The sequence below is a fragment of the Pongo pygmaeus genome, chromosome 6, assembly GCF_028885625.2.
Source record: "Pongo pygmaeus isolate AG05252 chromosome 6, NHGRI_mPonPyg2-v2.0_pri, whole genome shotgun sequence".
Lineage (NCBI taxonomy): Eukaryota > Metazoa > Chordata > Mammalia > Primates > Hominidae > Pongo > Pongo pygmaeus.
In genome coordinates, this window is record NC_072379.2 from 84574950 (window position 1) to 84832781 (window position 257832).

The window sequence follows — 257832 nt, forward strand, 5'->3', positions numbered from 1 at the left end:
TCTGGGGCCCACACTGGAGTGCTTGGACCAATTGATGCAGAACAGCTAGCTGCTATTCTGAACTTAGTGCAGCTGAGACTGAGAGCACTTAGAGAAACTGGAAACTGGAGCTGGAGCTGGAGTTGTCATCTGCAACTAGGCAGATGCTGAAAGAATCTAGAAACCTGCCAATCACCAGCAAATGGCTCCCATTGATGAAACCATACTGGAATCCAGCTGGCAAGGAAACCTAGGACATGAAGTTTCCAGAGCCTCAGACTCACCACCCCAGAATGGAATACAGAAGAGAGACCGTTTGCCAGGAATCCCATACAGTAGCCCTACTCATCTTCAGAAATGTTGGCCAACTTGCCCAAAGTCATAGCTGGGAAGCAGAAGGGATGGGATTCTTGACTAGATATACGGGGATGGAAAAACCCATTCTCTTCCTGTTATATCAAGATGCTTTGAAATGGAAAAAAAAAAAAGTTCCATTTTAAACTTATTCTTATTAAAAGAAACACCCATCAACCACACTAAATATGTAACATATTTCTGTGATGGCCTAAATGACTATTACTAGTATACGTACTTTATTGCTGGGATTGAATGGGGAGGAAAATTTTAATGGATGCCATGTAACCTATACTACTGAAAGAACTATGGTTCACTTATTTCTTTTTGAAACTTGAAACCCATTTTATGAATGTAAGAGTAATCTATGCCTACTATGAAAATTCAGAACAAAACCAAGAATTTCAAGAAAATAAAAATCCACAAATAGTCAAGTCCTCTGTTAACTTTTGTTAGCTACAACTTCTGTTATAAAATGCTGCAAAATGAAAACAATCACTTTATTTATATTTTTGGAAGTTTAATCATCACTGACTGAGGAAATTTTTCTATGGTCATAATTGTAAAGCCAGAAAAAGCCTCATTTTAGATGTGGAAACCAACACATAGAATGTGACAGTATTAGGATGAGAACACCGGTGTTTGGTCTCCATATCCACAGTCCTTACAGCATACTTCAGCTCACTTCACATTTACCTGTCATTGTTTTCTGCAGAAAGGAAGCTTTGTTTTCAAGAAAATGGAAATGGTATTTGTAAGTTTTTTTTTTTAAATAATACTTACTAAATTTTATTTTCCTATTTTCTCCAAGTGATCCAGTTTTTTAAAGACAGAAAACAGAGAGTTGGTTGGTTATCGTAGACTCTAAATCAAGTACACAGGACCCTTCAATTTCCCCAGCTTTAGACCAGATGAGGCTTTATGGTGCAGTACCACTTTTGAACCATTAGTAGGCACTCAAATATTTGCCAAGCTGGATAAGACTTGCCGTAAATACCTAACAGACTGAAATTACCGTTTGCAAAATGTTTTTCTGTTTGAGTGTATTATTAAATGCATTCCTTAAAATCCTGTCAACTAGTAATTAGTGTAACTAAAGTTCCAAATGTTCGTGAAATCAGAAATTGCTTTTAGTTGTACCATTGTTCTGGAAGAACAATTTTCAAACATCTGAATTCTTTTTTCATGGTTCATAGTCCTAGTTTATTATGTTGCTTTTTTCTCTTGTAGGTGGTAGTGATTCAAAGAATAAGATAAAATATAAATGTGACTTTCCTCCCTTTTAGATTCTTACTAGTAAAGGAGAAAAACTATTCCAGATTTTTAAAAGGCTGAATCATTTGAAAACTTTGTAAATATTTAGGATTCAGTAAAACTTAATTTGAGTCTATATACTTATCTTTGTAAGTTTTGACATTGCACTTCCCTTTTTTTATTTTTGTAAGTTTATTTGCTTTTTAATTGACACAATTATTGTACATATTTTTGAGGTAAAATGTGTTGTTGCCATACATGTATACATTGTATAATGACCAAATAAGGTTATTTAGTATATCTGTCACATGATTTATCATCTCTTTGTGGTAAGAACTTTCAGAATCCTCTCTTCTAGTTATTCTAGTTATAACAGTATTGTCAACCCTACTGTGCTATAGAACAGCAGAAATTATTTCCCCTATCTAACTGTAATTTTGTACCTATTGTGTAATCCATCCCTATCCTCCTTCCCACTACCGTCCCCAGCCTCTGGTAACTACTTTTCCACTTCTGTAATATCTTTTTAAGATTCCACAAATGAATGACATCATGTGATATGGTTTGGCTCTGTGTTCCCATCCAAATCTCTTCTTGAATTATACTCTCATAATTCCCACATATTGTGGGACGGACCCAGTGGGAGATAATTGAATCATGGGGGCAGTTTCCCCCATACTCTTCTCATGGTAATGAATAAGTCTCACTAGATCTGATGGTTTTATCAGGGGTTTCCACTTTTGTATCTTCCCCATTCTTTTTGCCTGCTGTCAACCATGTAAGATGTGACTTTCTCCTCCTTGCTTTCTGCCATGGTTGTGAGGCTTCCCCAGCCATATGGAACTGTAAAGTCCATTATAAACCTCTTTCTTTTATAAATTGCCCAGTCTCAGGTATGTCTTTATCAGCAGTGTGAAAATGGACTAATACAGTAAATTGGTACCAGTAGAGTGGGTTGTTGCTGAAAAGATACCTGAAAATGTGGAAACGACTTTGGAACTGGGTAACAGGCAGAGGTTGGAACAGTTTAGAGGGCTCAGAAGAATACAGGAAAATGTGGGAAAGTGTGGAACTCCCTAGAGACTTGTTGAATGGCTTTGCCCAAAATGCTGATAATGATATGGACAATGAAATCCAGGCTGAGGTGGTCTCAGATGGAGATGGGGAACTTATTGGGAACTGGAGTAAATGTGAATCTTGTTATGTTTTAGCAAAGAGACAGGTGGCATTTTGCCCCTGACCTAGAGATTTATGGAACTTTGAACTTGAGAGAGATGATTTAGGGTATCTGGTGGAAGAAATTTTGAAGCAGCAAAACATTCAGGAGGTGACTCAAGTACTGTTAAAGGCATTCAGTTTTAAAATGAAAATAGTGCATAAAAGTTGGAAAAATTTGCAGCCTGACAATGCAATAGAAAAGAAAATCTCATTTTCTGAGAAGAAATTCAAGCTGGCTGCAGAAATTTGCATAAGTAATAAGGAGCTGAATGTTAATCCCCAAGACAATAGGGAAAATGTCTCCAGGGTATGTCAGAGGTCTTTGTGGCAGCCCCTCCCATCTCAGGCCTGGAGGCCTAGGAGGAAAAAGTGGTTTCATGGGCTGGCCCCAGGGTCCCTGAGCTGTGTGCAGCCTAGGGACTTTGTGCTTTGTGTCCCAGCCGCTCTAGCCATGGCTGAAAGGAGCCAACATAGAGCTCAGGCCGTGGCTTCAGATGGTGCAAGCCCCAAGCCTTGGCAGCTTCCACATAGTGTTGAGCCTGTGGGTGCACAAAAGTCAAGAACTGAGGTTTGGGAACCTCCACCTAGATTTTAGATGTGTGGAAATGCCTGGATGCCCAGGCAGAAGTTTACTGCAGCAGCAGGGATCTCATGGAGAACCTCTGCTAGGGCAGTGCAGAAGGGAAATGTGAGGTCAGAGCCCCTACACAGAGTCCCTACTGGGGCACCACCTGGTGGAGCTGTGAGAAGAGGGCCACCATCTCCCAGACCCCAGAACAGTAGATCCACCAACAGCTCGCATCGTGCACCTGAAAAAGCGGCAGACACTCAACACCAGCCCATGAAAGCAGCCAGGAGGGAGGCTGTACCCTGCAGAGCCACAGGGGTGGAGCTGCCCAAGACCATGGGAACCTATCTCTTGCATCAGCATGACCTGGATGTGAGACACAGAGTCAAAGGAGATCATCTTGGAGCTTTAAGATTTGACCACCCCACTGGATTTCAGACTTGCATGGGCCCTGTGGCCCCTTTGTTTTCTCAAATTTCTCTCATTTGTAATGGTTGTATCTACCCAATATCTGTATCCCCATTGTATCTAGGAAATAATTAGCTTGCTTTTGATTTTTTAATAGGCTTATAGGCAGAAGGGACTTGCCTTGTCTCAGTTGAGACTTTGGACTGTGGACTATTGAGTTAATGCTGGAATGAGTTAAGACTTTTGGGGGAACTGTTGGGAAGGCATGGTTGGTGTTGAAATGTGAAAACATGAGATTTCACAGAGGCCAGGGGTTGAATGACATGGTTTGGCTGTGCCCCCACCCAAATCTCATCTTGAATTGTACTCCCATAATTCCCATGTGTTGTGGGAGGTACCTGATTGGAGATATTTGAATCATGGAGGTGGTTGCCCCCATATGTTCTAATAGTAGTGAATAAGTCTCACAAGATCTGATGGTTTTTTTTAGGGGTTTCCACTTTTGTGTCTTCCTCATTCTCTCTCTTTTTTTTTATTTTATTATTATTATACTTTAAATTTTAGGGTACATGTGCACAATGTGCAGGTTAGTTACATATGTATACATGTGCCATGTTGGTGTGCTGCACCCATTAACTCGTCATTTAGCATTAGGTATATCTCCTAATGCTATCCCTCCCCCCCTCCCCCCACCCCACAACCGTCCCCAGAGTGTGATGTTCCCCTTCCTGTGTCCATGTGTTCTCATTGTTCAGTTCCCACCTATGAGTGACAACATGCAGTGTTTGGTTTATTATCCTTGTGAGAGTTTACTGAGAATGATGATTTCCAATTTCATCCATGTCCCTACAAAGGACATGAACTCATCATTTTTTATGGCTGCATAGTATTCCATGGTGTATATGTGCCACATTTTCTTAATCCAATCTGTCATTGTTGGACATTTGGGTTGGTTCCAAGTCTTTGCTATTGTGAATAGTGCCACAATAAACATACATGTGCATGTGTCTTTATAGCAGCATGATTTATAGTCCTTTGGGTATATACCCAGTAATGGGATGGCTGGGTCAAATGGTATTTCTAGTTCTAGATCCCTGAGGAATTGCCACACTGTCTTCCACAAGGGTTGAACTAGTTTACAGTCCCACCAAGTGTAAAAGTGTTCCTATTTCTCCACATCCTCTCCAGCACCTGTTGTTTCCTGACTTTTTAATGATTGCCATTCTAACTGGTGTGAGATGGTATCTCATTGTGGTTTTGATTTGCATTTCTCTGATGGCCAGTGATGGTGAGCATTTTTTCATGTGTTTCTTGGCTGCATAAATGTCTTCTTTTGAGAAGTGTCTGTTCATGTCCTTTGCCTACTTTTTGATGGGGTTGTTTGTTTTTTTCTTGTAAATTTGTTGGGGTTCATTGTAGATTCTGGATATTAGCCTTTTGTCAGATGAGTAGGTTGCAAAAATTTTCTCCCATTTTGTAGGTTGCCTGTTCACTCTGATGGTAGTTTCCTTTGCTGTGCAGAAGCACAACTAGTTTAATTAGATCCCATTTGTCAATTTTGGCTTTTGTTGCCATTGCTTTTGGTGTTTTAGACATGAAGTCCTTGCCCATGCATGTCCGGAATGGTAATGCCTAGGTTTTCTTCTAGGGTTTTTATGGTTTTAGGTCTAATGTTTAAGTCTTTAATCCATCTTGAATTAATTTTTGTATAAGGTATAAGGAAGGGGTCCAGTTTCAGCTTTCTATATATGGCTAGCCAGTTTTCCCAGCACCATTTATTACATAGGGAATCCTTTCCCCATTTCTTGTTTTTCTCAGGTTTGTCAAAGATCAGATAGTTGTAGATATGCAGCGTTATTTCTGAGGGCTCTGTTCTGTTCCATTGTTCTATATCTGTTTTGGTACCAGTACCATGCTGTTCTGGTTACTGTAGCCTTGTAGTATAGTTTGAAGTCAGGTAGTGTGATGCCTCCAGCTTTGTTCTTTTGGCTTAGGATTGACTTGGCGATGTGGGCTCTTTTTTGGTTCCATATGAACTTTAAAGTAATTTTTTCCAATTCTGTGAAGAAAGTCATTGGTAGCTTGATGGGGATGGCGTTGAGTCTATAAATTACCTTGGGCAATATGGCCATTTTCACAATATTGATTCTTCCTACCCATGAGCATGGAATGTTCCTCCATTTGTTTGTATCCTCTTTTATTTCATTGATCAGTGGTTTGTACTTCTCCTTGAAGAGTTCCTTCACATCCCTTGTAAGTTGGATTCCTAGGTATTTTATTCTCTTTGAAGCAATTGTGAATGGGAGTTCACTCATGATTTGGCTCCCTGTTTGTTATTGGTGTATAAGAATGCTTGTGATTTTTGTACATTGATTTTGTATCCTGAGACTTTGCTGAAGTTGCTTATCAGCTTAAGGAGATTTTGGGCTGAGACAATGGGGTTTTCTAGACATACAATCATGTCATCTGCAGTGTCTTCCTCATTCTCTTTTTGCCTGTTGCCATCCATGTAAGACATGACCTGCTCCTCCTTGCCTTCCACCATGATTGTGAGGCTTCCCCAGTCACGTGGAATGGTAAGTCCATTATAAGTCTCTTTCATTTGTAAATTGCCCAGTCTCAGGTATTTCTTTAACAGCAGCATGAAAATAGACTAATGCATCATGTAATATTTATCTTTCTGTGCCTGGCTTATTCAACCTAACATAATGTCCTCTAGGTCCATCTGTGTTGCTGCAAATGATAGGATTTCATTCTTTTTAAATGGCTGAATAGTATTCCATTGTGTATATAAACCACATTTTATTTATTCATTGATCTGCTGATGGGCACTTAGTTTGATTCTCTATGTTGGCTATTGTGAATAGTGCTGCAATAATAATGGGAGTGCAAATATCTCTTCAACATACTGATTTTGTTGTCTTTAGATAAATATAGGCATACCCCAGAGATATTGTGGGTGCAATTTCATAACATCACAATAAAGCAAATATTGCAATAAAGTGAGTCACAAAAATGTTTTGGATTCCCAGTGCATATAAAGGTTATATTTACACTGCACTGTAGTCTTTTAAATGTGTAATAGCATTATGTCTAAAAAATGTACATGCCTTAATTTAAAATACTTTATTGCTGGAAAATACTAATGATGATCCAAGCCTTAAGCAAGTCATAATCTTTTTGCTGGTGAAGGGTCTTGGCTTGATGTTGATGGCTGCTGACTAATCAGAATAGTGATTGCTGAAGGTTGGGTTGCCTTTTATAGCATGTACATTTTTATATACCATTTCTTAAAATAAGACAACAATAAAAGTGTGCCACATCACACTTTCACAAAAGATTTCTCTGTAGAAATGCGATGCTATTTGGTAGCATTTTACCACAGTGGAACTTCTTTCAAGACTGGAGTCAATCTTCTCAAATGCTGATGCCACTTTATCAAGTTAGTTGATGTAATATTCTAAGTCCTTTGCTGTCATTTTAACAATGTTCAAAGCATCTTCCCCAGCGTTAGATTTCATCTCAATAAACCATTTTCTTTGCTCATCCATAAGAAGCAACTCCTCATCTGTTCAAGTTTTATTGTGAGATTGCAGCAACTCAGTCACGTTTTTAGGCATCACTTCTAATTCTAGTTCTCTTGCTGTTTTCACCATCTCTGCAGTGACTTCCTCCACTGAAGTCTTGAACACCTCAAAGTCATCCCTGATGGTTGAAATCAACTTCTTCTATACTCTTGTCAATTATATTTTCAACTTCTTTCATGATTCATGAATGTTTTAATGGCATCTACAAATGGTAGAATCCTTTTTAGAAGGTTTTCAATTTACTTTGCTCAGCCCTAAGAGAAATCATTATCTGTGGCAGCTATAGCCTTATGAAATTTTTTCTTTAACTTATAATGGAAATAGGTCTATTTGGCTTACAGTTCTACAGACTGTTAAAAAAAAAAAAAAAGAAAGAAAAAAAAAGCATGGTGCCAGCATCTGTTTCTGGTGAGGGCCTCAATAAGCTTCCACTCACGGCAGAAGGCAAAGGGGGAGCAGCTATATCACATGGTAAGAAAGTGGGCAAGAGAGAGGTGGGAGTGCCAGGCTTCTTAAAAAAAAAAAAACCAAATCCCATGTGAACTCATTACCATGGGCAGGGCACCAAGCCATTCATGGGGGATCTGCCCCCATGACCCAAAACTTCTCACCAGGCCCCACGTCCAACATTGAGGATTACCTTTCAACATGAGATTTTGAGGGAACAAACATCCAAACTGTATTATTCCACTCCTGGATCCCAAAAACTCATGCTCTTCTCACATTGCAAAATACAATTGTACCTTCCCAATAGTCTCCCAGTTTTAACCATCTCCAAGATGGTTTAAAAAGTGTTTAAACCAGTTTCCAACAAGTGAGCTTTTAAAGACAAAGTACTTACCAAGTTATCAAGCACTGACAAATCTCAGTCCCTGGTTGTGCACTAATTATAATTTGACTTAGAATTTTATTATTGAAACACACTTAACTCTCAGGGACAAAACTGCAGTTAGTTTGCTTGCAACAAGACTTGTCTCAAAGATTAATGACTCAGCAGTGGTAACTGCTGGACCTCAGCTCAAATAGATTTTAAAATAACCATCCCATTATCTAAAGAAATACATACCAGGCAGTAGATTTGTTTAGTCAGTGATGTTAGGGCAAGAGAAAATGTGTGTGTGTGTTTGTGTGTGTGCATGCATGCACGCATGTGTGGACATATGAGCTTAGAGATGAAAATATTAGGTTTTTGTATTTATAAATATCCAAACTACAAAGAATTCTTCTAAAAGAAATGAGAGTACTCTCCCAACAATCTTATTAATAAGATATTGATCAATGGCAGGGTTATTTCCCTATTAATGCCTCTGTTGTTTTTCTGAGTATTTCTGTCTTCTTTGCATCTCAGTAGCATTCAAGTGTCACTTTTGCTCCTTCAACCCTCAAACAAGCTGAAAAGGAGTCTAAGAAACTGCTGATCTAAGCGTAAACTAAAACGTGCCCACTTGCAGATCACTTCCTGTATGGGTAAAGGAATGGAGTAGAAGGGACTCAGTGCTGGGCTGCCTTGAGTGTGGATGTTTGTAATACCTGTGGGCTCCCTACCTTTCAGCAATTCCAAACTTAAGCCCCCTGAACACAGGATGGGAGAGCTGTATACCTTGTATGGGGAGAAGAATAAAGGGAAAACTTTCCCCACAACTGAAGTAGAAGTGAACATAACAGTTGGAATTTCCTTAGGAGCTTGTGTGGTAGCACAAACAGTACCATTGTCCCATGAATTTCTTAGAAGTCAGAAGAGTGTCTCTTAGGTGGTTTATCAAAAGAATGCATGAAGAGGCTTTAAAGCATTCACCTATACATGGAATAACCATTGATTCTTACTTCTCTAAAGCAGATCACATTACTCACTACTAGCAATAGGCCCTGATTTGAAATCTGCAGGCACTAAAAATTGAAGGAGTCCCACTTAAGACCGGCATACATTCTGCAGTATGCTAACTAACCCTTTGGGAAGGAGTGAAATACACAGCCACGGAATTGATAGTGGGATGCAATTCTGGCAGACTAGTGACATGAAGAAATGTGATGAGGTCCATCAGTGGCCATACCTGGATCACATGGCTGCTGGAAGCAGTGACGGGAAGAGCACTGGATTCAAGATCTGGTTCTACCCCTTGCACTGTGGTTTTGGGAAAATTGCCTCATACTCTTGAGCCCCAGTCACCTCCTCCACAAATCAAGGTTAATAATAATGACTACCATTTACTGAACTATATACAAAACACTGTTCTGAGAATTTTTTCATTCTTTTATTCTTACAACAGCCCTAGGAAGTAGATACTATGATTATTCCCATCTTGGAGAAAAGGAAATGGCACAGAAGGGTAACTGGAGACTAGGCAAGGAAACAAATGAACTCAATAGAGCCCCAGCCATCAACTCATGTCAGGCTTGTGGTAAGTCTGACATGGAAACAAACAGGAGAGGAATGTTACATTAACTCTATCTAGAATAAGACATGTCTTTCCTAAATTAAACAAAAATTATTTGCTTCGGAATACTTCTAGGGTAATAGATAAATGCACAGGCTATGGAATCATGGTAGATTGTTGGCTGAGTCAAATCCACCTCCTTCACTTACTGAGTTACACGGAAATTAAATGGATTATATAATTTCCTCATTTGTAGAGAGTAGGAGTAATAATAATGCTAGCTACCATACAGATTTGTTAGAATTAAATGTATAAAGGTAAATCATTTAAGGCACGCTTGGTGAATGTTATACACTAAGTTCATTGTGACTAATTGTTCAGTGCTGACTTGAGTGTTGTGGGAGACACATAAATGTGGTGGATAGCCCCTTGCACAGGAGACAAGCCAAGGTAACATATCCAAGATAACATAGCATGAAGAGCTTGGAATTTGGTATAAGTGGTAGGCTGGGGAATTGATGCTGCTGGCAGTAAGCCATCACTGAGAAGATTCCTGGGTGAATGTGGGTAGAGAAACGGAGGCCATTAAAGAGGTAGTGGCAGCAAAGGACTGCTGGGAGGAGCCGGCAGATGGCATCCATACAGAGGGGACAGGTCATGGGAGCAAGCTTGCTTTGTAGGCAGTAAATTGGACACATATTCTTTTGAGAAAGGATAGATCTTTGAAAGTTCTTAGAAAGTGTAGTTCTTAGAATTTGCTTTATAAGGAACATACAAAAAAAAATTGTGCCTTGTGCCTGTTTTTAAGTCACTTTTCCAACCATCTCCTCCCCCAGTAATTCTGACTGCTGAATTCAATCATCCTGATGTATTCTATTAGGAAAAGAATTATAATAGCCTTTTTTGTGTTCAGCTTTGTGGAAATTTCAGAATAACTTCGCTTAATAACTCCATTTTTTCATTTTAAAAGCTAAAAGAGATGTTCTTGAACACCTCCTGTTCAGAGTCCAGCTATGGCTTTGTAATAGAAACAGGTGCCTCTACAAATCCTTCCATATTTGCAAAGACAAAGTTGCACATTAACCAATTCTGTCATATGTTTTAGCACTTCTTAGATTTGGGGGACTCTCAGCAAAGTGAAATTTTACAAGCTGATTCACATACAATAGCCATCTGGATGGCTAGATTCCCTTACCAAATCATGAACTGGCTTCTCTCTCCACCTGATTCAATTAACTGCTAAGAAAATCAAAGACCAAATCACTGTAAGATACATTGCATTATTCTTGCAGTTCCACTTGTCTCACTGCTCATGAATCATGCACCAATTAAAAATCTCCTGGGAGAATCTTTGTTAATCGACTCAAGTCAGTGTGAAGGAGATGCAACATGCTTGCTGGCCTGTTCAAACACCAGTCACTCAGAGGCTCCTACAGGAAAGGTAATAATGCTCTGTGTCTAAGATTTATCTTGAAGAATAGTAACAATTATTAAGTGGATAAAAGATAAATAATTTTCTAAAAACTAAAACAAGGACTTCTCATCAGTCTGTTTGGAATAGCTACACTGTAGTTTTTATTAATTAGGGGAAAGTTACAGGTGAACTTCTCTGGATCACTTTCATTCTGTGTGTGTGTGTGTGTGTGTGTGTGTGTGTGTGTGTGTGAACAAGTAAGTGCAAGGCAATGGTTCCCAAACTTTAGTGTGCATCATTGCTTGTTTAAATGCCCATCACTGAGCTTCATCCCAAGTTTCTGATTCTGCATGTCTAGGGGCAGCGTGGGGTGACCCGAGAATCTGCCTGTCTGACAGGTTCCCAGGTAATGAATGCTGAGGCTACTGGGAACCACATTTTTAGAACCAGGGGTCTAGGGCAGTCTAATACAACAAGGCAAGTGTCAACTTACACAGCCTGCAAATGTTAAAAAAAAAAAAAAAAAGAAAAGAAAACAAGGAATTGAGGTAAGTTTTACTTCTTTTTTTTTTTTTTTTTGCTCAACTTTAAACTTTATTTTTATTATTATTATTATACTTTAGGTTTTATGGTACATGTGCACAATGTGCAGGTTAGTTACATACGTATACATGTGCCATGCTGGTGCACTGCACCCACCAACTCGTCATCTAGCATTAGGTATATCTCCCAATGCTATCCCTCCCCCCTCCCCCCACCCCACAACAGTCCCCAGAGTGTTCCCCTTCCTGTGTCCACGTGTTCTCATTGTTCAGTTCCCACCTATGAGTGAGAATATGCGGTGTTTGGTTTTTTGTTCTTGTGATAGTTTACTGAGAATGATGATTTCCAATTTCATCCATGTCCCTACAAAGGACATGAACTCATCATTTTTTATGGCTGCATAGTATTCCATGGTGTATATGTGCCACATTTTCTTAATCCAGTCTATCATTGTTGGACATTTGGGTTGGTTCCAAGTCTTTGCTATTGTGAAAAATGCCACAATAAACATAGGTGTGCATGTGTCTTTATAGCACCATGATTTATAGTCCTTTGGATATATACCCAGTAATAGGATGGCTGGGTCAAATGGAATTTCTAGTTCTAGATCCCTGAGGAATCGCCACACTGTCTTCCACAAGGGTTGAACTAGTTTACAGTCCTACCAACAGTGTAAAAGTGTTCTTATTTCTCCACATCCTCTCCAGCACCTGTTGTTTCCTGACTTTTTAATGATTGCCATTCTAACTGGTGTGAGATGGTATCTGATTGTGGTTTTAATTTGCATTTCTCTAATGGCCAGTGATGGTGAGCATTTTTTCATGTGTTTTTTGGCTGCATAAATGTCTTGTTTTGAGAAGTGTCTGTTCATGTCCTTTGCCCACTTTTTGATGGGGTTGTTTGTTTTTTTCTTGTAAATTTGTTGGAGTTCATTGTAGATTCTGGATATTAGCCCTCTGTCAGATGAGTAGGTTGTGAAAATTTTCTCCCATTTTGTAGGTTGCCTGTTCACTCTGATGGTAGTTTCTTTTGCTGTGCAGAAGCTCTTTAGTTTAATTAGATCCCATTTGTCAATTTTGGCTTTTGTTGCCATTGCTTTTGGTGTTTTAGACATGAAGTCCTTGCCCATGCCTATGTCCTGAATGGTAATGCCTAGGTTTTCTTCTAGGGTTTTTATGGTTTTAGGTCTAACGTTTAAGTCTTTAATCCATCTTGAATTAATTTTTGTATAAGGTGTAAGGAAGGGATCCAGTTTCAGCTTTCTCCATATGGCTAGCCAGTTTTCCCAGCACCATTTATTACATAGGGAATCCTTTCCCCATTGCTTGTTTTTCTCAGGTTTGTCAAAGATCAGATAGTTGTAGATATGTGGCGTTATTTCTGAGGGCTCTGTTCTGTTCCATTGATCTATATCTCTGTTTTGGTACCAGTACCATGCTGTTTTGGTTACTGTAGACTTGTAGTATAGTTTGAAGTCAGGTAGTGTGATGCCTCCAGCTTTGTTCTTTTGGCTTAGGATTGACTTGGTGATGCGGGCTCTTTTTTGGTTCCATATGAACTTTAAAGTAGTTTTTTCCAATTCTGTGAAGAAAGTCCTTGGTAGCTTGATGGGGATGGCATTAAATCTGTAAATTACCTTGGGCAGTATGGCCATTTTCACCATATTGATTCTTCCTACCCATGAGCATGGAATGTTCTTCCATTTGTTTGTATCCTCTTTTATTTCATTGAGCAGTGGTTTGTACTTCTCCTTGAAGAGGTCCTTCACATCCCTTGTAAGTTGGATTCCTAGGTATTTTATTCTCTTTGAAGCAATTGTGAATGGGAGTTCACTCATGATTTGGCTGTTTGTCTGTTATTGGTGTATAAGAATGCTTGTGATTTTTGTACATTGATTTTGTATCCTGAGACTTTGCTGAAGTTGCTTATCAGCTTAAGGAGATTTTGGGCTGAGACAATGGGGTTTTCTAGATATACTATCATGTCGTCTGCAAACAGGGACAATTTGACTTCCTCTTTTCCTACTTGAATACCCTTGATTTCCTTCTCCTGCCTAATTGCCCTGGCCAGAACTTCCAACACTATGTTGAATAGAAGTGGTGAGAGAGGGCATCCCTGTCTTGTGCCAGTTTTCAAAGGGAATGCTTCCAGTTTTTGCCCATTCAGTATGATATTGGCTGTGGGTTTGTCATAAATAGCTCTTATTATTTTGAGATACATCCCATCAATACCTAATTTATTGAGAGTTTTTAGCATGAAGGGTTGTTGAATTTTGTCAAAGGCCTTTTCTGCATCTATTGAGATAATCATGTGGTTTTTGTCTTTGGTTCTGTTTATATGCTGGATTACATTTATTGATTTGCGTATATTGAACCAGCCTTGCATCCCAGGGATGAAGCCCACTTGATCATGGTGGATAAGCTTTTTGATGTGCTGCTGGATTCTGTTTGCCAGTATTTTATTGAGGATTTTTGCATCAATGTTCATCAAGGATATTGGTCTAAAATTCTTTTTTGGTTGTGTCTCTGCCCAGCTTTGGTATCAGGATGATGCTGGCCTCATAAAATGAGTTAGGGAGGATTCCCTCTTTTTCTATTGATTTGGAATAGTTTCAGAAGGAATGGTACCAGTTCCTCCTTGTACCTCTGGTAGAATTCGGCTGTGAACCCACCTGGTCCTGGACTTTTTTTGGTTGGTAAGCTACTGATTATTGCCACAATTTCAGTTCCTGTTATTGGTCTATTCAGAGATTCAACTTCTTCCTGGTTTAGTCTTGGGAGGGTGTATGTGTCGAGGAATTTATCCATTTCTTCTAGATTTTCTAGTTTATTCGTGTAGAGGTATTTGTAGTATTTTCTGATGGTAGTTTGTATTTCTGTGGGATCGGTGGTGATATCCCCTTTATCATTTTTTATTGCATCTATTTGATTCTTCTCTCTTTTTTTCTTTATTAATCTTGCTAGCGGTCTATCAATTTTGTTGATCCTTTCAAAAAACCAGCTCCTGGATTCATTAATTTTTTGAAGGGTTTTTTGTGTCTCTATTTCCTTCAGTTCTGCTCTGATTTTAGTTATTTCTTGCCTTCTGCTAGCTTTTGAATGTGTTTGTCTTGCTTTTCTAGTTCTTTTAATTGTGATGTTAGGGTGTCAATTTTGGATCTTTGCTGCTTTCTCTTGTGGGCATTTAGTGCTATAAATTTCCCTCTACACACTGCTTTGAATGCATCCCAGAGATTCTGGTATGTTGTGTCTTGGTTCTCGTTGGTTTCAAAGAACAACTTTATTTCTGCCTTCATTTCGTTATGTACCCAGTAGTCATTCAGGAGCAGGTTGTTCAGTTTCCATGTAGTTGAGCGGTTTTGAGTGAGATTCTTAATCCTGAGTTCTAGCTTGATTGCACTGTGATCTGAGAGATAGTTTGTTATAATTTCTGTTCTTTTACATTTACTGAGGAGAGCTTTACTTCCAAGTATGTGGTCAATTTTGGAATAGTTGTGGTGTGGTGCTGAAAAAAATGCATATTCTGTTGATTCTGGGTGGAGAGTTCTGTAGATGTCTATTAGGTCCACTTGGTGCAGAGCTGAGTTCAATTCCTGGGTATCCTTGTTGACTTTCTGTCTCGTTGATCTGTCTAATGTTGACAGTGGGGTGTTAAAGTCTCCCATTATTAATGTGTGGGAGTCTAAGTCTCTTTGTAGGTCACTCAGGACTTGCTTTATGAATCTGGGTGCTCCTGTATTGGGTGCATATATATTTAGGATAGTTAGCTCTTCTTGTTGAATTAATCCCTTTACCATTATGTAACGGCCTTCTTTGTCTCTTTTGATCTTTGTTGGTTTAAAGTCTGTTTTATCAGAGACTAGGATTGCAACTCCTGCCTTTTTTTTGTTTTCCATTTGCTTGGTAGATCTTCCTCCATCCTTTTATTTTGAGCCTATGTGTGTCTCTGCACGTGAGATGGGTTTCCTGACTACAGCACACTGATGGGTCTTAAGTCTTTATCCAATTTGCCAGTCTGTGTCTTTTAATTGGAGCATTTAGTCCATTTACATTTAAAGTTAATATTGTTATGTGTGAATTTGATCCTGTCATTATGATGTTAGCTAGTTATTTTGCTCGTTAGTTGATGCAGTCTCTTCCTAGTCTCGATGGTCTTTACATTTTGGCATGATTTTGCAGCGGCTGGTACCGGTCGTGCCTTTCCATGTTTAGCACTTCCTTCAGGAGCTCTTTTAGGGCAGACCTGGTGGTGACAAAATCTCTCAGCATTTGCTTGTCTGTAAAGTATTTTATTTCTCCTTCACTTATGAAGCTTAGTTTGGCCGGATATGAAATTCTGGGTTGAAAATTCTTTTCTTTAAGAATGTCGAATATTGGCCCCCACTCTCTTCTGGCTTGTAGGGTTTCTGCCGAGAGATCTGCTGTTAGTCTGATGGGCCTCCCTTTGAGGGTAACCCGACCTTTCTCTCTGGCTGCCCTTAACATTTTTTCCTTCATTTCAACTTTGGTGAATCTGACAATTATGTGTCTTGGAGTTGCTCTTCTCGAGGAGTATCTTTGTGGCGTTCTCTGTATTTCCTGAATCTGAATGTTGGCCTGCCCTGCTACATTGGGGAAGTTCTCCTGGATAATATCCTGCAGAGTGTTTTCCAACTTGTTTCCATTCTCCCCGTCACTTTCAGGTACACCAATCAGACGTAGATTTGGTCTTTTCACATAGTCCCACATTTCTTGGAGGCTTTGCTCGTTTCTTTTTATTCTTTTTTCTCTAAACTTCCCTTCTCACTTCATTTCATTCATTTCATCTTCCATGGCTGATACCCTTTCTTCCATTTGATCGCATCGGCTCCTGAGGCTTATGCATTCTTCACGTAGTTCTCGAGCCTTGGTTTTCAGCTCCATCAGCTCCTTTAAGCACTTCTCTGTATTGGTTATTCTAGTTATACATTCTTCTAAATTTTTTTCAAAGTTTTCAACTTCTTTGCCTTTGGTTTGAATATCCTCCCATAGCTCGGAGTAATTTGATCGTCTGAAGCCTTCTTCTCTCAGCTCGTCAAAGTCATTCTCCGTCCAGGTTTGTTCCGTTGCTGGTGAGGAACTGCGTTCCTTTGGAGGAGGAGAGGTGCTCTGCTTTTTAGAGTTTCCAATTTTTCTGCTCTGTTTTTTCCCCATCTTTGTGGTTTTATCTACTTTTGGTCTTTCATGATGGTGATGTACAGATGGGTTTTTGGTGTGGATGTCCTTTCTGTTAGTTTTCCTTCTAACAGACAGGACCCTCAGCTGCAGGTCTGTTGGAGTACCCGGCCAGCCGTGTGAGGTGTCAGTCTGCCCCTGCTGGGGGGTGCCTCCCAGTTAGGCTGCTCGGGGGTCAGGGGGTCAGGGACCCACTTGAGGAGGCAGTCTGCCGGTTCTCAGATCTCCAGCTGCATGCTGGGAGAACCACTGCTCTCTTCAAAGCTGTCAGACAGGGATGTTTAAGTCTGCAGAGGTTACTGCTGTCTTTTTGTTTGTCTGTGCCCTGCCCCCAGAGGTGAAGCTTACAGAGGCAGGCAGGCCTCCTTGAGCTGTGGTGGGCTCCACCCAGTTCAAGCTTCCAGGCTGCTTTGTTTACCTAAGTGAGCCTGGGCAATGGCGGGCACCCCTCCCCCAGCCTCGCTGCCACCTTGCTGTTTGATCTCAGACTGCTGTGCTAGCAATCAGCAAGACTCTGTGGGCGTAGGAGCCTCTGAGCCAGGTGCGGGCTATAATCTCCTGGTGCACCGTTTCCTAAGCCCGTCGGAAAAGCGCAGTATTCGGGTGGGAGTGGCCCGATTTTCCAGGTGCCGTCTGTCACCCCTGGAAAGGGAACTCCCTGACCCCTTGTGCTTCCCGAATGAGGCAATGCCTTGCCCCTGCTTTGGCTGGCGCAGGGTGCGCTCACCCACTGACCTGCGCCCACTGTCTGGCACTCCCTAGTGAGATGAACACGGTTCCTCAGATGGAAATGCAGAAATCACCCGTTTTCTGCGTCGCTCATGCTGGGAGCTGTAGACCAGAGCTGTTCCTATTCTGCCATCTTGGCTCCTCCCCCAGTTTTGCTTCTTTATAAACTAATATTTTAGCTTCAAATGCCAATGCACATCTCTCTTCAACAATCACTGAGTAATTAATCTTCTTTCAACAATATTGAAAAGTCAATATTATATGTTTGATCCAGGACAGAGAGCTTTGGAGTGTAAGGAGTGTATATGTGACAGTGCTGCCCCAAAGGAACTCACCAACTCTTTCAGTTTAGGCAAAATTCTAGTTCAAAGGGCCTGAGTACTTGCATTTCATCCATCTTAGCTGAGATTCTGTGCCAGGTGCTGTCAAGAATGCACAGCAGAACACACAGATGAAGTTCTGGGTCTCTCTTCTCTACAGACTCTCTTCTTCCCCTCAACTAATAGGCCAGCAAGAGTGATTAGTTCATTTGGATGCAGTTTAAAATTATAATTCAAGTACTTGTAGGTACAGCCTGGCCCACACTGTCCACTTCTCAAAATGTTGGTCACTTGTTATTGAATAACATTTGCTGCTTTACTTGCGTGTTTCCTGCTTGAAGACGTCTACGTTTGCAGCTCCTCCTCTGCCTCTTGTGCCTCTTTCTCCCTCCCTTTTATAGGCCAAACATGCTACCCTTTCTGATCCTCAAACATGCTCTTCCCTCAGCCTCCTCACTCAACTCCTACTCATCCTGTCTCCATTTGAATGTCTTCCTCGTGGGAGTCTTTCTTGAACCCTACCCCAGCATTTTCCTTTGGAATACTCACCAATATGTAATGAAATGTTTGTCTTACATCTATTTATTCTGCTAGATTTCAGCTCCTTGAGGGCACACGTCACTGTCCTGTCCACTAAAGCATTCTTAATGCCCAGCCAGTGCCTGGTGGAGGAAGACACTCCAGGACAACATGACCCTGGAACTCACTCAGTCCCCCAGATGACAAGTTGCATCAGAGTGTATCTTCTGACAAGAGTGATGGCTTCCCAATTAAAGGAGTTACAATGTCCAAAGGTCCCGGTAGCTCCCTAGGTGGCAAGATGTTCTCATATTTGCTCTAGAAAACTGTCCCTCCAGCACAGTATCCTGATCCTGTCTCATCTTTCATGGAAACAATGGCAAGGGGATGGGGGAGTAGTGCCTTTTTAAATTTTTTTACTGTCCCATGCTTTTAAGTTTTCTGCCTCCTAAAGAAATCTTGGTTTTACGTTATATTCTGATGACTCCCACATTGACATCTACAGCTCTGACCTCTTCTCTGAACTTGACTTGCATGCAGCTACCCTCTTCTACACGTCCAACAATTTATCTCCAAGTATCTCAAACTTCCCTGTCCAAAACTGTTTTCTTGATCTTGTTCACAAACCCAGTCTTCCCAAAGACGACTTCTTCCTCCAGAAAGTCTTTAAGCACACTCTTTTCTCAAATATCAATCATTTTGTTTCTACCTTCAACATATGTCGAGCGTCTGACCACCCCTCACCATATCCCACAATGCTACTGCAATCCTAGCCTCACATGGTTTACCGAATTTGTTTACTACCTTGTTTCCTTTGCTTTTTGTCCCTCTCTAGCCCTTTCTCAAATATACAGAGTGGTTTTGGTAAACCCTAAGTCACAAATCAGGTCATCACTTGGTTCACAGCCCTTCAAATGCTTCCATCTGAAGGTGAAATCCAAAGTCCTTCCCTGTATGTGTCCCCTCCTGCCACATCCTCTCTGCTTTTACTTTCTTCTGCTTACTATGACATCCACACTGCCTTCCTCACTGTTCTCTGACAGCGGCCTCCACCCTGGGGCCTTTGTACTTGACATTCTCTCAGCCTGCAACACTCACTCAGACATCTGCATGGCAAGCCTCTTCCCTTCCTCCCAAGGGAGGCCTTCTGTCACCATCCTTGTTAAAGTTACACTACCATCGTGACCACCACTACTCCCTATCGATTTTTCTCCACAACATCTCTCCTTGGGAAGGATAAGTTTCATGGAAAGGATAGCATTTTGCGTGGGTGCTTAAAGGTGGGATTGTGATTAGGAAAGCAGGGATAACAGAAGTAAGGTAAGGCAGATAGCCGGTAGCCAACAAAAATGGTCTCCCAGTGGTTACCTGATGGTGTCACTACACTTTAGTGTAGGTTCTAGTACTGAGTGGTGTCAAAATGGAAACCCTGACTGCAAAGTCTTTTCTTTTTGGGCGAAGATTAGCATGCTTGTTATTTGGTGTAGCTGGATTAAAATGCCCACATTGTGGAAATGCCTTTTCTTTAAAGCAGAAATCCTTTTGGTACCTAGGATTGGGAAGGAACAGAGTAAAACAAAAACTACTGATGAAGAAAATCCCTTTCCTGGATGGAAAGGCAAAGCTTGGTGTGAAAAAATACCTACAGGACAAATTTGGAAATCCTCAGCAGGGCCAAGTCTTCTCAGTCTTGGGATCAAAAAGTGATGTCTAAATTAACTTATAAAAATGGTTCTTTATCAAAAACAGACCAAAAAGAGTTCTATATTAATCATATCAATAAAGTACTAAAATTCCAGAGGGATCCTTCTAAGTGAAGGAGAATATTTAGCTGTGGTTTTGTTTTCATATTGAAAAAATGATCTAAGTATACTTAGCAATATTCAAAAAGGATATGTCAATCAAGAAAAGCACATCAAAGCAAATGAATTATTTTTCTCCATTCATTTTGAAACAGCTAACAGTTCTCTTGTATAAATCTGACAGTTTTGTCCTTGTGAGAGCTGTGCTGCTTAAACTTTTTCATGGCCTTTACAAATCTGTGGATGATAGGAATTGAGCAAATATTTTCCACAGTAAGAAAAAATCTGTAGAAAGCTGCACCAGTCTTAACATTTACAAAGATTACACCAGACTATTAATAATTCTCTTGTCATTAATCATTGTCAGAAGCTAAATATCATTTTGTTAACCACTAATCCGAATCAAAATTATTCCAAAGAGAAATATATATATTATATATATATATATATACATGTATATATATGGAAATCCCCCCCACCCTGTACTTCTATGTGCTTTGAGCACAACTTGTATTCATCAATTCATCTTCAGATCCATTTTTTTATTACAAAAGACAACTATGCTTACAAGGTGAATTGAATTACAAGCCTTTTACTACTTTTCGGTGAGTTAAGAAAAAGCTATTTAATCTAACAAAGTTTCACTTTAGCACTCAGCTAAATAGAAATTTCGAAAAGAAATTTTATTTAAAGATATTATAAAATACCATATGGCCCTGGTTTCAAGAGAAATTCATTTAATAAGTTGTGTAAATGAGTTTATTAGTTAAAGTGAACTTACAAGATCTCTGTTGGTTTTATAAACCAAAGCAAACTAGTTCATTTGAATTGCTATGTGCCCCCCTAGCATTTTTAAATGCAAGACAATGTATTTGTAGAAATAATCATTCTTTCTCAGGGAATGCTAATTTACCATGCTCCCATGGTAAATTCTACAGGAAACTTTCATGGAAAATGTCAACGTTAAGGAAAGTTTAGACTCAAAAATAATAAATTTTTGGTAATGATAGTTTTTGCAACATGTATAATTCCATTTACATTCTCAGCTTTTCAATTCTATTTATCTTAAAATTAGTTTCATAAAATGTTACATGGTTATAATTTAATATTACTGTATAAAGTATTTGAGAAATGTCTGGTAACTCTCTTGTGATGAGGTAATTTCATGACTCAAATCTGCTACTGTTTTGATGCTAGCTAGCACTTACTAAGCTACCTTTTAATGCAAAAAAAAAAAAAAGAAAAACAAAACCAAAAACCAAAGAAACCTTTTTCAAAAAGCATTAAAAAGATCCACCATTTCATTTTGAAGATGCAGAAAGCAACGTAAGTGTAGGTTAAAAGGTCTGTCAGATTGCATGGTGGAGTCTCTAACAAGATAGATAAGTAATTCTTTTGTATCAATTCCTATTACCTTGAAAACACTGGGCTCTCCCAGGCAGGTAATTCCTGTTCATATTATCTAGGGTCAACTAAAGAAGAAATTGAAGGAAACCAACTATAAAATCCATGTAGAAGAGAAAAATAAGCAGCTCTTCATCAACTGAAAATTAAAAGATTGATTAGCTCTTTATGTGCCCAGCTAAATATGCCATTTTAAACTCAAGGACCAAGCTTATCTCATGTTTGTTTTCTTCAAGTGGCTGCATATAAATAATGGCTACAGGCAGAATCTACTTCACAAGTGTATAATCTAGCCACAACCAAATCATAATGGCACCAAACTCATACCTTTTTACAAGAGGAAAGTTTTAAATTGACAGTAAATGAACTGTGACGTGAGAGGATGAAAAGAAAACACTCAGGATACAGACACACACAAACATATTCTGAAAGTGCTTCACATTACACTGTGCATTTACAGACATCGCAGGGACTGATGGACACAGAGTAGCAATTGTTTCCTTATCACCTCCATGCTTGATCACATGCCATCCTGTGCCATCCATTATATCACCTTAGGTCCCAGAAGACTCACAAGACCCAAGGCCTGTTTCTCACATGATTCCTTAGGATTCCGTGAGCTGCTGATGTTACAGGTCATGCATGGCAATCATTGGACCAATGCCACACAAGCTTAGATGTCCTCCACTCTCCAGTCAGAAAGAACACACACAAAATTCCTTATCAGACAGTTGGCAAGAGTACATGGAAAATGGATTTTCATGTCACATACATTAGGAGAAGATCCCTGCCTTCAGGGCAAAGTTTAGAGGAACAGCACATACTTACTGAAGACTAAGTGGATTCCAGAGTTGATCATTGGCTAGACTGATACTATTTTACATTTGTGTTACAAAAGGTGGATATTTAAGAAGAGTGAACATATGACCGTACATTTATGAGTGACTAGCAGACAACTGTTTCCTGAGTCACTCAACCTGGGTTTTACTGTCCTAAGACAAAATCTGAATTTAAAGAGACCAAAACTTTCAACAAAAAAACCACATATTTTTATAAAGAAAGATAAAGTCTCATAATCATGATTCTGTATGCTACTCAGGCATTGAAAAGGTACAGTCAATGAAATTACTTTTCACCATTGGTTTCAGGATACAAAACAATTAAAATTAGAACACGCTAAAAGCTGCACTATAGTTCATGACATCTGCATGCCACACAAAAAATCAAAATGTAGTATCACATAGGCTGATCATACTAGAGTATATTTATTAAATTCATCATTTATGATCACTTTGTTATAACTAAATTAACCCTGACATAAACTTTGACATTTTAAAAACAGAGAACATAACTGATTTTTCAACTATTTTACTTACATGTGTTTTTTAATTCTCATGCAGTGCTCATAATTAGGAGATACTACATATTCACCCTCACATTATGCTTATTAAGAACCAAGCTCAGAGGGTAGAAAAATGCCAACTTCATTTTCCATAAACTTCCCATACATATATTAAGCCACTGTTCTTCTAATTATATACTTATGGTACATTCTTCCGTAAAATGTATAACTGTAGTCACATTCTTCCGTAAAATGTATAACTGTAGTCACATAACCATTGTTATGACAAGGCAACAATATCATTTCAGATTACAACAAATGAGACCAAAAGTTGAAGAGACCACAGCATATAAAAGTCAAGAGAACACCATACACATTTCAATATGTTCCACTTTCCAGTCAAAAAAAAACATGCACAAAGTTTTCTTAGCAGATAGTTGTCAGAAGTGCATTAAAAAACTGGCTTTCAGGTCATATATGTTGAGTGAGGATCAATGCCATTGAGGAAAAAGAGCTGTGTTCATTATCTTTTAGGTCTGTCTATATCATCTATAGCTGCTAGAAGTTTTTGTCTTGCTTTCTTATTGATATGGGATCCCAGGCAAACATTCACCAGATTGGTCAGCTGCTTCGTTGAATATTCCTGCTCAAAGAAGAAAGGTCCAAATTTAGTACCCTAAAAGGAATGCATCTGATCAGTGCAACGAAAGAACAGGTGGATATTCAGGTGCAATGGATAGTTACTGAGCATTATAAATCAGTGAAAAACAGTGGAAATTACAGTTGGGACATGGAAGGCAGTTTGTTTACTGAGCTGTAATAGGAGGGAATAAGAATACTATAGTACACATTTGAAACAGTAAGCACTAGAATCTGTTTTAATATGGCAAAGCAATCTGACATGCGTATGCTTCTTACCGCTTTGATGATCACACACTTTACACTTGTTTCTGTAATAGTCTTTGTTATTGAGTCATCAAAATATACTGACATTTCAAATTTTTTAAATGCTACTGATGAAGTATTTTTCTGGCCCTCTACATTTTGTAAACACTTTAGTTAAAAAAATCTCCAACAACAGAACAACAACTCTTCTAAGATACAACAAATGAATAAGGTAACAAGGATCACAAAGTCAGGGAGCTGCACATAAAATTAAGACTACAAGTATCTTTTGCAATCCAAATCCATCTGGTTCCTGAATTTTAGATACGGAATTGGTAGGATGAGAATAAACAGGGATTCATCAGAAATTTCTGCAGACTGACTTGGTACTGGAGGTTGAATAGCAAGAGTTCAGATAGGGAAAGACAGCTGTGTACTATTATCTAATAAGAAAAGAAAATGTGTCTTTATTGAAGGTAACCACTAAATATAGTACAATTTCAAAATAGGAGAAAGAATTGATTTTAAAAACTTGGCAAACTGCTCAGCTTGTGTATCTGATCTCTGAGAGCACTTGTCCCCACCTGGTAAGTAATCTCATTTAACCACTCAGCACTCAGTGAGGATCCATTGTCAGTGATCACTGGACTCATCATTGTGGGAAGTTTCCGTCAAAGACAGAAAAGAGTCCCTGCTGCTGCTGGGGAAATGTCACTGAATTACAAATATCAATCAGTTAAAGTTCTTTCAAAGTACTAAGCTAAAAAAAAAAATCAGTCCACTATATTAAAAGAGGAAATCCAAAAAATGGGCATCATTCTTGCATCAAATAACGTATATTTAGAGCTGTGCCTTTCCTCCTCGGCTACTTTGTACTCTTTCCCAAAACCCTTTCCTCAGTACCAACCCAGAAGTGTTTACAGCTTACTTTACTAAATGGATTCTAGCAATATTAAGCAGTCTATCTGCATCTAGGTTTAACATTTTGGTTATCAAATGTCCGTGGAGCTAAACGTGGTGAAGTTTTTCTCAATCTGGCTTTCCTGGCCAAACTCATTAAAAATAACACATACATTCCTACTTTGCTTCTAAAGATCCGACACTGACTAAGAGTGGGGACGTTCACACAAGATTCACACCAATGTGAATGTTCTAGGCTAATGCATTTTATCTCTTTACAGTGTTAAGGCCAGAAAGGATGAGTCTGAGCAGGTATATACAAATAATTCTTTATTTTCTTACCCAAATACTTGACTTAGCTTTTACCCATGACATTCATAGGTTAAGAAAATGTAAATCCTAGAGTTATTAAAGCAATGAGGATGTGGTGATGATTTTAACACATGCCATATACAGAAAAGCTTCCCATACCAACCTCACTGAGTTGAACTGTGTCAAAAATTCGGTGTCCTACGTAACAATAGTATTTTTCTTTATCTATATAGTCATACAAAAGAAAGATAATCAAATCTATATTAAAGGTAAAATCTAATGTAAGATGCAAGTTAAGTTTAGCCATTTAAATATTAATGTCTTCAATCATCACTAATATGTGTCAGTGTGTAGGATGTTACCATTTCATCGTTGAGGAGTACGAGAAGGTTTGTATGAGAAGGTTTAAGTTACATAATCGATTATGGCTTATGAATCATTTCATTGTTTCTGTATTCAATCTGTCTCAGTATTTATCAACTTCAGCCTTTTCCTATAACACAGTTGCAGGAAAAACACAGCTAATGTCTTGGCTTTGGCTGTATTTCTAGATCATTACAGTAACAGTTCACAAAGGGCTGAAAAAGATTTGATGAGTCAAAGGGCACTGCTTAGATACAGTGCCCTTAGTCTGAATATGGCAAAGAATTGACCTAAGTAGTTTGTATTAAAAAAGCAAATGTTTCTTTATATTTCACTCTCATGATTTTGAGTTAAATAACACACCCAACAAGAACAGCACAAAGAAAAAGGAATAAAAACTTAATTAACTATTTTCCAGCTCTCACCCTGTGCTCTTTGATCCAGCGTTCCATGTCATTCTCAGTTAAGTAATAAGCTTTAATATAAGTTTCCACAAATTCTTTATCAGGAATGGGTCTAATATCTGTTAGTTTTTCAAGTTTCATTAAAAACTGTTGAAAATCCAATTGCATCAGGGCACGACCCTCATTACTGCACTTCTTGACATTGGCATATCTAAGATGCAAAACAATAAAAAAAATACATTATAGGATAATTAGAAACAAAAAACTGTCAGGTATTTGAAGTTTTCTCTAACCTATATTTGGACAGATTCCCCAGAAACGAGAGGGTTATAGGAAATAGAGAACATAAGCCTTGAGTCAGAAAGACTGGGTTGTGTTTGTGCCCTGTCATTTTACCTATGCGGGCCTCAGTTTTCTCATTTGCAAAGAGATCCAATGAGTTCAAGGCTCTTTGTTGTGCTACAGACCACGGATCTCTGTATTCAATCAACATAATTGTCTGTAAGAAAGTTAAACTGGTATTCCAGTTAATCTGGCTGCCAAGAGTTACTTTATAAAACTAAGCTTTGAATACTTCAAAGTAATCCTAGTTTTATAAAACTGTTCAATATTCAATGTAATGCAAAAGAAACAAATGAATAATTCTCCCACAAACATTCTGAAAACATAAAGAAATGTGTAAGCATGTAAGCATAGAAAGTATATACATATTTTTCATGATAAAAAGTTTATAGACCTATTCTGACATTCTACACTACTGAAACAGTGTGTTTTAAGGTGGACTAGTAATAAAGACAAATATACTAACCCTAACAATACAACACTTTATTACTCATTAAGTCAATGTTTCATTTCTTCAATCAATCATACAGAATATGGAAAATCCAACTGTGGGAATGAGGTACTTAACCTTAAGGAAAGTTGCAAGAAAATAAAAGCTTATTTTATTTAAAGTGACCAAGCTTTTTTTTTTTTTTTTAAAAAAAAGAGTATTTTATACAGAAGTATTACATATATTATTCACATTTCTACTTAATTAAACAAATTTATTTAAAATACTCTTCATTCGTGATTTTTGACACAGCCTTTTTATAATTTATAGCACTGCTGGTTTCAATACAGAATGCCACGACTGTTGTCAGCTTGTCACTGTCATCTTCCCACTTTCTAATACATTCTTTTGTATAACAAATGAGAACAAAAGAAAAATCAGACAAATGATAGTGTGAAAATTCAACTGATGTGCAATTCTAGAGCACTGTACAGGGTCTTTGAAATAGCTGTTTGCTTCTCAGGGATATTTCAGATGTATTACTGATCCTTATTTGTATCCTAGATGTTATGGGCAGAGTAAGCATGGTCTCTGAGTAAGTGGGAAAATTACTATTAATAGATCCATAACTTCAACACATTAAAGATTTATAGAGTTTACAATGATATGATGGTGATTATTATTAATGATGATATAAGGGTTATGAGGGCTGATTTTACCATCAGAAATCAGGAGTACAACCAGGCACGGTGGCTCACGCCTGTAATCCCAGTACTTTGGGAGGCTGAGGTGGGTGGGTTAACTTGAGGCCAGGAGATCAAGAACAGCTTGGCCAACATGGTGAAACCCCATCTCTACTAAAAATACAAAAAGTTAGCGGGCATGGTGGCACACACCTGTAGTTTCAGCTGCTCAGGAGGCTGAGGCACAAGAATTGCTTGAGCCCAGGAGGCGGAGGCTGCAGTGAGCCCAGATTGCACCACTGCACTCCAGCCTGGGCAACAAAACAAGACTCTCTCAAATAAAACAAAAAAAAGAAGAAAAGAAAAAAAGAAATCAGGGGTACATACGCCTTTAAAAACTGTGTGAACTTAGATAAGTTACCTAACCTCTTTAAGCCTCGGTTTTCTGAGACTAGGTTTTCTCATTGATAAAATAGAATCATACTACCTACCAAAGAGAGTTTATTTCAGGTTTGGCGATATAATCCTGTGAAATGTTTGGTTCAGTAAATAACACATAGTTAATGCTCAAAAAATGTTGGGTATAACAATCATCATCATCATCATAATTTTATTATTAAGTAATGTTAGTTTAACTTTCAGATAACCATTAGATTCTGCATTCCTCAGTCATCTACTAGCTGGTTCTATGCCACTAGCAACAAAAGAAAGCAGAGACAGAGACAGACACAGGGGGGTCTAAGGTTTCTTCTCTAATTATATCCCAAACTTGTCTGCTAGTTATTATTTCTACTTATTCTCTCCAACCATTAATACCGTATGTTATTCATATATTACAATTTGTCATTAAAGAAACAATGCTTTCATGAAAAACTTACCCTTCTACGATAGTTCGATTAGCCAATCGTATACAATGTTCCCAAAGTATATTAGACACAGGCAAGGGTATGCGAACTCTCTTAGAAACTTCATTTAGCCTCCTGTTAAACTGCTCAAATTCCTAAGAAGACAAATAGTAGCCGTTTGTGAATATCATTAAAATGCCACAATGCTTTCCCATAAAAATGGTTTAAATAAAAAAGATTTAGAAAGACTCAGAATCAAACCAAGTAAAATCAAAAAAGATAATGCCAAAGATAATTTGGACTTAGTATGAAGGCCTTAAAAACATATATGCACTAGTTTGAATAGATTATGTTATAGTACAGAGTACACTACATTTTATCGCAAAAGGAGTAAGTGTCATTAACTGATTAAACAATGTTAACAATGTCCAATGTCTCAAAATTTTCTATGGTTGTCAGTACGGATTAATAGAGCTGAACGACCTAATTTGGCTTTAAAAATATCTTCAAGAAACCCAGTTTTAAAAACATGGTTTGACATGCGTTCAGTTCAGAACTATTTGTGATTTGTATCTATACTCTTCAGAGTGCAATCTAATAAATTATCATTTTTCCTAAACAGTTTTTAAAAGTAAATAATTATATGGGTTGAGGATGCCTTATCTAAAATGCTTGGGGCCAGAAGCATTTTTGGACTCTAGATTTTTTCCAGTTTTGGAATATTTGCATTATACCTACTGGTTGAGAATCCCAAATCTGAAAATCTCAAACCAGAATTCTGAAATGCTCCAATGTACCAGTTCCTTTGAGTGTCATGCTGGCACTCAAGAAGTTTTAGATTCTGGATTATTTCAAATATTGGATTTTTGAATTTGGGATGTTCAACCTGTATACCAAATGATTAAAAAATCATACTCTAGCTGCAAATTTTTAGTACAACGGAAACAATAAAATATAGTTTCTATTACCTATAGAAAAACTGAATATTTTTATTGTCTTTCATGACATGATCATACTAAAAATATAAATACATATACCTGATTTAGACAACTCCAATAATTAGACGGAAACAGCAGAAGGTTTAGCCTTCAATGGATGTGTTTTTGGTCTCTTTGGACTATTACTATTTAAATATACTCGTTTACAGAAGTAAATGCTGTTGACTGTTCCCTGGCAATATATTTCAAATATAAGAAGACTTAAAATGACATTTTTCTTTAGTTACCTGAATAGAGAAGCTACACAATGTTTAACAAGACTGACATGTGTTCAACTTTTCTAATAACACACAGGAGAAAAAAAAATCTAATCTGATCACCACTCAGGCTATCATATAATGACAACTGTGTTATCCTCTGCTCTTTTGCTACTTCCTAAATCACAATTTTTCTTGCTATTTTTAACAATTCATTGCTTTTAATTATTAAAAAGAAATGGATTGTCAATTCACAAAATTTACCTTTGAAAATCAAAACTATATAAATAATTGCTCTTTATCTGTTGTTTCGTTTCATGGATCTAGGAGAGTAGTAGTATTTGTTACTGTATTTATGCATTTCTTAAACTGCTTTGGATTTCAAGATTCATAATTCAATATTTTTCATCAATATTTTATTTAAAAGATAAAGCTATATGTATAAAATGCTTTCTGTACAAAATAACATTCTACTTATTGCTAAATTAAATGCTCAAAAATACTTGTTATAAAATGAATCATACAAACATTTCATTTTGCTTATGATTCTTTTGGGGCAACATAAGCAGACTGTTTAGATTTAGATGCTTAGACTTAAAAAAGTAATAGAAAGAACAAAACTTATCACAGATAATTAACCTTTATGCTTAAAGAAGGCCTTAAGCTGCTAAAAATTGGGCTCAGGTTAATAATCTGAGTAACACGAGTTCTTTCTTATAACTGGAATAACAAATAACTGAAACAAGCAGCCTCCTCATAGCATGTGTATTTGTTGAGCACAGAAGTCTTTTTTTCTTGCACCCCTATAAGGATCATGGTTAGTATGTTCTATGGTCTGAATGTTGTATCCTCCTTAAATTCATATGTTGAAATCCTAATCCCAGGGTAATGGTGTTGGGAGGTGGGGCTTTTTAAAAGTGATTAGGTCATGAGGGCCAAGCTCTCACCAAGGGAATTAACACACTTATAAAAGAGCCCCAGAGAGCTGCCTTGCCTTTTTTACCATGTTAGGGTACAGCAAGATGACATCTGTGAGAAATCAAACCTTCACTAGACACCAAATCTGCCTGAGCCTTGATCTTGATCTTGAACTTCTCAGCCTCCAGAACTGTGAGAAATAACTGCTCTGCTTATAAGCCACCTAGTCTGTGGAACTTTGTTGTAGTATCCTAAAGGACTAAGACAGCATGTCATAAAAAATAGAACCATTTTTTCAAAAACAGAATTGTTAAAAAAAAAAAAAAAAAGGTATCATTATTTATAAATTACATTCATCTTTTACATTACAAATGAAAATACGCAACTGAAATCTCCGGGGTGCTCTAGAAACCAAGTTATTTCTTTGATTATCTTTCAAGGTCAACGGTCTCTGAATTCCAGAGTGGCAAATATAGAGCACCCTTGGTGTCATTCCCCGCTAAGATCTCTATGGAAACTCCTAGCAATTGCTTACTGATGTTGGCACAATTAGTCCCGGAGTCTGGAGACAGCCTCACAGTCTTCAACCTAGGCCTCCAAAGGGGACTATAAATTGCTGGGAGTTGGGTGACTGAAGGAACTCCATTACCATCTCCATTTTAAATCTATGGCTCTGTTCATTGGTTCTCAGCTGTCCTAGGCTCTTATTTATTGACTTGGTCTAAGCAGGTAAGAATGATTGTGTAAATGAGATTGAAATAAGGAGGTTAAGAAGGGACAATTTTCTTTTCATTTACAAAAATGAAAACAAATTTTTCCTGAAAGTTACTTTCATTTTCTCAGATGCTCTTTCCACACCTTATTTCCTTACTTTCCTCAGCCCTCATCTCCAGTCTCACCTTATCAGGGTCCTTCTCTGAGCATGACAAATACATGGTCTTCCTCTTCCACCCACATCCTGTCATTCTCTCTCTCTTCAGATGATTTTGGGTTTTTTTTTCACAGCATTATTCATCATCTGACATTATATCTCAATTTATCTGTTTACTGCTATCTCTGCCCTGGCATGTAAATTCCTTGAGGGCACATAAGTTCCTGAATTCACAGCTATACTGCCAGCACTTCTATCAGCGTGTGACACATGTCAGGTGATCTACAGAGATCTATTCATGCATCAATGAAAAAAAACCACAATTCTTTCCAGGAGACGTATAAACACAGGTCATTGGCTCCAAAGAGGTGTTTGTATGACACACTGCAAAAGTAGTGTGATTTTTACCCCGAATAATCAGAGGCATGGTCTCTTGCTAATGAATATTATGCTAAACTACAGAAATAATTTCTAATTAAACAGAAATATCTTCGTGTCATTATAGTGATGGCTACTGAGATTACATAATATGAAACTCAGCCACGACATACAACAACTCAAAATGGGAAATTAGTGAACAAAGCTAAAAAAATCTATGACGTATTCTTAGAGCTAATAGAAGACAAATTCAGAAAGTCAGCCTATTTCAATTCAGGGGCTTTAATACCACAATGCTAGAAATGTAATAACTATAATCTTACTATTTTAGGCCACTGCAATAAAGGAACACTTCTCTTAGTAGATTGATCTTTAGCAAAGGTGCTTCCCAGAACACTTGCCTTTAATAGTGCATCTACATATATATTGTGCTGTGACATAATTTCTTTTACATCCCATTTCACATTAGCCATGAGGAGCAGCATCTGTTCATAATCAAGGGCTTTACCAGCTACAATCCAGTATATTGGTTTGCGTAGTTCACTGGCGGTTGAGACTGTCTGAAATAAATTTCACAGAAATGAAAACAATTATTTTCTAAAAGTATCATATTGATAAACAATACTTGCCCCTGTTTCCAGTATATATCATATCTGAAAATAAAACATTATATATTTGGAGATTTAAATTATGAAAATAATTTGAATATTTGAGTGAAGGCAAATGCCTTCACTCAAAACATAATTTTGAGACATTCAATAAACTTGAAGCCATTGACACTGCAACTGTAAAAGAACTAGAGAGCTTCATGGAGCCTAGCAATTGCTTCTCAAATTCTTCCACTTCTGTCCATTTCCACTCCCACTACATGATGTCAGGATTCCACCATCTCTCCCCTGTAATACTGCAGCAGCCTTCAAATTAGTTTCCCTGTCTCTAGGACTGCCGTCTACAGTCCTTTCTCCACAATGCCCCCAGAAAACTCTAAAACACAAACCCAACCATGCCACTCACCTGTTTCAAACCCTCCAGGAGCTTCCATGCCCTCCAAATAAAGTCCAACTCCTGAAGCAGGGTGCTTTACATGCCGGTGGCTCCTGCTGATTGCCCCAGCCATCTTTCTCATCCCCAGACTTCCTCCCTACTCCAATGAGCTTTCCTCAGCTGTTTGCATGCACCATGCTCTTTCTCACCTGCAGGTCTTCACACATGCCATTCCCTTTGTCTAGAATCCATCCCTCATTCACCCTCTCTACCCTGCTGGTCCAGTTTAAACATTACTTCCTCTAGATAGCCTTTCTAGATGACCTTCTCCCACCCAGAGCCTCTCCCCTTCTCCAGTCTGGGTTAAACACCCTCATGGCACTTTCCCCTTACCACAGTACTTACCATGCTTTATTTTAACGGTTTTCACTGATGCTCTCTCTCTCTCACTAGTCTAAGAGTTACATGAGGTGCTCAATAGTATGTATGTAATGTAGGAATTCATGAGTGAATAAATGAATATTTTATCTGGCTCTCCTGGGGTTTCAAGACTGACTTCCAGTTAAAAAAACAAACAATCTAAATAATCTGTGACAGTCCTATTTTCCTCACAGTTGAAATGACATACAAGACCATGTCTGACCTGAGAATAGAACTGCTGAAGAAAGGGCTTTTTGACTGCAGGCATCACAGCATCCAGATGTGGCTGAAGGAACTCAAACTGTTCAGCCAAGAATACCCTAAAGGGAATAAACAACCCACTGTGTAAACAAATTGTGTAGGATTTAGAGCCTGTCATGCTTTCGTATAAGTATTTTTTAACATTTCTGAGCAAAACTTTAACAATAAAAATTACTTTCCACTTTAGTGGACGACCCTGTACTACCACTTGACATGTTCATTTATAATCTACACAATAAATAATGCTGAGTTTATGACTGAATGGAAGTTGAGGTGAAAGAAGAACAACTTCAAAGGAGCCAAGCAGCTTACAATGAGGTGTAGAGTCATGTGCTTCAAATGTAAGATGTGAGCCCAGAGTAGCAGGTTGAAAAAAGAACACAAGGGTATTTTTTTAAAGGATTTCTTTTAAAGATCTCATTCAGTTATATACAACAGACTCTTGAAATCTCAGATTCAATATCTGACACTTTTCAGAAGTAACCCCAACATTCCTAATAGGCAGCAGACTGTAACTTGGCTGAGTATCACAGATGAATGACTGACAGGTGCCAGAGGCTGGGTACAGGAATGGGAGTCAGTGGGCTGGTGAAGGAGCCTGGACTACTGCCTGCAGATGCACTGCATCCAGGCACTGTCTTTTTCTGCTTTTTCTTACTAATGCAAAAACTCTTACGTTATATTGGACTACATTTTATAGAAATGCCAAAGAAGTTATATGCATTAATTGTATTACTAACTTTGGGGATTTATAAAGCTCAGGAAGCATTCTTATTGATGTCAAGGGTCACCTATACTTAACACTAAATTGACAATGCAACTACAGCTTCCCCTAGGATCATAAGTCATCAATAGGAAAATATGAAGCATAGTATAATGCTTTTTAAAGTTGTACTTAAAACATGGATCATGTTGTTAAAGACTGAAAATTAAAAAATTTCCTTCTTTCCATTTCTATAACTGAAAAACCAACCATGCAGTTTAAAAAAATCAATTGGTAATCTGTGTTAGAATATACTTCTCAGAAACATACAAGGGACATTTAGAAGTGGCAGATGTATGCAGCTAACTAGAAGTCTAATTAAACAATGCTTCTTTTATAAACTTGCTTAAATATTTAATGGCAACGCAACTGTTTTGAACAACTTACAAGGATTCCGTGGCTACCACTCTTTCTGCCAACCCATACAACGTATCCCCAGATGTCAAAACCACTAGGTGACTGAGGTGTGGACTTGGCACCTTCTCCTTTCTTTCTTCTGCTGCTGTGAGTGTGGCAGTAGGATCAGCTGAAACTTCCTGAAAATACAATACATACACAACCTGGAATAACAAATCTAACAGTAATAAACCACGTGATTTTGAAAAAACTAGAATTAAAATACTCTTGGGGCATATGTTAATTACATTTAGGTTCAGTTCCTTTTATCCTGCTTTCATGTTTGTAACTATTGGAACCTTCTTTTTAATCCTAAGTGAGAATAAGCCTACATGATATCATCCAACTCTACATGCTGCCATCTGTGCATGACCTAAAGTCTGTCAACACAAGGACTCTTTATGAATTGACAGATGTTTCATAGTGACAACAGTGAGATGGCCCTCAAGAACTTGTAAATGAGAGAAATATGATTACCCCTTGAGAACCACACTGATAAATCCAAAATTATGGTTTGATTAACCATCTCACACCCAAATTTTAATGAAGGTTACCTTGGTATATAATCTCAAGAAGGCAGGACTAGAATGAAGTTATAAACTAGAACAGAGCCAACTGTATTGTATATGTCTGGGGACAGACTACTGATAAGAAGGAAGATGGTCAATGTGAACAAAGGAAAGGGATACCCAGGAAGCAGGGTGTGCCGGGCTCTTCAGCACTGTTCAGGAGAGAACCACTGATTCAGTTACACAGCCGTCTAGTCAACAGGAGTGATGCAGTCTAATTTGTGGTCGGGAAAACTTCATCAGACTTCAAATTTCTCAGTTTTACTTTCATCTGATGATATACTCACTAGAAATCTTCTCATTACTAATTTACCTTTCTAGGTATTCTGATGCCAGGCAAGGAATGCCTTGGATATGAGTTATGTACATTCTTGGACTTCATATAAACATATCCTATATTGTAAACAAACAGGTTGGCAAAGGAAGAGTTTCAAAGATACACTTACTCAACTTCTCCTCAATACATAGCAAGGGACTCATTTTTTACTAAGCTCTTAGCAAACAGTTAAAAAAACAAAAACACATTTCAACTCACAGGCACACTGGCCACCTTTTTTTGCCAGGAGGGTGGGAATATCTTGAGATCATGGGTAAAGATGCACAAGGCTGGCTACTTGGAGTAGCTGACAGAGTACCAGAAGACTGCCAGCTCAAGAGTTACCAATCACTCCAAATATTTCAATATTTAACTTAATATAAACTTATTTTGGTGAATAAGTTTCCCTTTGTACAGCGAACATGAAAGAAGGCTGTTTAGAATACTGGCATCATCATAACAGTTATTTGAATAGTTGCTGCATTACACCTCAGAGAAAGAGACTTTTAATTATTGTTTTCTGGGGCACGAAGGAGAGAGGTCAAGGTAGTGACACTGCAGGAATCTTAACATCACTGATGACAGTATAAACCAGAGTCACTTCACTGTGAAGGCCATTAAGAACTTTTATAACCAAATATATTTCTAATAACAATGAGCTTGAATTACAAATGGTCATTATACTTTAAGTATAGAGTTTTGCAGTACTGACATGGCAATGAATTCCATTCATTACATTTTTTAAAAAATTCCATAAGAGAAATTTACAACAAGAAAAAAAAATAGAATAAAAGCTATGTAAGGTAAGCAATAGCTCATAGTACAAAAATGCTAATATGTTTTTTAAAGTTAACCTGAATACAAGTTAACCCCTGCCCCCACTCAAAGTTTTAAAATGTTGATTGAATCATAGAATGACAGAGTTAGAAGAGACGCTAAACATTATATAATACAACCTCTGCAGTTTATGTACTACTTTCAGTATGGAAAACACTCCATGGTTATCTCTATTATGGAGTTTCAAGGTGAGAACATATGAGTAGGCAGATAGCAAAACTAAATGTTTAAATGCAAATAAAATAGCTTTAAAAAACCCCCAAAGAAAATTTAGCACCAAAATTGCATGTAAACGCATCTAATAGTGTACAAAATATAAAACTAGATTACTTTTTAAAGCAACTTGATAGTAACAAATCTCCAATTATTTTCCATATGAATAAATGAGACATCAAATGCATATGTATAATTTACTCCTATAAATTTAGCAAAATGCAAATAAAAATTATAAAACTTTTCAAGTTAGAAAGTGGTGTAATTCTTTAGTTCTGTTTTTTTTTTTTTTTTTATTTCCTACCTTCTCCTAAAGACAGTGTCTCTTTTCAATCTCTAATTACTCAATTAGCATTTAAAAGTTAGTTTGGGAATAACTGTGCTTCCTCTAGGGAGAAGCAGGATCATGGATCCATGCAAGTTAGTTAATGTCATATCTCCATCATTCATTTCCCTCTAAAAAGGAAATAACCCTACTCCAGCAGAAAAAAAAAAGAATAAAAATTCACAAAATTAAATACTGTTTGGCACCAATTGGTTGTCTATGCTATTTAATTCTAGTAGTTATTGATAAGAAACAAGTAAGGAACCTTACAGTCATTCATGACTCCCCTTCTTCCTCACCTTCCACATCCAATCAATCACTAAAACATGCCTAAACAGACACCTCTCTTGTTTGTTCCTTCCCGACGTTACTATTTAAACAGGTCACAGGCTCCTTAGCAGTCTTGACTGGACTATTCTAAAAGCCCATGAATAGAGAGCTCTGTCTCTAGCTTCTCCTATTTCTATGCCAGTTTCCACACAGTTAACTGAATGATTTTTCTACAATACTGATGTCAACTTTTCTCAAATAGAGATGTGATCATAACACTCCCTGGTTTTAAAGCCTCAATCCAACCCTTCCAGGAAAAAGTCTAAACATGTTACCATGCTATTATCTGTTTACAACTGACTCTAGCCTAAAACACTGTTCCCCAAAATATCTTCCCCCTACTAGAAAATAAACTCTACATATGGGTAGGGAGTTTCGTCTGGCTTCCCCACCTTCCCCTACAATTGTATCCTTAATTCCTAGAACAGTGCTTGGCACCATATATACTGTTCAATAGACAGATACTAAATAAACATTTGTTCAATATGGGTGGCTCACTCTCCTATTTCCTTTAGGGATCTTCTTCAATGTTCCTTTCCAGAGGGATCTTCTCTAACTGCCCAAATAAAATTACACCCTTTCTCTCTCTGTCCTTCTCACCTAAGTTCTTCATTGTTTGCAACACAATCTGATGTTAAATTAGATCTTCATTTATTCCTTAACTGCCTCCTCCACTCCAGGGACCATCAGTCTACCACAAAGTACCTAGGCATGCAATATGTATTGTTGAATGAATTAGTAATAAAGATAGCTATCCAACTATCTTGTATCTCATCCTGTACCCTCATCACATAGCTCGTTTTCTGTCTGCTTCCAATACCTCTTAGAGTGCTCTCAATTTTCTTCTTAGTTCGGAGTTGTAAATACCTATTTCAGAACAAGTCAAAGAATGGTGAGGAGACCTAAAACTCTGAAACATGAAAAACGAATAAAGGAACTGGGAGAAGAAATGACTCACTTGGGCAAAATGGGTGGCTACTCAAAGTGGTCCAAAAGAGGCAGAAATAGAAATAACAGAAAATAGTTCAAGAGAGAAGCATATATGGTTACATCATAACAAAGCACATTCTATCAGGCAGACTTAAGGCAAGCAGGGCTGCTTTAGGTGGTTATGAGTTCCCAAAAAAAACATCCCTGGAGATGTTCAAGCAGAAGCTGACAGTTACTAGGTATGTATGAATGCTGTACAGGTTAAATGAGCACAGATAAGTTTCCTTTTATGAGTAAAAACTTGGAAGATTATACACCAATAGTATAACAAAACCCTTTCTAAGCATCAAACACTTCTGCTTTTAAAATATTGTATAATTAAGCTAAATCTGATATGAATTTTCTGACAATATTGTACAATCTCAAACTCAAAATAGCTAGCTCAAGGATCCCCACGAATACCACACACTTATAATAGCAGTTACTTTTAAATTTCATTCTTTTGGATTAGATATCATATACACAATATAAAACTAAAAGTTTCTTTGAATTTAGGTACTAACTAGTTAATTAGGGATAGAACAGAGAGGTGGCTCTAGAAAATAATGGAAGGCAAGGAGAGGGTATATCTATAGTCCGAGAGAATACAGTTATCTTTCATATGACAAGAGGAGCCAAAAGCATTTACCTAACTACCTCCTTAGTGCCTCCAACACAAATGCACTGAGTTCCCTTCTACTCAGGGAGCTCTTTCACAAAAGCATTCTTTAGAAGATCACTGGAATTGTTGCCCCCACTTCAAAAGGCTTTCATTAAAATACCTTCCTTTGTTCCCAGTTGTATGCCTGGCATTTGAGGCATAAAATTTATGATAATTATTTGCTTAAAGACTAAAGTTCTGTGTTTATATTTAGGAAAATACGCTTGAAGAGAGCAAGAGAGTCAGGAAAATGTCAAGCTGACATAAATAAATGGTACGTGCTTACTGCACACTTAAATAAAAAGCTCCTAAACTGGCTGTTTCAGTTTACAGAAGTACAATAAGTAAAGGATATAACCCTTTAAAGACTGAAAAATGAAACCTTAACCACCTTTATTTTCACAGTGAGAGTCATATTTTTTAGCCTTTCCTACCACCAATGTACCACTACAAAGAGAATTCATATTTATGATTTTTTCTGGACAAATTTAAAATACTTTTTATTATCAAAGATTTAAAGTTGGCTAAAGGCCCGGGTGCAGTGGCTCATGCCTGTAATCCCCGCACTTTGGGAGGCTGAGGCAAGAGGATCACCTGAGGTCAGGAGTTCAAGACCAGCCCGGCCAACATGGCGAACCCGTCTCTACTAAAAATACAAAAACTAGCCAGGCGTGGTGGTGACAGCCTGTAATTCCAGCTACTCGGGAGGCTGAGGCAGGAGCATTGCTTGAACCTGGGAGGTGGAGGTTGCAGTGAGACAAGATCTTACCACTGCACTCCAGCCTGGGTGACAGACTGAGACTGTCTCATAAGCAAATAAATAAATAAGTTGGCTAAAGGTCTTAAAGCAAACAATTTAGTTAGCATAACCAAATGGATAACTAAAAATTCAACTTTCTGCTGTCACTATCGCGTATACCAGCTTCCTTTCTTACTTTTCCTATTAGACAACTTTTCTTAAACTTTTATTTGATGTGACAAATTTTCTTAGTTTACATTGAATTTACATGATAAATTATTTCAGGTGGCACTTTTAAGACCACAATGATTCTATTTTGCCTTTTACAGCTTAAAGAGAAGTAAAACTTAGAATATCTATATGGAGAAAATAAAATTACCAAAAAAGTATTTATTAAGATTTTAACTGACATGCAAGAGAAATATAAGGAAAAATATTACTTCCATCTAGTTGGTTTCAGATTGATTAAGCTATAAATTATTTTAGTAGCCAAAGAATGTATTGAGTAGCAAGAGATCAATTAATGTACTCTGCCAATGTAAATGCAAATTAATGAAGGGAAGAAAATACATACCAGCTTAAAAAATCCTGAGATCAAGCAAGTTCTAGTAAATGACAAATATATTTTCTAAAATAACAAACCAATGTTTATCAGTATGAGTAATAATTCATTATACACTATGCGGTAAAAGCTGAGGCAGAAATCCATATCTTAAGGGTCAAATCTAGAACTGGAGTTTGATGATCACAAGACAGTAGCTAGCAGGGATGACACAGAAATGCCAGGGTGAATGGCCCTAGTGGTAAAATTTGGCCCATCAATCTTGGGACTTTCAGTAAGAACTAAGAAAAACTTTAGCTGTGGACTAAGAACTTCAGAATAAGATTTGATGCTCAAGGTTATACTTAAGTATCAAGAAGAATCAAAATTGAAACACAGAAAACTGCAAGTGGGGCTGAGACCAATGGATTTTACAAAACAAAGACTAAAAAAAGAAAAGAGAGAAACAAAAAGGGGGGTCAAATAAGGAGCCTTGACTCTGAAATTGAAGATCAAGGATTAAACAAGTATCAAAACCAAAAAAACAAGCCAAGTTATGCCAAGAAACAAGAAACTCAGGGACTGGAGTATATTCATCTACTCTATGAACATTTACTGAAGCAATGCTATGTGCCAAGGTAAGTGATATGACTATATTTTTAAAAATGAAGGATCTCCAAATGTTAAGAGAGAAGGATATCAGTTATTTCTTCTGCCCAAACAGCGCTCACCTGAGATATCAGTACATGCCTCACTCACATTATTTACATCTCTGCTCAAGATCCCCATCCTATCACTGCTTCAGTTTCATCTTAGTACTCACGAGTATCTGACACTATGTTACACATTTGTTTGTCTCTCTGCTCCAAAAAAATACAAGTTCGAAGAGAGGAATTATCTCTTCTGTGGACTGATGAATTCCCAGCTCTATAACAATGCTATAACAATTGTTGCAACAGTATTTCTTAAAAGAATTAATAATCATGGCTTTATAAAAAGCTTCAATAACAGAGGTATGCACATAATATAGAGCTTATGAAAAAGGAGGAAAATGATTGCTTGTTTGTGTTAGGTTGAAGGAATAAAGGAAAAGTCAGAGAAGCCTGGGGTTAAAGTAGATGTGGACAAACGTCTGAACAACATAAATTTCTGGCTACAGTGACCAACCACAAGAAAAAAAGTTTTTCTCATTTTAAATGCTTACGTTAGCTGAAACAGTACAGGAGGTCAACCCTGTGTTGCTATCTAACCTATCTTCTTAAAACATGTATTTCATCCTGTGACAACAGTCAAGAACCAGGCTCCCTACTACACAGCAAACTAAACCCAAACTTTCTCCTTGAATTTCAAAGCCGTTTATAAAGTGTCCCAAACACTCTCTGCAACCTAACTCTGCAGCATATACCAGTGTCCCAATCATAAGATCTGTCAAACTTCGGGCTGCACCCACCTCAAGGCCCTTGCTCACCCTGTGTACCTTAATTCAGAGACTTTTCTCTTTCCCATTAATCCTATGCCTGGTCTTTGAAGCCTAGCACAAGTGTCACTTCTTCCTTTAGTCCTCCTCTGATATTAGTTTTTCACATAAACCTTTCTCTTCTTTGAACTTGTGCTAGACATATGCTCAATATCATATTCTTTTATGTATACTAGTTTCTCTCTGATCAGACTATAAGCAACCTCTGTTTTACTTCCTATATGCACTCATTTAATTCTGAAGACTCAGCTACTCAATACATACAGACACACATTTATACGAAATTGATTGAATAGCTAATTTCCATTTTATATAATCCAAAAGAATTTATTCCAATTCGTTACTTACTAGATCAATAAGGCTTTCTTGTATTCTGTTTAGAGTTGTTCTTAGTCTGCTACTACTAAGGCCGAGTCCTGTTGATTCCAACTGAAAAAGAAAAAGGCTTGTTATATCATTCTAAAGATCATCTTGCAAATGTTACATCTTCAAATTAACCAAGGTATTTGATGAGTTTTCACTCAGATACTTAGCCTTCAGAGGGTTTCCAAATTGCATTTACAAATTCTAGCACATCAAGCAAAGGAGTCAAATCTCAAGGGAACCAAAGAAACATTTACCTGTGTGCATTTACAGGACACACTAACATCTGTCAATCTTAAGAATTATCAGGAGAGAGTTCTCCAGAACTTCTTTCTCACGAGTCATTATTTTTAGTTGCAAAACTTGATATTTTAGATAAACATATTACACTCTGTTGTATGTAAGGTATGCTGTGCTGTGTTCATGTGGCAGCATAACAACATAAAGTTATTTATATTTTTTTCTTATTTATACAAATTGGCGATAGCTTAACTCCTCATTCAAAAATCAATACAATTTTCTATTAGGCTTGGTAAACATTTCACAGTATAGATAGAAATCTATTCACTACAACAAAGCCAAAGCATTTATAAAAACCTTCACACAAGAGCATAAATGAGAAGGGTAAGAATAAGACATGAAAAGCCAGTTAGTCAGCTCCTTGTGTGATGATTCCATTGATGAAAATAAATTTAATTTAGAGGTAATCATACATAGTTAAAGGCATTTGGAAAAATGTTACAATGTTCTCTATGAGCCAATAAATTTCAAACATTATTAAGAGTAAGCTATAAAATGTATGTCATTAACACAGTCATAGAAATTATGTATGTATGACTATGTGACTATACACACACACAAGCATACATGAACATTTATTATTCCTCTTCCTCTCCCATTTGAGATACAAGAATGAGAAATTATTTACACGTGTCAGAGTCTTAATGTGAAAATAGTTGTGCCATAACACTGTGCAATAAAACATGAACTTTTATATGCTAATTTTATAATATTTAATACATTTTATTTTCTCCAGGTTTTATAAACTTCACTAATCCATTTTTCTTCTATTTTCATTAAGGTATTATTTATGTATAAATTACATTCAGTCCTTTTAAGTATACAGTTTGATGAATTTGGTAATAGCATACAATCTCACAACCAGCACCATAATAAAGATAGAGTTCCCTCCCCCTTAAAAATGTCCTCATACCCTTTGCCCTTATCCGCTTATCCCCTTATCCCCTTCCCTCACCCTTAACCCCTGACCTGCTTTCTCTCACTGTAGTTTTTGCCTTTTCTAAAATTTCATATAAATGGAATCACATAGTACATAATCTTTTGTGTTTGATGTGTTTTACTCAGAATGCTTTTGAGATTCATCCGTGTTGAGTCTGGTGGTATTTTGTAGTGTTTTATTGCTTTACTGTATTTAGTAGTATGGATACAGTACAATGTCTTTACTTGTTCAGTTTACTGATTCGGTCAATTAACATTTGGGTTCCAGTTTTGGGCTATTTGAATAATGTCACCATGAACATTCATGTGTGTGTCCTTGTCTGGACATATATTATTTTCACTTCTCTTGGGTAAATAACTAGAAATCGATTTTCTAATTCATATACTAAATATGTTTTTAACCTTATAAGGTACTTCCACGTTGTTTTCTAAAGTAGCTGTACTGTTTTCATTTCTACACACAATGTATGTGAATTCTATTTGTTCCATGTCATGGACTAAATGTTTGTGTTTTCCCTCAAAATGCATGTTGACACCCTAACCCCTAATGTGATAGCATTTGGAGATGGGGCTTTTGGGAGATAAAATCAGCTTTAGCTGAGGTCATGAGGGTGGGTCCCTGGTATGATGGGATTAGTGCCATTATAAGAAGAGACACTAGAGAGCTTACTATCTCCTTCCACATGATCAAAGGAAAGGCCATGTGAAGACACAGGCAGAAAGCAACCATCTGCTAGCCAGAAAGGGTGCCCCCATCAGAAAATGAATTGGCCACCACCTTGATCTTGGACTTTCTAGCCTCCAGAACTGTGAGAAATAAATTTCTGTTCTTTAGCAGCCGAGTCTATGCTATTTTGCTATGGAAGTTCGAGCAGACTAAAAGACTCCACAAACTTGCCAATTCTTAATACTGTCAGTCCTTTTAACTAGCCATTCTAGTGGTTGCACAGAAGTATTGCAATGTGCTTTTAACATGCACTTCTCTGATGACAGTGATGTCAAACATCTTCTCATGTGCTAATTAGCCATTCTCATACCTTCTTTTGCAGTGCAGATACCTGATAAAATCTCTTCCCATTTTTTAAGTGGGTTGTTTTCTTATTGAGGAGTTGTAAGAGTTGTTTACACTTTGTGTAAACATGCCCTTTTTCAGTATGGTTTGCAAAATTTTCTCCTGGTCTGACTTGCCTTTTCGTATTTCTGCCTCTTTAGCAAATGTTGTTAACCATGAGGAAGCCCATTTTATCAATATTTTCTTTTATGCTTCATGCTTCTTGTGTCTTTTCAAAGAAGCATATGCCTAACCCAAATGTCACAAAGATTTTCTCCCAGTTTTTTCTAGAAGTTTCATAGTTTTGGAACTTCTTTAGGTCTTACAAACAATGGTTATTTATATTCTTGTGTATGGTATGAAGGGGTTGAGGCTTTTTTTTTCTTTTCATACTTATATCCAAGTGTGCCCACACCACTTGCTAAAAAAACTATTTTCTCTAATGAACTGCCTTAGTGGTCTTTTCAAAAATCAATTGATCATGTAAGTGTGTCTATTTCTGTTGCACTGATCTACCGTTAGGCCAGTACCACACTTTATCAATTACTGTAGCTCTGGAGTAAGCCTTCGTGAAATCAGGTATAAAAATCCTCTAACTCTGGTCTTCAAAAATGTTTTGGCCATTATGAATCTTTTGCTTTTTGTATCAATTTTAAAATAAACTTCTAAATTTCTTCAAAAAAAAAAAAACGTTGTTACAGTTTTGATTGGGATTGTACTGAACCTATAGATTTGGGGAAGACTGCCACCTTTACAATATTGAGTTTTCTAATATATGCACATGGTGTATCTCATTATTTATTTACATGGTCTTTAATTCCATTTCTAATGCTTTAATATTTTCAGTGTACAAGCCTATCAAGTTATCTGTTACATTTCTAAAAAATTTTGATGTTATTGTAAGTAAAGCTTTTAAAAATATTTATTTTCAAACTGTATACTGACTTTATATTCTAGGAGTTTGCTAAACGTACTTGTTAGTTCTAGAAGCTTATTTGTGGATTCCTTAGGGTTTGCCATGTCATCTGCAATTAAGGACAACCTAACTTCTTTTCCAATCCATATGCCTTATATTTTTTTTTTTCTTTTCTTTTATTATTTATTATTATACTTTAGGTTTTATGGTACATGTGCGCAATGTGCAGGTAAGTTACATATGTATACATGTGCCATGCTGGTGCGCTGCACCCACCAACTCGTCATCTAGCATTAGGTATATCTCCCAATGCTATCCCTCCCCCCTCCCCCCACCCCACAACAGTCCCCGAAGTGTGATGTTCCCCTTCCTGTGTCCATGTGTTCTCATTGTTCAATTCCCACCTATGAGTGAGAATATGCGGTGTTTGGTTTTTTGTTCTTGCGATAGTTTACTGAGAATGATGATTTCCAATTTCATCCATGTCCCTACAAAGGACATGAACTCATCATTTTTTATGGCTGCATAGTATTCCATGGTGTATATGTGCCACATTTTCTTAATCCAGTCTATCATTGTTGGACATTTGGGTTGGTTCCAAGTCTTTGCTATTGTGAATAATGCGGCAATAAACATACGTGTGCATATGTCTTTATAGCAGCATGATTTATAGTCCTTTGGGTATATACCCAGTAATGGGATGGCTGGGTCGAATGGAATTTCTAGTTCTGGATCCCTGAGGAATCGCCACACTGACTTCCACAAGGGTTGAACTAGTTTACAGTCCCACCAACAGTGTAAAAGTGTTCCTATTTCTCCACATCCTCTCCAGCACCTGTTGTTTCCTGACTTTTTAATGACTGCCATTCTAACTGGTGTGAGATGGTATCTCATTGTGGTTTTGATTTGCATTTCTCTGATGTATGCCTTATATTTCTTATGACAAAGGCTAGGATCTCCAGCACAATTGTTTGGGTTTTTTTTTGTTTTTTTTGTTTTTTTTTTGAGACAGGGTCTCGCTCTGTTGCCCAGTTGCCCAGCTGCCCAGGCTGGAGTGCAGTGGCGCAATCACAGCTCACTGCAGCCTCGACCTCCAGGGCTCAAGCGACCCTCCTGCCTCAGAATCCCGAGTAACTGGGACTACAGGAGCAAGCCACCATACTTGGCTAATTTTTGTATTTTTAGTAGAGACTGGGTTTCACCATATTTTCCAGTCTGGTCTCAAACTTCTGGGCTCAAGCGACCCTTCCACCTCAGCCTCCCAAAGTGCTGGGATTACAAGTCTGAACCATCATGCCCAGGCTATTTTTTGGATTTAAAGTATGTCTTTTTGTTTTTTAGTGTGGACTTTGTTTTTAATCCATTCTGACAATATCTGCCATTTGAGAGTTTAGTCCATTCTCATCTAATGTAATGATTAGTTGAGTTTGCACCTACTGTTATATTTTATCTCTGTTTTCCCTCCTTGGTTCTTCCTTTCCTGCCTTTTGTAATTATATATTTTTAGATTTCTACTTTAATATTCCTGTTGGCTAAAAGTTAAAGTTATTTGTATTATGTTTCATGGTTGTCCTATGGATTACAATACTCATCACTGCTTTACTAATATACAGAAATCTTGCAATCTTATACATCCATAACCCCCCACATACTTTGTTACAGTTTTATTATGTAATACATCTACATATATTATGAACTCCAGGAAGGCTATGCTATGATTTCAGTGTTAAACAGCTCTATGGTTTATAAAGAAAGTGGAAAAAGAAAAAAATTATCTTTTGAATTTCCACAGGTAGATTCCATTACCAACACTGTTTACTCTTTTCTGAGGATCTAGGTTTTCATGTGTTATCATTCCCCTTCAGTTTGAATAACTTCCTTTAGGAATTCTTGTATGTCCCTTGTGACAAATTCTCTTAGTATTTTTGTTCTTTTTACCTAAAAGTATCTTAATTTCACTTTCATTCTCGAATGACGTTTTTACTGGATATAAAATTCTGATTAGACATTATTTATTTTTCCTTTGTACCTTCAAGGTGTTAACTCTCTTCTCGCCCCCACAGCTCTTTAATGGGAAGTCAGCTGTTAATCAGATTATTGGTCCCTTTTATATAATACATCTACTATGGTTTTCAAGAAAAAGTTTCATCATAGGTACTCTGCTGTACATTTCTTTATGCTTCCTCTTCTTGCTGTTCATCTAGCATCTTGTGTCTGCAAAATTTTGGCCAATGTTTTTTCAAATATTTTTTCTGACCCATTCTCTCTCTCTTCTTCTCCATCTAGTATTCCAATTACATGTATGTTTTACCATGTGATATAATCGAACATGTTTGTGAGACTTTTTTCCTTTTAATCCTTTTTTACGCTCTTCACTTTGTATAATTTTGATTTATCTTTAAGTTCACATATTCTTTCTTCTGTCATGTCCGTTTGGCTATTAAGTATATTGAGTAAATTTTTCGTTGTTTTTTTGAAATTGTATTTTTCATTTCTAGGATTTCCCTTTGGTTTTTTATTACTGTCACTACCAGAATTTACTATTTCTCTGCTGAGATGTTCATGCATTTAAAATATATTTTGTTTTAATTCATTGAAGACAGGGATAAAAGCCCATTTAAAATCCTTATCCCTTGGTTCCAATATCTTAGAGTTAAACTAGATTGATTTGGTGCTGTGTCTGTTAGGTAAAGTTGGATTACATCACCGATTTCATTCTGGAGATTCTGGATACTAGTCATTTTTCTCCCATAAATACCATTTCCTTTGTTTTCAGTACATAAGTTTCTTGGCTGGGCTTTAACTATAAACTGTCTCTTGTGCAGCAGCTTTGGTCTCCATTTATATTTTTTTTCTTTCACTGGGCTGCAGTCAGTTTGTTCCATATAATCATGGATCATGGAATCACATATCTCACACTCCGAGATATAGGTGGACTGAATTTGGAAATCCCCTCTCTGGATTTTTTTTCTTCTGAGCTTCCTCCACTATTTTCAGTGTTTCCAGTTTTCTAGCTCCACTTTTCTGATTCTCCAGTCCATAAAAACTTCACATTTTCCTGTGCTTGTCCCCCGCCGTGGGCCGCATGGACTGCACTTAGAACTAAACTAAAAGCCACAGGGATAAAGTTTATTTTCATAGCTCCCCTTTCTCCCATCTGCAGACTAGCATGGACCCCCCACCAGAGTCTATTTGCTGCTTCTGTTTACTCTCCAGTGTCTTCAAATAGTTGCCTTTTCTATAGTATTCAGATTTTATAGTTGTTTTCTGCAGGAAATCTTATCTAGAAAGGTTTTAGTCTGTCATACCTGGAATTGGAAGTTAATTCATTTTTTAAATATATAGATACCTATTTATAGGCTCTCTACAAAGAAACCGTTTTACTAATGAAAGGTAACCTTAAATGAGGCTTAAATGACAAACTGTTGTCAAGTAAGAACCTTCATAAGATTTACTGGGATGGCAAATAATTAGATCAATCCATACGCCATGAGTGTCTGCTATGTGTTTACTACTGTTTTAAGTAAGTTACAGAATGGTCTTCACAAAAAAATGTGAACCAGAAAGACCAAAGAAAACATAATTTAAGAGGTGAACAATGGAAAGCTGGGGACAAGGCAAGATAAAGCAATACTATGAGTAACATTATTATAATAGAATCCAATGGATCAGATATAAAATAGAGCATGAGGTAGTAGGTTATAACCAGTTCAGTAAATAGCAGGAGTTTATGGAGGAAATAGTATTCATAGGAGGAATCCTTTGAACTAATGTATATGCTGTGTCCCCAACCAATGATTTCTAGAAGCCAGAACCCCTGAGAAAAAGATGCTTATTTTTCCACAAGAAGCATCCATCTAAATTCTCTCACACAAGTCCCTTTCTTCTGACAGAGAAGCAGATACCACCACATAACCTGTTCTTCCCATTCTACACATTACCTGATTCCCCCTCCCCGGTACCACTAACATTCAACAGCTAATGGGGTAAATTTGGAGTATTTATTTATTTTTATGAGTATGAAAAGATCTATGATTTCTAATGGGCCTGAAAAGCTTAGTCTCTTCGGAAATTAAAAACTACCACTTCAATATTATACACATGCATGTGCTTATTTGTGCTATTTATTTATAGATTTCCTTTGTTTCAGTATAATTAAATAGCTCTTACTGAGTCTTACAGAATTGAAAATGGTTTAAATATAAAATATCAGATTAGTATGTTCATAACAAACCTTAAATCATATATGCAATATATTTTACAATAGGTACCTAACTATACTTTGCTAAATTTCTGGGGTACTAGTAAATGCCATTCTGAAAAAATTCTGTGTCAGTATATAATCAGCTGGGAAATCATGCCCAAAACCATTTGGTTCCCTAAAGTTTCAGAAAGATCTTATTTTAACATATCTTATCAATAATGTGGTCTGGAACTGTTCTGTCCCATATGATAGTAGTCACATGTGGCTATTTATATTTAAAGATAAATTAACTAAAATTGGATACAATTAAGAATACAGTTCCTAAGTCATTAGTCATACATATATATTCCAAGCGCTCAACAGCCATGTGTGGCTAGTGGTTACCATACCAGACGTTACTAATACAGAACGTTTCCACTATTGTGAAATTTCTTAGACAGGATTGGTCTAGAGTCATGGCCCAAAAGACAAAGTAAGGTTCACCTACAAGACTAAAACATTCTGACAATTAGCTAAAACTCTACAATGTCTTCCTCAATTAATATTTATTTAGTGAGTTTCCAAATTCAGGGTGATGAATTAATACATACTTTATAGTATATAAATTCTGCAGCAACATTTTGTCACTGGTCATATTAGCATTCTTTCTAAGAAATATTTTTCAGAATTAAGAACCCAGGAAATTCAGGTCCTATATAAAATGATTATGTCCTTTGACATACTTGTGATCACAGCAAGGATGTAAATATTTATATAATGAATGTAGTTATACATTGAAATTTACATTTTTAAAAAGATATGAAACATAAGTAGTATTATAATATATTCATAGGACTCAATGGAATGTTTTTACACAGAAAACTGTCAAATGTCTATGCAAACCACATAACTAATTTTAAAGTATCAAATTAGTTACCTGCCTAATATTGTGTTATTTTCTGTGAGCAGCAGAAAAAAATATACTCAATAAGAGCTTTGGAAACACAAAAAGGAGGTGCAGAAAAACATTAATTCTATGGCAGGTAGATGGCTCAGTTCAGATTTTCAATTATTTTAATATTTTTCTATATCTTTTAAATGTACTAGTGACTGCTAAGGTTGTTAGCCAACATTTAAAATGTCTCATTTACTGTTTTGTATTTTACATGGAGCCAGATTTAAATAAAGCAACCTGTACATTTTTCATTGCCAAAATATGTCAAGGTTAGAAACAGATGTTGCACTTTTTCTGCCAAAAATTTGAATGTGTTTATCATACCAAAGCTTAAAATTAATATAAAAGTAAGGCAATAAGGCAGACAGAAGGCTGATATCAATAATTTTGTTTTTGATGCATAATCCCCAAAATAATGTTATTTGTGTATCTTCTACAGAGAGAATGAAAAACATTTATAAAATAAATTTTAAAAGAAAGATTTTTTTCCCCTCTAAAGGTGGACTTACTGAATCATTCCGACCAAAAAAGGTATATATTGCATACAAGTAATAATCAAATAGTTGAGACATGAAATGAATAACATCAAAGGCAATTGGCTTAAGAATGTTCATCATCTGCATATATTTTCCTGAAAAGAAAAAAGAATCAAAAATTAAGTAAAACAAAATTAACATCTGTTAGTCTATAATTAAAAAAAGACAATAAAATTACTAAAATATTTAAATATAATGAAATATTGCACTCCTTCACAGTAGCCATGTCTCAAGTACTCATTAGTTTCATGTGGCTAATGGCTATTGTATGGGACAGCACAGATTATGAACAGTTCTATCATATTGGAAAGTTATACTGGAGAGTACTAATATAAATAATACAATGATATTTTCCTCTTACTACATTTTACTGTTTCCCAAATTTTTATGGAACTCTTACACTCTTCTACAACTGACACTGTACAAACAAACAACATCGGTTCTCTTTTCTAGGAGTCTCCATTTAAAATAATTTCTTTGAAAATGTGTAAGTTTAATAGAGTAAAATACAACATATTTAAGAAAATATTTATTTTTCATAAGCTTATACATATATAGCAAAAGTAGAAAAGCAAGAGGAAAAATGATACATGCAAGATACTGCCCATTCCCCTGAATCCTAGCCCTGTGAAATCTTGGGTCAGAGGCCAAGAACATTTCTTTATCACTGTATCATTCAAGAGCTCAATATCCACAGGGTGAAAAGAACATATCTTTCTCATTCTTTCTTTTGGAAGATGCCAAAATCCCATTCCTTTTCCTCTAAATATATAATCAGATATACTCACAGAAAAAAAAAAAAAACCACAATGAATTAAACTTCCGCATTTACAAACTTCCTAATGTATTGGAAGGGTTCAAGAGAGATGGGAAGAATCAAATAACAAATAACTACAAGTTCCCAGTTCCGTTTCTCTTTTATGGGAAATAATAGGAAAAGAAGCATATCTATTAAAAATGCTCTATACTTTCTTCTGCAGAAGATCTTAAAACAGGCCATTTGCTTAATTTCCAAATAAGCCAATAATTCAGGTGCTGGCTCTATTTCACGTTAACTGCTATAATTTTAAATTGGTACTATTAAAGACATCATGATCAAGAGAAAACACATTTACTGCAGTACAAGAAATGACAAATGTACTCCAATGGAAATGTCTACTATCAAAACCATTTCTTTAAGAACTCAGTACGTCTTTCTTAATTTACGTGAGAATGATTTTAAATAATAGACGGTCAAGAAGAGAAACACAAATACAAATATACATCAAAACACAGTAAAAACTACTCAACTCAGACTTTATTCTTATTCCTATTTTAAAATTCTTCTGTTTCACAATCATCCTTTGCAATTATTTCCGGACTTTTTTTGAAAAATCACATTTGAAAAATATTTTAAGTATACTGCTCCTAAAACACTCTGGATCATTATGCAGGTATTTCCTCAGCTACAAAACACACAGTTACTTAAGCGACAAATTGTTAACATATAAAATAATGCAACACTGTGAAGAAAAAATAATACATTACTCAGTTAAAAAAAAACAAAGATGAATAAGTAGAATGAGGTAGAATGCAAATAAGTAAGCTGGCATGCATCTAGAACACGAGGTCCTCTCCATTCCCGATAAGATTAACCATTGTTTATATACCTAATCTTGAAAAAGGATATAAAAATGAATTATTAATAGGTAAAGGCGATTTTAAATGTGTATTCAGAAGAAAAAAATAGCTGTTCCTCACCACCATGAAAAGAAAATTCAAACATAAGGATATTAATTTATTCATTCAACAAACACGTTTTGAAGGCTTACTGTATACTTGGCCTTGTATTAAGGAACAAGGACTTACACAGCATTCCGGCTGTTGGACCTTAAAAGTCATACATGGAAGACAATAATCAATAATCAGATCATCAGTATATTACAGAGTATAAGAATGAGGACTCTGTCTTTCCATTTCAAGAGGACAGAACAGGCAGTCAGCAGACATTTGGAGGCTTGAGGAGGCTTATATGCCTCCTCAGATCTTACTGAATTAAAAGAGAACATTACGATGAATTAATTCCTTATCTATGAAGAGAAGAGGGTGAGAAGGCGAGGCTGGTAGGTTTGAGCACAAGAAAATGAAAAATGTCAAAACATTTCCAGACCACAGGTTGGCAAACTTTTCCTGTAAAGGACCCAAGAGTAGATAGTTTAGGCTTTGCATACCGCACAGTCTCTGTGGCAACTATTCGGCTCTGCTGTCTTTTGTTTCAACTGCTCAACTATGCCACTGTAGCACAAAAGCAGCTACAGACAGACAATATGTAAACAAATGAGCATGAGTGTGCCAATAAAACTTTACTTACAAAAAACAAGCAGCCAGCAGCTCAAAACATTTGACATCTCAAAACGTCTGTTCTAGATGACTGACAGTAGATGGGAACAGGTTGATGGAAAAACATAAAGAAGCCAATAAAACCATAAGAGGGCCAAAAACGAGGTGGAAGCTATTCACTTGGACAGTAACTACTTAGAATCAAGCTGGAGCAGCAGGAGTGAGAAACGGGGCTGAAAAAGGATCAAGCTACAGGTTCACATATGGGACAAACTGTATCAGTCTGCATTCCCCACCACCACCACTATTCCCCTCTCCTCTCCAGCAGTTAGAGGTGTAGGCTGCTAGAATTTACCCATAAAACAAAATAGAAACCCTTAGGGTTCCTCTCTAAAAGAAATGATAAGCTGGGAGTGGTGGTTCATGCCTGTAATCCCAGCACTTTGGGAGGCCGAGGCGGGCGGATCATGAGGTCAGGAGATAGAGACCATCCTCGCTAACACGGTGAAACCCCGTCTCTACTAAAAATAAATACAAAAAATTAGCCGGGCGTGGTGGCGGGCGCCTGTAGTCCCAGCTATGTGGGAGGCTGAGGCAGGAGAATGGTGTGAACCCGGGAGGCGAAGCTTGCAGTGAGCGGAGATGTGCCACTGTACTCCAGCCTAGGCGACAGAGCGAGACTCCGTCTAAAAAAAAAAAGAAAAGAAATGATAAACTGAAAAAAAAAGACGGGGAGGCAAATGAACTTAAAAAAAAAAAAAATTGAAAAACTAAGGCTTCTACCTTATTCTGGGATTTAGAGGATCTGTCCCCATAAAGACTGCCAGTAAATCTACCCAAGCCCTTTCCTATTTCACACAAAGTTCCGAGTCCGAATTTCTACGGAAGAGAAAGAGCCAGCTCGAACATAGTTCTAATTACTCACAAGAAACCCACAAAGAACAAAGCTGGAGGCATCACACTACCTGACTTCAAACTATACTACAAGGCTACAGTAACCAAAACAGCATGGTACTGGTACCAAAACAGAGATATAGATCAATGGAACAGAACAGAGCCGTCAGAAATAATGCCACATATCTACAACTATCTGATCTTTGACAAACCTGACAAAAACAAGAAATGGGGAAAGGATTCCCTATTTAATAAGTGGTGCTGGGAAAACTGGCTAGCCATATGCAGAAAGCTGAAACTGGATCCCTTCCTTACACCTTACACAAAAATCAATTCAAGATGGATTAAAGACTTAAATTTTAGACCTAAAACCATAAAAACCCTAGAAGAAAACCTAGGCATTACCATTCAGGACATAGGCATGGGCAAGGACTTCATGTCTAAAACACCAAAAGCAATGGCAACAAAAGCCAAAATTGACAAATGGGATCTAATTAAACTAAAGAGCTTCTGCACAGCAAAGGAAACTACCATCAGAGTGAACAGGCAACCTACAAAATGGGAGAAAATTTTTGCAACCTACTCATCTGACAAAGGGCTAATATCCAGAATCTACAATGAACTCCAACAAATTTACAAGAAAAAAACAAACAACCCCATCAAAAAGTGGGCAAAGGACATGAACAGACACTTCTCAAAAGAAGACATTTATGCAGCCAAAAAACACATGAAAAAATGCTCACCATCACTGGCCATCAGAGAAATGCAAATCAAAACCACAATGAGATACCATCTCACACCAGTTAGAATGGCAATCATTAAAAAGTCAGGAAACAACAGGTGCTGGAGAGGATGTGGAGAAATAGGAACACTTTTACACTGTTGGTGGGACTGTAAACTAGTTCAACCCTTGTGGAAGTCAGTGTGGCGATTCCTCAGGGATCTAGAACTAGAAATTTCATTCGACCCAGCCATCCCATTACTGGGTATATACCCAAAGGACTATAAATCATGCTGCTATAAAGACACATGCACACGTATGTTTATTGCAGCATTATTCACAATAGCAAAGACTTGGAACCAACCCAAATGTCCAACAATGATAGACTGGATTAACAAAATGTGGCACATATACACCATGGAATACTATGCAGCCATAAAAAATGAGTTCATGTCCTTTGTAGGGACATGGATGAAATTGGAAATCATCATTCTCAGTAAACTATCGCAAGAACAAAAAACCAAACACCGCATATTCTCACTCATAGGTGGGAATTGAACAATGAGAACACAAGGACACAGGAAGGGGAACATCACACTTCGGGGACTGTTGTGGGGTGGGGGGAGGGGGGAGGGATAGCATTGGGAGATATACCTAATGCTAGATGACGAGTTGGTGGGTGCAGCACACCAGCATGGCACATGTATACATATGTAACTTACCTGCACGTTGCGCACATGTACCATAGAGCCTAAAGTATAATAATAATAATAATAATAAAAGAAAAAAAAAAAAGAAACCCACAATGGCTTGTAAGCCTTCTATTTTAAATCTAAATAGATAATCAAAAATCACCAGGCACACAAAGAAAACTCGGAGTGTGAAAATGAAAAGTTGATCCCAAAGGAAACAGATAATTCAAGCTAAAAAGAGAAATATAATAATTATGTGGAACTCAATAATAAAAGATTATCCAAAAAAGAGAATATAAAAGACTTCTTAAAGGTAAAAATATAATATTTAAAATAAAAAGTTAAATTAAGTCTCCTAAAAGGTACAGCAAAAGACAATACTGTGGGAAATATTTGAGAAAATAGATATAAAGGACCAATTTGAGTAAGGGAGGAAATTGTTTTAAAAAGAGAGAACAGAGAAAATACAGAGGTGGAAATTATCAAAGAAATACTAGTGTCAGTAATAGCTGAGGAACACAGGAGCCTTCAGATCAAAAGAGTCCACATACTAACAAACACACTGAAAAAGAAATCATACCTAGACACATCAACATAAAATTCTGGATCAAGGAAAAAAATATTAAAAGCTTTCAAAGAGAGAGAGAGAAATTCATCTGCAACAGAATAGAATGCTAGAAGTTCCAGTTCTGAAGAAAACAATTTTTAATCTACAAGTCTATTCATAGCTAAATTGTCATTCAAGTGAAAGAGGAAAAAAAAAAAAGACATTTTCAGACTGACACGAATTCAAACATTTACTTCTCATCAGCCTTTTCTGGGGAATCACTAGACCATAGGGAAGAGATACACAGAGGGACTGGCAAAGAAACCAAGTAGCAGCATGGACAAGAACTAGAAACAAGGGAATGAACAGTGGGCCTGCCTTAGCCAACTCATCAGTGGGAGACACAGAGAGAAGTGTGGTTACCACACTTGAACACTTCAAATACATTAGCAAGTTTGTAAATGCAGAAGTTTAATTTATTGTGGTTTTTTTTCTGTGACTATATCTGATTGTATATTCAGAGGAAAAGGAATAGGATATTGGCATCTTCCAAAAAAAGGAATGAGAAAGATACGTTCTTTGCACCTTGTGGATATTGAGCTCTTGAATGATATAGTGATAAAGAAATGTTCTTGGCCTCTGACCCAAGATTTCACAGGGCTAGGATTCAGGGGAATGGGCAGTACCTTGTGTGTATCATTTTTCCTCTTGCTTTTCTACTTTTGCTATATATGTATAAGCTTATAAAAATAAATATTTTCTTAAATATATTGTATTTTACTCTATTAAACTTACACATTTTCAAAGAAATTATTTTAAATGGAAACTCCTAGAAAAGAGAACCGATGTTCATTTGTTTGTACAGCGTCATTTGTAAAAGAGTGTAGGAGTTCCATAAAACTGCTGGAAACATGGGGGAGAAATTTTTCCCATTGTGGATATGACAAGAGAGAAAATGGGTTTCTCCTATATTGAAGATTTTAAAAATTAAGGTTTGTCAGTCCAACATCTATTGGGTTCCTACAAAAGTAAAAAGCACTTGGCCAGGTGCCACATATAGATGCTACAAAAATGATTTAAGGCTCTCTTCTATAGGGGTTTATAATCTGATAGGACACAAGCAGGAATAGATTCTGAGTTGGAAGAATATTCATTATTCTTATTTCAGTACACTAATTTGAGAAACCATCAATGAATATAAATGGCATATAAAGCCATAATAGCACATAAGACAAACTGGAAAAGCTATAAAAGAGGCATAAAGGAAAGGAAAGTTGGTTCAGCTTGGGCAATTCAGAAAAAGGTACCGAATAATGAAGTGAAGACCACAGTAAAAAATTAACAAGTCCATTACCTAAGTGCCTGGCTACCAGGTTTATTTTTTAAATATTATATCTCAGCCCCCCAAATCTCCAATGTTGTTTTCTTGTGACATGTACTGAGGGATGGTGCTTTTAGGATTATCCTCTCAAAAGATCAGGCTGTACATAAAGCTAGCAACTCAGAAAATATTTTTAAATGTTAAAAATGTAAATTCATGTAAATAATATCTAAATATATGTTATAGTATTATCTTATCCTACTAGTATATAGATAACATATAGAATGTATTATATAATAATTATATCATTATTATATGATTACAAACAGAAATACTAGAATGTAGTTTAAATTAAAGTGAATGACAAATTTTCTTTCCTTAAACATTACATATGAAAATATTGTTTTCTTAAACGATAACTTAATCATAAAACATGGTTTTAAAATTTTAAAACACATAAAAAAGTATTGTGATACTTCTGTAAGACTGCACTTATGACTTCAATGAACTCTATAACTTTATCCAAATATCTGAAACAAGGATACTTTAAAAACAACTTATTCAAAAAAACAAAAGAAGCTACCATTTTAATGATCTGTTATGTAATCAAGAATTTTCCTGTTAAATACACATTGTTTTACATTTCAATTAGGAAAATAACAGAAAGGAACCAATGGTTCTCAAAGTGTGGTCCCTAGACAAGCTGCATCAACATTACCTGGAAACTTGTTAAAGGTGCCCATTTTCAGGTTATACCCTAGACCTACTGAATCAGATACTGTGGGAGTGGGGGACAGCAATCTGTGTTTTGTTTGTTTATTTGAGACAGAGTCTTGCCCTGTCACCCAGGCTGGAATGCAGTGGTGCGATCTCAGCTTGCTGCAACCTTGGCTCGCTGCAACCTCTGCCTCTTGGGTTCAAGCCATTCTCATGCCTCAGCCTCCCAAGTAGCTGGGATTACAGGAGTGCCCCACCACATCTGGCTAACTTTTGTATTTTTAGTAGAGACAGGGTTTTGCCATGTTGGCCAGGCTGCTCTTGAACTCCTGACCTTAAGTGATCCATCTGTCTTGGCCTCCCAAAGTGCTGGGATTACAGGTATGAGCCACCAGACCCGGCCAGCAATATGTGTTTTAACAAGCCCTCTAGGTGATTCTGATGCATGCCAACATTTAAAAATCAAAGGCTAGATCACCACAAAAGATGAATAAAGCAATAAAAGCACAGTCCTTCTTTCTTCTTGACAGGCCCTCATGCCTTAGTTTTCAAGACCTCTGCTTCACCTCCTAATTTTTCTCCTGCCTTTCTGCTGTTGATTCATGACCTCCTTCACTGACTGATCTTGCTGTTTGCCCTTCCAATGTATCCATATCCACTGCTGTTTCCTAGGTTTCCACACTCAGCTATCTTGTGTTGTATGTTTTTGTGTGTACTAAGTGGGTAGGAAGGATAGTAGAGCTTCTGTCTGGTTTTCTATGAACTCAAATGGTTAAGAGCCTCTGCCAAGATAAACTCATCCACTAACCTTTTGAGTTCATGGAAAATCAGACAGAAGCTCTACTACCCTTCCTAGTCATTTTATAACAATGACTCAAATTATGTATCCTGATCATGTTTTTTCTCCTGACCTCCACATCCATCTATGTAACTACCTATAGACTATTTCTACTTAAATGTCCCAGAGGTACCTCTATATGTCCAAAGTCTACCCTACCATCAGCTCTGCAAACTTGGTCTTCCTCTCATCTTCCCTTTTTCATTTCTGGCATTATAACTGGTTAATCACACAAACCTAAAATTTGAGTGATCGCTCATCACTGATTCACCAATCCTGTCCGTTGTATTTCTAAAATCTCTCTAATCTGTCTTCTTCTATTAAATGGCCACTGCCATCCATATCCAGGCTTATGTCCTCATCATCCCTTGCCTGGGAGACTTCAATAGTCTGCCATCCAGTCTTTGACCTTCTCCAGTTTCCCCTTAGCCAAAGTCAATCCCTTATTTACACTTTTTTTAAAAACAACAAATCTGCTGGGGTCTCTCCCCTGTTAGAAATCCCTTAAGGAGCTTATGTCCAAGCTGCATAGGACAGTCTTTGAGGCCTTCTGATATCCTGTTCTTGCCCATCTTTCTCATCACATCTCCTCTGCTTCTGCCTCCAGCCCCTATCATGTTTCCTACATTCCAGCAAACTAGACAACTGGGGTCTCTGAATACACCATGTCTTGCACATGTTCTTTCTGTCCAAAATGCCTTTACCAACTTCTTCATCTATAAGAACCTATTCATCTTTCAAACTCAATTAGGGTGTCAGCTCCCACAGTGAGTCAGTCCTTTCACTTCCTACCCAAAAAGGAAAATTAATCATCATTCTTTCTCTTGCCTCTTTTCTGTTTATTTATGCTTATAACAACATACTGTACATTTTTTTTATTTTGTATTTCCCTTGTTGGGCTCCTTAAGTACAAAGTACAAAGACTATGGTTTCTTCATGACTGTATCGCCAACAGCTAGCCAGAAACAAAGTAGTGACTCAAAAAAAAAAATCTGGTGGACTAAAACTAATGAATGCAATATACATGGCAAAAAAAAGAACTGATTTCCTTAATGTTGAAATTAAAACATATAATTTCCTTATTATATAAAAACGAGCAGTGGATATGAATTAGTTCAGAAGTAAATAGAAATGTCTTTTAAGCATATGAAAAGATGCTTCAATTCACTCATAATTAAATACATTTTTGAATGAGATGCCATTTTTAACCAATCAGACTAGCAAGTACCCAAAGCTGGAGGATACACAGTGTTGCTGAGACTAAGAAAAGAGCTACCCTCAAATACTGTTCATGAACGAGTAATTTAACAGAACTCTTTTAGTAAGTTCATTAGTAACCTCATTGGTAAATTGAGAATGTCCATCAAAACTGGAAATGTATATACTCTTTGATCCAGCTAGACGAAGTATTCATAGGAATTTGTTCTATAGCTGTATCTGTATATACACAAAGATATTTCTTCAAGGATACTTGCTGTGGCAGTTTGTAGTACGAAATGACTTAACCTATATGTTGAAAAGTAGAAGACGTATAAATTGTGGCACTTATAATATTACATCTATACAATAGCAAAAAAGAATGAAATCCACATATGATAAGATAGGTAATACATTAAGATATTTTAAGTGTAACCTTAAGATATTTTAAGTAAAAAATCCAGATAAAAAACAGTATAAATAGTGTAATCCAATTTTCGAAACAAACAAAACAACAACAACAACAAAAAACAGGAGAGAGGAGATATACATATTAAGCATATTTGTACTAACACTAATATTTCCAGAAGAAAACAGGAGAAACTGAGTCGTTTTGTCTGAGGAAGGAGACTTGCAGCTCAGGGGCTCTGCTTATACCTTGGGGTATTTTAATTTTTAACCATTTTTATGCATTACCTTTCAATTTAAAATGCTCAATGATAAAGGGTATGCCAGCAAACTAAACTGCTGAGAAATTTCAACAGTCTGTCATCTAGTATTTGACCTTCCCCCAATGAAAAGAATGTCTCAATGAAGGAGTGGATCTCTTGTCTCCCATGCCTGTGTTCTCTCCACCACATAAGCTGTATCTCAGGCACGTTATACCTAAATATCCCTTAGATGCACATATCCTAGTTTCATTTTAAATACTGATGCGTGTGCTAGGGTGCTAGGGTATATTTTTTCTAGCTACTAAAGTGGTAATTTTGTTGTTGTCGGCAGTTGTTATAAGCACGGACTTCGGTAATCTAGCTCCTGCTCCTCAGACCTATCACTCCTGCTCACAAGCTGCTTCCAGGAGAGAGAACCGTGAATACCAAGGCTATTTCACTGATGAGACACATTTCCTAAAATTTCTCTTTCGCTGTCTGCAAGAAACCATCAGGATGACAGAATTTTCTCTTTATATAACACAAGCAACTGTTCTGATCAGTCCTCTCCACTAGTGCAAAGCCTCCCTGAGCCTTTCTAATAAATTTAGTTACCACCTGGGGTAAGGAAGCCCCATTAACACTCTTTCGTTTACTCTCTGCTAATTATCTGCCAAGTAAATACTACTTGAAAAGGACATTTTAAATATGCCTTTAATGTTCTAATATGTGTTTCCCAAATACTCAATAATTAGTTCCTTCATCTTCTCAAGCACCAAAAATTAATGTCTTATTTACACAACCGTACTTCTCCCTTTGTAGGAAGAGGCATGACCTTTGCCAGTTTATAATCTTCAGGCACTTCTATGCAATAACAACAGCGGATGGAATAGTGCATTTGCTAGTCAGAGGCCTCTGAGACAGTGGCTTCCTTAAAGTTCTGTTTTGTATATATCTAAAAACTGAAGATAAAAACATCCCAGAGAGAAAATGATAGGCATAAAAGTCTACTGGGGATCCCAACTGGGGTGATAATGGCAGCACCTAATCCCAGTCCTAAATGAGAAGGTATAAAAGTTAAACTGTCATACTCGGCATTGTTTCCTAATTGCAAGTTCAGTAAAAGATATGGTAGTGGAGAAAGCTGAAATTGCAATAGTCAAATTCTCTTCACAGAGTAAGGCTTTATTCAGGACTGTGCCATAATTTAAAGGGTCTCGAATGTGGCTTTTCTCAGTTCCTATAAACCCACTGTTCAAAAACAAGGCCCGCTATGTGATCAGTAATCCTCATACAAAAATTTGTTGTTACTAACATCTGAATTCAGCACCAGGAGCATATTTCTACCATTATGATAAAGGCCTGTATCTTTTTCTCAGATAATGAGGATAGCGGAATATATTGTTTCTTCAATTCCCTTATGCCTAACAAGAAGTTAAGCATTGTATTTCACGTCTGCGTTAAATATGATATGATAAAGCATGATGTGCTCACTCTTCAACTTTGTCTTAGCCTTTTATTTTATTTAATTTGATTATAATGAAAATATGCCTTCAGAGTAAACAGCAACATGACTACCTCCAGCCCCTTTTGAACTAGGTAAGGTAAAAAAATATAAACAACTGCTTAGATGTGTTTGATTATATTGTTTTTCCCAATTCCCTGTAAGAGCAATATACAGCCCTGCCCACTTCCCTTGACTTGCAGTGCTTCCTGCGGCAGAAGCATACTTCTCCCTCCCTTTGCCAAGCCTGACTTGCTTTGGCCATGACATGTCAGAGGAAGTCAAGGGTGACACATGGAAGCAGAAGCTTCAGGAGTCATAATATAGTTTGCTCTTGCTCTTCTCTCCATGTTCCAGATTGGTTGGTACTATTCTTTCAACCTACATCTTAGAATGAAGAGACACACGGAGCAGAGCTACATATAATCAGGAGACAATGCGTATCACGAGTGAAAAATAAAACTTTGTGGTTGAAAGTCATTGATGCACCAAGAGTTGCTTGTTACTTCAACATACTCTAGCAAAAGCTGACTACATCTCAAGTAATGTGTTCAGACATTGAAAACTGCTGAGTCTAGAAGGGTAAGGAGGATGACAATGATTCTGAAAGGTCTGAATTTCTATCAGTGAGGACGAGATAAAGGAACTGAGCCCATGGAGCCTGAAAAATGGATTGTGGGGTGGTCGGTATGAGAAAAGGAAGCACGATAACTACCACCACATATCTGAAAAGTGATCACATGGAAGAATAAAACAGAAATAGAAGATAGAAGAAATAGAAGAATAGAAGAAATAGAAATAGAAGAACAAATGCACAAACTTATTCTTCTTGCTTCTAAGGGCAGAACTTTTAGACCAAAAGGACAAACCAAAAGCTAGAATCACAGAGAGACAGGTTTTGGTTTACCTTAGGGAGGAGACTTCTACTAATGAGATCAGTCTAATGACAGAATGAGTAGTCTTGCAAACCACTGTGTTTCCAATGACTGGCAGTCATGAAACAGAAGCTAGACGGCTACCACATATGAGAGACATTACAGAAAGACAACCGACTTCATGGGAACTTACACCAATGACCACTCAGCACTCCCCCAATTCTGAGTCTACAAATTCTCGAGAGTTATTTCTGACACTATGTTCAGTCAGTTCTCTTGGAAGAAGAAGAAAAGCTTAGCTCCCTGGCAATAATTAGCCACAGAATAGCTTTTTAGAATCTATCCTTTTTTTCTGAGCATCATGAAAATGTATACCTTTCTTTTCTTCTCAATTCAGCAATATTTTTTGCTCTTTCTAGAGAAACGACGACTCCTAAAAAGCATTCTGTACATTTTATCCTATTCATTAATTAAATTTAAGAATTATCTTAAAGAACACAGACTATTTCAACAGAGCTAAGGTTAATCAAACTAGGCAATAGGTAAATACCATCTCCATAGATAGAACATAGAGATTTTTATGGAAAACCACTAAAATTCCTGATTGGAACAATGAAGTTTAATAGGAGAAGACATCTCTATAACTTATTTATCAAATATATAGACTTATTTGTGCGATACAAAGGCTAAAAGCATATAAGATGTTGAAATACTGATTTTAAAAAAATCCACATCATCCTAAAACCTGAATATTTAAAATGTCATTTCTTCATATTGTTTGCCTTCTACAAAAGCATCAATAAAGGTCTTATCTGTTACAAAAACAACATTTCCTATAATCTGAACATTTAGCTTGTAAATCCCTTGTGTCTGAAAATGCCAGAAAGTCACTATTCACTCTGCCTGACAGAAGATGGTAAAGACCTATGAAACAACTAAGTACAAAAATATTGTATAAATGTGAAACTGGTACTATCTTATCTTACATGTACCTCTAACCTACCTAGAGAATTTTTCATCGCATTTCAATTAACTGAAATATTTTAGAAAAACTGTAAGATACAAAGACTTAATAAACAGGTAACTGAAAAAGAAAAACTGGCATTACTATTAGTATTATAGTATTTGGAACATTTAAAATGAGAAGCATTGACATATGATAACCTTAAATCCCTTATTGCAGAGAGCACTGGAGTATACCAGACAATGAAAACCACAAGTAAAAGTCATTCAGTAACAAACTAATTTAACTGTTATAATTTTTTTAAAGGTGTACTACTTACCAACAAGTCTTATTACATTCAACGTTGTATTTGTTAAGATAGGTGCATTCACTTTATTTAGACTGTAATCTGATTTCTTCCTGCTTTTTAGAGTTTCCCGAGAAACACTTGATATGGAAAAACAAAACAGAATTGCTAGAGTTGTCAAGTAATAAACCAATAAGTTAGTCAGATTAGTCCCTAGCCTTTATTAACTAATTATTTAATGAAAATCTTACTATGCATTAGGTAAAGATATAGAAATTAACTTCTTATCCTTATAAAATTTACAATCCATAAGGGAAATAAGTAAGCAAAAAAATAAAGTACCATAATGCATTTCTTCGATTATAAAACATTATCAACCACTAAAAAAGCTACATCGCTTTAAAAAACAGATTTTCCAGGATAATAATACATCTAGGTGCAAATGTACTGTTTCTTGATTTCAGAAACTTATAAACATTAAAAAATACCCTCCTAAGAATCTGAATTAAGTACAGAATATTGATGGCAGTATTTGGGGTTAAGGGGCAGCATTAGATTCAAAAGAAAAGTAGAAGTTATATGGTCAGCACAGAAAAAAGGGCCGGCATAAAATAGGGTCAGAGATAAGAGAGAACAGAGTGCGCTCAGAAAAGTACAAGGAGTTCACCACGTTCACATGTAGAAGAAGTGAACAGAGGGAAAAGTGACAAGAAAGGAGGCAAGTAAAGGCCAGATATCCCTGAAAGCAATCAAACCTGAGGGATATGAACTTTATCTTGAATACAGTGGTGAGTCACTAAAAGCTAACCACAAAAACAGCATGATTAAATTTGTAACTACGGAAAAAAAAAAAAAAAACCCTAAATTTAGATCTAAGAGTTGTTTGGAATGGGGCAAGCCTAGAGACAAAGAATCCAAGGTAAAGGAGTTGATTTAATAATCTGGCACAGAGATAATTTTGGCATAAACTAGAATGGTAGTGGTAAAATACAAGAAAAATTGGTCAATTCAAGAGACACAAGTTAGAATTGATAATATCTATTAATTTATTGGCTTCACTTACTAATTTGTTCAATTCAAACTTCTTAGGGGTAAAAAGTTTAGGAGGCTCCAGTAACCCTACCAAAAATGGAGGTATATACACATGTACTGGCAGACACTATCTTACTTGTACATTTCAATTCAAATAGATCTTTCCTTTTGGCCAAAATATGCCCAAAACATATCTAATAAAGAATTCCAACAAAATAGTTCTATTCAGTTCACAGTAGATCATACTGACAATATCATACATATGCAAAAACCAATAGAACAAATTTTTTCAATTAAAATAGCTACAACTACATGAATTGCTCACTTTTGAAAACAGAATTATTTCAGTCGGGATTTCAAGTTAGTATTAAATAGGTAGCTTAGGGTTAAACGATAAGAGTATACTTATCATTAAGAATCTATCATTAAGAAATCTATCATTAAGAAAAAAGTATATCTATAGTCACTAAATGTATGATAGTCATGAAATCAAGTCATTTCAACATTCCAGAATCAGGCCCATTTAACTGGCAAAAGGTAAGAAAAAATTCTCTTATAATTATCATAGTTTTGAAGAGGTCAGTTTATCATGAAACAAAACTCAACCACTAATAGGACACCTCGATAGAAGGTTCAAATAGTGAACAAAAATGACATGGGGAAATAAGTGGTGACTTTCTGTGTTTACAAGATTGAATCAAGAACTCCACATACAAAACAAATGACCATTTTCTCCTTGAAGTTTTTTATTTATCTATGTAAAGCATAAATGGCCACCAAAGGCAGGATTGATTTTACAAATCTAAAGGCTTTTTCCTCTGCAAAAACTAATCTCTTCGATTATGCCCAATATTTTCAACAAGATAATAAAATAATTTTAACAGATTTTAAAAAATGACTAACTTTGTGATACCATAAAAAAGGAACTAGAATCTTGCTACAAAAAGCAATGTCAAACAAACTGTATAACTCAAAGGAAAGCTACATTAACACTAGCCCCATTTAAAAGTTTTTAAATGGCTAAATCAGTTTCTTTTTTGACACATTAACAATCCAGTTCACAGTTAAATGAACTGATTTGTGAGATACCAGCAAAGGTTTTGCGAGGCAGAACTTTTCATATAACTATTTTAGTTTTCTTGAAATTCAGTTATGAAATGTTAAGAGGAAAAACACATTTTTAGCCTTCCAGGAATCATTTTCTAAAACACACTAACTTCTGTCAGGTGACATTATAAGTACCAAAAAAATAATAATTTTTGTTTCTTCTTAACCTTAAAGGAAATTCTATATGTTAAGAGCACAAGATAAAATGCTAAATACCACACAATTTAAGAACAATCACCTTTTCACAGGAACATCTCCTGTCTGCTCATCCACATAGTCTCGTTTGAGTTCCTCAGGAACATCACTGTCACTGTCATACTCTTGATAGGCACTCTTTTCTTGTTCATCGGATTCATACTGAAGAAAAAACAGGGTATTAAAAAATGAGTATAAAGGGCCTCTTTTCGTGGGGTGTCTCAACACAGGGAAAGTACTCAATTTTATAAGAAACCACTAAATACAAGAAAATTCTTAATTTAGCTTTAATGTTGTCACCAAGAATCTAATTATTCTTCCATTGTCTTCATCATTCTATCTCAATCAGCACAAAAGAAAAATATTACACCTATAAAAGCTTGAAAATGTGCAACAAAATCAAATCACCATAAACCAAAACCTAACAAACATACCACTAGGCCTAAAAAGAGAAGAAGAGTATACATTTGCTTTTTTTTTTTTTTTTTTTACTTAAAGTCTCTCAGAAGTTTCACCATACTTATTTCCAATTTGCTAATAAAACTCATTAAAAAGAGGTTCAGTATCCAATTCTGGCATTCTGGAAGTATTACTTCAGCTTAATAAACATGTGCAACACACATGCTGATGTTCTAATTCACTATAAAATTTAATTCCAAGGGCAGCCTAGAAAATTAAGCTTAGAACACAGGGACCTGCTAAGAATGAGGACAAAAATGGTGGATTTACTCTTGAGATGAAGGGTGTCTTCCTAACATTTTCATCATCTTTATGGCACCATGGCCCAATGCTAGCATGGGAAAGGACAGTGTAATTCATGAACAGCAAAGGAAGCAGTGACAGCACTTTCATCATCATCATCATCATCATCTATTAATGTCATAGATTAATATGATTAAATAGCTAACATTAATATGATTAAATAATAGCTAACATTGAGTTTTTAACCAAGTATTATGCTAAGTGCTTTCATGAATTATCTCATTTAATCATACAGACACTTCTATGAGGAAGTTTTATCTCCACATGACAGTTGAGGAAACCGGTATGATAACAACATGGAAAGAATTTAGTCCCCTAATTCAGCAACTATTTTTTGAGAGTCTGTTAATAAAAAGCACTACGAAAGGTCGTATTTAGATGTGGACCCTGATTCTCAAGGACATAAGTTGCACCTGGAAAGATTAGATCACACATTAATAACTGCAAACAAGCCTTACAGGTACTCCTTTATACTTATACACAATGTGATCCTGATGCTATGCAGAAAGGTATTCTACATAAACTAGGATGTCCTGATTACAACAACAGAGCTTTGTGACCACACCATAGCATAGATACTCATTAGTTGAGGATTCAATGTTTGCAAATTTGCCTACTCACTGAAATTTGTAACCCTAAAGTCAATACTTATGATATTTTTGGAGTCAGTCATAAATGTGCAGAACAGTGAAAACTTTGAGTCATCCAACATGCATGTTCCCAGCTGAATACAAACAAGGCATGCTCTGCCTTCTTGCTTAGGCTCTCATACTATAAACAAGTTTCCTTTTCTTGACCTATTTAGTGCCAAGTGCTTTGTATTTTTGTGCTTTTTTTGGTGATTTAACTGTTTAGAATGCCACTGCAAGTGTTGCGCTGAAGTGCCGTCTAGTGTTTCTAAGTACAAGAAGGCTGCGATGTGCCTTAGAAACAAAATATGTGTGTCTGATAAGCTTCATTTAGGCAGGAGTTACGGTGCTGTTGCCTATGAATTCAGATTATGTACTGATGGGCTGATAAACATGTTGTAACCGGAGGCTCACAGGAACCTAATCCTATATTTGCTCTGGGAGTAATGGTTCAGTATTTGCTAATTCAGTATTCACAGCAACTTTATAGAACACACTGCTGCAAATAATGAGAATCAAATGCTATGTAAGTTTTAATTAATGTATCACTTTTATAGAGAGATATATTATTCCAAAATAATTGGAATGACTTTAAATTCCTCTCGGTTTAGCCAACTTCACAGAGGCAAAATGTCACAAAGAATCACTGAATCATAATTTTAAATATGGCTTACTATGAAACAATTTAAACTTAATGAATTTTATCTTCACCAAATGAAAAATAAATTCTAAAACTAACATAAAATATAAAGACAAATCCTTCAACATATTTTTGTCACATCTGAATGGTTTTCACTTTAGCTTCATCAAATCAAAAATAAAAATCATATTGGATCATTATGGAAATTATGAAGATCAGAAGAAACCATCAATCAAAATATTAAGTCAAGTAAAATACTGTGAAAACACCATGCAGGTAACTGTGAAGCAAGCATTCCTCTCACTGTAAATATGGAGAAACTGAGGGTCACAAAGTTAAAATAATTTGCCAAGGGCCACACAGCTGATAAATAATAAAGACGATATTCATTATCTGCCTTCAAATCCTTTCCACTAACTCACACTATGTCTAGTTAATATTGTTTTTGAGGTCCTCAAAGTGTTGTTAAAACATTGTACTTCTAAATCTCAAAAAATATCTCTGCCAGGCAACTAAGCAAGACATTACCACTTTCTCTTAGATAAAGGGACATGGAACAAAATGAATCAGTGACCCATAAAGGGTGTTGAGAAAAAGGGTAGATGGTATCTATTCCCTCATCTCACAATATATCACATAATATTCACATAATATATCACATAAATATTCAGTGAAGAAATTACACTACTACTTGATTAGCAACCTGATAAGAACATCATGTAATAAGAACATAAAGCAAACATAAAGGGAAAATTTACTATTCAAGAGGACAAGGTCAACAAAGCATAATGTAAAGTCATCATCTATAAATGTAATATCATAGGTACATTAAGTATATAGGCAGGCAGAGTGGTAGTAAATGGATACGTAAATGTAGTAAATTGCCTTGCTCATTGAGTAGAACAGTTTTAAATAAAAAAAACTCACTTATGTTTCACATACACCACATACCCCATTAGAAGCTAAGACATCTTCTGTTTCTTCATCTTTGTGGTTGGCCTGAATTTCAAATGGATTCCCACCACTACAGTACTGCTCAAACAAGGTCACTGTTTTTGAAGAAGTTGAGACTGGCTGTTTACTAGGTGAAACTGATGGGGAGCGAGACTGTTCCATGAATTTAAATTCCTAGATGTTAAAAAAGGAGCCAGATACCCTTTAGCAACAATAAAATTCTAGTACATAAACCGAATCCCTCAATATACATGTAGAGTTAGTAGAAAAACATCTTGATCTTCCGGTTATTGACTTTTAAATCTTTCAAGTTATCTAAAAGCACAAACTTGGAAATACATGTCTAAAGGTTTTCCTAAAAACAACTCAGTGAATGGTATCACTTAAAACAGTATCATCTGCATCAAGCTACTTTTGGCTTCCTTTAAGAAACTGCAGAGATCATTTTTTAAAATAGCTGAAGACATCTGAATGATGTCTTCTAAAAATTTTAACAGAACAGCAAAAATCCTAATCAATAAAGTCATTTATGAAAACTAATTGTTAAAGTAAAACACTTCGCTTTTTCATATGCTTGCACCACTTAAGATATTCTACACAAATACATCAGAAACAAAGTATGAAGTACATATCTAAGTTACATTGATGCCTACAAACTTTCATTTACTTTTTGCTGTATACCAAGAAACAGACAACACGAACATATATGCCAAAGTCATATGATGTGTCTTCTACTCCTAGCTAAGCTAAAGAGTTGTAAGACCCAGTCTACGTCATGCATTAACCACATGAGGAAACTGAGGCAGTCTGAAGGGATTCAGTGCAAAGTTCAACATCACACAGCTAATTAGAGGAAAAGCTGGAATAATCTCTAAAGTTCCTCTGAATTACAAAAACCTTGATTTAATGATTTATCACAAAATTTAACAAACATTTTTCTTTTATCTAAACGGAATAATCCCAAATTTAAATTTGTTTATTTTCAATGATATTCTTAAAAGGTATTCTTAAAATTCTTGAAAGGTACATTGGCTTGTTGTATTAAATGATATATGTGTTTCTTTTCCTTTTACATTTCAACTATACATTTAATCATATACATTATAATGCCTAAGAATCATACCATTATTTTTATAATTCTAAACAAGGAGTGAATATACACCAATGAGACTAATTTTTAGAAAATCAAATCCACAGGAATGCATGTCAGGTGAACACTAAGCTGTGAATAGTTTTCAAGGTAACTACTTTAAAGGAGATAATGTTCACCTAGATGGGAATGCTTCAACATGCCTTTTTTAAAAAACACGTCTTACAATTATACTGTTTGACAATGTGACAACACACACACACAGTCTGATGGTTAAAAAGGAGTTCAAATAAAATTATTTAATAGATATTCTAAAATTTATGTTAAACTTAGAATTCTAAATAATGTTAAGGAATTACCTTAAATCTTTGAGAATTCTTAAATCCTATGTTAATTTAATGTTAATGCTTATGTTAATACTAATTAACATTGACATTAATTTTGCTGTCTTTAAAGCATTTATTAATCGCTATGTTCCAGGGTTTTTAATATTTCTATAATAGGAAAACAATATAATAAAACTGGATAAGAAGCTATTATACAATATGAGCATAAAGACAATCCTATCAAAAAAAACCTTCCAATTATGTATTCTTTACATTTATCCAGAATAAGAAAATTGCTTTCTAGAAAGCCATTCCTTCCAAAGGCAGAAACTAAACACACCATACTTTCTGAACAAGGATCTAACTATACGCACTGCATTTTGACACTTGATATTTACAGAACACAATCTTTCACACAAGAATAGTTATCTACAATGTGTTTCAACCAAGGGAAAAATCAAACCAATTAAAGACTTTTTCAAAGATTGCTTATTCTGTAAGTATTCGAGGAATTGATTAACTAATACAGATTAGTTAAGAGTATTTTTTATAAGTGCCTCTTTTATTTCTGAGGCATTTTTTCATTACAGGCAAATTTAAGAATTGCAGCACAAATTAGGAACCTACTAGTCCCTTTAAGAAATGAAAAATATTCTACAAATATAAATAAGCATTTGTATTAAACTATGCCAAAATATAGCTAATTGATTATCTGCAAAATTTAAATACAGTAGTCACCCTTTTCTGAATTCGAAACAAACAAAAAATATCATTTTAACTGTAACTCTTTTTAGGCAAAAGAGATTTCCTAAAGTATGTAAACTGAATTTTGTAAGACTGATTTTTCACAACCATAAAAGGATCATTCCTGTAAAAGAGGCTGGCTACTAATGACTTTCAAGGAAGGAAGATAAGAAACTGCTCCTTAATTGATTTTATAAATGTTTTCATATATTTCCGGATATTTTTTTCAAAAAAAGGGTAAAATAGATGACTAAAAGACAGATTTCTTTGTTCTTAAGAAACACTTACATGAAGTTGCAAGATGCTGAAATTTGATTTAACAGGACAAAGTTCCCAAGTCTCATTCTCTAAGAACATTCTCAGTTCATCGAGCCGTGTTCTTAAAAAAAGAAAATGAACACTCCAAAAAGTGAGAAAAAAAGTACACCACACACAAGAATTGAGGAAATAATGTACAATACAAATAATTATAGGATTATTGTCATGATCATAATCAACTTTGAGAACCCATTCTGATTAACACAGTAAACAGAAATGTTTACTTTTATTAGTTAATATCTTATCATCCTTGAGAGAAAAACTCTCTCAAATGTTTACTAAACTAAGTATTTTTACTATATTACAAAAGTAATGCATAGGAAATGACAATTTTATTAGGGGACTAAATTAAAAGCTTGTCTCCAACTCACATACTTAAAATATCCTTAGCTGATTATATATCGATGCTAAAACATCAAGAAAAAATTTACAGATTATATGAGATCATAAATACTAATATATTACGTTAAACAACACAGATCTGAACCATACCTAGTGAAGCCACAATAGCAAGATAATTATCACTTTCTGAAAATGTTTAGCTCAGTGCCTGTCTCTAGACAGCATTTACAAATTAAATTAGCAGCTAAGACACGTATATACTTGACATTACACTAATCACTTATGCCATACTGATCTCTTTTCTTTCTTTAATGCTATTATTTTTACTGTCTATCCTGAGTAATCAGCATGTGATATAGGCAGTCCCAGAAAAACAGACCCTTATTTTCAGTTGACAAAAGGGCCAGTGCCTACCCTGTTCTTCCTCTTTCTACCACAAGTTGTTACTACCATGCTAAAAACAAAATCTAGATTTTTTAAAATCCACAGGTTCAAAATAAAGAGACAATAAATACATGAATCCGTAAAAATCAGGAATTGCTCCAAATACTAGAGTTAACAGACAAGGACTTTAAGATAATTATTATAAGTTAAATAAAATAGAAAAAAAAATGTATAAAATGGATAGAAAAGAGAATTTCAAATAACTGCAATAAGAAAAACAATAAAAGAATCAAATAGACATTCGAGAACTGAAAAATATACTTCAAATTAAAAAATGACTGGATAAGTAAAACAGCAGTCTAGAGGTGACTGAAGACAGCATTCATGAACTCAAAGACAGATCAACGGAAAATATCTAACCTGAAGCAAAAATTTGAAAAAAAAAGGAAGAAACAGAAAAGATCATAAGAGAGATGTGAGATAGTCAAAACATTTATTATGCAGGCAATTGGATGGAAAGGACAGAGAATAAGCAAAAGCAATATTTGAAGACATAATGGCCAAGAATTCCCAAAAGTGATTGTGCTCATAAGCTCATACCACATACAAAAATTACCTCAAGTGGATCACAGTCCTCAGGTAAGAACTAAAAGTAGAAAACTTGACAACTCAACAACAGAAAACAAATAACCCAATTCAAAATGGACAAAAGCTTTGAACAAACATTTCTGTAAAGAAGAAACACAAAAGGCCAATGAGCACCTTAAAAGATGCTAAACATCATTAGTCATCAAGGAAATGCAAACCCAAAACATAATAAGATACCACTTCATGCCTACTAGGACAGCCATAATCAGAGACAGAAACAACAGGTGTTGACAAGGTTTTGGAGAAACTGGAACCCTCATACACTATTAGTAGGAATGTAAAATGTATCATGACTTTGGAAAAAAGTGTGACAGTTCCTTCAAAATGTTAAACAGAGAGCGTTACCATAGGATCCAGTAATTCTACTCTATATTAGTTTCCTGTGGCTGCTATAACAAATTACCACAAACTAGGTGACTTAAACAAGCAGAAATTTATTCTCTCACAGTTCTAGAGGCCAGAGCCTGAAAATCAGTATCAGTGGGTTGAAATCAAGGTGTTAGCAGAGCTCCACTCTCTGGAGGCCCTAGGGGATAATCTGCTTCCTATCTCTTCCAGACAGGTTTGTGGTATTTATTACACAGTAATTTAAAACTAATACAGTGATAAAAGGTACCAGATTAAAGAAGCACAGTCAACCCTAGGCATAAACAATGTATAGAAAATAATATATGAAGTAAAAGTATATGACAAAACACCAAAAAGGTAAGAGAAGGTAAATGCAGTTACAAAGTTGGTTCCTGCATTATTCTGGAAGTATACTACCTAAGGTAGACTACAGTAGAACATTAAGTGCATATTGAAATGTTGGTGGTAACCATTACAACAATGTACTTCTTTTTTTTTTTTTTCAAGACAAGAGTCTCACTCTGTCACTCAGGCTGGAGTGCCGTGGCACGATCTTGGCTCACTGCAACCTCTGCCGCACAGGTTCATGTAATTCTCCTGCCTCGGCCTCCTGAGTAGCTGGGATTACAGGCTCCCGCCACCACGCCTGGGTCATTTTTTTGTATTTCTAGTAGAGACCGAGTTTCACCATCTTGGCCAGGCTGGTCTTGAACTCTCGACCTCATGATCCACTCACCTTGGCCTCCCAAAGTGCTGGGATTACAGGCGTGAACCACTGCGCCCGGCCCCTAATGTTGTTTTAAAATCTTATCTGACAATTTTTATGTTTTGATAGAACTGTTTTTCCATTTACATTTAATGTATTTATTGGCATAATTATTAATAGGTTTAAACCCATCATATTGCTGTTTGATATCTAAAAATGTTAAATATTTTAAAGAAATTTTCTCTTTCTGCATTTTTTTATCAATCATATATATTTTTACTTTTTATATTATATATATTTTTCTCAGTTAGTAAAACAACATCAACAACAACAAAACGAGACCAAACTTGATAAGCTGTTAACAAAGGGCACACTTTAAATACAAGAACATAATTAGAAAGAAAGTTAAAATTACACAAAAACACAATTTCTCAAAATCATGAACTGGGGTAGAATTTTTATCAAAATTATTTTCTGTATTAAAATAATAACTATGATATTTTCCTGTATTCTGTCAATTGGTAAATTAAATTTCTTAATTTTTCTTAATGTTTAGCCAACTCTGGCTCTCCTATAATAAATCCTACCCGTTCATAGCATATTATCCTTTTTAGGTATCACTGAATTAAATTTGCCAATATTTTGTGTAGGATTTTGCATCTATGTTCTTGAGAAAATGACTAGTCTGTCATTTTCCTTTTATAATGTCCTCTTGTTATGTTTTGGTATCAATGCTATGCTGGCCTCATAAAATAAGTTATAAAACATTCCCTGTTTCTCTATTCTATGAAAGAGTTGTATTGGTATTGTTTTCTCCTTAAATGTTTGGTAGAATTTACCAGTGACATCAGCAGGCCTGGAGATTTCTTTATGGAAATGTTTTGAAGCCCAAATATAACTTCTTCAAAAGACATGGGACTATTCACATTTTCTATATTTTGTTTTGTCAGCTCATTAAGTTTGGCTTTATAAGGAATTTGTTTATTTCATCTAATTTGTTGTATTTTCTTCTAAAAAGATAGGTGACTTCTCTCTTCTAACACCAGTCAATGCAACTTTAAGATCCTTGAAAACATTTTATAAGCTTTGATTACTAGAGCAATTACAAAATAAAATGTACTTATTAAACAGAATACTTTGACAATTACACATTGCTCTCTAATTTTTATGTCATTATTGTTTAAATTAGAATATTTGCGCTTTTAGAAGTTCTCCAGCATCTGACAGAACAATGTTCTTTGCGTGTATATAAACTTAGTACCTGAATATTTAAAAAAATGGGGGGGAATAAAACTTATACTTTTGAGAAGTAGAAACAATCAATAATAGAGGCTGTGTTCCCTCATGTGTTCATACAGTTTTATCCTAGAAAAAGAGACTGCAATGCAAACTTTTATACAACTACCACAACTAACATTAATACATTTCATAAGTAGATGTTCCACCAAAATAAACTGCTCCTATTTTTACCTTTTTATTGTCCCTATAAATTCAAACCAATAGCTTAAATGGATTGAAAGTCAGAATAATTTGGTTCAAGAATTTCTTCATTCTCAAGAGCTGTATTTGGCAGGAGAGGACCATGAAACAAACTGTATGCACATTTAAACACTTCTATTAGCAAAATAAGAACACACTTGACCTATATTTCACCATGTTTCATACAGTTTTTCAGTATTTATGTAGTATGACTGGCAAAGGGGATATTAAATTGGGATTTTGCAGATTTAGATTCATCACTGGCTAATGTAATGACTTCAGTCAATTCAACGTATGGACACTAGCATCATTTCTAAAGTTTCTGTTCAAGTTTATCTTGTTTTGTAAAGAAACAAATGTACCTTAGAACACATTGATGGTTTGCACCAACTTTACCAAATGACTTCCACTATAATTTTCCTGATGGCAACTGTCAGATCGAAAATGACCACAGACAGGATAGAAACTAGAGTACCTTAAACTTTTGTTTAAATACTAGGGAAAAAGAAGAATACTAAGTAATAATTAAACCTTTGCTGTTTAACCTGCCCCAATTTTTACAATATACAATACTGCAAAAAAAACGGGTCAAGATGTCTAGGCAACACTTATGGAGACCTTTTAATCTGGCCACTTCATTTTACAATTCATAAAATCACAGGCCAGACAGGTTAAATGATTTGCCAATACCAGACAGTTGGTAAGCAGCAAAAAATGTGACAAGAACCCAAGTCTACTATTACTCAACCCAGCTTTCCTTCTAATAATATAGCACAGCCACATCAATGAGAAATAAGTTTCACAAATGTTTCTAAGAGAAGTTCTTTAAAATGTTGAGTGTTTGAGGAAGATTTAAGTCATTTATTTCTGTATTTTCTAATTTTATTAATGTGAACTCTGTGAGGAATTTCCATCATGGTCAAAATGCCCCTAGCTAGTTGCTACAGACACCTTTTGACAATAAGTAAAACAGAATGCAGAATGGAAGCTACTAAATAAATCAGTGTCTCCATATTGTACACACATCCTAGACACTAGGAACACCAAAAGTTCTCCCAGTTGTCATGTTGGATACGAAGCAATCTCTGGGAAGAGAGACATTTGGCATGCCTTCATACTGCAGGGAAAGTGAGGCTTCTGGCTCCTTTGTGCTTCCATTTTATTTCCCCATCCATAATTAACAGGCCCCTCCCACTTCTATACAGGAATGTTTATAGGGCCAGCCTTTTGTTTTAATCAGGGCTTAAGTTTTAGCAGACAAGGAAGTTATAAATAAAGGCAGTGTTAGGGCTTCCTGTCGGTCCCTTCCCACTGTTTCCCTGAGGTTTATTCAATTAAATTTTTAAAAAATTTTTAAACATTCTCAGTCATGAAACTCAAAGGCTCTGCTTTAGTATAGTTCAATTTAAATCTTTTTCAAACAATTTACTTCATTGTTTACAATTAACACAGACAACTTGTATTGAAATATATTTAATAATTAATTAATCAATGGTTTGGTGTTCAGTCATCTCTCTTTTGATATGGCATATATCACTGTGAGCAGGTGTTGACTATGAACAAGGAGAAAAAGCAGAATTTCAAATCATGACTCTCTCTGGGACCAAATAACAAGGACATCAAAACTTAAATTCAATTGTAAAAAGTAAAAGTTCAGAATAAAAAGTAAGATGAAACTCAACTCAAAGGACAAAAGGGATACAACTTGAGGTCTAGCTTATATCAAGAGAAATCTAATGTTAGCTCTCCCCTCAGTTTATTGCTGCTGTAAGCATATAATCACACTGCTATTATAAACATTCTTTCCCACCTTCCTCCACTACCCAAACCATTCCTAGTCACTCTTTTAAATATTAGCAGTGGTTGTTTTGCAAAGCAATGCAGTATACAAATTTGGCTTTATAGGGAAATTCTGAATATCACAGCCTCTCCTCTAGAATCCTTCTTACTTCTAAAAGATAGATACTCTCAAGCACCCCCTCACTGAGCACTGCCTCTACTGATTTAACTTCCTTATAAGCACACCCATATGTATGCAGGTATGGAACAGTGGCCAAATTCTTTCTGTGAACCTTGATATAATAATCGTGTTTTACTCATAAAAAAATCAGTTCAATATTTTAAGCCCCTCAAGACAAAAATATATTAAAATCTACAATGAATATGTAATGAGAACATTTCATCATATTTTGGTTAAAAAAATCCTTAACCATCTTAAAAAAGCTACAACACATTCAAATTCAAAAGTAATTGTTTAAAATCAATTAATGCCATAAGATTAAGTATTAGACAAAAGTATTCTCATTACCTAAATAAGTTCATTCATATTTTATTAGAGTTCTTACCTATGGTAATTCTTGAAATAATTGACACTTTGTTTTCTAATAGATTCCTGTAAAACTTCAGACTTGCTACCACAAAATTCTTCTCCAACTTGCATCAACCTAGTTGGATAAAAAGGTTTCAGTAAATTTCAGCAGCATCCTTATAAAGAAAAAGAAGTGTGGTTTCTCTTTCTTCAAAGATAAAAAAAATCACCAAAATTTGGACATGTGAAAAAATTCTAAAGATCACAAATCCATAAAGGTTTATAAACATCCAAAGGGCAGAAATATTTAAATACGCTCACAAACTTAGCAGCAAAAATTATCTTCATTTCCATAAAGAAGTTATAGATGATAACTCACTAGTTCATGATTTCTTTATCATGGTTGAATGACTCAAACTAGAGAATAAGACAAGATCTTAAACACTACCTGCTGATTATATCCAAAACAAAGATGAAATCATCATATTTGAATATAGACAAATCAGTTCCAAGCAAGTAGGTTTTTACTTTTAGCTGAACATCCTGTAAGGCAAAGAAGAAGAAAATCAAGCAAACCCAAAATATAGAAAATAAGTTATCAAAAGCATTTACTCTATAGTTCCAGATTAAAATGAGACAGGAATATATTCCTAATTTGTTAACGAATATCTATTTAGGCCAGTAGCCAACATCCTTAAGGGATGTAATAGAGACAATCCCATTTCCTACACCAGGAATGCCATCAGGTTGCCAAACTGAGTGGAAAGTAGCTACATAAAGTGCTAAGTCAGTAATTTCAAAGTACACTGAATTACCAGAAATTCTATCATAGATTGTAAAATTTTACCTAAGTACAATTAAGGCCTATTGGGAGACTAAGTCAGAAACAAATCATATCTGATCCTGGGTGTATATTCAATAACTATAAGATTTTCCTTTCTTTTTATGCATAATACTCAGAAAAAAGTCAGCCTAAATCCATAATTAATGATAAATTAAATATTTATTTAATTTTAATAAATGTTTAATATGGTTATGAGTTTAATATAGTCAAATGAGAAAATATGTCAAACCTCTTACAACCACAAAAATAAATTTTAAATACTAAAGCATAAAATCAAATAGCATATCCAATACAAAATTATCAAAAATTAGAAGAGCACTAAATTATAAATATTAACTGATTCATGAAGAAATTCATGTTTTCAAAATATATTTTCCTAAACAATTTTTTTCAAAACACATCCTATAAAAGATGGTCAAGCTGGGCATGGTGGCTCACGCCTATAATCCCAGCACTTTGGGAGGCCAAGGCAGGAATATACTTGGGCCCAGGAGTTCAAGACCAGTCTGGGCAACATAGCAAGACCCCATATCCACTAATAATAATTTAAGAAAATTAGGCATGGTGGTGCACATCTGTGGTCCCACCTACTCAGGAGGCTGAGGCAGAAGAATCACCTGAGCCCAAGAGGTTGAGGCTGCACTGGGCCATGACTCTGCCACCATACTCCAGCCTGGGTGACAGAGTGAGACCCTGTCTCAATCAATCAATCAATCAATCAATCAATAAAAAGAAAGAAAAAAAGAGATGGTCAAAATAAAGATCAGCCTCATTAGAAAAATCAAAAATACATTTTAAAAGACCATAACATGGCCAAAGGGTCTATAGTCTTCCAAGGTTCAAAGAAGTCCAAAAAGAGTAAGTTATCTTCAAAGAAATTACACTGTGATCTAAGAAGTAACAAATTATCTGATTACAACAACTAAGCTACTAAATTGTAAAGAAAAACTTAATAAGATACTACTATGGTCTGAATCTTTGTGTCTACCCAAAATTCCGATGCTGAAATTCTAACCTCCAGGGTGATAATATATTAGAAGGTAGGGCCTTTATGAGGTGATTAAATCATGAAGGTAGAGCCCTCATTAATTGATTAGTTCCCCTATAGAAGGGACCCCAGAGAGCTCCTTCATCCCTTCCACTATTTGAGGATACAGCAAGACAATGTCTATGAACCAGGAAGCAGGCCCTCCCTCCCAACAATGCTGGCACCCTGATCTCTGACTTCCAGCCTTTAGAATTCTGAGAAATAAACTTCTCTGTTTATAAACTATGCAGTCTAGAATATTTTGTTATAGGAGCCCAAATGGACCAAAACCAGATATATTCAGCCAATAAGCATGTAAGATTCCCTCAAGGTACAAAGATCATTGACTGAGAAAAAAAAATTGTTCATTCTAAACTATAATCTGACCTAAGAATGCTATCTACTTAGTTACTCCTTTTCTAAAATTAACAGAAAAAAAATTAAGAAAACACAGATAAATGAAATAATAAACAGAACATCTCACTGAGAAAGCAGACATTTCTCTATGATAGTGGAAATTTGCTAGGCCTCTAAAACAAAAAATGTACTCAAGGCATATATGAATATTTCCAGTGGAGATTTTCAAATTAAAAAACTTTTTTTCTGCCACTTATAGTCCAAATACATTACAGAAATTAAATGATAGTCTAATTCCAAACAGAAACATATGATTAAATCTGCAAAGAATACACATATAGAAAACTTAAAACTGAATTTCTAAAACAGCTTTGACATGAGATTTCTATTGCTTCTGTGAAAAAAATAATTTTAAAAAAACCAAACCTGCCATATTCGTGTAAGTCCATGTTCTAATTTCTTTTTTATGTAGCCACGATCAAAATTAGTTTCTTCAGTACCTATCATATTACTCCCTTCTGAAAATAAAAAACAATATATATTTTTAGATTTAATCCAATTTGTGTTTGTTTTCCAAATAATTTCTATTTGGCCTCTCATACATTGTAAGTCTATGTAAGATACAGTAAATATGTTTGATATTTATACAATCAAAACAATGTCAAACAATAGGTATTAGACTTAAACCCATTTGGTGAGATAAATAAACGTAGACTATGAAATGCTAAATATACCTAAGACCACTGAGATCATATGTGACTGAGCTGGGATTCTACCTGAGTCAGTGTGGTCCCAGAGACCAGGTTCTCAATACTGCCTACTGCAAGACCATGTAAAAGGCTGTGAGAAGGGCATTACAGGGCCAATTAACTGAATTATCAATTAATACGCATGCTAAGAGGACAGTCTACATTAACAGCTCATGCGTGAGGTGATAATGCATATATTTTATATTTTTCATGATAAATAATAGTTTTATCCACTCCAGATAAATAATTTAACAATGTCTAGTTTAATAGATAAGATCAGTGATCTGCCTCCAATCTCCCCCCTAAAGACAAGTGAAAAATACACATACACATTTATATTAAAAAGATGAAACTTTTGTGTGAATATCCTATGAAGAACACCTAAGTGAGTATGTTATCATCTTGTCTTAGGTTGGGAAGGTGTCCACTGATAACCAGTAAAAGGCCCTTGGAAATGCCAGCCCTCAGATACATAGATGCATGACTAGTTTGCCTCTGAGTACTCCTAAAACGTAAGCCTTATTATTACACGCATGGTATGGCTGTTAGGGATCCAGCAGCCTAAGGCAGTGCACCTGAACTATAGCTTTAGAGCTTTACCTTAGAATGTTAAAGTATTAGGTTACCAAACAGTATCAAATATTATCCCTAAAGAGATACAGCAGATAAAGTCTAGAGTCCTCTTCAGTTTTATGAAGTTCCATAAAAGTAATTTTCAATTTACTAATTTCTACAATTTTATTCCTGAATATAAAAGGATTAATTTCAGGTGAACAAGTAACTTTTTACAGTCCTAGATACTATCAGCTGACAGCTTGAGCACCTGAATATCCATAAAATATACAGATTAGACAAAGAGGGTTGAGTAATAAGGATCAGATAGAGTTTTAACTTTGACTCAGTACTCCAATGAATGTAAACTATTGGCCTAAAGCAAAAAGCAAGCTTTACCATGATGAATATATACATAACTGTCACCTAAATTCTGATATCTAAAATATATGTTAATTCTATTCCAAACTTTTTCTTTGGTTTCTCCTTAATGTACTAGAAAAGCAAATACGTCTTAACAGTCTCCAGGTATTTCACTATTATTATATTATCTCTTGATCCATTTCATTTCATCATATTAACCACCACCAATATAAGTACCTTACATGCTGTCCAAACTTTACAACGACCCTGCAGGGTAGATGCGTTACTACTCTAAGGGTTTGGTTTGGTTTTGCTTTGCTTTTTAACTGACCATTTTTAGGAGCAAACTGAAGAGTGGAAAAAATAAGCAGTGTCTTCAAGTTCTCACCTTTGGTAAATGAAGTGAAAACTTGAAGCCAGGCCTCTCAGATTGCACAGCTCATGGTCCCAGGGGTAGTACAGGGTAAAAGTATAAGTTTTGGGTAGAAATAGTCTGACCTAGAATCCTGGCTGTGTGCCCATCCTTCTCTCTGCCTTTCTCTCCCTTCCTTTACTCTCCCCAACAATACTTCGAAATGGATAAAAACCCATTCATGGAATTTTCCTCTTATTTTGTTTTCTATATTTACAAGCTTCTTGTAAGTCAAGACAAAGATTAAACTTATGGCTTGTAAACTACCAAAAAATTTAATCAAACAGTGAGATTTGGGTGTGTTGTCCACTCACCTAACAACAGAAAATAAGCACCTCAGAAACTGGAAGTTACTAAAGTAACTTGATTGAATAGCTACAATAAATTGTATATAATACAAAAAAAAAAAAAAAGATGTGCAGTATAATTTATTTTATCCATATTAAACAAAATGCTGATAAAATCATTTACTGTTTTTATAAATATTCTGAATATTCAATCTCAGCTACTGTTCAAGGATAATCAGTTAAGATATATAATTATACAAATGAAACAATTTAAATAGAATGATTAATAAATACAACAATTTTTCAAAGACGTGTTCTTTATTATTTAGCTGACTGTACCATAGTCATTTAAAGTTATATTTTCCATTCAAAGATGAATATTTTAAAACATCATTTTAAAAATGAAATTCTAGTCTTGCTTCATTTTTCAGGAAGGAAAGTATTGATATAATTAATTCTTAGAACCTAGCTTTATTACTGTAACTTGAAATTTGGCTAAATAGATTAATATTGACCATCTAACATTAATTTCACAGTAAATTTAGACAGACCAATGTCTTATCTAGTTTGCAACTAATAATATTAACAACAACAAAAATTTATAAATTCAGTCCTAAAGCCATCAGCACACACTTCTGGAAACTGGTACTATGTGCCACTTAAAAAGTCCTTTGGCCCAGTTACTCTCTAAAGGTAACAGAACATTTGAAGTAGCTGAATCACTTTCTTTGCTCAATATTTAGCCTATGGTCACTGGTAATCCTTGAAATCCCAAAGGCATTCCTGCCCCTTTCCTTTCTTCTTACTCCAGTAATGTGGGATATTTATAGTTCAATTTTTAAAATAAAATAAAAATATTTTCCTACCAGAAGCTGAAGCAGTATCCTCATTGTCATGCTTTTCATGCCATTCCATAGTCCTATAATAGCTGAGCATAACTTCCCACAGTGCTTTGCACAGGTCTGCAAGGCATGGAATATAGCTGTCTGGTGTAACATGCTAAAGAAAATGAGAAGAGACAACTTTCAAATTATTATGTTTACTCTAACACAGTTATAATAAAATATGTTATTAATCAAATATATTCAAAAATTACAAATAACTAAGAAAATTTCTTCAACTGACATATCTAAAGAGAAAATTCAATGGTGAGAAAAAAAAATTTTAAATAATTCCAATCTCAACATGGCTTCTTCGTACACGTTAAGAATATCAGCCCATATGCTGTGAATCAATCTGTAGTTACAGAACCATAAAGAAATTACTGAATTAGCAACTGGTCCCATAAATAGCAGTGTAAACATCCCCAAATGCATTTTTTGAAAGACATGATCCTAAACATGCAAATACAGCTTTACATAGCCGGACCTCAGTCACAACTTGCAAAAAGGAGGTTGGATTTACAATTCTATCATTTCATTGTGTAAATTAAGTAAACATCTTTGACAATCTCTAAATTTTTAAAATCATATGGAATAGATATTCAATATCTGACAATAACATTTTAAAACAACTTCTAACATAAACAAGGCTATGAAACAATATATGAACTCAACTACTCTCCTTAATGGAAGTGCATGAATTTTGTTTCCCTTTGTAAAAACAACCAATTTGCCATTCTGCCCTTTTATTTTATTCTATTTTGCAGGCTTCCCATTTGTCATAATGCAGTAATTGCTCCATCATTTGAGATTTTCTAGCATTTCTTTAGTTTGTGATCAATCGACTACAACTTATGCTGATGAAATATTGAAAGTTGAAGACTCTGGTGTAAGTAAACTCCCCAAGATAAACAGCTAGTAGAAATAAGCTATGGCAAGTATTGCCATGGTGTGTGGTTGATGCTCCTGATGTCACAGTTAGTAGTGGTCCTTGCTCTTTCAAAAGGCTTTTTCTTCCCATAATGATCTCTCCCTCTAAGCTCATTCACCAAAACATTCATTTGGCAAGTAATAAAAATACTAGCTTACGTGATTTACTACACTTCCATGTCAGTATATCAAATCTTTGAAACTAAACTAGGAAGTACTAAAATAAAAAAGTTAAACTCTGGAGTCAGACTGTGGGGTTTATGCCAAGAATGCTAGAATGGCTTAATCTTACAAAATCTATTAATATAATTTGCTCTATTAATAGGTCTAAGGAGAAAAATCAAATGATTATCTCAATAGATGCTGATTTAAAAAAAATTTCTCAAAGTGGGCTTTAAGAAAATTCAAAACCCACTCCTAACAAAATCATATGAGGAAACAAGAATGGATAGGTATTTCCTTAATATGAGAAAACTCTAAGGCACAACCCCTATGGTCACAAAAAAAAAAAAAAAAAAGATGCCCATTACCTCCACTACTGTTTAACTGTTTACACTGCTATTTATGAGAACACCTGCTAATTCAATAATTTCTTTGTTTGATTCACAGCATATGGGCTGGTATTTAACAATGATTCAGAAGTACAAGCTAATGCAATTAGATTACAGAAAACAGAGGCAAAAGAATAGGACAAGAAAAAATAAAACTATTTATATCTGCTAATGACACAAAAATATGCCCAGAAATTCCTAGAGAACCAATAATAAAACTAATTCAAACAATAAAAGAATTCAGCAAAGTAGCAAGTTATAAAATGTACATGCCCAAACCAATGGCATTTGTATACAAATAAACATTTAGAAGAGACACTGAATGAGAAACCCTCATTTATAATAACAAGAGAGAATTTTTAGGAATTTAATAAGAAATGATTGAAAACCAAGAAGAAAACCATGAAACACTCTCAAGAGACATAAAAATAGACTTGAACAAATGGAAAGAAATCCCTTATTCTTGGCGAGGATGTCTCAACATCATCAAGATGTCTATTCTCCCTAAGTTAATTTATAAATTTACTGAGATAGCAATAAAAAAGTACAGAAAAAGATCTGGTCTCATATAAAAATCTGGTATATGATAAAGATGGCATCGCACATCACTTAGATGAAGATAGTGTTTTCTTCACAAATAGTGTTGGGAAAATTGTATAGTTAGCTGGAAAAAGATAAAATTAGACATATTCCTCCAGAATACGTAAGAATAAACTCCAAATGAATAAGAGATTTAAATGTCAAAAATAAAACTATACTAGAAGAAAACATGAATCAATTTCTCTCTAACATTGATATAGGAAAAGACTTTCTAATTACAACACAAAATTTACAAGTAATAAAAGTAACATTTGATATTATTATATAAAAACATAAGTAAATTTGTATAGCAAAAAAACACCATATGTGAGGTCAAAAGACAAATGACAACTCTGTAAAATATTCACAACATATATTCACAATAAAGAGCTGATGTTCCACATTTATATAGAATTCTTAAAAGTTTGGGGAAAAAAAAGACTAAAACTCCTATCAAAAAAATGAGAAAAAATGGGAGGAGCCAAGATGGCCAAATAGGAACAGCTCCGGTCTACAGCTCCCAGCGTGAGCGACTCAGAAGACAAGTGATTTCTGCATTTCCATCTGAGGTACCAGGTTCATCTCACTAGGGAGTGCCAGAGAGTGGGCGCAGGGCAGTGGGTACGCACACCGTGCACGAGCCGAAGAAGGGCAAGGCATTGCCTCACTCGAGAAGTGCAAGGGGTCAAGGAGTTCCCTTTCCTAGTCAAAGAAAGGGGTGACAGACGGCACCTGGAAAATCGGGTCACTCCCACCCGAATACTGTGCTTTTCCGACGGGCTTAAAAAACAGAGCACCAGGAGATTATATCCCGCACCTGGCTCAGAGGGTCCTATGCCCACGGAGTCTTGCTGATTGCTAGCACAGCAGTCTGAGATCAAACTGCAAGGCGGCAGCAAGGCTGGGGGAGGGGCGCCCACCATTGCCCAGGCTCGCTTAGGTAAACAAAGCAGCCAGGAAGCTCAAACTGGGTGGAGCCCACCACAGTTCAAGGAGGCCTGCCTGCCTCTGTAGGCTCCACCTCTGGGGGCAGGGCACAGACAAACAAAAAAGACAGCAGTAACCTCTGCAGACTTAAACGTCCCTGTCTGACAGCTTTGAAGAGAGCAGTGGTTCTCCCAGCACGCAGCTGGAGATCTGAGAACCGGCAGACTGCCTCCTCAAGTGGGTCCCTGACCCCTGACCCCCGAGCAGCCTAACTGGGAGGCACCACCCAGCAGGGGCAGACTGACACCTCACACGGCTGGCCGGGTACTCCAACAGACCTGCAGCTGAGGGTCCTGTCTCTTAAAAGGAAAACTAACAGAAAGAACATCCACACCAAAAACCCATTGGTACATCACCATCATCAAAGACCAAAAGTAGATAAAACCACAAAGATGGGGAAAAAACAGAGCAGAAAAACTGGAAACTCTAAAAAGCAGAGCGCCTCTCCTCCTCCAAAGGAACGCAGTTCCTCACCAGCAACGGAACAAAGCTGGACGGAGAATGACTTTGACGAGCTGAGAGAAGAAGGCTTCAGACGATCAAATTACTCCGAGCTACGGGAGGATATTCAAACCAAAGGCAAAGAAGTTGAAAACTTTGAAAAAAATTTAGAAGAATGCATAACTAGAATAACCAATACAGAGAAGTGCTTAAAGGAGCCGATGGAGCTGAAAACCAAGGCTCGAGAACTACGTGAAGAATGCAGAAGCCTCAGGAGCCGATGCGATCAAATGGAAGAAAGGGTATCAGTGATGGAAGACGAAATAAATGAAATGAAGCAAGACGGGAAGTTTAGAGAAAAAAGAATAAAAAGAAACGAGCAAAGCCTCCAAGAAATATGGGACTATGTGAAAAGGCCAAATGTACGTCTCATTGGTGTACCTGAAAGTGACAGGGAGAATGGAACCAAGTTGGAAAACACTCTGCAGGACATTATCCAGGAGAACTTCCCCAATCTAGCAAGGCAGGCCAACATTCAGATTCAGGAAATACAGAGAATGCCACAAAGATACTCCTCGAGAAGAGCAACTCCAAGACACATAATTGTCAGATTCACCAAAGTTGAAATGAAGGAAAAAATGTTAAGGGCAGCCAGAGAGAAAGGTCAGGTTACCCTCAAAGGGAGGCCCATCAGACTAACAGCGGATCTCTCGGCAGAAACTCTACAAGCCAGAAGAGAGTGGGGGCCAATATTCAACATTCTTAAAGAAAAGAATTTTCAACCCAGAATTTCATATCCAGCCAAACTAAGCTTCATAAGTGAAGGAGAAACAAAATACTTTACAGACAAGCAAATGCTGAGAGATTTTGTCACCACCAGGCCTCCCCTAAAACAGCTCCTGAAGGAAGCGCTAAACATGGAAAGGCACAACCGGTACCAGCCGCTGCAAAATCATGCCAAAATGTAAAGACCATCGAGACTAGGAAGAGACTGCATCAACTAACAAGCAAAATAACCAGCTAACATCATAATGACAGGATCAAATTCACACATAACAATATTAACTTTAAATGTAAACGGACTAAATGCTCCAATTAAAAGACACAGACTGGCAAATTGCATAAAGAGTCAAGACCCATCAGTGTGCTGTATTCAGGAAACCCATCTCACGTGCAGAGCTGTATTCACGAAACCCATCTCACGTGCAGAGACACACATAGGCTCAAAATAAAAGGATGGAGGAAGATCTCCCAAGCAAATGGAAAACAAAAAAACACAGGGGTTGTAATCCTAGTCTCTGATAAAACAGACTTTAAACCAACAAAGATCAAAAGAGACAAAGAAGGCCGTTACATAATGGTAAAGGGATCAATTCAACAAGAAGAGCTAACTATCCTAAATATATATGCACCCAATACAGGAGCACCCAGATTCATAAAGCAAGTCCTGAGTGACCTACAAAGAGACTTAGACTCCCACACATTAATAATGGGAGACTTTAACACCCCACTGTCAACATTAGACAGATCAACGAGACAGAAAGTCAACAAGGATACCCAGGAATTGAACTCAGCTCTGCACCAAGCAGACCTAATAGACATCTACAGAACTCTCCACCCAGAATCAACAGAATATACATTTTTTTTTCAGCACCACACCACACCTATTCCAAAATTGACCACATACTTGGAAGTAAAGCTCTCCTCAGTAAATGTAAAAGAACAGAAATTATAACAAACTATCTCTCAGATCACAGTGCAATCAAGCTAGAACTCAGGATTAAGAATCTCACTCAAAACCGCTCAACTACATGGAAACTGAACAACCTGCTCCTGAATGACTACTGGGTACATAACGAAATGAAGGCAGAAATAAAGATGTTCTTTGAAACCAACGAGAACCAAGACACAACATACCAGAATCTCTGGGATGCATTCAAAGCAGTGTGTAGAGGGAAATTTATAGCACTAAATGCCCACAAGAGAAAGCAGGAAAGATCCAATATTGACACCCTAACATCACAATTAAAAGAACTAGAAAAGCAAGAGCAAACACATTCAAAAGCTAGCAGAAGGCAAGAAATAACTAAAATCAGAGCAGAACTGAAGGAAATAGAGACACAAAAAACCCTTCAAAAAATTAATGAATCCAGGAGCTAGTTTTTTGAAAGGATCAACAAAATTGATAGACCGCTAGCAAGATTAATAAAGAAAAAAAGAGAGAAGAATCAAATAGATGCAATAAAAAATGATAAAGGGGATATCACCACCGATCCCACAGAAATACAGACTACCATCAGAGAATACTACAAACACCTCTATGCAAATAAACTAGAAAATCTAGAAGAAATGGATAAATTCCTTGACACATACACCCTCCCAAGACTAAACCAGGAAGAAGTTGAATCTCTGAATAGACCAATAACAGGAGCTGAAATTGTGGCAATAATCAATAGCTTACCAACCAAAAAGAGTCCAGGACCGTATGGATTCACAGCCGAATTCTACCAGAGGTACAAGGAGGAACTGGTACCATTCCTTCTGAAACTATTCCAATCAATAGAAAAAGAGGGAATCCTCCCTAACTCACTTTATGAGGCCAGCATCATCCTGATACCAAAGCCGGGCAGAGACACAACCAAAAAAGAGAATTTTAGACCAATATCCTTGACGAACACTGATGCAAAAATCCTCAATAAAATACTGGCAAACCGAATCCAGCAGCACATCAAAAAGCTTATCCACCATGATCAAGTGGGCTTCATCCCTGGGATGCAAGGCTGGTTCAATACACGCAAATCAATAAATGTAATCCAGCATATAAACAGAACCAAAGACAAAAACCACATGATTATCTCAATAGATGCAGAAAAGGCCTTTGACAAAATTCAACAACCTTCATGCTAAAAACTCTCAATAAATTAGGTATTGATGGGACATATCTCAAAATAATAAGAGCTATCTATGACAAAGCCACAGCCAATATCATACTGAATGGGCAAAAACTGGAAGCATTCCCTTTGAAAACTGGCACAAGACAGGGATGCCCGCTCTCACCACTCCTATTCAACATAGTGTTGGAAGTTCTGGCCAGTGCAATTACGCAGGAGAAGGAAATAAAGGGTATTCAATTAGGAAAAGAGGAAGTCAAATTGTCCCTGTTTGCAGACGACATGATTGTATATCTAGAAAATCCCATCGTCTCAGCCCAAAATCTCCTTAAGCGGATAAGCAACTTCAGCAAAGTCTCAGGATACAAAATCAATGTACAAAAATCACAAGGATTCTTATACACCAATAACAGACAAACAGAGAGCCAAATCATGAGTGAACTCCCATTCACAATTGCTTCAAAGAGAATAAAATACCTAGGAATCCAACTTACAAGGGATGTGAAGGACCTCTTCAAGGAGAAGTACAAACCACTGCTCAAGGAAATAAAAGAGGATACAAACAAATGGAAGAACATTCCATGCTCATGGGTAGGAAGAATCAATATCATGAAAATGGCCATACTGCCCAAGGTAATTTACAGATTCAATGCCATCCCCATCAAGCTACCAAGGACTTTCCTCACAGAATTGGAAAAAACTACTTTAAAGTTCATATGGAACCAAAAAAGAGCCCACATCGCCAAGTCAATCCTAAGCCAAAAGAACAAAGCTGGAGGCATCACACTACCTGACTTCAAACTATACTACAAGGCTACAGTAACCAAAACAGCATGCTACTGGTACCAAACAGAGACATAGATCAATGGAACATAACAAAGCCCTCAGAAATAATGCTGCATATCTACAACTATCTGATCTTTGACAAACCTGAGAAAAACAAGCAATGGGGAAAGGATTCCCTATTTAATAAATGGTGCTGGGAAAACTGGCTAGCCATATGGAGAAAGCTGAAACTGGATCCCTTCCTTACACCTTATACAAAAATCAATTCAAGATGGATTAAAGACTTAAACGTTAGACCTAAAACCATAAAAACCCTAGAAGAAAACCTAGGCATTACCATTCAGGACATAGGCATGGGCAAGGACTTCATGTCTAAAACACCAAAAGCAATGGCAACAAAAGCCAAAATTGACAAATGGGATCTAATTAAACTAAAGAGCTTCTGCACAGCAAAGGAAACTACCATCAGAGTGAACAGGCAACCTACAAAATGGGAGAAAATTTTCACAACCTACTCATCTGACAAAGGGCTAATATCCAGAATCTACAATGAACTCAAACAAATTTACAAGGAAAAAAACAAACGACCCCATCAAAAAGTGGGCAAAGGACATGAACAGACACTTCTCAAAAGAAGACATTTATGCAGCCAAAAAACACATGAAAAAATGCTCACCATCACTGGCCATCAGAGAAATGCAAATCAAAACCACAATGAGATACCATCTCACACCAGTTAGAATGGCAATCATTAAAAAGTCAGGAAACAACAGGTGCTGGAGAGGATGTGGAGAAATAGGAACACTTTTACACTGCTGGTGGGACTGTAAACTAGTTCAACCCTTGTGGAAGACAGTGTGGCGATTCCTCAGGGATCTAGAACTAGAAATTCCATTTGACCCAGCCATCTCATTACTGGGTATATACCCAAAGGACTATAAATCATGCTGCTATAAAGACACATGCACACGTATGTTTATTGCGGCATTATTCACAATAGCAAAGACTTGGAACCAACCCAAATGTCCAACAATGATAGACTGGATTAACAAAATGTGGCACATATACACCATGGAATACTATGCAGCCATAAAAAATGATGAGTTCATGTCCTTTGTAGGGACATGGATGAAATTGGAAATCATCATTCTCAGTAAACTATCGCAAGAACAAGAAACCAAACACCGCATATTCTCACTCATAGGTGGGAATTGAACAATGAGAACACATGGACACAGGAAGGGGAACATCACACTCTGGGGACTGTTGTGGGGTGGGGAGAAGGGGGAGGGATAGCACTGGGAGATATACCTAATGCTAGATGACGAGTTAGTGGGTGCAGCACACCAGCACGGCACATGTATACATATGTAACTAACCTGCACATTTTGCACATGTACCCTAAAACCTAAAGTAGAATAATAATAAATTAATTAATTAATAAAAGAAAGCATATAAAAAAATAAAAACTCAGAATACTCTCAAAAAAAAAAAGAAAAGATCAACAAAATTGACAGACTGCTAGCAAGACTAATGAAGAAGAAAAGAGAAGAATCAAATAAAAAAATTTAAAAAAATGAGAAAAAATGCACAGGAACACACTTCATAAACAGAGATACAAAAATGGCCCTTCAACACAGAAAAGCATGTTCAGTTTTACTTGTAATAGGACAAATATAAGTTAAAACTACAATAAGATGCAAATTCACACCAATCTCAAAGATTCTCACCAATCTCAATCTTAAAGTTGACCACTGACAAAGATTCTCTCCTTAACCAAACTCTAGTCAGGCTCCTCTGAGCTATCTTCTTAACCATGGCCTAAAAAAACTTGGACAAAACACCCAATAGAGTTTCTAATGGCTCAAGCCACACCCCTAGGAGGACTTCAGACCCGCCTTAAAGTGCTGGCGTGAAAAAACTCAAGGCTGCCAATGTACTTGAAAAAAAATGTACTGTTTGTTCCAACATCTGAAGATAGGGCCCCTGTCCCCTAGTCTCTGTGAGAGGGTAGGAGCCTAACCTCCATAAACATCAGTTAGCAAACACAAATGGGTTTCATGTGGACCAACTCCCTTCTCACTTGTGAATGTTCACTTTTCTGACTCCACTAAGCCCCTGCTCAACCCCTTCCCTCATTTTCCCTTTATAAAATGCCCAGTCACCATTGTATAAATCAAAGTTGAATCAGTTCACACTGGACTCTTTTCCCTATTACAATAATATCTTCTGATTAAAACCTGTCCTCAACACTTTAACTAGTATCTGGCTTTATCTTTGACATCATATATGCTCTGTTGGCAAGGCTGTGATGCAACAGGCACTCTCATACATTGCTGATGCAAAATAGTACAATCCCAAGGAGAGGAATTTGTCACGATCTAGCAAAACCTACGTGTGTATTTTTTCTTCAACCTAGCAATTCTACTTCTAGGAATTTATACTGAAGGTATACCTCAAACAATGTGAAAATACATATGCACCATGTTATTTATTAAAGGATTATTTGTAATTGCAAAACACTGAAATATATTTAAATGTCCAAACACAGGAGATTGGTAGAACATTATTCATACATACAAAAGAGTACTTTGCAGCTGTGAAAAACAATTTTGGGTAATTTCTCACATTTACTTTTATAATCACTACCCTTACAATGAGCCAGTCTTAATGTTTTCCCTTGGTGATATGGTTTGGTTGTGTCTGTCCCCACCCAAATCTCACCTTGAATTGTAATAATCCCTATGTGTCAAGGGCGGGGAGGTTTTCCCCATACTGTTCTTGTGAGAGTGACTAAGTCTCATGAGATCTGATGGCTTTATAAGTGAGAGTTCCTCTGCACAAGCCCTCTTGCCAGCACCAGGTAAGATGAGACTTTACTCCTCATTTGCCTCCCGCCATGACTGTAAGGCCTCCCCAGTCATGTGGAACTGTGAGTCAATTAAACCTCTTTCATTTATAAATGACCCAGTCTTGGATGTGCCTTTATTAGCAGTGTGAGAACAGACTATACACTTAGTTTATTTTTAGCACATAATTATACCTGACATACCTCTTATACCATACACATATGACGAAAGCCAATACTAATGCACAGGGTCAGGAAAAGACTAAAAACCTTTTCCAAGAACAAGGCAAAGCAAAAATCCCAAAAAGTTCTGGGCTGCAACTCAGCAATCATACACCCGAATAAAGGTACTCCTCTACAAGTCAGTAGTTCTAACTTTTATTAGCCCAACTTTGCATAAATGTACATATTATGCAAACAAATTTAATCTAAGTATAGTTCAACATTCTTTCTGGTAGATAAGAGAAAGGCAGTGTTAGTCATATTATTTTCCCAAAGAAAAATTATGACTGTACAAATAATTGTGTTATAATTAATTTCTATTATACTTGTCACAGTTTAACAAACCAGAAAATTAAAACTTAGACCTACTATCTTCTATTCTCCACCCAACCACTGTCCAGCTCATTATATGCCTATTTATTTGAAAAAAAAAAAAAAGAGGTCCTTCATTACGTTACCTCTTGAGGATTTGCTGAAATTTAATGGGTTTGGATGAGATATACACACACAGATGTTTATGTGAATCTTTTTTTCATAAAAAGTTAAAGTTACTTAGTGAAGCTATAGCAAGCCTTTCTTCTCACTGAACTGATTCAAGTGTAAATAATCCAGAGATCTAGCTAAACCACTGCACATACGTAAACGTCTCCCAAAAGAACCCAAATTTATTATCTTCAAATATATTCACGAGTACAAACATAAGACTATGACATACGCAGCACCAGCAAACAAGATGATTCTTGCCTAAGTTCATATTCTAAAACAGGAACAAATGTAAAGACCATTTTATTAAATACATATACAATAAATAGTTTAAGGAAAAAAGGTAAGGTGGGGTAGATTTAAAAAAAAAACAACAACAACAATGTTTTCAATAAATTTAAGCCCAGCTATGTTAATCTCTGAAGGTTATACTGGCAATAAGTTAAAAGTTACTTCATTTTAAAATTGAGCCCCTTTCCATTATGCCATGCAACCAACTGGTGTCAATTCTCACAGTGACAAATGCTTCTCATCCTTTTAACATCATTTAACTAAAATCATTTGCAACTAGTATTTTCTACTTTATAAAAATCACCTCCAAATTTCAAATAGAGAATTTTATTACAAAGACATGAATGAATCATAACCAAAGAGACTCAATGAAGCCAGAGAATAAGCAAATAATTACACAGGTAATCAAAAAATAAAAGGCAGGCTAAGAAGACGAACCTGAGTGTTCCACCCAAACATCAATTCTTCACATCTGCAGGGCATAATGGAAAGAGACCTAAATTAAGAATTGGAATCCCTGGATTCCAGCTGACACTAGTTCCACAATTTACCAGTCACATGCCTTAGATAATAAACCACTCTGGTTCTCAGTTTCACCTTTCATAAATGTGTTAGAGATACCTGTATCTTCCTATTTCATCACTGGTTGAAGTCATTCATTTATTACTAAATACCTAACACTGAAACTCAGTTCAGGTTAAGGGAAGACTCATTTGGCATAATACTAGGAATATCATAGCAGAGGAGCACCATATTATAATCCCAGTTCTATGTTCACATCACATATGGAAAACAGCAATGAAAGTATTGATTGAATCAATTTACAAAATATTCACATAGTAAGACACCCCCCCAAGAGCTAAGTAACATACCTTGAAATTTTTTTTAAGAATAGATAAGAAATCGAAATTTAATTACCAAATATTTCTCTGTGTTCTAAAACTATTTTCCACAGATACTCTTCAACTGAAAGCTAGTAGCTTCAATTTATTTAGCAAAGATTGTAAAGTGAGGGGAAAAGATAAAATAGGCATATAATCTTTGGGAAATATCCCAAGAAATACACAGAAAAAAAAGGAAATTTTAAGCATCCTAATTTTTAAAAAAATCCATAAACTCTATAACAGAGACAACATACATGTCTAATAAATTTGGCGATCATAAAAGGTAAACAAATATCCTAGGAGGAAGGATTTGGAGAAGATGAACAAACTGGATGTTCCATGCAAGAAGCTCACAGCATTTCCACTATGCTTCACATTCAAACACCACAATTCACTCCTTAATCCAATTTTGATTAACACTTTCACAAAATCCACAAATCTGATTTCCCATCTCTTATCACTGTCAGTTCAGAGTAACACTTGGCACCTTCCATTTCTTCTATTAACCATCTCAACCAACCTGCCTGGTTAAAATAAAAATGATGAAACTAGCTTATCAAAACCAGCAACATCTCTGTCTTCATTATAAAATATAAGTTGAGGCCATTTTCAAAGAACAGTGTATATCCAGAAATTAATATAAGCAGCCTTTATAAGTTTGAAGGACACAATAAAAGAATGTCATCTTCTGAAAGTTATTTAAATGCAAAGTAAAGTAGTAAATATGGGAGGAAAAGCTGCTAGTTAGTCTTTTGCTTTTTACTCTATAATTTACTTTAATACTCATAAGAAATCTCTATTACTAAATCCCTACAAAAATTTCAAAGTAATGCTTTTTATATTAGAGCATCAAAATGAAAAATCTTAGGGATGGTTGTAATGAATTATTTTGTTCTTTTTCCACGTTTTGATTTAGCACTCTTATCACATCCTAACAAACATAAAGGGAACAGATGTTTTGGCATCCTCACAGAGATCCAAAATTCCCAGTGCCTCCACCCCCCAAAACACACACACAGTGATAGATGGATTTCAAAAAACAACAAAGCGTTGGTTATCAGTATCTTTAGATGAATGCTGTTGGTACTATGAGCTCACATCATCAGAAGCTGCTGGGGAGAATCCTGCTTATCTGAGTGGCTTCTGAAAATATGCTGCTGGTCAAAACAGCACCAGGCCCAGGGAGTTGAAAACATCTTTGGGGGTAACTCTGGACCTGAGGAAGTGTCTGAGCCAGTACCTAATATTTAATTACTCCAATATCTAATTACTTCTGTGAGGGCCTAGCTGTATGAAATATGATTATCTTAAGAAGTTTCCAACCACTGGAAACCAGAGAGGTAGTACTGCATAGTGGAAAGAGCACTGAACTAGATGAAACATGTTTGGGCTTGGAGCCCAACTTCGCAACTTACTTGATCATGACTCCTGCATAGCAATTCATGTATCTAAACCCCAAGGGTTAAAGCAAATCTCCTAGAGTCCCTCTGAAGCTTTAAAAGCTATGAGTCTCCATAGACAAAAATATGCATATGCTTTTAGCAAAACTTTCCTTGCAACTCACTGGATTCATTCATGATTTAAAAACAAATATAATCGGGGAGAAAAACACTCATTCTCATCTACCAGGCATTTTATCATTAAAGCTAAATATGTATATACACATAAGACATGTAATATGTATGATATAAATAATCCCAACTTGGAATTAAGTAACTAGCACCCGTTAAATTGTGAAATAAAAAGTTCTTTAGTTGGCAGGTTATTCTAATTGCTGTTAAATGGCCTTAATCAAATAGACAGCTCAATATTAGAAAACAAGCAAAGCATGTATAATCAGAATATATAATTATCTTTCAAAGTTTCAAGTGATAAGATGCTATTAACCCTCACGCTGCCTGAGATCCCACAAAAAAAGGCAGTATTTAAATATAAAAACACTATCAAATAATCAGGTGTTTGGGAGGTTTCAAAAATGGTTTCCTGTTGGGCAAGGTGGCGCAAAAATGGTTTCCTACTAGTAAATTATTTTTTCTTTCTGCTGGAAGCTGTGTGCCACCATATAAAGATAGGTTGGCTCTTTTTTATCTCCAATCCAATCCCCCTCCCTAAAAAAATCACCCAGCAGTCTAAATTACATTGATAATGTTAAGAGTTCTTAGACATGAACAATATAGAGGCCTTGCCAGACCTGGAACACCCCTCCACTTCCAGCCAAGACAGTAACACTAGTTATTCAGATAAATGGTTACCCAAAGCATGTGCTCCATAGGCACTCATTATTCCCTGGGTGCATTAGAAACAACCAAACCACCATACTGAAAAATCTGGTTAAACCAAGCCAGACAATCTACTGTTCCTTTCACCTGCCCTGTGCTTTCCCTACTCTCATCGCATTGCTCATGATATTTCCTTTCCATTACTGGACACACACTGTTCCTGTTGTGCCTGTTGAAATCTAAGACCCAACTTTTTCCTCCCTTGCAAACCTTAAAGAGATATTTTGACCCCTTGGATACTTTATGCCATTTGACCTTTTCTTACTCTACCTCTGATCATAATTAATGTGACCTTAACTAGATTATCACTTTAAAGTCTTATTTGTCCTTGCTGATCTGAACTGATGACTGATTAAGAAAACTGACAATTGAGTAAGAAAAGCTCAGTAGGCCAGGCGCGGTGGCTCACACCTATAATCCCAGCACTTTGGGAGGCCAAGGCGGGTGGATCACCTGAAGTCAGGATTTCGAGACCAGCGTGACCAACATGGTGAAACCCCGTCTCTACTCAAAATACAAAAATTAGCCAGGTGTGGTGGTGGGAGCCTGTAATCCCAACTACTTGGGAGGCTGAGGCAGGAGGATCACTTGAACCTGTTGAACCCGGGAGGCAGAGGTTGCAATGAGCCAAGATCACGCCATTGCACTCCAGCCCAGGCAACAGAGGGAAACTCCGCCTCAAAAAAAAAAAAAAAAAAAAACAAAGAAAAAAGAAAAGCTCAGTAATGACAAGGGAACTGATTTACACTTAACAAGTTATAGTGCTAAGAATATGAAGTCTGTGTCTTCTACCAGCATCCAGGAAATAGTAACAGGCTAGCTTACTAATTTGCAAGTAGAATAAAATTTCAGACTCTTCACAATTTTTGATGATCCAGAGAGAAAATGGCAGGAAAAAAAGGAAGAAACAAATGAACTTTCCTTACCTACGTTTTGGTCATTAAGTTTTAATTTTAAAAATTATCAAAACCTACTTAATTTAGAAATCATTACATAAAACTGTGTACTACAAAATTAGCTAGGCACTCCATATATGTGATAAGAATAAATCTGACAGCTGAATTCTTAGTTCATTCTGAAACTGACCTGAGCAAAACAAGTAAATGATATATTCTTTGAAGTGAAAAGGTTTCTCTCTTCAACCAAATATTCAAATTTGTAGCATTCAGCAAGAAAGGTCTACTCACCTATCCAACCACATCAAGCAAATTAACCTCAACAATCAATGAAATGTCGTTTAACCTCCTTACCATCCGAAACATGCCTGAGTGACATGCAACACAAATTATTTTTGATATGCTACCTCTGGCATCTGATAATTATGGTATTAAATAAAAGATAATCAGCATTCATGTGCTCAGGGAAAGGGATAAATGCAGACTCTGCTGATCAGGAGTGTAAATTGAAATACCATTTTTTATAGGGCAATTTAGGAAAGACAAACCAAAAGCCTTTAAAATGTAAAGCTTTGACAGACAATGCAATTTCATTTCTCATGATTTATCCTAAAGAAATAAAGATGTACACAAAGATTTAGCTTTAAGAATATTTACTACAGTGCTGTTCATAATGACAAAAGCTGGAAATATCCAAGAACAGGAAAGCAGTTAATTAATCCACAGCATCTCTTACAGTGAAATACCGTTTGGTCATTAAAAATTATGCAAGTAGCATATTTACTGAAATGGAAATTTTTTTTTTTTTTTTTTTTTTTTTTTGAGACGGAGTCTGGCTCTGTCCCCCAGGCTGGAGTGCAGTGATGCAATCTCGGCTCACGGCAAGCTCCGCCTCCCGGGTTCATGCCATTCTCCTGCCTAAGCCTCCCCAGTAGCTGGGACTACAGGTGCCCGCCACCACGCCCAGCTAATTTTTTGTATTTTTAGTAGAGACAGGGTTTCACCATGTTAGCCAGGATGGTCTCGATCTCCTGACCTCGTGATCCGCCCGCCTCGGCCTCCCAAAGTGCTGGGATTACAGGCATGAGCCACCGCGCCTGGCCGGAAAAATTGTTTATAATGTAGAAAGTGGGAAAAAAGTTATAAAACAGTTTGTGCGGCTACTTTTAAAAGCTATCGGCTTATATACACATTAAAAGAACCGGCTCTGCATGCAGACATATGCAATTTTTACTTTCTTCTCTTTGCTTGTGTCTTTTCCTACAATTAATGTTTTAGTTGTATAATTTAAAATATGCATATTTTTAAGAGAATGTACATTAATGATTGCTTAATTTGAGCCACCATTTATATAACTTATATTATGTCTAGCCCTATAAAGACTGTGAGTAACATAAAGACATACAAATAACGTACCAGTTTAAGAAGTCGGAAAACAGAAAAGGGATAAGGAGGCAGCAGTTAATTCTATAGAGAACCCAAAACAAAATGGGTACTAAACATGAACATTAACTTTAGCATTAACTTCCTGCAGCTTATCATCCATAGTAAAGAGAGTCAATACACTCTCACAGTATCCGATGACAGAAAATATTAATTCTTCACAAAAATCCTGAGGATTTAGGAACAGAAACATGTTTTCACTCAAAAGAAGAATCTGTCTTTGGGGTTTTATACTAATAACAAAATAAACTGTTATCTTCTACAGGGACCTTACTAAAGATATTGGTTGACTCCCAAAAAATTGACATGATTATAATTCGTATCAAAAAATATTATTTTTAAGAATGAAACTTTAAAAGCCTATAAGAACGAAACATTAGATCAATATTATAGTTTGTCTATGATGTACTAATATAAAGCACCTGTAAAAGTACATGGCTCAGAGAAGGTGCTCAGTGTTGGTTTTCTTTCCCTCTCACTTAACCTAAACAGACTCCAATTGTGTCAACACCACACCAATTGGAGACAAATATGGCAATCCAATTACTAAGGAAACACCTCCAATGTGCCAGACACTATGAAAACACATAATGAAATAATTTCAAAAGTTTTTCTAACAGAAACATTTTCCCCCAAATAATATATGAGTGTGTATGTATATATGTATACATATAGAGAGAGAGTATATTTTTACATAGCATATATTTTTACCACATTATGAAATTCATCATAAAAACAGAACTCAAAGCTCATTAAGATCATTTGGAAATGAACAATTTTAAAAATAGTTGAGAAAACTTCAGGCAGCCTAGCCAACTCTATTATCCTAAAATTAATCAATAACATCCTAATTAGCATCTTGAAATAAGCTCCCCAGGAAAACCCATCAGCCTGCCAAAGTAATGTTATTTTTGAAAAGGAAAAAAAAAATCCTTATGAATACTTCATAAACTTTCAAATAAACCACAAAGGGTTTCTCTACAAAGGTGCTACATTAAAAGCTTCCAAATGTTGTCTATAAATCTCTCTGCAAATTGGTGTAAATATGTAGGGTACATCAAAATGTAAATGCAATCACAAACAAGGCTTAATTTTTTAAGTAAATAAGAGTACTACTATGAGCCCTTTATACTTTCCCTTTCCAGAAATGAAGTATGATGAATTTTCATTTGGAAATCTTGCTGCTAAGTTTTAGCAATTTATTTGGGTTTCAAAATAATGTATCCACTTTTTAAAAAAAAGAACCTAAACAGCTAGTGTAAAAGCAGTAAACCAATACATCAAGAAAAGCAGAGAAAACAGACTGAAAGACAACCAATAAAAACTATGCATCTAATTAAACCACTCTAAAAACATGTTTAGTAAAGAAAAAAAAGTACATTCAACTGCAAAATGATTTCAAAAAGCTCAAAACCAACTAAACTTTTAAACTCAGAGCAATGGTGAATAGAAACAAATGGCAGAAAATTGATTGGGAAAGGATACTGCTGGCCTTAAGAACTTGAGGTTCTGTATATCAGAGTAAATAAAAATGGAACGCTAATTTCATCTCAGATTTCCAAGAGGTTTTTTTTTTCTTTTTTTTAAATTAGTTCAATTTCACTGTAGCTCATTTAGGCTGATATCTAAGAATGGTTTAATATGATACTGTGCATAAAGCAAGCAGATGATTATCTCTTTTCATTTCCACTCTCTTTCCATTTAAAGGAAGCACAATTATTCCCTGTTCACAGGAACTCAATCTCCCTCTTACTCTGTACCATTCATCTTAATTTTCAATGTTATTTTTAAGCTCTATGTATGATTAAACACATCCTTCAAAACATTGCTACTGTACAGAGGATATAAACTGCCAAAATGCCTAGACTCTTTCTTCTCATTTCATGTCAGTCAACACCCTGCACATGTTTTAAGGACTCTCCTGCTTCTTGCTCACCTGATGCCCCACTGCCACATTTGCTCTCACACAAGTATATCTTCGATAATTATTATCAGTTATTTTTAATCAGAGGCTAAAATGATCCCCCACTGCCACACATTGAAAAATAAGCAGCTTACATTCTAATACAAGGTTCCTTCATGAATTATCTCTCTTGCCTGAGTTATGCCAGAGCCTTGTTATTTTTTCTCACCAGGAAAATGTACTTAGATTTCCTTTCATCAGCTTCTTTATTCAGCTCCTCTATCTTTCCTCTCCTTAGCTAACCACTATATTTTACAGAACTCAGTTACTAAAAGTTAACAACTTTTCATCAAACTAAGTAATAAATAAGCAGAACTAGAAACAATTTCTTCCAAATCTTACCTGATTTAACCATCAAATATGACTCAATATTATAAAATAAATTAACAGGTTACAAAAAGGTTTCTGCACTCATATCTGCCTGTAGCAGCACTGACCAGGAGCCTTGGGGGTAATTTCTAGGAGGCCTGGGATGATTTCTAAACTTCTTTAATTTTTTTATTGAGAATAGCCAAAGAAAATGGGTTGCCTTGATATGCATCACAATCTTCACCTTATTATGTTAACTCCTCTCTTAAAAAGAAATTCCTCCATGAAGCCATCGCTAATATTTGCTATTATTCTCACCAATTCGAACCAAAGCTACTTCAACTAATGTTTTAAGCACAGCTTGAATAAATACCAAAAATGTACAACTGTGTTAGATGAATAATAATATATGTGCCTGCTGTTATGTTTTCTATGACTACACTTCGAAATATTAATAAATGATTGGTTTCCTTAATTTAATTATAGATATACATATATGTGTGTGTGTATATATATGTACATACATATGTACATATATGTGTGTATATATATGTACATACATATGTACATATATGTGTGTATATATGTGTGTATATATGTGTGTATATATATGTGTATATATATGTACATATATATATATCACCTACTATCACACATATATGGATAATTTTATAATAAAGTACCAGAAGTTTCTTCGGGATAATTTTAACAAGTATTTACTAAAGATGAAATTAAGGATAAGCTATTTATTATCTTATAATTTAAATATATACACAACTACTTCAAAAGATTATTTTACACTCAGCTTTTTTTTTTTTTTTTTTTTTGAGACAGAGTCTGTCGCCCAGGCTGGAGTGCAGTGGCGTGATCTCAGCCCACTGCAACCTCCACCTCCCTGGTTCAAGCAATTCTCCTGCTTCAGCCTTCCCAGTAGCAGGGATTACAGGCATGCGCCACTACACCCAGCTAATTTTTTTTTTTTGTATTTTTAGTAGATGCAGGGTTTTGCCATGTTGTCCAGGCTGGTCTTGAACCCCTGGCCTCGGCCTCCCGAAGTGCCGGGATTAAAGGCATGAGCCACCATGCCCGGCCTACAGTCAGCTTCTTAAAAAAGTGAAAGAAACTCAGAAGAAACATAATGATAAACACCTTGAGCATAAATTTTTGTTCATAAAAATTTGTAAGCCAAGTATACCTTTCAGCTTTTTGTTATATAAATGCACAGAGGGGATTTCTCAAGAAGCATGAGCACAATTTATGTCTTTGACTTTTTTAAAAGCATATAAAAATGGTCAATAAAAGAAAGCAAAATATATACACACAAACACACACAACAGATTTAACCAAATTTAAAAAGATGAAAAGACAAAACTCTAATTTGTTTAAAATGTTTGGTTTAATTTTTAAGAGTTCTCTTCTGCTTTAACAAGAAAAAATTGCTAACATAATAAATTGCTTTACCATCTATTAGTGATAGCAACATTACAATAAAAAAATTAATAAAACTTATTAGAATAAAAAAGGTGATTGGGTAATTTTATAAATACTATCAAAGTAAGAACATATATGAATACGAAAAATAACAATAAATAAAACATTTCAAAATTATTAATATTTACCAAATGATAGCTATACCTAAAACTGAACATTTAAAGACAAAATTATGCAACTACATCACACTTAAAGTTAGTAATAATCATAAAATCTGTAAAATAGTCCTCATGGTTTCTACAGTTTAAAAAGATATTTTTAGCCGTATTAACATACATCCACTGTCGTTATTAACTTAATCTCTGATACATCATATATAATCACACCCTTCCAGGATACTTATTGTAGCTCAGGTAAGAAAATTTCTGTAGTACCCAACAGACATATAACCAGCAGGTTTGACAAAGAAATTCATTGAAGGATGAAGATTACTTATTTTTACACTAATTCCTGGACACAATTACAAAACAGAATAGATATCTACTTACTAGAAGTGTTATAATTTCCTGACTTGACATTAGAGAAAACTCAAGGATGTCTCCAGTGAGAGACATAGTGCATTCTTAGGCTAAAGAAAGAAATCATGGTAAACAATACCTCCACATGGTTAAATCAAGTGGTCAATCCTGTAATATCACCATATTCAGACTCTCAGCAGCATCTGACACAGGTTCCATTCTTCTTGAAATGCTTCCTTCTTCATGCTGTTGTAACACCACCATCTCCTAGTTTTGCTCCTACCCAGCTAGTTGCTCTAAGACTCTACTAGTCTCACTCCTCTATCTAACCCCTGAATGTCACAAGATCCAGGGCCCTCATGTCTTCTTTATTTATACCCTTTCACCTCAATCTTCTTACCTGGTATTAGGGCTTTAAATACAAGTAGATGTTGATGACTCCTAAATTTACAAACTCAGCCCTGATCACTCTAGGTTCTTCTATGCAACTGCATCCTCAACAAGTCCACTTGAATGTTTAATAGATACCAAACAGAGCTCATGATTTTTCACCAAAGTCCTGTTCCTTCCCAGTCTTCCGTATAAAAGCAAATGGCACTACCATTCTCCCAATTATTCATCATTCTCTTTTCCTCACAGTCTACATCAACTCCTCAGCAGGACTTACTTCTAAAACAGAACCCAAGTCAGTCCACTTCTCACCTGTTAGGTTATATTACCTAAAGACCTATGTTTCTTTAAAAAGAAAAAGAAAAAAAACAGTTACAGATGCTGACAAAGGCAGCATTCGTACACATGAAAAAACTCGTTGAAAATCTGTACAGAAAACCAGCAATGATGGTTGCTTAGAAGCCTACTGGATGCATTCATAAGAGATAATTCGGAGCCTGAGAGAGATGGGTAAAAGAAGCTATGAAATGGTAAAGAGTTGATTGAGAAGCAATCATGCTCCAATCTCAGTAACCTTTACCATTTGTGTGACTGAGTCCTCCAATTTCTCTATGAGGAAAAGAACAACTTGGGAGAAAAAAAAATTTTGGCAAAGATTTATTTTTATTTTAGTAGCATTTTCAAATAGGTAGGTACCAAGATAAAGGAAATATAAATTTAAAATCTAAAGGAGAGATATATGAATAGTAATTAAGTCACTACATACTGTACAGAGATCCTTATATTGCAGCTTTTGGAATTTTGTGTCTGTGTTTCCTGCACATAGTTCCACATAACCAAGAACAACTTGAAACACGGTGTTGTGAATGGCTTGGGTGAAGTGCATATGAAGTTGATCCATTGCTGTCTGTGGAAAGAAAAAACGCACAACATAATTTCACATTATTAAAACAAATAAATTTCAACAAATTGAAAAAACCCAGGGAAACATCTTTTCAAATAATAGTTACAACACAAAGATAATATTTTTCCCAGAATTATACCTGTAGAGTATATTATTTGCAAATAACCCTTCACATAACCAGATTATCAGAGCACTCAAAATAAATGTGACTCGTAAACACTGCTCTGTTGTTCTTTATTTATAACTGGTACTCATCTTGCTCTTTCTTAAATACGTTGTACACAACCATATCTCTAATTACCCTCTGCATCATTCTGCATGTATTCCTTCTTTTATATCATTCAGTACACTTCTCAATGGTAATCTTCTCAGGGAACCTTCCATGACTAGCCTATATGAATCAGTACTTTCTATCTCTGCATCCACATACTCTGATTTATATTTCTTTGTAACATTTGTTACTATCTGACATCATATTCATTTACAGGCATACCTCACAAAGCAAATTTTTTTATTTCCCAGTGCATATAAAAGTTACATTTACACTGTACTATAGTCTATTTAAAGTGTGTAATAGCATTATGTCTTTAAAAAACAACATATAAAGCTTAATTTTAAAAAATTGCTAAAATTTAAAAAAATGCTAATAATCATCTGGGCCTTCAGTGAGTCGATCTTTTTTCGGGTCGAGGGTCTTGCCTCAATGTTGACGGCTGCTGACTGATCAGGGTGCTGGTTGCTAAAGGCTGAAGTGGCTATGGCAATTTCTGAAAAGACAACAGTGAAGTTTCCTGCATTAGTTGACTCTTCTTTTCACAAAATATTTCTCTGTAGCATGCAATGCTGTTTGATAGCATTTTATCCACAGTAGAACTTCTTTCAAAACTACAGTCAATCCTCTCAGACCCTCCTGCTGCTTTATCAACTAAGTTTATGTAATATCCCAAATTATTTCTTGTTATTTCAACAATGTTCATGGCATCTTCACTAGTAGATTCTATCTCAAGAAACCACTGTCTTTGCTCATCCATAAGAAGCAACTCTTACATCCATTCAAGTTTTATCATAAGATTATAGCAATTCAGTCACATCTTCAGGCTCCACTTCTAATTCTACTTCTGTTGCTGTTTCTACCACATCTGCAGTGATTTCTTCCACTGAAGTTTTGAACCCCTCAAAGTCATCATGAAGGCTGGAATCAACTTCTTCCAAACTCCTGCTAATGTTGCTATTTTGCCCTCCTCTCATGAATCACGAATGTTCTTAATGGCACCTAGAATGGTGAATCCTTTATGGGAGGTTTTCAGTTGACTTTCCTGAGATCCAGCAGAGGAATCACAAATGTTCTTAATGGCATACGGTAAATCCAGAAGGTTTTCAATTTACTCTCCCCAGATCCATCAGAATAATCACTATCTATGGTACCTATAGCCTTATAAAATGTATTTCTTAAGTAGCATGACTTGAAAGCCAAAATTATTCCTTGATCCATGTGATGCAGAATGACTGTTATCAGGCATGAAAACAACATTCATCTTCTTGTATAACTCCATCAAAGTCATGGGGGACTAGGTACATTGTCAATGGACAGTAATATTTTGAAAGGGACATTTTTTTTCTGAGCAGGTGGTCTCAACAGTGGGCTTAACACATTCAGTAGGCCACGCTGTAATCGATTTGCTATCATCCAGGCTTTGCTACTCCACTTATAGAGCACAGGCAGAGTAGATTTAGCATAATTCTAAAGTGTCCTAGGATTTTCAGAATCATAAATGAGCACTGGCTACAACTTAAAGTCTCCACATGCCTTAGCCCCTAATAAGAGAGTCAACCTGTCCTTTGATGCTTTGAAGCCAGGCATTGACTTATTCTCTGTGCCTCTGAAAATCCTAGGTGCCATCTTCTTCTAATAGAAGGCTGTTCTGTGTACACTGAAAATCTGTCCTTTAGCATAGCCATCTTCACTAAGCTTAATAATTTCTAGCTTTTGATTTAAAGTGAGAGACATGAAGCCACTGTAGGTTTATTAATTGGCCTATTTTCAATACTGCTGTGTCTCAGAGAATAGAAACGTCCAAAAAGAGGGAGAGAAGGGGGAATGGCCAGTTGGTACAGTGGTCAGAACACACATATTTGTGAATTAAGTTCACCATTTTATATGGGCACAGTCCATGGATCACAAAACAATTACAATACTAACATGAAGCTCACTAAACACAGATCACCATCCCACATATAATAATGATGAAAAAGTTGGAAATACTGCAAGAATCATGAAAATCTGACACACAGATATGAAGAAAGTGCATGCATACTGTTGGAAAAATGACACTGACAGACTTGCTTGATGCAGGTTTGTCATAAACCTTTAATTTGTAAATAACACAGTATCTGAAAAGCACAATAAAGTGAAGTGTAATAAAAAGATGTATGCCAGTATCCCTCACTAAAAGGTAAGATACATAAAAGCCTATATCCAGACACCTGAAGCAATGCAAGTGGGAGGTACCAAAAATATTTATGGAATTTAAGACTTAATCTTATGAGGGAAATGAGAAGTTATAATCCTATTTTCAAAGATGTTTAAACATATCCCTCAAACTTGCTAAGTTCGTTCTTCTTAGATTTTTTTCTTGGGTATAGCTTAAGACAAGAAAATTAAATTACAATAAACAGTAAAATTTCTTTATTCAGATTTCAAAATGTAGAGTTTAAATTGTTTAGCAAAATCTTAAAACTTCCTTCTAAAAGAGGGGACCATTTAAGGGAAGAAAACATTTACATCTATCACATTAAATGTTGTATAGGTAAACATATAATCCTATACAAACAAAAGATACAATTAACTTTCAAAACCACGGCACCTGTTTCAAGTTTTTCAAGGAAGCCCTTGAACAGTAAGAGTATGAAAAGCCACATATTATGAGAGAAGTTATGACATTTTGGGGATAAAAGGACCCTCTGAAATATCTGATAAATAAAATGGACTTGTTTTACAGATAAATGTACAAAATGTACAATGCTGACATATCATTTTGAGGGAGTCATGCTGGCCTGTCTAACAACACGTGAAGCTGCAAGTTAGGAAGTGCTGTTTCAGAACCAAGAGCTGAGTTAAAAGAGACTACATGTTGTCTCCCACTGAATTATCTTATAATATACTTATTGGAAAATCTACATAAAATTGTGAAAACATTAAACCTGACAAGTACTTCATAGTTCAAAACAAACTACTGTAATGTTTTAACCACATTACATACCCTCTGAGTCTACAAGAACAACCATTTTATCACTGTTAATTCAGAATAAAAATGTACTTCGTTAAATAAAACTTTTTAAGGACATGAGATTAACAATATTCAGACTTAATCATGAAGGACAACAAATTCCTGATTAAGGAAAAATCCAAACATCCTTTTGAAACAAACCTGTGTTTTTCCAAGAAGTCGATAAGCTTGTTGAACCTTGGTATAATGGTTAATGTCAAAATTCTTGCAGATTTTGGAAAGAGCTACGTCCAGCTGTTCCTATGTAAGCAAAAGAAGAAGCAACACATGGGTAAGGAATTCTGTTTTCAAGGCAATGAGAAGAAAACATTAAGACTAATTTCTCACTTTTAGTTAACATTTAAATACATTTACTATCATATCAGATTTAGAAGTCAAAAACAAATTTAAATAAAGTTATAAATTGCAATTGTAAATTTATTAGCAACTATAATCAAGTTTACCAAGATATTAACATGTGAATTTCTATGCCTTAAAACCCATGCCTAGTGTTTTACAGGAAACAAAATAATAGTTTAGTAATGAATCTTACTACTACTTAATGTTTCCTCAAGCATCTGCTAAAATCTTATATAAACTGAATTTGTGGGACTATTGGAGAACAATAAAACAATCTTTCTCTAATCAACGAAAAGGAATTCTCAACAAAACTATATTGAATTTAAAAGTATATTCCTCCAGGTTTAAGCTCTTATATCTAAATTACTATGCTTTATGGATTTCTATTTCAAGATTTTACTTTGAAATAAGAGTTTTTAATATAAATACAGAATAATATCTATTAAGAGTGAAGAAATACTGGGCTCTCAAAAGAAAGCCTTCATTAAAATATTCAGGGAATTGTTAACTTAAGCCACTCAAAGCAGTTGTTTCTGTGACTATCAAATAAACTGTCATTCTCACAATTATTTAATAGCAAATAATTGCATTTGTGGTCAAAAATTACTTTCTCAAAAGGTAATTTGAAAGTCCAATCTCAATTTTTATAAATACTCTTATCAGGAAAACAATAAAAGACTAGAAGAAACCAAATAATTCTTATTTATTAAAATGAATACCCTCCTTTGCAAAGATTGTCAAGGAAAGAGATGAATTTTGAATATATGTAACAGGCAAAAGACGCTTCATGCTCACAATTACATATCTCTTCCTTTTTAGTTTCTACATTTTTGATGAACTATATGAGTATCATTATGAGGTTTAGGAATTTTGGAGGGTTTTCATCAGCCAATAATTACTTACAAGTAAATTAACTCACTATACTAAACAATAAAGTAACTGATAATTAAAATATAATTAATACATAGAAAGTATTTTGGCTATTATATAATTTATATGAGAACACACCTATGGCTAATAGTTCGGAAATTTTTCTTGGAAGTGGCAATATTTTCAAATGCTGTTTTGAGATTCCATAATTTACAAGTAAATTTTTACACTAACTTGACCATAAATAGATATTCCAAATGAAAATCAAGAAATACAGTGATCTAGAGACATTGGTAATAACATAAAAGCCAAAACACAATGTTGCACCTAGGCTATTCAAAAACTTCTGAAAAGAAAAAGTCATTAAGGTTAGGATATAATCCTTCTTACCTCAATCTGTTCCAAAGTATCTTGCAGCTTTGAATTCAGTTCACTATTAAAAAAAAAAACAGAGTTTTTTCCTATTTCTGAGACAAACTAAGTGCTAAATAAATACATACTAACTGAATAATTAATCCATAAATTCAAAGATTAAGAGTATAGACCGTAAGACATGCTGCTGAATTCTACATATAGACAATGCAATAAGAAAAAGTACTAGAAGGGAGTAAGAGTCATTACCAGCAGCCAACAGGATTGTGTGAGTAGAAAGAAACAATCTATAGACAAAAATAAAAAAACTGAAGAATTAAAATTGATAACTTTTACATAAACAGTGTCTATATAAACAATGTTTGTGTGTTTAACAGCCAATTGAATATCCTCTTTCTCAGTGATCTGAAGACTTTTACCCTTTATTTTTATTCTATCTGTCTCAAGTGTATTGGTCATTCAGGAAATGCAAATTAATACTATAAAAACACTGTTACAAATGAAAAGAATGGCTAAAAATATTTTTAAAAAATTAAAAATGACACCACCAAATGTTGGCAAGGACGTTGAGAAAACAGAACCACTCATTTGATGCTAGAGGAAGGGGAAACTGATATAACCTCTCGGAAAACCCTAATATCTACTGAAACAACACACACTCTACCTCCCAGCAGGTCTAGTCCTGGATACATACCGAACAGAAAAGCACACAGAATCCTTGTAGCATTACTTTTAATAGGCAAAAACCTGAGGCAACACGATTGTCTAGAATAATTAGATAAGCAAAATGTGATAAATTCATACAATAAAATCCTACAGCAATTAAAATTTATGTGAACCCCAAAAACATGTTTGGCAAAAGAAGTCAGTAAAAAATAGTATATACTGTATGCTTCCATTTATTTAAAGTTCTAAACAAGCAAAACTAATTTTGGTGACAGAAGCCAGAACAGTGCTTACCTTAGAAGAATGACTGGGATAAGACATGCGAAAAGTTTGTGGGGTGTCAGAAATACTCTGTTTCTACTTCTAGGTGGTAATTACATAACTATGTTTACTTTATAAAAGCTTACTGAATTATACTCATACACTTAGGACATGTGATTGAATCTAGATTTTTTCCCCTTTTAATTCTTACGAGGTCAGTAAAAAAAAAATCAATAGAATTAACATTATTTGAATTATTATATCTCACTACTAAAAAGGATATGATATCTAACAAAATAAATGCAATCACAGAGAACATATTTTAACAAGAAAGAATAAAACCTAATTGTTCTTAAAATAGTACAAACAAGTGAAAGACGTTTAGCACACCAAAATCAAAGGTTTTTAAAATTGCTATCTACTGATAATAAACTTGACTCTCAAATTCCTAGCAGCCAAAGCAAATAGGGAGGGCCATAGTACTTAATCCAGTGTCTATAACAGAAGAACATACCAGTAGCTCAAAGGGGAAAAATAAATCAAAACAAAAATATAAAAATCACTTTTGCTTGCATTAAGTTCCGAGAGAAAATTTTGCCAGTGTCTTGATCTCCAAAGGCACAACACCCTTGACAATATCCTTACAATACATACAATAATGGGTTCCTTGCATTTGCTTCTTATAGACCCTTTCAAGGCAAGCTACAGAGATAATACCAGAGTGAGATATAGATAGATATAGATAGCAATCTGTCAGAAAAGTAAAACCAATGTAATACAAGCACACAGTTTTTGATGCTCTCAATGATAACTGTCCAAACATCTAGAGGAATTAGATCATTTTCTGCAAATAGTATTTATCATAAGCATACTTTGAATTGAAGTTGAGGACTGGAGAGTATATTCTCTAGTAAAAACTGGAAGTGAGCAAAACTATATCCTTTGACAATTAACAGTGTACGACTGATACCTTATTAGAAAAATTAAGAACTCTAACCAGGATTTGTGCCTGAAATATAGCCAAATCCTCAGACATAGATTAAGGGAATACTTGCAGGTAGGACTGAAATTTCCTTAAAAAAATAATTCTAGGACAATTCCTGCCAAAAAAATAATGAATGGATAAATAAGTGAATGAAGAATGAAAACTATTGTCCCCAAAATAATTCCCCCAAAAGGATAGCTATGGTAGTGTCTTAACACTTTCAAAGAATTAAATAAATCCTCACCCAACCCCAAGAAAAGCAAAACAAAACAAATCAGTATCTTCTCTCCCTCAGAGCTGTTCCTTCTCCCATGTTCTCTGTCTCGATTCACAGCATCACCACCTACTCAAACAAAGCTGAAAATCTCAGCGTCATCTTGCATTCTTCCCTCTCTATACGTAATTGGTAATCAAATCCTGATGATTCTACCATTTCATTTCAGTATTTCCCATATCCACCTGTGCTTATCTTTTCTCAATTCTATGTCCTAATTCAAGCATTATCACCTTTTGCTTAGGGAATATAAATCATTCTGTTATAAAGATACATGCACGTGTATGCTCACTGCAGCACTATTCAAGATAACAAAGACATGTGAATAGCAAAGACATGTGAATAGCAAAGAAATGGAGTCAACCCAAATGCCCATCAGTGACAGACTGGATAAAGAAAATGTGGTACATATACACCATGGGATACTATGCAGTCATAAAAAGGAATCAGATCATGTCCTTTGCGGGGACATGGATGAAGCTGGAAGCCATTATCTCCAGCAAACTAACACAGGAATAGAAAACCAAACACCACATGTTCTGACTTATAAGTGGGAGCTGAACAATGAGAACACATGGACACAGGGAGGGGAACAACACAGTGGGGCCTATCAGGGGACGGGTGGGAAGAAGAGCATCAGGAAAAATAGCTAATGCATGCCAGATTTAATACCTAGATGATGGGTTGATAGGTGCAGCAAACCACCATGGCACTCATTTACCTATGTAACAGACATGCACATTCTGCACATGTACCCGGAACTTAAAATAATGAAAAAAAAAATAGCTTCCTAACGAATCTGCACATGCAACACACCTATTTTAATCAATCTATCCATTTATTTGACAAACACCATCAACCAAACATTGTACAACATCCTTCAAAAAGCTGTCAGAAATAGCTCTGAGCAGGGGTCTAACTTCACATTGGATTTGGTCAATATTCTATATGATTTGGCAGACACAGTGTTGTCAAAAGGCTTTATGCAAGGCAAGTGCTACCTAGTCCTGTGGGCTCTACCATTTCCTGTGGTCTTACATCCGGCAGCCTCACATTTGTATGACCTGCCTGGTCCCTAAAGACATCTGAGTGCAGCTCTTAAGTAAAGCAAAAATAAAACATTAATCTCCTGCTTTAAATCTTTTGGTGGCTCCGTATTAAACTAACAAGAAAAGCCCCAAATTAGTACGGCATGTAAGACCTTTAACAATCTGACATGAAAAAAATAACTTCGCATTGACTTCTCAATGCCTATATTTTAGACATATGTACTGTGCACAGCACCTAAACCAAACTCCAGACTTTCACACCCTCAGTTCTTGTACATAGTGCTCACAATAACTTGAATATCCCTTCTTCCTTTCTCTCTCACAAACATCCATCTATCTTTCCAGGCTTAATTCAAATACCATATTCTCTGGGAAGTCCTTCCCTGCTAAGTAACTACCCCCACAACCTTCATAATACTCTGTTTACAGCATCCTGTATTACAGTAAGGAATACCTGTGGCTGTGTCTCCAAGGCACAAGTGTTTAAGGCACTGTGGCTTACTCACCAGTGACTCTCCAGAAATAAATCTACTACCTCAGAGCAGATAATAAATATTCTAAGTCAAATATGTAATTCAAAGAAAAATGGTAAAATTTTGCCATCATTCCATTAGCCCCTATTCTCTACCTCAATAAATAAAACTACAGAGATAGAAGGAAAGGGAAAATAATGTTTTAGAAGAAAAAGAATCACACTGAACTCTGGGTCTGCAGGAGCCTTAGCAACAAAAGAGAGATGAGTAAGAGTTAAAGACAGTTACACTATCATATGGAGTTCAAAATTTCACCCAAGGCTGATCCTAGAGTAACAGAAACAGAGAGGCAAGGACAAGTGGAATAATGAGTAATTCAGAACTGGTAAACATATTCCTTTAGGGAATATTTTGAGTCTGGAGGAAAAAGAAATATATCTGAATTGATTCACAAATGAAAGCAATGATTTCTTCGGCTTCTCTATCAAAACAAATGGGCTTTAGTGTTGGTTTATGAAATTATAATAAACCTAGATGTTTTTATGGCTGTTATTAAAGGTAAATAATTCTATATCCTATTTATTAAGATTTAATGCAAATGTGGTAAGGTAAACAGCATATGGAAGATTACAAACATAAAAATCTATAAATCAAAAATTTGGTTTCACTAAAAATGCTTTCAAAATGTACAACTGCAATTTGACAACAATTTACTAATTAAAAATACATATATAAAAGTTATGTGATTAAATAGTGGACATTAACGTACAGCTTTTAAAGAAGCTCTTAGCCATCATTTAGAAACATGAATTCAATCTATTTTGATCAATTAATCAAAGTATGTTAAAAGGATCTATTCATAAACATTTTGATAAATAAATGCAGCATTATGGTCAAAAAATTACCAGTTCTAAGATGGAAGGCTAAAAGCCTTTAAAAGCGATCTGCAAGCTGAATGGAATGAATCAAACAATTCTGAAAAGGGTTTTTACCATCACTACAGGAAATATTAGGAATAATTTATCCACAAAGAACCAATTAATAGTGTTCTTTAAAAAACTAATCTAGGACACACATACACTCACAAGAATGAGTCCTAGAAAGGTCGCATATAAATCAAGATTTTGAACAAATCTGACTATACAGAAAGACAAGATGGCACAGCGATAATATCTTAATGATCTTTCCCTGGTCTGTTATTAATGAACCATATGATTTAAGTCAAGTCCTTTAATATCTCTGGGCATCAGTTTCCTATATAAAGGTGGGCTAGATAGAAAGGGTTGCTTCCAGCTCTAATGTTTCACGATTCTGTTATATGCTGAAGACAAGTTACTCAACTGCCCAGTTTGTACATGGTTCAGTAAAGTTCTAAAACTTTTAGAATGAGCTTAAGTAAATGTACTTCCAAGTTTATACTGTATCTCCATGGCCCTAAGACATTGACGTTCCAGTCTGTTTAAATCACAGCCTAGTCCAGTGGTTTTCAATCTACTTACAGGAAGCAGAGAATTTATCAGCAGACCTCAGAGAAACTGATTTTTCAACATTCTAAAGCTAAACCAACAACTCTTAGGTACCACGAGTGTCTTTGTGATCCTTCAAACCGTATATAACCAGGCTATAACAGAATTCCTAAGATCACTTTGGATCTAACTAGATCTCTGTCTTCACTTAACTTCACTTAACTCTGTTAATAAATCCCTGACCTTGCCCAGGTGCAGTGGCTCACGCTTGTAATCCCAGCACTTTGGAAGGCTGAGGCACGTGGATCATCTGAGGTCAGGAGTTCGAGACCAGCCTGGCTAACATGATGAAACCCCACCTCTACTAAAAATAGAAAAAAAATAGCGGGGCGGGGTGGCGCACGCCTCTAGTTCCAGCTACTCAGGAGGCTGGGGCAGGAGAATCACTTGAACCAGGGAGGCAGAGGTTGCAGTGAGCCGAGATTGTACCACTGCACTCCAGCCTGGGTGACACAGCGAGACTCTGTCTCCAAAAACAGAAAGAAAGAAATCCCTGACCTAATCTATCACCACAAAGCTCAGAGTCCAATACTAATATGTTCAAAACATCTCCAACTTTATTAACTGTAATTCTAGATCAGAGATCAGAACCCACAGGCCAAATCCACCTGGCAGTCTGTGTTTCTAAATAAAGTTTTACTAGAACATAGCCACATCCCTTTGCTTTTTGTCTACAGCTACTTTCAGACTACAAAGGCAGAGCTGAATAGTTGCAACAGAGACATATGGCATGTAAAACCTAGAATATTTACTATCGGGCCCTTTAAAGACAGTTTGCCAAGCCCATGCTAGAGTGCAGCAGAACTTTTACTTGGTGAACTGATAAAAGTTAAAACAGGAAGAAGTTGAATCTCTGAATAGACCAAGAACAGGAGCTGAAATTGTGGCAATAATCAATAGCTTACCAGCCAAACAGAGTCCAGGACCAGATGGATTCACAGCCGAATTCCACCAGAGGTACAAGGAGGAACTGGTACCATTCCTTCTGAAACTATTCCAACCAATAGAAAAAGAGGGAATCCTCCCTAACTCATTTTATGAGACCAGCATCATCCTGATACCAAAGCCGGGCAGAGACACAACCAAAAAAGAGAATTTTAGACCAATATCCTTGATGAACAGTGATGCAAAAATCCTGAATAAAATACTGGCAAACCGAATCCAGCAGCACATCAAAAAGTTTATCCACCATGATCAAGTGGGCTTCATCCCTGGGATGCAAGGCTGGTTCAATATACGCAAATCAATAAATGTAATCCAGCATATAAACAGAACCAAAGACAAACACCATATGATTATCTCAATAGATGCAGAAAAGGCCTTTGACAAAATTCAACAATCCTTCATGCTAAAAACTCTCAATAAATTAGGTATTGATGGGACATATCTCAAAATAATAAGAGCTATCTATGACAAACCCACAGCCAATATCATACTGAATGGGCAAAAACTGGAAGCATTCCCTTTGAAAACTGGCACAAGACAGGGATGCCCTCTCTCACCACTCCTATTCAACATCGTGTTGGAAGTTCTGGCCAGGGCAATTAGGCAGGAGAAGGAAATAAAGGGTATTCAATTAGGAAAAGAGGAAGTCAAATTGTCCCTGTTTGCAGACGACATGATTGTACATCTAGAAAATCCCATTGTCTCAGCCCAAAATCTCCTTAAGCTGATAAGCAACTTCAGCAAAGTCTCAGGATACAAAATCAATGTACAAAAATCACAAGCATTCTTATACACCAATAACAGACAAACAGAGAGCCAAATCATGAGTGAACTCCCATTCACAGTTGCTTCAAAGAGAATAAAATACTAAGGAACCCAACTTACAAGGGACATGAAGGACCTCTTCAAGGAGAACTACAAACCACTGCTCAAGGAAATAAAAGAGGATACAAACAAATGGAAGAACATTCCATGCTCATGGGTAGGAAGAATCAATATCGTGAAAATGGCCATACTACGCAAAGTAATTTATAGATTCAATGCCATCCCCATCAAGCTACCAAGGACTTTCTTCACAGAATTGGAAAAAACTACTTTAAAGTTTATATGGAACCAAAAAAGAGCCCACATCGCCAAGTCAATCCTAAGCCAAAAGAACAAAGCTGGAGGCATCACGCTACCTGACTTCAAACTATACTACAAGGCTACAGTAACCAAAACAGCATGCTACTGGTACCAAAACAGAGATATAGATCATTGGAACAGAACAGAGCCCTCAGAAATAACGCTGCATATCTACAACTATCTGATCTTTGACAAACCTGACGAAAACAAGCAATGGGGAAACAATTCCCTATGTAATAAATGGTGCTGGGAAAACTGGCTAGCCATATGGAGAAAGCTGAAACTGGATCCCTTCCTTACACCTTATACAAAGATTAATTCAAGATGGATTCAAGACTTAAATGTTAGACCTAAAACCATAAAAACCCTAGAAGAAAACCTAGGCATTACCATTCAGGACATAGGCATGGGCAAGGACTTCATGTCTAAAACACCAAAAGCAATGGCGACAAAAGCCAAAATTAACAAATGGGATCTAATTAAACTAAAGAGCTTCTGCACAGCAAAAGAAACTACCATCAGAGTGAACAGGCAACCTACAAAATGGGAGAAAATTTTTGCAACCTACTCATCTGACAAAGGGCTAATATCCAGAATCTACAATGAACTCCAACAAATTTACAAGAAAAAAACAAACAACCCCATCAAAAAGTGGGCAAAAGATATGAACAGACACTTCTCAAAAGAAGACATTTATGCAGCCAAAAGACACATGAAAAAATGCTCATCATCACTGGCCATCAGAGAAATGCAAATCAAAACCACAATGAGATACCATCTCATACCAGTTAGAATGGCAATCATTAAAAAGTCAGGAAACATTAAAAAGTCAGGTGCTGGAGAGGATGTGGAGAAATAGGAACACTTTTACACTGTTGGTGGGACTGTAAACTAGTTCGACCACTGTGGAAGTCAGTGTGGCAATTCCTCAGGGATCTAGAACTAGAAATACCATTTGACCCAGCCATCCCATTACTGGGTATATACCCAAAGGACTATAAATCATGCTGCTATAAAGACACATGCACACGTATGTTTATTGTGGCACTATTCACAATAGCAAAGACTTGGAACCAATCCAAATGTCCAACAATGATAGACTGGATTAAGAAAATGTGGCCCATATACACCATGGAATACTATGCAGCCATAAAAAATGATGAGTTCATGTCCTTTGTAGGGACATGGATGAAACTGGAAATCATCATTCTCAGTAAACTATCGCAAGGACAAAAAACTAAACACCACATGTTCTCACTCATAGATGGGAATTGAACAATGAGAACACATGGACACAGGAAGGGGAACATCACACTCTGGGGACTGTTGTGGGGTGGGGAGAAGGGGGAGGGATAGCATTAGGAGATATACCTAATGCTAAATGACGAGTTAATGGGTGCAGCACACCAGCATGGCACATGTATACATATGTAACTAACCTGCACATTGTGCACATGCACCCTAAAACTTAAAGTATAATTAAAAAAAAAAAAAAGAAAAAAATGTTAAAACAGGAAAGAGATATATGTGTGTATATGTGTCTGTATATATATATTATGTATATATATTTTTAATTATTTTTAAAAAATTAGTAAGCTGTAAAAGTGGTTTACTCCAGGGATTAGGAAAGGGAAGGGTGAATGGGGCAGAAAGAAAACTGTTTGCTTTTTATTTAAAACCCTCTTGTTTATTAGGATTTTTGCCATGTGAAACTATTATTTTACATTATTTAAAAAAGCACAGCATGGCAGAGGGAGGCAGAGAAAAACAAGTTAAAATAGAAGATAAGGAGTGCAGGTGTTATCAAAACTTGGTCCAAGCTGACCAACCAACAAGCACTCAGGATCTAGACAATTGATCAAGCTAGAAGGCCTGGCAACCTAGCAGAAACAATCAATGTTCAAACATTAGTCAAGGCAGGGCTCCTTATGTCCCTGACCTTAGAGGAAGAAAGCAGGCACATCTTGCTATAAAGAAATTAAATGCAATAGGGCAAGAAAAGTTCCCAGTATTGCTATATTTGTAAGCTGTGTTCATTTGCCATATGACGTAAAGATATTCTACAACCTACAATTTTCACTAAACTACCAAGATCACATTCTGAGAAAAAATGAAGGAATTCTTGAAAGATTATGAGACATTTAATACATCTGTTTATGTTAAAGTACAGTACTCAACAAACTAGTTCAGTAGTATGCAAACTTTACAGTGCATAATACAAAAGCTATCAGGCTCCCTCAAGTAGTTTCTTTCAAATGAAATACAATAATAAAGCAGTTTTGACTTTTAAAAATAACTTTCCTTGAAACAAATTGAGACAAATTTCAAGTGAAAAAGAAATTAGGTACTTCATTCACAGATGCACTTTAGCATAAACACATTCTGATTCTTATTCTTAATAAATCCCAACTATATGACTCTCTGTCAATCAACTCAGGAAATATCAAACAATGTAAAAATGTTCTCTCAGTTATAAAAGTGAACAAAACTGGGATTACTGTTATCTTTTATTAAAGATGCTGAAACATGGCACATCTCAAGGAAGACACAAGGTGCAGAGGAAGTGCCAGTTCTCTTTCATTTTTCAACCAACTAGGTGCATCATTATATGACAGTCATTCCTCAGTCTATGTGGCGGATTATTCTGAGACCCTCCATAGACATCAAAATCCATGGTTGCTCAAGTTCTTTATATAAAATGGCGCAGTACTTGCATATAACCTATCCGCATCCTCCTTATACTTTAAATCATCTCGATTCCTTATAATGTCTAATACAATGCAAATGTATGTAAACAGTTATATTGTATTATTTTTTATTTTTATTATTTTTGTGATTGCATTGTGATTTTTGTGTTGTATTGTTATTTTTGTTGCTGTTTTTTCTTTCCAAATATTTTCCATTTTCGGCTGGTTGAATCCAGAGATACAGAACACATGGATACAGAGAGCTGATTATACTTGGCATTTCATGTATTAAACTACCTAGTCATATAATCTGAGACTTACAAGATATAGACTCAGTATTTCTTTATGCAGAAGCAAATATGTAAATTCTGTTTTTCCTATTTTCAGAATCATAAGAGTCAACCCTAAGTTTTTCCATCTCAGCTATTCCAAGTAACTCTCCTTAGAGAGTTTGCGCTCTACCAAAAACAAAAACCTTATTTCCAATAAAGGAATGATGTGACTAGGAAAGAAAAGAGGAACACATAATCTGCCAAGAAAAAATTAACAAGTAGACAAGTAGGTATACTGTGCGTATAAACTTGCTTAAAATATTTTTTAAAAATTACATCAGGGGCCGGGCGCGGTGGCTCACGCCTGTAATCCCAGCACTTTGGAAGGCCGAGGCCGGCGGATCACGAGGTCAGGAGATCGAGACCATCCTGGCGAGCACAGTGAAACCCCGTCTCTACTAAAAATACAAAAAATTAGCCAGGCACGGTGGCGGGCACCTGCAGTTCCAGCTACTGGGGAGGCTGAGGCAGGAGAATGGCGTGAACCCAGGAGGCGGCGCTTGCAGTGAGCCGAGATAGCGCCACTGCACTCTGGCCTGGGCGAAAGAGCAAGACTCCATCTCAAAAAAAAAAAAAAAAATCACATCAGAATTCAGAAATGTTCTATATCATGGGGTGATTCTCTCAAAAATCATTTCTAAAAGGAAAATATTTATGATTCTCTAGTCATCAACAAGAATTAGGATATAAATGTTTTTAAAACTGATAATATATAAATTCAGTTGGAAGTTAATTACTGTTCCTAAGATTACTAGAATGTAAAATGCTTATTCACTCTAATTCACTCATGTCCAAGCAAAGATTAAATCTTGCCTTTGGCTAAGTTCCACAAGCCCAAGTCAATTAAATACATTTTTAAAGTGTGGATGAATCCTGTATGAGTAGGCCCAACTAGAGAGCTCAAGAACAGGTGCAACACTGTACTGGGAAGACCAGAGGAAACAGAGCAAAAGAAAGAAAAACACACAGAAAAAAAAAAAAAAAAAAAAAGAGGTGTATCTAATTTATAAAGACAAAAATAAAAGAATGTTAGAATAACAATGTCTTTTATCTTTGTAGACTCAACGTGACCCACATGTCAATTAACTCTACCCTTATATCCCACATTATATCATCTACAAAAGAAGTGAACAAACTTATTATGTTCTCCCATATAAACAAAAGAGTGAAACAACAGGTGAAGGGAAAGAGGGAATGGTGTTAGGCAGGTGAATGGTGGCTGGCAAAGGATAATGTGCTGGTATGGGGTGGAAAAGAAATGCTAACGGAGGGGCTATCATCACCACCAGACAGCTCCAACTGATAGCCCTGCTCTCTGAGTCACCCTGACACTGTCACTAAATCACCAAGCTAAAAACATAACTTTATCTAAGTTTTCCTAAGATACCTAAAGTAAAACCCCATTACAAAGAATTTCTTGGGATATCTGAATGTATATGTGACGTATTTTTACCTATTTGCAGAGAATAAGACCAATTTTTCTTATCACATGCATGACTAACATATCTAAACATAGCATGCTTCTTATACACTGTATTACCTAAAATAACTATTAATTTAAATCTTTTCCATTTCAACCTTTTAACCTCATTCGATAACTGTAGCCACACCTCCTCCACATATCAGTATATCCATTAATTTAAAAAGTGCTCAGAAGCCACTTGATATCAATTTTTAAAAGCCCAAATAAGAATTTCTTTCAAAGACATTTTTTACAGTTAACACTCATCATGTAAGGCATTTACTTTAGCATAGCTAAAATAGATTTTTAATTATATAAAAGTTTCAACACATCACCTGCTCCCTCAATTTCCTGCCACCCAATTCCACGCTCATTCTTTCCTATTATAATAGACAGTGACCTTTTCAAAGTCAATCTCTGCTATAATCCCTGCAAAGCCTTAGTATATTATTATGCTATTTTATTTTCAGCTTCTCACTCTCTCCTACCGATTTTCAAATATTGAGGTTTCCTCTTCTTAATTCTATATCTGTCCTCATCACAAAATTTCCTCACCTTACACTTGATAGTTCAACCAACTCCCACCAAATCTGTCCCCAAAAGGTCAACTATGACTTCTTTGTTGCTATAAATCCAACAGATACATATTTTCAGTCTTCATTTTGCTTGGTAACTCCGCAACAAAGATATCATTTCTGGTGTAGACAGTTTCCTATTCACAACCCTCATATCCTGGCCTACCTCAAGTCTTCCTGCTCCTCCTTCAGGTCCTCCTTAGTCTTGATCCCCGAAGGGGAGTTAGATCCGAATGCTTCCACTGTATGCACAACTTCCCTCTCTCTACAGCCTAATTCTATGGGTGCCTACTTTACTATAAGTCCTTCCTGATAGATTATGATGTTCTTTATGAAACCAGAGATTATACTGATCACACTGTATGTGGTTTATCACCATACTGACAATTTCAAAGCAAAGTACCTGGCATAAACACTCTGTAAACTGCCTGAATTATTTTCACCCAATAAACAAGCTGTTACTATATAACAGATTTATCACTACAAAATGAACTAAATGGATGCTTTGGTTCAAACAGATTTGCTTTTTCAGGACCCAGAATGGCTTGCTGGAAATCTCTAAAACATTCAACACACTAAAACTAATTCTCTATTTACTTAACCTAATAAGCATAAATGATATCGTCAAGTTTCTACTAATGACAGTTAATCACTCTCAAAATGGACAAAATGAAAGTATCACTGGTACTACTCAATTTATATCCTAACCAAATAAAAAATGTGTTAACTTCAAGCTGGGCGCGGTGGAGTCAGAGACCAGCCTGGCTGACATGGCAAAACCCCATCTCTACTAAAAATACAAAAATCAGCCAGGCATGGTGGCGTGCACCTGTAATCCCAGCTATTCAGGAGAATGAGGCAGGAGAATCGCTTGAACCCAGGAGGCAGAGGTTGTAGTGAGCCAAGATCATGCCACTGCACTCCAGCCTGGGAGACAGAGTGAGACTCCATCTTTAAAATAAAAAACAAAACAAACAAACAAACAAAAAAAAATGTGTAACTTCAATCTGCACATTTTAAAGAAAAAAAAATACCATAGAGACTTAAATAGCATTTCTGGGAGGAAAATATCTAGCCCTTAGCCTATAGCCAGCAAAGACTTGTAATATGAGATAATTTTTTTTAAATTAATTCAAACTTATATTAATGTTTTGCTCTATTATAATTCTTTTAGTTTTCAGGTACTAGCAATCAACATCTACAACAACAGTGAGTCATGCTCACTGAATGCCAGAATTTCCATACAGGAGAGACAAAGGGGATGCAATCTGGGATGGGTATGAATTTAATTTGAAACTGGATTTGTTTGGCAAGCACACTATTTTACTTAGATTGTACATTTATTTGTGATGGCTCTAGAGGAATGTTGGAAATTACACCTAGGGATCAGAGCTTCCCCAAGACTGTCACAAGCAATGCAAATTTTCCATTTTAAGCAAACCAAAATGCTATTAATAAAGTTAGAGATAATAGCAAAATATACAGTGGCTATTTTTCTGTTGTATATTTAATAATAAACAAAAGATACAACACACTGAATATATAATCACTTAACTATTACAAACATGATTATTATATAAATTGAAATCATACTTAAATTTTCCAAAAGACTTTTTATCATGATGAGCCAAACACTTGAACCATCTGGATCTTAAAAACAAGCTGCAATAATATCCTCAATATTTATAAGCTGGGCAAAGTTAAGGAAGAATTCCCAAGAGATGCATTGGAGATATGAACAGATAATTTATTCTTGTCTACAACTCTATAAAAATAGAATCAGTTGGATTGGAAAGAATATGAAAAATTAGTTTCAATGAGGTGACAGGAAAAAGCAGGAATGAAAAGTATCTGATCTTTCACACTTTAAAGACTATTATTTATAATTTTATTGTACTGCCCATATATAAATATGAATGTTAAACTAGAACACAGCACTTTATACTAATTTTCAATGTTTATTAACATTTTTACACAGCTGCTACATAAGAAGCTGACAACAGAATCTGCTTTAAAACTTTTACATGACCTTACCTTATACAACTGTAATGTTTAAAAGTGCTGGCAGCTTTTTGACATTCAAGGCACAACTGAATAGCTCCTGGATAATCTTCCTCCTTAAGGTAACAACAACAGGAGTCATTAGAATAGAAACATTTTTTCTTAAAGCCCCTGATAAAAAAAAATCTCTGTTCATATTCTAACCAAAAGTTACAGAATCAAAAAACTTTAATTCCTCTTAGAATATCAATGATAGATAAGTGACAAAATACAAGAGGCAACTAGTTCCAGGCCTAAAATATATACATAGAAGAAATATTTAAAATATTCTATTCCTTCAAAGTAACAGCCCCCTGAGACCATGACTTATGGATAAATCCTACATTAAATCATTAGCTGCTTCACAGGAAAGGTTTTCTTTAACTGTTAACACATCTTCTTTCAGTAATGCCTACATAAAATGTTTCAAAATAGTATGCATTCTATTTGTAATTGATAGTCAACAATTTACCACCAAGAAATCAATAAATAATTCTAAAGAAATAAATTTAGAAAAAAAAACACTAATTAATAAACTCAGAGTATTTTTATCACCTAACAGTAATTTAATGCCCAACGAATTTTTCATATGGGTTTCTGAAACCCTAGTTAGCAGTAATAGTTGAGAAGTAATAAAACAATTATACAGAAAACCACAAAAACTTTTCCCTATGCTCAATTCTAAATTCAACAGATGCAATTCAAACCACTGGTGATGCTGATAATGACAAAGTACCTACCCCAAGGAGCTCAAGTATTATGAGGAAACACACATATTACATTATGCTTTGGAGAACCTTATGACAGAAGTAGACAGAAAATGCTAAGAATGCATCAAAGAAAAAACAGATGGCTCACTCAGAAAAGCAATTAATACATGATACTGAACAAAAGTAAGTATCACACATTCCTTAAATTACTACTATATGTTAGATGAAAAAGATGTTAATTTTTATTGCTATTTGGATGCAATACAATCAAACAAGTTAACATTCCAATGTTATCAGAAGCTAAATGTTTTCCCAAATACATTTGCTTTTCTAAATGAAGTAATATCATGTCAATAGAAAAAGGCTCCAGAACAAGAATCTTTGACATGTCTAAAAATCTTACAAGTCTAAAAATATTCTTTATATCATAAACCCATTTGAGAAAAATGCACTTCTGAATTTTGTCTGCTTTAATGTTTCTATGTATCAGTAGGACCCTAAATTTCCAAAACTTGTTAACTTACCTCCAGCATTTCACTTAACCGTACATCTGTTCTTTGCTGAAAAAACAAAAATCAAAGGTAAAATCTGTTTCAACCACAAAATTCAGTTTTAATTTTTTTTAAATGACCCATATATACCAATGTTTTTATAGTTCTCAGAGATTTCAGAAGTCCAATCAGCAACTGACGTTTCCTTTGATTTGCAAGAAGGCCTAAACTAGCTTGAGTAAAACCTTCCTTTGCAATATTCAAGTGTCTGCAAAAGTGAATAATAAATAGTTAAAAGTTTTTTATTATAATAAGAATACTATCCACACAGAACAATTAGGTAACTAATGAAGGAGTGAAATGGATTACTATAAAAACCAAGGATTTAAACTACTATTTGACAAATGTAATCAATGGCCAGTCTAAACCAGCATTACTCAGAACACCACGAGAAGATTGGTGCCAATTCACAACCTGCTAGTGGTCTATAACAAAAAATTACAGAAACTGAGAATAAGCGCTTAAAAACACAGTGCAAAAACTGACAGAATAATTATTCTTTGTGACTCTAATAATTAAAAAAATTAAGACTGTATTATGTCTTTCCTTCTTTATTTCATTTGCCTAGTAATTTGTTTTTATTGCATTTTTAAAAAATCACAGCCTGTAACAGATTGGAAATTTTAGAAAGAAAAAAGTAGGTGCTTTACGACAAACGATCTGTGAAGCACTAGTCTAAATAATATAAAAATAGTAATTTTTTAAAACCCGTAAGTACACTTAGAGATATTTCCCACAAACCCTCTTAGTGTAGTCTTTAGATCATAATATATGCTCGCTTAAGGAATGATATTCTAGAAACCACAGCCATAATAAAAAAAATCAATTATAAATTATAGATTCCATAGTTATTCTTGAAATATTGTCCAGCTTAAAAAACAAAATATCATCAAAAGCAATACCTTCTCCCATTTGTACAGATAACAGCAGCTAATTGAAGACCTGTCTGCAATGAGGTAACTCTTTCAAGTTCCTATGGAAAGATTAGGTACAGGTTATTGTTGGAGATATTTTATTTTTCTTTCTTATTTATATAGTACTCTAACAAAAACTCTAGTCAGATTCAAAGAAAACCTGCTTGAAAAACAAAGTAGCAACAAAAATACCTGAACTTGAAAACTATTAGTATATTTTTCACAAAATTATTTAAAATGACTACTTGTAACTGATTTTTACAATGACAGATGACAAAATATTTAGTCAGTATTGCTTGTAAGGAAATCTAGACCCAACTTGTTGTAGACAGGAATAAACAAATACCAGTAATATATCTGTTTAAATTTCTACCCAAGAGAACTTCACAAGGTAATTAAAGGATATGACAAATATGATTTCTGTTTACTAAGATGCTTTGACAATGAAAGTCTTCATTTGAACACTGGTAGACATTTCAATGGATTTTGAAGGCTCTGATTTTCCGATGAAAACACAGATTCAGTTAGACAGTACCAATTTTATCATATTTTAAAGCCAGATTGTTATATTGCCAATGAGTGGTCAATATTGGTGAATCTATTTGTTTAAATGTTAATGGGAGCAATTTTCACTGGCTCTTCTAAAGTTTGAAAAACCCAAGAGATCACTTTAGAATCATATATAAAAACCCTTTGCTTCTTCAGTTTGGTAAATTACCCCAAAAGAAAAAGAAAAATATAGATACATACCTACATATACACAAACACACCCAAAGACAGTCAATATGCTGCTACAGAATTATTGACAAAAAATACAATATTTTAACAGTTTCAAGTGTAAATCACTCAAACATTTAAAAATTCTACTACAAAAAATAACAAATATTATCCTACCTTTACATAAGCAGGCTGTTTTTCAAGGATTAAATCTGCCACTTTTTTAGATACCTATAAGAAGACGTAATCAAACAAAGGAAATAAAAGAACAAGCTTCATGCTTTCTATGATATTTTATATTTGAATTTTTAAAAGAATATTCCATAGATCTCCCCAATAACTTTGGGAGCAGATATTGGCATACTATGGCCATACACATTTCCCTGGGCTATGAAATTAGTAAAAGAGGTAATATAATAAAGCACATAGCACAGGTCCTGGTCCTTAACAGAAACTCAATAAATGGTCATTATTATTGTTAATAATAGTGTATCATTATCTGATTTAAGTAACATTAACCAAAAAGTGTAACCATCTTTAAGGGAATAGGATTTGATTGAAAAAGATGACATTGTTAAGCAGATTTTTAATCAACTGAATTTATGGAGACAATATCTGGGAAAAAGAACTTGCTCGTATCCTTTAGATCCTTTATGCTGCCTAAGAAGACAAGCAAGTAGTTTGGTCCTCCACTTCTGAAAAGCTGAAAACATGTTTTTTGGAACGCTATGAAGATATCTAAGGTTGTATGTATTGTTCTACGAATAATATTAATGTATGCAAGTTAGAAGTATAATGATTTTGAACATGAGGCTCTAATTCCACCATTTCAGGGTCCCTGCCAATTTCACTAACAGAAATAGCACATGAGGCATGAAGCAGGACACACAGAAGGTATTTAGGGAGTTTGCTCCAGAAACACAACTGGCTCCCCTTCCCCAGGCCAACTAAGAACAAAACATTGAACACCCACTACACTACTGCATTAATCCTTTCACATTTTCTTAATCTGCTTCAAGCATCTTTGAAATTACGTAAATTAATTTTTAGATACACTCATTGTTTTTGTCTAGAAAGAGGGATTCCATTAAGGTTAAGAAAATCAAATTTTAAATGGCTTTTAGACTTCAATTAATGAAGAAATATCAATGTTAATCCTAAATATCATTTTAAGAATTCCAAAGGCTCCACAGGATTGTCTAGTAATAGGGAGTACTGGTCCATGGCCTGTGGGGAACCGGGCTACACATCAGGAAGTGAGTCGCAGGTGAGCAAGCGAAGCTTCATCTGTATTTACGGCCGCTCGCCATCACTTGCATTACAGCCTGAGCTCCACCTCCCCATCAGATCAGCGGTGGCATTAGATTCTCATAAGAGCTCTAACTCCATCCCTACTGTAAACTGCACATGTGAGGAATCTAGGTTGTGCGCTCCTTATGAGACTCTAATGCCTGATGATCTGTCACTGTCTCCCATCAGATGGGACCGTCTAACTGCAGGAAAACAAGCTCAGGGATTCCACTGATTCTACATTATGCTGAGTTGTATAATTATTTCATTATATATTATGATGTAACCATAATAGAAATAAAATACACAATAAATGAAATGCACTTGAATCATTCTGAAACCATCCCTACCCCACCCCTGCCAGTCCATAGAAAAATTGTCTTCCAAAAAACTGGTCCCGAGTGCCAAAAGAATTGGCAACCACTGCTCTAGAGCTCAAATCCCTTCTCCTGCCCAAGACTGCCCTATACCACCACTGCTACCTCCAAGCAGACCCTAGCACCCACTGAGACTTCTAAGTGTAATAGAAAAGTATACCTTCCTTTGTTTGCCAGTTGCATTATTAAAAATCATATCTTAAATTCAAACAGATAAACTTATTACTACTGGTCCTTTTGTTGAAAAAAATTAATATACATGCTACCATTAATTAATCCCTACAGTAGAGTTTGAATTTCATAAAGTGGGTTTAGCCTAACATAAAGAAATTATAGAATCAGAGAATTTCACCGCATTAAAGAAAATGCAAGCCTAACCTATCACTTTACTGATAAACAAAACGGAGTCACTGAGGTTAAATGATTTACTCAACATCATAATTAAATAATGACTACAACTCAGACTTTCTGAATCTCAGGGGGACGTTTATTCTGAGAGAGTACTCCATTATAGGGCCAGGCAAAGTGGCTTGCGGCTGTAATTCCAGTGCTTTGGGAGGCTGAGACAGGAGAATCGCTTGAGCCCCAGAGTTCGAGACCAGCCTGGGCAACAGTGAGATGTCATCTGTACAAAACATTTAAAAAATAGCCAGACTAGTGGCACGTGCCTGTAATCCCAACTACTCAGGAGACTGAGGTGACAGGATTATTTGAGTCCAGGCGGGAGAGGCTACAGTGAGCCATGATCGTGAAACCAGACTCTAGCCTGGGCAACAGAGCAAGACCCTGTCTCAAAAAACAAAAAGGAATACTCAGTTACAAAACTATGGGTGGGGAAATCATACGTCTATGACAAGGAGCCTAAAGATACTTACTAATCTAAAACAAAGTTCAAAGTTCTTTGATCACATTAAGGATTCCAGAGAGAAAATTCCAAGTTCTAGAAGCAAATCTATCAAGGTAACATAAGGAAAACCATACGCATTAAATTTTTAATATAAATACATCATTTGAATCAGTCATGTTAAAAAACAAGATTTGTTTCTATCTTAATTGTTAGTTAAAACCATAAATCTGCAAACATTATACCTCTCTGTTGTGTTTCATCTAGAGTTTTGTCAGAAAGAAATGTGGTTTTTTTTTTTACTTACTGCAGCTTGCTGTTGTTTCAATTTGTCTCTATACGCCTCTAATTCTTGCAAATTGAGAACAGGTGGAAGCTTCTACAGAAAAAAATTCATGAATGAAAAGGAAAAAATAAATTGTTTAATTTGGTTTCATTTACCTGGACCCTTCTGACTAGCGAACTACAAACTGTGCATACAAAACAGTGTCACATCCCACTGCCCTCCATGCTGCCTGTCCTCCCAACCTCCCTCCTAGGTTCCAACCACAAAAGCCTATACATCTTTAGTACACAGCCCTCTGGTTCCACCCTTCATTCAGCCTTGTTACCTCCAGTGCTGCTGCTCTGCCTTCTGAGAAACCCCACTACCACTGGGGACTCTGGACCCTAGGCCGACAGACACTGCTGCCACGGCCTGTGACAGGAGAACGTGAGACAGTAACTAACCTAACCCCAACTCTACCATCCACAGATATATCTCTACTTGTTTATGATAGAACTCAAAACAGATTTCTCCTCTGGAATATTACAAACCATAAGTACTACTGTGTGACAGTTGTTGGACTACATTCTGGATTACATCAGCTTTCAGAGGACAGTATGGGAAACTAACCAAAAAATGCATACCGTATACAGGGAAACACTCTCAGTCAACTGATTGATGAAACTTCAAACTGAGTTGGGGACTGACTGTGAATAATGCATATAAAGTATATGTGCATACAGCATTTGGTTGTATCTAAGACTAAATTTCACTATTCTGACTTTTGTTAAAGTTCTTATAAATTTAAAATGTCAGTATTATAAACACTATGGCATAAGAATTTTTATCATCACTAAACAATTACGTAAATACATATTTCGTAATTAAAAGTCTGAGCTTCTCTAAACATAGATAATATAACATAGGATACAAACAGCATACTAACACATTAAATACTAACAATTGAAAACCAAAAATACAGAAATGTTTCCCTGAACGGTTGTATTTAAAGTTACATTTAAAAAATAATAATTTCATCGCCAAACAATGCTGACAGTTGATTTAATCACAATGCGGTAATCACAGACCTATTCTGGTACCAAAAATACATAAATGCCTCAAAAAAGTATTCAAATCTCACAAATCCAATCACTGAACAAAATAGGCGTTAGTTACGTTTTAATGAAATTCTGTTTACCTCCAGCTCATATTTAACAATATCAAATGAATCCGCAGAAAAATATACTTGTTCAATACTATTAATAAGCTCTTGTTCAGCTTGAGGGTCACTTGGCTGTTCTCGAAGTTCCCTGAATTCTTCCTTTAAGAAAAAAAAAATCACAATTATAGTAATTGTAGCTGTTAAAATTATATCTGCATGGAAATAAATGATCATTTGTCTTAACAGTCACATCTACCTGGAACGATTCTGACCAAGGATACAAACCAACAGAAACCAGAAAAGTTCACAGGAAATTAGGAACTAGCCGACCATTAACACTAACAACTACAGAAGAAAACTAGCCAGTTTGAATATTTAGATTTTATTCTCAATTCCTTGCATGTCAACAAGGTTGATAAAAATTTTAATGTTCAACAAAAGAAAAAAAAGTGACTACCTAAACCTATCATACATACATATCACAGATATATACATTTTACTATTTAATAATATTCTAAAATCTGTCTCACCACAGATAATAAGGGAAGAACACCTCAATAACTTCTGCGTCACAATCAACTTTGGAGTCCTGCGTAGAAGACATCAACTCTGCTAAAAAAAATCTCAGTACTCAGCTAAGAAACAGTGGCTCCAGAAAAGGTTCACAAATTTAGTTCTGTAATACTATGAGGCTTCCTTCAAAGTGGGTTGCTGTTACAATTAATGATCATTATCTGATTATGAACCTAAACTTCTCTATATGATAAAATGCTTTCTTTCTAATGATACAGAATGGAGGTTCTGTGGATTTGAAAAAGAGCATGACAGACAAATCCCTAAACCCAATGTCAGCATTCTTATCCTACGCAATTTCACTGCATAATCAGATAAAGCTTCAGTTAACTAGCAAATTTTTACAATTCAGATACCCACTCCCCTGCCACACTAGTTAATCAAGACATTATTATAGACATACAACAAGTTAGCCACTTGATTTTTAATTCAAATTAATCTCAAATACATTTATATACACAAAAAGGAACTATTGTTTTAAATCATTTTCAGTAATTAAAATAACACAATAAAAATACTAAGGAAATGCACAAAAATTATCTGGTCAGTTAAAGAACAGTGTATTTTTCTTTTTTCACTTTTTATTATACTTTGAGTTATCGGGTACATGTGCAGAATGTGCAGGTTTGTTACATAGGTATACACGTGCCATCGTGGTTTGCTGCACCCATCAACTCATCATCTACATTAGGTATTTCTCCTAATGCTATCCCTCCCCTAGCCCCCCACCCTCCAATGAGCCCCAGTGTATGACGTTCCCCTCCATGTGTTCTCATTGTTCAACTCCCACTTATAAGTGAGAACATGCGGTGTTTGGTTTTCTATTCTTGTGTTAGTTTGCTGTGAATGATGCTTTCCAGCTTCATCCATGTACTTGCAAAGGACATGAACTCATCCTTTTTTATGGCTACATATATTCCACGGTATATATGTGCCACATTTTCTTTATACAGTCTATCCTTGATGGGCATTTGGGTTGCTTCCAAGTCTTTGCTATTGTGAATAGTGCCGCAATAAACATGCGTGTGCATGTATCTGTATAGAATGATTTATAATCGTTTGGGTATATACCCAGTAATGAGATTGCTGGGTCAAATAGTATTTCTAGCTCTAGATCCTTGAGGAATTGCCACACTGTCTTCCATAATGGTTGAACTAATTTACACTCCCACCAACAGTGTAAAGCATTCTTATTTCTCCACATCCTCTCCAGCATCTGTTGTTTCCTGACTTTTTAATGATCACCATTCTAACTGGCGTGAAATGGTATCTCATTGTGGTTTTGATTTGGATTTCTCTAATGACCAGTGATGATGAGCTTTTTTTCATACGTTTGTTGGCTTCTTTTGAGAAGTGTCTGTTTATATGCTTCAACCACTTTTTGATGGGGTTGTTTTTTTCTTGTAAATTTGTTTAATTTCTTTGTAGATTCTGGATATTAGCTCTTTGTCAGATGGATAGATTGCAAAAATTTTCTCCCATTCTGTAGGTTGCCTTTTCACTCTGATGATAGTTTCTTTTGCTGTGCAGAAGCTCTTTAGTTTAATCAGATCCCATTTGTCTATTTTGGTTTTTGTTGCCATTGCTTTTGGTGTCTTAATCATGAAGTCTTTGCCCATGCCTATGTCCTGAATGGTATTGCCTAGGTTTTCTTCTAGGGTTTTTATAGTTTTAGGTCTCACGTTTAAGTCTTTAATCCATCTTGGGTTAATTTTTGTATAAGGTGTAAAGAAGAGACCCAGCTTTCTGCATATGGCTAGCCAATTTTCCCAACACCATTTATTAAATAGGGAATCCTTTCCCTATTGCTTGTTTTTGTCAGGTTTGTGAAAGATCAAAGAACAGTATATTTTTCAAATAGAGACATTCTAGATTATTTTATTGCAGGGTATATTTTTTATTTGTAAAAAGAGCCTTGCTCAGATATCTTTTAGAGTTTAACTTATACTTTGTATTTGTAAAACTAACTATAAAATTATTCCCTATTAGTAATTTCAAGCTAAAAAAATAGAACAAATCTAAAACTCAAGAAAATGTTGACTGTTTAAATGTAAAATTCCAATAAACTTAAAAGAGAAGGCAAACTCATAAATATCAAACTTGAATAATCAAATATGCTTGGAAAAGAAAATCCCTCTTCTGTGCTAACTCATAAAATACACCGAGAAAAAAAGGTCAATGACATAGCTATCACTGAGCCAGCGTGCAATCAGTTACTATGAGTGCAGTAAGAAATCCAGGGTCCCAACAGTGGGAGCTACATTCCTGAAGGGGTTTATCTACAACACATGAATCCATTTAGCACCCTGGACAGTGGTGCTGCTGCGCAGACTTGGTTAAAACTCACACGTGTGGAAGGGAAGGTTACCAACTAGCCTATCAACAGGCAGCCTCCATGCATCCAATTGAAATATGAAATGAGAGTCAGAAATGAAATGGAAGAGGAGGTCTGAACTTCCTGGCAATCTCCTTCCCTAAAAGTCCACAGGTATTTGAAATATCAGCTTCCTATACTGTAAGCTGAGGGAGGGGAGGAAATGAGGCCCAAGTGAGGACACGGCAACACTGCCTCCCTAGGAATTCTGCAGTCTGCAGTAACATGAGCAAATAAATGCAGTTGATACCATTCAAGACAAAATATTTGAAGATTACAAAAACTGCTACAATTTTTTAAAATCAGAAAGAGAGCCAAGCCAGAAATTCAAATAGACTGCAACGATTGAGTACTTTCATCTTAAAAGCATAAATGTCAATGACATATAACACCATGCTGAGGTTCTCCATATAGTACCTAATTGATTGATAAGAAGGTAAAGATACTTGGATTTTCAGCTGCAATTCCATCATTAACCCTCGGCAACTTAGTCTCTTCATGCCTAGTTTTTTTTTCACCTGTAAAGGGCAAACATGCATTCTCTCTCTCTCTTTGTTTCTCTCTCTCTCTCTCTCTCTCTCTCTGTCTCTCTCAAAATGACAGTGAAACAAATTATCCAAAGTTATTAAGAATGCCAAAGAAAAAACATAATTTATAAGTATCTCACAAGTATACATTTCAAAAACATGATGAATTCTGTAAAAGGAGTACAATCTGTATATTTATGTCAAATGCTATTCTTTCCTAAAGAACTAAGCAATTAGTATCACAGAGAGCATACAACCCCATATAATTTCAAAGAACTGACATGGAACACCTGACACTCTGAAGTGTAAGAAACCTGGACTAAGGAAAGGAATAAAACCTAGAAAATCAGAAAAAGAAATGTAGCATACAAAATAGAATTGAATCTAAAACAAATGCCCCTATGTAATATTATTTCCCTATAAAATATCCTCTCCTTTAAAACAATTTCATAACTTCTATGTGAAAATATACATCTGAACTGGAACTTATTCAAACCCCCTTCTGATTAGAATCCCGATCACCGTGTTCTTTTTAGTCCCACTGAACTAGCAGTCTGTAAAGCTCTGCTTCAACCTAATCATTGTCTAAATGTTTCATCGCTGTTAGGGCTGCCTGCTCAATCAGACTGTACACTTCTTGAGAACTGAGATTTCTCTTCATTCTCCATCATGCTGCTCCACAGTGCCAAGGCACACCGTAGATAATCACTGATGAAACTAAAATTAATTTACAGTTAATTGCAAAAAAATTAACATGAGACAAAAGGAAAGGAAAAGACAATATGTTCTTGTTTCAATAGTCAAAATTTTCCACAAACTCTTAGTAAAACATTTCTTTCTTTTAATTACAGATAACAATGTGAACTGATTTAGAAATACTTTACACATGTAAATTAGAAAAATAAACAGAAGCAACCAGATTGCATATTCTTAACACAATTCCTACATAATTTAATAGAAACTGATTCCCTAGGGTGGGAGATGTACAAAAATATGTAATTCTTCACCTAAAACAGAACCAATACATAGGTGTGAGCCCAAATTTTACATAAACAAAATGAACAAAAGGTTTCCTATAAAAAAATTACAAGGCAAAATTGGGGGAAATGAATACCAAATGAAACTTCTTACACCATATTTAAACATGTGATTTAAGAAAAAATTTATAATAATATTAGATATTCAAACTAAGTCTAGCATAAAATATTTCAGCCTTAAAAATGTTTAAAACATTTTTATAATAAATTTTATGTCACATAATAATTAATAAATACATAGTATCATTAACAGTGATATAAATGCTCTCTAAAACTTGAAAATCCAAAAATAACTTGTCAACAACTACAGGCTACCAAATGTGCTGCCACACAACTTGCTGTCAATGGTAAACTAAGCAAAAAGTATATCAGCATTACCCCAGAATTAAAGCTGGAGAAAAAAACTACAATTAAAGTAATGAATTGGAATAACAAAGAGGAGAAAACAAAAGCATAAAGGCAAAAAACGAACAAATCAAATCTCTCTCTCATACTATCATTAGAAACTAACCTGCCTACTTTCAAAGCTCTATAACCTTATCTTCCCCCAAAAAACAAATTTCATTTAACAATTTTTTAAATTCCCACTATGTAAAAATTTCCCATAGTAGGTCATACAGGAACAAAAATGAGTAAAATATAGCTCTTCCCTCAAACAGTTGTTAAAATAATAGGAGGGGTCAGATGAATAAGTAAGCAATGACAATACACGGCAGAACATGAGGGTGATGCAAACAGAATGAAGGCATCAGACAGTGGGTTCACATCTGATGGAAGCGGTGGCATTTGGAAAATATGAGAGAATAGGTAGAATTTCAGATTTAGAAATTGGGGGAATAGGGTTACAAATATAAAGCAAAGCAAAAGTAAAAATATTGAATCGACAAAGTGCACAACAGATTAAAGCAATAAAGTGTGGCTTCCGCAGGATAGAAAAATGTCACAAGGGAGAGTCTGCATGTATGCCAAAAGACAAATGCAACAACTGAGATTTGTTTAAATTCAATATATTTTTTATATATTAGAACCATATTTTCTTCACTAAAAATAAAACATCTTAACACATATCACTGCCTCAGGTTAGGCTATATCAAAAACAGGCATAAATATTCAATATTTTCTTAATGTAATAAACCAAGCAGAATTCAACGTTTTAGAGGCTGTGTTTTTCCAGCAGTCACAACATGCAATAAGGTTGCATATAATACCACCTAGTGTATTTTTCTATTTTTATCATGTCTGAGATAAAGCTACATGAACATGCACATAAATGTACATCAGAAATGTAACTTTATGAAAAATGAAGAAAAACAATCATATTAGAGATTTAAGTCAACATCTTTGATTTAGCCAAGCTACTTTTCCTCTCAACAAAAAAGGTTTTATGGGAATTGGGGATTCAGCTATGTAAAACAATTTGAGCCCTCAAATGTAAGGTATTATAATACATTCCCAGTATGTTTATGGTTTCTAAGGAACTAGGCTGTAACTTTACCAAAAAATTTTCCACTTAAGAGTTCATCACTCAAGGGAATATATTCAAGTTTAGGAGGAAAAAAAGAGAGACTACTAATTTTGTATTTAATCACTACTTTTAAATTATCTAAAATACCACACTAATTAAAAATACTAATCCAAATTCAGGGCTCTTAATTCTATTCACTTGTATAAAAAGTTATGACAGCTTAACAGTTTTCCTTACCATTATTAAACTCAATATTTTCTGCAATTTTGAAAAGTAATTTAACCTAATTTCTAAACCCACATAACAGCTTGGAATCTCATAATCTTCAGTACTAGTTTTTATTCAAACAAAAATATGAATGCAAATCTTCACTTCATAGGTCAGATTTCAAAACTCTGCAAAAAATATATAGAATAAAAAATGAAATGCACACCAACTCCTCTTTCTGTACTTAGCTCATTAGACCACAGTTCACATTATACACCTGATTATATAACTCAGTGGCAGAACATAGTGCTTATATAGCTGATTATATAACTCAATGGCAGAATGCAGTGTTTGTGTATGTGTGTGTTGAGAAGGAAAGAGGAGAAATTTTACAAGCATGATTTGTGGTTTGCCACAGCAAATCTTATCAAGGACTTTTTTTTACTGTTTGCATTTCTTCATTCGTCAACATAAAAAATCTATTCTGTTATAGGGAAAACAGAAGCTATAATCTTACCAAAGTTAACATCACGTTAGGGCTCTAACTGAAAGCAAAAAAAAAAAAAGAAGCATTTAGTCACCAAAATCTAAACAGAGCTAGAAGTAAGAACAAAACATGAAGTTTTCAATATTCAGTCAGTATTACAAAAGTCATAAATCACTGAACAGAAATAGATTTTATCACTTTCCAAATGAAACAGGATTCAAAACTTATTTCAAGATCACAGATACCCTAAAACCATATGCCACGTAAGTTTATAATGAATTGCCAGATGTCTGATTACGTGAGGAAATGGCACATTCTCCTAAAATCCCACTAGAACAACAATAATAATCCATCAAAGATAGCCGGTTCATCAGTTTCTGTGTGCATTTTAAATAAACTTATCTTGTAAAGCCTACCCTGTTTTTCTTCAGGCTTTTAGTGCCATCTAGTGGAATACTGTTGAAGTTACAATTTAAAAAGAGGTTTTGGGCAAAATGATTTATAGAACATTTTAATAAAAGGTTACTGGATCACATTTTAATCCAGCTTTATAACACAATCAAGTGATTAAGATGACATATTTTAATATGTGTCACATGCCTGTCCTTTCTGGGGCTAACACTGAAGAAAAGACACATCATAAATCAAGATATACAGAGAAAAATCGCGTATGTACATCTTAATTTTGTTTTTCTTTTGTTTTCGAACATGTCATCACTTTCTCTAAAAGAAAATAATACTGTCTATTCTGAGAAAAGACAACATTACAGCACCTTCAATCCCAGTGCCTTTCACAGGTTCTTCCACCTTCCAAATCCAATAAAATCATCAATCTTAAATTCTGCTTTTTAAATGTCCTTCCAATGTAACCCCTCTCCATTTCCTATACCTTATGTTCCTGTTTTCTTCTTAATCAGTATCCTTCTCCCCAACCTCTACTCAACAACTCACCCCATAAAACTGTAATCTTTCTTAAAAAAATTAATTGCCAACTCTAAAAGATCCTGAATACATTTCTACCTACTCCACATCCTCTCCTAGCTGAACTCTATTGTGCCTCTACTCCTCTGCAATTATCTATTTTTGCTTGTCTCCCCCACTCAGGTTGAGTTAGGAACAGTCTTGTACCTCTTTGCATCTTCAATGATTAGTAACTGTCTGGTTCCATAAGTGTTTGCCAAATGGACTGTATGAACGAACTTATATGATTTGCTTCTCAAAGCATCTGAAGCTATGAGAAGCATAATTTCATTAATGGTTAAAAAGAACACAACTAAATACTGTTAGCCATGAGCACCTAAGAAAAACTCTTAAATGATTTTGCAGATCCATAGTTAGAGTCTCCCTTAGTACCACCTGCAGAAGACACCTGTCCTAAATGATACATAATCCTAAATTGAAAGTCTTTATCACAATCACTAAATAAATTCACCTAGTCATAAACCTCAATACTAATCCTCTCTAATACAGACACCAATATGCAAATCTTCTAACAAAAACTGCTCAAAAAATTTAGAATGTATATTTCTTGTATCATATTTCTCCTATAAAAATTACAATATAGAAAGTATAAAGCATTCGAGCAAAAAGGACTCCAAAAAAGTCATCTAGTTCAATAGCATCTTTTCACAAATGAAGAAACTGAGGCACAAAGCATTAAAATGACTTCCTTTCAACAAGCTGAATGTTTAAGTCAATACTTCAACCTATGTCTCTTGACTGTGATTCAAGCACACTTTCCACAAATCTTGGTGAAACTGTAAACCAAGCTCTGCAGTTAGCATGGGGTTTTAGGATTCTTTTAATGGATTTTAAGAAGTCAAGTCAAATCGGTTTATCTGATTTCACAGAAGTACTAGAAACTCTAGAAAACATTCTGCTCAAATTCCTAGAATTTATATAAGTAGAAATGCTTCAGAGTAGGCAGGTACTCAATAAATATTTGTTGAATGGATGAAGCATAAAAAAATTATTTCTTATACAATTATATTCTCAAATGTTGACTGCAACAGACATTTATTTTGTCTCCTCATCTTATATTTTTCTTTCATGAAAAAAAAAATCAACAGTAAACCAATCATGTAACAGTAAAGACAGCTGAATCCCATTACTATTTATGAGTTAATTAAATTGAGGCCAAAAAAAACCCCTTATCATTAAAGAATACTATGAGGAGGCAATGCTTCAGTAAAAATTCACAAAACAATATTAGTGTCAATACTCTTTTTCAGGTTCATATTGTGCCCCTGTGGAAGTACTATGAAAAGTGTATATTAATAAAGGCTGGATGCAGATTTATAAGGTTCTGAATACTGGTATTTTTACTTTTTAATCAGGGTTCAACAAATACTCTCAAAAACAGTCCAAATAAGTTCTGTAACTAATAACGTTGTGGCTCTACTATTATATATTATAACAAATACTAGTTTTATTCTTAATTCTTGTAACCAATTAAGTAAAATATCTTTCATGTTTAAATGGATTAACAAACTTAGAAAATACTACCTAATTTCTTATATCTTTACCTCTGCATGAAAATCCCACTAATTTGAAATATAACAGAATCCATTTCGAAGAATGAAATTTTAGGTCATTCTATCTTATTCTACAAAAATTCTCAGTAAAACTTCCAAACGATTTTTTAGAACAGTTCCCCTATTTCCTGTTGCTCCATTCTTGAGATAATATTCTCATCTTGGCCATTGGTTCCCAAACCCGGCTCTACACTGGAATTACCGGGGAATCTCTAAATATTACTGACACTTGCCTCCATCCAAAAACGGTGATTTAATTGGAATTGGCCATGGCCTGGGGACTGCTGATTCTAAATGTACAGCAAAGCTTGGGCACCACTGATCTTGGCACTGAGTTATTTAAGCTAAAATTTCTGAAATCTGTCTAAAAGTTTCCTTTCCTCTAGCAAGTTCTGAAAAGAACCTTAAATGTTTTCTACTTTTCTATACTATTTATCCACCCAAATTCCAAATTTCCAGTATAAAGATTACCATTTGACTTGCATCTGCTCTTAAAATGGGGCACAGGATCAGATTGTCTATAAAATGCAGAAATTGTGCCAGATGGTTTATACAGTTTCTTCCCACTTTGAATTTATACAGTTCTAAAATAAATAAATAAATAATACCATCTGGCTTATCAAGCACACCTAGTGCCCTTCAATTCTCCTTCACTACCCTCCTTTTTCTAGCAAGTTGAAGCACATACAATTTGCCAATATTTGACCATTTTAAACTTAAACAGCCATCATTTATCCTAATACTTTTCTCCTACTTATCCTTATACTAGAACCTTTTCATGTAACAGAACCCAAACTAACCTATTTCTTTCTTGAAAGTGCCACTGAAATCTCTCAATTCCCTGTCCTAACTTAGAAAGATACTATGAAAAGAAAGGAGCCGATTCCTGAAGACCAGGCATATGTTTTTTAAAACTTGTACCTACACTTATGAGTGAGGCAGAGCTATTAAATGAAGTTAATGTTTATAAGTTTTCCATATAAGAATTAACAGTGACTACTTAAATAGCACAAATTGTTAAGTTCAAAGAGTACTCCCCTAAGCAAAACTAATGGGTACCTTGCTTTTTAAACCTAGAATATACTGTGAGAATTTTCTATGTAATATATATATATCACTAAGTTAAAAACCCAAGCTTCCAAATAATTTCTAGAGTATGATACCATTTTTAAAAGGTTGTATAACTTATAATACCATAAAAAGCTATACTGACTACTTCCTGTAAAATAACTGCCAATTTCAAAGAGTTTATCTCATCGCCCTGTTTCCTTCACAGTATTATAATTTGTAATCGCCTTACCCCCGCTTGAATGTAAGCTCACTGTCTGACAACAGGGAAGTTTTGACTTTTGGAGAGAACTTTGTCTTTTCACTGCTATACTGCCAATCCCTAGAAAATATCTCTAGCACATAGAAACTCAATAAATTTGTTGAATATGCATAGGGAAAAGACCAGTAGGCAATGTTAACCTTGACAGTGTTGGTGATGTTTGTGATTTTTTTTTTAGATACCTTTTTCTGTTTATCATGTTTTCTGTTTAGAGTACACATTAATTTTATATTTAAAGCAAAAGTTATTTTAAAATAATCATTTGAATTAACATTTTCCATTTTGTTAAAATGCTTTTAATCTTAATTTTAAAAGATCTTAAATAAAGATCTTTTTCAATTACATCAAATTTCAGGTCATCAAGAACTAGCAACAACATTAATTTCAAAGCAATTATATAAAAATAAATCATTAAAATATATATGTTATGATCTAAGTATAAAGTCTTATCTAAATTGCGAAAAATACTGAACATTAAAGTTACATCAAGCTATGCTGTGTAAGGAATTTCTGAATATGAGTCTTCTTAACTCTTGATCTCAGTACTGACTTCAAACCTCATCCAAAGACTCAGTTTACTGACTGGAGCTTTGCCACTCTCTGGACCCAGCAACTCTCATGTTCTCAGAACCACCCAGAAAGAAGGCAGAAGCTCTGCTCACCCTCCATCATTTGTTATGCTATAGGAGAACACAGAAAAAACAAACAGGCAGATGAAGCTTGTAGGGATTTCTTAGTGTAAGGTTAAATGTAAGCTTACAGCATCAATACCTTTTTTACTATTAACTGTTTTATTATTTAACTAACTTAGCTTCTTAGTATGTGCTAAACAGACCAGTGCTTTAGGCTTACTCTTCACCTGAACCATTTATATTTGCTGACCTTGTGATCCCAGACTGGCCACTCCACCCAAGGCCAGTTATCCTAAAAGTACAGACTGCACTGGTCACTGATGGAGCTAGGGGTGTACAGTCAATAAGAAGACTGTGTAATGAGATCACCATAAATTCACTACCAACCACTACTGGGAAACCATCATGGCTCATGGTGGAGACACAACAGAAAGTTCTTGTTAAGACAGTAATGTATTTTTTTAAAGAGGCTCACTCATCAATTTGACATTGATTCTGCAAAAAGTAATACAATCTAATTCAAGGTATGTTCATAATGCATGATAATCTTTTTCTTAAGTCAAAGAAATAAAGAGAATTATTGTCAATTAATTAGGATTTATGGCTATCTCTTGTTTCCCAACATTTTCATAGTCAATAATTTTCAATAACATAAAACTATACGGAATGCTTTTTTTAAGTTTTTGTCTGAACCATTTCATGCAAAAGGGTTGGTTATAATTTTATTGCATTTGGAGAATATGTTTCAGTCTAACCCAAAATAAAAACAATGCAGTAAATACAACATTCACTTTAGCAGGTAAGGCACCTGAAAGAAATGGAAATCATCCTCCTAAGGAGCTGACACCGAGGTGTAAGGAGAGGCCTTAAACTGCTGATCAAGAGAAGCACACCCTGTGTATTCAAACGCCTGATGCAGAAAACAAACAGTATTTTCACGTATCACTCTCGAATTAAAAAATACTTCAACAGACATTCAAAAGTGCCAGCTTAATCTGTGATGGAGCAGCTATTCACATGGGCAGCTCCAAGCAGCAACACTCCAGAAAAACAGCAGGGATTTAACAATACTTAATAATTCCAAGGGGAATCCAGCTAGCTTTCAAATAACCTACATAAAATTTGTAAACTGAGAAATTCACATGAATATCAGAGGATTAAAATCTAAAATACCTACAATCTAGGAGATAAGTTATACAATTCAGTATACACAATGGTTTAGATGCTTATTCAAAAACCTCTGCTCCACAACAAAAATATAATCATGATTTTTGGCACAGAATGTTAAGAGCATAAAAAGTCAGTAGTCAACTATTTCATTTTATTTCTACAAATTACAGCAGATAAATCAATAAGTGTGTGTGTGTGTGTGTGTGTGTGTGCATACACATATACATAACTGCTTTCAGGCTAAGAATTTAATATAATAAATTCCAAATTTATCAAGTTTGCATTTTTTGCTTTGCTATAATGAATCATACATACTGCATCCCAATGTGTAATGAAATAAGCCCTACACCTACTATACAATAAAAATTTACCTAGCTTATCTTAACAACCATCTGCCTGTAGGAAAGAAAAGCTTCTGTGAATCAATTACTATCCAGAGGCAATCATATTTTCTTAAGGAAGTAAAAAGTCACGCTCACACGTGTAGCTCAATACCTTTCCAGGGACCCGGAGACTCTCTATGGCACCAAGATCACTGAGGCTTTCTTGAGGGCTTTTCAGACCCTTAAAAAAATAAGACGAGGAAAATTTTAATCATGCTGAAGAATTATAAAAGGATAGAATACACCTACTGAAAAAGAAATGACCACTTTAAAAATAGAAATTTTCCTGCTTCAAAATATGGAAGATATATTCTAAAAGCAATCATCATTTAATATACATAGTACTATTATTAAATCAGAGAAGGGTGTACTTTTGGTATTTTAAAATAAAAGAGTATTATACGGCAACTTTACAACTAATGGTGGAAGTCCAACCCATCTATGATTTGAAAACAGCCAAAAGTAAAGAAGCTTACATAACAAAAAGCATTCTATAAAAGCCACTTATACATACAATAATAATTACTAAATCCATCAGGAAAAAAGTCCAAGCAATAGTATTATGATTCACAGATACAATATACTAACCAACTAAGCTAACATATAAGTAATCCCTTCATTTTACTTGATTATTTCCCACCAATGTATTCAATTCATGCTGCACAAATTAAGATTGAAGTCTCATATCTCACTGTCTTTTACCTGTCCTTTAGTTCTTTGGTGCCCTGTACTTTCTATATTCACATCAACTGAGGGATTCTGAAAGCTTTGTTTGTACCAGGGGAAATTATTAAAATAGAAAGAAATCAGCAATTTACATTTTCTTTAAAATCCTCTTTTTAAAAATAGGCTATTCGAAGCAGACATTTAATGTCCCTGCAATATTAGTTTTTAGGCAAAATTAGCTATTATTAATTTGAGGAGAGATTTATGATACAAATTGTCCTTTAGGTGCCCTATATTGGGGATCCTTAGTAACCAAAATATATGGTATGCTTATGTTGACTATTTGAGACTCAGAGCAGAACTTGCTTATCTTTAAACTATAGAGATGTGTATTTTCTCTTCCCTGTTGTTAAATACCACTAGTCATATCTAAAATTTTTTATTACAAAGTGCTCTGCCTCAACCCCAAGTCTTCCATTACCCTCAGAATATCTAACCTTACCCACCCTTCTCTCCCCCTCTCCCTCTCTCAGGCACACTTACCACTCCAAGAAATGAGAAAGCAATACATCACTTTCAGAATTATCTCCTCTACAAAGTCTTCCTAAATCCCTACGCTCCAAAGAACACAGTATTTCTCAGTATAACCCTTGGATCATATCCATCAACATCACCCAGGGAACTTGTTAAAAGTAAGATTCCTAGGCCCTAAAATAAACCTAATGAATAGGTTTTTCTAGATTTGGGCCAGGAATGTGCGTTTTCCAAAACAATACCTCAGCAAGACATCTTCCAAGACAATACCTCAGCCAAAGTAGTAAAGTTTTAATTTTAAATATATGTTTCTCTTCCAAACTTTAAGTCCTAAGGAAAGGGAGAGACAAAGTCCTATTTGCCTCTGCAGCCCAGTGGCTAGCAAAGTTCCAGAAACAGAGTAAACAACAAAGAAATGAGTAAATTATTAGGTAAAAGTCATTGGTCAGGCTCCAATCTCCAACAAATTAGCGCACTGTTCCCATGGGAACATGTAATTGACTGCAAAAAAAATTTCTAGGAATGCTCGCTGGAAAAAAAAAAAAAAAAGCCTAAGGAGATTTAATATGCCTTTCAATGAGTGAGGGAGAAAAATAGTATGTTACTAGTCTTGGGCGGTTTGTTCTTCCCTGTCTTGAATTCTCACCAACAGTCATGAGGGAATAGCATCAAAAGTGGTAAAGAAGGCAAGGCTGAGTTACCAAACTACACTTCTATATACATTATACATGCACACATGAAAGTAAAACTTCCCAATTTGATTCAAAATCATGACCACCCCTAAAATCCATTTTTAAAATGTAACTGCCATGTCTTTTAAACATTTTTCAAAGTACACATGCTCCTCGACTTACAATTGGGTTATGTTCCAATAAACCCATCATATGAGAACATATGGAAACATACAGAAGAAAACAGACACTGAGACTGCCTGAGGGTGGAGGGTAGGAGGAGAGAGAGGATCAGGAAAATAACTATTGGGTACTAGGCTTAATACTTGGGTGACAAAATAATCTCTACAACAAACCCCTGTGACACGAGTTTACCTATAGAACAAACTCGCATAGGTACCCTTGAACCAAAAATAAAAAAATTTTTTAAACCCAACATAAGTGGAAAATACATTTAATAATCTCAATAAAACTATCATAAACTCAAAAATTCATTAAGTGAAACCATAGTAAATCGGGGACCATCTGTACAGATTTGCTTAACTAATCTAACAGAAATCTCTGCAGAAATATATCATATTTAATTTCTCTTTCCCCAGAGCTAGTCCGTAAAGAAACCAATGCCTGAAATGTAAACGTGATATATACCAATATCTAGAAAAAGTAGTCACCACACAACAATTCAATACCAATACACGGCACATTTCTGCCAAATGTACAAAATAAAAGTAACACAAATTGAAAACCCGTGTACATGTTAGGAGGATGTAGAGTGAAGTGATTATAGCAATGGGCTCTGGAGCAGACCACTTGAGTTTGTATCCTGAGTTTCTTGCTGTGGTTTTGAACAACTTATCTATCCTTTCTGTGCACTATATTCTATGATCATTCATAGGCTATTATAAGAAGTAAAACAGGCCGGGCGTGGTGGCTCACGCCTGTAATCCCAGCACTTTGGGAGGCCGAGGCGGGTGGATCACGAGGTCAGGAGATGGAGACAATCCTGGGTAACACAGTGAAACCCCGTCTCTACTAAAAATACAAAAAAAAAAATTAGCCGGGCGTGGTGGCCGGCGTCTGTAGTCCCAGCTACTCGAGGGGCTGAGGCAGGAGAATGGCATGAACCCGGGAGGCGGAGCTTGCAGTGAGCCGAGATCGCGCCACTGCACTCCAGCCTGGGCGACAGAGTCAGACTCTGTCTGAAAAAAAAAAAAAAAAAAAAGAAGTAGAATAGGTCATGTATGTGAGAAGGCAAAAATACTGTCTCATATATCTCAAGCATTCTGTGATGATTAACCATAAGGTACTACATGATCTAGCTTCCTGCCTGCAGTCATCTAACCTTATCCTGACCTCATCTCCCACTACTCTTCTCCTCACTCACTTCACCCACACAGGCCACTTGCAATTTCTCAAACAAGCTCCTGCCTCAGGGCCTCTGCATTTGCCTTTCCTTCCACTGGAAATGCTCCTTCCCAAATATCTACATCACAGAGTTCACTTCCTCACCCCCTTCAGGTTTTTTTATATTACCTTCTCTGCAAGTCCTTCCATGGCCATCCTATCTAAAATTATAAGTGACCTCAAATCACCAACAATTCCCAGGACTTTCTATCCTCTTTTCCTCTACAGTGTTTATCACCATGTCTGCCTTAACACTTGTCTATTTTTTTTTTTTTTTTTTTTTTTTTTACTTAGAATAGTGCCTGGCACAAATTGCTCAATAAACATTTGTTGAATGGACTCAAAGAACAGAGGTGAGCATAATGGAGAAAGATGAAGAACAGATCTCGTCTAAATAAAGAGAGCTAACAAAGCCTTCCTTCCTCCCATTATTTTGCAAACAAAGATCCCAGGACAGCTGAAATGTCCCAAAACTTAAATTTCACAGACCTTAATTTCCTATCTCTCCATATTAACTCAATATATATTATTAGCACATTCTATAGGTTCAAAAAAAGAAATACTTTCATGTATACTTGCTTGTAATCCTATTAAATTTAACCCAATAATAAACTGTACTAATTCAAACCCTCAATGTAAATAGGAGGCACACTAATTTCATACCTCATAGATTCAGGAACTGTGCATCAGTATCAAATATGTGAAAGTCAAGCCATAACATATATAATTAGGATAACTTTAAAAATGTGTACAAAACTCCTAATTTTACCTCACTTTGTACACAGCATGGTTCCAGCTTTTTGTATGTGTTCTTTAATGTATTTTTTTCCATTTCAATTAAACACAGGTTTGACCTGCTGAAATTCAATAAGCAACCGACTAAGGCTTAAGTGTTACCATTTTCAGCACAATTGCATTACATTTAGGAGACATACACTTATCACTGCTATCTGAAATTTTTTTCTCTCCTCAGTTTTACAAAATGAGGTCAAAAAAACTAAACCAACCACAGCTACCATACAATTATGACAATGTTAACTACACTGAACGGCATGGCAGGCAACAAACGACAGAGCATCAAACAGCTGATGCACAAAAGTCCAATTCAGCATTCCAAAGGCAGTTTAGAGGTATTAGTGGTATAATGTACAAAAGTATATATTGATTTAAAAATCAAACAGGTACCAAAGTCAGCATCAACTTATCTATTGCTTGAATTACTGCAACAGCCTGCTTCCAGTTTTCCTGCTTCCCACCATCAACGTAGCCAATGTAACCAACGGTCTCTTTGTTCAAGTATTTCCTTGATAATGCCCAAGAACTCCATTAACGCCTTAATCTCTTTAACTTCATTATATCATGTAAACACCACTATCAGGCTAACTCCATAAGGTAAACATTATTCCTATTTTAAAGATGTGGAAACAGATCCTTAAAAACGTTACGTAACTTGCCGAAAGTCACACAGCTGCCACAGGATACAGCAGGACCCAAACTCATCGTCAAGTAAGAAGTAGTAGGACGCGCAACACCAGTACTCAACACGTGAGGAATTAACAAATGTTACTAGCCACTTACTTAAATATCTTTATTATTCACAGAACATTTTGATTATATTTTCATAACATTAACAAAATGATCTGACATAACTAAAATAATCATATAAGGGTCATTTGTGTATTGTGCAAGAGAAATACACAATTTGTATCCTGTTTATATATCTCTCAAATTGTGAATTCTCAAATAAGAATGTGGAATTTGAGTTATTTTTGTAATCAACAAGAAAAAAACTCACAAATATACCTTTCACTAAACGATTACCTTCCACATTCTCCAGACTTCTAAAAGCCAAGTTGATTTAAAACTCTAATCCTAACTATCTTTCATATTAAAATAATAAAATGACGAATTCTAGTGAAATATTAAAGCTGAAGTAAATAAAGGTAGCTAAAACAAAGTCATAATAAGTACATAAAACAAAATTTCTGCACTTCTTAAATGAAGCTGAGGCATTATTACGAGGTCCCTAACATTTATGAGACAGGTTACAAAATAGCCAAAGCTCTTATTCATGAATTTCCATTCTGGGAAAAAAAGAAAAGATCAGTATTTTTCCATGACAAAAATAATTTTTTTAAAGCAGAATTTCACAAAGAGTTTTCACATATATTAGCTTATTGATGACCCTCATAACAGAACTGTGAAATAAAATGAACAAAAATAATTATTTTCACATCCAGAAACGTAAGCTACAAAGTTTGGGGACTTGCCCCAAATCCAAAAGCTACTAATTCTGTCTTCAAATCATCCGTTTTCAGTCTTTCCAAGTCACCTCTACTGCACAGACCACACCACCCTACCCAGGCTATCAGCTTGCATATGACAGACAGCCTGGATGCGGAAGACCTTGCAAGGAAGCTGGGACTGTTCTGGAAAGATGGCAAAAAGAGGAGGAGGGGAGACAAAGATATCCTGATTCCTTCAATGACTTCTTTTTAAACAAATGTTTCTGGGAGGCTGGTACCCGCTGGAGCAGTGCTCCAATCCAGGCGGCCCAGGTGAGTTTTCTAGGGTATGCCCCGGCTTCCCAGTCCCCCTGACACCTGCCACCACCCATAACTTAGATCTCCACCCGCCACTGGTTGGGGACAGAACATCTCGGCTCCTCTCACTTCCGAGATGAAGGAAGCCTTTGCTTCAGCCGCCGCGACTTACCTGTCGGGTCATGAGAGATTTGATTTTTTGCATGTCGAAATCCTGAGGAGGGTACCCTGCCTCAAAGAGCTAACAAATCACACCGAGCCACTACACAGCTGGTCCTGACACTGGGAAGCCATAGTGGGTGGTCACGTGGAGGCGCCTACCCAGGCTAGCCTGTCTTTCCCTGGGCATGCTGGGAACTGTAGTCTTCTGGGCGCCGGCGGTAGCAACAATGAACTAAAGCGGCCAACCCAGGGACTACATCTCCCAGCAAGCAAAAGAGCGGGTGCTTCAGTTAAGCCGGTAAATATTACTGCTCAGAGCGACCACTGCGATCGCCGGTCTTACGAAGGTGCTTGCACTAGGTAGTAGCTACTCTTCGGCGAGACGGAAACCTAAGTCACAGGTGACTAGGCGTTGAGCGAAAGATCAAACTCAGAGGAGACAATATATAAGCCAGACTGACGCGATGTCCCCTCGGATTGTGAGGGAGGAAACCTCACCTGGTCTAGAGGGGCGGGGTGGGAGAACGAGAGACTGACGCGAAGGAGAAGGAACTCAAGAAAGGGCTGTCACTGAGGGGTGACCTGAGAACTCGAGACTACCCCGGGCGCGCTGGGTTTGGCCTGAGGAAAGGTGTGCTCTAGGTTGCCCAATAGGCGGCCCTCCAGGTTTAGGGCTGTTCTACCTCAGTCTTGGTATCCCCTGCAAAAGCTCTAAAATCGAAGGATTTTGACACCCACCTATTATTTTACCTCCGTACTCTAAAGCAGTGATGACGGGAAATACGACAATAACGAGTATACGTGTCACTTTAAAGTCCTCTTTTCAACTTTTGGCAGTTTAGTTAAATTGGGGAAAGTAACAGGAGTGTCTTTGGGGACACAATTTTAAAAGGACTTTACAATTATAAGAATATGAGAAGAAGAAGAAGAAAAAGCGGCCCTAAAGCTAACAATAATAGGTAACACTTATCGAAAGCTGAGTACCTGTCAGGAACTGCTAATAGCTTTAAATATATGATTTCATTTATCCCCACAAGAATCCTGTGGGTTCCCATTTTAAAGATGACGAAGCAGGTATGGCGAAATTAAGGAACTTGCCTAAGATTACTGCAGATGTGCAAGCAGAAACTGAAGGATTGGTCATCAGATGCGTTAAGATTTTCACGTATTGTGCTGAAGAAAGTTCTAAAGCATGGCACCAATTTTTTTAAGTTTATTTTATTATAATGTTAACTTTTAAAAGTATGACACAGACCCATAATTTCAAAAATATTTCTTAGAATAAAAAAAGTTCAAGTGTGTCAACCTAATAAAAAATATTAGGTAAACAATAGTATGGGTGGTAGTCAGATATGGCAAAACTAATAAAGGTGATTTACAAATGACTGAAGTTTAGGGGACACTAACAGAGGTTATTTCTCATTCTGAAATTCTATTTTCTCACCCCTCAGAGCCTCGTTTTATTAATTTTTACAAATGAGGTTGTAATATTTTATATAGGGCTTTGTAAGGATAAATGAGATGATGTAGGTGAATGAAATGTATAAATTGTAAAGAACTATGCAATTATGAGGTATTAGTGGTTTTGATTCTGCCCAGTTCTCTACTCCAACAGAACCACCTTGTGCATACTTGTGTCATCACTGCGTTCAGCAATTCCTTTGAAATTATATGCTTACCTATATGCTTCTCTGACTCTGTTATTTCAAACCCCTTAAAGAAATTCTGGCCACATTTAGGGTAAGTCTAGTTTAGTTTATTCTTTACCTTCTCTAATCTTAATTGTCAGACTGTTCTTTGTATGTGAAAATCTGCAATATTTAGAAGTCCCTGAAAGCATCAAAAGAAACAAAAACTGCCAGCCATATTAGCCTATAAAATAAAACCCAAGTCAATAAACATTTCTTGATTGTTGAGCTCAAGGCAACACTAAAGTAAGCACTTTAGATTAATAATCTATGGTTGTGGTAACAAGGAGTTCACAATTTCGTTTAAAAGCATATCTTAGGGGTGATCCGAGTTCAGTAGATCTCAAACGTGACTGTTCAGATTCACCTGAGGTGTGTGCTGTTATTATTGTTGTTTTCTTTGGGGATGTTTGTTTGTTTAAAATCTTCAGTGATTCTTAAAGGCAGTCCAGCTCTAGCATGTCAAATGCACGCTGTAAAGATGAGAAAATGTATCTGTATAAGGGTTCGAGACCACGTAATTCATGAGAGCTTGATCTAGGACTAGAACCCAGATTCAACCCCGGAATTTTCTCCCTCACATACTCAGATACACAAAGTTAAAGATGATCCCCCCCAAAAAGTTTTTTTTTTAATCTAATGTGTGTATTTCTATTGGCCAAATTCAGAAAAATGCGTGTATCCCTATCTATTTGACACTGAAAAAGCAAGAAAGTATTGAAACTTTGTTTTACTCCAAAACTCTACATTTTAGTTTATTTCCTATAAACTGGAGAAATGGATAAAAATGGATACAGTCTTCTAAATGTTCGAAGGCTATAACTATAATATTGAAAGCTTGTAGAGTAAATCAGCGCTGGTGTCTAAATAAACTATATTTTCTAATTCAGCATACCTTAACACTATATGAAATAATTGAACCTTACGTTATTCATTTCTGTCTGTCTACGCTCAAAAAAACAAAAAACTTGGCATCCTAACAAACACTTTTTAAAAGGTTTGACATGCTATTTCCTTTCCAATTTTCAAAAAGGTATTTATTTTTAAGATTTATTCAGGACTTTCACATTTACCTGAGCACTGTTGTTAGTGATAGTCCAGTGCAAAATAATGGAAAGTTTAGATGGTCTGCCAACAAATCTTGGGGAAGGTTTGCTGGATACCAATTCCTTGGTAAAGGAGTGCAGAGCCAAGAGTTAAGTAAATTGATCTGATTCAGGGCAATAGGATTAGTAGTAAAGTAGGATAAGGGCATATTTCTAATGGCCCAAAACAGGAGGAATGTCTGGAAGCTTAAATAAAAGCTGAGATCCTGGTTTGATTAGAAAGATAAAATTTCTTACCACTCCACAAATACCAAAGCAGTGGAGAGATGCAGCGCCTCCAAGATGATATCACTACACTTCTTGAGCAGGCCATAACAGAAAACAGAACACTTGCCGAAGGTAAAGTAGTGACCTAAAGAGGTGCCCAGGAAGAAAAACATTATTGCTTAGTATTTAGCAGCCATATAAGATAGATCAAGGCTTCCGCGAGGCAGCTTTGTAGACTTTACAGAAGTGAACACTAGCACAGGCATAGGCATATGTGATAGCCTCCTCTGGCAGCTAACTCTCCCTGTAAACTGGAGAGAATCCACTAATTACAACAATAAAAAACATTTCTTTCCCCAGTTCTTATTCCCCACTGTTCTACATCTACATTGACCTTGGCATTTCACCACCTCTCCTTAATTGTTTCTGCCACTGCAAAACATGCATGTGCTAGCTACTTGTGATTAAAAATGTGGATGTTTGAAATTCATGCAGCAGACATTTACTGTATGAAGTAATACCAGTCTACAATTTAAATAAACTAGACTGTAAACTGTGTAGTGTGATTTGAGAGGTAATAAAAAGCCCTGCCCCCAACAAACACACACACACACACACACACCACTGCACAGGAGTATATGTGTCCATATCCCATTGTAAATGCATGTGCACACACACACGCATACTCTATCCCAGTGGCTCCTTGCATTGCTTGCAGTTTAATCACCATGGATATAGATTGTTTTAGGTTAATCAGTCTTCTCATTTTAAATGCAAATATAACTAAGATTGGTAAACAGTAACACTACAGACCCATTTTTCCTGACTGGAATGATACAGCAGAACTTCCCAGTGGGTTACAGGTGTGATGTGAGATATGGATGGTAGGAAAATTCTTCTAATTATAAAACACTTCAAACTATTTTTAAGAATCATGTAAAAATTAACAATTGTTGAAGTTAAGCTTGAGCACTCTTTTTCTCACTTCCTGTATAAACATGTTGAAATCAGAAGTTACTCCAGCAGGTAAGAGTTTATATCTACAGTTTACCACTAGAGGGTGCTTTGTCATGATTATCCCAGTAGCCCTTTCCCTAGATGTGCCGTATTATATTTCAATATGTGCCATGAAATAAAAAGATTACAAGTAAGATTCATATTGGCATTTATTTTTTAATGTAGCATCTACTATCACCTTATGTCATGAAATGGAATATTTTCAAATACAACAAAGAAAATCTCAGAATATTTTCTGAATGATGATTACAATGGAAAACTATTAGATAATCAAAAAAAAAAAAAAAGAAAATCTCAGAATAAAAAACTCCTTTATATTGAGTATATTTAACACTAGGGAAAAAACACAGTACATTGTCTTTATTTCTCTTTTTTCCAGGGACCCAACAAACTTCATTATAATCCAGCACTAGATTGAAAAACACTGAAAATAGCTAATTTAATAAAGGCAATTGGAGATTAATATCAATCTAAAAGATGTTGGGGGAGCCTATGTGATATCTGTAGAACTTCCATATTACTTTCCAAATTGTATTTTGTGCAATCCAATATTAAAATTTATTTGTATTTCTTACGCATCAACTGAGAATCGTAAGACGGGCCAAGGAGCATTTAGAGTTTTGTTTTCTGGAGAAACAACTTAACAAAAATACTGGTTAAGCATTATGCTACGTGCCCAAGATCCATGAATGAATAAGATTATTCTCTGTATTCGAGAGCTCAGAGGGAAAATAAACATCCAATAAAATAAATTAAGATTAAGGAGATAAGTGCTGCAATAGATGTATGTGCCAGATTTAGAGACAGTGCAGAGAAAGTTGTGGCATTGTTATTATTTTGCAGGGAGGTGGGGGAAGCATGAGGAGCTCTTGCCATTTTTCTGAAGCATGGAGGGATCTGAAAGTGACTGATCTCTGAAGAGGACTTCATTTTCCCAATAGTCACTTACTTTCTTTGCTTATAGAAGTCCTTCTAGAAGAGTTCAGAGCCTTAATGCAAAGAGTGTTTCCAAACTTGGATTCCAAAGTTACTATCATTCCTTTTTTACTTTAATTATGCTTGAGGTATAGTCTTCCTTCCCCTCTTGTCATTGAACTTCTTCAGTGGGCCTTTACTGTTAAAACTGATGTATGCAAGGAATTTTACTTGATTTGATGATTTCATGCAGATTTGGATATATCCTTAACATTTTATATAACAAGGCTAGAACCAGAGCCTTCTTGCAAATAGGGGTTAACTAATAACTTAGTAAATTAAGCGGACATGCTTAGACTATCTGCTGCCACGACAATGAAGAGACCAGGTTGAAACACTGTAACCTGGACACTGCAGTAGAGGTAAGATCTTTTCTAGATCATTGGTTCACTTCCTCTATGCATCAGCTGTGAAAATGTGGCCTCAGATACTATCTCTTGGCATGCGCTTTTCATTATAATTATGCATGGTCCATGCCTCAGTCCCAGTTGGAAACACACCTGTGATTTGCTTTTAAAAATAAGATGAATTCAAAGATTAAATGAAATCAGTCATTGTAATAGGAAACACTGCATAGAAAAAATACGTTTTAAATATATTCTGGATCTCTCTTTTGATTCATTGGTAGAATTTTTACATGTTAGTGACTTCATGAAGATTTATAACTGTTTAGCAGATACATGAGCTACTTCAATTTTCATATAATTTTTTTAATTTTAAAATAATAATGGCATAGTTTTGCATGATAGAAAACTAGCTTTTGTTTTTAAGGAAATCTCACAATATTCTTTCATTATGAAAACATGCCATTTTTCAGTAAAGTCACTCAAAGGATGTTTTCCTTCATGTGATTTTTTAATAACTAAGTATAATTTATGAAATATATAGACAATTACTGGTAGTTGCTAAGAAACTCTTCTGAAAGCCATAAGCCTGTATTCTTGCAAAGCACATAACAGGTGTTCCCACTCCCTGTGTCCTTTGTATACACATTCATTCTGTATTCAAATCACAGAAGCAAGAGGCAAGATAGGGACTGTTACCTCACTGCTAATTTCCCTAGCAAATAAACCAGCAGCTGCTGGTCCAAGTTACCACCGAGAACAGGGCACTGCATGCATGGGACAGGATGCTTTCATGGAGCCCTTCGGTGACACACTTGGGGTCTTTCAATGCAAAATATACCTCCTTCTCTTCGGTAAGGCCCTGTGTGAATTGTGTTTTAGCTGTTTGTTAGGTTTTTTTTTAAATAGTGGACATAAGGTAAATATTTGCTTTAGGCTGTAGATGCATTCAGATAATTGAAGAGCAGGTCAGAACCTTTTAACAAAAACACACTGTTACAGCAAAGAAGCAGGAACATTTAAGAGAAATGAGTTTCAATAAATAGATTGTTATTGTTTTCTTGGAACAACAATTATTGTCATAGCACTCATTAAGAGAATTAAGATATTTTTTAAATATAATGAATTTCTTTTTAGAGTTTACATATAGGTTCAATAGTCTTTAATGCATTTATTTCAGCAAATATTCTAATAGGCCATGAAATTGTGACCACTTAGAGTGAAACTACAAATAATTTATGAAAATTGTTTTCTTTTTAATTAAAGATATTGTTGCAAACTGTTTACTGCTTCATTTTAAGTTATCTGTCTCATCTTATGAAATATGGAAGAAAGATAAGATTCCAAACTAACAAAAAAATTTCCTACACAAAAGGGAGAATGTGTTTGAAAAGATTGTTACTCCAAAATGCCTTTAGCTTTTCTCTTTGCCCAATGGCTAGTCCTATTAAAATTTTTTTCTACCTTAATATTTTCCCTCATTCTCCTCTTTATCCTTAGAGTTTAAAGGAGTCTCTTTCCAGCATTCTGACTGCTGTCTGTCAACATTATTTTCACCAGATGTTCTCATTTCCATTCTTCCTATTTATCAGTTTTAAAAGTCAAATCAATTTCTTGTTTTGTTTATATTCAACAGATAGGAGTTCAAAAAAGGCTACATTTTAAAAAAATTAAGAACAGCTTAGCAAAATAAGCAATTTAACTTTTAGGCTTCTTCAGCTATTTAGAGTTTACTTTGACTCCTATATTTTGTTAAAGTTTGCATTGTAAATGTTATTATTCAAATTCCTACCTAATGTTGTACCTATCATCTCAGACATTTGAAATGTACAGTTTGTAAATTTTTTTAAGTCTTTGAGTTTCCCAGAGTTGTGATTGTTCCAGTTATTACAGTATTTATGTTATCAAATTTAAGCCTATAATAGAGTTTTGTTTTCTAAAATTTTTTTGTAAAAGTAAATAATTATTATAACTGTCTTTGCCTTTATGCATTTTTCTTCCTTTTGAAAGTATCCTGGGTCATCGTCCCACTTATTTTTATATTTAAAACAGTAGGACTACTATCATTTTATAAGTGTTGTTTTTGAAACTGGCGTTAAGAAGAACTTAGAGACAATTTAGTTAAGGAATTCAACTAAAATAAAACAAATGTACCTTAGGAAAATAGCATGTTCATAAATAGCTAAAGCAGTTTTTATACCTTAAGACCTTCTCTCTTCTGCAAATTTGCTTTTCTCCATAGGCAGTGTGTTATAAAGACCGCAGATGATTTGGCAATCTTTGCTTTTAGGAATATTGAAGTTTTGTTTGCTTCTTCTTTTTAAAAAATTTTTAAAAATTTGAAGCCTAAAATGTACAGTTTGTACAGTTTATTCAAAACACATCATAATTTCTATTTTCTCTAAAGATGCAAGATTTTATTTTCAGTCAACAATACTTGTGTTATGCTTGTTAATACCACGCATGGTAACAGGGAAGTAAATGCCAGCTATTTTGAGCTACAGCAGAGGTCACTTTGTGAAATCTGATGTTTATATTCAATACAATGAAACCGGTCTAGGGAGTCCTTTGTTGCTGGAATATAGATAAATTCTACAGTAGGACTTCAAGTGTACCTTAACACTGGATACTTTTTTATAGTGCTATTGTCATACAGTATAAGAGGGTCTGTAAAGGAGGGATCATTGCTGCAATTTTGTATGTCAGATTATGATTAGTATTATAAATGTTTCTCCAGATTTGTGTAATGCCTTATATGCAAAAAGTCAAGATATTTTTTAACAGAACTATAATTTATAAGAGTTTTTGTTTGTTATACTCAGAAAATAATAGTGAATACAATAATAAAATTGAGTTTAAATTTCCATTTAAGTCCAAATATTTGGACTACTAAAATAAATTTAAATTTCATCAATTTATATATTATTTATTATTTTTGTTTTTGTATTTTTTCAAATAGAGACAGGGGTCTCGCTGTGTTGCCCAAGCTGGTCTTAAACTCCTGGGCTCAAGCAATCTGCCACCTCAGTCCCCTAAAGTGCTGGGATTACAGGCATGAGCCACCACAACTGGCCTTTTTATATTATTTATTTTCTTGAAGTTTATCTGTTCATGCAGAGGATGATTTTCTAAAATCAATAGTTTTAGTCCTTTGGGTTTTCTCATACAACTAGAAAAGAGCACTTGAAAATTTCTCAAAATGAAGCTAAGTTTTCTCACATTAGTAAACTACTGTGTTTGACAGCATGAATTCATCACATCTGTAGTGGGTGACACATCAATGATAAGAGAGTATGTGTTCCTAGAACGTGGAGGAAGCATTCAATTATCTGTTTATTCCCAAATTTCACTACAAGCAAAGATTGTATCATATTGATAGGTTCATGTCCAATGAAGAGATTTTACGTGGCTGAGATAAGATACTGTATAAAGAAAAGTTCATTCCCTGCTGACATTCTTATAACTTGCTACCTATAATTTATCCGATAAAAAATTGTATAGGCAATCTCTAAGCAAATAGTTACTGTAACAGCTGTGCTATTTCTCACTGTCACAAAAACATTTGAAAAAGCATACATGTTTGAAAAAAACTTTTCATTTAATAAGAAAGCACTGAACCTATTCAGAGATATTGATGGCAATATATTATTTAAGGTATTATTACATGATGCAGTCTAAAATAGACCCCAAAACTAATTTTCCCCCAAATAATGATCATAAATGCTATATAAAATATCTTCTTCTACTAATATAGTTTTACTTTTTCTCAGAGCTTCAATATTTGTATTGTATTTAATATTTCATTAAATAAAATTTTCCATCTATAATTTTAGTCATGGACTCTCTAACCGGTCTTTTCATATTTAAGATTTAACATTCTGGGTCAAGATCCAAAAGTCATCAACATTTCTATTCCAGCGATATTGTCACCCCATAGTAATATAGTGCCTCCCAACCATTTCCAGAATATTAAATAAATCTCAATCAATCTTTTCAAATATAACTACAAAGGAAGTCGATTACAAAAAAAGCAGAGAAGGACTTTTGCAATGGCTTTCCCAAATGACTAGCACAAATTGGTCAGAATCCATTCAGACCTTCTCAGCCTAGTGGTGGTTTCTAGGCTGAGTTGTGAAATGTCCTAAGTGAACCAATACATCCATGACAAAACTGCTCCCTATTAGCAGCCATGCAGCTTTTTCCAGTGCATTCCTAAGGCAATTATACAGACTTCCATCATTTCCCTTGATTTCTTTGTAAAATACACAGAATTGCTGTTTTATTAAAGGATATCCAAGGATTGACAACTTAATAAATGAACCAAAAACTGGGACTCAATTCTTCAAAATTATTTAGGCCCTCTCTCAATTTGGGTCCTCTCAAAACTCTCTGGGCCCTTCACCTTCAAGGATAGGTAGCTGCTACCCTTAGAAAAGCACCTCAGGATGTCAATAACATAAAATTAAGAGAGTCGAGAAAGGCCTTACACCTTATCCGATATTACCTCCTATTCACACATGAGAAAACTGAGTCTGAAAATTAAAATGACTTATTTAAGGTCATATAACTGACCAATCACCATTTTACCCCAAGTATGTGTCCTTTACTAGGACTTCATATTTCAGTAGATCTTTAACTTTATTAAAGTCACAAGCACAGTAATCTTCAAGTTAAGAGAATAGGTGCTTGAAAATCATTATTTTAGGGCTATTTGCAAGTGATAAATTTAAGACTCAATGGCGGACATAGAACATGGGAATCCAAGATCAGGAGTGAGCCATGAAACACTTATAAATATTTTCATATTTACACAAGTAAAAAAAAAGGAGGGAGAAACACACTTAATACAGTGAAAGTCCCAATTTATATATCTTAAGTTAGTAATAACAGGTACTAAGCCTATTTTTTTTTATTGTTGCTTACCGAGAACTTGTCAGGAACTGCCTATCTTCAACTTCAATGAAAGACATATAAATGCATTTTGTTTTGTGCAGAAAACAGATAGACAAAGAGGAATCTTTTCCTGTGCTGATCTCCCATCCAAAGGCCCAATGTCTTACTAAATCTATGACTTTAAGAGTTTCACCCCTACTGCCAGCCTCTGCTTCACATATCTTAGACATCACTAATTTTGAGACATAGATTTCTCTCTCCCATCTTTCTTTCTCTCTCCTACTGTTTCCTTGCGAAAACCACTACTTCTTTTCTGCAATCCACTTTATCTCCTCTTTAGAATTCCCAGCATTCAATTTTCTCTTTTTCTAATCACTCAAATTAGGAAAAATTCCAGATTTAATAGTCTTACACTTGGCAGAAAAGAATACAGAAGGGAATTCTCATCTTTGTAACTGCTTTGTTATGGACCGATCACCAAAGTGTGCAAGTAGGTCCTTTATCAGAAGAAAAAAAATTCTTAGACGTTAATCACAAAAACACACAGAGGCCAAGGAGACAATAAGACATGTCTTTATGTTTCTCTTACAGTCATTTGCTTTTCAGTCCGTATGGTAAGTTTCAGTTGCAAGTCTAGGAGTCTCTTCTCCCTCTAACCAACTATCTTCCTCTTTGGTGTTTTCTCCTCTTGGATTCTTTGCTTTAACTTCTCTGCCAACCCCAGAGTCTCACTCTCTACTAATAGCTAGCCAAAGGCCCAAACTGTGGGAATCTTTGCTTCTACCTCCACTCTGGGAAGGAAGGAGATAAATTTACTGTTGGTAGAACTGGATTCCTCATAGGAGCAGGCCTACATCTTTGAGTTTTTCCAAGGAAATAATAACAAAAGGCAAACAGACCTTTCTACCTTTCCCTTTTTAAAATTGATGGCCTTTCATGACATGACTTGGATGAAGCTTAAAGACTCCCTTTCTAGTAGAATGAAATGAAAAAAATGTAGAAAAAAATGAAAAAGTGGAAGCGATCAAAGAGGATAAACATTTTGTATTTGAGAAATTTAAAATTGTAAAATGCTTCTATTTATAGCTAATTTCCATCTCTTCTCACCTGCTTAAGGATTTTATTCCATTCACCCATCTCTATTCTGCCTCATCAACATTTCCCTTTCCAGTGAAACATTCCCAATAGCAAAAAAAACTCTCTTTATTTCACATTTTTGATCCTTCTCCAGCTTCTGTCCCATCTCTCTGCTCCTCTTCACAGCAAAACTCCCCAAAATTGTTGTCTATACTCATTGTCTACAGTTTCTTTTCTATTGTCTATTTTTTCTCTCATCATTCAAAATGTTCCACATTTAAATTTCTCTCACTCTCTCCTCTACTACACAAATGTTCCTTTGATGTAGGTATCATATTGCCCCTTTTAATATCAGGATTTTGAAGCAAAGAGCTTCCAGCATCATGGTAACCTGAGCTAAGGAAGATTCTCTTCCCCCTGCAAATACATAGAAATGCTAAATAAAATAAAATTATATATCATGGCTTAACGTAAGATGGGGAAATCTCCAGTTGCCAGAAACTGGGAAGAAACCTGAAGATACAGCAGTGAATGCATGGGCCCAAAAATCCCCAGCACTGCCCAGGGCTATCCACTGGGCAGAGCTCCATGCCCCAAGGCCCTCCAGGCCTCTCATTCTCTCTTAAATTCACATTAATCAAGATTTCACAACACTGCCTCTTAGATATCTAATGGGCATCTCAAAATGAACGCTCCCAAAACTGAATCCTCATCTTCCCCACAAAAACTATTCTCCCCACAGTCTTCCCCAGGATTAATTTATTTACTGCAATTCCTTTCTTCCAGTTGGTCCAAGTCAAGAAGCTTGGCATCCTCTTTGTTTCTGACACCCTCAAAGTGTCAGCAAATCCTTTTGTCACAATCAGCCTTTTTCCAAAACGTCTTTTACTAACACCCTAGTTTCCAGCACAGTTGTCTCTGGCCTATTACATTGCAGTCACCTCCTAACTAAGTGTTCTCCCTGTTCCTGCTCTAGCCCTATTCCTGTGTATTCTCACAGCAGCTAGACTAGGCCTAATAAAACATAAAAAAAATCATAGCCCTTTTCTGTTCATGAAACTCCTATTGCATCCCCATCTTAGAGTAAAATTGCCAGTTTTTCCCGTGATCCTAAGGTCCTGCCAGTCTGTCCCAGCCACCTCACTGACCTCATATCTTATCATGCTCCTCCTCCTCCACTGTGCTCCATCTGTACCTGCCTCTTGCTGTTTCTCAAATACACCAACCAGATGCCTGTTCTGGGTGGAAATAACTGGTCATGACTGATAATGGTTTAATACCACTCTCCTTGGGATATTTGTACTTGGCAAGCATTTGGCTAAAAGGAAGAACTTCCAATAATGGAATATTCAGTCATTTCAGACGGCTTTAAGGGAAAATGTTAGGAGGAAATAACCTCCAGTATTTCTCAAATCACATAGTTAGATTATGATATGATATGACAGACATTAATATAGTCATAATTCCAAATGTTTTAATGGTTTCATTGGACTTTAGAAGTGGTAAACTTTCTTAGTTCTCCTTTTCCCATTATTCTGTAGCAATCATAGAAAATAACTTCTGCTTTTCGTTTTTATCTTGTGCAATCAGCAGTCTTTGGGTGGAGTTTTTTAAGTGCAGAAGGTTTCAGGGACAAATATTTACCTCTATATGTAACCAGTACTAGAATAGTCAGTACCTAGAAGCCAATCTTCTTTGAAAAGGATTATCACCTGATCAGGTTCTCTCTGCATTTGCCCCTTTAGATTGTGAAATGTGGCTCGAGGTCTTCACAACTTTCCTTTCCTTTGCAACAGGTGCTTGCTCGGGGCTGAAGGTGACAGTGCCATCACACACTGTCCATGGCATCAGAGGTCAGGCCCTCTACCTACCCGTCCACTATGGCTTCCACACTCCGGCATCAGACATCCAGATCATATGGCTATTTGAGAGACCCCACACGATGCCCAAATACTTACTGGGCTCTGTGAATAAGTCTGTGGTTCCCGACTTGGAATACCAACACAAGTTCACCATGATGCCACCCAATGCATCTCTGCTTATCAACCCACTGCAGTTCCCTGATGAAGGCAATTACATCGTGAAGGTCAACATTCAGGGAAATGGAACTGTATCCGCCAGTCAGAAGATACAAGTCACGGTTGATGGTGAGTCCCCTGTGAGTGTACGTGGGCAGCAGTCTAGTATGGTAGTTAGCAAAGGCTCAGGAGACTAAACTACCTCGGCTTTAGATCTTGGCTTCACAACTTTGCACAAATCAATTAATCCTCAAAGCCTCGATGTCTCATGGCACTAATGACATTATCTACCTCACAAGGCTTTCTGAAGATTAAATAAGATATGCACATAAGAGATATACCTAATGCAATAGGTAATCAAGCACTAAGTATAATTTATTGTTTGTTTGCCTGGGAACTATCAAGTATAATGTTGCTAATTTGATGAGATGGAGAAAATCTTATTTTCTCAACAATAGACTGTACCCTGGGAAGAGCCCTATTTTTGTCATGAAGATTCTTGTTTCAGTACACTGTTTGGAAGAGGATGAGACTTGTGCAAGAATGATATTTAAGGACAATGGACATGCCTGGAAATGTCCTCTGAGGGGGAGTGGGGTCAGCTAACTTTCAGACACTTATTTTCCTTATTGAAATAAGTGACATATGTAAAACATACTATGTCCAAAGCCCAACTTCTGATTTTTTATCTCTACACCTGTTTATTTGACAGTATTCCCCATTTTAATAAATACAAATTCCATTCTATCAATTGCTCCAGCCAAAACCTTGCAGTCACCATTGACCTCCTCTTTTTCTCACATCCCACATCCAGTCCACAAGAAAGCCTATTGGCTTTACCTTGAAAATATAGACAAAATCCAACCCCTTACCACCCCCAGTACTGCCCCACTCAATACCACAATCAGCCGTGGAGTAAAGATGCAGAAGGTAGAAGCAAATGCCTACAGAGCAACTGTGGGGAAAAAGAAAAGAGAGATCTAAAGGGAATTTCCATGAAGATTTCCTATATGGTGTCCTGTGTCCCTCCTAATAGAATCCTTTCTTGTTAATCAGTAGTAAAGTTGAATCTGCTTAGGAAAATGCAACCAAAAACTTAGTAAAGCCTCAATAGGGTTTTAGGCCCCGTGCCAAAATTCTTCTCAGAAGAAAAACTTCTTCATCTGAGTTATACTGTTTTAAGCAAATGTGTGATCACAATACCATTGACTATTCTAATGATTGGTTCTTCTCATACAAAACTGTTGATGTGTTACCTATTTATCTCATACCGCTTACAGTTCCACACACAGGTGCATTTGAAATGTAAGCTTTTTCTGCATATTAAATGTACACAATTTATTTTTCTTTTAAAATCATAATATCATAAACATAAAGCCTTTCCCAATCTTTTGTTCTTGCCAGGGAAGATGAAGGATTAAATTAAATAGATGAGCCAGTTGATTACACCCTTCTTGAAAAGTGCTACAGGCTTCAGAATTACTCGGCTCCCCTATAGGTTACCTTTCGACCTCCTTTCTCTTGTCTTTCACTTTCTTCTATCTTCTCTGGGATGGAGAATTTGGTCAGTTTGTGCCCTAATGCACATTTTCCAGTGTACAAAAATATGAGCACAAGTCAAAATAAATCTACCTCAGGAAGATGCATCGACTCTAATTAAAAGCTTGAAAGGAAATTGAAGTCTAAACATTGGACACAATCATCTCTCACTTATGTATCATCCTACTCTCTCTGTGTCATGTAGTCATACATAGAAGGAGATTATTAAATACACCTCTCTCCAAAATGCGGAAGAGAAACATTGCCAGATGTGAAGCCCTCTTCATTTTGCCACTGACTGCTGTGTAACTCTGGGCAAGCCACTGTTTTTATCAATTAAGTCAAGAATTTCAATGATTAAAGAAAATTGCCAGAAATGGTTGCGGATTCTTATATAATTCTACCATGCTTATATAATCCATCAACTTTACAGTTAAAATTCAGAGAGCAAATATTTACTCATTTTTGGAAATTTTCTTTGACAAATATTATTAACAGCCTACTATGTGGCAGACGATGAAATAAGACTATTTTCCTGTGACTCGACTTTCCAACAGGAATTTCTATTGGATTTGTATTTTCTTCTCTAATTTGATAAAAGCCCAAGAATATATTTTATCCTATTTTCAGACTGAGTCAGTGTTGAAATGTAGGCTTTGGTTTGTTAAAGTGACTAACATAATGTTACAACACAAATGCAAAGCAATTAAAGTTTATAATTTCTTCATGACATACATAGAAAGAATAGTTTTACATATGTGATTCACTAAAATTATCCCTCAGTTTCCCAAAAGTATAGTATATATATTAGCTGTATATTTTGCAGATGATAGAAATTTGAGTTCACCACATCCATCCCAATCAGCTGCCATTGGGACATTAGGACAAATCAATAGAGGGGAATAACCATATAAATTTTGCCTGTGAAAGTGTACCTTTATGGTGTTGGTGAAAGCACAATGAACAGGAAATAAGGAAGCTGGCATTCTCAGCCACCTATAAAGTAAAGGGCTTCATTAGACCATCCTTGAAAAGTAAGTTCTGGAATTTGATTATCTCTGACTGTGAATGATATTCTCATATTTTGTCATTTTGCATTTTCCCTGGCTTTTTATTCTCTTCTCTTCTTTAGTTATTACCTGAGCTGTCTACATTTACAGTGTAAAATGCTGGAATAGTTTCTCCAGGAGTTCATATTTGAAAGACCTCATAGGGTTTTATTACAATTCCATAAAAAGAAAAAAGCATTCCTATCTCTCTTAATATTGCAGATCCTGTCACAAAGCCAGTGGTGCAGATTCATCCTCCCTCTGGGGCTGTGGAGTATGTGGGGAACATGACCCTGACATGCCAGGTGGAAGGGGGCACTCGGCTAGCTTACCAATGGCTAAAAAATGGGAGACCTGTCCACACCAGCTCCACCTACTCCTTTTCTCCCCAAAACAATACCCTTCATATTGCTCCAGTGACCAAGGAAGACATTGGGAATTACAGCTGCCTGGTGAGGAACCCTGTCAGTGAAATGGAAAGTGATATCATTATGCCCATCATATATTGTAAGTTTATTTTTTTTTAACTCATGAGTTGTTTTTTGTTGTTTTCTGAGACTATCTCCCAGGATAGTCACAGAGAATATTAAGTACCAGATGTCATTTGGCTTTTACCATTATTGTAGTTCAGTAGTTCTAATCACACCTCCTAGGCACTGTCTGGTATGAAATATGTCTACTAGCACAATCCTATTTCTTAAAGATCAAGTTGAAATACTGGCCAGGGGCCATTCAGGTTGTATTTCGTGATTCAGTCTATTGTGCGACCTCATTTCCAGTGGAAAGCAAGATTCTCAATTTCAAGAACCCAGAACAATGCAGAGGCTGCAATGAAAAAACCGAAAGAATATCTTGAGAAGAACTTTTTTCCTCTCCAAATATTACCATTCCTGAATTTAACATACTTTATTTTTCTCTTGTAAAATATTTTCTTTAATCATTTCTTTCTTCTAGCTCTTTATCTGTATGTCTTTCCATCCCTACCTGCCTATCTTTAAACTCTAGCCATAGGTTTAAATGAAAAAGTCCTGGGGAAATTTACTTAAGCAATTATAGGCACATGCAAATATCATTTTTGAAATATACTTTTGTTTTGCTATACAGTTCATATTAATCTGTCAAAATGAAAATAACGTCTTTCTTTCAACATGTGCAAGTCTATGTACCAATCTCATTATTATCACAGAATATGCTGTGATACACAGTGTGGAAAATATAAAAATGGGAGAGAAAACCATAATCAAACCTGCAAATGTTAAATATTATGCTTTAGGCTCCTAAGCCTTCTTTCCTTCACAATGTTATTTGAAAGAATGAGAATACCCCAATTTGAGTAAGTTCACACTTTACAGAATCTATCTTTTGCTGACAGACTGAACTATCTTCTTTACATTATTTTAAACATTACCTATGAAAATCTCACAGAGAAACATCTATCACATGCAAAGACTAACGACAGATAATAGAAAGAAGAACATTTAGACAACTTACAAGTGTGGGTTCCATTTACACATTGTAAAGATGAATTATCTACATGGCTTAAGAAAGATTTTGACTCATTAATTGGTAATTGTGAACATTGCATTACTAATTTTTGTCTTCACTATTTTTACGTTCAAATGCAGAATCCTTCACTTGGTCAACATCTCATCTTATTGATATTCATTCATTCACTTATTTATTCATTTATGGACTCATTCACTTATAGATTATTTGATTTTAAAAAATCAAACATCAGGGTCTTGTTTGTGCTAAACAATTACTACCTACCATATAACATGTACAAACACAACCCAGACCCATTAATTTAATAATTTTTCTTGCTATCACTATTTTAGCCCTGTTTTTGTTCTGGTTGGTTGGTTTTGTTGCTTTTGAGTAACAAAAATTAAATAAAATATATACTGTAATCTGAAGATTGGTCGTATATCCTGTCTGTTGATGTGGCATCCAAATGTTTACAATCTTTATCATTCCCTGCAAGCTGGGAATGTGTGCCTTGGTTGGTGTTATTCACACTTCTCTTTCTTCATCTGGTTACCTTCTTGCCTCATGACATCATCATCCTCTCCAGAAAGGTTTACCTGCCTCCACTTGTCTCACCTCCTCAGTGTCACTAACAGGTTCATTGTGCTCCTTCAGCATCCTAGGCACTCTCATTCCTGGTCCTCACTGCATTATATTTTCCTTGACTCTCGTGAATACCCCAAACCCAAACCAGAATTCTGCATTCTTCATCTTTGTATCCATAGGGAAATAGCTGACAGAGATTTAGAAATCAATAAAGTTTCTTGAACTTAACTAAAATGGAACAGATTATCTTTCTTCATATCTCTTTTAGATTCCAGTGTTACTTGACAATGCTGTAAAACGGCTAAATTCTCATTATAAGGTGACAGCTTCTTCATTATAGTGCTTTGGCACTTTTTTCCTGATCTTTAGCAAAATCAACTATTCTGTTTTCTAAAGGCACTGTTTCTGTGAAGGGTCTTTTCATGAAAGTAGGAACTATTTTTTATTTTGGCAGAAAAAGTACAATAAAATCTATTAAGACTGACTATATACTTATGAGGTTGTGATGTCATAATCTGGTATTGGCCTTGGTGGACTACAATGTCAAGCCAATAACTCAGACAAGTATCTACTTGCAGTTCATGATATGCCTTCAAGCTCCAGTTGTAAATAATAACCCAGTAACCACTGCATTTTGTGTGCAACATATGGCAATGCTGCAGTGGAGAGCTCTAAGTGATAAAAATTAAAGGGGAAAAAAAGGTCATTCATGGTAAATACTTACCATCTGCTCCCAAGCAGGGCGGCAAACAGCATCATGATGTAAATTTAGGTACTGTTCCCACAGAGCCATAAATTGTTAAAGAGAACAGATGATATGTGATTTTACAAGTCATTTAGTAAACAGCCATCCCCAAGGCAAAGGGTTCATTTCTATTGGGAGCTCTCTGCCAAAGGCAAGAAAGTAAACCATAATCCAAAGTCAAAATGGAATTATCTTTCTGCTTTCATCTTCAGTATCAGAGGTCACTCTAGTTGAATCACTCCAAATATCTCCAATTGGATTGCCCATTCACTTGAATAATGTACTAGGCTTTCCCCTCCAAGTAGAGGGATGGTCAGCCTGGAGTTCTAATAATAAAGGAAATAACATCATAGCAGAGTCAGAAGAAAGTATATTGTAAGCAACATGTAGAGTGTGAGATGTAGTTAAATTTGTGTGCATGTGTGATAAAGAGAGAGAGAAAAAGATGCATTAAAGAAAGACTTGAAAATCATCCACTGTAATGTGGATATTGGTTCTCTGAGCAATAAAATTACAAATGACTTTCTTTTCATCTTTGTGCTTCTCTGAATTTTAGGATTTTCTGCAAAAAAAAACCACACATTTCTTAAATAAACAGATAAACTATGTTACTTTTTAAGAAACATATCAGAAGCAAGGAACTGAAATACTTCAAAGTGTTAGGTTCCAAGAGTCGGAAGAGGTGTTGAGGTGGGGGCAAGGAAGTTTGAGGGATGTGAGGCTGCTTCTGAAGAGCCAGATATAGCATATAAATAAAACAGACAGAAGAGAAAAAATTATGCCAATCGTGAAACCCAATAAATGGGGAAATAACAAAATCAAAATAAACATGATTAAGGAAGATAAGATAATCAGATTACTTTCTTTAAAGATATTTTTATTTTAAACCAGAATGATCTTATTAAATTAGGTAATTGACCTTATTTACTAGCCTTGGCTCTAAATGACTATGGGCTTCCTCTACAAATTAAACCTACCCTCTGAAATTGAAATTGAAGAATTACTGCTTGTGAGAATACTCCATTATGCTGCAGGGTCCTAGGGCAACTCCAAATGAGGAGTTCCCCAAAACGTTTTGAGCAATGTCAGCATGCTTGAAAAGGAGTAACACTCATTTTTATGTGTACTAAATTACTAGACAGTTTGTTTTTATAGCCTCATTCTCTATACACTGAAAACCAGGGGGAAGATGAAGACCTAAATTGAGTGGCTGTATTTTTGTGACCACATTTTTCTTTATCAAGTCTGCCTTGCTCTACTCTCAGAAAGACCCTCAGACTTTAGTTTTTGTACAGACTCAGGTCTCTTTCTCTCCCAAACTATGGTAAATTCCTCCTGCTGGTTTCCTTCGGTGTGAACCATAACCGTGCCTGCTGCTTGGTGATCTTTCCTTCCCTAATGTTCTGTCAATGCTGACAACATGAAGGGTCCCTTCTGAACCACAGGGCCTGGGATAATAGCCATACATAGTATGTGGTCAACATCTCAGATGTCTTCACTATGCCTAGACTCATACCATGTGCAACGTAATCTCAATATTGATTTCGGTTGAGTGAGCAAAAACAAATTTTTGTTCCCATTACACTACTTACTGTTTAGTGGAATTCAGAATAAAAGAGTTCCATTTGACAGCTCACTGTTCTAAACCTTTTATCACAGTGGTTTCACCTGAGACTGTGTCACAGCCTGAAATGAGAGAACAGGCTGCTTATACAGTAACAGGAAAGGGGCAGAAATTTCTCCTTATTTTAATCTTGTACCTTCAGTTCCTGATTACTTTAAATTGAAAATACTAACTTCTGTTTGCTTTCTGAAAGCAGGCTTATCTCATGCAGGTATATTAATAAAAACCCATATGGTTCCTTCACATTTCTCCATATGTCTTTTTCTCTAGAAAGAAAACATAGATTAGTCTGTTTTCTAGCTGAAGATAATCTATTGTTTTGTATATTCGTTTTCTGTTATAGCTTAGAAAATTTGTCTCCTCTGTGGCAGATTTGTCAGAAAATGCTGACATGATAGAGAACCACTCTGGGAATTTGCAAACTTGGGATTGGTTTGCCAATATCCAAAATGGTTTTACTAGGTTGGTGCAAAAGTAATTGCAGTTTTTGCCATTACTTTTAATGGCATGGCAAGAATCCTGGTGTTTTGAAGGGGTTAGAAAGAATCTTGGCAATCAGTCCTCTAACTTGTCTTTTTATATTAAAAGGTGAGGAAAATGAGACCCAAAAAATTCAAATGACTTCTAAAGAGTGCCTAGCTAGTGCTTGAAAAAATTAGTTACCCTAATGTTTAGTTACTACATTCTATTATTCTATATGTTGAGAGATAAATAGCTTATACTTTTAAAAAAATCAAGACCTTTAAGATTAGGCCATTACTGAGCAAACATCCATAGCCATATCCAGTTTGTAAATTCCCTAAGAATATGATTGTCTTATACCTCTATCTCCCGTATATTAAATATATTATCTCATACTTGGCATCATCTCTCAAATAAATATTTGATTTATTACTTGATTGGATGATTACAGAATTAATATTAATATATGATTAGTAATTGATTGTAGAACTAGTACTATAGTTAGACAACAACAAACTATTATGATATAGAAAGTTATACCACTTATACTTTATTTCTTTTTAGAGAAGTAATGTGAATGATTAAGTGCATATGTTTTAGAATCCCAGCTCTGCTATTTAATAGCTATATGACCATGGGCAAATAAATTGTTTAAATATCTCTTTCCTCATCTTAAAATTAGAATAATAACATCTACCTCATGGTGGTTGCTTTAAATATTAAATGTTGTTATCTGCATAAGCACTTAAAGTGCCTTCTCATGGCAGATATCCAATAAATGTTGGTAACGATCAGCTGAAAGGTGAACATAAGCACTAAAACTCAAAGATTTTTAGACTATAAGCCAGGATTTAGACTGAATGAGAAAACCTATCTAGGAGAAGAATTTTTTTAAATTTTCCTTATTCTCTGAAGAAAGCAATGGGAAATGTGTCTTCACCTACTGGCAACCTAACACCATAGAAATGGTAAAATGCTACAGGAGTACTGCAATGTGGAAAAAAACACCAGGGGTTAAGTAGTTAATGATAAAGAAGATGTAATTTTTTTTTTCAAACGGAATCCGAATCTTAGCTGGGGTGTGGGTGGGAGGATTTTAAACATTCTTTAACTGTTAAAATGTTGTAAAAATACCAAACACCCCATGTCTATTTGCACAGTGTCCCATGTGAAACAATGTCTTTTATAAATATTTACATGGCCTACCCTAGCACTGAGAAGAAAAATAGATAATACTGAAAGTATGGTTGTTAAAGAGAAAATAGTGGCCATAATCTCTTGTAAAAATATTTTCAAATACAATGACTATTTCAGAAATATTAATGTGTAGAAGCTAAAAAGTTGATCTAATAGACATAGAGAGTAGAATAGTAGTTACTAGAGATGGGGAAGGGTGGGGTGGTGGGGGGTAGCCAAAAGTTGGTTAATAGACACCAAAATAGTTAATGGACAGCTAGATACGAGGAATAAGTTCTTGTGTTCTATAGCACTATAGGGTGACTATAATTAACAGCAATTTATGGCATATTTTCAAACAGCAACAATGGTAGACTTTGAACATACCCAACAAAAGGAAATAATAAATGTTTGAGGTGATGGAGATACTAATTAGACTGATTTAATCATTATACACTGTATACATGTATCAAAACATGTGATCAAAACATCACACTGTACCTCATAAATATATACGATTATCATGTCTCAATTAAAAATAAAAATAAATCAGCATATAAAAATAAGCTAGTCACACAAAAACAGCAAGATTGAATTTGTCTACAAGATTGCAGATTTATCAATACATTACTCAAAACCTTAGCATCACAATTATGATGACAGTATTTGTAAAATTATATATGAAGTTTCAGGCTTTTACTATTTCAGATTAGTTCAAATCACTATTTCAAATCAAATCTCAAATAATTTTCACTTTCATGGATATCAAAATAAAACATATTTAGGTTCTCATCATTTATTGGGAGTCTAAGCAAGGACCTGCTTGTCCAATTCTAAGATGAAAACTTTCAAAAACAGTAAAATACTACTAAGCTCTCCCAAACTCAAAACCTATGTTGTGATTACTTGTGTTACTTATCTATTTTTTTTATATTGATGCAGATGGACCTTATGGACTTCAAGTGAATTCTGATAAAGGGCTAAAAGTAGGGGAAGTGTTTACTGTTGACCTTGGAGAGGCCATCCTATTTGATTGTTCTGCTGATTCTTATCCCCCTAACACCTACTCCTGGATTAGGAGGACTGACAATACTACATATATCATTAAGCATGGGCCTCGCTTAGAAGTTGCATCTGAGAAAGTAGCCCAGAAGACAATGGACTATGTGTGCTGTGCTTACAACAACATAACCGGCAGGCAAGATGAAACTCATTTCACAGTTATCATCACTTCCGTAGGTATGTGTGACATATAAGGGAGGGATCCTAATAAAACGTGAATGCATGCTGGCCTTGCACTTCCCCTATCTTATACCTAGGTAGAAAAGAAAATCATTGTGGGATTATTCACATACTCTAAAAATCTCTCTTTCCAAAGTTAACTAAGCCATGGTTTCTATGACTCAAAGAAAAAAACTCAAAATGAAATAGGGAAGAAATTCAATTCAATTGTGAAGGGCTATGAAGAAAAAGGGAATTCCATAAATTACTTCTAAATGTGCACTCTTGCTTTCCTAGTCTTATGAACAAAAATATAAGAGAAACAGGCTGCTCATTTAGAGGGTTTATATCTACCACTGCATTAGGACAGATGAATAAGTCTCCATGAGTTGGGAATCTGGTTTTGCTACTTCTATTTGATTCCCCTTCTCACTGTCTTTCATGGGCTCCCCTTCCTCTTTCACCATTTAAACAGCTGAAATCTATGGAAGTTCACAAGGGGAGTCTCAACACCTTGGAAATCACAAAATTCTGTAAGTCTGTAAAATTTGGCTTTCTCTAGAAATCATCTGATTTTCAGAAATGTCATCAACCCACAAAGGTTAAGAATTATGGCCTAAAATATTGATGTCCACCAAATTCTCATCCTTCTATACCTTCTCTTCTCTCTCTACAGAATGGTTTTATTCTCCTGTATGATTTTCTGTATGATTTCATTCATTTCCATGGCTTCATGTAACACTGGTACATCCCAAATCTATATCTTTAAATCTCTAAAACTACACCCAGCTGCCTCTGGATGTCTCTGCTTGGAAGTGCCAGAAGCACCATACAAGTCCAACATATCAAAACTAAACCATCTTCTTTCCCCCAAAATTGCTATTCTGTCTGTATTGCCTATTTAAGTGAATGGCCCTACTAACTACCAACCTAAAACAGAAAGCTAAATGTCATCTCAGACTCATTCCTCTTGCCTATTTCCTGGTCCCAAATTCAGTCACCGAGTTGTGTCCATTTCCTTCCTTCCTATTTCTCAGATACATTTTCTTCTCTCCTTCTTCCTTCTTTTTTCTTTCTTTACTTATTTCTTTGTATTCTCTTCTCCTTCTCCCTCTCCCTTTCCTTTTCCCTCCCTACTCCTCCTTCTCCTTTTCCTTATTTTTCTTCCTCTTCTATGACTACTTCTACTACTGCTAAGTCCTTCTCAGACTCTCCTTTGCACACAAGTCAAATGCCACTTGGGCAAAATCTGGGGGCAGGTTTGGACAGGACATGGTGGTTAAGGTACCTATGACTGGTGGAAGAACAAGTTTATAAAAGCTACTACTCATTAATATCTTTTCTATTGATGCCTTCTCCTTCTTCACCTTTATAGCACTGGTACCTAGAAAAAGACCCATAATACAGAGAAACTCAATATGTTTTGTTGAATAAGTGATGCAACAATATAATTTCTTGTAATCCTTAGGCTCAGTTTTTCAGTATGTTGCCCTTGGGCCATCTGCATCAAGATCACCTAGGGAGGTCACTAAAAATGTAGTTTCATTAAGACACCTCAGACCTATTGGATCAGGATCTTTCAGGTAGCACTTGAGAATCTGAATACTCAGCACATACAAGTGTGACAACCACTTGTTTAGTACATTTTATCTCTAGAGCGTTTTGAATTTACTAAAAAGTTCCTAAAGAGCCATGAAGAATTATAAGACTATCGCAAACCTACAGGTTGATAAAGAAATGTATAGTGAATGGGTTTCTCATAGGCACTCCTTGGTACTAGGAGGAAAAATCACCTAGGTATTTTGGGATGTATATATTGTCATGGTGGGGTTTTTTTCATCTGAAGAAAATGCACTGTTCATTATGATAGCCACTAACCTCATTTGGCTTTTGAGCACTTAACACATTGAGCACTTAACACAATGTGCTTAACACAACTGAGAAACTGAATTTTTAATTTTATTTCATCTTTATTAATTTTAATGTAAATAGCCACGTGTTTAGTGGTTACCATGTCAGACAATGCAGCTCTAGAATTTTTACCTGAATTGCTTTATTTGGGCAGTAGATAATAATATATATTTCTTGTAGACCCAAAAAGCATATGTGTTTTAGGGTGTTATAAATTAAGCACCCATTCATTCATTTTTTAGCACTCGCTATGGGCCAAATATTGGAGTAGGCACTAAGCATAACATATGAGAAATGTAATTCCTCCTAATAAGAATTCCTGCTCACAATCTAACATGAGTGGCAAACACATAAACAGCTGAGGTACATCCTTTGCTTTCTATTTTGTTAAATTTTTTATAGGCTTAACCAGCTTTTCACCCCAGTAGCAAACCAAGACATAATTGTACAGCAAGCCATAATTAAGCACATAAAATAGTAGCAATCCAGGTGTCATCTTCAGCTTGTTTCTCATGCTCACTGCAAGTGAAAACATGGCTGTAATGTGTAGAAGTGTACTACAGTAAGGCTTTCCCACTGCCTAAACTTTCTACATTAATATTTAGCCAAGATATTCTCATAATATCAGAAGCCCCCAATATTTGATTAAGATCTTATTACCCAGGTCTAAAGACAGCTACAGTCTTAACGTCAGATAATTGCCTTTTGCAAAATCTAAAAAACCTGTTTGACCTGTACAAAGACCAAGCATTTGTTATTATAGTAAATAAGAAGAGCAGGTGCTTATTTTTCAGAGGGATTCAGAGCTGTCAATATTAGTGACCTCTTTGTGGCTTTTAGAGCTATTTTCTAACCCCCAAATGTCCACAGAGCTTTAACTCAAACAGCAACAAAATGGCAAAGAAAATGAATAGTATTGATGTGTTTTGTTAAATATTTGTTTTTTCTAAGTTTCAAAGTCAATGAACCTCGGCAGTACAGATTAAGTATACATCAACCTACAGTTATAAATGACCATTACTTGCAACTATCAATTGAGCCTACTGTCCATCCACTCTGAGGAGTAAACTCTTGAGATCTGTGGAGAATTTGAAATCATTTAAAAGGTTAAAATACCTGCTTTTGAGATGTTTCCAGAACCGAATTGGTGTTTGGTTTCGCCAGTGAAGCTGTAAGTAAGAGATTAACCTCTTACTTCTTAATAAGGCAAAACATTTGGCTGACCAAAAAGTTTTAGCAATAAAACATGGAAGCCAAAGGAAAACGGAGCCAGAGATGACTCCAAGTTCACAGATACAGAAAGAAAATGACAAGGTCAGGAAATAATCAAGTTTTATTGGGGATTTTCAGTGGGGAGAGGAAGGCTGGAGAGAACAATTAGTTCTGTGTTTTTCTGCCTTTCTAAGACTACAGCAAATGGTGACTTTCACCTCTTTGGACTATGATTCACATCTAATTTGAGATATTAATTGACCATTTTATATCTCCATGGAAATATCCTAAAGAAAACAGAGACAACAGGCAAGTTCACACAGCTAGTAAGTGATAAATAATATCTGAATTCAAAGCCTTTTTTTTTTTTTTTGAGATGAAGTTTCACTCTTATTGCTCAGGCCAAAGTGCAGTGGCATGATCTCAGCTCACTGCAACCTCTGCCTCCTGGGTTCAAGTGATCCTCTTGCCTCAGTCCCCCAAGTAGCTGGGATTAAAGGCATGTGCCACCATGCCTGGCTAATTTTTGTATTTTTAGTAGAGACGGGGTTTCACCATGTTGGCCAGGCTGGTCTCAAACTCCTGATCTCAGTTGATCCGCCCATCTCGGCCTCCCAAAGTGCAGGGATTACAGGCGTTAGCCACCACACCTGACCCAAAGCCCTTGTTTTTAACCACTATACAAACTGTCTCCTTTGATATAACTGAGAATGTTGATGAAACCATATGGTCTTTCTAAAAGGTAGGTATAGGGTCACTTTCTCATCACCTATCCAGTTTAATGCTATGTACGTGTACTTTCTCATCACCTATCTAATTTAATGCTATGTACATAGAGATACTCTGGTTTGTCTACAATGTGTATAATTTCATATTAATGCAAAGTTAGGAAATACTTGTAACTGAAAATAATGTCTATGATACGTTTCAAGAAAAGAATAGCTATTAAAATAATAAATTAGCTTTGTGTTTGCAAAACAAGATTACCTTAATTATGGACTTCCTTGAATGCAGATGTCCCTACTTTAAAGTTTTAACTGAGCCAAAATTGCTATTGTGACATGCAATGTATAGACAGACAGACAGATAGATAGATGATAGATAGATAGATAGATAGATAGATAGATAGATAGATAGATAGATAGATGTTAGATAGATAGATAGAGAATGTTTATGGAAATGTAATCATCTGATCAGTATTCAAATATTCACATTTAATGAAGGCATTCAATTGTATAAATAGAATTCCCTAAGGCCATGTGGGCATAGTTTGAGATTTATCCGTAATAGAAATGTTTTCAATTTGTACGTGATCCTGAGAAAGCTACCATTTTTTACATTTATTTATATTCCTCATCTTTTACATTTATTTATATTCCCTATCTTTTCTTAAAGAAGAAAACAGGAAAAAGACTCAAGGCAGGAAAATGAATTTACTAATTTTTTCTATCTGGAAATTTCTCAAGTCAAGGCCTCTAGGAAATGTATTTCACTTTGGGCCTTTGGAAATGACAATTAAGATAGAACTACAAATCTGACATTCAGACCCTGAGACCTAAGGTGATGTCTCCATGAGCATCCAGCATTGAACAACTGTGTCTCTCGGTGGGCCTATGATGGAGTGTGGAAATGGCACACTCCTCAACGTCGCACCTTCATCTCCGGAGGGACATGAGTCAGCTGCCATAATCAGTGAACAGATTGGATGAGAGAGATCTCAAGACTTCATTTTGATCTAGAAATAGATACACAGACTGGTAGCATATGGCTGTCCTGCCATTGAGTGCAGTCTCAAACAGCAGGGTTGCGATACCATGGATACCACACCTCTTGCCCATATTTGCACTTAACATGTTATTCCATTTTATTTGTTTGCCTAAGGAGGAGGCAAATAGCATTTGCACTATGGCTTTGGCACATGAGTCCATCATGTTTAAATAATGGGGAAAATGGCATGCTATGTGCTAAAGAATAGTATAAACTCTCTGAAAGGAGAAAGAAGGAAGCTCCTGCAGGTGTCCAGAACTGCAGAAGCGATCCCTATACATTCTCTATGGCAATAGGGTCAGAATTTCCTGCTGTCTTATTTTCAAGTTCAGGTTCTGGAAGTTCATCTTTGCAAAAACACTTGCCTGCGGCTGAGACCACAACAACTGTGCCCCTTGATTTGATCCTTTACATATTTGGCACTTTGTCTGTGTGTGAAAGGAACAAATTTCAAATACTGGACCTAGTAAATCTTGTGTGTTCTGGGATAGAGGAGCAGTATTGAGAGCAGAGAGCCAGAATGCTCTAGAGAAGAGAACTAACAGGAAAGATCATTTCTTCCGAGAAAAGGATTGTCCCTATTCCTCATTCTCCATGGGGAAGACTCTTGGCCTTTGCCACAGCCGTGGTTTTGGGCTGACAGGCATTGGTCACTACAGGAAAGCTCTCTGATGTAGGGCAAACACAGGCCAAGGGAAGAGGCAAGAGGGCAATAAGGAAGGAGCCTAAAGAAATCAGGAAGTAAGGGAGGAGGGAAACAGTGGGATCCTCTGTAGGAGAGAATGTGTGCAAATTAGGTCATTTTAGTAAATACATATCAAAAGGGACAAAAAGTTAAAAATGAAGGAGAAGGGAACATATGTATCTTATCTAGTCTAAGACATCCAGTCATTGTATATTAAGCCTACTGCCCGACTGGAGAATCACAGAAGTATCTGGCAGACAGCTGATGCCGGCCAGAGTGAAGCTTCACTATTAGAACAGGAACTGCTTGGAAATAGTAATTATTAGCATATGTTCAAGTTTAAGAGGGAAAAAACAGCCGAGACTACTCAAGTGTTTTTCTGCAGTTTTGCTGATGGTAAAGCACATTGCAAAAACTTGAATAGAAAAAATTAGCATTGAATTCTTTTTTGAGGAGTCTTCAGGGGTTATAGAATTTTGGTGATGGCAGTCTGGCTATTCAGAAGTGAAAGATTTGAAGCACATGAAGTCTGATGTCAGAAAAAGTTAGAGGAAAAACTGATATGTAAGAGCCTACCTACTAATTGGAAAAACCAATCTTTGACCACAGATTAACAGAAAAAAAGTTGAACTTGCAGTCAGAAAAAAACCTGTCTACTTTCAATTCTAGGACTTACTGACTATGGCAAATATTTTAGTTTCTCTGAGACTCTTTCTTTATCTGTAACTGTAAATGGTGGTATGAATTTTCTTTTGTAAATGGAAAACAAATTGTACATTTGATTTTGTGTATATATAATATTTAATATATATTTAATTGTGCATTATCTGAAAGTTCCCTTAGCTAGTTTTGATTTTATTGTCAGATCTAAAATGATGAAATAGAGAATTCACTGCTAAAAGTGGTGCCCAAATCATATGATATATGTTAAATCTTGCCACTCTATTATTTGATATTTTTTATCAATTCTTTCTTTTTTATTATTTATTTCTTACCAGTTTTTCTGGTTTTGGTTTTTGTTTGTTTGTTTTTTTGGGGATTTTTTTTTGCTTTTTTTTATCACTGTCACTGTCTCAGAGAGCATTCTATTTGCCTTTATCTTATTGAGAACCACAGTGAAGTATGGGTCCTTCTAAATTAATGTCTTAGAAATGAAATTAACTAAATTTTGTTGGGCTTCCAAAAGTGCACCTCTAGGATGGTAGAGAATCTGGAATCCAGTTATGTAAAGAACAACAAAATGATCTGGGGATGCTGAATCTGAAGAAGAGGATTCTCAGGGGGAGATGTGAGAGTTTCACCAAACAATTAAGATGACATCATATACAGAGAGGATTTGATTTATTTGTCGTTGCTTCAATTGGTAGAACTGAGTAGATTTGGGCTTCATTTGGGAGAAGGATTTTGTTTCTTCTATAATGATTAGGTAAGAGTGGTGGAAAGAGCATGGAATTGTTGTTAGACATTGCCAAATTCAAATTTGAGTCCTGGAGTCTTAGATTTCCCAACTGTAATATGAAACTAATTATTGTATTGTAGAAGCAGTAAGTGGTAAAACTGTTGATTAGAATTCTTAATCCCTAAAGTCTAAAAGACAAATAAAAATATATAACTAACAAGGAAATAGAGAAGAAAAGATAAATAAAATTTTGATTAATCTAAATTAGGACAAGAAAGGAGAGAGAAAAGAAATAAAAAGGTAGGAAATATAGAAAAAATAATAAGATTGCACATCAAACTGAAATATATTACTAATCATACTAGGTCTTAGTGTGCTAAATATTCCAAGTAAAAAACAAATGTCAAACTGGATACACACCTTATGTATGAAGATACTGAAAGGTTGAAATTAAATAGATGAACAGATAAACCATACAAAAAAGAAAGCTAGCGTAGCTATATAGCAGGTCTTCTAATAATGTTATTTCATTTCAACATCATTTCATTATAATATTGATGAGAAAAAATATCAATTCCCACTGGGGCCACAGTGTGTGCAGTTTGCACTTTCTCCCCCTACCTACATGGGTTTTCTCCCGGTATTCCAGCTTCCTCCCACATCCCAAAGATGTGCACATTCGGTGAACTGTCATATCTGCATAGTCAGTGTCTGAGTTAGTGTGGGTATGTGTGTGAGTGTGCCCTGAAATGGGATGGTACCCTGTCCAGGGCTAGTTCCGGCCTTGTGTCCTGGGCTTCCAGGATAGGATTCTAGCCACCTGCAAGCCTGAACTAGAATAAGCAGGTTGGAGAATGAATGAATGAATACGAATGACTGTCAAATAAAAATTTATAAAGACTAGGATAATCATATAAATGCATGACAATAAATGATGTGATATGAAAGTGCTCCGCAAGACTACCAGATTTGTGATGTTAGTTTTTGAACTGCATGATGCTAGGAGGTGCTTTTTACAATTTTCACTTTGTAAACATTTATTCCTTGATTTAACCCATTACCACTACCACTGCCATCATTCACGGATTCACCAAAAATGGAGTAAATAACGATCTTACTTGTTTTATTAGTCTTTATTCAATGTATGTATTCATTCAATTTATTTCAGTGTTTGATATTAGAAGTGTTTGGGATCTTTATGTAGAACTCTGATATTTTTCTGACCAGAAATATGTTGTAGAGACTTAGCTCTTGTTTATATCAATTAGCCAATGGTTAAATTGGTTTCATTATATGTTGTTTTGCTCAGTCACAGTTTCCAAGAATCAGCTGATGTTAAGTGAGGACTTACTGTACTGGTATAAGATAATGTACATAAAAATTAGATGAATTAGATAAATTCTTCAAGACAAGAAGCATTAGGAAGTGCACCTAATAAATAGCAAAAATTGACTGAAAAAAATCACAAAGTGGGAGATTTTAACATATTTATTTCAGTAACTAATAAAACAGACAAAAACTCAGTAGGAATAGAGAAAACCTGCCTCACCTAGTTGAAATAATATAAATACTACATACAACAACTGCAGAATACACCCTTTTCATATGACTATTTGTATAGTCATTAAAAAAATTCAACAAACTTCAAAGGATTGCCCTCTAACAAGAATGAAATTAAACTAAAAATCAATAATAGAAACACCACTAGAAAACTCCCAAACTTAAGAAAATTAAGCAACAGACTTCTAAACCCATAGGTCAAATAAGAAATTGCAGTGAAAATTAGAAAACATTTTGGACTTAATGATAATGAAATTACTATGTTTTAAAACTCAGAAAAATGTTGCTCTATAATTACATTGCCTGCACTTGAGGAAATGAGGGGAAAAAATAATGGAAATTAAACTTAAAAGTGTATTGTGTGTGTTTATAAGGTGTGTTAAAATAACATATATATGTGCAATTTTTTGAAGACTTTGTTACTAGCATGCCACAGATATAGGGTCCTATTTACATAACTTCATGTAAACTTCTCTGGCTCCCCCAAGTCATAGTGTATCAGAGCAAGAAGAGAACTTAAATGCCAGTCACTCTTGCCTCCTCATTATACTAATGTGAAAATCAAAACCCTGAGAGTCAAGGGGCTCACCCAAAGTTACACAGCTCTTTAGAGAGAACAATCCCACAAGAGAATAATATCTGAGAAAAGGCTAAGTTCTCACAAAGAGACTACCCAAGTGCAAAGTGGTTCCAAACTAAAAAGTCAACCTTCTAACAGTGGGAGAATATAAATTATTCTACAACTTTTTATGAGGTAAAAATAATCTAATAAGCTTCATGATGTTCTAGTCTATATCTAGGATCAATAAATTGCCATTCTAGTTCATTTGAAGCTGCCTTGCATTTATTTCTTCTAGCCAAGGTTTGAAAGAGTTTAATTTAAAATCTGTTTAAAGGCAATAAGCAGGACACAGATGTAATAATCCCATAGAAGAACATTTTAAGAATGCAATTCTCTGAATGCATGTCAGAAATTTATAAACTCCCCATCAGAAATGGTGAAGATTTTTGATGATGAAAAACAACCTTGTCGAACTCTTTAGGACTTAAGGGAAATATGTGAATGGTGCTGTATTGGGAAATTAGAAGAGATAACCGATTTCCATGATGTGTTTACTCGATTTTTGCACATATGATCTACACTACATTATTAAAAGATTCCTGTAAGATTAAGAGATGGAAGTATTCTAGGTGGAAAAGCCAAGAGAGTTAATGTAGGTTCATACTGAGAGAAGGAAAAAATTAAGGCTTCCTCCCTTATTTTGGCTGTTGGAGATCTCAGCAGAGATTTTATGATGAAAGATGACACAGTGCAGGCTGGATATTTATTGCAGAGCTGTGTAGCCACCATGGTCTTTACCACACCCAGATTTTCCAGGCTGTTCACCATTGCTGAATGGAAATGGCATCACATGACTTTCACTCCCACATTAATCTGGACAGAGACAAGCAACTGCCATGATTTATTTCCACACCCATATCTGATTCACATGGTAATATGGAAGACATCTGTTACTTTCATTTGTTGGAGGTTAAAACTACTTCCTATTATATAGATTAACTATATAACTAAACATATTATAGCCTGAAGCTGGTGTTAACATAGCCACAGTTAATAAGTTGTGTTAAAATTATATTAAAGGGAGGCATCATTAAGTGTTAAGAGTCTGGGGTAACAACTGGACTCTACCACTTATAACCCAAGTGACCTTGGGCATGACTCAGCTTCCTCATCTATTGGAAGGGATGATAAAATAATCTCTCCCTTATAGGATTGTTGTAAAGATTCAGTGAGTTAATATGTATCATGCACCCTTAGAACAGAGCCTGACATATTGTAAGCACTCAGCAGATGTTATTAGCACCGTATTTTATATAGTGATATTAATAAAGGGAATGACTTATAAAACAGTGAATTCTAGTCAAAAGGTGGGACTTTAAATTCTTTTTGAAAAATCACACATACATCCTATTTTAAGAATTGACGTTTCTTTTTTCTTTTTAATTTTTTTCATCATTTATGGTAAGAGACATTTCTTTATTGGCCAAAAATTACTAAAGTGTGTTTGAAATGAACACCTCCCCTCTTGCACCTTTAATCACATACCATCTCCCTAGAAAATTCACATACTTGAATTATGCTAAAAAAGCAAAATGGAAGGAAAATGAGAGAACAACTTAGCATTTAGGGATGTAGAGACGATGAGATGAAACAGATCTAAGTTAAGGTGGCAAACATAACTGAGAAGTATGACGTGAGATATTGGCTACACCTAGTACAACACAATCAGTTTTAACTTGGGCAGTGTACCACGTTTCCAATCACAGGTATCCCTAGGGAGTTTAGTGTGTGTTCTAAAATAAGTGCATTCCTTCCATTTGGTCTCTCTCTCTGTGTGTCTCTAATATACATGTTTATATTTTTTTTTCAATAGCGTCTCATTTAAAATAAGGCATTTAAAAAGTCAAGTTATATACTGTAGCAATTTATTGCTAAAATATATTTATCTTTTTATTTAGGACTGGAGAAGCTTGCACAGAAAGGAAAATCATTGTCACCTTTAGCAAGTATAACTGGAATATCACTATTTTTGATTATATCCATGTGTCTTCTCTTCCTATGGAAAAAATATCAACCCTACAAAGGTAGATTAAAATTACAAAAAACAAATTTGAAGCTGTATATATGTGTACTAAAAAAAACCTTACCATTTTTCTTCTCTCTTGATTTTAGTTATAAAACAGAAACTAGAAGGCAGGTAATGCATCTGTTTCTATGAAAATAGTTGTTTTCCTTAGATGCTTTTTCCTCAATTATTATCCCTGACAAAAATACCTATTTTGTCTTTTCAGGCCAGAAACAGAATACAGGAAAGCTCAAACATTTTCAGGTAATGGCCAGGTTGAAAAGGGCTATTATCAGTTTTAATGTATGTTAATTAGTTGTGTTAATATTATTATAAATTATTAATGTAATATAATTAATATGAGCTAAAATTAATATAACAGTCTCTTACCTTTGAGTTAGTGCCTTCACTTTACAAAGTGCTGTCTTCTGTATTGGTTTTATATAAGTCACACAAGTCTATAATATCAGGCCTGGAAGGCACTCTTAACTCCATTTTACATCCAGGAGAACTAATGATCAAGGAGATTAAGTCACTTGTCCACAGTCAGTAGGATCAAAGAAATTAGTTCTGCTAATTCATTGATCCTATTATTATTTCAAAATGCCAAAGGGTTCTATCACTTTGTTCATTCCTAAGGTAGGTTTCATGCTGGCAGCTCCATCCCAAAGAGAAGAGGAAAAGAAGGTTTGGCAGGGGCCAGGATTGCTTCTTTGTCCCCACTGTAACCCTCATTATCATCAATATTGACTGTACTGAGTTATTATAAGTTAACAAAGTTTTTGCTCAGGCCACAAAATCACAGGGAGCCAAGTTTCAGTTTTATATATGCCACTTTCCCCTCATGTCACCTTAGGAAAATTATTTTTCTTAACCACAACTTCCTCTTCTATATAATAGGGATAAAAACTTCCCCCTTAAGGTTGCTATGAGAATTAAATAAAATGATATAGGTGGAGTGCCTGATATGATGCCTTGATGTGTAATAAATGTGGGCCTTCTTCCTCTTTTCTAGCCCTTCCTGACTTATAAGTGACAGAATGTCAGAGCTGGCAAGGGCCCCAGAGGCTATCTGGTTCCTCCTAACCACCTCCCCTGCCATCATTCTATAGATGATGGTTTATGTGGATTGATATTGTAATGTATTTTACTTTTTATGTATGGGAAGCTTCAGTTAGCTATTTACTTTTTTTAGTTCTGATGATCTGTTACATCTGTTAGATCTGTTAGATCTAACGGGGTGCAGTCGATATTACGGGTGGATCAAGAACTGGTGTGACCTTCAGGCCGAAGCCCTGGGTGACCATGAGTCTCTGGTAACTGTGAGTTACAAAGGCCGAGGTTGCCCACCTGTGTGTATTTAAAGATATATCAGCCTATTTTCACGTCTGGCTTTAAGAATAATTGTTCCAATTCAGTTTCGATTCTCAGCTTCAGAAAGAGTGATTTCCAACACTGCTTAATGGCAATATGACTATAGGAATTAGGAAATGTTAAATTCGTTTTGTACCTATACCATTTAAAGCAGACAATAAAGATAAGTTTTACAAAGGTTTAAAAAACAACAGCAAATCAAGGCATTTGGTTTGTAAGCAGTATTTGTTTTACATTTCAGGCCATGAAGATGCTCTGGATGACTTCGGAATATATGAATTTGTTGCTTTTCCAGATGCTTCTGGTGTTTCCAGGGTTGGTTTTCCTAGTGGCTGATTAACCGAGAAGTAGAATTCTGCTTCACCAGAGGTGTAAACAGCATTTGTTTAAGCACTGGGCAGTGTGGTCAAATGGCTGCATTACCCATTACTGCATTAAGCAGTGTTGACTTACTCCGTAATGAATGGCATTGCCAGATTTGGGAAGCTAAAGCATCTTACTTCGCCTTTATAAGTAAATCTAACACAAATAAGGAAGTTATGCTAATTCATAAATAGTCTTTACCTGGTAATCTCAGTGAAGAGAGAACTAACTAGGTTGAAAGTCAAGAGAACTGAATAAACAGGCTGGGCGTGGTGGCTCACATCTGTATTCCTAGGGCTTTGGGAGGCCGAGATGGAAAGATCACTTGAGCCCAGGAGTTTGAGATCAGCCTGGGCAAAGATCCCATCCCAACAAATATTTAAAAATTAGCCAAGCATGGTTGTGCATGCCTCTGATCCCAGCTTCGTGGGAGACTGAGGCAGGAGGATCATTGAGCCCAGCAGTTCAAGGCTACAGTGAGCCGTGAACACACTACCGCACTCCAGCCTGGGCAGCAGAGTAAGACTCTGTCTCAAATAAATAAATACAGAATAAACAGAGGATCAGAAGACCCTGATTTAAGTCATTCTGCATCACTTGGGTGACTGCAACCCATCACTTTACTAAACTCTCTCTGTTCCTCAGTTTTCCCTTTATTGCCCCCTCATATCTTTTGACAACATTGCAAAGACAATTGATCACACCCTTGAAGATACCTCATGCTTCAGAAGGAAGTTACCATATAGGCCCAAAGTATGCAAGTATACATCTTTATTATTGCCCTAAAGGTGCATGAGATGGCAAGGGAGCTTTCAGATAGTTGAAGTGATTTCAGTCCGGAAAAAAAAAAAAAAAAAAAAAAAAAAGATCTTTTAAAGTAATCAGTTTTGCTTAACAGACATGCAGAATGTTTCTCTGAGCGAATCAGATTATTAACACTTTTATAGATTTGTGTAGAACCAAGTTTTCCTCTGCTTCCTTATTCCGCTATGAGAGTCCATTTGAGGAAGGGCACCATAAAAACAGATTACTTGCTTCCAGGCATTCTCATTTCCATTTGTTAAAAAGACTATTTGCCATTAGGGAATGGTGACTTCTCTTGTTCAGAGGATTCTATCAGCGTATAAGGTTTATCTAGTAAGCTTCCTCGCCACAAACTTTATTTGAGAAATGTCATGTGAGTAATGGAGAAGGACTGATTGGATTTCATCCTCCTTAAGGGTGAGTCAGTAACAGTCACAGATGAAGCAAAGAACTACTGTGCAAAGGCTTTGCAATACCCTATTCAGTCTCAGGCAGGACTGGCTCATCTTCACTTCCACAACCAAAAGACAAAAACAAATATTTGACGGATCAGTTATTTCAAACAGCTTCTCACGATGGCAGAAAGCACCACTCTGAGGTGTGGCTTCAAATTGGAGAGCAGGAAACTGAAGAGCTAAGACTTATAATTGAATTTTTGAATAAGAAGTTTCAGTTTTTTAATTTAAAATAATGCAAACATTTATTCCTAGGAATTCACTGGAAAGGAGTGAGATTTGTGTGAGAAATTTTAAATCTTACCATGTGATTAATCACTACTCAATTTTGGAATTTTACTGGGAGGACCTCAATTGGCTCAAAATATTACAGCCCTGAAGAACTTGAAGCAGAGAAACAGGGGCTTTAATTACATAGCAGAAGCCCTGCTTATTTCTGTCAGAAACAGAATAACTTGATTTGGAGCCATGTCCATCTTCAAAGCTGCAAGCTCCTGAGGAATCTGCTGAGGTTCTTAATTGGCCATGGCAGGTGCTTTGGGGAAGAAGTGAGAAATCAAGACCAACAACCAAAGGAGGAGAATGAGGACAGGGACATGAGGAGGAGGATCTGCATGAGAAGCCAGAATGGCAGCTATGTGTATGTAGCTATGTAATGGAAGATTAGCAGCCAAATGCAATGGCCTTTAGAAGAAAAGGAAAGGTGATAATAAAACCAAGATCTCAAAACTGAAGTTGAGAAGGGAAATAAATTAAATTATTAACTTTTTGAGATTTTTAAAATCAAAATAAGCTAGGTGCCACGGTGTGCACCTGTAGTCCCAGCTGTTCGGGAAGCTGAGATAGGAGGATCACTTGAACTCAGGAGTTCAAGACCAACCTGAGTAACATAGCGAGACCCTGACTCAAAAAAAAGATAATCAAAATAATCTCTTGGCATATTGTGTGGTATATATACAAATGGATTACTTCTGTCTCTACCCATTGTACATTTCATTGTCCATTTAGCACCTCTTTCAGGAGTTAGACAGAAAGCAATTGCATTAACTGAGCAAGCTTATTATTTAACAGCTCTAATATTAGGTTAGGTGAGTAAGTTGGTGATCATCAATAGATTGCTTTTACCGTAGCTCCTGAATACCTTCATACAACAAACATCAAGAGCTGATCTCAAGGATAGATTTTAAACCAAAATTTCCTTGACACAAAAATGACCGAACAAATCACATATACTAAGGCTTCATGTGAGACCTATAGCAAGTGGAATGGAAATTAGTGGTTTCTAGAAAAACAAAAAGCTAAGATGTTCCACTAAAACCTAGCAGGTCAGATTAACATGAGATAGTGAACTCTTCAGAGTTATCAACAGCAAAGACCCCTCGAGGTGAAGGTGTATAAATATGAAGGACTGAAAGTGGACAGAAGTAGGATTAAAATAGGAAGCACTTGGGATGGGGAGGAAAACTAGACTTCAGCTAAATAATTGGGAGGGAGTGTTTATAGGAAGAAGGAAGTTATGAAATATAAGGAATGGGAATTAATAAAACACAAATACCACTTTTAATAAAAATACCTGTTGGTTTTTACCAGCCATAAATACACTATTCCTTGCACATTCACCCAAGCATTTAGTTTTTACAGTCCATTACTACATTTAAACCAAAACATTTTCCTTTGAGTGTTCCACATTCCTTGGTACTGTCTTTACTTATTTGCAATATGATGAGGGATTGGGGCTGTATATTGTTCTTTCTTTTAAGCCACACTTGTGCACATAATTGGCAAATAGTGTCAAAAGGGTAACTGAGGTATAGAATAGATAATGATATATGCTATCTGATTCTAAGATGTCCTGATATCTTCGCTTTTGCTATTTTTTCTTTCTATAATATTTCCTTTACAGTACTGCCAGCTTTCTTCTTAAATGAAGAAAAAAGCCATAGCTTTGTCAAGCTATCCTTCTTCTGACCTTATAGCTATGCTGCTGCACAAACTGCCATAGGGTAAGTGCAGAAAAGTGTAGCAAGGAGGAAGTCAACTTTCTAGGGAAGATAAATAGTTCTAATTCTCTAATCACCACTACTGCCAGTTGTTTTCAACTATGCAACATAGTGGAAAAACTATTTACTAGTCTTGAGATAATTTATTTTTAATGTGTCACATTTTCTAGATCCCAAGCAGGTCTGTTCCAGCCTCTGATTGTGTATCAGGGCAAGATTTGCACAGTACAGTATATGAAGTTATTCAGCACATCCCTGCCCAGCAGCAAGACCATCCAGAGTAAGTATGAATCTGCATTTGATGGTGCTATGGAGAGGCTAAGCATTTAGCTTTTGCTTTCCCCAGAATTGATTAAAAGGCACAGAAGAAAAATACCAAAACAAGAAATTATAGCTTCTGTACATTTGAACATACTTCCCCACCTGAACATAATTTTGAGAAACAAAACAGGCAAACACATAAATATCTTCGAGGGCCATGCACTTGGGCCAGCAGACTAGATACAAAACTCTAGAATCAACTTTCTCTTGTGTACATTACTTTCTCACAATATTTCCCCAAGGGATCCACATCTGGGTGTGAAAGGAATGTTCAGGCTAATTCTGTAGCCATCTTAATGATTACTTAATGATTTTCCAGTGGCTATGGAAGTTTTAGAGCCATGATGATTTGTCACTAAAAATAGGACCAGTAAAATAAAAGCCTACAGAGGATCCACAGCACAGTCAGCACCAATGCCAATCCTGTTATTCAAAGTAGCCTATTCTCAGTTGAGTGGAACCCCATTGAGGACTGGCCTCTCACCCAAATAGGACAAAACCTGTGCTGAGGACAAAGCTGGGAACCTATTTATACAGTTAAGCTCAAGGCTGTCACTAAGAAGTCTCCCTTTCCTCCATGCCATGGAGAAATAAAGCCTACGATCTTTTGAAATAATAAAATGAACTTCTCTTTTTTGTGGGCTATAGCTGCCTGCAGTCATAACTGCCACAGATCATCTTCCATCATTTCTTTGTCACTTATTGACTTTGAAAAGAACATCAATAACCACATACAGAAACTTCCCCTCTGGCAAAATAAACTGTTCCAGCAAAGTAATTCATGCACACTTCTGGGTAAATACCAAAAATAACAGCTGGGAGTGAACAAATCCAAGGAAAATCATCTTATGGGGAGGAAACCTAGTCCTGGGGGGACTGTGCGTCATTTAAGGACTAAATAAGTGGCAATATACTTCAGAGAACCTCATCAGAGAAAATTTACCTAGAGTCACATAAATAAGGAACAGACTCTGATGGAGCTAGGAACTTCTAGTTTGAAAAAAAAATGTTGTAAAGCATTGCATTATCAATCTAGTAGAACACAAGAGTAGGATATTATTACATGATATTTTAAGAATAAAAACTCTAAAATGATACCTAATTCTCTTTACTGTCTATAATAGAAAACTAGGAGAAGTTTGTTTGCTGTTAAATATAAGGCATTGAAAGAATTTTGAGATTATGTCTCCATTCTGAGATTTAATCTAATTTGTATCCTATTTAAGTTCATTTGTTTTTCTATGTATCCTTTCTTCTAACTATCAATTTTTCATATTAGAATGTAAACAAACCAAATGACAACTTGGGGTTTATCTTTTAAGATTATTAAGAATGAAATAAATTTTAAGTCAAAATTGTGAATATGGCAGCTACAATTTCAGAACACAAAATAAACTGATTGGGTCATTTTGCATGTCAAAAAACTGATTCTTAAAAAAAAAAAAAAAACACCCTTTGAAACTAGATGACTTTTAGACACTAGCAAAATCTTTTGACTTTCTTAAGAATATAAAAGTTTATTTCATAAATAAGATTTGAGAATTGAAAACAAAGCAGAAATGTTCTTTTTCAGGCATTCAAAACTGCTATTTAAAAAGTATTCAAAACTGCTATTAGGACATGCTCCTCCAAAAGGCAGTCACCCTCAAGACCCCAGCTCATGCTACCAGCCCAAACTGAGTGACATCTCCACCTCCCACAGCCTCTCTCTTCTCACCTTCTTCTTCTGTCTTCTCAATCTTTTTTGTGTTTGTCAGTTCATCTATGTACATCTTTGTCTTCCAGTGGCTCTCTTCTTTTACCTTCATCCTTTGAATCCCTCGTTTACTGAGTCTACCCTTCTCTTTTCCTCTCTTTCTCCATAACTGTCTCCCTTATCCGTAATATCCTTCTTAAAATTTTCCTCCTCTGTCTGTCTGCCAGCTTTATCTAAATGGGGAGCCAATATTTTCTAAAGTGTTATTTTATTTGAATTCAGATTTATGTTACTAATTCTAAATTTTTTTAATAAATAAGTGAAATGCTCCCTTTTTCTTTATCAGAAACTATTTTGCACTTATTTTACTTATAATCAATTCACAAACATTTCCAGGACATTTACTATGCGCTAGAGCAAGACATTAAATAAGACTCGATCTTTTAAAGATTTCATAGTTTAGTGGGCTGCTGTTTACTTATTTTAACTAAAGATCAGTGATTCTTAGTAAAATAAATATTTCTCAGTAGAATAAATGCCACCTATAGATGCAGAGAGCATTTTTCTTTCCTGATTATCTATGGTTTTATTCTCCTCTAGGTCCAATTAAATTCAAAGATCAACTTCATGAGTAATGCATTATTATAGGTGGTTGGTGAATCTCTCCCATCTCTTATTCCCAACTTGAATGTGCCAGCTCTGGGGAAAGAATCCTAACTTCACTGCTTTCTTTTATTTGGCAGTCACTTCTGAGTAGGAAAGACAGCCAAACAATTTTATTCTTTGGCTCTTAGACTGTTGTAAAATAACAGTGTTATTTTCTTTACTTCATGTGTCTATTACCTAATTGGACTGCTGTTTAACAAATTGGTAAATTGGTTTGTGTTCATATTCTAGTACTCAGCCCAATTATTTATTTAGTGAACTTATGGCTGGATGTATTTCAATGTTGTCTATTGACCTCATTAAATGCTCTTGGTAGGGTTTATATTGAACCCAAGACTGATGTTAGTATATTGAAAACAGGACATTCAAGTTAAGTAAACCTTTAGTTTCAAAAGTAAATTATCTACAAAATTTAATAATTGCTTACTCTTATATTTATTTGTTGATAAATGTAATTTTCTTGAGCTAGCTCCAAACATTCATCTAATTTGTAGCCCTGGAAAGCAATAAAAGAATTTAAGGTTCTTTTACCTGCAGACCTGAAAAATCTATAGAACTGTTTACATATTTTGTGTATCTCTTCACTAGGTGAACTTTCATGGGCTAACCGGTACATTCGAGTGAAATTTTGAAGAAACATTTTAAGGAAAAACAGTGGAAAAGTATATTAATCTGGAATCAGTGAAGAAACCAAGACCAACACCTCTTACTCATTACTCCTTTACATGCAGAACATAGGCATTTATGCAAATTGAACTGCAGGTTTTTCAGCATATACACAATGTTTTGTGCAACAGGAAAACATGTTGGGGAAATATTTCTCAGTGGACAGTCTTTCTCATGCTGACGGGGTTTCCTCATAACTTTTGTATGAAATATCTCTACAAACCTCAATTAGTTCTACTGTACACTTTCACTATCATCCACACTGAGACTATCCTGTCTCACCTACAAATGTGGAAACTTTACATTGTTAGATTTTTCAGCAGACTTTGTTTCATTAAATTTTTATTAGTGTTAAGAATGCTAAATTTATGTTTCAATTTTATTTCCAAATTTCTATCTTGTTATTTGTACAACAAAGTAATAAGGATGGTTGTCACAAAAACAAAACTATGCCTTCTCTTTTTTTTCAATCACCAGTAGTATTTTTGAGAAGACTTGTAAACACATAAGGAAATGACTATTAAAGTCTTATTTTTATTTTTTTCAAGGAAAGATGGATTCAAATAAATTATTCTGTTTTTGCTTTTATGTGGTCTTAATTCTTTGTCTTGTAGAGTAAAAATATTACATAAAAATCGGATTGTAGACATTGGTTTTTTAATCCTTATTTCCCAATATGCAATCAAGTCTAGATTATAGGGAATTATAAAAATAAAGATCTTGCTCTCTCATGGCCTATTATTTTAAATAGAAGAAAAGAAATCTTAAAAATAGAATTTCTTTTTTAAAAGTTTCAAGCAAGCCACTGTAGGTACATTGCCCCTCCTGCATTTTCACAGAAGCACATGGTGAAAAGAAAATTAAGACTTTAGTCCCATGACTCCTTTCTGGTCCTCTCTCTCTACTACCCTTATATATTGTTCTGTTGGAAAAGTCCATCAGTTCTACCACAAGTATTTTCTTCTACATTTAGCAAAAAAACTACTGTATCTGATTAGAAAAGAAATTCATGCCCCTTGTAAAAATATATGTGTACTTGGAAATGCAGAAGATTCACCATAAAACAATTAAAATCACTTATAATCTTACTCCTCTGTTAGCATTTCCCCAGATTAGTTATGTACATATTTATTCATGCTCCTTCCAATTCCAGAAAAGATTCATGGTAGCTCATATAAATGCATAATATCACAAGATAAAATATGCCCAAAAAATAAAGTTGATAAGGAAAACAGGATGAAGGAACAACGAGAGGCAAAGCAAAAGCAGAAAGAAATTAAGAACCAGTATGATGAAGTCCCCTTCATCTGTGAGTATTGTTTCACGCGGCCAAGATCATGTGCCATATACAGGTATATATCTAAAGAGTGGTTTCTAAGCTGAATGCAATTTGTAAGTAGCAGTGCCAAAAAAAAGGTTGCAATCCAATTGCAGGGCCAGAAGAAAGTAAGTCAGTAAGTAAACCATCCACTCCAGCTCCATCCACCTCTCCCTTTCTTTGTCAGTCTTGTGCCCCCCTCCTTCCTTGGGGGTGTTCTCTTTGCTAATGCAGCTCTTATTTGGAGGCCAGACACTAACGACTAACTACAATGAACTGCAGCTACATCTCTGTCTTCCCCTTCCTAAACCCAACTCTGAAACACTTTAATCCACAGACAATCTTCAACAGCCCTTTCTGAAAAGATAATAATACGTTCACATGGTTCACAAATCAAAACTCTATTTTAAAAAAACATGCACTGAGGTAACTGTGTGTGTTAGTTTTGGGGTTTGGTTTGGCTATTTTGTGTATACCTCCAGAGTTTCTCACCATAAACCAAAGAAAATACAAATATATATTTTTATTTTCTCAAACTCATTTTTCAATTACTTGTAATTCCTCTCATTTCTCTATCTCTCTCGCACACACAAAAATACACGGACTCCCTTAGCGCGTGGTTCCACTCAAAGTGGCAAGGAATTGCTGAAAGCAGAAATGTGAAAGGATTAGAATCCAATTAACTTTTGCTGTCATTGGTGTGTAACACCGGATGACTCAATGCTTTTTTAGTAAATGAGGATGAAAGTTTCATAAATTAATCAAGGTTTCCAAGGGAAGTGATGAACCAAAACCCAGATGTTCACCTAATTAACAAATTAATCTTTAAAAGCCAGCCTAAAGTTCTTTTCTCATTACTAAACAGAATCATAGCTAGTGTTAGTTTTTTAACTTTACATTACCACTTCTAACTTGGAACAGAATCAAATTCTTGACACTTATTATTTTTAAAGAGTATATTCTACTGATAGACTTTTATGCAAAAAATTAAAATACCTACTACTAAAATATAGTTTTCCTTGGTTTTCTGATGTGTACTTCTATGTTAATAAGACAATTTCAGTTAAACTGCAATATAGTCTCAGACATCAAGGTCCATATGATCCTTCAATTGCACTAGAGCATGTACATGAAAAGGTGTTCTCAAAATAATAAAAATTGAGTGACAACACATTACTTAGCATATAGGTGGCTATTTCCCTATATTTTACTTAAACTTATTTTCTAAAAGTTCTTATTTTCTGCTTCTACATTACTATATATAAGCATGTATATTCCTATATCATTCTTACATAGTCCTCTAAAGTTCATGTTCAAATATACATTAATATAGATCTTTTAGTTTCACAAAGCAATAGGAAAGCAAAACTATCTTCCTCATCGACACAGAAATCAGACACAGCATTTGGATTTAACAGTGTTACTCTCCTTCCTTCTCATCTCCTAGATACACTGTTTATTGTGATTACCATATTAAGCTTGAAGTTTATTCAACTTTCACATCCATGACTTCTTTTGATCTTCACAAGAACCCTGTGAGCTAGAAGCAGTATACCCACTTTACAGATGGAGAAACCAAAACTCTGGGAGTTGAACGACTTTCCTAAAGTCACCAAACCAATGAATGGCAGAGCTGATTCTTGAATTACATCTCTAGCTCCAAGTCCAAGGTCTATTCCAATGCACCAATGATTTCTCTGGGCATGGCATCCTGGAATGGAGCAAACACAACTGTGTCTTGTCAGACCTTACCTTGGGAACTTCATTAGTTTCAAGTATTATTGAGCTCCCAGCAGAGTTTATTTACTTGTTTGTTGTTTCTTGGCCAAGAATTTTCTCATTTGAATATGCTCTTGGGGAAGATGACAGCTCAACTGCTTGCCATCAATAGGGCATAAAGTGGGAGGATGTTTTCACACTTGGGAAAATCTCCAGCAGAATCCCACCTTAGGTTTATGACAGAGGCTCTCTGAGCCTCTGAGTCTTTGGGGATCAATGAGCCTCATCGCATTCATCCCAGCACACACACTTTAGAACACAGACAATACACAGTTTTTGAATTGTACTGAGCTGAATTGCCTGCCCTCTTTATATTCAATAAAGACACCATCTATAGGAGGCAAATAAATTACTGTATTTTCAATAACCAAGTTTCTTTTATCTCCCAGAGACACTTAAATAACTCTGGGAGCTATTTTTCCTTGCATTTCACTGAAACTCTACCAAAATGCTTTGTCCTTCAGAAACTAGAGAGTCACAGGGTGGGATTACATAAAATTTGATTCTCATTATATGTAAAATAATTCATATTTTCTGACTCACAGTTCACAGATAACTAGACATTTTACAGAGGAGGAAACTGACTCAGACTTTCAGGCCCTCAGTTTCCCCATCAAAACATGAAGAGGCTGAACTAGGCAACCTTCACCCTGCTTTGATTTTCTCAAAAGTGACATTCTCCAAGCAGGTCAGGTCCTCTGCAATGCTCTCATTACACCTGTATCAAAACCCTTATCATGCTACTATAATTATACTGTGAACCAAGCATGTAAAGAGCTAATTATAATACTGTGTTCTAAATGCAATAGTAGAAGTGTGTAAAAATGCAGAGACACCACAGAAGAAGGAGTGATTAATTCCTTTTGGCAGCATCCAATAGATTTCTTACAGCATATTGGGTTTTGGTGGGCAAAAGGAACACGTCAACTTTAGAGGAAAGGGCATTCCAGGAGCTAACATTAAGTAAGATTTGTAATATATGAGGAACTAGTATGACAAGTATAGTCATGCAAAAAAAAACAAAAAACATGTGAATGATCCAGGAGGGTATACTTAGTAAAATTATAAAACGTGCCCAGTCCTTGAGAAATTTAAATCTCATTAGAAATTTCAGTTATGTTTAATAAACTTTTGTTAACTATATTTCATGTGCCATAAGATAGAGAAGAACTAAATATGACTCAGTCTTTATATTCTAAGAGCTTGCAGTCTAGTCAAAGAAAGAGATACAATAAATTAAATAATAATACTAGTAGATAGTAAATCCAACATGGTACACCATTAAGAAAGAACACAAAGCATACTATGGAAGCTTAGATGAGGGCATCAAATTGAGTCTAGGGTATTCAAAGAAGTCTTCCTGGAGGAAGCTGAGCTGAATCTCAAAGGACAAGAAGGAGTTAGCCAAGTGAAGAAATGTGAGGAAAGCATTTCAGGCAGAGAGAACTACTTGGGCAAAGGCATAGAGGCAAGAAACAGCCTGGTCTATGTGAAGAACTGTAAGCAGTGCAGTAATAATAAGAGAATAAGAGAGGGAATGGCCAAGGCAAGTACTGATGAGAGAAGAAGCTAGTATACTGTACTTCCCCATTACACTCATCACGAGGGTAATCATTTGCTTAGTGTCTATCTTCCTTGCTAGACTGTAAGCTCCCAAAGTCAGGGAAGGCAGGGAACAACATCTGCCTATATTCCCAATGACTATCATATCTCAGCAATCAAGAAATATTTGAGGATAAAATGAATGAATGAGAGTACATGGATAAGGGTCAGATCATGCATGAACCTGAGTGTTCAGTTAAGAAAATTGGATTTATTCTGTAAGTAATGAGACTCAGACCAGGTGAACAATCACAACAGATTTCTGTTTTGGCTGGATCACTCTACATAAACTTGGAAATGGATTTTATAGGACAAAGCTGAGACTAGCTAAATAATTAGGGAAGATATTACTATTATCAAGATGAGGATGAAGCGCTGGATGGACTATAGGGTGGAAGTCTTAGAGATAAAACTTATAGGGACCCAGTTATTGAATGTGGGACACCAAATACAGGTAAGAGTCATAAATAATGCCTGTGTTTCTGTCTTGAGAGCTTGATGATGCCATCACACAAGATGGGAGGTGCATGTGTAGCAACAGGTTTAAAAGGGGGGAATGATGAGTTCAGAACTAGGTAAGGTTAGGATTAGTTTAGGATTCCAAACAGAAATGTCCAATACACAGTTTTATATCCAAGAGGGACATTCAAGGAGAGTGCTGGGTTTAAGAAGTAAATTTGGACCATATATCACCATGCCTTTGAAAGAGAATAACAAAAAACTCAGATTAAATGGACTTAAAGAATAATTCATTATCTCAAATGACAGGAAGTTCAAAAGCCAGGTAAGTTCCCAGGATTGGTTAATTTAATGACTCAACAATGTCATCAAGAACTCAAGTTCTTTCTCATCTTCTACTCTTCCCTCATGGTTACAGGATGGATGTAGCAATTCCAGAAGTCATATAAACATGCCGCACCATCCAGAAAGTGGAAAAAGCCAGTTTGTGTGCTACTTCCTTGGGTGTGAGGAAACCTTTCCCAGAAGCCTCTACTAGAATTCCAGTAGAGTTTCCTTGGCCATACATGTTACATGCCCTTCCCTAAAGGAATTATTAGCAAGAGGAGTGGGATTACCTTGATTAAAACAATACTCAGACTTTACGTCCGTGGATATGGTAGGGAAGACAACACCTTCAGAAGCATGTGAGTGGGTAGAAAAACAATGAATATCTGATTAAAATTGAGTTTTGTATGGAAATGAGGAACAGGTGGAAATGGATGTCAAAAAGATGAGATAGAAAGCAAATAAAGGGGGAAACGCCCTTGGAAACACCAACTTCAGGAGATGCCATCACCATTATGGAGACGCCAGGAAAGGTTAAGAAACAGCAGTTAAGGAAGCAAAAAGTGAACTTGGAAATCAACTTTAAAGAGAAAAATTGAACATGAATTTTATCGCTGTATGTCCATAAATATCTTTTAAAAAGGATGGGTGACCCTCTATATTCTGGTTCCAGATCAGGAAGATTCTTGTGTTTACAATGACCACCTAAAACCATTTCTTAGATAGTTCTATTTTAGTGAAATTTTATTAGGTTAATTAACATATATTTACTGAAATAATTCAATGAAATTTAATTTTTAACTATATGATTTTGCATATTAAGAAATCTACCAATTGCAAGTCCTAATTCTTAATTTCAAACCAACACTTAGTAGTAGAGGCTGACCTGCCAGGCAGTCATAATTAGATGCTAATAGATAAATACATTTGCTTGATTTCATTTGTGTCTAACAACTTCTGACCTTGACCTAGTTTCTCATGCCATCAAGGAAAATCCCCACTGTTCCAACACACACACTTAAAATACATCTATTTCAAACCTTCTGCTTTCGAAAGTGTCCCAGCTTAAACAATGGATTATATCATGACCATACATGGAAAGCTCTAATTTGCCTCCTTGTCCATCTGGAATATTCCTGTTTGCTCTTCAAGACTATCCGTGCTGATGTCATATCTACTGTGCAGCCTCCCCAGAAGCGCCCAAGATTCTTTCATGATCCTGTAATGCTGCCTACAAAACCCTGCTGGAGCCCTGGACACACATCTACTTTCCCCTATTAGATGAGGAAGATAAAACAATTTAAAATAAGTGAGATATCATTTAGTAACTAGGTTACACACATAGAAACGATATTAGCAAACTAGTACTGTGTATGTAGTGTTGATGCAGTAGTGCTGACGTAAAACCAAACACTATCTGTGCCCAGTCCCAGTTGTCTAATCTGTAGTATGAGAGAGAAGGACCAAATAAACTCTAGGATTTCTTTCAGTTTTATGGCCCATGCTTTTATTAATTTACCATAAATATCTATATCTTCTTGGCAGACAGATATTATAAAGTCCAAATCTTTTCACCAAGCTGTTGCCTTTGCTTAAATAACTGAACCAAGAAGTAGACATAAAAGAAAATTTCTTTCCTCATTTGAGAACTCAGCATGGCATCTCACTTGTACTCTTATTTTTATGCAGCACCACTTAGTGTAGGCTCTATCAAGTAATTACACAGAGTGTAATAGTTGCCAAATATCTATAATGTCAATAAAATGTCCAAACTTTTTCCAGTAGTGTTTTTAGGTTTTCTTGTTTTCAAATGATCTGTTCAAAGAAAAGGAACAAGAAATCAGAGTACCTATCAGCATGGGGCCAGTTAAATACTAGTAAAACTAACAGTTAAGACATTGTAGCATTAAAAAGAATGAGATAAATCTAAATGTAATAACATGGAGAAAAGTTCTGCATATCTTATTGGATGAAAAACAATATGTCACAGGTCATTTTTTGGTATGATTCATATGTGATATAATCATATGAATCAATACTAATTCTATGTATTAGTGTATACACAGAAAATATTTAGTAGCAATCTCTGAGAAGAAGAAAGGAATAGCGGGTGGAAAGGCTTAATTTTTTTTCTTTTTTACTTTACAGATATTTGTACTGCTTCATAGATTTTTTACAATAATAAAATAAAGCACAAAAAACTACTTAAGGAGAACTTAACATTCTAAATCACACATTTTAATTGAAATTCCATTTGTGCAAAATTGTTCTGTAATTACTCAGGTATGTAGACCACTTATCTCTTCCCTTTCATTTACCCTCAGTTTCTTTCTTTCAATTTTTCTTGGCCCTTTCTTCCTGATTTTCCTTTTTTTGTTCTGATTTCATTTCTCCTTGTTGTATTCCATATTTTCCTGTCTTTAATTTCCTTTCTCCTTTCCCCTAAACTGAATCCCTGAAAGGTAAAAATCTGGAAGTGTAAATAGGTGATTTTCATGTTGGGTGGTGACTCTAATCATGGCCCAGGGCTCTCCAAATACAGGAATCTGAACTGTGTGCTCTGACCGCCTGAGAGGAACTGTGGCCAAGACGGAAGGACATCAAGATTCAGAGACCGACTGTAGATATTTAAAACAAAATTATATCACTAAAATCCAGAATTTACTTTTTCATGAAAACGTATAACAATTTGGCTTTAATGTTGTGGCCATTTCACCTGCTGTCCATCAGGAAAAAGAGTGAATCCTGGAATAAAGGAGCCTCCATAACTAAGAGAGGACTGGGCTAATGTTACCATGGCAACTGCCAGGTTAATCAGAACAGTTGGTGAAAGATACGAAGTATTTGGCGGGTCTTGCTTCTTGTGGCTAAAAGTCTACGTCATTGGATTGAATTGAGATTGAATTGAATTGAAACACATTGAATTGGAAAGCAAAAGACTACCCTGAGGCAGAGGCTTTTCAAAGATTCACTTAATTAATTTATTGTTGCAATTTGGTGTGCAATATATGTCAAACTCTGTCAGATGCCTAAAATATGTTCTACCTTAGCCTTCAGAATAATGCTATGATGCATTTTCCCTACTTTGTTGATGAAGAAACTGATGTTGAGAGATGTTAGAAAACCCCTCCAATGTCATTAACTAATGAGTAAATGTCTGTATCACTCTCTGCTTTCTCCCAGACAACTTCAGCAAGGGCTGCTTTGTGGAATCACACTGGAGTCTTCATGAAGCTGTGTGTTTACATATGAAGTTCCTAGGTAAAGCTTCCAAGCTCTCTGGAGTTGCAGAACATCAGCTATTCAATTGTTCAGTGTTCAGGTGGCTTCCACTTTGCATAAGAATGCTAGGAAAATAATTCCATTTTTTCAGAATTAATAAGCTAGAATCAAAATGAGTATGTCTCTCTTAATACATATTTAATGTATATTCATATATATTTATTTATATGTAGAAACATCTACATACATATTTATATATTATCAGGCAATGTTTATATTGCAGTAAGGTCGACTGCAAACTACTTTCATCTGCAGAGAGAGAAAGATGAGGTGGTATTCTTTACATTTCTAGAATGGGGTACCTATAATTTCACTTCCTATCTCTAATACCATGCTGCTCCACAGCAGTGAGACCTTTATTTATACGGAAACAAAAAGGCCTAGATCAAGGAGGGGTGTGTGTTTGTGTGTGTGTGTGTGTGTGTGTGTGTGTATTGTGGCTCTGAAAGGTTTCTGAAGCAATGGCTACTTGTTTTAACTAAAGTAAACCGGTTTTAACAGGTAGATTCAATTCTCATGTCCTCTGCATCTAATGCATTTTTATTGTGAGTGGCAAGCTGTAAACATTAGCATTTTAAATCTATCTTTGAAAAGGCACAAACATGAATGCTCCCATTGCTTCCCTCCCCTTCCTGTCTCCCAGCCATAGATCATGACATGTTCTACTGTCATCGCTGAAGGAGGTTACAGAGGGAAAGCTAAGTTAAGACAGGTAGTTCTTAATGTAAGTTTCATCTACACCAGCAGGGGCCATTTGGTCTTCCAAGAAAAGTTGGCTCCCTGCAAGCCTGGTTGCTTCTCAGTCATTGGACTATTGAAATCTAGAAATGTTGGGTAAGAAGTCACCAAAGCAACTCCTAAGGACTGATGGTAAAAACAGTGGACAGTGGTGACATTCAAAACCATCCCTACAAGGACACATCAGCCTGACATTTAAATAGTTTGTTTAAAATACAATTTTCACACTGCAAAGCTAGAAAGTCACTGTACAACTTAGCAAGTTAAGTATGTCACATAAATTCATATCCAGAGTTTCACAGTGCTAAGTTTTATGATCAGATCACGAGAGTTCTTTGCCTTTCTGACTTATGACCTATATGTTTCCTTCTTTAAAAAAAGAAAGTTTTAGAAGCAGAAGAATGAAAGGTGGCAAGGTTTAGTGTAAGACAACTGGTATTGCAAGGAATTTGCAAATGACATGGTGAAGTATACTCCACAGCCTAGAACAGGGGTTCCCAAACCCTGGGCCACGGACCAGTGTGATAGGAACTGGGCTGCACAGCAGGAGGTGAGCAGCAGGCCAGTGAGTAAAGCTTCATCTGTATTTACAGCTGCTCCCCATTACTGGCATTACCATCTGAGCTCTGCCTCCTGTCATATCATTGGCAGCATTAGCTTCTCATAGGAGCAGGAACCCTATTGTGAACTGCGCATGCAAGGGATCTAGGTTGCACATGCCTTATGAGAATCTAATGCCTGATGACCTGTCACTGTCTCTCATCACTCGCAGATGGGACCATGTAGTTGCAGGAAAGCAAGATCAGGGGTCCTACTGATTCTACATTATGAGTTGTAGAATAATTTCATTATATATTACAACATAATGATAATAGAAATAAAATGCACAATAAATGTAATGCACTTGAATCATCCTGAAATTACCCCCCCCCACCTTGCCACCCCCCACTCCCCAGTTTGTGGAAAAATTGTCTTCCATGAAACCGGTCCCTGGTGCCAAAAAGGTTGGGGACCACTGACATAGAGGATGAGATAAATTCAATAAGCTTACATTGTTACAGAATTACAAGTACAACAGACCATTAAGACTAAAAGTATAAGTTTAGAATGGGTGACCAGTTTGATTTACATATAAGGTTAAAGACAGAAAGAACTGTTTTTCTAGAACTGTTTACAGTTTATCTGCTATGAAAGAGGGTGGCTGGGATGTCCATTCAAGATCCCTTCCAACAGAGAATTACAAACCTGGTTACATTCCTTAATCCTTTAGTGCCATCTATGGTCCCAATTTAGGAAGTGTCAGTTTAAAACAAATTCTAGATACTGTGACGTCTCCTAGTTTAAAATTAGCTTATTAATCTCTCAATTATATTTCTTTTGGGTTTGACTAAATGAACTGGATATCTTTCTGAAGGACAATTTGGCAATATGTATTATGAGATTTAAAAATGTTTAAACTCCTTAACTCAGTGACTCCATGTCTAGGAAATATCAAGAGAGAAAGATACATGTATAAGTATATTCATTATAGTATTATTTTTAAAAACAATGTGCAAATGATTATAATACATCTATATGATGGAATATGATGCATCCATTTTTCAAAATGTGTCAAAAGAAAAAAAATCACCTTCAGTTGCAATCTCTATAATTTTTCTCCTTATAGAAAGATTTCAAGTCTTTCATAAACTGTCAAAAATCTGAAGAGATCTATAATGCTACAGCATGCTACATCACACCAAAATACAATCCATAACCTACAAAACTAAACAACTAGCTATGTGCCTAGCAAATACAATTTACAAATATGCTAGAAGAGAGTGTTAAATTGTGCATACACACCATTCAAGATAAATGATATAAAATCTTTACTTTGCAGAAAAAACAGAAGTTACCAGATTGAAACTCCTTCGTCTTTTTGAAATAAAACATACCTACCTCCCTATCTATCCTGGTCTGCATCTCTCTGACTACCAGAGAGGGGAATAATCTCTCCACCTCTGCTCTGGATTTTACCCCATTACCCACTTCAAGAACTTTACACCATTCATCATCTCTTTTCTTCTCCATGTGTATTCAAACTTTTCTCTCTGTTGAATGTTTTACACCAACTTTAAAACATACTGAAGTGAATGTTATTTAAAACAAAAAATGAAAAGAATTTCTCACTCAAATCCATGTCCTCCACCTCCTCACTTCTAGCAACTGTAGTACTATTTCTATCACTGACTTCACAGTCATTCTTGATTTTCTTTTTGTGCTATTGCAATTTGCACACCTCCTGCTCAATCCTAAACCCACTTCAGTCTGGCAGATAACCCCATTACAGAGTGAAATAGCCCTCTGTAAAGTCACTAATGACTTCTCTGTTGCTAAATTCATGGATTTTTTTCAGCAGTCATCGTACTGTTTCAGCAGTAGTCAACATTCTTGATCAATGCCTCCTTCCTGAAACACGCACTACCCTTGGTCTTCACCTCTTCTTCAGCTACTTCTGAGTCTCCTTTGTTGCTCATTCTCCTCTTCTTGGCCATTAAATGCCACGGCACAGTTTTTGGCATCCTTCTCACTCTATAATCTCCCCTTAGGCAATTTCTTCGTAGTTATGGTTTCAATCACCACTTACAAGCAAATAATTTACAAACTAATTTCTAGCCCTATGCTTTTCTCTGAATTCCAGGAACACACACACACACACACACGCACACACGCACACAAGCAAAAAGTGGCCAAGTGACATCACTTCTCTAAGGCATCTCAATCTCTACTTGACCAAAGCATAATTTATAGTTTTTTCTTCCAAATTTACTCTCTTTCGGTGCTCTAAGTTCTATAAATGGCCCTACAACCTTTCTAGTTATGCAAACCAAATCCTGAAAGTTATCCTGGGTACCTCCCTCTCTACCATGTATGTGTAATCCATTCCCAGGCTCTGTGGATTTGATTTCTTACCTCTTCAATCCATCTCTCCATCTCCACCATTATATTGATCCAGGTCACCATCATCTCTTGTCTGATGCAACAGTCTTATTAGTTTTAATAGTCTTAATGCTTTTATTTCTTCTTCCTCAATCTTATTTATTTGCTTTCTTTTCTAAATGTACTAGCTAGAACTTCTAGCACAATTTTGAGTAGGAGTAAAGAAGGAGAACATCTTTGCCTTGTTCCTTATCTTAAGGCAAAAGCATTCATTTTCTCACCATTAAATATGATGTTAGCTGTAGTTTTTTTGTAGGTGCTCTTCACCAAACAGAGAAATTTCTCCTCTATTCCTAGTTTGCTAAAATTTTTTTATTATAAATGGGTGTAGGATTTTGCCAAATGCTTTTACTGTATCAATCAGTAGGATTATATAATATTTCTTCTTAAGCCTGTTGATAGAATGGATTGCAATAATTAATTTTCAAATGCTGAAACTGCCTTTCATATTCAGAATAAATCCCAGTTGGTTATTGTGTTAGTCTGTTCTCACACTGCTATAAAGAAACCCCCAAGACTGGATAATTTATGAAGGGAAGAGATTTAATTAAGTCATAGTTCCACATGGCTGAGGAGGCCTCAAGCAACTTACAATCACGGCAGAAGGCAAAGGGGAAGCAAGGACCTTCTTCACATGGTGGCAGGAGAGAGAAGTGCTAACAAGAGCAGGGAAAACTGCCTTATAAAACCATCAGATCTCATAAGAATTCACTCATTATCATAAGAACAGTATAGGGGAAATCGCCCCCATGATCCAATCACTTGCCACCAGGTCTCTCCCTAAACACCCAGGGATTACAATTCAAGATGAGATTTGGGTGGGGACACAAAACCTAACCATATAATTCCACCCCAGTTCCTCCCAAATCTTGTGTCCTTATATTTCAAAACCAATCATGCCTTTCTAGCAGTCCCCTAAAGTCTTAACTCATTTCAGCATTAACTCAAAAGTCGAAGACCAAAGTCTCATTTGAGACAAAGCAAATCCCTTCTGCCTGGGATGCTTTAAAATCAAAAGCAAGTTAGTTACTTCCAAGATACGATGAGGGTACAGGCATTGGATAAATGCTCTCATTCCAAATGGAAGAAATTGGCCAAAACAAAGGGGCTACATACAGGTCCCATGCAAGTCAGAAATCCAACAAGGCAGTCATTAAATCTTAAAGCTCCAAAATGATCTCCTTTGATTTCATATCTCATATCCAGGTCATGCTGACACAAGAGGTAGGATCCCACAGCCTTGGGCAGCTCCAGCCTTGTGGTTTTGCATGGTATAGCACCCCCTGGCTGCTTTTTCAGGCACATGGCGCAAATTGTTGGTGGATCTACCATTCTGGGGTCTGGAGAATGGTGGCCCTCTTCTCACAGCTCCACTAGGCAGCGCACCAGTGGGGACTCTGTGTGGCAGCTCCAACCCCACATTTCTCTCCCACACTGCCTTAGCAGAGGTTATCCATGAAGTCCCCACCCCTGCAGAAGACTTCTGCCTATACATCCAGATGTTTCCATACATTCTCTGACATCTAGGCAGAGGTTCCCAAACCTTAATTCTTCTGTTCTGCACACCTGCAGGCCCAACACCACATGGAAGCTGCCAAGGTATGGGGTTTGCACTGCCTGAAACAATGGTCTGGGCTGTATGTTGGTCTCCTTTAGCCATGGGTGGGATGCAGGACACCATGTGCTGAGGCTGCCCAGAGCAGCAGCAGGGCCCTGGGCCCAGCCTAGAGAACCATTTTTCTCTCTCTCCTAGGCCTCCAGGTCTATGATGGGAGAGGTTGCCATGAAGACCTTTGACATGCCCTGGAGACACTTTCTCCATTGTCTTGGTGATTAACTCCTCATTACTTATGTAAATTTCTGCAGCAAGCTTGAAAATGGATTTTTCTTTTCTTATCTTTTCTTTTTTTTTTTTTTTAGATGGAGTCTCTCTCTGTCACCCAGGCTGGAGTGCAATGGCATGATCTCAGATCACTGCAACCTCTGCCTCCTGGGTTCAAGCAATTCTCCTGCCTCAGCCTCCCAAGTAGCTGGGACTACAGGTGCCTGCCACCATTCCAAGCTAATTTTTGTATTTTTAGTAGAGATAGGGTTTCACCTTGTTGGCCAGGCTGGTCTCGAACTCCTGACCTTAAGTGATCCACCCACAGCGGCCTTCCAAAGTGCTGGGATTACAGCCATGAGCCACTACACCCAGTGGGTTTTTCTATTCTATTACATCATCAGGCTGCAAACTATCCAAACTTTTTTTCTTTTTTGAGACTGAGTTTTACTCTCGTTGCCCAGGCTGGAGTGCAATGATGCGATCTCGGCTCACCACAACTTCCACCTCCCAGGTTCAAGTGAGTCTCCTGCCTCAGCCTCCCAAGTAGTTGGGATTACAGGCAGGCACCACCATGCCTGGCTAATTTTGTATTTTTGGTAGAGATGGGGTTTCTCCATATTGGTCAGGTTGGTCTCAAACTCCTGACCTCAGGTAATCTGCCTGCCTCAGCCTCCCAAAGTGCTGGGATTACAGCCATGAGCCACCACACCCAGAAAAATTGTCCGAATTTTTATGCTCTGCTTCCCTTTTAAGTTCCAATTTCAGATCATCTCTCTCAAGTTCAAAGTTTCACAGATGTCTAGGGCAAGGATAAAATGCTGCCAGTCTCTTTGCTAAAGCACAGCAAGAGTACTCTTTGTTCCAGTTCCCAGTAAGTTCCTCATCTCTATCTGAGACCACCTCAGCCTGGACTTCATTGTTTACATCACTATCAGCATTTTGGTTAAAACCATTCAACAAGTCTCTAGGAAGCTTCAAATGTTCCCACATCTTCCTATCTTCTTCTGAGCCCTCCAAACTGCTCCAATCTCTGCCTGTTACCCAGTTCCAAAGTTGCTTCCACATTTTGGGGTATCTTCATAACAGTGCCCCATTCCCAGTACCAATTCACTATATTAGTCCATTCTCACACTGCTGTAAGGAAATACCCAAGACTGGGTAATTTATAAAGGAAAGAGGCTTAATTGACTCACAGTTTCACATGGTTGAGGAAGCTTCAGGAAACTTGCAATCATGACAAAAGGCAAAGGGGAAGCAAGGACCTTCTTCACATGGTGGCAGGAGAGAGAAGCTCTAACAAGAGCAGGGAAAACTGCCTTATAACATAATCAGATCTCATGAAAATTAACTCTCTATCATGAGAATAGCATGAAGGAAACTACTTCCATAATCCAATCACTTCCCATCAGCTCTCTTCCTAAACACCTGAGGATTACAATTCAAAGTGAGATTTGGGTGGGGACACAAATCTAACCATATCAGTCACAATATATAACTCTTCTTAAACATTTTTGCATTCAATTTGCCAATATCTTGTTGGGATTTTTCCATCTATATTCATGAGAGATAGTAGTCTACAGTTTTCCTTTTCTTATTAAGCATTTTTCTTGTTTTGGTATTAGGGTGATACTGACCTCATAGAATAGGTTAGAATGTATTCCTTCACCTTCTATTTTTGGGAAGAGACTATATGTAATTACATCTTTTTTTTCTTTAAATGTTTGGTAGAATTCACTAGTATGACCAACTGAGCCTGGTGCTTTCTTTTTTGAAAGATTATTAACTGTTGATTTAATATCTTTAATAGACATAGATCTATTGAGATTATCTATTTCTACTTGTGTGAGTTTGGATAGTTTGTGTTTTTCAAGAAATTGATTAATTTCATCTAAGCATCCAAATTTGTGGACATAGAGCTGTTCATGGTATTTATTTATTTATTTATTTATTTATTTATTTATTTTAGTGTCAGTGGGAACAGTAGTGATGATTTCTCTTTCATTTCTGATATTATCAGTTTGTATCTTCTTTTTTGTTTTTGTTATTATGTGTTATGTTTTGAATTGTGTGTCTCCCCTCCCAAACTCATATGTCAAAGTACTAACCGACAGTACCTAAGAAAGTTACCTTATTTGGAAATAGAGTCATTGCAGATAAAATTTGTTAGGTTAAATTGAGTCATACTAGCATACGGTGGGCCCCAATCCAATATGACTAGGAGACAGAGACACATACAGTGAAGTGAAAATACAAGGCAAACACTATGTACAAATCAAAGAATGCCTTAGGCTACCAGAAGCTAGGTGGGAGGCAAGAAACAGGAAACTGCCTTTGCAAAGACATGACAACAAGAGAAGATTAGCATGGCTGACTCTATCTTGCTTCTAGCGTCCCAGGCTGGCTGTCCTCACTCATTCCTGAACATTGGCCAAGCTAACCATGGGAGTAATTTTGTTTATAGCTTAATGACCCCCTCCTTGTTCAGAGACTGAAACTCCCTTTGTAAGATGAATGAAAGACCATAAGATTAGGATTATGAGAGGAGCCTGAATTCTGCTAAGATGTAGGCATAGTTAAATAACAACCAGCTATTTTTTCCTAGCTTTTTTCTTACTCCTCTGGAGTCATGTGGCCAGATCACAAGATTTTGACTTCCCCAATTGCTCCTATAGATAACATACCTAAGATTGGTCTTTTGAGATGTTTTTCAGCCTTTTGCATTCTGGCAATTGACTGACTCTCCCAGACCCATGACTCATGACTCAACCAGTCTTGTGGCCCCACCCAGAGGCTGACTCAGCATTAGGATCATTTTTCTCACCCCTGTAATTGTATATCCCCTACCAATTAACAGCACCCATTCCCTAGTCCCCTGCCTGCCAATTTATCCATAAAAACCCTAGCCTCTGAGTTCTCAGGGAGGCTGATTTGAGTAATAAATTCTTGTCTTTAATTTGACTACCCCTAAATTAATTAAACAATTTCTCTACTGGAATACCACTGTCTCAGTGAATTGGCTTTATCTGTGAAGTGGGCAAGAAGAATCTGTCAGGTGATTCCAAACAGTCTCCTTTACACAAGGAACCAACCTTAATTCACCTTCATTTCAGACTTATAGCATTCAGAATGGTGAGACAATAATTTCCATTTCTTAAGCCACCCAGTGTGCAGTACTTTGTGATAGCAGATCCAGCTAACTAATATACCAGGCTCTGGGAATACATGAGCTATAGTTTTCAGTGGCTTTAAATTCCTCTAGCATTTTTGTTTATTTCAACCTTCTTAAATAAAGCCCAGATTTTGAAGTTAGTCTAGCTAAATTCACTTGATTATACTGGACCCCTGTTGATGTGGTGTTAAGGTATGGGGCAAGGGAAACATTTGATAATCCCATGAGAAAATCTCAGTCTTTTAGCAGGCCTGTGTCTCTGTGCTGTGACCTTCATAATTGTTTCTTATATTTTCTCCATTAGGTGAGACAGAAAGCGTAAAGTGAGCTAAATTTGGGTGAATGCCCTTCCTCACAGGTGGGACAAGGCTCTGACAAAGACTTTTCTCCTGGAGAGTAGGCTTTTTGTTATGGAGAGTATTGGGGGTGTATTTCAAAACGATTACTTTTTTTTTTTCTGCCCACTGACAGAGCTGTGAAGCAAAGCTTTTTTGATTCTTCACCATGGGTTTCCTGGAGGTAAAATCCATGCAGGTATGGAGGCCCTCCTAAGACTGAAAGTTTTTCAGTCTCATGAGTTCACACAGCCTCCAAAAATGCATCTGAGGAAGAAAAATAGCTCAGAGCAGTCTGAGGAATGTGAGGTATCCGAACTTATCAGGTCCAGAGAGACATGGGTATGAGACTTTAGTTAGGTGCCATCCAAAACACTTCAGTTAGGTGCCATCCACAACCCCATCACCACCACCACACCCATGCCCAGGGGCAATTGTTTAAAGCATTTTGTTAGATGACCGAATAGGAACAGCTCCAGTCTGCAGCTCCCAGCAAGATGGATGCAGAAGGTGGGTGATTTCTGCATTTCCAATTGAGGTACCTGATTCATCTCACTGGGACTGGTTGGACAGTGGGTGCAGCACACAGAGGACGAGCCGAAGCAGGGTGGGGTATCATCTCACCTGAGAAGTGCAAGGGGTTGGGGAATTCTCTCCCCTACCCAAGGGAAGTCATGAGAGACTGTGCCTAAGGAATGGTGCACTCCAGCAGAGATATAGCGCTTTTCCCACAGTCTTCACAACTCACAGACCGGGAGATTATCTCTGGTGCCTACACCACCAGGGCCCTGGGTTTCAAGCACAAAACTGGGCAGCTGTTCAGGCAGACACCAAGCTAGCTGCAGGAGTTTTTTTTTTCCATACCCCAGTGGCAGCTGGAATGCCAGCAAGACAGAACCATTCACTCCCCTAGAAAGAGGGCTGAAGCCAGGGAACCAAGTTGTCCAGCTTGGCAGGTCCCACCACCACGGAGCCCAGCAAGCTAAAATCCACTGGTTTGAAATTCTCTCTGCCAGCACAACAGTCTGAGGTCAAACTGGGATGCTCAGGCTTCATTGGGGGAAGGGCATACACCACTGCTGAGGCTTGAGTAGGCAGTTTTACCCTCACAGGGTATACAAAGCTGCTGGGAAGTTCAAACTGGGCAGAGCCCACCACAGCTCAGCAAGGCCTCTGTGGACAGACTGCCTCTCTAGATTCCTCCTCTCTGGTTAGAGCATCTCTGAAAAAAGGCAACAGCCCCAGTCAGGGACTTATAGATAAAACCCCAATCTTCCAGGGACAGTGCATCTCAGGGAAGGGGCAGCTGTGGGCACAGCTTCAACAGACTTAAACGACCCTGCCTGATGGCTCTGAAGAGAACAGCGGATCTCCCAGCACAGTGTTCGAGCCCTACTAAGGGTCACACTGCCTCCTCAAGTGGGTCCCTGACCCCCGTGTATCCTGACTGGGAGACATCTCCCAGTAGCGGCCGACACATCACGTACAGGAGAGCTCTGGGTGGCATCTGGCAGGTTCCTCTCTGTGATGAATCTTCCAGAGGAAAGAACAGGCAGCAATCTTAGCTGTTCTGCAGCCTCCGCTGGTGCTACCCAGGCAAACAGGGTCTGGAGTGGAACTCCAGGAAACTCCAACAGACCTGCAGCAGAGGGGCCTGACTGTTAGAAGGAAAACTAACAAATAGAAAGGAATAGCATGTCCACTCAGAGACACCATCTGAAGGTCACCAACATCAAAGACCAATGGTAGATAAATCCATGAAGATGGCGAGAAACCAGCACAAAAATGCTGGAAATCCCAAAAACAAGAACACTTCTCCTCCAAAGGATCACAGCTCCTCGACAGCAAGGGAAGAAAACTGGAAGGAGAACGAGTTTGATGAATTGACAGAAGTAGGCTTCAGCAGGTGGATAATAACAAATTCCTCTGAGCTAAAGGAGCATGCAAGGAACCTAAGAACCTTGAAAAAGGTTAGTTGAATTGCTGACTAGAATAACCAGTTTACAAAAGAACATAAATGACCTGATGGAGCTGAAAAACACAGCACGAGAACTTCATGAAGCATACACAAGTGTCAATAGCCAAATCGAGCAAGCAGAAGAAAGGCTACCAGAGATTGAAGATCAACTTAATGAAATAAAGCATGAAGACAATATTAGAGAAAAAAAGAATGAAAAGAAACAAGCAAAGCCTCAAAGAAATATGGAACTATGTGAAAAGACCAAATCTATGTTTGATTGGTGTACCAGAAAGTGATTATGAGAATGGAACCAAGTTGGAAAACACTCTGCAGGATATTATCCAGGAGAAATTCCCCAACCTAGCAAGAAAGGCCAACATTCGAATGCACGAAATACACAGAACACCACAAAGATACTCCTTGAGAAGAGCAACTCCGAGACACATAATCATCAGATTCACCAAGGTTGAAATGAAGGAAAAAATGTTAAGGACAGCCAGAGAGAACGGTCGGGTTACCCACAAAAGGAAGCCCATCAAACTGACAGCGAATCTGTCTGCAGAAACCCTACAAGTCAGAAGAGAATGGGGGCCAATATTCAACATTCTCAAAGAAAAGAATTTTCAACCCAGAATTTCATATCTAGTCAAACTAAGCTTCATAAGCAAAGGAGAAATAAAATCCTTTACAGACAAGCAAATGCTGAGAGATATTGTCACCACTAGACCCACCTTACAAGAGCTCCTGAAGGAAGCACTAAACATGGAAAGGAACAACTGGTACCAGTCACTGCAAAAACATACCAAATTGTAAAGACCATCAACACTATGAAGAAACTGCATTAATTAACAGGCAAAATAACCAAATAACATCATTGCTAGTTGAATTAACAGGATCAAATTCACACATAACAATATTAACCTTAAATGTAAATGGGCTAAATGCTCCAATTAAAAGACACAGACTGGCAAATTGGATAAAGGGTCAAGACCCATCAGTGTGCTGTGTTCAGGAGACCCATCTCATGTGCAGAGACACACACAGGCTCAAAATAAAGGGATGGAGGAAGATCTACCAAGCAAATGGAAAACAAAAAAAAGCAGGGGTTGCAATCCTAGTCTCTGATAAAACAGACTTTAAACCAACAAGGATCAAAAGAGACAAAGAAGGCCATTACATAATGGTAAAGGGATCAATTCAACAAGAAGAGTTAACTATCCTAAATACATGTGCACCCAATACAGGAGCACCAAGATTCATAAAGCAAGTCCTTAGAGACCTACAAAGAGACTTAGACTCCCACACAATAATAATGGGAGACTTTAACACCCTACTGTCAACATTAGACAGATCAATGAGACAGAAAGTTAACAATGATATCCGGGATTTGAACTCAGCTCTGCACCAAGTGGACCTAATAGACACCTACAGAACTCACCTTCCCAAATCAATAGAATATACATTCTTCTCAGCACCTCATCGCAATTATTCTAAATTTGACCACATAATTGGAAGTAAAACACTCCTCAGCAAATGCAAAAGAATGGAAATCATAACAGTCTCTCAGACCACAGTGCAATCAAATTAGAAATCAAGATTAAGAAACTCACTCAAAACCACACAACTACATGGAAACTGAACAATCTGCTCCTGAAAGACTACTGGATAAATGACAAAATTAAGGCAGAAATAAAGATGTTCTTTGAAACCAATGAGAACAAAGACACAACGTACCAGAATCTCTGGGACACATTTAAAGCAGAGTATAGCGGGAAATTTATAGCACTAAATGTCCACAAGAGAAAGCAGGGAAGATCTAAAATCGACACCTTAACATCAAAATTAAAAGAACTAGAGAAGCAAGAGCAAACAAATTCAAAAGCTAGCAGAAGACAAGAAATAACTAAGATTGGAGCAAAACTGAAGGAGATAGAGACATGAAAAACCCTTCAAAAAATCAATGAATCCAGGAGCTAGTTTTTAAAAAAGATCAACGAAATAGATAGACTGCTAGCCAGGCTAATAAAGAAGAAAAGAGAAAAGAATCAAACAGATGCAATAAAAAATGATACAGGGGATATTACCACTGATCCCACAGAAACACAAACTACCATCAGAGAATACTATAAACACCTTTATGCAAATAAACTAGAAAATCTAGAAGAAATGGATAAATTCCTGGACACATACACCCTCCCACATCTAAACCAGGAAGAAGTCGAAACCCTGAATAGACCAATAACAATTTCTGAAATTGAGGCAGTAATTAATAGCCTACCAACCAAAAAAAAAGTCCAGGACCAGACAAATTCACAGCTGAATTCTACCAGAGGTACAAAGAGGAGCTGGTACCATTCTTTCTGAAACTATTCCCAACATTAGAAAAAGAGGGAATCCTCCCTAACCTATTTTATGAGGCCAGCATCATCCTGATTCCAAAACACAACAAAAAAAAGAAAATTTCAGGCCAATATCCCTGATGAATATCCATGCAAAAGTCCTCAATAAAATACTGGCAAACCGAATCCAGCAGCACATCAAAAAGCTTATCCACCACTATCAAGTTGGCTTCATACCTGGGATGCAAGGCTGGTTCAACATATGCAAATCAATAAATGTAATCCATCACATAAACAGAAGCAATGACAAAAACCACATGATTTTCTTAATAGATGCAGAAAAGGCCTTTAACAAATTCAACAGCCTTCATGCTTAAAACTCTCAATAAACTAGGTATTGATGAAACATATCTCAAAATAAGTTACCACAAGTTGCACAATGTGACCTTCAGCCATTATCTTCATGGTCCTGGAATTTGTGATACAAAGAACAATGTATAGCCAACCACTAATCAATGTATTTTTTCTATAAACCAATGAGAATTCCTGATGAGCAACTTTGTATAATCCCATTCCTGTCCCCCTTTTCACCTTTAGAAACCTGCTTGTAACAAAGGCCAAATGGGGAGCTCATATCCAAATTTACTGAGGTCTGAGTTTTCTGGGCAACTGTTCTTACCTTGGCTTAAGTAAACTCTTTAAAATTATACTTTGTTCCTCAGCTTCTTCCTTTAGGTCAGCATGTCAAAATTACCATTTAAGTGTCATTATCAGTTTATTGTTCCTGTGGATTCTGGTCCAGGTAAGCTGATCTCAGCTATGATTCTCTGTATTTGCTGGTGTCTCCAGATTTCAGGATGACAGTTTATTTTCTGACCTCAATTTTCTGAAGCGTTCAAGAAAAGCAATTGATTTTTCATTTTGTTCAAGATTTTTTTTGTAAAGATGGAAGTGAATATTTCCAAGCCCTCTATGTGTCAGAGCTGAAAGCAGAAGTTGAATTTATTTTTTAATTTTATTATTTATTTTCTTTCCTGCTCCCATACTACAAGAATTTATTTTTTAAAAAACAAAACTTAGCATCTAAAATTCCTTCTATGCCATATATTTATGTAATTGTAACCAAAACTTACATACTAAAATTTCAATGAGTTTTTTGAACATTTAACAATTCATGAATTACAAGCAGTTTAGCACTTTAGAAAGAGGGTATGAGTGCAAAACTTTTATAAGGTGCTCATGGAAGCAAGACAAAGAAAATATTTGATTCATTAAAGTGGAAAGTCCCTAGTTAGGGGTTAGTTGGCAGTCTCTGATCAGTTAAGCTGGAGGTTTCATTTCGCAATTTACGATGAGTTGGGTTTCAGTTTGCTTATATAGTTGGAAGTTTCTGACTGGTTAAGCTAAAAGTTTCATTTCACTATTTACAATGAGTTGGGTTTCAGTTTGCTTATGTAGGACCTAAGGCCTAAACCCATCTCAGCCTAATGGGCTCTCATTAATTTTCTAACACAAGTTTTTAAATCTAAAATACCTACGTTACACATATGTATATATTATGTGTATATATGTACATACAATTTATTTATCTTTCCTTCAACTGTTGGATTTGAACTTTTTCTTGCTCTTCATTAGAACAATAAATATTCTTTTTTATGAACTTGTGTGAATTTCTTTATGGCATAAACCTAGAAACTGAAAATCTTGATTAGAGACATGAGTATCAACTTCTCTAGATACTAATTACTTTAACAACTTGTATTTCCAACAAGAATCTGAGAATTCTGTTTAACCTACTTTTCATAATACTTTTCCTACATAATGAATGTGAAATATTACCTTTTCGTAATTTTGACAAGTATTCCCCTGATTACTAGTGAGGTTGAGATATTTTCTTATATTTATTGGCCATTCAGTTTCTCTCCTCTATAAATTGATTTTTTACATATTTTAACCATTTTTCTGTCAGGCTGTCATTTTGTATTGATTTGTAGGAACTCTTTCTATGCTGAATATTAATTCTTTGTTGATTTTATAAGCCTGTGTTGATTATGTGACTTACTTTTTCTCCCTTATATGGTATCTTCTGATACAAAAATTTTTTTAATGTATAAAAATGTATTGGTATTTTCCTTTATGGTTTGTATTTTTGTGTCTTGTGGCAAAATTATTTTTCAATTCTCATGTTTTAAGTGTTTTCTTCTGAAATTTTTCCATTTCTTATTTAGGTTTTTAATTCAACTAAATTGTTTTGTCAATTTCACCATGTAATTCGGTTTTCACTTCATATATTTCAAGGCTATGTTGTTACACACTCACAAATTCATTGTTATTATATTCTCTTGGTAGAATGTTTTCTATCCCTATCAAAGTTTTCAGTCTTACATTTTATTTTATTTTAATATTGATATACCCTTTGTCTGGTTATTATTTGCCTAGTATATTTTTCAATACTTTCTTTCAAATCTCTGTGTAGTTTTTGTTTTAGTCGGATCTTTTATAAACAACATATAGTCAACATGATAGACTGTACTTCAATAAGTGAATTAAACTTATTTACATTCACTGTGATAACTATATATTTATATTCTTTTTCCTTCATAATTCATATTTTCTGTTTACCATCTTTCTTCCCCATTTCTTTTTTATTTCTGTTCCTCCCTTCTGGTAGATTAATAAAGTTTTCTACATTTCTTTAATCTCCTACTCTCATGGAAACTCTAGACTATATTTTTCTTCCCTTAGTTGGCATCCTATATTTTTAATACATATATAGTTTTATTTTAAAATCTGGAATTAATCCATATCTTATAGTCCTCCTAGAACACTACAATGCTTTAACATCCCTTCATCAAAGCACACACATTCAACACTTTAATCAATTCGTGTGCCTCCATTTTTCTTAATGTTGTGTGTGACTCCAATTTTTCAAGTCATTTGTCATCCCTCTAAGTCTACTTCTTTTCCTATTAAAGTACATCAAGTAATCAGTTCTCATTGAAAATCAATTAGTGGTAAATTCTAAAGAAATGTGTATGTCTGAAATGTCTTAATTTTGACCTTGGAATTGTGGTTTACCTGAGTGTAAGTTTCCAGGCTGATGAATATTTTCTCTCAAAATATTGAATATATTACTTCCTTGTCTTTTTTCATCAGTTGTTTCTGATGAAAGTTCTGTACTCAGTCTTGTATAGATTATTTGGGAATTTTTTCCTTTGAGAGTTTGAAATTTTTCCTTTTCATACTAAATGTTTTTCAGTTGCATTATGCTATGTCCAGCTATGGATTCATTTTTATTTTTATTTTATTTGTAATTTTTAAAATCTCCAGGCTAAAAGTTCATGTCTCTCTTCAATTCTGGGAAATAGCAGAAGTAATGTCTGTTACTTTGCCATTATTTTCCTTCTTCACTTTTTCTGAAACAACATTCAGACATTTGTTGAAGTCTCTCAAACTCTTCATCATATATTTTAATCGTCCGTTCACATATTTTTATTTCTTTTTTCTCTGTGCTTCATTTGGGTAAATTCCTCAGAAACATCTTTCAATACACAAATTTTATTTTTTTTACTATAACTGGAATTTATCAAACCTATTGAATATACACATATATGCATAAAATACATATAAGATGTATGAATATCATATATAAAGTACATATGTAACATTATGCATGTATTATATATAATACATATGTAATGTAGATACACAATTTATATATATAATTTCCAAGATTTTCAATTAACTTTTTCTTATCTATCTTCAATTTCAACTTTTTAAAATAATGTCTTGTTCTGTTTTTATTAATATCCCTACATTTATTTCTTTGACAATCCTAAACATGCTTATTAAAATGTAAATTTATTTTTATTTGGAATGAATTCATAGTTAATTTTGATTAACTGTCCTTTTTGATCTTAGCTGCTTTGTGTGTTTTTGAATTTTGTTTGTGAATGCAAGTGGATTCTCTGTCTTTTTTTTTTTTTTTCAATCTCTCTTTCTTTCTTTGCCAGTTTACCAGTCCCAATTTGGTAAGATTTGCAGTTGCCTCCACCTGGCATCCAAGATGTTCATTATGGTGATATTGAAGTCATCACTGATGGAGTCTCTGGTGTGTTGGTTCAGTTCCTGGTTGGTTCCTGATTATGAAATGATGTCAGTGTTCTCATGACTTCCTGAAGAGGCCCAACTTCACATAAAGACTGATGCCATCCCTACCTACTGTGCTGTGGCTATCCAGTGATTACCTTGTGGCCTGTTGTCTCTGTACGGATAATTCTCTATGTTGCCTTTGTGATCCCTCCAAGCTCCCTGATGAGCATGGTCCTGAAGTGTAACAGCAATGCCTTCCTTGCTCTCAGTGGGCACTATAAGCCCATTATGCAGTACCATTTCTTGTTTACCAAGTCACCTCTTGGTACTGGCATGGTGGGACTCTTGGCCAATTCACTTCCATGACTGTTGAAATCATTATCTGTGGTTTCTAAAGGACTTTTTTTACACATAGCCTTGGCTTATATGATCTTAATAGGACTCCTGTCATCCTCATCTGAATAGATGGAGAAACTGAGATAAAGAGCGGTTAAATGTCTTGGCCAAGATCACAAGACTAGTATTTATATTGATGAGTCAGGACTTTCCAGTCCTTCTCATAGGGAAAGGAGGCAGGGAAATTTTGGGCAGAAGAGAGTGGGTCCCCAGTGAGGACCCCACCCTCAAGCCTGGAACTGTGGCCCAAAGTAAGAACTTGCATTCCTGTTTTCCCACTCAAATATTGCCTTTTCCAAAACTACCCATGGCCTGCTGCCCCCATCCTGTGCCCATAAAAACCCCAGGCTCAGCCAACAGGAGGAAGAGAAGCAACTGGACATCAGAAATTACAGTGGGATGTCAGAGAGAAGTGGCTTGAGTTCAGAAGGACAGCTTGATGGCATAGCTTCAGAGAGGAGTCTGGCCGGGGATGGCTAGACTTCAGGGGAAGATTACCTTTCCTCTCTGTCCACTTTTCAGCTTCCTTTCCCTCTGAAAGCCACCTTCATTGGTAATAAAATCCCCTGCATTTACTATCTTCAAGTCGTTTGTGCCACCTCATTCCTCTTGGATGCTGGAAAAGAACTCAAATGTAGATGCAAAAGGCTATCACACTGACCCTCCACTGAGCTGTTAACACTTAAGCCATCCATGGATGGCAAAGCTAAAAGGGCACTGTAACACTTCCTTTGGGGCTTTGGGGGTTTTGGACACCCTCCCCTAGATGCTGCTGTGGGGCTAGTATGGAGTTTGCTCTTGCTGGTGCCCAAAAGTGCTCACCCTGGCTCCAGCACCTGCTCACCTGCTCACCTTCTCTCCCCCTCCCATAAGGGGTGAAGCAGCTAGTGAGTGGAGTTTTCCCTCAACAGTGCCTGTGTACTCTAGTTCCCGCCAGCAAAGGAGTCAGGGAGATATCTTGCTTCACTTCCAGGATAATAAATCTTTCTTTATCTTGAAATGGATCTGATGCATTTTTGTGTGGAATGCCATATCAGTAAATCACACATTCTGTAATCACTCAGATGGTATGAACTCTGGAGGTACTCAAGGCAGGGAAGACAAACACATATGCAGAGAGAGTATCGATTGTAGTAAGGATAAATTAGTCGAGGGTGGAAGAGGTCTGATATAATCAACCTACAGTTAAGTGCCTGGCTGTTATCCCTGAAAGATGGTGTCATATGCAGGCTCAGCTCTGGTCTATGCTATGCAGGTGGGCCAATAAACAGTGGCAGTGGCAGGGCCAATAAGCCAATTTTGTGAGACAGAGTCCCTGATATTGGGCACATAAATAACCTCCAAATCTATTATCATGACCATCCATTCCAAGGCTCATTGTGCAGACACTGCAGTAGCTAAAGAGAGAAGCTGTTAACATCTGTGTGATGAGTTTTTTTTTGTGGTTGTCTGGTGTCTTCTCTTCAGTAGATGCTCTCTGGTGCACATAACATAAGACAAAAGGATCCCCAAAGTGTGTAATCACTTCCAAAGGTCCATTCATATGCCTCTTCCCGAGACTTACTTGTTTCCAATATTACATTTTGCTCCCTCCATGCCTCTTCTGCTCAAGGTTTTATTTATATCCATACTTCAGATTATTTCCCCCTCCATAAAAATCATGACCAACTGCACTGCTTGTAGCTCTGCCTGCTGGAAGGCTTGCCCTTCACCATTTGTTGTCAGGGTATCTGATGAGTGTGACTGTGATATGGCAACTGTCCATTTTTTTTGTTAGCACCAACATATTGAACTGACCTATCTGTGAACCAAGACTTTAGTTTCTACTTCTCTCAGTTAGTCATGAGGAATTCCTATTACACCACAAATATAATTTGAAGGAGAGGCAATAGTAAAACTGAGATAAGTGATGTGGAGTTCTGTGTCACCTCTTTATGTATTACTTGTGACCCCTGGACCTGCTCAGATATGATCTGAATGTGTCATTCCACCATTTGACAGATGGCTGTTGCATTTGCTTGACATCATGGCTTCCACGATCTGATAATATCCAACTCATGTTGGAAAACTCTAGTCACATAATCACTTGTGTTAGTTTGTTCTCACACTGCTAATAAAGACATACCAGAGACTGGGTAATTTATAAAGGAAAGAGGTTTAATTGACTCAAAGTTCAGCATGGCAGAGGAGACCTCAGAAAATTTACAATCATGGTGGGAGGGGGAGCAAACACGTCTTTCTTCTCATGGTGGCAGGAAGGTGAAGTGCTGAGCAAAAGGGGGAAAAGCCCCTCATAAAACCATCAGCTCTCATGAGAACTCACTCACTATCACAAGAACAGCATGAGGGTAACTGCCCCCATGATTAAATTACCTTCCACCAGGTCCCTCCCACAACACATGGGGATTATGAGAACTACAATCCAAGATGAGATTTGGGTAGGGACACAGCCAAACCATATCACTTGTTATCTTGTGGTCAGGCACTCCATCTCTTTTACAGCTCTTTTTCAAACATCAACTTGTTTTCTGCACAAAAGTCCTGCCATTACTCCAGAATCCTGGAGAATCTGCAATGTATTTCTCATATTAGGCCTTCCAAGGGACTCTGAATGCATTTTAATCCACAATAAATACTTTGAGCATTATGGGATCTGCTGGGCCACATGGCCTGAATAGCAGAGCAGCTTACGTCACATTTTGAATCTTCTACAAACCTCTTTATTTTTCTGGACTCCACAGACCATAAGATCCCTAAAAACTTCATTGCTGTGATAAATTCCCAGACTTGTTTGTTACATCTTCTAACCCTTTCGCATGTGTTTATCTTACTAAAGAATTCCGAGTACTTGCCACTTCCTGTCCTCTAGTCCAGTTAGCATAATGTCATCAATATAGAGGACAGATAGGATGTTCAGTGGAATATCAACATGATCAAGGTCCTTGCAACTATATTAACAGACTTAATGTAGTCATGGATTGCCCATATGAATATAGACTGCTCTCCTTCCAATGTAGATGCAAACTGTTTTTGATTGTCATTACTGATAGAGATTAAAATAAGTCCATTAACTACATCAATAGCTACATAATTAAGTGATTGCATTGATCTATTGCAGTGAAGACACCAAATCTGGCAGAGCATCTATGATTGGGACTACCACTTGGTTAAGTATGTGGTAGCCCACTGCCAATATGTTTGATTCATCTACTTTTGTTGGGGGAATACAGATTATTTGAATGGAGATTTATTAAAAGGGCCATTACTTTTTGCTTCTTTAGCTTTTTGATAGTAATTCTCATTTCTAAAATTCTCAGGATGAAGCATTGCATCTAATTTACTGTCTTGACAGGAGGATATGGGGGCAATTCAGGAACTTCTACTTGGCCCTTTCTACTGTAATGGCTCTCATTCTGTACATCATGGAATCAGTGTGAGAGTTGGCAAGCTGATAAGAATTTCACAATCATGTACTCGAGGACTAGAGAAATAACCGTTGTGAGTTTGCAAATGCATTGGACCCACTTATGAGATGGACTTGTGTTAGAATTCTATTTATCTTCTTCCTCTAACCACACCACTACTCTAACAAGAGGACTATGGTGGTGTTTTAGATCTTAGTAATCAGAGTCAGCTTGTAACCTATATATAACAGCCCACAAAAGGTATAGGTAATCCTGTACTTTTGCACACTGAGGCAAATAAGTGCATGTCCCTGTGGGGACAGATTGGGAAATTATTTATTATATTTACTTGCTGTGACATTGCAGAGGACTTCCTCAAGAGAAAGCTCTCTTCAATCAATGGACTCTAGATCTATAAACAGGTTGAGATCTTCAAACTGACTGCAGTATCATAATTTTCTAATATGTTGGCTGAAATCTGCTCTCCAGCTCTTTGTCTTTTTGATTATGCAAGTTTGGCTATACTTGTCATACTGTTTTGGCTGCCTGTGCATCTTATTCCTAGAAACGAACTGTGACCTCTTAAACATAACCACAGACCCCTGGTCACCATTCTGGTCTTGCTGCTCACTATTATTGTTTCCATCTTGATTCTTTATTTAAATGCTTCCCTTGGGACATTGCATTTCCAGAATGCATTCTCTAATGCAAATATCCATTTGTATGGAGCCCAGTTCTTGTGTGTATCTCCTACTCTCTTTTTTATTTTATTATTTCTAATGTTTTTAGCAATATGGTCTCGCTATGTTGTCCAGGCTTATCTCAAACTCTTGGCCTCAAGAAATCCTCCTGCCTCAGCCTCCCAAAGTGTTGGGATTACAGGCATGAGCTATTGCATCCAGCCATACCTCCTACTCTCAACCCTGGCCCTCAGCAGATAGCCAGCACTGAGCTTGTCAAAGAGTCCAGGACCCTCTGCATCAGTACATTCCATATAGCCTTAAAGAAAGGAGTGCCCTCTGATCCTTAAAATAAGGAGTGTTTTATTTCTGGGAAAAATACAGAAATAGTGGGTTATCTGGGATCATGTAATAAATTTATTCTAAATTACTCTCTTTCCTGAGCTCTGTGACATTCTTCCAAGGCAGTTCCAGCATTTATTTTATTTTAAGATATTATATCTGGGCCAGGATATTAAATCCAGTCATGAAAAAGTGTCCACTTAGCAATAAATTTCCCTATTCATATATTCTACCCATTTTCACATCACTATCCAGTATTACATATGTTACCCTGGTTTCTGATGGTAAATATATGACAGGTCTTGCACTTTGTGGGGTATGTTTTCTCAAGCTCTATTTTCCTGCTGAATCTATCCTGAAAGCTGGCCCCAGTTATTGGTCTGAAGGCAACGAGAGAAGATTGAGGCAAATCTCACAAAAAAATAAGTATTGTCTTGTTCCAAGTGAAATCTCTACCAGTTCCCTTTGCAAGGAGAGGCCGCTATCCTCTGATATGGGAAGAAGCTGATTCTACCAGCCCATAGGATTCAGGGGAGTACAGGTATTCCAGATTCAGACCTTCCTACCCAGGTTCTAGGGTTCCACTGTTTTCCTATCACAGCCCTGATTGACATCAAATACTTATAAAGGTGTTACACTCATATAAAGTTGACTATGTAGCTCTTCTACCATTAAAATTAGATTCTGTGCTTGATTTTCAGTACAGTCTTGTCCAGGAGCTTCAGAAAATATTTCTTTTTATTTTAAAATACTACCATGTAGGACTTCTGATTTCAGAGACAGTCTTGAGTTTATAGTTAGCTAATATAAACCTGTCATTTGCTTTTTCAAGGCTGCTATAATCCAGTCCAATTTAGAATTATTACACTGCTTTTTTAACACCATCTAAGTGCTGAAACTACAGCATAAGCCAATGTTTCACTTTCCTTCTGTGCCTCATCCTGATTGCATGTCAGGAATTTTCACCACCAAATTTACCATCACTAATATAGTCCATATCACTTCCTGACCAGTTCCAGAATCCCATGCTGTGAATCTGCTTTCTGGGCCCATTTTGGTGCCAATTGTATTAGCCTCAGTTTCCTCCCCACCCCCACCGTACACTCCAGGAAACAGAGCTTGTATGCAGATAGTTTATTTTGGATTTGAGCCCAAGGAAAAGTAGTGGGGCCCTGGAGAAAGTGAAACAGGGAAGGGTGGAAAACCAATACAAGAAATGTGTTATTGCTCTGGGCTCAATCTTGCCAGAACCTACTGAGGAAGTGGACAGAATGCAACTAAGAATTTTTCTGAGCTGTGAAAAGGAGAAAAATTTTCCACCCACCAGCTTCTGTCCTCTATTAGTCAACTGTTGGTTATCCCTGTGACTTTTTATGCTCCTCACATTTCCCAGATGCTCATACATGAATACCACAGGGTTCCAGCAGTTGTCACCTATCGTTCCTGGTGCCCAAGAAGCCTGGAACATAAAGTGAGATGTACGTAGTCACTGAAGTAAGGTACTGTCAGGTCACATTTGCACTAAACTGGTTGTCACAGCAATGTTTATGATAAAAGATAAACCAAAAGAAGGTAAAGTGGGGCATAAAATGTCTTTGATACATATAATGTGCATATTGAGAAATATTTTTGCATACCTGGTCCTTCATCTGAATATTCAATGTCTTTCTGACTGTGGTTTATATTAGTTGCTGATTTCTGCCACACACAACCCGTATTTCCAACATGGTCCCAAGACAATAAATTGGATGCTTGCATTGGAAGCTCTAAGTAATCTATACTTTTGTTTACTCAGCTAGCTAATGACACATTTTTAAAATTTCTGGCCAGGCACGGTGGCTCACACCTGTAAACCCAGCACTATGGGAGGCCGAGGTGGGCAGATCACCTGAGGTCAGCACCACACCAGCCTGGCCAACATGGTAAAACCCCGTCTTTACTAAAAATGCAAAAATTAGCCAGGCCTGGTGGCACACACCTGTAATCCCAGCTACTCGGGAGGCTGAGGCAAGAGAATCGCTTGAACCTGGGAAGCAGAGGTTGCTGTGAGTCCAGATCATGCCATAGAACTCCAGCCTGGGCAAGAAAGCGATACTCTGTCTCAAGAAGTAAAATAAAATAATACAATTTCCTAGTGTTACTGTATTATTTGGTGTGAGTTTGGTCCATGATAATATCAAACTTAAAGATATTCTGTCTAAACTTCCCTCTTCCCAGAAGTCATCAACATATTTACTTTCCTATATTTTCCCATATTTTAAGAAGTTTCATTGTATAAGTCTCAATTTCTTCGGCGTCACTTTCTCCTCCTTTCTCTTCTTGCTTTTAATATGCCAGAAAAGTATATTGAGCCAGAAAACTTTAAGACATTAAGAAGTTAATTTTCAGATTCCAATTTCACTTAAGAGAATCTATGCTTTTTAGGAGTCCTTGAATTGCAAATAGACATCTGTAGAAGAAATGGCTAATTGTCTCCCAGTTTCTGTTCTCCTATGATATACAGCCATAAAATATTTAGCTGCACTGCTATATGTAACTGTGTGACTCCCAAATTTTTTGTGTCAATTTGAGTGGGCCATACAGTGTCCACATTAAACATTGTTTCTAGGTGTGTCTGTGATGGTATTTTAGCATCCAGAACTGGTGGACTAAATAAAGTTGATTGCCCTCCCCAAAAGGGTTGGATATCATCCAGCCTGTTGAGATAATGAATAGAACTAAAAGGAGCAGAAAGAGGAATTCACACCTTTTTTCCTTCCTCACTGTGGGTCTCTGGTTCTCAGGCCTTCAGACTTGCACTGAATTACACCACTAGCTTTCCTGGGTCTCCAGCTTACAGACAGCAGACTGCGGGATTTCTCAGCCTTCATAATCACATGAGCCAATATAATAAATCTCCTTATAGATAGATAATAGATAGAAAAAATATATATCTAAGATCTCATATATAGATATATACAATATAGCTAGATATAGATGTAGATATAGATACATCCTATTGGTTCTGTTTCTCTGGAGAACCTGAAGTAATATAGATTTCGTATTGAGAGTGGTTCTAGAGGAATAGAATTTTAAGGATAAGTTTTCTGAATTGGTTCTTGGGTTTTAGGACTGAATTGTGTGAAAATGGAAGAGAAGTTTGGAAAAGAAAGAGAAAAGGTCATTCATTTTATTCCAGACATTCTTGCCCTGGTTGTACACTAGAACTACTCAAGGAGCTTTTAAAGGTTATTGATGCTTGGCCCTATCCCTAGAGATAATTAATTGTCCAATAGAGTTCCTGAGCATCTGCTTTTTTGAGAGCTCCCCAGAGGTCAATGCGCAATGTGGTTTAAGAATCACTGCTCTATTGTGGGGAAAAAATGAGATTATAGAGGTGCAGATTAGGAATCACTGCTCTATTGTGGGAAAAAATGAGTTTGAGGATCTTGAGAATGGAGCATGTGAGAAAACCCATCTGATGGCTTCCATTTTGTCCATTACATAGGAAGACATGTCATCACATGAGAGTGATGGAGGTCAAAATTGACAGGGGATGAGCAGTTGAGAATCTCTGAAATATGCTTGTTGAGAGAGAAAGACACAGCTAAATAAAACCTAGATTACTGGGCATTGTACATTGCGTATTTGAAGTTATATGCTTTCCGGCCTGGGAAATTTCTCAAATATTAAATTTATATATTTTTAAATACATATAAAAAAAAGAAAGGCAGTAAACAACAGGAAATAGATATTGTATTTGGATAACATAGGTTTTCTCCCTTCTTTGTATATTCCGTATTTTTTAAGTTTGAAAATAAACTTTTATTATAGTCACAATTGAAGAAATAATTGTATTTAGCTTTACTGAGGTATAATTGATTCAGAAAAACATTGTACACATTTAATATATACATCCTGATATCTATAACCTCCAAAAAAAGTTTTAGTTTTCAAAAGAAAATGAAATCAATGGTGAATCAGCAAGCAGAAATTTAATGACACTGTATTAATTTGCCAAGGCTGCCAGAACAAAGTACCACAGACTGAGTAGCTTAAGCCACAGAAGATTAAGTGAAGATTAGTAAGTGTTCAATTTAAGAAAGCATTGAGTGAGCTTGTCTTGCATTCCTACACAAAAAGTACAACTGCAATATATTCCACAACAGCAAAGCAAAATAAGTAAAATCATTCCAAGTAAACTAAACAGGGAAGCTTTCCAAGAACTGGGAAGTTGTTGGAACTAAGTCGATATAGGGTCGACTGATAGCACATCGATGGCAGAGATGTGAGTGTCTAAAGCTTTCATAGGCTAGGTAATCGTCTGGAACATAATAAAGTCCCCCACAAACTTAAGCTGGCCGATTGAATATGTCAGAGCAACCCAGAAGTGGAGGAAAGTGGCAATTCTTCACATACCCAACAGTTTGACTGATTATGTAGAGGCTAAAGTCTGTGCCCACTCAGTAAATAAGTTACTTTCTGCATGATTCCAACTTATACCCAAAAGTAGATTGTCAATCTATATTTTTCTGTAACTCATCCCTTTCATTTCTTCCAAACAGGAGTCAGAGGTCACTGATTCACTCACAGGAATAAACAGGATCAGTCTCTTGTGTTCCACAGGTCTGTGGGACTTCGTAAGAGACAGGTTTAATTGGAGGTAAGTGGACCCAGCTGTTTATTCCCAGGAGTTTAGCTGCAGTTGGGGTACTAAGGAATTCATAGGGCTGAAGATATGTTTTGGGTAATTGTTGCTGGGAAAGATGGGCCATTATCATTCTGTAAGCTCTTAGGCAGCACAAATCTAGGAATTATTTCCTTTAGTAGGAGCTTAGAAACCTCAATTGCCTTTTCAGACGAGGTAGAAAAAGCCTCAATTCAACCAGTAAAGGTGTCAACGAATACTAATAAGTAGTTAAACCCTTTACATTGGACTATCTGAGTACAGTCTTTTTGCCAATCTTCACCAAGGTACATTCTTCTATGCTGAACAGGCCTTACTAGAGGAGGAGGTAAAGATTGGTTATTTGGGTTATTCTGGGCACATAGTTCACAGGCCTGAGTTACCTGCTTTGCTGTTTTAAGTAAGTCTTTTCCTACAAAAACCTGCAACATTGATTGAAACAGGGAATCTCTTCCCAAATGAGTAGAGTCATGCAAATACTTAACTATTTTCCAGTGATTAGCACCTGGTATCAACAGTTTGCTGTCATTGATAAGCCAGCCAGAATGATCTTCAATTAAACCCTGTCCTTCAATGGACCTTCAGTCCATTCTTCTTCCTCTTTAATATATCTTGGTTCTGTTATTATCATGGCTGGGGGCTCCTTTAATGCTGCGGCCTTAGCAGCTGTATCTGCAAAGGAGTTTCCCTTAGTCACACTAAGGGAAGAGCCTCTTTTCTCAGCTCACTGCAACCTCCACCTGCCAAGCTTAAGCAATTCTTCTGCCTCAGCCCCCTGAGGAGCTGGGATTACAGGCACCTGCCACCATGCCTGGCTAATTTTTTTTGTATTTTTAGTAGAGACGGGGTTTCACCATGTTGGCCAGGCTGGTCTCGAACTCCTGACCTCAAGTGATCCACCACCCCCGCCCCCCAACTCCTAAGCCTCCCAAAGTGCTGGGATTACAGGCGTGAGCCACCATGCCTGGCCCAGAATTTCTAAGTGATGTTTTATAGGGGAACCCTTAGCAGTTAGGAGTCCCTATTCCTTCCAGATAGCAGCATGAGCATGAAGTATCAGAAAGGCATACTTAGAATCAGTGTAAATGTTAATTCTTAAGTCCTTTCCCAATTGCAGTGCTCTAATAAGAGCTATTAATTCTGCCTTTTGAGCTGAGGTAGAAGCTGGTAAGGCCTGAGATTCGATTACCTCATGCTGACTGTCAATGGCATACCCAGGATTCCCATTTCCCTGGTGCACAAAGCTACTTCCATCTGTAAACCCTACTACCTCCAGATTATCTAGAGGTTCATCCTTTAAATCTGGACAGCTGGAGTAAACTTGCTGCATAACTTGTATACAAGAATAATGTAGGATACCTGTGGGTTCAGGCAAATAGGTAGCTGGATTCAACATATGGCATACTTTAAGTGTTATATCAGGGTGTTTAGCAACAAAGCCTGATATTACTCACAGAAGAAGGAGCAATTTCAGTCTGCCTTATGATTTCCAAAAGATAGTACTCTTCGCAGCTGAGTTAACAATCCATTCCCAACAAGGGGTGGGGCATTCAGGAGAAAAGCAAGGTCCCTGAAGAGCAGCTTAAAGGATAGGTAAAATGGCATCTATGGGCTTGTTCATCTATCCCCATGACCATACAGTTCTGGGGTGACAGAGACCCATTATAATGGGTCAAAACAGAATAAGCAATCCAGAAGGAAGTTAATGTTCTTACCTGCCATGTCAAGGGTTACCCAAGGCTTCTCCAGAGATAACAGCTAGTTGTCTGATGGGAGCTGTGGTGGAAGGTCTCAGACCCCGTCACTCTGGGGCTTGCCTGGCTATTTCCGCCATCATTCGTTCAGGTGCCAATGGCTCCCTTCAGAGCGCTGGGCAATCCCTCTTCCAAAGGCCAGTTTTCTTACGTTGTGCACACTGATTAATGCCCAAGGCACGGTGACTCTGACTTCCCACCTTTCAGCTTCCCTTGTTCAGGCCAAGAACCAGGAGGGCAACCCCATGTGGGAAGTAAGCTTAAGGCTGCAGCCAAGAGCTGCACCTTATGGGAGGTCCTTCTTGCTCTTTCTGCTTCCTCTGCTTTGTCCCTGTTATTAAAAACTAAAAATACCATATCCAAAAACTGTTCCATATGGGAGTTTGGGGGCCCATAGCTGCTTTTTCTAGTTTCCTATGGATATCAGGGGCAGACTGTGTTATAAAATGTACTCTCAAAAGGGTTTGTCCTTCCCTTGAAGCAGGATCAGTGTTAGTATGTTTCCTAATTGCCTCAACTAAATGCCCTTGAAACAAAGCTGGATTCTCATCTTTGTCCTGAGAAACTTCCTTAACTTTTTCATAGTTAACAGGCTTTTTCATACATTTATTTATCCCATCCAACAAACAAGTGACCATATGATCTCTCCTCCCCAAGCTGTCACTGCCCTTTTGATAGTTCCACTCTGGATCTTGATCTGGAACTGCTCTACCTCCTGCCTGATATGTATTATGGTTTGGGTTGTGAGCCAATGCCTCATCTGCATGGGCCCTAGCTGTCCCCAAAATGCATTGTTTCTCTTCCACTGTACAACACAGAGACAACAAAACATGCAGATCCTGCCAAGTTAACTATAGGTCAGAATTAATTTCTCAAACTCATCTTTGAATCTTCCTGGGTCTTCAGAGAAATCACCAAACTTCTCTTTACATAGAGTCAAATCAGACAAAAACAAAAGGGAACATGTACTCTCACAGTGCCTTCTTCCCTGTTTGCCACCTCTCTAAATGGACAAAAGTTTCCCTTTGGAGATTGATAGGAGGCTCCACTAGGGGTAGTACTCACCAGGCTACGTTCCTCAGGGAGCGGTGAGTATAGAGTGGGGTTAGACGGGTAAGGAGGAGGGGACAAAGGGTTCTCCAGGGGGATAGAGGGAGAAAGAACAGACACATCTGAACCTTCAGAGCTGACAGAAGGAGGTTCTGCTCCATCCAAAACTGCCTGCTGAACCAAGGGTGCTTGCATTAAAGGATCATCTAGTATGTCTAGCTTTTTTTCCTTTTTTCCTCTCATCAGACATGATTCACATTATCCAAATAACATAAGTGAGCTGAGTCATGAATCTTAGATAAACCACAACATGGACTTTGACAAAAATGTTGAATAAGGCAAGGGAAATGAAGAGGATTTACATGGGAGTGACCAGAGCAAGCAGGTTCTGGGCAATAGAGACAGTGTGGATTGAACAAGCAAAGCCGGTTTGCCTGAATGCAAGAAAGGAAAGAAGTGTTTTTAGTGTGCAAAATGAAACAAAACATCAAGGAGAAGAGTTCCCTGATTTCCATCCTAGTGCTTCTCGATCACACCTAGTCGGCACAGCAGCAACAAAACATAACCTAATTTTATTGCTCATAGCTGTTGAATACCAAACCTCAATCAGCAATTTTAAAGACAGAGCCGTCAATGCTTTTTGTTCCCAATGTTTCAAGAGTAGACACATGGAAATCAGGAGGCACATAGGAAAAGAGTAAGTTAAAATCCCTAAGACCATTTAGATAAAGTCTCCTGAAAATGACAGTGAAACACAGATAGCAACCAAGAAATTGATTTATGCAGCAAGGAGGACAAGGCAGATTAATACAAAGAGCATAGCCTGCAGTGCCAAACCCGGTTTTAGCAGAGAGGGACTTTACTGAGAGAGGCCTCTAATCCCCTAAATCTTAGAAGGAACTCTGACCCTTTTAAGTTGGTCCTCTAACCCGAGGTCAGTCAAGCATCTTTGCCTTTTATTAAGAGGGGTCTCTAACTCACCCTGTCTTCAGAGAGACTCTAATTCCCCTAAGTTGGGCCTCTAACCCAATCCCATTCTTTACCCGGGTACCCCACCACTTACCCAAAGTCATCCAATCAGTGCTGTAGTCCATTTCCTTTGGGTTGGTGGGGAGGTTCTTCAGTATCGGTCCCTCATGGTTGCCAGAAATGTTACAGGACCAAGGTCCCAATCCAGACCCCTAGAGAGGGTTCTTGAAGCTCACGCAAGAAAGAATTCAGGGCGAGTCCACAGTGCAAAGTGAAAGCAAGTTTATTAAGAAAGTACAGTGGTAAAAGGACAGCTACTCCACAGACAGAGTAGGATGTTCCCGAAAGTAAGAGGAGGAATACATCCACCCTAGGTACAATGCTTGTATATATGGGGAGATGTGTTTTGCTACAAGGGTTTCTGATAAAGAATTAATTTTCTTAATTAGTGTATTTTGCAAGAATCAATATTATTTTCTTTAAAGCAAAATTAAGAATGCCTTTGTTCTCCAGATATTGGGATATCTGGACACTCCCAAGTCAGGGTCTGTTTAGTAAATATTATTAATTTGCTCCCTTAATCATAAACATCTAGAGGCTAGGAATGCCTACCTTTCTGAGAAGGCAGCCCAGCAAGTCTCAGCCTCATTTTCGTAGCCCTCATTCAAAATGGAGTCACTCTGGTTCGAATGTCTCTGACATCATCAGGGTTGGTTTCTTCTGATGTCTCTCTCCTTGGCTTGTAGATGGCCATCTTTTCTTTGTGTCTTTACATGGTCTTCCCTCTGTATGTGTCTGTGTCCCAATCTCATCTTCTTACAAGGACACAGTCAGATTGAATTACAGTCACTCTAATGACCTCATTTTAACTTAATTACCTCCTGAAAGACCTTATCTCCAAATACAGTTACATTCGGAGGTAGTGAGGATTAGGACTTTAACATATGAATGTTTGGGGGACACAATTCAACCAGTAACAGGAACTTAGATTGCACTGACATATTAATTTTCTCCCTGGTATTTCCATTATCTTTGTCCTGTAGGTAGTTTTTTGGGTCATTGGGTTTTTTTGTTTGTTTGTTTGTTGTTTCCTTATTTCTTAACTCTTATAACTTAAAAATCTGCCTGGTAAACAGTTTCTAAGCAGTGGTTCAAATTTATTGATATTTTTGGTAATGTTATTGATTAAAAAACATTTTAGATCCTTCTAAACCCAAGAAAAAGGAATGTTCTAAAGCAAAACTGAAACTCTCTATATTTCAACTTCCTCCTGCTTCTGAACTGGCACTCTGACACACCCTCAGAAAGTCAGAGCACCGGCAGAACAGAAGACTTCACAATTTAATGCTTTAGTTTTTAAAAAAGGATCCTTACACTCATGTCTCCTAGCCATCAGACGAGGAATGAGACAGCAAAAGTTCAAATGGCCTGTTTCAAGTTTCTGATATAAAACGATGACATTTTCAGGAAAATCCTGGTAAGTAAACTGAATCATTAAACCTTTATTTGTTATGCTTTTGAGGCGACAGCTATTTTTTAAAACTTCAGCTGTACTTTTTATATAAATATATAAATATATGTTTGTACATAAACCATTACTTATAAAAATACTAGAGTAATTAGAAAAATCAATGGATTAAATACATGTCAGTATACTTAACTGATAATAATTTTATAAGTGCTCTTCTAAAAAGAAACGTACCATTAAGTGTAATTAGGATGGTGGTAGGGTTTCTGATTGTGGGCAGGCTTTGGAAAGGAGGATAGAGAAACGATGCAAACAGGGTCAGGAATTTAAGCACTGAAGATTCTAAAGGCACCTGTGATCTTGTGTAATTACACAAAATTCTGTCTTCATAACGTAAGATGTTATTAAAACTTTTACATTTTATCAAAGGTAATACTCTGCAGAGGCTAAATATTATTCTATTAAAGTATTTCATTCACATACATCTTATTCAGCAATCTGGTTGAAAACTAAGAAAAAAAATACAAAGTGTTCTTCAGGAAAACGAAACTAACTTGCTTGTGTGGCTTCTGTCTGCCAGACTATGCGAGGAGGGTGTGGGTAGCTCTCCTGGGCTACAGCCAGATTCTGAAGTGTTTTTCCCCTACATCAGTTCTAAGAATCCTGCAGAGCAGAACACCTCCCTAGGGCATGGATATCGGCGGTGTTGCTGAGGGTCTCTCAAAGATGGGGTGGGCTTGTCCCTGAGAGTTTGCTGACTTGGTAATTCTTGCTGAACATCAAAGAGAGAAAACTGGAGTGTTGAGGATGGCAACCTGCAATTCCTTTGTCAATAACCAACATTGCTAAAGATAAGATTTGTGTTCACAATTGTTTCAAAACAGGACACTGAGGGCCCCTAGAAAGCCAAGACTTATGTCAAGGAAATCATAAAATTTGTCCATACTAATCATGGTCATTTTGATTGTTACTTAGTTCCAACAGCATACATCCAGATGCTCTTAAAATTGTACTGGCTAAAACAAAAGAAAAAATCTGGAGTCTGTTTTTTCCATCTTTAGCATTTCCAGAGAGAGACTGGCTGGTTAAATTTCTGAAAGAGGACACTGGCTAAAAGAAGGTATTGCATCTCACCTGAGCAGATTGTGTCTGTGGAAAGTGTAAGTCCCTTGCCAGAAGAGCAGCTTCCCAGCAAAGGCAGAGGGTGAAAACAGCAAAGGTCTTAGGACACTGGGGACCTAGAGTCAAAAGAGACCTCCTCCAGGGAAAACACTGTGTGAGAAATGGCCTCATTCGGTGACTGTGAATGACACAGCAGAAAGTTGGTAAGGTGTATTCTGTAACTAGGGTATCTACAAAAACTGCAGGAGAAAATATATTCATTCATTTTGCTTTCCTTTTGAAAAAAAACTTCCTTTTCATTATTTGTGACCAGATGATAGAAGCTGGAGTTAGTTCTGGCCTAACGGGTAGCACAGTAAAGAGATTTCCCCAGATTTCTATCTGGAGTTCCAGCCAAGTGAAATAATTTCCCTAGGAAAATGAGGAAGTCCTTTGACCCACAGACACTGGTAGCTCAAGGCCTTTCAAATATTCATTACTTTTAACTACTCTAAGAAAATGTGTTACTCATTTAACAGATTTTTGTTAAGAAGCTATTATGTGCTAGGCAATGCCAGATAATGAACAAAATGTAAAGAAATTTGTCCTTATGGAGTGCATAGAATAATGTGTGGGACAGAAAATAAACAAAGTAAATAGGTTAAAATATATAAAATATTTGCTGCTTGTAAGTCCTAAGTAGATAAAAAATGAAGCCAGAAGAGGAATAGGAAATGTTGGGAGGTGGGATAAAGTTTTCAGTAGGCTGGCCAAACAGTGCCTTGCTGAGAAGGTGGCATTTGACAAAAGATCTCAACAAAGTGAGAGAGTGAGCCTGCTGGTATCCAAGGACATTCCAGGAAGGGAAAACAGGTGTAGTGGCTGGAAACAGGGGCAGGTGCTTCCTTCAGGAAGCAACGAGGAGTTCAGGGGACTGGGCCTGATTTAGAGGGAAAAATAAAGACCTAATATCAGAGGATTAGCACGGTACCAGACTGTGTGAGGCCTTGTCAGATGGAAAGCCACAGACAGGGTTGGACACAACATTGATATGATGTTATTTACATTTTAACAGGGTCATTCTGGCTGCTTTTTTGAGAAGTCCCTGAAGAGATCAATAACAGCAAGAGGGAACCTGGCAAGGAAGCTATTCCTATAATCCAGGAGAGAGAAGAGGAAGGCTTGGACCAGGTGGTAGCGGTGTCAGGTAGTCAAATGCTGGGTATATTTTGAAGATACACCCCATAGGATTTGCTCTACATTGAATGTGGAATGCTGGAAGAGAGATAAAGTGTACCTGCCACATACTTTTTAAGGTTCATTTATTTTCTTAGAAGTAAGTATACAAAGAGATGCTACCCAGGAGAAGGGTATTCTTCTCACTATTCTTTCAAATTTTCTGTATGTTTGAACATTTTCATAGTAGAAAGTTAGGAGGGAAAATCTGTTTCATAAACATTTCCTAAGCAGCAGTCCAGTCTATTGCATTTTAATTGATTGTGATATCATTGTTTTATGCAATACGTTCTCAATAAGTATATCCTCTGGCAAACTGAACAAGGACCAAGTCTGTTCTGCCTACAGCTCTGCTTCCTCATAGCTGCTTTCCAGAACGTGACTCTTGCAATTTATCAAGAAAAGAGAACTAATCTAAGGGATCCAGATCAAACAGCCTCATGAAGACTTATTTCATGTTTCTAATATAAAGATAGAAGTTTTCAGAAAGGCCCTGGTAAGTTTCTAATCATTAAAATCTTGTTTAATCAACTCTCTTTAAAAGCTGTCTTTAAAAACTAATTATAAAAAGTAAAACAGAACTTTGAAAATGAACATACTTGAAAGTGTGCATAAGCTATTTCTTATGAAACCATTTTAAAAGGAATGAGAAATATCACTATTTTTATATGAGAATCAATCGATGTAACGTGTGCTGATTGCAGAATTTTTAAAAAAGAAATTTTCCAGCAAGCATGGCGAGGGTGCAGCATATTTCTAGAGGTGGAAAGCTCTGGGGGTGAGGCTAAAAAACCTGGGTAAAACGTAGACCAGGAGATCAGGAATCCAAGCATACAAAACCGTGTAGAAAATTGTAGCCATGTGCAGCTATGCCATACTCTGTCCTATAAGTTACATTTAATTAAAGAATAAAATCCTCCAAGGTTTAGCCATCATTTTATGTAAGACTTTTATGCACAACTAGCTTGTATAGAGACTATGGGAAGAAATACCTAACTTGAACTTGCACTTCAAGAAAATAAAACTAACTTTTGCTTTGTGGTTTCAGCTACACAGAGCATCAGAGCAGGGGTGGGCCTGCTGGGCTGCAGCTGGGATTCTGAGCATCCTTTCCTGGAGGCACGGAAAGTGAGTGAGTGAGCCCAGTGAGGTGAGTGAGCCCAGTGAGGCCCAGCCTCCTAAACATGAGGGTGAGCACCAGAGCTTGCCAAGGGCAGGCCAGTTTGATCCTTCCTGCTTAGTCCCTAAAGAGAGAAAAATAATAGTCCTTAGGCAGTAGATCCTAAAATTTATTATCTGTAGGGGATCCATTCCAGGACCTGCGCAGATACCAAAACCTGTACATGCTCAAATCCCTAATGTGAAATGGCAAGGTATTTGCATATAACCTATACACATCCTCCCGTGTACTTTGAGTCATCTCTAGATTACTTATAATGCCTAGTGCAATGTAATATTATATAGTTGTTATACTGTATTTATTGTTTAGGGAATAGTGACAATGAAAACAAGTCTGTACATTTTCAGTACAGATGCAATTTTTTTTCAAATATTTTCAATCTGTGGTTGGTTGAATCCACAGATGTGGTACCCACTGATAGGGAGGGCCCAGTGTACAACTAAAGAGAACTCTGTGTTTCAAAATTATCCCAGAACAGAATAGAGTTAAGGTGAAGGTCTTCTGCCCAGCTCCAACCAGAGCAGCTACACCTTTATCCATGTTAGATATTGCAGTTTCAGGTGCATTTATTTGAAGAAGCAGAACAAAAACAAGCAACAGCTAAGACAACACTAGTTCTGGTCCAATTTTCCTGTATTATAAGTGGGAAAACAGGCTCACTGAGAAGAGACATAATTTAATCATGACATCGTTTTTCTGATCACAACTCCTCCACCTTTATACACACTATGTAGCTTCTTGCTAAACATGAAAGCCCTCATGTTTAAAACTATGCCTGCAGTCTAGGGTGTAAGGCTTAAGTCACAGAAAGAGCTGAAGAGTTATGTCAAAGCATTATTAAAGCCTTTTGCCCAAATCATTGTCACCTGAATTAAATAACAGCTCCAACTACCTATGGATTATAGATCATATAAGATGCTTATAATTAACAGAGGGCAAAATTCACATGAAAGTAATATTGGATACATAATAGCTTCAAGTTTTTAAATATCTTCTCAGCTACCAACATAGGGGTGGGAAATGGTGGAATTCTGGCTGAGAAATATTTTCATGTTATATGTTATCATACTAACACATGATGTAGTAACAGAAGAAAAGTGAAGAAGCATGTCGGTGGGTAGATGTGGTTTCAGGAGTTTGGAGAAGCTCTCTTTGGATTCCTTCAGTTCTGCTGGTTTAAACAGGAAGCAAGGTGACCGTGGTGAGGAGGCATTGTAGTTTTGATAAGAGAGGAGAAACGATGAAATGATCATTTAGGAGAATAAAAGAGTGACTAAAGCAGAGAAATAGAGCATGGTAGCTGAGAGCATTAAGGTGGGACCAGTTATGGTATGGAGGGCCATTGTCCAGCCATGTTTCAGTCAGGGTGTGAAGGGCCATTGTCCAGTATACTCCAGTCAGGGTGTAGAGGGCCATTGTCCAGCCATGTTCCAGTCAGGGTGTGGAGTCTTCATCTTTGAACCATTGGGAAACCTCTAAGACAAGGTAAAGATAAAAAGACTCGAGGCTTGAGGAGCACAGATGCCAGTCGCCCTATTTGAGAAGGGTGTTTCTATCTCCATGGTAGTTCCTGACAGAAGTCAATCAATAAAGAAGAAAGTGAGGGAAAGCTGTCATGCTGTCAGGTAACACAAAGACACAAAGACAAGCCCTCTGCTATCCCCCACGCCACCACCCAGCACACACAGTGTCTCTGGGCATGTAATGGTTGCTAAGCAGGAAATTCCTAAAACGCTGCTTCTTGTAGAGTGCTGGGGTCTATAAGAATTACTGTAGTCACAGAAGAGAAAAATCTAGAGTTCTTCCTTACAGTATTTGGGGTGACCCAAAGAAAGGATGGGTAGCTTGAATTACTGAGAGAGGACACTGGCTAGGAGAAAATACTGCCTCACACCTAAACAGAGCCAGTCTATGGTGCACAGTAAGAGCATCTCCAGAGGAGAGTTTGTTGCCTAAAGCAGCAACAGCAGTTAAAACAGTGGAGGGTGACCCTGAAGCCCTGGGGTTCCGGCTCACTGAGGACCTAGGGTAGAAAGAGATCTCCTCCAGGGAAAACCCTATCTGAGAAAAATGCTCACTCAGGGACTGTGAGACACCAAAACCTGAGGAGAAGTGTTAGAAAACTGGAGCTTACAATAGGACATCAAGTCTCTGTAATTTGCCTGTTAGATGAAGAATAAAATGTTTACTGACTTTTCTTTCTGAAAAGTAAACTCTTTTCTTACTAATTATGACCAGCTAACCCAGATGCTGGAGTTGGTTTTGGTCTCATAGATGACAACATGAAGATATTTCCCAAATACAATTCAATTGTTTCACTAATCTAAAAATGTTAATTTCCTCATTCAACAAATATTTATTGAGTGCTTATTTTATGTCAGGCCCTGGTGATTCATGCATGAATGACAGGCAAAAATGCCTGTTCTCATGGAGGTTATATTCCAGTTGCTGACACACAATGAGAAATATAATTAAGTAAAATGTATAGTACATAAATCTAAAGTGAAAACTTGAAGCAGGGAAGAGCAATGGGAAGTGCTGGAGAAAGGACTGAAATTTTAAGAAAGATGAGCAAGAAAAGCCTTACTGAATTTGAGTAAAGAGCTAAAAAGGTGAGGGTGTGAGCTGTGTTGGCATCTGGAGGAAAATCATTCCAAGCAGAGGGAACAGGTAGTGCAAAGGCCTCGTGTGGCTGCACGGCTGGCATGTTTGAGGAACAGTAAGACAACTGGGCAGCTGGAGGGAAGTGACAGGAAGTAATGAGGTCAAAAAGACAGTGGGGTGGACATATCATGTCAGACCTTATTTAAGGACTTTGGCTTTTACTCCATGCGAGATGAGAAGTCAGATAAAAGTTTTGAGCAGAGGACACTGACTAAGAGTCAGTGACATGATCACACTTACACTTTTGAACAGGATCAGGTGGGCTGTTGTGTTGAAAATAGAGTGAATGGCATGGCGGTAGGGCAAAGCCAGAGTCAGAGAGACCAGGTAACAAAAATAATCCAGGAAAGAGATGATGGCCTAGAACAGGGTGGTAGCAGTAGGGATAGTGGGAAAGGGTGGAATTCTGGATATACTGTGAAGGTGTGATTGAAAGTATTTGCTAATACAATGAGTGAAAAAAAAAGCAGTCAAAAATGCTGCCAAGGTTTTTGCCTTGAACAATTGACAAGTTCCATTAACTGATAAGACTGTAGGAGGAGCAAGTTTGGAGTAGGAGGGGCAGATATCAGGAGATCAATTTTGGCCATGTTCGTTTTAGGACTGTCGTATATCTAGGTGAACATAAAGAAGGCAGATATATGGACATCATGGCAGAAGCCAGGGCCGATCATGTTAATTTGGAAGTCATAGGCATACAGATTGCGTTTAAATGCAAGATAGATGAGATTCATAGGGAGAAACTCTAGATAGAACTCTAGATAGAAAAGAGGCTAGGTCTGAGAGGCACTTCAACATTTAGAGGTGGAGAGTTAAGGAAGAACCAGCAGAGGAAACTGAGAAGGACTAGCCAGAAAAGGAGGAGGAAAAATCAGGAAAGGTAGTGTCCCAAAAGCCTGCAAGGAGAGTAATCCAAGGAAAAGAGAGCAATCACTTGTTTCAAGTGCTGCTGCTCTGTCAAGAACTGTCTGTAGCAATACCAAGTGCAATTTTAGTGGAGGAGTGAGGCCAAAGCCTAATTGGCGTGACTTCTAAAGTGAGTGGAAGAAGAGAAACACGAAACGGAAAGTGTAGACAGATCTACTGTGAAGAAAAGCAGAAATGTGGGGAAGAGTAGTTTCCAAAGAGTCTTGCTTAACATGAAAAAAATAAACATGCGTGATTGCTGAAGGAGATCTAGTAGATGAGGAAAGACTGAAGAAGCCAAATAGAGAGGGGACACTTTCTGGAGCAACTTCCTGAATAGGTGAGAGGGATGCAAGGACTACTGCAAGTGGAGAGGTTGACCTCACTAGGCATGTGGGCAGAACATGCAGAGAACACAAACTAACATATGATGTAGTAACAGAAGAAAAGTGAAGAAGCAGGTTGATGGGTAGATGTGGTTTCAGGAGTTTGGAGAAGCTCTCTTTGGATTTCTTCAATTCTGCCGGTTTAAACGGGAAACAAGGTGACCGTGGTGAGGAGGTGTTGTAAGTTTGATGAGAGAGGAGAGACAGCGAAATGATCGTTTAGGAGAATAAGAGAGTGACTACTGCAAGTGGAGAGGTTGACTAAAGCAGAGAAATAAAGCATGGTAGCTGACAGCATTAAGGTGAGACCAGTCACAGTATGAAGGGCCATTGTCCAGCCATGTTCCAGTCAGGCTGTGGAGGGCCATTGTCCAGCATTCTCCAGTCAGGGTGTGGAGGGCCATTGTCCAGCATGCTCCAGTCAGAGTATGAAGGGCCATTGTCCAGCATGCTCCAGTCAGTGTGGAGGCCCATTGTCCAACCATGTTCCAGTGAGGGTGTGGAGGGCCATTGTCCAGCATGCTCCAGTCAGGGTGCAGAGGGCCATTGTCCAGCCATTTTCCAGCCAGGGTATGGAGGGCCATTCTCCAGCCATGCTCTGACAAGCTGTTGGGGACTGAGTGGGGACTGAGTGGTGGATGTAACTAGCATTGTAGTTTAACTATAAGAGTGTACCAGAGAGGAGAAAAATAAGTCATGATAATGAATAATCAAAAAAATTAAGTCAGTAAAAGATGAAAAGTGAAACATGAATGGAGTGAGGAAAAGTGACACAGTAGTAGAATCCATAGATCGAAGGTGTTGGTGTTAAAGAAATACTTACTAGTGTTTGAGCACTAAAGGCAGTGGGCCTGAGGGGCAGGAGATGGTAGGGACACGGAAGTGTTTGAAACAGAGAGGACGGAGGGCTTGTAGTTCTCGGTAACTGTATTTGTTGGCTAGAGCTGCCATAACAAAGTAGCACAGAGTCACTTCAACAACAGAAATGTATTATCTCAGAACTCTTGTGACTAGAAGTCCAAGATCAAGCTATTGGCAGGGTGGGTTCCTTCTGAGGGCTACAAGGGAGAATTTCTTCCATGCCTCTCACAGTAGCATGCTGGCAATCTTTGGTGATTCTTGGCTTGTAGAAACATCACGCTGACCTCTGCCTTCGTCTTCACATACTGTTCTCCCAGTGTGTAAGCAAGCCCAAGTTTCCCCTTTTTACAAAAACCTCAGTCATGTTGGATTAGGGTCCACTATAACTTCATGTCAACTAATTACATCTACAACAATCCTGTCTCCAAATAAAGTCACATTCTAAGGTGCTGGAGGTTAGGACTTCAGCGCCTGAATTTTGGTGCGATATAATTCAATCCATAAAATAGTAATGATAAGGTCAAGGATATGACCATGGGAATAGAGGTGGGTTGATGTCAAGATAAAAGTCAATTGGGTGAGAGGCCATCGTATTGGAAGGATCAATGACATGTCTATTGAGCCACCAATAATTATGACAGAAATGGTATCTGAGGACACAAGTGTCCTCTTCCCTTCAGCTTCCTACATTTTAATACAAAATGTATTTAATACAAAATGTGTTAAAATGCCTAAAAACTGTATAAAATATATAAAAAGTAAGTATTCAGCAAATTTTCAAAGTATGAAATATCTTAAGACTAAGATTTAAAATACTATGGTAGTTATCTCACATGTAATGACTTCAAAAAAAGTTTTCATTAAGGATATGTTTATTAATAACTGCTTATACTATTGGTTTTATATAATGCTTGTAAACAGATGAGGCAGGGCCCCTCTCTCAGTCTTACCCGAGATGACACTTAGGGCCTCGGCAGGGGAGATGGGAAGATCAGGGATGAGCCTACCAGGCTCCCAAGCTCCATCTGCCCCGGAGTACTCTACGGCAGGACCAGTGCCCTGGCTCTGGGTGCAGGAGTAGGAACTGCCCACTGCTGGAACAGCACTATGTCATACCCCTTAGACCCATTAAAGGGGCCTTTGGCAGGTCCACCAAGTAGACTATTTCTTATTCCCTAACTCTATCCCCCAGGCTTTCTCCCTCAATTGCCTCCCACGTGACTCCAGCAGTTCCCTTAACTTCACCTACCCAATGTTCCCACTCTCTTCTTCCTCATATATCCCAGGCCTAGACTCCTTGTGTCTGACAAAAAGCACTACCACACTTTGTCAGTATAAACTTTTTTGAGTGTGTGTGTGTGTGTGTGTGAGACTTATTTCATTTTTTTATCTTCTCCAATGGACAATAAATATCATGAAAGAGCTTCACATCTGTTTTGATTATCACTGTTTTTCCTGAGCATGATGCCTGGTACATAATAGGTGCTCATTAAATATGTGTTGAATGAATGAACAGATGACACTATTTAAGATAAATAACACATCGCTAGTTACAATATATGGGCTAATTTTTGTGGGACCCCCTAAGACCCACAAGTGACTTCTGTCTACGCTACAGATGAACTGAATTGATCATCTAAAATACATTTATAGCATTCATTGTGTCAGTTGCTCATGGTTCTGCTAATTGGCCCAGGACTAGTTGTGATCTGCAGACTGAAGCCAGAGTAAGTAAGAGAATTCAAGACATTAAGACAACCAGGAACAGTTTTACCAAGGCAAGTGGAAGCTGCTAGGCTCAGTGGTTGCATGCCTGTAGATGGGGTAAATCATCCCGGTGCAAATATGGTATTCACACCATAAATGTGTAGTGCAAGTTTCCTCTGTGGCCAATCACAGGGCTGCAAGCTGAAGCCCCAGTTAGCTTATTCTCCATACATAACTTCAAGGGGACTTTCTGGTGAACTTTTCCAAGAAGCTCCAAGCACAGATGGTTCAAATTTGCAGTTTGGCTAGACTTTGTGACTGGCTGTACATTAAATTTTTTTAAAAACCTTAGGTTCCTTAAACCTAAGGAAACTAAAAATTACAAATCATTTGAAACAGCAGTCCCCAACCTTTTTGGAACCAGGGACCGGCTTCATGGGAGACAATTTTTCCACAGGGTAGTGGGGGATGTTTTTGAGTTTATTCAAGGGCATTACATTTTGTGTGCACTTTATTTCTATTATTATTACATTGTAAAATATAATGAAATTATTATACAACTCACCATAATGTAGACTCAGTGGGAGCCCTGAGCTTGTTTTCCTGCAGCTAGATGGTCCCATTTGGGGTGATGGGACAGAGTGACTGATCATCAGGCATGAGATTCTCATAAGGAGTGTGCAGCCTGGATCCCTCATATGCACAGTTCACAACAGGGTTTTCACTCCTATGAGAAACTAATGCCGCCACTGATCTGGCGGGATGTGGAGCTCAGGCAGTAATGCAAGATATGGTGAGAGGCTGTAAATACAGATGAAGCTTTGCCAGCTCACCCACCAGCCAGTCACCTCTTGCTGTGCAGCCCAGTTTCTAACAGGCTAGAGACTGGTACTGGTCCAGATCCCCAGATTTGGGGACCCCTAGTTTAAAATGCTTGCATTTTCTCTTTTTATAGTTTAGTCTAGTGTTTTTGTTTCATTTGATCTTTAATGTTTTTTTGTCTGTCCTTAAAATATTCTCACTTTCTGATTTTCTGTTTACTTAAACCAATTAATTGATTTATCTTTTAAATTCTGATTCAGTAGGTCTAAGTGGGGGCCTGAGAATTTACATTTCTAGCCAGCTTCTAAGTGATGCTGATGCTGCTGGTTTGGAGACCACACCTTGAGAACCACTGCTCTTGGTCTTGTCCGCACAATAGATGCACCAAGGCAAATGTTTAAAAGTACTAATGCCTGACAACACCACCCTCACTCCCTCAACCAACTAATGCAGTCTCAGGTGTGGAATGCCAAGTGATTCTAATGTTTAACCAAGGTTGAGAACCCCTGTTCTAGGAGTCCAAAATAGGCAGCTCTTGCCATTCATCAAAGTACATAGTTGTAGGATCTTCATTAGCCTCATATCAATTTAGGTGAAAATGGCTCTAACAAAATTAAAAACTCATACTATTTTCCCTATCTAGTTTCAGGGAGCCCAGCTTGAATTATAGCTAGTCTTTTTGGTACCTCCTGAGAGCACAAGAATTAGCCAATCAAATCAATTATCCTGACATTTTGCTACCAAGTTCCCCCAAACCCTAGCCTTGTGGCCTAACAGCTTGAGTTCCAAAAGAAAACAGAAGATTATTTAACCAACTGCTCTGTTACTATGTAACAAAGATAGCCAGCTGTAGATTCCTGTTCCTCAACCCACTTCTACCTATCCAGTTTCATTACTTTAAAGTTTATTTGCAATATTCCTATATGCTATGGAAACCAATTTCTATATTACTTAAGATTCTGGTTTTAAGTTACAACAACCCAACTTTCACCAAGTTAAGCTAAAAGGGAGAATTATTGTAAGGCTAAAAGGTGTGTCACCAGCTAGCAGCTACAGCTTATTTCATAATTACAATTAGAGTTACCTAAGAAACAAGGGTATGAATTAGGATGGTAAAACAGCTAAAGTAAGTATCAAGCAGTTTTAAGAATCAGCCTTGAGCAATATTATACATATATATATATGTATCTTCTGTATGATAATGTATACATAATTTTCTATGTGATTTCAATAACAAAGTATAATTCTAAAATAGTTATTATATTGCTTTTTCTCAGGAAGAAGTTGAAGCTTTGATATGAGTAAACAAGTATCTTTACCTGAAATGATCAAAGACTGGACCAAAGAGCATGTGAAAAAATGGGTAACTGAAGACCTTAAGATTAATGAGCAATATGGGCAAATTCTGCTCAGTGAAGAAGTAACAGGATTAGTCCTGCAGGAATTAACTGAGAAGGACCTTATAGAAATGGGGCTACCACGGGGTCCAGCACTTTTGATAAAACGTTCATATAACAAATTTTATAGTAAGTCCCCTGAAAGTGACAATCACGATCCGGGACAATTAGATAATTCAAAACCGTCCAAAACAGAACACCAAAAAAATCCAAAACAAACCAAAAAGGAAGAAGAAAATTCAATGTCATCTAATATTGATTATGATCCCAGAGAGATCAGAGATATCAAAGAACAAGAATCAATTCTTATGAAAGAAAATGTGTTAGATGAAGTAGCAAATGCTAAAGACAAGAAAAAGGGTAAGCTAAAACCTGAACAATTGACTTGTATGCCATATCCTTTTGATCAGTTCCATGACAGCCATCGCTACATAGAACATTATACTCTACAACCTGAAACAGGAGCACTCAATCTCATTGATCCAATACATGAGTTCAAAGCTCTCACAAACACAGAAACAGCCACAGAAGCGGACATTAACATGAAATTCAGCAATGAAGTCTTCCGATTTGCATCAGCTTGTATGAATTCACGCACCAATGGCACCATCCATTTTGGAGTCAAGGATAAACCCCATGGAGAAATTGTTGGTGTGAAAATCACCAATAAGGCTTCCTTCATTGACCACTTCAATGTAATGATCAAAAAGTATTTTGAAGAAAGTGAGATCAATGAAGCCAAGAAGTGTATTCGGGAGCCAAGGTTTGTGGAAGTCCTTCTGCAGAACAATACACCATCTGACAGATTTGTCATTGAAGTCGATATTATTCCAAAACACTCTATATGTAAAGATAAATATTTCTACATTCAGATGCAAATTTGTAAAGATAAAACATGGAAACAAAACCAAAATCTTTCACTGTTTGTAAGAGAAGGGGCTAGCTCTAGGGATATCCTGGCCAATTCCAAGCAACGGGATGTAGATTTCAAAGCATTTTTACAAAATTTAAAGTCACTGGTAGCATCTAGAAAAGAGGCTGAAGAAGAGTATGGAATGAAGGCAATCAAGAAGGAGAGTGAAGGACTAAAGCTGGTTAAACTTCTCATAGGAAACCGAGACTCACTGGATAATTCATACTATGACTGGTATATTCTTGTAACAAATAAATGCCATCCAAACCAAATAAAGCACTTAGATTTTTTAAAAGAAATTAAATGGTTTGCTGTGTTGGAGTTTGATCCTGAATCTATGATCAATGGAGTGGTCAAAGCTTACAAAGAAAGTCGGGTGGCAAACCTTCACTTTCCAAATCAATATGAAGACAAGACAACTAACATGAGGGAGAAGATTTCTACTCTTAATCTTTACCAACAGCCCAGCTGGATTTTCTGCAATGGCAGATCAGACCTGAAAAGCGAGACACATAAACCTCTAGAACCACATTTATGGCAGAGAGAAAGAGCTTCAGAAGTCAGGAAACTTATTTTATTTCTCACAGATGAAAATATAATGACAAGAGGAAAATTTTTGGTAGTGTTTCTATTACTCTCTTCAGTGGAAAGCCCAGGAGATCCACTCATTGAAACTTTCTGGGCTTTCTATCAGGCTCTCAAAGGAATGGAAAATATGTTGTGTATCTCTGTAAACTCACATATTTATCAACGATGGAAAGATCTACTACAAACAAGAATGAAGATGGAAGATGAATTAACAAACCACAGTATTTCCACTTTAAATATAGAACTAGTAAACAGCACCATCCTTAAACTAAAATCGGTGACTCAGTCATCAAGAAGGTTTTTGCCTGCCCATGGATCTTCTTCAGTTATCCTAGAGAAAAAGAAAGAGGATGTCTTGACTGCACTGGAAATCCTCTGTGAAAATGAGTGTAAAGACACAGACATCGAGAAAGACGAATCTAAATTCCTGGAGTTTAAGAAATCAAAAGAAGAACACTTTTATCGAGGTGGCAAAGTATGCTGGTGGAACTTCTATTTTTCTTCTGAAAATTATTCTTCAGATTTTGTTAAAAGGGACAGTTATGAAAAGCTTAAAGATTTAATACACTGCTGGGCAGAGTCTCCTAAACCAATATTTGCAAAAATCATCAATCTTTATCATCATCCAGGCTGTGGGGGTACCACACTGGCTATGCATGTTCTCTGGGACTTAAAGAAAAACTTCAGATGTGCTGTGTTAAAAAACAAGACAACTGATTTTGCAGAAATTGCAGAGCAAGTGATCAATCTGGTCACCTATAGGGCAAAGAGCCATCAGGATTACATTCCTGTGCTTCTCCTTGTGGATGATTTTGAAGAACAAGAAAATGTCTACTTTCTACAAAATGCCATCCATTCTCTTTTAGCAGAAAAGGATTTGCGATATGAAAAAACATTGGTAATTATCTTAAACTGCATGAGATCCCGGAATCCAGATGAAAGTGCAAAATTGGCAGACAGTATTGCACTAAATTACCAACTTTCTTCCAAGGAACAAAGAGCTTTTGGGGCCAAACTGAAGGAAATTGAAAAGCAGCACAAGAACTGTGAAAATTTTTATTCCTTCATGATCATGAAAAGCAATTTTGATGAAACATATATAGAAAATGTAGTCAGGAATATCCTAAAAGGACAGGATGTTGACAGAAAGGAAGCACAACTCATTTCCTTCCTGGCTTTACTCAATTCTTATGTTACTGATTCTACAATTTCAGTTTCACAGTGTGAAATATTTTTGGGAATCATATACACTAGTACACCCTGGGAACCTGAAAGCTTAGAAGACAAGATGGGAACTTATTCTACACTTCTAATAAAAACGGAAGTTGCAGAATATGGGAGATACACAGGTGTGCGTATCATTCACCCTCTGATTGCTGTGTACTGTCTAAAAGAACTGGAAAGAAGCTATCACTTGGACAAATGTCAAATTGCATTGAATATATTAGAAGAGAATTTATTCTATGATTCTGGAATAGGAAGAGACAAATTTCAACATGATGTTCAAACTCTTCTGCTTACAAGACAGCGCAAGGAGTATGGAGATGAAACAGACACTTTGTTTTCCCCATTAATGGAAGCTTTACAGAATAAAGACATTGAAAAGGTCTTGAGTGCAGGAAGTAGACGATTCCCACAAAATGCATTCATTTGTCAAGCCTTAGCAAGACATTTCTACATTAAAGAGAAGGACTTTAACACGGCTCTGGACTGGGCACGTCAGGCCAAAATGAAAGCACCTAAAAATTCCTATATTTCAGATACACTTGGTCAAGTCTACAAAAGTGAAATCAAATGGTGGTTGGATGGGAACAAAAACTGTAGGAGCATTACTGTTAATGACCTAACACATCTCCTAGAAGCTGCCGAAAAAGCCTCAAGAGCTTTCAAAGAATCCCAAAGGCAAACTGATAGTAAAAACTATGAAACCGAGAACTGGTCACCACAGAAGTACCAAAGACGATATGACATGTATAATACAGCTTGTTTCTTGGGTGAAATAGAAGTTGGTCTTTACACCATCCAGATTCTTCAGCTCACTCCCTTTTTCCACAAAGAAAATGAATTATCCAAAAAACATATGGTGCAATTTTTATCAGGAAAGTGGACCATTCCTCCTGATTCCAGAAATGAATGTTATTTGGCTCTTAGCAAGTTCACATCCCACCTAAAAAATTTACAATCAGATCTGAAAAGGTGCTTTGACTTTTTTATTGATTATATGGTTCTTCTGAAAATGAGGTATACCCAAAAAGAAATCGCGGAAATCACGTTAGGCAAGAAAGTCAGTCGTTGTTTCAGGAAATACACAGAACTTTTCTGTCATTTGGATCCATGTCTATTACAAAGTAAAGAGAGTCAATTACTCCAGGAGGAGAATTGCAGGAAAAAGCTAGAAGCTCTGAGAGCAGATAGGTTTGCTGGACTCTTGGAATATCTTAATCCAAACTACAAAGATGCTGCCACCATGGAAAGTATAGTGAATGAATATACCTTCCTACTGCAGCAAAACTCAAAAAAGCACATGACAAATGAGAAACAAAATTCCATTTTGGCCAACATTATTCTCAGTTGTCTAAAGCCCAACTCCAAGTTTATTCAACCACTTACCACGCTAAAAAAACAACTCCGAGAGGTCTTGCAATCTGTAGGACCAAGTCATCAATATCCAGGCCCTTATTTCTTGGCCTGCCTCCTGTTCTGGCCAGAAAATCAAGAGCTAGATCAAGATTCCAAACTAATAGAAAAGTACGTTTCATCCTTAAATAGATCCTTCAGGGGACAGTACAAGCGCATGTGCAGGTCCAAGCAGGCAAGCACACTTTTCTATCTAGGCAAAAGGAAGGGTCTAAACAGTATTGTTCACAAGGCCAAAATAGAGCAGTACTTTGATAAAGCACAAAACACAAATTCCCTCTGGCACAGTGGGGATGTGTGGAAAAAAAATGAAGTCAAAGACCTCCTGCGTCGTCTAACTGGTCAGGCTGAAGGCAAGCTAATCTCTATAGAATATGGAACAGAGGAAAAAATAAAAATACCAGTAATATCTGTTTATTCAGGTCCACTCAGAAGTGGTAGGAACATAGAAAGAGTGTCTTTCTACCTAGGATTTTCCATTGAAGGCCCTCTGGCATATGATATAGAAGTAATTTAAGATAATACATCACCTGTAGTTCAAATATGTTTATTTATATCTTTATGATTTTATTCCCTCTCTCTATTCTCATGGCACTTTCATAACATTATGGCTAACCTCTAATTACAGATTTTGCTTTTGCCTCCCTGAATGAATTATAAGCCTTTTTAAGATATGAAATATGCCTACCCGCAGAGCTTGGCACAAAGTAGAGTCAATCGTTTAATGTTTTAAATATGCATTTTCAGATCAAATAATTAAGAAGTTTCATTGATATCCACTGGTCACATCATAACTGTTTATAGGGCAATAAAATCTGTGTTAAATTCAATTGCTTTTATAAGTTTTCTAAATTATTTCTTCACTGTGACAGCAAAGATTTAAATAAGATGAATGTAAAAGAGAAAGCTTATTGGACTCAAACCCACAGATCCACACCAGAGTTCTACTTACCTCATCTTGGTATCAATAAAAACTTATATGGAAGGTAAATATGTTGTTCTCCATCCTCCACATAACACTCTCCCCAACACACACACACACACACACACTCCTTGTACCCCTTGCCCTTCTCCCAGATCATTGTTCCAGGAGAGAGAAGAGTTAAAAAAATAAAGTAATCATAAACTTGAACTCTCTCCATTCTCTTGTTCCCATTTACAGGTGAATCTCTTCCTTTAAGCCATTTTTTGTCTCCTGTGAATACAGCCTTATCTCCACCTGTTCCTTAGATCCCATCTCCCCTGGCTTATTTTTTCCATTCATTACCCTCTTTGTTCCCTTTACTTCTCAATCTGTGCTATATACATGCTGTTCTCTCTGTTGAGATTGCCTTATTTCCATCTAACATTCTCTCTCCTGCTATTCTGATTTGTCATTCACAACTGAGTTCAAGAGTCACCTTCACCAGGAAGTCTTCCATGACCACAATCATTCCTGCCTGATTAGAGGGCTTCCTCATGGTAATATGTGTTCTCAAGTTTTCAGTGTTAAGGAATGCCATCCCAGAAGCTCATTCTCAGATGCACAACAGCCAGAACAGTCTCAAGCAGCATTCTAGAGCTTGGAATTTAAGAACTATGCATTGCCTATAAAGTGAAACATAGGCTAATATAGATTAAATTGAATATTGAAATAACAAATATGTTTATTTATCCACATCTTTTTATCTCTTTGTAATGTAACTTAGATATTCTGGACTCCAAACCCAATTCTTCTTGTCATCAAGAAGTCTATGCTCTATCAGGGTTCTTCTGGCCTATATTTCTATGAATCTGGGCAATGCTCACACGGTCCAGAACATGTCCCTCTTTCTGAAAGCTGTGTCTGCTGCTGATTCTGCTCCAAACAGTTGCCTCCCTCTTCTGCAGTCCACCAGTCCATACAGTAACAGGATCTCCCAAGTGGCTATACTCCCCAAGCTGTTCATAGGCCTGTGGACATAGGCCTGATCCTTATTTCTTTTAAACTCCCCTACTGGATTATAACATTTAGTAAGATATAACTAAAGTCTTGATGTAGAGAAAAAAGTTATAATGAAAGGAGGAAAAACTACTAAATATTCCTGCTAACCATAACTATCTTTAGAGTTAATAATTCTGGCCCCACCACCAGGTATCTTAGCTTCCTTCTCCTTAGCCCCCATTTCAACAGCCATGCTATAGAGTGATCTTTTCTCATTCTCCTGAATGAAACAACCCCTAAACGTGAATGCTTGACTCAGAGAGTAGGATGCAAACCCTTTGACGCCCCCAGAAATAATTATGTTCTTCCTGAAAAGAAATATAGTGTAATATGCAAAATGTCACCCCATCCTCAATGAGGAGAAGGTCTTACATTACTCTGCAGAGAAGCTTATGAACCTCAAAAATCTGAGACAGGTCTCAGTTAATTTAGAAAGTTTATTTTGCCAAGGTTGAGGATGTATACCCATGACACAGCCTCAGAAGGTCCTGATAACATGTTCCCAAGGTGCACAGCTTGGTTTTATATATTTTAGGGAGACATGAGACATCAATCAATGTATGTAAGATGTACATTGGTTCCGTCCAAAAAAGAGGGACAACTCAAGAAGGGAGGGAGCTTCCAGGTCACAGGTAGGTGAGAGAGAACAGTTGCATTCTTTTCAGTTTGTGATTAACCTTTCCAAAGAAGGCAATGAGATATGCATTTTCCTCAGTGAGCAGAGGGATGACTTTGAATAGAATGGGAAGCAGGTTTGCCCTAAGCAATTCCCAGCTTGACTTTTCCCTTTAGGTTAGTGATTTTGGGGGGCCCAAGATTTTCAAGATTTACTTTCCTTTCACATTTTCCCCCTTTTCTTTTTTAAAATCTTTGGAGAAAGCATTTTAGAAGAAAATGAGTCTCTGGTCTCAGGTTTCATCTAGCCTCTCATGGCTAAAATGGTTTATTCCTAGACAGTTAAGTCCCAAGTTATTAGGAAAGCTCATTTTTAGCAAGTTGAGAAGTCTTATGTCCTATGCAGAGAAAACAGGGGGAGAGAGAAAAACTACAAGATATAAAAGAACAATCCTGGTAAATCAATATAGGTCACACTACTCTGAAGCCCATGTATCAGTAGGCAGGTTTGAAAGTGGCTTATGTATGTAAATAGGCTGCTGTTATTTTTTTCTGAAGTTTAAGTTATCTAGCATCAGGTCACAGGGCTTTTAAAAGCACAACTTAGTTTTCAGTGACTCCAAATGAGGAAAAATGGGGGGAAAAAGAAGGGAAAAAAATGAAAACATTATTTTGAAAACTTGCACCCAAGAAACATTAGAATTCAGCCCAAACTGTAGAAAATAATAAAAACTGAAAAATATTAGGCAAGACTAGAATCCAACAACAGATGTACTATAGTTTTTGAAACATAATTTTTCTCTCTCCAGTTTCCCATTGTTACTAAAGACACATCATGGTAGGACCAATTTGCTTTATTGTACTTAGCCAGATTATTTGTATAAAGTGCAGCAGGAATAATTATTTTTCACATAGGCTTTTTAAATTGGCTTTGATGGAACTTTGTTCCATAGAAGGCATCTCAGATCAGCCTTTGTTTTTTGTTTTTTGGGTTTTTTTTTTTTTTTGAGATGGAGTCTCACTCTGTCACCCAGGCTGGAGTGCAATGGTGCAATCTCAGCTCATTGTAACCTCTGCCTCCTGGGTTCAAGTGATTCTCCTGCCTCAAGCTGCCCAGCCATGTTTTGTACCATCAAATACCTATGAGTTGGGTGAATTCTTCTCCCCTTGAGGTCCCAAGATAACTTGGGGCCCTGGGCCTGTCATAAAGTGACATTCTTTATTTACCACAGGTCAGGAACCCTGTGCAGGGACTGTGTAGACAAGGTATAAGGCCAGTTTTCCCAAAAATCTTTTATTGGCTCTATAGGGCAAGTTTGATTCTTTAAAGGAAAGCATGTCATTCCAGTCACCGCCTTGGTAAAATAACCAGTTTCTCCAATTGTGTCCTGTTACGAATGAAAACAAATTCTTATTGCATTTACATAAATAACTATACTGCCATAAATTAAGAATACTCAGAAATAGTTTCCAAATTCTGGAGAAATAAGGTAGAGAGAAACAAATATGCTCCAAATTTTGTTCATAGGAGTATACTTATTTGTAAAAAGCTGTCAATAGCTCAAAAGAAAAGTTTCCCTGACTCTGAAAAACAAAACAAAGGATCAGAAACATTTTTTTAAATTTTTTCTTTTTTTATTTATAATACTTTAAGTTCTGGATACATGTGCAGAATGTGCAGGTTTGTTGCATAGGTATACACATGCCATGGTGGTTTGCTACACTCATCAACCCATCATCCACATTAGGTATTTCTCCTAATGCTATCCCTCCCCTAGCCTTCCACCCCTCAACAGGCCCCGGTGTGTGGTGTTCCCTTCCCTGTGTCCATATGTTCTCATTGTTCAATTCCCACTTACTAGTGAGAACATGCAGTATTTGGTTTTCTGTTCCTTTGTTAGTTTGCTGAGAATGATGGTTTCCAGCTTCATCCATGTCCCTGCAAAGGACATGAACTCATCCTTTTTTATGGCTGCATAGTATTCCATGGTGTGTATGTGCCACATTTTTTTAATCCAGTCTATCATTGATGGGCATTGGGGTTGATTCCAAGTCTTTGCTATTGTGAACAGTGCTGCAATAAACATATGTGTGCATGTGTCTTTATAGTAGAATGATTTATAATTCTTTGGGTATATACCCAGTGATGGGATTGCAGGGTCAAATGGTATTTCTGCTTCTAGATCCTTGAGGAATCACCATACTGTCTTCCACAATGATTGAACTAGTTTACACTCCACCAACAGTGTAAAAGTGTTCCTATTTCTCCACATCCTCTCCAGCATCTGTTGTTTCCTGTCTTTTTAATGATCGCCATTCTAACTGGTGTGAGCTGGTATCTCATTGTGGTTTTGATTTGCATTTCTCTAATGACCAGTGATTATGAGCTTTTTTTCATATGTTTGTTGGCCACATAAATGTCTTCTTTTGAGAAACGTCTGTTCATATACTTCACCCACTTTTTGATTGGGTTGTTTGTTTTTTTCTTGCAAATTTGTTTAAGTTCCTTGTAGATTGTGGATATTAGCCCTTTGTCAGACGGTTAGATTGCAAAACTTTTCTCCCATTCTGTAGGTTGCCTGTTCGCTCTGATGATAGTTTCTTTTGCTGTGCAAAGCTCTTTACTTTAATTAGATCCCATTTGTCAATTTTGGTTTTGTTGCCATTGCTTTTGGTGTTTTAGACATGGAAATCTTTGCCCATGCCTCTGCCCTGAATGCTATTGCCTAGTTTTCTTCTAGAGTTTTTATGATTTTAGGTCTTATGTTTAAGTCTTTAATCCATCTTCAGTTAATTTTTGTACAAGGCATAAGGAAGGGGTCCAGTTTCAGTTTTCTGCATATAGCTAGCAAGTTTTCCCAACACCATTTATTACATAGGGAATCCTTTCCTCATTGCTTGTTTTTGTAAGGTTTGTCAAAGATCAGATGGTTGTAGATGTGTGGCATTATTTCTGAGGCCTCTGTTCTGTTCCATTGATCTATATATCTGTTTTGGTACCAGTACCATGCTGTTTTGGTTACTGTAGCCTACACTGTAGTATAGTTTGAAGTCAGGTAGTGTGATGCCTCCAGCTTTGTTCTTTTTGCTTAGGATTGTCTTGGCTATACAGGCCCTTTTTTGGTTCCATGTGAAATTTAATGTAGTTTTTAGTAATTCTGTGAAGAAAGTCAATGGCAACTTGATGGGGATAGCATTGAATCTATAAATTACTTTGGGCAGTATGGCCATTTTCACGATACTGATTCTTCCTATCCATGAGCATGGAATGCTTTTCCATTTGTTTGTGTCCTCTCTTATTTCCTTGAGCAGTGGTTTGTAGTTCTCCTTGAAGAGGTCCTTCACATCCCTTGTAAGTTGGATTCCTAGGTATTTTATTCTCTTTGTAGCAATTGTGAATGGGAGTTCACTCATGATTTGGCTCTCTGTTTGTCTATTATTGGTGTATAGGAATGCTTGTGATTTTTGCACATTGATTTTGTATACTGAGACTTTGCTAAAGTTGCTTATCAGTTTAAGGAGACTTTGGGCTGAGACAATGGGGTTTTCTAAATATACAATCATGTCATCTGCAAACAGAGACAATTTGACTTCCTCTATTCCTATTTGAACATCCTTTCTTTCTTTCTCTTTCCTGACTGCCCTGGCCAGAACTTCCAATACTATGTTGAATAGGAGTGGTGAGAAAGGGCATCCTTGTCTTGTGCCAGTTTTCAAAGCAAATGCTTCCAGCTTTCGCCTATTCAGTATGATATTGGCTGTGGGTTTGTCATAAATAGCTCTTATTATTTTGAGATATATTCCATCAATACCTAGCTTACGGGGCGTTTTTAGTATGAATGGGTGTTGAATTTTATCAAAGGCCTTTTCTGTATCTATTGAGATAATCATGTGGTTTTTGTCATTGCTTCTGTTTATGTGATGGATTACATTTATTGATTTGCATATATTGAACTAGCCTTGAATCTCAGGGATGAAGTTGACTTGATTATGGTGGATAAGCTTTTTGATGTGCTGCTGGATTTGGTTTGCATTTTATCAAGGATTTTCGCATCAATGTTCATCAGGGATATTGAACTGAAATTTTCTTTTTTTGTTGTGTCTCTGCCAGGTTTTGGTATCAGGATGATGCTGACCTCATAAAATGAGTCAGGAAGGATTCCCTCTTTTTCTATTGATTGGAATAGTTACCAAAGGAATGGTACCAGCTCCTCTTTGTACCTCTGGTAGAATTTGGCTGTGAATCTGTCTGGTCCTGGGCTTTTGTTGGTTGGTAGGCTATTAATTACTGCCTCAATTTCAGAAATTGTTATTGGTCTATTAAGGGATTCAACTTCTTTCTGGTTTAGTCTTGGGAGGGTGTTTCTGTCCAGGAATTCATCCAGTTCTTCTAGATTTTCTATTTTATTTGCATAGAGGTGTTTATAGTATTCTCTGATAGTAGTTTGTATTTCTGTGGGATCAGTGGTGGTATCCCCTTTATCTCTTTTTTATTGTGTCTATTTGATTCTTCTCTGTTTTCTTTGTTTTAGTCTGGCTAGTGGTCTATTTTGTTAATCTTTTCAAAAAAACAGGTCCTGGATTCATTGATTCTTTAAAGGGCTTTTTGTGTCTCTATCTCCTTCAGTTCTGCTCTGTTCTTAATTATTTCTTGTCTTCTGCTAGCTTTTGAATTTGTTTGCTCTTGCTTCTCTAGTTCTTTGAATTGTTATGTTCAGTGTCAATTTTAGATCTTTCCCACTTTCCCCAGTGGGCATTTAGTGCTATAAATTTCCTTTTAAACGCTGCTTTAG

The 257832-nt window shown here is 36.5% G+C and overlaps 3 protein-coding genes across 11 annotated transcripts; 2 read left to right on the forward strand and 1 right to left on the reverse strand.

The window, feature by feature from the left end:
* Nucleotides 1–22692: 22692 nt before the first annotated feature.
* Nucleotides 22693–150828, reverse strand: VPS50 (VPS50 subunit of EARP/GARPII complex). Of its 2 annotated transcripts, none has more exons than XM_054495329.2 (28): nt 150421–150828; nt 144543–144611; nt 131748–131870; nt 130592–130663; nt 127951–128004; nt 127045–127115; nt 126233–126350; nt 126116–126151; nt 124876–124958; nt 110500–110542; nt 109042–109140; nt 105476–105616; nt 83573–83705; nt 80770–80861; nt 78564–78658; nt 78153–78251; nt 71871–71961; nt 69420–69596; nt 66481–66599; nt 64137–64243; nt 50552–50673; nt 41684–41764; nt 34350–34498; nt 33162–33258; nt 31936–32094; nt 28206–28327; nt 25894–26083; nt 22693–23651 (listed from the first exon to the last, which is right to left on the reverse strand). In XM_054495329.2, exons 1-28 carry the CDS (start codon nt 150451–150453, stop codon nt 23532–23534), a joined length of 2895 nt encoding a protein of 964 aa, XP_054351304.1. In that variant the 5' UTR covers nt 150454–150828; the 3' UTR covers nt 22693–23531. The 2 variants fall into 2 exon arrangements, with proteins under 2 accessions (XP_054351304.1, XP_054351306.1); XM_054495331.2 differs by lacking the exon at nt 150421–150828 and adding an exon at nt 138412–138439 and having other exon boundaries at nt 144543–144610.
* Nucleotides 150829–156485: 5657 nt separating this feature from the next.
* On the forward strand, nt 156486–193770 carry HEPACAM2 (HEPACAM family member 2). 2 transcript variants are annotated; one of them, XM_054495332.2, is made up of 10 exons: nt 156486–156601; nt 163514–163864; nt 166546–166830; nt 173346–173642; nt 184679–184804; nt 184893–184917; nt 185012–185049; nt 186401–186474; nt 189952–190061; nt 193053–193770. In XM_054495332.2, the coding sequence occupies exons 1-10, from the start codon at nt 156523–156525 to the stop codon at nt 193054–193056; spliced, it is 1389 nt and encodes a 462-aa protein (XP_054351307.1). In that variant the 5' UTR covers nt 156486–156522; the 3' UTR covers nt 193057–193770. The 2 variants fall into 2 exon arrangements, with proteins under 2 accessions (XP_054351307.1, XP_054351308.1); XM_054495333.1 differs by lacking the exons at nt 156486–156601; nt 184893–184917 and having other exon boundaries at nt 163471–163864; nt 193053–193711.
* A 40078-nt stretch (nt 193771–233848) lies between these two features.
* On the forward strand, nt 233849–251452 carry SAMD9L (sterile alpha motif domain containing 9 like). Of its 7 annotated transcripts, none has more exons than XM_054495949.2 (6): nt 233849–234072; nt 235125–235388; nt 236240–236371; nt 236749–236896; nt 237449–237550; nt 246204–251452. In XM_054495949.2, the coding sequence occupies exon 6, from the start codon at nt 246224–246226 to the stop codon at nt 250976–250978; it is 4755 nt and encodes a 1584-aa protein (XP_054351924.1). In that variant the 5' UTR covers nt 233849–234072; nt 235125–235388; nt 236240–236371; nt 236749–236896; nt 237449–237550; nt 246204–246223; the 3' UTR covers nt 250979–251452. The 7 variants fall into 7 exon arrangements, with proteins under 7 accessions (XP_054351924.1, XP_054351926.1, XP_054351927.1 ...); XM_054495951.2 differs by having other exon boundaries at nt 233882–234072; nt 235125–235183; XM_054495950.2 differs by having other exon boundaries at nt 233884–234072; nt 236240–236500.
* Nucleotides 251453–257832: the final 6380 nt, after the last annotated feature.

Coding starts and splice junctions, on each gene's coding strand:
- HEPACAM2 (XM_054495332.2), top strand. CDS start 156,523: ATGGGACAGGATGCTTTCATGGAGCCCTTCGGTGACACACTTGGGGTC. Junction 166,831..173,345: donor CATTATGCCCATCATATATT/GTAAGTTTATTT, acceptor ATATTGATGCAG/ATGGACCTTATGGACTTCAA. Junction 186,475..189,951: donor ATGCTTCTGGTGTTTCCAGG/GTTGGTTTTCCT, acceptor CACATTTTCTAG/ATCCCAAGCAGGTCTGTTCC.
- VPS50 (XM_054495329.2), bottom strand. CDS start 150,453: ATGCAAAAAATCAAATCTCTCATGACCCGACAG. Junction 130,664..131,747: donor TTGTTAAATATGAGCTGGAG/GTAAACAGAATT, acceptor TTTTTTCTGTAG/AAGCTTCCACCTGTTCTCAA. Junction 50,674..64,136: donor GAATGTAATAAGACTTGTTG/GTAAGTAGTACA, acceptor TTTTCTTTTCAG/GAAAATATATGCAGATGATG.
- SAMD9L (XM_054495949.2), top strand. CDS start 246,224: ATGAGTAAACAAGTATCTTTACCTGAAATGATCAAAGACTGGACCAAA.